The sequence below is a fragment of the Anas acuta genome, chromosome 2, assembly GCF_963932015.1.
Source record: "Anas acuta chromosome 2, bAnaAcu1.1, whole genome shotgun sequence".
Classification (NCBI taxonomy): Eukaryota; Metazoa; Chordata; class Aves; order Anseriformes; family Anatidae; genus Anas; species Anas acuta.
This window is the reverse complement of record NC_088980.1, coordinates 69119161-69405060: the sequence shown is the minus strand read 5'-3', so window position 1 is coordinate 69405060 and position 285900 is coordinate 69119161. Positions and strand designations below refer to the sequence as shown.

At 45.1% G+C, this 285900-nt stretch overlaps 3 protein-coding genes and 3 long non-coding RNA genes across 14 annotated transcripts; 3 read left to right on the top strand and 3 right to left on the bottom strand.

Annotated features, from left to right (window-relative positions):
* Positions 1-2392: 2392 nt before the first annotated feature.
* Positions 2393-54349, bottom strand: LOC137850580 (uncharacterized). Its single transcript, XR_011092645.1, has 11 exons — positions 53844-54349; positions 53030-53117; positions 51871-52165; positions 50698-51635; positions 35266-35366; positions 35028-35158; positions 32605-32695; positions 13220-14353; positions 9025-12882; positions 7729-7872; positions 2393-4337 (listed from the first exon to the last, which is right to left on the bottom strand). It is a non-coding gene; the product is annotated as an uncharacterized lncRNA (long non-coding RNA).
* A 1192-nt stretch (positions 54350-55541) lies between these two features.
* Positions 55542-56833, bottom strand: LOC137850581 (uncharacterized). Its single transcript, XR_011092646.1, has 2 exons — positions 56486-56833; positions 55542-56370 (listed from the first exon to the last, which is right to left on the bottom strand). It is a non-coding gene; the product is annotated as an uncharacterized lncRNA (long non-coding RNA).
* A 28197-nt stretch (positions 56834-85030) lies between these two features.
* On the top strand, positions 85031-208684 carry RREB1 (ras responsive element binding protein 1). Of its 6 annotated transcripts, none has more exons than XM_068670788.1 (12): positions 85031-85352; positions 136437-136562; positions 141105-141224; positions 142473-142675; positions 147367-147456; positions 148855-149018; positions 166880-167024; positions 168186-168322; positions 181646-181835; positions 183800-186539; positions 200915-201661; positions 204886-208684. In XM_068670788.1, exons 4-12 carry the CDS (start codon positions 142562-142564, stop codon positions 205404-205406), a joined length of 4848 nt encoding a protein of 1615 aa, XP_068526889.1. In that variant the 5' UTR covers positions 85031-85352; positions 136437-136562; positions 141105-141224; positions 142473-142561; the 3' UTR covers positions 205407-208684. The 6 variants fall into 6 exon arrangements, with proteins under 6 accessions (XP_068526889.1, XP_068526886.1, XP_068526888.1 ...); XM_068670787.1 differs by lacking the exon at positions 85031-85352 and adding an exon at positions 85751-86135; XM_068670785.1 differs by lacking the exon at positions 136437-136562.
* On the bottom strand, positions 208563-228993 carry SSR1 (signal sequence receptor subunit 1). 4 transcript variants are annotated; one of them, XR_011092644.1, is made up of 9 exons: positions 228706-228993; positions 227203-227321; positions 225855-225942; positions 225413-225675; positions 224553-224629; positions 222828-222906; positions 221885-221993; positions 219363-219426; positions 208563-209380 (listed from the first exon to the last, which is right to left on the bottom strand). XR_011092644.1 is itself a non-coding variant. In XM_068670792.1 (9 exons), the coding sequence occupies exons 1-9, from the start codon at positions 228965-228967 to the stop codon at positions 209356-209358; spliced, it is 1071 nt and encodes a 356-aa protein (XP_068526893.1). In that variant the 5' UTR covers positions 228968-228993; the 3' UTR covers positions 208563-209355. The 4 variants fall into 4 exon arrangements, 3 of the variants coding, with proteins under 3 accessions (XP_068526893.1, XP_068526895.1, XP_068526894.1); XM_068670792.1 differs by having other exon boundaries at positions 221900-221993; XM_068670794.1 differs by lacking the exon at positions 208563-209380 and having other exon boundaries at positions 218651-219426.
* Positions 228994-241307: 12314 nt separating this feature from the next.
* Positions 241308-256522, top strand: RIOK1 (RIO kinase 1). Its single transcript, XM_068670784.1, has 17 exons — positions 241308-241467; positions 241581-241791; positions 243490-243580; positions 244687-244756; positions 245193-245235; positions 245909-246001; positions 246978-247090; positions 247216-247296; positions 247829-247915; positions 248445-248582; positions 249099-249202; positions 250870-250976; positions 252248-252313; positions 254086-254205; positions 254466-254519; positions 255154-255294; positions 256319-256522. The coding sequence occupies exons 1-17, from the start codon at positions 241394-241396 to the stop codon at positions 256427-256429; spliced, it is 1704 nt and encodes a 567-aa protein (XP_068526885.1). The 5' UTR covers positions 241308-241393; the 3' UTR covers positions 256430-256522.
* Positions 256523-258753: 2231 nt separating this feature from the next.
* On the top strand, positions 258754-285269 carry LOC137850576 (uncharacterized). The gene is made up of 3 exons (XR_011092643.1): positions 258754-259615; positions 280349-280633; positions 281936-285269. It is a non-coding gene; the product is annotated as an uncharacterized lncRNA (long non-coding RNA).
* The last annotated feature ends 631 nt before the right edge of the window (positions 285270-285900 follow it).

Here is a 285900-nt window from a genome sequence, read left to right as displayed (position 1 = left end):
TTGTCTGCAGGCTCTCACCATGTCCCTCGTGGCTGGGAGAAATAACAGGCGCCATTCCTTCTGGTGTGGAGGTAAAAGAGCAGATGTGCAGGGACGTGGGTTTTTTTTTGAACTTACTATCCTGAGGCTTACTCTGCATCTGTGCTGCCAGTGGTACTCTGACCAAATCTGAGAGAAATGACAGCTGTGTCTAGGGAAACACCCTCTTCCCAAACATTGGCATCTTCCCCAGACGTCTCCGCTTGATCTCCATGGCTCCTTGTTTTGTTGCATCTTGCTACAGAAGGCACCGAGATGGCAGCCCAAGAGCTGAAAGAGTTTGTCAGCTGTTGCTGTAGCAGCGAGCTAGTGTTGGAGTGCTGTCACCCTAGGGAATTGTGTTTTCTCAGGGAAAGAAGCAATAAACATAGCATCTCCACAGCCATGAGGGAAAACAGACCGTGTCCTGAAGTCATTCTCTCCCCAGCAGTTCCCATCACTGGGTCTGAAGCAGCAGAAGAGAGAGGGCTCATCTGGGCACTGAGGGACAAGAGATGCTTTAAAAGTAGGTCCATCCCCAGCCAAACCACCCCAATGGCCACAGACCGGGAAAAGAGGCACAAAACATGCCAAGCTCCCCAGCTGAGCTCACCACTGGACATCACAGACCTGGGTGTGTGAGTGGTACCTCACACACACCTGTGCTGTGCTGGCAGAGCGTAGGGCAAATAGTGTGGGGTGAGAAAGCGCCAAAGGACCAAGCTCAGCAAAGAGGCAGCAAGGCATTGCCCCAAGGAAGAAGGAGGGATAAGGAGGGGTGCGGGGAGGAAAAAAAGCAGAAAGATACAGCAAAGCAGCATCACGGAGAAGCACCAAGTCCAAGGAGGAAAGAGGGAACAGTGACACCACGAGGCATGGTGCAGGAGAAAGGAGAACCACATGGATGGGAAGGAGTGAGCCATAGCTGAGGCTTCCAGAAAACAAAGTGAGAAAAAGAGAGAAAGGATGATGAAAATGAGTGTGGGTGCAGCATTGGGGCCAGCAGTTAAGTCTGTGGAGATGAGGAAGGTCACTTTGTGGGGTGAAAGAATTCACCTGGCCATATGAAGATGTCAGATCCACTCAAGAAACTGAAGTACTGAAGGTGCAGTTCATCTCATCCCAAAGCAGATGTCAGCTACTTCACGCATCTGCTTTTCTCTGAGAAGAGGCTCTACAGTAACGATGCCATAAAAACCAACTGCACTGCAGAGATCAAATTCCAGGGGATGAATCCTTCTGTCTAACAACTCCCTGCTCTTGGGTGGCAAGCAGAAGGGCAGAGCTTTGGGATGAGGGTTGCATGTGCATGTTTGAGGGTGATCTCCTGGGAAATTTTCCCCAGGCCTGGGTGTTGCCCAAGGAAACATGAGTAGGTTTCTGTGCTGCTTCACTCCCAAACTCGTCAGTGGGGAGGGCTCTCCCAAGAAAACTCCACAGGTGGGTTTCACTTTTGCTGGCAGCATCGATCTTGCACGTGTACCTCCACAGGCAGTGGGTGCATGTGGCGTCAGTGATGTCCAGGAGGACAAACCATGAGGGCCAGCAGTACATCACCCAGCCCACGGCTGCAGCACAGCAGTGATGCCCACAGGAGTGGGATTAGCCCTCTGTGTGCCCGTGAGAAGTGGGCTCGGGCACCTCTCAAACAGGGTGCCATCTAGGCCCTGGCTTGGGAAGCCTGCTGAGATAACTGCTGCCATCATCCTCTCCTCCCTCCTCTGCGTGCGGGTGAGTCAGGGCAGCATGGGCAGCAGCCGCTGTCCTCGGGGCCACCTGAGTCCCACACAGCCTGCTGCAGGCCCTGCTCACAGGACAGTCCATCCTGATCTTATGGTGATTAACCACAGCCCTTCACATGCCTTGAGGTCACAGGGAGCCTTTCCCCAGGCTCGGCTCCAGCCCTAGGGCAGCAAGATGTGCTTCCCACTCTTTTTCCCACGTTGGTGAAAGAGGAGATTCACCCCTCTGCCCTGGGCTCGGTCCCACAGCTCCCCCAGCTCCCCACGCCGTACAGCCCCCACACAGCACAAAGGGGTGCTGCAATATCAGCCGAACCAGGACACCTAACAGGGAAAAAAAGGAGGACACCCAGGTGACTGAGACAGCAGCAATGCACACGGCGGCAGCTTGAAACCTCGGCATGGCTCTTTGGAAAGATTACAAGGGGGTGGGAGGTGGAGGAAGTGTTTTCAACATTCCTTTATTAATAATATATGAAGAAAAATACCCTGAAATAATATGGTTGAGATCGGCAGCAGTTCTGGGGAGCTTGCCAGCTCCTCCTCCTGATCCTTCTGACCGATAGCAGCTGGAGGCAATGGGGACAACATCTCAGCCATGGTGACTTCTGAGTTATGCTTGGTGCTGTCAGGAGAGAGAGCGCAGGAGAGGACTTAGATTTCAAGGCACGTAGCAAGTTCGGTTTAAGATGGGCTTAAATCTTGGCAAGGCTGGGATCTTTCAGTCCAGATCCTGGATGTATGCAGAGGCCTCTGTGAAGCCCCAACTAAGGTAGAGATTTAATCCAGCTCCCAAGATGTTGCATAAAGGTACAAAAATGTGAGCTTTGGTACTGGCTCACCATCTGCCTCTAGGTACATGTAACAACACAGTAAATACCACTTGCATGTATTTGCAGATTTATTGGTCAGATAAGTGGTAAGAATGGTATGAAAAAGGTCTGCTTAGGAACAAGCAATGTTAAATACAGGCATCTCCATCTTTGCTACTACCACTACTTTGTAAGGGAAATAATGCTTCCATTGTTTAGGCCGTAAGTGGTCACCACAGAGGGTAAAAATAATTAGGGAGGACTTAATAGGAGGAATCTTATTTATCTTTATAATGTTTCTACAGTCTCGCCTGTGCTCAGGTGTTGCCACTACACCCGCCTCAGAGGATGTTAGCTACAAGAGAAAGAAGAGATTACAAAGAGAGATGACAAAAATGGTGTGGAAAGAGTTGGAAAGGACTTACGGGATTTTGCACCATAGGTCATCTCCCATGGCTTGCTGCAGAAGACTTAACACACTCAAGACTAGAGGAGGTGAAAACACACAGCTCTACAGAAAAGGCTAGTAAAATATTTCTCTTTGTCAATTTCTTATGGCCCAGAGACAACTTCACCAGCCTTAACTGTTTTTCTTAGATTGCACGGACAACCTGCCCCAAGATACACCTCATGCCACAGGCTTAGGACCCAGCATGGGGCATCACGTGCAGATGGACCGTCGTATCTTTGCCAGTTAGACATGAGCCCTCAGGTTTCATAATATGGCACCAGACACTGCACAGTGGTTAGGAAGAAGGTCCCCCTCCAGGCAACCAAACCCTTAAGTGTCTGATATGAAGCTTTTTGTCTTGGCCTGAAAGCCCTGGGGTGCTCAGCACTGCCCAAAACAGGCTGCTTGCTGCTGCCTTAATCCAGCACAGCACTTCTGCTCTTCCACAGGCATCACACAGGAACAAAACAGACTGTTCACTTTGCCCACGTTGGTATGTCTCTTTACCTTCAGCCAGGGCTTTTACTTCTGTTTTCTGAGAGATGCAGTTTTCTGAGAAGTGCAAGCCAATTTTCCACTACCATCTCAGCATTTGCAGTCTGAGACAGCTTTCAAAAAGGTGGTCAGGCACTGGCAAAGCACCTGAAGGAGTACAGGCTGAAGAGCTGGCTATGAGTACCACAGTAGGATCTGGCAGAGGGCGAATTCCTTTAGAAGTGCAGCAGCATCAGCCTGCTCAGAATAAAAGGCAGAGCCTCAAAATGAGTCATGTTTGAGACACTGGATGGGAGACGAGGAGAATTATGTTTCAATGTCTTTGATGTGGGAATGTGGACAACACTTCCCTGTGATGGCAAGGGCAGTTTTCCTGACTTCTGCTTAAAAAAAGAGACATGGAGTCAAGGACCATGACTGAGACTTATCTGTATTGCAGTAACACCTGGGCTATTAACCGCAATAATTACTGCTCGTTTTTCTAGAAAAAATTCTCTGCATACAGAAAGGTTTTCTTATGTGGCAGCATAGGATAGATCATACACTCTCAAGATGTGCTTCTCCTCTAGATGTAGCCAAATCCTCAGGGAGAGTTTTGTTCATCCTTTGTATTGCTGCGGGGGCTGTCACTGGTGCCTGGTTCTTCCTGCCCCTAGAATCGATCACTTCTTTTTGCAGCTTGCTTGTGACTGCTTCCTTTTACTCCTGGCTTAGCCCAGCTCACAAATACAGGGGACCATTTCCCTTTCTGCTGGGGGACAGTTCCACTTTCTCACTCTCATGTGCTGGCAGACTCTGGTTGCATCTAGGTTCCCAGTCCTGCACAGGGACAAGGTTTTCAGATTATAAAATGTCCCCATGGAAGCTTCACCACGTTCAAGAGGGCGTTAGTATTCATACAAGTCAGGGAAGCCCTTACTGGGAAAGAAAAAACAACCACACTTTTGTTCCTACTTCTTGACAGTGTCCCTTTAACAGCACTCAACAGCTGTTAAATGGGATAATCGCCTGTTATCCTCATGTCACTAATTCAAATGCTAATGGCTCTCAGTGCATAAGAGGTTATTCAGCCATCCGGCACCCCAGGTACACCGTGCATGAGGAGGATGCTGAAGTGATTAAGCTTCCTTCTGGGACTCTAGGCACATTTAAAAGAAATGCTTCCAGATGAACTTGGAGAAGAGATAATGGCCAAGACGGAAAGGAAAACTGGGCCATGAGGATGCTGGCAGGAAGGATTTGCACATTTTGATGCCTCCAGGGTGCTCCATTCGTCCCCATGGAGAGAGACCCCGCGCCTGCTCCAGCCTGAGTGCACCCCCCTCTGCCAGCAGATTTAACCAAGGCTGAATTTGATTTCCAAATGCATAACCACTACTCATGCAGTGGTAGAGCTCAGAAAAAGGTCATCATTTCCCCATCCTGGATAAACCGCTGTCCCAGCAGCATAACACTTGCTATCAATCTGGAAAGAGAGATGTCTCTTTCCAATGGCTGGCTCACTATTAGCAGGTGACAACAGGCTCAGCGTACCTCCAGCCACCCAACGCAGAGTGACACGTCGCAGGGCAAACAGCCTGCTGCTGCTTACCTCTGTAGCAGGAAAGAGGCAGCAGCAAATCCTTAAAATCAACACTGATGTTATGGAGCAGAGGTTGGAACTGGATCTGCACGTGTGTATACCAAATGCAGTTCGGTGCATGCATTGATATGTCAAGTCTACAATCTCCCAGGGAGTGAGAGAAGAAGCTACAAAGATATATAGCATCTTCAACACAGTAATAACCACATATTATGTAGACACACTGTTAAACAGGTCACACTAGTACCTGTCAGGGGCCTACTCAGCACAAGAGTAGAGACAGAGTTAAGCCTGAAACTCTCCTGTGGTGAAGCTGCCGATAATACAGGACCCGCGAGGCAGTAGGCCACTGGTGTCTGCTATTGCCTTTAATGTAGACTGTTACCTGTGATGCGGAAGGAAAGAAACAGCAGTGAATTTGCTTTCTGCCACAGGGGCTGTCAACGTGCCTCACCAGAACCTCTTGATTTCCAAGGAGGGTGCCCAGATCCTAGAAATTGCTGTAATTTATCTAGAAAGTGGCATGGAGGAGGAGAAAAGGGGAATTAACAGATGAATGTCATACCCTGGACAAGGAGATATGGAAGGTGAGGAGGGTAAATGGCTGGAAAAGAGGACAGTTTTTCCACTGCTCAGCCAGCCTCGCCTGAAAGACGTGTGACCACATTCTCCACATGTTTCAATAATCAATGAGCACTCCAGCCTATTTTTCTTTTGAAAAATCTACTTTGGTATCAAAACAGTGGCACACTTCTAATCATGGTCTTAAACCCATGAAGACCACTATTTTTAAAGGAAATTCAGTGGTCAAAGCACCTTCCGTTCTCTGCTTTAACTTAGAAGGGGTCCTGCATTTAGGCCTGTAGGCCTGAGCTGGCCTTGTATCGCCAACCCCTCAGTGCTTTGTTCCTGGCTGTTCTGACTCCACATCTTCTCTGACAAGTTACTTATGGCCAGGAAAAGTTGTTCTCCTTGCACTTTCAAATATATATATATATATATATATGTATATGGATATATAAATATATCTGTTGCCATGGCAGTGGTGCGGGTTACAACCAACAATTTTGGGCACACAAAGTTGCAAATGGTGACCAAGTTACAACTTGGTTAACCCCTTGGCTAACAACTCCTTTGTTTCCTCCCAGGACAAAAGGAAGGAATGTGGCTGGCTAGCTGGTGAGCACTGGAAGGCCTCTGCTCCGTGGGCTCGGGGGTGACGACCATGCCACCGCGGCACGTCCCCTCCGAGCGGCTGCAGGCCTGACCCAGTTTCTCCTCGGAGCTGTCATGGCAACCTGCACGGTCGCGCTCACACGGTGAAACTTGGATTGCTCACAGCATGGAAGCGGGACCCCAAAAAGTGTGTGGGGATGAGCGGGAGGGGTCTCAGCTTTTTGTTCTGCTTCTTGCATAGCAACTTCTCCTCGGCAGTCAGCAAAGCCTGGCTTGATACCGTAGCAAAGAGGTTGGATGAAGGAGAAGATGCAGGAGAAAGAGAGAGCTGCCACTTATCATGCTGCTGTTTTTCCCCCAGGAGGAAGCATGGTTAGCCTGGATTTATACAGAAATGAGGCATATTCAGCTGCTTCGTATAGCTTGAGGTGGAGGCTGCCTCTCCTTCCCTTCCATCCCCATGAACGCAAGGCCATTGCCCACCCAGACCAAACGCAGCAGCCTCACAGCCATGAAACCTATCAGAAAAAGGTCAAGCAGGACTTTACCACAAAAACCTCATCAACCTGAGAGGGAGGGAAAAATGCTCTGCACCATGGGCCAGATGTCCCCCAAAAAATCTCTCCGTTGTCACGGGGATTAGGCAAAAAAAAAAAAAAAAACTGGCTGAGAGGTTTGATTTATAAAGGGAAATGAGCTGTAAGATAGCGTGCCCAGCCTGGCTAAGCAACGGCGAGTGCAAGAAAAGCGAGCAGCAGCCAGCAAGCACCGGAAGGGCCCCGGCAGCAGGGAGAAAGGCACCAGTGTGCTCAGAGGCAGCGAGAAACGCAGAAAGCGCACGCAAAGCAGGAGTGCTGGGATGACATTTGAAAAGGGGAAAAATTCGGCGGAGCAGCAGGAAAAGCTTCCTGACAGCGAGATGTATGTGCTGGAGCCGTCCCTCAGGAGCAGCCCTGGAAGCCTCATCACTTGGCATCCGACAAGCGAGCCGGAGGAAAGCTGCAAGTCCTGGAAAGGCCTCATCCGAAGCTCGCTGAACTCAACAGCCAGGCTTGCATTAACTACAGGAGGTTTGGCTCAGAGACCAGCTCTACTGCTAGGGACAAGCCTGCAGGGAAGAGAGGAGCTTAGGGAGGTGACCGGGTGGCCCTGGGTCCAGGACAAGTGGTCTCCTCCCAGCGGGAGCCAAGAAGCAAACAGGGTTGGGGAAAGAAAGCATCCCTTCTCCTTTAAGGCAGCGTATCTGCCAGCGAGGAGCTGCTCCGCTCTGGCCACAGTGCAGAGTCAGGGCTCAGGCTTCTGTTAGCCTGGGCCCCTGGGAAGGCCTGCTGCCAAAAAAAAAGAAAAAAAAAGGGCAATTTTGCTTTAGTCAGGGGGTAGAGCATGGGTGGATGGGATGGAAAAGTGAGGGATAGAGGGGGTGAAAACACACAAGAGAGAAAACATATGCACCGTGTCTCTGGATGCTGCGCAGCAAGAAGCCAGGCAGGAAGGAGCTCAGGTCTGGGGGAGGAGGCAATGGATGCAGGCAGGAGCCACATCCAGAGCAGCTCCAGGGAAAATGCTGCTTCCCTCCAAGCAAGGAAGAGCCTTCCCCTGAAAAAAAAAAAAATGTCAAAGATATCCCCAGAGCTTGCTAAGTCACCAGCCCTTCCCACCACAACATGTTTCTCTGATGGGAAAAATCCGTGCTCAGATTGCCCTTACTCAGGACTGGCATCCCAGCATCTCCTCCACAGCCTGACACCAAACTCCAGTTTCTCATCCTGTCCCCAAACAAAAGCACCTGTGCATGAAGGGCAGCCATGCATTGATGTAGTGAATGGCCAGGTGTGAACGATTAAAGAAGTAACTGAGCTGTACACACAGCAGCCCTGAAACTGCTCGGTGGTGTTTCTACCCATCACTGCTTTTATTGCTGTATCCCTTTATTCTGATACACTGTCCTGTCCATCCAAACTGCAGACTCCACAGAGCAGGAAATGACAGCCTGTGCTATGACCAAGCCAACAGAAATAAATGGATTTAAAGTGGAAAGCCTAATTTAAGAGGAACGAACATCATAGAGAGGTTGCACATATTTCCAGATGAGGCATCACAAACCCAGGGAAATCAGAGTTGAAGTTATGCCTAAAGTAAATTCAAACTTGTTGAAGTGTGGCAACGTGCAACTGAGGCATACAAGCAGCCTGAATTCTGCCCTGCAGTGACACATAGCCATATGATTGTGATTAAAATGTTTTAGTACTTGTCCTCCCAGACTAGATTACCCTGATAAATGCAACATTTTTTCATATTCCCTTCTCTTGCCCCTCCTCCAGCAAGCCTGTGCCCCAGGTAGTGACACCAGCACCAATTTCATTGCCTACCAGGAAAAATGATACATGTCACGGGCCTGTTACATCTGTGATGGGAGCCCCAGGCTAAGCCTTGTCTCAGAAATCGTGTCCCTGCTGCCACCAGGCCCCCAGGCACTGGGAGAGGAGCTGCACCCTGCATCAGGGCAGCGCTCACTGCTGCTGAGGAGAAGGGAAGGCTTTCCCTCACGCCTTGTATACCGCTGTAATCGACACCCACGTATTTATTTTACGAGCTCATTAAAACCTAGGTTTTAAAGTGCCGAGAAAATAAAAGGGAGACAAAGAAAAATCATCTGGATAAACAATTACGGCTTTTTGTCAAGGACTCAGGAGCTAATCGAGTCCAGATCTGTTCCACACTCACATTTACATGCAAAATTGTACTTACTGAGCTAGAAAAAAAAGTCCAGTTAGCATCAGGAGCCAGCTCTGCCCACAGCTAGCTGCACAAAAGTCCTGAGGAGCAAGCAGGGGCTCCCTGGGCTAGCAGAAGGCAATGCCTGGCCCCCCGTGCCTGCACCAGCCACGTAAGGGCCAGTTTTGCCCTGACTTCCCCCAGGTCCGGTCTGAAATGACTCTGCAGAAGTCATATTTACATAGGAGTGTGGGTGGCCTGAATTGTCCCTGTGTGTTTAAATATTGGGCACTAAGTCACAGCAGTCCCCTTGTTTGCACTTTGGCTGCTGGACAGCAGGAACACCCCAGCATTAGTCAGAAGCAGATGCATTAATGAGCGAGCAGATATTTCATAGTTTACAGCTTATCATTATTTTGTTCACATAAATACACACACTCACACCCTGTCTCTGCTTCTTCCCCCCTGTTGACTTCCTACAGGTTATTTTATTTGGCCTTTGTCGATGGCCTTGCAAAGTTTTCTGCTGTGTGGATGTGCACCTTGCCACCAGCAGGCTTTCTGTACGTTGCGCTGAATCCCAAGGAGACTGATCCGGCCCTGGAGCAGCTGCTCTGCCCAAGCCAACAGCCTTTCTCTGCATGTGATGATCCCAAGTAAATGTGCAACCAACAACAGCTGCCAGCAGAGACCTCTGCAGCAGGAAAATATGTACAAATCGCATCAGATGGAGGAAAGCACCGTCACCTTTGCTGTGTGGAAAGGCATGATGCCGAAGCCTGTGATCAGCAAGGTAATCTGTGACACAAAAGGAACAACTCCTTTTCTCTGGGTTAAGGCTCCCACTTCTCTTTCATCCCACTTCTCCACTGCCAGCAACACTTACAGATCACAGTTCATGATTTAATGACTCACAGACGGACCGTGTCCAGTACAGGAGAACCTCCCTTGTGGTACCAGCTCTTTGTGACCTGTATGCCTAATGGATGCTAATTGTGAATCGTGAATATTTTTTATTAAACAAAACTCTAGGGCTTTTAGGAGTATAATGCTCTACAGTGGACTCAATGGGAGCCAGTTTGGATGTCATTTTTGTGTGCAAATAAAATGGTTTTTCATTTAAAAAAAAAAAAAAAAAAAAAAAAAAAAAAAAAAAAAAGCTTATTTGCTGACACTGAAGTTTCTTGTGGGAATACATCACTTTTTTAATTAAATTTTCATCTGGAAGATTTTTCGGGTCAAAAATGGAATTTCTGGTCAAAACCATAGCGGGGAAGAACACACAGGAAGCCAGGCTGTGAGGCGAGCCGAGCAGAGGCTCGCGTCCCAGCGGCTGGCTGCACCGTGGAGCTAGCGGCAGCTCTGCTGCACGGCCACCCCTCGCCCGGCAACACTCAGGGCACTGGGAGCATCCCCAAGCAGGAGACACAGCGAGGAGCCACCAGGGCAGGGTCTGGCAGGAAGCAGACACTCTCACCCGGCAATGGGATCCGGGGGAAGATGCCTGCTCCTTATCTGCCTTGCCCTCCATATCAGCAGGAAGCACCTTCAGCAGGAGCATCAGTGCATGCCCTGGGTGGCCGCAGGGCTTTATCAGCTCCCGTGCCCCACCATGAGCTCCTCTGCACGGCACGGCTCAGCCGGGATGCTGCAGCAGAGGTGGGGATGTGGTGGCGACCACAGACAGCCTGCTCCTCAGCTCACCTCAGAGAGGGTAGGTCACAAGCGTTGCAGCTCCATCACTGCAGCTGAAGGAGTATGAGACGTTGTCAGAAGGGATCAAAATCAGGCCTGGCACATGTGTGTGTGTGTGTGTGTGGTTTCACAACACCTCCCTCTCCGCCCCACCAGCCACACCAGTTTTCCTCAAAGAAAAGCAGAACAGTGGAACACAGACCCAAAGCTACGCGGCCGATGTATTAAAGCCTTGTTTTTCCCACTGCTTGAAGGACTGACCCAGCCCCCTCAAATGTTCCCAGCATATTTGAATTGTGAGTCAGAGACCACAATGGAGATACTTGCCTGGCTTGACAAAGTTTAAGCATCTCCTGCCAAATAGTAATCGCTGATTTTGCTCCGTCACTCGTGAGCCCTGTTTCTGCCGCCCTAGCCATGCAGAACACGCTGCCTCACTGAGAAGGCCAGCATTACTCCTCGGATGCTTACCTGCAGCTTCTCCAGCTCCTCGTGGCCCGCTTTGTGCAGAGCACTGCTCACACACAGGATGGGAACATGCAGGTACTGACAGCCCCTGCACCTCTACCCATGGTCAAGGCAACGAAGAGAGAAGATAGAAAATAAGAACAGCAGCAATACTGAAAACTGAGGCCAGAAAAGGCTTCATCTTTGCGGGCAGGGTCTAACACTCAAAATAAAAAAGTCAAGACAGAGATATTCATGGACTGGACCAGCAGCCCACTTGGTGAAACATCCTAAGGCCTTAGAGTTAATCTATGAGGGACCAACACACCCTCTGCTTGCCCACCACTACCAGCTCTGCAGTAACCTCTGGCTAAAGGGAGCAGCCAGGAGCAGGAAGCATTAACTGTGTCATTCGCCACAGCTAAAGCCACCTGCTGCCATGAGTTAGCATCCAAAGTAGCAAAATTTTCGTTGCTCTTTGCCCTGCAGATGCAGCAGGGCTGCAGCTGTGAGTAAGCCTCCCCTCCCAGCCGCAATGGGCTGGGCGCTGCTGGTCATCACGCAGGCATGCCAGGTCGCTCTGCCTTCCAACACCTTAACCTGGCAGTACCCAAAAGCCTCATCTGCCCCTGCTTTGTTTTTTTTTCTTTTTTTTTTTTTTTTTTTCCCTGAGCAATTTTCCCTTGCTGCACCAGTAGAAATGCTGCCATCCAGGGGCAGAGCTGAGAGCAAACACAGGCCAAGGCAGCTTGGCCTCCCCTGGCCTGGGCAGCGGGGAGCTGAAGCGCGTGCCCTGTGCAGCCTCGAGTGCCAAAGGGCAACTCGAAGGCCACTGCTGCCGCTTCAGCTGCTGCACCATCAGGCTGCTCCCGAGCAGTTTAACCAATGCACCAGTTCACATTCCTCAAGACTGCTAGCGTCAAGCAAGGTTTTAAAGAGATCCAAAAGCATTTGCTGTTTAACTTTCAAGTTGAAGACCAGGATGGTATCTGCAACACACTTTCAGTTATTATTTGGCTACAGGTCACACGCATTTCCCATTTTAAATCTCTCTGTACACTTATGAGTGCTTGAGTCTCTCTCTCTCTCTCTTTTTTTTTTAAATTTTTAATTATTTTTTTCTCTTTTCCTTACATCGAAAGCCAAGATTCCCAGGTGATCTCAGCACTCTGGCAGGGAGACACAAGGGCTTCAAGGAAATCCCCACCTATCGCCCTGCAAGGCTCGAGCTGGCAGCGCCACGTTGCTCCTCAGCACCCCAGCAGTGGAGCCGTGTCGGGAGGACTGAATGTTGAGAAAAAACTCAGACACAACCAAACCCTCCAGCACTGCACGAGTCTGAGTCTTGCGTGTCTGTGTGTGTGCTCGCTTCCTTGCTTGATATTCCTCTTCTTTCACAGCTAGAGTTAATATTTCTTCAGTGGATTCATGCTCCTACTTGCACCTAGAGATCCTCCCCACTATCTCCCCCATCGCCCCGGCTGCAGCGCAACGAGCAGCCGGCTGCTATCCACCCCTGCTGCCTGTGGTTTCAGACAGCTGGGCTGCAAGCCGGGCGAGATGTGGGAGTTTCCGGGTTCTGGGTTGCACGCGGAGGAAAGAGGTGACTTTGGGTGCTTCTCGTCTTGCTCCGCAGGGGCGCTGACTTTCGCCTCTGCAACACCTGCCGTGGGGAGCCTGGGGGTGGGACACGGAGGCAGCAAGAAGAAAAACTTCGAGCACGATTTGCTCACTTCCTTATTAGTTACCCTTGAAAAAAAAAAAAAAAGAAAAAAAATGTTATGAGAAGGCAGGAGGTTGAACAGGTCTGAGTGGACTTCGTGTAATAAATGCAAACACTGCACTTTGACATCTCTCTGCTTTTAGGAAGGGGAGTGTTTGACTGGAGGCACTGCTAAAGCCCTAGACAGAGACCCAGGAGCTCTGCAATTTCCTTCCCAGCTCCGCCTCAGGCTTTAAGTTTCAGGACTGTGGTGTCTTGCTGACAAATCTGAGCCGTGCTAAAATGAAGATAAAATATTAATGATCCCTCCAAACTTCCCACCCCCCGAGCACGCGCTGCCCTGAGCCGTGCACATGCACTCGCCTCCCCCCTCGCAGTGCTGGCAACGTGGCAATGCCCAGACCTGCACCCTCCAAATGCTGCTCCTTAGCACGGGGGCAGATCCTGAAGGTGTGTAAGAAAAAACGAGCAAGAAAAATCAGCTGAACTCTGCAATGTGCGAGAACACCAGGCTGGATCCCAAGCCCATTCAAATTGATGAGAGGGTTTCCAAAGCACAGTCTGAAAACAGTAAAAGCAGTGTTAAGCGTTGTGGCAGCGGGAACAGATTTTTCAGTCCTGGCTGATGGGTCAAAGCTGGACAGAGCACTGAAATAACCCACAGAGGGGATTGCTCTGTGGCAGCCACGCTGGGAAAGCCATGGGGGAGCTTGTTTAGCCACTGCCTAGATTACTTCATATGTCCATATCCATCAGTCTGGCATCATCCATGAGCAATAAAATGTGCCCATGAAAAGCTACCTACACCACCTAGAGCTATTGATCAGAGACAGAGCAAAACGGGAGGCAAGCAGGGGTACTGTAAGATTGGAGCAAGGGGTCTCAAAGCTCCTTGCCTCACATGGTTCAGATGAGGCCAAGCCAAACAAGCCTGGAAGGAGAACTGCCCTTGCGAAGGGGTCTTCTGCAGCCATCTGCATGAGACCACCGCCATCTGAGCTGAGAGGAAAGCCTCGTCGTACAGACACGGTGAAAGGCTGGGCCAGCTACGGCAGGGGGGCTGCAGTGTGTTTTCAGAGCATGCTATTCTGGGCAACAAGATTTGGAAAGTGTGTCTGGAGGCTGAGCCAGCCGCACGGTGCTGGCCCTGAAAACGTGCCTTTCTTGAAAAAAGTCATTTTGAAGAAATTTGGAATGCAGTCCGAATGTAAGCAGCTTTCTGCTCTCCATCCTGCCTCAGAGGCAATGCAGGAACAAGAAATCCAAGGGGCATACGCTGGCTCTGAAAGAGCCTCAGCCCAAGGCTCGGGCTTCCTCCTTAAGCCAGAGAGAAAGCAGGCAGCAGCAAAACCACTGCATATTCACACGGAGATCTTCTGGTGCTGTTTGCAGGAGCAGTGGCTGCAAAGTCCCCTCACGGATGACGCGCCTCCACTGTGCTGGGCGGTGAGGTGGTCAGCTGTGCCTTGGCTGTCCAGACGACTCCTATTACAAAATCTGGAAGGGAGAGGGAAGCTGAAACCAGAGAAGCTGCAAACAAGGCCTAGCAGCCTCCCACAGCAGAGCAGGAAAGGCTGCCCACAGAGAGAAACTCTGGCACTTGGGAGAGGACAGTGTTTTAGTGGTAGGCACCCAGGAAACATGGGTGAGCACGCAGTGTGCAACGAGCCTCCAGCCCCTCGTGTCTGGCGCTCAGAAATGAGGATGGTAGGGGCCTGAAGCAAAAGAAGCACCACTCTCCTGCCCTGCGAACCCACAGCAGTTACAACAGCAATTGTTCCCCTCCGAAGCACTGCTGTCACATCCGTCCCCCAGCTATCTGCAACAGCGCTACGCCCTCATGGACGGGTTTGGTGCAGCAGCCTCCCCAGCCAAAGTTTTGTATCAGGGGCTAAAGATCAAACCCTATCTCTCCGAACACACCTTTGTTAGTTTTGGCTGCACCCTTTCAGGTATCACCTGCCTCCCCAGGCAAACACGTTCCTGTTCTGATCTCCACCGGCCTCGTGCACTCCTCTGAGGGCTGATTTTGCCCGGCAGGTACCTTACCTCTGCACACACCGCATCCGCAGCAAGCAGCCGGGGAGGGAGAGCCCTCAGACCACAGCGGCTGCAGTGAGCATGGTGCAGGAGGAGAGGGAAGGAGCTGGAAGCAGCTTCACCATCAGGCTGAGGCTGGGCTTTGCTGGAAACGGGATGGAAAACTGGCAGCGACGTCTTGCCGCTCCAACAAACAATGCATTCATATGCAGAGCTACAGAGCAAACGATACGCCGGTTGTTCATCTGGAGAACAGGTTTCGCCAGCCTGGATTAAATGATTACATTGCCACAGCATGTGCTGCTTGCTGCTTTGGGAGATAAAGGAAGTACAGCGAGAGAGAGGCCTGACCCCAAAACCCAGCTCCAAACTCCTCTACGCTCGCAGAAAGCGTGGGCCCACAGTGGGCACGGAGCGGGTGGTGTTTAAAAGGAAGCATTTCAGTGCTGATGCACTAATTGCTAATGCAGGGGAAAAAAAGAAAAAAAAAAAAGTTTGAATTACAGGAGGCATATACTTTGACTCAAGTTACTGCCTCCAGATGTGCAGCAGGCTGAGCCTGTTCCCGAGCCTTCTGCTCCCCGTTCCCACAAGCACACACAAAGCTGAAGGCTGGGTAAGTGCACTTGGAGGTCCAAAAGCACATGTGCAGCAGTGACAGACTCCACCAAACTCTGCGTCCCGCATGCACAAAGCCCCCGTTGAGCAACTCCCCGAGGATGTAATTGCAGTCGGCTTCATTCCAGGCTGTGAGCACAAGTCTGGCCGTGGACGTTACTGCTAGCGCACAAGGAGGAAAGGAAACGTACAGGAGAAAGTGCAAAACAACACTCTGGCAATCCACACACACTTAGGTTAAAGGTTTTTTCCTCTATAGCAGAAGTTTACTTGGCTACCTTTGGCAGTCCTGTCAGCTTCCCCACATTAGTCTTTTGCGAGGCAGAAAGGCTCAGGCCTGCGTAAGCCTCCAACCCACTGCACTGCACCAAACCCACAGCCCCTGGCAGCACCCACGGAGCCCTCCAGGGCCCTCGTGGGCAAAAAGAGGGTGCCCAAGGAGCCGACCCAGCAGCTTTGGGTCTCCCAGGCCTCAGCCAAGCTGAACCCTGGTGCCAGGAGCCCACAGCATCCTTCCTGCCCCACGCTCACCAACCTCGCAGCCTGCCCCATCCCTCAGGGGAGGATGCAGCTGCTATGGGGGAGGCAAACTGTGCAGGGGCATGGCCAGAGCTACCGCCCTCTCCCCCACCGCATGTCGCAATGCGAGCGGCAGCGACACTATCGCTTTCACATTTGCCTTTTTGGTTGTTCAGGATGGGCAAAGCCACGTGTCGGTCCATAGCTCATGCATGGGAGTGACGCAGAACACATCTTTGGGGGAAGGTCTCCGTAAACAGCCTGAGGCAAGCAGGCATCACAGCAAGCTTTCAGCCCGAGCAGTTGCACTCCATCAGATTTCTTAGCCATCAAAAGCCAGGTCATATCAATGGGATATGGGAAGTGTCAGGCAGGCTTAAGCAACACCGAGCTGCCATCCCCACACACAGTAGCCATGAGCACACACACGACGTGTCCGGTTGGGCTGGCTCCCACTCGGGCATTTACACTTGCGACTCATGGGTGACTCTTTACAAATATATCCACCAGATACACGCCAAGGTACACTTCCATCCACAAGCACATGACCGAAGAGGTGGGTTCGAGCTAAAGTGACTCAGCCTCCCAGTTACAGGAACAAAATTAGCAACCACTCGTAGACGTCTTAAGTCTGAGATGGGGCTAGATGGCACTGTAAGTTAGTGAATGCACAATCCCTTCTCGTCAGGAGATTTCACTTCGGCATTATTATCAGTGGAAAGCCAGGAAAGCCGGTGCTCCCTGAGGTATATTTTCTAGAACTGGGCTAGTAATGCACGCGAACATACTGATCCAGCACATTTCCTTGGTACCTAGTTAGGAGCTGATCCAATAATTTAGTCATTCTCTGGAATTTACTTATTTTTTTTCAGCAAATAATTCTTGGCTCGCAAGCATTTAAACATGTAATGTTTATTATAAAACATATGTTTTTCCCCAATACAGTTTTTTTGCCTACAGTTTCCCTGTTTTAATTTATCCCATTTCTCCTGATTAACCCCTGCCCCCCACCCCCGTTGTTCCCATGCTGGATGCCTCTACCTCTCCCAGGAGAACAATGATGAAATGACATTCGCCTCACAGGCCTCCTGGCACATCACCCCAAATCACCAGGATCAGCTCTGCAAGGCAGAGAGCCCTCTGGCCCCGAGCCCCTGAATCACTTAAAGAAGCACGGCTGAAACAGAGCAAGACGTGGCCATGGAGGCGACGGCTGCAGCTGTGCTCAGCTCGGGGCATTCAGGTCCCTGCAGCCTCCAGCCTCCCCGTGAGCTGATTACGAGAGGAACAAGCAAGGACCTGCCGTAATCTCAAGGCCAGACCTTCAACGACTGCCCCTGTGCTTCCTTCTGAAGCGAGCATGCCTGCCACGTGCACGGGGTGGGAGCGGGGATGTACCGTCTTGCCGCAGCCTCCCGGGCTGGGAGGAGGATGGCCGCCTCTCTAATGCAGGCCACATCGGCAGCATCTCGTCCTCCGATGAGTATCTCTCTCCCGTCATTTAACAAGGGGACCAGCCCTCTGAAAAAACTTTTCCCAGCAGTGAATCCCATCGGCTTCCTGACAGGCTGGGTCATTCCAGCCTGTGAAAACGCCTTCCCCGTTCCTCAAGTAACAGATTAGTCACGTACATTTGCAATGGCAGCGAATCTGCCAAGAAGCTGGGGAGCAGGGCAGGAGGAGGAGAGCAGCAGCGTGACAAGCACAGGCAGAGGAGTAGAGAGGAGAAACTAAACTTTTCTTCCTCTTCTCCCATGCTCTTCAGTTTTGAACAGCACTTGCAAGCTCAAGCTGCAAAACAGCTGCATCACATGCGGGAGGTGAAATCCAGGCATTACCAGGGAGCCCTGGGCATCCCTGCCTCTCCTCTGCTGCCTGATGGAGAACCCTGCAGCAAGAACCGACAGCTTTTCTGAGGCTAGGACCAGAAGCCTCCCTAAATACGGATGGCATTTGGCAACAGGGAAAAGCTCCCACTTAAGCTTCCATCTTCCAAGTGACTGACAAATGCCAGACCTCAGCAGGGCTGACAAAGGCTCAGAGCCTCAAAGCATCCTGGTTAGAGGCGAGCAGCTCCGAGAGGAACACAAGCATTCAAAAGGCCCCAGAAATCCAGCTCCTGCTTAATACGTGGCTTACTGGAAGCTGCTACTTCCTTCTTCCAGTATTGTGCATGAAAAATCAATGTCGTCATTAGAGCAGTGGTGCATGGAGCCTGCAAGCAGGTCAGCCTGCACCTCGGTGCTGAGTGCTGCACACGTGGATGTCAAGCTGCCCCGGGGCCACACTGCCAGCTAAAAACACCCCAGAAGTAAGAAAGGGAGAGTCAAAGCGGGAGTACCTGAGAGATCTAGCAACAGGAGGAAAAAAAAAAAAAAGCTGTTTCAGGTCATGTGAGGTGTGCACACATTCCCAGACGTTCAGTCTGTCCCCTGTAGCTCGGGGAAATGCTTAATGGACAGCATGGCCTGGAGAAATCATGTAGGGGGCAGAGCAGGCGAGTGCCTGGGGGGAGGCAGATGGGCAGGTTTTCAAGACAAGTGCTGCTACTGCAGAAACTGATAGGGAAATGTGTAGGCGGTCCTTGTCCTGGTAATGAGTAACAGCTACAAAACTCTTAGTATCACTGAAATACACATTGGTTCTGCCAGTACGGTCACCACAAAACTACCTGTCGCGTGTTAGCGCGGTGGTATTCATTTCAGATGTTCTGGAGAGAGACAGAAAACGTTGCAGGCCAGTCCCTTAGGGGGCAGCGCTGAAAAAGGAGCATAAAGCACGAGCACCGCTACTGAGACAGAAACCTCCCCATCAGGAGAAATACCAGAGGAAGCCTCAGAAACGTCCAAGGTTTCCTTCCGGGGAACAAGTGGGCATGTGGCTATGCACAAGCACAGAGGCTACTGCACCCACCCAGTGTAAAACACGAGCCCGGCCCTGTTCAGGATGGGACACGTCCTGATGCAAATTGCAGGCTTCACCCCCCCCCCCCCCCCTCCCCCCCCCGATCCTCTCACCGTCCCATGTCTCCAAGGGGCTTTGCTTCACAGCTGGCCTCATATTGGAGGGAGATGTGCTGCCTGTGTTGCACCAGGAGAGTGACTAGGCTGGTGGATCACCTTAACTGCTATCTCACAGTAATAATCTATTTATGATATTTGTGCTGAAGCGCTTGAGGCACTAAAGTCTGGTTTTAATGCTAACTGGGATGGTCCTGACCCAAACAACCACCCTCTGTAGTGGAGCTGTGTATTTTGGGAGGATTTTTTTTTGGTTGGCTGTTTCCAGAACTGTACTAGAATACTGTTTAGCTTAGGTTTTTACTTCAACATATATTTTTTGTCTGTTTACTTTGCAATCTCAGAGAAAAAATGCAGAGCAGTAAGCAGTGCTGCACATACTTGCCATGCAACACGTGTTTATCCTTCCAGTTCACCCATGTCTTATTCCTGTTCTGGGTATTTATTTTTGTCCTCCTGCGAGGGCTTGGACATTCAGGAAAGATGCCATTTTTAGAATTACTGGACCTCAGGCACTGGAGGTACATAAACAAGCAGTGTGCTGAGGCACGAGGGTGCTGACAGCTTTCCTAGGTGGTTGGCTATCTCACATAGCCAGGAGATGGGGATAAGATGGCTTCAGGAGCAAGCAGCCCAAGCACATCTCTGAGGGAGTTTTGTGCTCTGTAGTGGTGCTTTTCATACACGAGACGGGACACTGGAGAGAATTTCTTTCCCCCCATTTGCACTGTTAATGTCTCCCGTATTGTATGGAGGTGTTGGGTGTACACAAGCTCTTCTCTGCCACGTACTGAACAAAGCCACGGGAAAAAAAAAAAAAAAAAAAAAAAAAGATGCAGCCACTGCTCTGGCCATGTCAACTTGAGCAATAAAAACAGCACTGAAAAATAAACCACACTGCTTCAAAAAGCCCTCAGGAGGCTATCTTCAATGGTATCATTTTTTCTGTTTCTTTCTGATCCTTTTTTTTACTGTTGAAGTTGACATCTTTTCCTCTTGCTGAACCAGCATTTCCTGACAGCAAACCATTGTCAGAAATTTTCCATCCAGCTCTCGAGTGGATTTCAACACTCGATCTCCACATACATACAAGAAGAGGTTAATGTCAATCTCAGAAAATTATCTACAGGATGTACTCAAGGGTACCACCAGTAAGGAGCAGCACGTTCGTTTGGAGAAGTTCAGAAACTGGCCGCTTTCTTTGCCTCAGAGCTGGGGTCAGCTTTTCTCTGCTCAATTACAGCTATAATGGTGATCCTCTCTCAGCTGTTTACTGCCTAACTGACCTGTCATTTGGAAAAAATCTTTCCATGGGGAACACTGCCTTTCGTGACACAGTAAAGCCCCTTTCAAAAGCCCTGGGACATTCTGATGGTTTTGAAACAAAACATCTTGGAGAAGAGCACTGCTCTCCCAGTAAACAGCAGCATAGGCTGGCCTCAGAAGCTAAACAAGCAAGGCAGGAGTTTGTGGGGGGAGCTGGTAACAAATGCAGCAGTGAGCTTCTTAATCACCAAATGTGATCACTGCCTGTGGGGCATGAGGACAATTACCTTGTCACAGCTGCCCTCTGAATAGTGGTGACAAGACATGTCTCCACATTTGGAGAACTTTAACCAGCAAAATCTCACCAAAGATAACAATGCACTGGAAGTGTAAGCATGCTCAAACAACATTTTAAAGAATTTAAAAAGGAAAAATCCCCTGCATTATCACAGAGCTGTCAGGCACGATGCAGCCCAGGAATGGCAGCCTCTGTCTATAGTGGTTACACTTCAGGGGTAGGGGCAGAAACCCCTGTTCCTCGGGCTTTTGTGGGACCGGCCTGACCCAATTCAGATTTTTGCCTGAAGGGCACTCCAGCCAAAGGTGCCTTAATATGCACACTCTTGGGGAGGAGTACTGAGCATCCCAGCAGCACATCCAGGAGACGTCACCTTTTCTAAAGGACATGGCTGATTCATCACCCTGCTTAAGTATGGAGAGAGTCCCAGCTGCGGAGGCCAGACCTGTTTGGCAGCAGCCAGCCAGCATCAGCTGCCTCCTGGAAAAGGAAAGAAAAAAAAAAAAAAAAAAAGCTTTGAAATGAGAGAGTGAGCAGAGGAATGGAGGGGAAAAATGGGTGGAGGAATGGAGGAGGTGGACTTGCGGTCTCTGGTTGGGTAACAAGCTAATTCCCCCCTGCTCCCTGCCTGCGACTCCATCTAATTACCCTGTTTCCTCTGAGCTGATTGGAAAGCAGCCTTGTGTCTGGAAAAGGCCATAAGCATCTTATGTGCATCTGTTCCCCCTAATCCCCAACAACCAGTGCCTGTGTGCTGGGAGAGGCAGCAGGGGAGCCACACACAGCGGCTGCCACTGTGCCCCATCACCGTGCCCCGTTCCTACGCTCATGCCCCATCACTCTTGCTGGGGTTGGGGGCTTTCAGGGAACTGCGATTGTTCCTCTTCTGCCCATTTCACAACCCAGAGGCCCTCTTTCCTCCTTCCCCTTGCAAGAAAAAAAAAAAAAAAAAAAAAAAAAGTCTGCAAGGGGAGGGGAGAAGGACCCGTTTTGCTGAGCCCTGCTGCAGTTTGGAGCTGTTTAAGCCACTCATTTTCCCCTTGCCCTAATCCTGCATTATCCTTCAGGAATGACATTCAATTCCTGAAGGGGGAGGTGGGAGGGGGTGGGGGGTCAAAAAAGTGCTCTCCAGGGCCCTGCATGGTTTGCCCAGGAATTTGGATTGCACTTCTCATGTGTGGCTCCGGGAAGGGGCAGAGGCACAATTAGGCAGCCATTTGGTAGCACGCAGGCACATTTTCAGCAGGCTCTTAATAGTGGGAGCTAATTCAACGCGAGGAGAGCACGGGGATAAACAGCTCCCTTTGCCAGCAGCAGGATTGTCACATCTGGAGTTTACACAAGTTACGAGGAGCCAGGAGCCACTATTTTGTTTCACCCGCACTGCATCATAAAACATGTTAGCACGTTTAAAGCGCCGCAGCACCGACGCACACAGGGTTGCATGCATGTGAGGGGACATCTCTGCCTCACAGCCCCACCGTGTCCTCACCCCACCACCTTCACAAGCCATACATCTGCTGGGCTAGGCCCTGTGTCTTGCTTAATGCCCTCAACTTTGCTCCAGGCCCTGGGATGGGAGGGTTTTGGCCTCCAGCAGGGCCTGGTGCTGGCCCCGTGTTGTTCCTCCACACTGACTGCCTGGTGTGGGACGCCAGCAGGCCCCTGCAGCCCGATGGCCGCCCCCCGGCCTAACCCAGGTGGAGGCCAATTGTTTTAAATGGATTTTGGAAAGGTTGTCTGTGCCTCTGTGGGGCATTTATTTCCAAGCGCCTCCTGTGTTTACCCAGCCGGCTTCCTGCTGTTTTGCTTTGGGATTTCTGCAGCTGCAATGCTGGGGACTCCTCCAGTGAGAGCCTCCTTTCTTGTCCCTCAGCACACCAGCAGAGGTGGTAACGAGCCCTGTGGACTTGGCCACATCTGGTCTCCATAGGAAGCCCTTGTCCTCAGCCCAACCAAAATGCTGGGCACCACTCGCACTCAAGTGGTGAGATACGGTCGGCCACAGCCCGGGCCCATCCTGGAGCTCCTCCCGGCCCCAACCCTCCTTACTGACTAAACGCTGACTGTAGTCAGTTCTGGGCTTCTTGGCCAAATTCTGCTCCTGGGAAAGTGACCAAGTTTCCAGTGTGAAAAAAGCTGAAGTCAATGGCTTTAGCTAAATTTTACATCTTTGGAGCTTCACACCTGCACATAATGTAAGGATGAAGAAGGCAAAACCCACCTTCCCCAATTCATTTTTTTTTCCCCATTTTGTGTCAGCAAGCACAAACTATCCAAGAAATCTACTGCCTCCTGACAGCAGATCTGACATGTCCTCCCATGATTTGGGGTCAGATCCAGGCACAATACAACCTGCACTGCCCTTCCCCACCAGCAGCTCTGGTCAGGGCTCTTGAGATGAGACCCATGGGGTGGGAAGTGGGGAAACCTCCACTTTCACACAGATGTGGATGTCCACTAACCCCATGTTGGGGTCAGAGTCATGAACTGTATTCACAGCAGAGATATACGTTGCAGATGGTTTGGAGCAATGGACTTTGGTGAAGGATCTGGCTGGCCTGAGTGGGTAAGCAAGCAGGAACACAAAAGCTACCTCTCCGCCCACTGCAGGGGTTGCAAAACCTTGCACAGAGGTAAAGACCTGGAGGTTACTGTGTGGGAAGCGGGCTGTGAGTTATTTCTTCACCTCATCCTCCCACCAAGGGACAAAGGGCTGCCTCTGGGAGACACACCTCACGCTGCAGAGGACCGCGATGCCTCTTGGTCCACCTCGCCCACCAAGCAGCGGTCTTGCTGCCCCAAGTCCCACCGGCACTCCTGCTGCCCGTGGAGGACGATGTGAAGTGGGGAGAGTTGGCTGCCCTCTGCTCCAGCGCTCGTGACTGGCTCGAAAAGTGAAGTGAAAGACAGCTATGGGAAGCTGCAAGGTTGCACTTCGCCTTTAATGCTGTCCTCCCAGTTCACAGACTTTATTTATGTGTTACATTTTTTTTTTTTCCTCATAAATGTTATCTTTATGAGAAAGATGCACTGGTTTAACTTCAGCTTTGCTAGTGTGATGCAAACACTCACATCACTTAAACTAAAATGTGAAGTCCCTCAATGTAAATTAATGCAAATATCCCCATGAGATTAGCAGCTAGGAAAAAAAAAAAAAAAAAAAAGTGTCTCTAAAACCTTCATCTTTAGGTACCCAATAAGTGGCATAAACTTTGAAAGTACCCAGACTGGCCAGAAGTTTTCGGTTAATTCAGCCTGCAGTGCTGTGAAACAGGAGGTGCATCTGGTCGTATTCCTGTGGAGCTGCAAAGACAATTTTGCTCAATGCTTTGGAAAGCCAGACCATGTAACCAGAGCCTCAAGAAGTCACTGCAGAGTCTGGTTTGATCCTTTATTTTCCCCTGTTCTTAAAAGAAATAAAACAAAGCCTGAATCTTCAGCCCTGATGTTACAGAGGCATGCTTGAAACTGATGGTGCTTGAGGATGGGAAAACAGAAAGAAACAGAGAAAAGATGTGTATTCCTTCTCCAACTTCCCAAAACCACACCTCTCTGTTGCGCACATCCTCCTGCAAACCCTCTCGTTCACAGAGCTTTTCATTCACATTTAGGGCCAGAGGTTGTGCTTACAATTGCAATGGCAGTCTCACACCTTCCTCTTCATTACCCAGGTAGGATGTGACCAGCCGTGCCACTAGCCAGAAGGTCTCCAGCATCCCCTTCCACAGCTGGGCAAACTCCCACTTATCCCCCTCAGGTAAAAAAAAAAAAAAAAAAAAAAAAAAAAAGCTAACCAAGCTGTTTCTCAGAAGCCCCACTGACATGAACTCTGCCCCCAATTACATCTCTGAATGAGCAGAGCTATAGAGGTGAGTGAAAAGAAAGTTTGGCTTTAACAGATTTTCTCTGTTAAGGAATCAGCACAGCCAGTCATTTATTTGCACCAGGACTCCTATTACCTGGTATTTTCCATGTTGCAACTCAGTGGTGCAAAAGATGGGTCAAGTCTGCAGTCAAGGGCTTGCTGTATTTCAGGCTCAGAGCAATACGGGATCTCAAAACACTCTAAATCAGCTTTCTGCAGCAAACCTCAACCCGTCTGAGCGCAGGAGATGGGACAAGCTGAAAAGATAGTGTGGGCCTGGCTGGCCACAGGTCCTCTGGCTGCTCTCAGCACCTCTGATGTTTTGTCTCTAGTGGAGAGCTGTGATAACTGAGCCAGCTTTTCATGAACTATCTCAGATGGAAGAGCAGTCTAGCTACAGCAACACAAACCTGAGTGTGCGCTCTTTTCCAATGAAGGCAAGACAAGTAAAATCCACTGCTTCGTAATGCTGCAGCAAAGAGGTTTTGAGGAACTCATGCCTGCTAATCTGACTAGTCTAAATGACTAGCTCAGGAATCACTGCTTTGCTGCAGTCACAGCACTCAGAGCTTTTAGAATCAGGTCCTATGACCACATCCCCCAAGCTATATAAGTCAGTGGATGGGGGGAAAAAAAAAAAAAAAAAAAAAAAAAAGCACACCACACAAACTATGTATCCAGATACTTTTGAAGATCCAGGTCTGCAGAGCTGATAAAAAATCACACAGCAATTATTGCAGAGTTAGGAAGAGACCATTCAGGTACTATGATCTATGCTTCCCACAGTAAGTGTCTATAGCAAGAATAAGTGACCACAACACAGGAGTCATGGCTGCCGGTCCTGTGCTCTATGCGGAGATCTGCAGTTAGTCCCTCAATGTCTTTCATTCTTTGAGACTCCTTTCAAATCTCTTATAAGGGTATTTCAAAGAAAACAGAAGTCTTCGCATGACAAATTCCACACACTGTGTGTACACAGGCATGTGATGGTTTTAAAAACTGCTAAAGGAATAAATTCACTGTATCCCAATTCATTCTCTGCATATGGCCCAAGGATCCCAGCCTAGATGTGTGGAAAAACAAACAAACAAACAATAGCTATATTGTATGATAGAGCTAAGCATAAAGAGGCCCTCTATTTTCTACTCCGCTGTCACTGAGGTCCTGTCTTTCCAGGACAAAACCTCTGTGAATATTCAAGTTTTGGATACTGAACAGATTTATTTTGACGCCCTTTTCTGGGGAAAGTATGCAGCTTCCAAAAAGCAGGCAGTGAGAGCAGTGTCAAGACAGCCGTGGCCCAGTGAAGGGCAGTCATCATCCTTTCCCACTGTGCTGACTGATCCTCAAAAGCAATGGCATATTTTAATTGTCTGCAATTTGTTAAGGCAAGACCAAATCCCCCAACTGCATTGGAAAACATTCCCTCTAACTCTTGGAGCTGTTTTTTCAGCTTTTATTTATTGGTCTTTTGGTACTCATTGCACCAAGTCAGATACTGCAGACCATATGTTGGGAAAACCTGTATCTGTAGGTGCTTTTCTTGACTAGGGGAAGACCTGATCTAATGGAAGATGGCCTTACTTTGAAGTTGTCCTTCCAGTAGTCCTTTCCAATCTGTCTCTCTGAGACTTATTATACAAATTGACAAGGGAGAAGCAAAGCCAAAGTTGTATGAAGACAGCCTGACCCAGATTTTGGCTGGGGCACCAGGCACCCCGTGAGCCTAGAGATGGGTTACTTGGGGGCACACTGAGCGGTTGGAAATCCGCTGTCTCTTTGGGGCAGTCGATAGTCAGCAAGGTGACCACTCTTGAAGATTTTAGCTGAAAGAATTCACCCAAGGCTACACAGAAGCACAAAGTGAGCTTCCATCTTCCCAGTTCCCTGGTCACTCCTTTAGCCACAGGCTCTGTGGTAAAAACTTAACTGCTACAACTTTATATAATTGTGTCACCACTGCATTTCAGAAAGCACCTGCAAAAACCAATAAACTTACCAAAAAAAAAAAAAAAAGCAATTGAAAAGATAAGGCAATGGCATTATATTGTCAAGTGTACAGCCTTTACAGTTTATATTTTAATGTAAACCGCTGGTTAAGCTATTAACTGAACTATAATGCAAATCCTTGAGAACTTTACCTAATATTCTACAATGCAAAATGTAAATGAGAAATTTCTAAAGCAGATAACAAACTGCTTTTGCAAGTGATGGAAGATTTTTAGCTCACACCACAAACATTATAGACTGCCCAACTGAGGTACTGAGTAGACACAAACCCTACACGTTTCCATTTCCGTATGAGCTGGTGTAAATGAAGAATAATTTAATTGATCATTAGCGCAACAGAGGTCTGGGTTTTCACTCTGGCTGTAGCTTATTCAACTATGACTTTATATTTAAATGTTTTTACAGTATCCTTCACACTGGGGCTTGGGGGCTCCCAGGCAGTAAGCGATACATTGAGATAAAAGGGCAATTTAAGGGCTATTTGAGTTTTCATCCTTACTTCTTCCTGCCTTGCTTTTGTGGGTTTAAAACATAATCTTTTTACTAATTAAATACATATGAATATTCTGTTGCCCGCACAGTGAATATATAATTAGACTCAGGAGAAAGATTATGTGCTCTCAAGCTGATACTAACACTTCAGCATAAAGGTACCCAAGACACCAGTAAAAGTAACCTATGAGCTTCTGCTAATAACATGCTGCCTCAGATCTCTGGAGGATTATTTTACTCTGGAGCTCTTATAGGAGTAGTATATTGAAAGGGGCCTGAAACAGATACCCTATAATTTATGTCCCTGCTTAGAGCCTTGGTGAGAAAAAAGTGGCCTTTGCACTAAATTGTGATGGTTTCTTTCCTTCTCTTTTTTTTGGGCTGAAGTTAGCACACATGATTTTTGGAGAGCAGGAAGCTGCAAGGAACCTTTGGGTAGCTTCAAAGAAAAAAACAAAACATATTCTGCTGTCCAAGTTCCATCCTTTTTCCCTGTCCAGAACCACTTTTCCCCCTTAAAAATGCAGGGAAACTTCTTAAGTAAACCATATTAGGCAGGATCCTTTCTCTAGCTCCAAAACTGAGGAAGTGTGTCTGCTGCTTTACGCTCATGAAGCACATACTGTGCTACCTCCCAGTGCTATTATTTGCTATACCTCATAAGTATCACAGTCCTTTTCCTTTCCTCTCCTTGGCAGTCTTCCCATTGTTTTCAGGTGGCTGGTTTTGTTTTTGTTGTTGTTTTTTAACAGAGGTTACCCTCCCAGCCCTCACATGATAATGCTTTTTTTTTTTTTTTTTTTTTTTTTTCTCCTGTGGTTTAACCAGCTCAGGCAACTAGATAAATACTGTGGGGAGCTGGCCCTTAAATATCAGGTTTGGCCTGTACTTTTCACGGAGGTCCTTATTTCTTTAAATCGTAGGTGGTCTCCTTAAGACAGCATGGAGACAAGGCTGTTGTAGCAAAAGGGGAAAAAAGAAAAAAAGAAAAAAAAGAAAAATCCCCTCAGGATATTTCTTGTGGTAAAATGGGCTAAGGAATATTTCAGGGCAGTTCCAGACAAATGCAAAACCAAATCTCTGTGAGGTTCAGTGAACTCTGCAAATTGTGTGTTTCCTCCAAAACCCCAAACCAGGCAACTTGAACTTAATTCTGGAATGAGTAGTGGGGATGCTGGCATTTCTGTGCCCTTTGGCAGTTGTGAAGAGCGTTTTTTCTTTTTTTTGTTTTGTTTTGTTTTGTTTTGTTTTGTTTTTTTTAAGATGTGTATTTTCAGAGCAAAGTTTGCTTAAAGAAAGCAGTGGGTTAGCTGCTGAAAATCAGCCTATATCAGCTAGCATCAACCAAAAATTTAGACCAGGGAAAGGAAGTTCATGTACTAGAAGTAACATCTCGGTGCAAGCAACCCTCAAATTTCCTCTCCTCTTAAAAAGAAAATGATACCTGGACACCTTAGAGAAAGGCCAAGAAATAACAAGAGAGATGCAGTCTCAATGTCAGCAGTACCGGTGATATTACTAGCATTATCTTCAAGTTAGTACAATGTAATCTTGATGTAAGGAAGTAGTTTCCAACACAGCACAGCTCCACCATGAAAAACAAACTTCCAGTCCATTTGGAATTGCAGTTTGCAAAACCATATCCCTGCAAACTCAAAAATGCAGCCATTTTACTCTTTTATAGGGGAACAGGCCTCTGTTCACCACCTTCATGCATGTAAAATTATTGGCTGGTCAAGCCCAGGAAATCTCAGGGTAACACACAGTGTTTGGATGTTTTTCCATAGGGTCTAACTCCTTAAATAAGTTCCTTCTGCAGGAGACTGGCTGACTTTTTAATGTTTCCATTGTCAATAAAACATGTCCTCTGGTGCCATAGCTTGAGATGAGCTTAGGTATGGATATGAAACTCTGAAGTTGAGTAAGGGGTCAAGAATGAGGCATGGTTCTCCTTCACAGCCCCAAACCAGGCAGCTTGGTAAGTGTTGAGATGAAACAGGTACTGCCTGGCTAGCGAGCTCTGTGTGCTGGCCCTATCTTATGTCAACTAACACAAAGAAAAGCCCCTAGCCCTGGCGGAGCCACTCCATGCCCCACGATGCTTACAAGGATTTGATGATTGCAGGTACTGGCTTGTGTCCGCCTATGCATCCGGGACCATTCATTCACTTTTCCTGAAACTCTTTCCTTTTGGGGAGGAAAACCCAAAGTGTCTGCCTGCCCACATGGAAACATACTGCATATTTCAGTCAGAGCTGTTGAGACAGATTGCTAAATTTAATTACCAGTTCCAAGGGCTGAGGCTGTGAATGACAGGTCAATTCATGCAGTGAGTTAGCAAAGATTGCTGATAAATGCTTTCTAATTGAAAGGATGATAAAACACCTATTACTCACTGAGGATCTTGAAGGATGAGTTAGTCCTGGGGATTTCTTACACCATGAAGATCAAGAAGTGCTAATCTCATCAGCACTCTGCCATCATTTCCTACCCGCCTCGTCACTCACAAGACTCAGGAAGGATTTTGCAGGGGGCTGCCCTGTCGCTGCTCCCTCACTCCTATTAAGGAGATGAATAGAAACAGGCAGGAGCGGCATGGCTGAGGTCTATTGTACTCTGGAGAATATCTGACATTTTTGTGAGCTAGGAAAACAACAAAGAACAAAAATAACCTCTCACAGCTCCCTTGGAAAACTGACTGCATTAACAACGTCGTATCCTTCGCACAGCATCTTTTAGCCCGAAGCGGTCTGCGCAGGCTAGTGGGCATTACCTACAGCTACTCAGAGACCTGTTGAGCACAAGCAGTTTGGACCTGGAAAGCGGGACTTTGCCCTAGAAAGACCACTATGCAGGCACATGTGCCTTTTTTCACTGACCAGGGCATTAGGACAGTAACTCTGGCAGTAGGGTGTAGCAGTCATACAGGAAGAGAAATGCCCTTACATTGTGACAGTCACAGCAGGAAAAGTCCTGCACATAGATCTTACCCAAAAGTTAGCTTCTGCAGCACTGAGTGACATAGCACTTGCTGCTGGGAAGGCACGAAAACAGCCACCACCCAGGAGTAGAAGCCTCTGTTGCCTTGCTTCCATGCTGCGTGACCCTGGATGTATTTTCTCATTTCTCCCTCTCTTTCTCTTTCCCTTTTCCTTCCTGCTCTTTTTGCTGGACTTATTAGAGCATAAGATCTTCAGAGTTAGGTATGTATTTGCACGGTGCCTAACACAATGGGGTACAGTCCTAGCTTAATCTTCTGGATTCTGCTGTCATATAAATAATAACTCATGCAGGATAACTGACATACAGCCACACTAGAGCTAAGGCTGGGACAGGGCCAAGTGACACAAGCCCCAGAGCACATATAAAGTGCAGTTTTGTCACGGACGGAAAGTCAAGCCAATTTCAAGTCCTTGAGCAGCAGACATTGACTTACCTGTTAGGATGCGTTACTTTTCCCTTTCTCCCCCACTAACATATACACATAGGTTTTGCTACACATTATTTAACATTTACATCCTGAAGCCCAAGGTTTTCCGGGAGGTTGCAGCACTCTTGAAATTGTGCTTTACACGTTTAACTGGTGACAGATTTACTGTCTCTACATCTACAAAAATACTTTACACAAAGAAGAGCATTTCCCATGGAAATGAGTGCTCTAGGCTGGAAGTCTGACCAGACATTGGCATGAGGAGAGAAAGAAAATAGTTTAATTAATGTAAGAAAGTGGTCCAGTGACAGCATGATTCATGGTGCTTGTAATTACAGAATCAAATAGTGTACAAGCTTGTAAAACTGTTAGACCCTTTTCTTTTAACTTCAGACTGCTCGGACTCTTCAAAGTCTAGATTGGTCTTGGTCAGCTTACTCCTGTACTCAGTATGATTTCCCCCAAGCCAAAAGCCTCAGGCTGTGGGCAGACACCCTTTATGATGGTCAGATGTACAAGTAGATTTGTGACTGAAATGCATGAGGTAGATCAGATAATCATCTCCATCAGTAAATCTTAGAGAAGTAACTTGCAGAAAAAGGACAGTGATAAGCAACCGTGGGCAAAAACTTCTTCCAGCAGCTGGATCCGGGTGACATTGTAGCGCCTACAACATTGCACTGATGCTTAAAACAGTTTCATTTAGTGCCCTACCATGGACAAAGGTCATCTCATGCCACTTGCTTTAGGCACACATCTTGACCCTGCTCTCCACACACTCTTCATATGTTATAATTATGTACCAAATATAGGTGGATACTACTATACATACATTTTTAATTGATGTGGGCTCTAAGAGTACTGTCCCTGCTATGCAGGTACCTATGCTGGTATAAAACTGCCTTTCACTGATGAAGTAACTTTCTAACTTGGGAATAAGCCCTTCCTCTTTACATGCATATAAAGTGCCATGCTCACATTCTCACTGAAGGTTTTTATTTGGGAAAGTACCCCTGCTGAAGCAGGCCAGTCCATAGTTGTGGTGAAACACAACTTCAGTAAAGGCGTCCCCAGCCATTTTCACGCATACTCTGGCATAAATGACATGTATCTCTGTGAAACAGAAACTCTTCTCCTTCCCTCCATGTTCTTATCATCAGTGAGCATCCTTCCGAGCAAAGACTGTTGTTGGATCTCAAGAAAAGGCTAAAAGTTACTCTTACAGCTTCCTGTTCTCTCCCCTTTCCTACGTTGCAGTGCGCTGCTTAGGCATTTGATCCTACAACTATTCATGGGGCTGCACTGTAAATCAAATCAGGCAACCGATCCTTTTCTATTTTTCTTTCTTTTTTTTTTTTTTTTTTTAATAAAAATATCTTTCATTCTTCAGGGTGTTTTTGTTTTTTTCTTAAAACACTTTCTCAATCCAGCTGCAGCTGCAGCCTCCATCTCGTCAAACCACAGCCTGAATTAGCATCCATTCAAACGAATAGGACAGATATCCCAAGTTTTATATTTCATGCTTACTGCAAAGCTGAGCAGATGTGAAGCATGTTTACAAATGCAGAGACATTTTGGGAGTTGCCCTGTTTGATGTCTGGACTTGTTTTGTACACACTCCTTATACTTCTGCAAGTACTTGGAGGAGGATCCTTCCATGGTGACTTTACTAAATGAAATAAAATGAAGCCTCCTTCTGTTTGAGCCAAAGGGAACTTGGCTTAAAGCTTTTTTTTTTTTTTTTTCAGTTGCAAGATAGCTCTTCAGCTTATATCTTACTGTGTCATCAGTAATTAGGCATGTACAGGAAATCAATCTCAACAGGGATGTAAGATTCAAAACCTGCCAGTAAGCGTTAGATAACAATTCTTTTTAAATACAAGCTCTTTAAATGAATGCTTATTAGTGAAATACAGTGCCTGAGTCAAACTCCTAGATAACCTGACGATAATTAATTTTGTTCAAAGAATATGCCTGAGCTGTTTTGGTGACCATAGAGATAGAGACCACTAAGATAAAACCTCTCCATGGCTCCTATAGGCTGGGAAGTATGAACAGGCAGTGTAACAATTGCTAGGAGGGATGCCAATGTAAAAACAAACTCTTAACTGAAATTTAGACCTGGAAAATGAATGTCAGCCCGTAAAGAACTGTTCCTGTTAGCCTGGAGATTCAGGATGTACTTACCCGGTAGAAACCACAAGGGCATTTGTTTCCTCTGATGATTATTTGCGTCAAAAAGCTTTCTTGGATAGTTATTGTAGCTAAGATTTCCCACCTAGGTACACAGGAAAAGACAGTAAAGCATAGATATTTTCTGCTCATAGATGTACTTCCATATCTCTATACTCACACTATGAACACACACAAGTAAGCAGAAGGTCAAAGGTACTGAGCTGCAAGGAGGCAGTGTCACTCCAGTAATTACATGTCTACACACGTAACACCAGGTTCAAACACTGAGAAGATGTAAACTGAAGATGCTGTGTGTAAGTCAGCAGCATTAGGCCACTTGATGCTGATCCAAAATACCTGTTTTAAGTATACAGGTAGGACATGCCCTCTTAAATCCAAGCAGATCCACTGAGTCAGAGACAGTTTACAGAGAGCCAGATCTTTCCTTTTTTTTCTTCCAATTGCAGCCTATTAATCCATGAAAGTTGCAAAATAATGAAGACCCATTCAAGTTTATAATTATATCTAAAAACTCCTGCAGACCATTGGATTACTTGCAGGAGTTATGCTAGTGAGGTTGCTCTAGCAACACAGTTCTTGAGATGCAGTCAGCAAACCAGGACTGAAAAAACAAAGAACCCACAAATCAAGCCCAAAAGGACACACAGCTTGTTTCATTGCCTCTGACAGCAAGGTAGTTTAAGCAACGCTTTCCTTTAGGTATGTGTCCCTAGTGATTTTGTAACTGGGAAGGACCTATTAGTTATGTTGAATTGGGGTACTGCCAGTAGCTATTGCTTTCAAGACCTTTACGCACTGAGATGGGAAGAATGTGTCCATGAAATAGATACTAGACCATGTGTGTTTGTGCATGTGTGTGTCAGCCTCAGAACCAGAAAGGCCTGAATGAGTTAGATCTGTAAACTTAGCTCCCTCTGGGAAAACTCCTCCTTCAGAAACCTTCTACTTTTTCAGAAAATACACATTCTTGTTATTCCAGCTCTCCCCATCTTACATACTATGTAATTCCAACATGCAGTGAGATCAATGTTTACACTGGCATAAAGGATTCCTGCAGTTATGGCATGAATGAGGAATATAACAGCAAGACCATCCTACAGATACACAAACTGATCTATAGGAATCCGTTTGATCTATAGGCTTAACATTCATGAGTAGCAGTGCACAGGTACCTGAATGCATCTTCACCCTTGCTCGTAAGAGTTCTCCCTTAATGACTCCATTTAGTCGAAACTCTTCCATAACCCAGATAGAGGCACTGGAAGACACTTCGAAGTTGAACAGACAATGATGTGCCTCTCTGTTTCCATCTTGCATCCATATCCTGTGGTTTTACTCCCACCTCAAAGCTGGAAAGAGACAGGACTCAAGGGGAAAATAAACCAGCAGTTCCTCTGCACAGTCACTGTTTTGGGGAGAGAAAGATGTGGGTGGGATGGAGAGCAGTCCAGAAGATGCATAGCTGACCACTGGGGTCCCTCTGCACTGCCCACTGCACCCCTCAACTCTGTGCCACTTCCAAACTTTAGGGGCTCTTTCATCAGACTTGACTTCCAGTGACAGTCTGTCTTTATGATTTTAGAGCTACCTGCTAGCTCCACAGCTAAGTGGCTGGAGCAATAGGCCAGTCCTTTCCCCCCACCCACCTGCAAATCTCTCTGGACTAGAGTACGAGAAGGGAAGAGCTCCTACCCCATGTCCAGCCATGGCAGCTGAGATTAGCTGGGAGGCGCCTGCAGCCAGCGCTGAGGTTCGACCCCTCCATGTCCAGCAGTGGGGATTTCTCAGATGAGTGCTCCTGCGCTGGAGCTCGCTCCCCTTGGCAGCCGCTCAGACCTTGAGTCTAATGACCTTCGGGGCACCGTGCAAGCCTCATTCGTTTTGTTTAACATTCGATTAACTGTTTCTGGGTTTCTCCTGTAACTTAATGCAAGATTGAGGCCTCCACGGCAAAGAGGAATGAGAAAAAATGTTACTTCTTAAATTTTTCTACAAAACACTGCATGACAGCAGAATAAATACAATTTACTCAGTGCAATCTAAAACAAAAATAAAAATAAAAAATGCATACAACAAAACAACCCTAAAATTGACAAACCTAAACACACTGGCAGAGGTCTGCAAAAAGTTGGCTGGCTCTACTCTTCTCCTGGCAGAGGAAACAGTTCAGACAAAGAGCAGAGATGCAGCAAAAGGCCAAATGAAAATGCACAATTAGTCTTTTTTGTAGAAACACCTGCTATACTAAGGATGCATGAAACGTTTTTCTATTTCATTTCTCTCTGAGCAATTGCTAGAGCTGCTATGGAGCTATTTTGCAATTGCAAGTACAAAAGGAGGTGGTTTATCTGGCAGTCAAGATGTGGTTCTCATGATGAAAGAGTCTGAGGACTCTTGTGTTGGCATGCACATACCAGCTACTCCTTCATGAGATCCTCAGAGCTGCAGCTCACCAATACTCCATTTTTCTTCCAGGTCAAGACTTCGTCCTAAAGTTTCCGAACTCCTTGCCCAGGGCTTCAGATCTTCTCCAACCACAAACAGACTGTATCAAGGAATGACAGGTTAGCCACAGGCTCATGTCCTAGTTCCTAATAACAAAGATGGGAAAGCAGGGAGAGGAGAAGAGATTTAAGGGATTTTAAGTGTTACCTATAATTTGACAGTTATTAATCATGTTCCAGCTCTCTAAGTGCCTGCAGCTCCTTCATAATTCAGTGTGTACCTGCAGAACCACAAGGGTTTCCATGGAGCTGCATAAGGTGAAAAGAAAAAGAAAAAAAAAAAAAGTACTTCCCAACATACTCCAAAATTCATTGGGTAGATTATGCTGTTGAGGTTGGTTGAGCTTTTCCAATAGTCCTTACAATTCACATACACCAAAACAGGGCAGGGCTGGCTTTCAGAGTCAGCAGGGTTGGAGCACATTGCATTTCCTCCAAGATAAGAAAGTGGATCATTTCACGCTTTGCCTGGATTTGCAGTAACAGAAGTTTTCTCTTCCTGGGCAGACAGCAAAACACAGATCAAAGGTACTCATTCTCCAGGGGTTGGACCTGGTGAGACCCAGAAAAAGGAAGACACAAGTACTATACTGTATGTGCCTCAGCCATACAAAAGGACAATCCATTGCATTGCTAGGTCCTGTTAACCCCACAGTTAATGCTGTGTGCATTGGGCTTTCAGCTGTGAAGATTTTCAGTTTGATTCCTGTTATGGCAAGATTCAGCACACATAATATCCCATTGTTTTGGGGACCCCATGCAAAACGCTGCACCTTTGAAATCTACCTCTGCATCCATATTTTGTAGCTGTTGCCCAGACATGCTTTTCGATAATATTTTTGGAAAATACAAGAAGTGCAAATCAAAAGCTTCCTATTCTGCATGATGAATGTCTGATGAAACTAGGGTACTCAGCTACCCTACTGTTCCTCAAAACAAGTTGCTAGGCATAAAAATTTCACCCAGCTGAAAGCAAATATATACCCCTACTCTAAGGCAGCAGTTCCAGACAGACATCAGATGAAGAACAGAACTTAAATGAAGAACAGAAGCAAATGATGAACTTGAGCATGAGTAGGCAAACTGTTAAGGAGAAGAAGGGAGAGGAGAAACCATTTTGCAAGACCATGTGGAGGGAATTTGAGTGACTCACAGGAGTAGCAGCTTTCACTCGTTCCAACCATTGCAATACACCCTTGGTCCCCACACCCCAGTGTCTCCATGCTTACAGTAGATATCTTGATGCTCAAGTGGCAGGCCCGTGGGACTTCTCTCTGTCCTTTCAATTCACTGGCACAGCAGCAAGAACCACAGGATTCTGGGGGGGCTTGTGCTGATGAGAGGGGCTGCCTGCATCCCCCCTGCTTTGGGACTGGGTTGTGTGGGGTGGCTCAGGGGCGTGCTCCCTTAGGGTACAGTGGCCATGGCATCAGGTCCTCTGTGTTGCTGTAAAAACAACTTTGATCTTCTTTTGTCTTCTGGCAGAAGCACGGCAGTGGGAAGGACAAAGAGGGAAGAGGAGATCACAGAGTATGCAAGCACCCACCACCTGGGAATCCCCCAAATGTGGGAGAGGGCTTCCTTTGCCAGAAAACTCAGCCAGCTGTTTTCCCAAAGGGCTCTTAGGGGCTACAGATATCTATGCATAACAAGGAGCATCTTTTAGCTTGCTCTGCTTTTTATTAAAAAATCAATAAGCACTCTCTTAATTCACTTAATGACATCTTTCATTCACTTCCCACACCCAGTCATGCACTGAAATCAGACTGATCTTAGTAAACCTGTATCACTCTTTTCCTGGAAAAGCTTGGCATTATTTCCTAGTAATAACTGCAGAAACCTTATGGAAGAATCCAATTAAGCAATAAAGTACAATAAAGTACAAACTATTATGCTAACATAACAATTCACACCTACGGTATTGCTACTAGATTCACACCTGCAGTGTTACGTAAAACCAAAAGCCAGGAACTATTAAAACAAGCTAGCCAATTTAATATTACAATATAATTTGTGCCTGGGGATACACTGCAGAAATTATAAAATATTGATATGTATTTTTATTTGAGTGTGAACAAATATCTGAATTTTAATAGGGAAGTGGTTTAAGAGGTAAATCAGATGTAGCCTGACCCACTTAAAACTATACAAGGCAAAATGCTGAAAAGCAGCCTGTGGGCTGGGAGCCTGCAGGAGGAGTGGAAAGGTGTGGATGAGGTGACACCACAGTGTCTCACATCTGCCCTGTGGCCCACTCTGACAGGGCAGGTACTCGACTGACCTTAGATGGAGTATCTAATTGAAGCCAACAGAGCTATTATTTATATACGTAGGGCTAGCTGCTGGGGTGGAAGCACTTGGACAGAAAAAAATTCAGTGCTTAGTCACAGTATCTAGCATGCATTCTCTTTGAAACATCCCCCGGTGATAGTTATCATAATTATACTTCCTTACTCAGATTAGTTACAAAGCAATTAGACTCTGTCGTCTGTTCTTGCTCTGTGAATAGTTTCTGCTGGGTTGAAGGCACGGGACATGGCACTACACAGCTGTGTCAGCAGCTGGCTACCCCATCCGAAAGCACTTCCAAACAAGGAAGAACTAAAATCAACAAATCCAGAGTCCGCCAGAACTCCCTTCCTTATCCCCAAATTCTTCAGAAAACAAGAAAATGACACTGTCTTATACTTTACTTATGAACGGGGCTGGACTTTCACATTTCCTTTGATGTTGACCCTAACTGAACCAGTTGCAGAATACTAACGAGGCAGTTGAGTGATAATATTCAACTTGGGTACCTGGGACTTACCTTTCCCATCTAAAATGGTGGCAAGCCAGAGAGCAGAAGCAGCCTCCTAGTGCTCTAATGCCTCTTAGGTACAGGGGGCATGGGGGAGCTGCATGCTGCCATGCAGGAGTTCGCTGGTAGTGCACCTGTAACTCAGAGCCTGAAGGCAAACGTGGCCTTGCAGGCAAACTGAGGTGCCCATGCTCATGCAGCATCTAAGTAAACACAAGTATTAGTGATGGCTCCTTTGACAGTCTGAGCCCTTAACTAACGAGCCCCATAGCTTCTGTGTCTCCTCATGGACCTGCCTGCCTGAGGCGGGTTGCCTCCACTTGGCTACTGCATCCTTCTCTTGCCTGACCCCCTCTGTGTCCTCTTCCCCATCTGCCTAACAAGCTGCCATGAAAATAATCTTCCCCTCCTGCTGCTCCGACCTTGTCCCCGGCTGCCCTTGGAGGCGAGGCATGTGCCAGAGGCCGCGGCTACCTTGGCTGGTGACACTTTAACCGCAAGCAGCCAGGCGGGCAGGCCAGAGGTCAGGGTGGTCCCTGGGCATCGCCTCTGCTCCCCGAGTCCAATTCTCCAGCGTGTCCCTGTTCCTGCAGCCGGCCTCCTCGCACTGTTGTAAAACGCCATGACTCCCTCCCCGTTAATCCTGCCCTGGCCCTAGCCAGCCCGGGCAGGGGGCTTCAGTGGTGCTTTTGGCCTCAGGTGGGCCCCTCGGAGATCTCCAGACCTTGCCAGGTGCCTCCAGGGGTCCACGCGCTAAAAGGTCCAGGCCTCCAGGCCCACCCTCTCCACAGGGGGCTGAGCACAAACAGATGAAGAACCTGGTGGGAACCCCACAAATTAACGCCCACAGAGTTGCTCAGGACTACACTAATTAGTTCAATAAAATCTTACCGGCTGGGATTTCTATGGAAACCCAGCAGTCCCTGCCCCCACCAGGGGTGACACCATCCAACTGCTTCAGCAAAGGTGCTGGGAAGTTATCAGGGACGCTTGGCTCAAAACTGAGCTGTCTTGCAACATTTTTCTGAAGTGCTGTTTGCTTTGGCCTGTGGATTCTATGAGGAAAACAAACAACAACAACCAAAACACAGCAAACACCACAAACAAGTAGATAATTTCTAGGAACAAACTAATGGCTTTAGGGATAAAGCCTGTGAAGAGGAAAAAAATAAAAAGAAAAAAAAAGGCAAATGCAGTGGAAGCTGCTAAACTTCAGAAGTGTCTGGAGCATGCCCAAGGCTTGTATTAAAATTAAAGGGGATGAAAATGGGTCGGATCTTTTCATTTTACATTTGTATTCTACCTGTTCAAGGGGCTCCTTGAAACCTTGTAATGACTGAAAGTGTATTTCATAACTCTGAAAACAGAAGAGAAGTAAAAGCAATCACTTCTTTCTCTGCCTTTTCTGTGAAACAACATCCCTTTAGAAACACACAGCGCTCTATTCAGTACCCAAACTGTGTTATTAAACTACCAGACATACACACAACTCTAAAACCTAGAAATACAGAGCGGGGGGACACTATTTTTTTTAAAGAAGCCATTCCTAACGATGTGGCAAGGAAAAAAAAAAAAAAAAAAGGCGGAAAGACACATTTTATATTAGGACCAGATGTGGAAAGGGGGAAAAAAATTAAGTTTGTGCCAGCCAGCATCGAGGAGGATTTTTATGCTTCAGCTTCGGAGCTGAGCCTGCAGCACGCCGTACCACATGCTGGTATCAGTCAGTCTAAGGGCTACAGCATATTAGCAGCGTAACGCTCTTGCCAGCAGAGAGCAGGGAGCTGGTAAACTAACAGCAACCTCTTCTCCCTGTCTAGTACTTGCAGCCTTTCGGAAAGTTAGTGAAAGCCTGTTCAAACTCCGCTGCAGTCCAAACTTCAAGCCCATTGAAAAGCTTGCTCTGGCCCCAGTCCAAAGTCCAGTGTTTTATTACCAGTCTCATGTCTTTCTGTCCTTGGTCTTCTATTATCCACTTATTTTCTTAGCTTTTTAGAGAAAAATAATAATAAAGCATCCTTATAGTACAACAACTATCTTAACAAATTCTGGTACATGCCGTGGACCTCGTTAATTGATTCCACATCCAAAGCACAAGACTTTGGGCTATTTTTGTTGTTCAGAGCTGTACATTGGCCAACATCCTCTGCATATAATTAACCCCCTATTTCCATGGAATCTCTGCATTAACTTATTACAGGCTCAGCTGGTAATGAACTCCCAAGAGAAGTCCGCATACAAACACTGGCCATTGGCTTTGCTGCCCACGTGGATTAAACAAAAATTAATCTCATCTATTTGGTTATTCATTTGGTGTCTTTAAATTGGAGGCGTTTTTCTGCTTCGTTTGATGCACACAAAGAAAGAGGGATCTGGCTACTGAACTTTATCCAGAAACATCCATGTGTGGAGCAGATTAATGGGAACTTTTCATACCCATAATAGCTTTACAGCAGCAAAGTAGAACACGCAGTTCTCCCCGGGTGACTATAGTGCTCTGGGAGACAGGGAAAACAAATGTGGCTAGAAGATAGTAATGTTTTGCTCATCAAGCACTGCGTAGTTTAGACATCATTAAAGTGACATGTTTAGAACCAAGCCTGGGAGGAAACTCAGCTACTACGGTGTATGTGTTTCTTTTAATGCTTTTTTTTTTTTTTTTTTTTTTTTTAAGACACTCTGAAGCTTTTGGACACTGCAATAAAAAGAAGGATGTGACAGACAGAGATGTCCCAAAGCAGCTGCTGGTATCAAGTGACCATATGTAAAATGGTAAAAGGGAACTGACAGGAGGACTAGCAAGGAAAAGCAGCAGCAGCAGAGCTTACCAATTTTCCCCCTCTACCTGCCTCCCTTCGCAAATTAGTCTTCATAAATTAAGATATCAGATCAGCTATTTTTATACCACTTATAACTTAACATGTAGCAAGCACCTGGCTGGGACCCAAAAGATGAAGATCCTTCTCCAGGCTTTGCACTGACCACAGATAAGTCACTGTACTGTTCCGTGCCTCAGTTTCCCCATTGGTAAAGCTGGAGTAACAATAACTGCATCCCTTGGAAAATGCTCTGAGAAGTACCAGGGAAAAGACTGTAGGAGAGTAACTCTAAGTGAACTCATTTCTCCCCTGCTTCCTTAGCATCTCATCAAACCTCTCCTCAAAAAAGGGGTGGCTCTTGGGCTTTCAGGTTGAATATACCATAAGTGGTGACTGGGTGGGTGGCACTTCATCCACCAGCTTGCATGTCATTGTCTGTGCTGTTCTTACACCTCCAGAGGACACAGCACAGAGATCCTCCTGCAGTTTTTGACAGTACATTTCCTTATATTGTATGGACATCTCTCTGGTCCATCAGACTTGCATTGAGGTTTCCTGAACAGATGTCATGGGGCCTCCTGGTCTTCTCTCTGCCACAGCCACAGAAGCTGCTTCTTGGCATAATTTACTTCCACACATTAAAACATGAAGTAAATCCAGCTATCCTGAAGAGCTTCCTCAACTTGAGCCTTCCAAATACTTGGTCTACCTTTAGTGGACGGTATTAGGCACATTTCTCACTGGAAGTCCTGGCATAGCAGACCTGCCATTCCTCTAAACATCCCCTCTCTTTTTTGTGGGGAAAAACTCATTACTTCAAAAGGTATTTACACAAACTTTCAGTTGTCAGAGGGGGTCCACGTGCTGTTAAATCCCACACAGTTTAAGTCCTCTCCTTGTATGACAGTCCTGTTGTTGTGCGGCTTTCTGGAAGGGGAGCAGAACTGGAAATACGCTTTGGGGATTCTCCTGGTACAGACGAGCGCTGCTATTCTTGCAAGTCAAGGATGTAACCCATCAGAGACCAGGACCTTGAGCTGGCCTCGGAGGTGGCCTGAGCAACCTGAAGGACCATAAGCAGAGTGGAGTGAAGGGGGCTGTGCATACACCTGCTGCCCTACAAGCTGGCTAAGACAGGACACCCAGTCCCAACCCCACTGCCTTTACACTTGCAAACAGGGGTAACAAGGACAAAAAGGCTGCAGCTCTGCCTTTTTCAGGGTGAGCTTTCCAGACTCACGTGGCAGCACGGGGACTCGCTCAGGTGGTTAAAGGCTGGGGCAGCGATTCCCAGCTGGTCGGCACCCGAGCCAGCTGGATTACAGCCTACGTGCCTCAAAGCCTCCCACCGCCGTGCAGACGTCGCCCTTGACAAGCAGGGGCAGATGGGTTTGGGGAACAGCGAGTGCAGTGGCCCAGCTCACTCTCTGAGGCATCCCTCCCTGCCTGCCCCCCACCTTCCTCAACAGCATCTCCTGTGTGTAGTGGGGCCGGGAGAACAGCTGGCTGCTCCACAGCAGCTGCTCCTCCTGGCCACCTCCATGCCCCACTGGTGCTGCTGGTTACATAGGAGAACAAGCAGCCGGGGTTTTGCTGGGGTATGTCGAGAAGCAAGAACAGCCGTCATGCCACCTCTGTGGTTGCGAGAAGCCGCAGCAGGTCTCTGCAGGCCTGCATGGGTGAAGGCCCTCATGGAAGAGTGACAGGAGCCTTGTAGCCCTGTGCTACCTATTCCAAACTCTGAACTGAAAACATTAAAAACTGCTGAAGGACTTAGGAAGAACAGCTTCCGAGAGAGGGCTCAGATCTGTTGCCTTAAGCATCCTACATCTGAAAACCACCAACCTGCCCCCAGGCCACACCACCACAGGTCTAACTGCAGAGCATCCAGTGTGCTGTGCCCTGGGGTGCCACCATCACTCGTCTCCTCGTGGTTTTCCCTCAGACTGACAGACTAGTGACAGGATCGTGACTGGATGTCTCGTGCCTTCTGCAAGGTTTTAGGTCTGGGCAGAAAACTGCAGGCTTTGTTTGTCTGACAGAGGTCTCTATTCACTTGCGAATGCCTACCACAACCAGCTGGCTGGCATCTGCCAAACAAGCAGAAGAGCAGGAAGCAAAGCGCGTCCACAAGACGGAAACCAGGCTTGAGAGCACGACACAAAAGCAAGCGGGGAGGTGTCTGGGACCCACCCACTTCTTCAGAGCAGCTTTTCAAGCTGCTGCACCACTAGTATTTAGCCGGTCAACCAGTTCATCTAGTCAGCAGCATCAGCAAACAGCTCCACTTAAACTGTGCTGCTGGTACACTCTGGTCCCCCATGCAGCTGCTGCCAGGACATCAGCGCTGCTCGGACACAGCTGGAAACTCACCCACCAGCTCAGGGACTGAGGCCATGCAAACGTGCAGTGAGGCACATGGATGAACCAGCCACTGGAGGGCTGACTCAGTTTCTCCAACAGAGCCTCCCCACTTGCCTTTTTCCAGATCCAAAGCGTCTCTGCCTGGTAACAGCAAGAGGAGTACAGCTACGAACAGCCTAGGGCAGAGCAAGAAGACAAAGCAAAGCAGAACTGGCACTTCTGTTTACTTCATCAAAGTCAACACTGGAAGGACATTGCTATAGTTGACTGTAAACAGTACAAGATGGTTTCTGCAGGCAAACAAATTGGTTGAACGTGTCCAGACCCGTGTTCATTACTAGTGTGGAGATGAAGCTGGTGGGATTCTTGTGGTGCTGAATTATTTGGCTTGGTACAAGTACACATTCTCACATATGAGTTTTGCACCAAAGTACAAAAAACGGTGTATGAGAATTGGTACTCTAAGAGCAGGATTGTGTCTAATCTAGCAGTCTTAGTTTCTGTTAAAATTCCCATGAGAACAACAGTGCGAGTGCCCTTTCTTCAATATTTGCTAATGCTTCCAAAATACTGGGAAGAATTTTGCTAATCATCCATTTCCTTACACTTTGCAAAGCAGCTAAAATAAAACCCTAAAAACTACAAGACATGCAACAACTAGTGGCGGTTTGTAAGCAGCACCAGTTAAAAAACCAGCCAGAAGATTACAGCACAAAACATTTTTCAAAGGAAACTCAATAGCAGAGCATTGTCGAGGATGTGATGAATGAAGATTGCTGAGTTGTCTTTGAGGATGGATTTCGCTTCCACTGAAGTCAATTAGACCCTAGGGGAGAGATTTAAGGAATTCATTTCTCATTCAACCTGAAGCCTTCTCAAAGGAACTTGCATATCCACGCTGATATCCAAAACCTCCAGCTCAAGCACCCAAAACTCAGACCACCCACAGCTGTCGTGCATGTTCAGGTCTCCCCAGCAGAGTGAAGGGGAGCCTAGCAGATCACCAGCTGCCCCGTTCCCTACTTCTCATACTCCCTGACCATGGAAACCACCTTCAGAAATGGAGGGTGGTGACCATCACACACCTCCAAATCAGGTATCCCATGATCTTCATCCCTTTTTAGCTTATTCTCCTCATGGTGCATGGGGTGAAACATATCAATCCATCTGTAATTGCACAAAAAGTGCTATAGAAGAGTCCTGATAAGCTGCTAAGACACAGTTATTGTTATAAATAACATTTGCTGTTTAAATTCAGGGAATAAAGAAAGAAAATCCATCTATGGTAAAAGCAGATGATGCTATCTCTTGAAAGGCTAGAACTTCCTGATCCTTAAAACATTTATCAGAAGAGTGTCAGCTAGGTTTTTAAAACACAATCTCTCTGTGTCAAAAATGTAAATTTACAACAGACGCAGGTACTTTTCCAAAGTTTTACCCACACATTTGCAAGGCCTCATGCTGACACAGTAAGGAAGTTCTACCAGCTCAACAAATAGCAGGATTTTTGAGGTGAGTTATTCAGGCCAACTCAGGCTCTGTGACCATTTACTTAGCTTTTGGTTTATTTTGGTCTAGCCTAAAATTGACTTCAAGATCAATTATTCTGGTTTAAAACAAAGTTGTCCACGCATGGCTTTGTAACAATTTTAAACTTTGCTTTCAGTCATGGGAAGCAACTTTCCCACATAGCAGAGGACAGGACAAGTTTTAATTCACACCCTTATTTATTTTAGAATTCCTGTGTGGAGCTATTCTTATTTTGGAATAAAAGCACTCATGCACAGACTCAAGTAACTAGGGAGTCAGAACCCATGTAATTATTTCTGAACATTTTGTGTGTACACCAGCATTGTATCAAAATGCCTGTTCTGTATGCCAATTCTGATGTAATGACATCACTCGCTGTAATAGATTATTTGGGAATTAAAACCAAAATAAACAGGTATTATAAGGAAAAAATATTGCCACATGAGGGCATGCTTCATCTCTTTCAAAAGCCTGCCTTTTAGTCTTGGATATTTAAGGCAAGCTACATTTCAAGACCTAGTTTTAAGAAAAAGAAAACTCAGTTTTTAAATATGATTTGCTAGGTTTCTAAGGTATGAATTAATTGCAAATTTATTACAAACTTTAAGAAATATTCATTGCTCCCATCCATGAATATACTACTTTTCTAGGCTGATAGCAGCACATGCTTTGGTCTTAGGGCAGGGGATGAGCTACCTGGATGCATAATACTCAAGTTTTGTACAGTTTGGTTCCTTGCAGTAACCATAGCAAACTAAAACACAGAGCTACGGGGGATATAAATTTCACCTTTTGCCCAATGGGAACGGTTTCCTGGTTGATCAGACACACCATGGGGAATAAGGGCAAAGGTTGCCATCTCGTACAGTCTGCTTGCAAAAAAGGGCAGGGTTGAGGGGTTCCCCAGCTTTAAATCTATCTGAATCTGTCTCTTCCTGGACATGACCACACAAGATTCAGTGCACCCACAGGGTCCTCAAATCACAAGATCAGTACCAAACTGGCACATCACCTTTAAAGAGTCTTGTAGAGACGTGCAGTAATCCCAGCAAAGCCCAAGTGACCTGTGCTGCCACCGTTTAGGCAAAACTTTCCACCCTTTAGGCAAAAAAAGTCCACCTTTTAGGTAAAACTGCCACCAATAGGCTTCTGGAGCCTTGGGCTACTGACACATTTATTGTAAGAGCCCCAAAATGAATTAGACTGTCCTGATGAGAGGTTAATCTCTCCATCCAGAGAGCTGCACCAGAGCTGGGAGGATCCTTGAGACTGCCAACTTTCTCCAGTCTCGGAAGCAGGATTTTGGACCCATGGTAGAGTACAGAGATAAACTAAGAAATAACAGCATCCAAGCCTTTGAGTCACTAGAAGTAATTTTTCACTGGTGAGTCACAGTATCTGCACATCCTCGCTTCCTGGAAACTTAGGGTACTTAAATACGCAATATCTCACGAGTATCATGGCTGTATCATGGAGACACTTCTCCAAAGTGTGAGGTTTCTCCTGCTACCTTTCAGCTCTAGCCAGTGTCCATGGATGCTAAACATGCTACAGGACCCGGCCTCAGGATTACTTGCTAAAATCAAATGGGAGGGGTTTTAGTAACTTCCAGAGGAACAAGGACATGCATTCAGTTTCAGACACTTGACACTCATCTGACCTGTGCTCAGCCATCTCTGCCAGAGAACAGCAGCTCCTGGAGGATTCATCCTCAGCTTAATCCAGAGAACCAGGAAGCTGCAGAAGCTGTGGCTGTGACAGCACACAACTTCGCAATTTTGGCAGTCTGGGCTTGTGCTGACTAAGGTGCTAACACTGACAATAAGAGACAGCTTATTGGGGAATCTTTCTTCAGCTTCTTCTTCTATCCCAGAGATGTAAATCCACCACACTTGTCTTTCACCACCGCACCCATGCTCCAAGATGATTTCATCTGGCCACAGAAAAGACAGATGAAACACGAATGCTCCAGCACTTGTGGAAACAGGTGCAAGAAAAGACATAGGTGGAGGGATAAACAAATTGATAGATGTTTTTTAATCCTTTGACCTCAACAGTATTAAATTCCCTGAAATTTTTGTTGTTGTGAATGTGTTTCCATCATAAAATTAAAAAGTGACAGGCTTTATGGTTTCATCTTAAAATATCAAGGGAAAAGGCACTGTAATGTTGGATGAGAGCATCAGTCTGCCTCCTGGGTTAACAATGACTAAAATTTTGCTCTTCCTTCTGAGATTTTACCAAGAGTAGTTTTGAGTTGCTTCATCAATACCAAAGTAACTGGATATTTATAGCATCCATGGGGCTGGACACATCACTCCCTTGGACGAGCAGAGCCAAAGGAACAAGAACCCTGGTGGCGCAGAGAGGCCACCCTGATGGATGCCGGGTGCTGGCCATGGAGGCCGCAAAGGGCTCTCCCCTCCCTGCGCCAGGCCCGCACGGGCAGCAGGGCAGGTGCCACACCACCGCCATTTTGTAGGCAGCCTTGTTTGGGTGTCAGCAGGAGCCCTGCACTGCCCCAGGCAGAGCAGGGAGATGAAGGAGCAGGGCAGATTTGGAGGGGGGAAGCCCTTCCTTGTCCTGGTTAATCAGGATGGGGACACCTGATGTCACGGCCTATCAAGGTGCTTGTCACCCAGCACAAAACCTCTAGGGAAGGCAGCAGGGCACAGAAGATGTCTGCCTTCCCAGGCTGGTGAGAGCTGAGGCATCAGCTGGCTTACCAGCTTCCCCCCGGGGCAGCAGCAGGGCTGCCGAGAGGAGCCTCTGAAGTGGCTCACGCTGCACCTCCAGGCAGAGCGCCTTGTCGCTGTGCTGATACGCTCCAAAATCCCTGAGCTGCTGATGGCAGCTGGGCTAGGGCAGCTTCTTAACTGGCCCTCGCTTCAGCAGGTAACAATCCGCCTTGTAGGCCACTGCCTGCCTGTGGAAATCTCTCTCACTTTTATTTAATCTTGGGAGACTCCCTAGTGACTGGAGAGGAAGGGAAATTACAACGTCCCAAAGGCCTGAAAGGCAAAACTTCAGCAGGAGCTGGATACTGAAGTTCCTTATGCACGGCTGCAAACCCCAGCCAAAGCCCTCAGGCACAGTGCAGGTAGGTTAAACCAGATCACTAGATGAGTATGCCCTTACGCAGGCACCGTCGTCAATAGGATTTCTGCCCCACTCACAACAATGAGCCCTTTTATAAAGCCCCAGCTTCCTGATCCACCTTCACTGCCAGTGCTGGAAACGCTGACAAGCAAGCTCCAGCTCATCGAAGTGCTGTGGCCACGGCGAAGCCACCCCCTTCCTCCTTGCCTCCCCAGCCACAGGAGAGCCGGCCACAACCCTGGCTGTGTCACGAGCTCTCAAGAAATTGGCAAGCTTGGCCTTGCCGCTGCTGAGGTGTGAGCATGTGTTTCGTTTGCCTGGTAAGCCGTGGTAGAGCGGTGGTGAACATCTGGGTTGAGAAAGCCGCCGCTGCCACTTGCCAAGCATAGGTGAGTCAAAGCCCTGACAATGGGGATGTAAATGCAATGCACTTACAGACAGAACAGGAATAAAAACCTCACGCTGTACTGAGAAGCACAAGGCAAAAATCACTGGTCACTGTAAAAAAATAAATAAAAAAGCTAGGCTTTCAGTGGGGTCAGAGCTAAGCATGAGCTCTTTCTTCAGCCCAGGGACAACTGTGTGCAGCCTCTGTGGAGGAGAATCCCTCTTTGACTGGGGAAGAACACAGGCAGCAGGCACAAGAGAGCAGCACATGGCAGCAATCATGAGAGAGTGGCAAACAGCCATCCTGACTGGTGGTCACAAAGCTGTCCAGCAGCTGCACAGGGGGAAAATAATAAATAAATAAATAAACAGCAAGAGAGAGAGGGAGTGAAGGAGGAGGGGAGGAAGTTTTAAAGACAAACAGATTGAGAGCAGCCTCTCAGACAAGTCAAAACTCACGGAGACAAGCACGTTTCTCCTCTGAGAAAAGTACCAATAAAGCAGGAGGCATCTGTGAATGGATAAAAAAAAAAAAAAAAAAAAGGAATAAAACCTGGACAAGTAGGAAGCTGCAGTCAATCAGCTTCATACATATTTAACAGGGATGTTCATCCGAATAGAGGCCTGCCTGTAGTGCACTAGAAATGAGTCTGCTGCCCAGAAGGAACACACAGAAAGCCTCACTCACAGCCAGCATGGGACGGAAAGGCAGAGGATGGCTCAGTATTGTTGGGGAAGACAGGAAAAAAGCAGCCCTGGTGGAAATGGAAGAGATGATCGGAGGGATCGGGCAGCCCCTGCTGTTGTGCTGATAAGATATCCAGGGAAGGACATTCTCTCCAGTCCCTGACCCAGGGAAGACAGGAGAGACCATGCTCTGCTTTGCAATGGAAATCTCACTCCTGGCAGTGGCTGCAGGGGACAAGCAGTGCTGCTGTCTGTGAAGCCGGAGAGGTTGAACCGTGGCCCAAGAAACAGCACAGTTGTCCAGGCTGCGATAGCCCCAGAAAAAAAAAAAAAAGCTTTAGCTCTTGTTTTCTGGTTCAAAGTTCCTGCTCTCAGTGCAGCAGAATCGCTTTGACAAGCCAGAGAAATCCAGAGGAACATGTGCCAGGATCATGACTGATCTCAGGAGGATGTGGGGTAGAGGGATCGCATCTACATTAGTCTCTCTAGCAATGGCTTGGGTCCAGGCATAAACTTGGGTTATAAACCTCTTGACACACACCTCAGTGGGCTCTTTCAGGCCCACATTAGCAAGGATTCAAGCCTGACAGAAACATGCTGCACCGAACCACCTTGCTTGTGCTCCACCTCCACCTTGGCTGAACCGACACCTCTGCAAAGACAACGTGTCCTGTACCAGAGATAATCTACAGGCAGTCTTCTGCAACCCCTTGACACAGGACATCACTCAACAGATGTATTAATATACACTGGGCTTGCCCCTAATGGTACAAAAATAGAAAACCCACCTTAGTCTACTAGCTTGGGAAATGTCATTGCAGGATTCCCCCTGATTATTGTCCTCCAGCGGCATCCCTATGAAACACAAAGACAATTCCTACCAAGACCTATTTCCTCTCTACCCAGCACAGCCTGTAATAGGAGTTCTGCAACCCCAGCTATGTCCTCGCTGACACCTGCTCAGCCTCAGAGCCCTCCAGGGGTTTGCACAAACACGACTGGCTGAACTTTACGGCAAGGCACGGGAAAACAGACAGTCTCATCCCATGGGATGCTATGACCCTGTTGACACGGCTCACAGTGGCTGCTAAATGGTGTTTCCAGAGCAGGCTTCCCTCTCTTCAAGATGCAGAGGCTTTCTCTGAGGCAGAAACAAAGGCTCCAGCCTGCCCTGTTACCTGTGGCAAACGAGCATCAGCTAGCCAAGGAGAGGCTCTCACCTGGCAGATGGGAAGCAGAATGTAGCTGAAGAAAAAGAGGAGCACACCTACAGCACATGGCAGTAGTACGTGATATGTTCCAGAGATACGTGAAAATGACGGTTATGAAAGAGACGGGAGGGGAAAAAAAAAAAAAAAAAGAAAAAAAAAAAGTTTCTTGGCTCATGTCCAGGGGGAAAGGTTCATTTCTGTCATCAGACTTAATGGTTGAGCCTAGGGAGAAATGCAAATGCTATCAGGTCCTCCCTTCCCAGGGAGAGAGCAGGGTCAAAGGCAGCCCCACCTCTCCTCCCCGCATGCATGCCATCTGCCTCCGCCTGACCCGAGGCTGGCGGTTGTCCTGAACTGCCATTGTAGCCGGGTTTAAGGGGAGCAGCAGCAGCCTGGTGATTACTGCATCATGCAGGGAATCAGAAGTACTTTTGCCTCAGGCACCACGGTAAGCTCAACGGGAACCCGTTTTCATGCGTCAGATGTATTACATGGATGCCACACATCCCATTTGGCAACTCCCTCAAGTATTGCAAGCTTCTGGACAAAGGGACTCCCAAACTCCCTGGATCTGGCACAGCACTCACCGACTTGAATTTAGACTCGCATTCTTGGCCAGAAGCCCTGAGCGAGTGCTGTGAAGGAAGCGCCCTCGTCCCCCCTCTCCCTCCTTCCCCTCCTACCCCCGGACGGAAGGCATGTTGAATCGCTCCTCTTCACGGGCCAGGGAGTGCTCTTCTTCTGGAACAAAACCCTCCGCACGAGGAGCTCTGCTGCTCCTGCTCTTCTCAGTCCATCAGAAGAAATGCTGCTGGGATCCTGCTCTGCTGCAGCCAAAACACATCGCAAAATCCAGCTAGTTTCGCCAGGATTTTGTTTAGGAAGAAAACCAGGAAAACAAAGCGTTCCAGCAGTGTTGAAACATTTATTTTCAGCATGTTTGCAGAGCAACATAGCTTTTTTTTTTTTTTAATAATAATAAATAATTTAAAAAAACTTAAACACCACTGTCATTTTGATTTTCTGTTTGTATTGCATCAGATAAGCTGCAAAACTCAAAACCAAAACTTTCAATTGACCCAAAGCAAATAAAGGAGTTGGGTGTAAAAAAGAAAATAAAAAAAAATCTGAAAGCCATCCTCTATAAAACGGAACTGAAAACTGAATGTTCAGCCTCTGTACAAATGTCAAAAATTATTTTAATTCATTTCTCAATCTACGAAAATCTCCTGGTGGATATAAGCTTTTACCACTAGGTAGGATGGGACAAGTGCTGTGTTTTGTAAAATGCTGTTATAAAAGTGTTTTAACTCCAGTAAGGTGATCTAGTAGTACAGCCTCTAAAATTTGAAATTAAAGAAAGTGAAATTCCCTTCACCTATAAAAGCATAGCACCAGGAAATAAGCTGTCTGCACATTAGGATTTTACAGATTCAGGAATTATATGACCTTAAGTGACATTTCCCAGCATCAGTCCTTAATGTGACTTTTCAAATTGGTGAGATGACTTCAGCATCCTATTAGTTGTGTTCTCGTGTGCATGTATGCACCTCCAGTGGTCTTACAGTTATAAGTTAGGACAGGATTTGGGTCATGATATCCATAGGGCAAATGGCAAATCCTTAGAGGAGAGGGAAAAAAGAGACAGTAACCCTAGAACAATTAGTGAAGTTAAAGACAAGAAAATCTAATAATGTCAATAGAAGCAACGCCATGAGTTAAGTCTAAGTAAAGTATTTGGACTTTAGATACCATCTAGGTTAAGGACTCTGTAGGAATCACTGAACTGAGCACTAAAATAAAGCCCCTGTGGAGGAGGCAGCAGCTTTAAATCTGCAGAAAGCAGCTTTACCTACCGACTGCAGGCAGAGAGCACAGAACACTACGCTTAAGCAGCAACTGCAGGAAGCACGTGGGTGGCAGCAGCCATCCTCCACACCAGCATTGGGTGGAGGACACTGCGACCATTCCTCTGGCTGGTTCCTCTGGGAAAGCTCTGCTCCGCAGCAGCATCCACTGCCAAGGTACACCCCACTTTCCAGGGGCCCGCAGCTGGTTTCAGGATGAGCCTCCTGGAATTGCCAGGGATGGACGCAGAACAGCCAGAAATAAAACTTGAGATCTTGGACCTAATACAATAGGTCTTGGAGGCTGCACAAGAGTCACAGAGATCAGATGTCACCCAGTGATTAGGAGAGGGAGGGATAATATCAAAGAGAAGGCAGGCCAGCTACGTTAAGAGGAAGAAAACTCCTTCGATTCAAGCCAAGACCTATGAGTCAGAAGCTCTAGTTTATACCTTTGGCAGAGCCGAAAACTTCCTGTGACATCTTCAGCAAATCCACTGTGCTCCTCAATACAACAGTACAATAATTCAGAAGGATCAGAGCTTTAAATTAACTGAAGTTTACAGCCTGCTTGGAGCTCCCAAGGTGAAAAGCGCTCTTACCTTACAACCCAGCAGCAAAGCCCTCCTGCCACCCATCTGCTGCGCACAGCACAAGCACTCCCAGTAGGATACCATCCACAGCAATACTCACGCTGATGTAAAATATGCTTTAGCACTTGCTGCTTACTGTACTACCATTAACAATAATGGCCCAGCATACTGCTTCCTCCTGTGCTTCCTGCACCTTAAAGCCAGCTATATCCCACTGCATTCTTCATGAAGCAAAACTACTCCTATCATTATACCAGGTATATCCAAGTAAACAGGAAAAGACAGAAGATTTGTTATCAGGTGCCATGGGAAGGGAGGAGGATTGCGATTGGCAGTTTTGGCAGCTACGTAAATGGTGCCAGGTATGGCTATTTTGTTAACCACCTCCCTGTCAAGAAAGCCAGATCCATGGGGATTCATATTTGGAGAAGTCTTTCCAACACACAGTTAGCTCTTATCTTGAACTGACATTACATGCTGTTCACCACAGGCCATGACAGAAGTTTTAGCAGCAGCCACCAGAGTAGCAGAATATTCTCTGGGAGAAAATAATAATAATATTAAAAAAAAAATACCTTGAATAATATCAGTTGTTCTACAGCTTCTACCTTCCAGTTGGGGATATTTGGCTCTGAGCTGATGAAAGCACTTTCAGAGTATCAGCTGGAAGGAGTAAGGCATCCAGATGTATTTAACAGAAGTAAAAACCTATGTATGCCCTACGTTTCTTGTCTGAAAGTCACCACCCAAAAATAGCTTGTGATCAAGTTATTTTTATTTAGAGAAGAGCCTGTGCCTTGAGTTTGGATCCGAGTCCAAATTCCACTACAGTTTTGGACTGTTGTTAAGGTAGGATGCTCCATTCTGGCCCAGTTCAGAAACGGGGTGACCAGTAAGGGTGACCAGTATTCTTGCTTGCTCTGTTTTGTCTGTGTACATGTCAAGGGTCCTTTGACGGTTCTGTATTTTTGGATCTGGAAATCCTGAAGGATCCTTAAAAAACACGTGCACATTTTCTTCCTGCTTTCTCAAATTTCTGAACGAACCCTTGAGCACAGGAGCTTTCTTGTTTGCCCCAACTGGATATTCTTAAACATTTTATTACAACTTTCTGGTTCAGCTTTAACCACAGTGGTATTAACATAATAATTAACATAAATGTCTTGTAAAATCACTGTTAGTAAATTTGGATAATAACAAACTCTTAGGTATCTGGGGTTTTGCTGCACTGGGTACCCATTCTAGAGCTCTTGTTTATGCAGGAGGGTGACACAGCTCCACACACACCGTTCCAGTTGCTCATGTAAGAAGTGAGCATTTTACACGTATTTTACACACATGCTTTGTACAAAATATCCAAGTATGTATTCACCCCCCAAAAAAACAAACCTGAAACAGCGGCAACGTTATCTGTCCCAGTAGATGTATCCAGACCCACACGCGTGCATTGCCTATCTTCAGACCTGTAGGAGGCAATGCAGGAGCTGCCTGAGGCTGCAGACATGTTCTGTGGGAAAGGCTGAAGCCTTCTTTTCTCCCTCTCCCTCCTTACTAAAGCCCATGGTAATTCAAATGCTCCCTCTTAAAGGTAAAGCAATGTCAGCTGGGTCAACTAACACCATCTTTGTCAGCACTGAAAGCTATCTGACAGACTTCACCTGACAGATTAGGAAGACCTTGGACCACCTTTTCTAACAGCAGAGCAACGGGTACAGGAGCCATCAGCAGAGGGTTGGTAGCAAGCATCTGGAATGGCTGTAAGACCTCCAACCAGCTCAGCTGTTTGAAAATTAATGTCTGTCCGCAGTCCTGTGGCACTGAGCTGGTACATCTTCAGACATCCTTACATAAATCTCCAGTGCACTCAAGAGATTTATGATAAACACTTGCTCTTTCCTTAACCTCCAGAACCTTTTCCACCTGCTGAATAACGTAAGATTCTTTCCCCTCAGCCAGCCTGTTCAATATCTATATAAAGCCTGTAGAGAAGATTCGGTGGCACCATGGACTGACTTGTCAGCAGTACACATATGACACCCATCTCTACATCATCTTCACCTCCCATGCAAATAACACCATTACCCAGCTCTTCAAGGGCTTGGCTGAGATCAGCAAATGAATGAAGAGATGTTGGCAGAAGCTGAATTGTCACAAGAGCCTGGGCTGAGGATGGTAGAGGAAAGTATTTCACATTTCCATAATATCATTCATTCTCCATCACTGGCATTAAGACTAACTGGAGATTTAATGTTCATCTGAACTCATTCCTCCTGGAAACTCCGATAGCTGCTGCTGCAAAATCCTCTGTCCTTCACTACTATTTCTGATCAGATGACTTGTTAGTTTGAATTTGGCCTTTATGCTTGATTTCTAAAAACATTTAGAAAAGATACCCTGTGCAAAAATGTGTCGGTCTATTTATTCAGCAACACAAGACCACCAAGCAAGCTTGAGCTGAGCTCTCTGCTCTGCTCGCCACTCAGTCCCAGTTTAAATCAAAGGTCTTATTTTCAAAGCCTTCATCACCTTAGCAAAAAAAAAAAATGGTGTAAGGACAGCCACAGTTATGTTGGAATCTGACAGTTACATTGCTCTGTAACAAAATAAATACTCAGTTTGAAGGATATGCGCACCAGGGACAGAGGTTCCTTGGTGCCTAGGACACAACTACAGAGTCCTGACCAAATGCAGGAGAAATCCATAAATCTCAGAAGTCCAGAACAAAAAGGAAACTCCAGTGTTTCAGCCCAGCCTTCCCTTCTCTATTCTAATTGTACCAAAACCACCAGTACAAAACTACCAGTAATCCATGACTGGCAGGCATGATGAAGTCTGATTTCCAAGGGCACACTCCAGTGCGGGTTCTTCGGTGCCTGACAAAAGGTGACCTGAGCTGACAGCATCGTGATGTTTCTAGCACAAACAAGCTCTCTCTTGTGCCTCTTTTTAAAATGTTATAGGAACTTCAGTTTGAAATCTCTGTTCTTTTGCCAAATTCAGCTGAAACTGACCAGCAGGCCCACACTTTTGGGGATGGGGGGAGTTAGGGCACAATGGATTCACATGCACAGACACACTCACAGCATGAATTAGAGAGATTGTTTTATTAGGAACCAAAGCTAGCACACCTAAAAAGTGCCCTATGTAAGATGTAGGAGAGAAAAAGAGAAACAAATATTGATGGTGCTTTGTGTTTGTTTTCAAGAGCTTGTAAAGTAATTAGAGGCAGATACATAAAGTCATACATAAGCCTTTCAATAGAACAGCAACAGTTAGGCAATGAAAACCTAGAGAAAATCACAAATAAATAAATAATTAAATTAAATAAATCCACACCACAGTGCCCTAGGTAATCAGGTCTGAAACAACAACAACAACAAACTAAAATAAACACAAAAGCAGCTTTTCAATTGTATGAAATGCAAGATAAGTCAACAAGTCTAGAAAATACCACTGAAATGCACCTGAATCTGTGTTTAATTCAGCACAAAAATTAGCTCTGCAGAATACGTCAGATATTTATTTCTGACAACAACTGGCAATACTTGTGTGTGTTTCAAATGCAAGTCTGAGAACCTTTTGAATTGTTAAAAGGTGTGTGAAGGTTGTAAAGCTCAGAAGTCTTGCCAAGGATGATACAACTTTGCTGAATTTGTTAGCCTTACATTCCCATGAATTTTTCACAGTAACCATTCAACGTGACATCTGCCTAAGTCTGTCCAAACCTTTGGGTTCATGTGACAGGGAAGAAGTGACTGGGCAAAACAGCAGAAGAAACGTGGAATCACCAAAGAGGCCCAGTCAAAACCTGTGCCACTGTGGGGTTATATCTCGTCAGGCTCTCCCGGTGATTGATTCCAGCAGCAACATTTGGGTTGGCACACAGTACCAGTGAGTCAGCATTTTTAAGTTACAACTGAGAAAACAAGAAAAAAAAAATAGTTTCGTTATTTGGTAAGGCAAGGAGCATCATAATGTGCCCAAGCTCTAGTGCAAAGCAACCTCCTCCCCGTTCCCTCCCCAAAGCCTGCCTTATTTTCCTAAACTGTCGATTCATAAACCAGGAAGGGTGCTGCTTCTTTCTGCTTCGTATCCTCCGTCCTGCTTGCACATGTGCTCAGCCAGTAACAGGCACCCAGAGCGAAACAGGATTACGTTCCTCTGGTTTGGAGCGTGAGCACAGCCCTGGGTGGGGCTGCCGGAGGATCAGCTCTTAATAAGGTGTCCAATTTATAATCTAGCAGGGTGAGGAGCAACTGGCTCTCACAATGAATAGCTCTTCTGTCTTACCATCTCCTGAGGCTGGCTGCCTGGCCAGCCTGCCTCATCCCTTTCTTTCTCTCTCTCTCTCTCTCTCTCTCTCCCACAGATGTTGCTCTTTTACTAACTTTTTGCTGTTTCCCAGGCTGGAAATATAAAGAGGAAGGAAAACAAGCAGCATCCACCCGCATCTCGTTGGAGACTGCAAACCGCGGCAGAACGAGCATACTATCTGCTAGCTAGCTGAATAGGAAATACCCCCCTGCTAGTCACTTATTCCAAGGAGGCTGAATTTCATCTTATAGTCCTGCTCCCGGGGTGCCCAGCGATGCCTGCACCAGGCAGGCTCTGCGGCCCCGACCTCGTTCCCCTCACAGCTCAACATGGCCACAAGCCTTCCCCTCGGGGGGAGCCGGGGCTGGCCAGGCAGCGGTAGCTCTCCCGCAGGACCAGCAAACCGAGCAGCCCCTGCAGCCACAGCCGGCTGCTTTCTGCTGCCAGGAGGGCTGGGAGCCGGGGCTGGCTCCCGAGGGGGACCGGGGAGCCTCTCGCTCCCCTGGGCCCCCGCCGCCCCCCGGCCGGGCCCGGCCCGGCGCAGCACCCTCTGGCGGCACCCGGCGGCCGGGCTCGGGAGCTGGGCCCCGGCCTCCCCTTCCTCCGTGGCGACACCTGCTACACACAGCGCCTGGGCAGGGAAAAGGCACAAATCCACCACGGCCTGCCTTCAGGAACTACACCTCTGCCTCCAGGCACCCATAGGCCCCCTTTCCGTGTGCAGTGACTCGTTTCCCTCCACAGCGCTGAAACAAAAATTAACTACATCGCCACCTGGAAAGCCACCATCGCCCTGTGCTGCCCCCCTTGCCAAAGAGCACTGAAAGGTGATACCGGCAGCCACCTGATCAGTCCTTGTCAGGGTAGGGGGCATCTGGCTCCCGCAGGATTTTTTATACAAGCAGTCTGTTTCCAGGACCGCCGCTGCTTCTGTAGCAGGATGCTGTTTTCAGGATGTGATTTAAGCTGAACTAACGACCACAGAAAAAGAAGAAGCAGGGAGCGTGCACTCGGCTTCCTGGAAAAGACACCCGAGCCGATCCGATGGCCTCCTGCAACCACAGCCCGTCCTCTGCAGCTCATCCCAGCCAGCACTGTGGGCTCAGGGGTCGTGGCGAGCCGTCCGCAGCTGGCCAGGGAGCCTGCCAGTTTGAGCAGTGAAATGCACAGTGTTTTCAATTAACAGCCTGCTCGACAGCCACGTCACGGGCTGTGAGAAATGCTAAGTGTCTGAGGCAGCTTCTTGGTCCAGGCTGTTTAGGGGGGCCGCCGTTCTGCCCCCATCCTCATGGGCTGCATCTGGGAGCGGTGAAGGAGATGGAGAGCACAAAGGGACAAGCTTAGCTGGAGTACCCGTTATGACATTGAAAGAAAAAAAAAATAAAAAATAAGATGTCAACAACTTCTACGGGCCTAATTGTTTCTTCTTAAACAGATTGTTAGCTTATGTGAATCAGGGTAGCTCTGCTGAGTAAACCAAAGAATGGAAAGGGGGAGGGGGATAGCCTTGGGTTCAGAAAGACACAATATGGGTCTTTATCCACAGCAAGCCCCTTGCTGCTGGGTCCTGAGTAACATTAACTTACTGCCACCACCCCCACCACCAAGAGATAGCAGCAGTAAGGCAAAGAGATACAGGGTGGCAAAAGGTAAGACCACATTTCTGCAACCACCTCCATGCGAGGCCACCTGAAGAATCGGGCCTTGGCTCCCTGCAGCTTCTGTTCTTGCCCTGCTGCTAAGCCCTGTCACGAAACTGAACCACATAAAACAAGGCTGATGAAAACCCAGAAACTGTTACTTTCTGAGCCAGATTCATTCCTTGCTCTGGTCCACCCTACAGCCACGTGCACCCTGGACTAGATAAAAGGGAACAGGTATAAAGAAAACATGACTGCTTCTTTCAGCATCAGTGCCAGCTTGGAGTGTTCATCCAACGGCAGCCTTGTGAAATTCTGGGAAATCCCACTGCGAGCAAAGGAGAAAAGGCTGTGCTTTAATTTCAGCAAAACACTGCATACAGACAAAGAACAGGCAGTGAGTGAGTGATGCAAACGCACCTAGCCAGATCTCTCCACTGGACCTTCAAGAGAAAAAGAGGTAAAACATCAAGCACAAAGGGCAGCCTGAGTTCTCCAAACACAAAATCAGGACAAGCCAAATCCTGTCCAATTGCACAACATTAAAGAGTGATTCTGTGCTCTCTTACCTTGTGTTAAGGCAATAGCAATGTTCTGACCTGCAATGATTTATGTGTAGTAAATTCATGCTCATAAACAAGCGAGAGGAACCAAAATCTCATGCCCTAATCCTTCGAAGCAAAACCAACCTCTTTATGGGCATGTAACATTTAGCTGAGCTTGCTGCGAAGGAGGTAATGTTTATCCTTATTTGAATCCAATAAAAGACCAAAACAGGAGCAACAATGCTCAAAGAGCTCTTCTCCTTTACATGTGCAAGTAATGCTTAAAAAAAAAAAAAAAAAAAAAAAAGAATAATAGATTTACATCCTTTACTAAAGTTAATTAATTTAGCCTTATGTCTCCCCAGCTGGACAGGTGTTATCCCCACTAAACATATGAGCAAGCTGAGTAAGACAAACCTGGCCCTGTTTTTCTAAGTAGCATCTAATTTTCAGTGCACTTCTTTGTACAGGCAGCTTCTGTTAATTCTGGCTGGAGCTGTAAGTGATTAATACATGTGCAAGACAGATTCTGGGTATCTTGAGCTACAGGGCTAAAATTAAAGCCCAAGCCTGAATATGTGAACCTAAAGGACTTACCCATGGCCGGGCAAGACAGGAAATCTGTTGCAGGATCAGGAAAATAAGCCAAGTCTTCAGATTCCTTGGGGCTTGTCTCCACAAGAAACATAGGGCAGAAATGTAAAATTACAGCACGCCAACAACTGACTCCCCAGGTGGACCCTTCAGTGCTCACTGCTTTTAAAGAGCAAATTTTAACCCCTCTGTAAATTCATCCCTACACACACACACACAGGCTGAGTTCTCGCTTACTGCTGAATGCTGTGGCTCATTGCCACTTTCTAAACTGAAAGGTGGTGGTGACAAGAGAAGGATGTGGTGACTCAGGAGGTAGCAATAAGAAAGCCAAGGGTAAAGTTTCACTTTGATTTCAGCAGCAAAGCTCCCTGTGAAGATGCTCTTGGTTTGCAATCAGCCAAGCAGCAGCTCACCTGAGTTTCACAGAGGGGTAAGCCACCTCATGCTTGGCATACACAAAGATTACGTCTCACCTAGTTTTAAGGCAGATGTGGACAAACCAAGTTGCTGTCCCCATTAGCAGGAGCACAATGGCAGCCCAAAGGAGGAGCTGCATGGTTTTGTGCTAGAAATAAGCAGCAGGGCTCTTTGCAATCATCTCCCTAGAGATAATCTAACAAAGTCCACACAGGGGGCTGGGCTACAGATGCATGTCCTCCCAAGCTAATGTGCTGGTAGAAAAGGTTATCCTCCCAGCCTGTGGTTACAATCCCTTCAGATCTGCTTTGTTGAACTGTACTTGAATGCTTCACACATTTTTTTTTCAGCCTGAACGGGGGCAGGTTAGCAGCAACGTAGTATTTTCATTTTACAAGCTACCCCCTCCGTGCATGAGGGGAAGCTCTCAGCCCACAGCCTGCACCCTGGACCTGAAAGCAGCAGAAACCCCCAGCACTAGGGAAGAGCCAGTGATGGTAACTTCTGCCACAGCCTGCATGCATAACTGCTGCCTACGTGCAGGGTGATAGTGTCCAAGGCGTTCATACTCAGGCTTGTCACACGCTGGCTTTCACGTGGAGATAAGCCTGCTGCTAACACATCCAGCTTGGCTAACATTTTATGTATTGCAGGCATAGCTTTGCCATTTTTTAAATTCTCAAATCGGTGTGATGTAGATTCACTGGCAAAAATCAGTGTAGAGGTGACCTGCCAAAACTGGTGGGTCCAAAGGAAGATATTCAACACATCCCAAGCTGAGCTAAGCATACACAGGCCAGGATTTCTGGGTGCCAGCCCATCTGTACAGAGGAACAATTGCAGTTGCTGTTGCAAGCAGCAGCATGCAGTGAGGGTGCCAGCCGACCACAAAGTGACCACCCAGGAGATGCATACAGTACACAGGCAGGCGTAAGGTCGCTTTATTGTCTGCTGACTTCAGAGGAGTAGGAAGACCAGAACAGACGTAACACAAAAACACATTTTTGCCATTTCAAGTTGCAGACATCCATCTGTTCAAGCTGAAGTGGAGCCCCACAGTATCACTGCCCTTCATCCCTCCCACACCCCCAGAGACTTATACCCGCAGTCCCATGATGCTGAATCAAGTGTTGGTGTAGCTCCACTCTAAAGATTTTTTTAAGGACTTTTGGGTTAAGAAAAAAAAAAAAAAACTCCATACATCCTCCTCAAAAATCACTTATTTTCTTTTGAGTGGATCATTTCACAGACCCGGCTTAAAGGGCAGCTAGACAGACAGCTGAATCAGCACAGCTGATGAAGCAGTAACCTGGGGCCACCGAAAAGAAACCAACCAGCACTGCTGCCTCACTAAGCTGCAAGCTACAGCAGGACACCTGACTGTGGCCCAGCTCCTCCACTACTTTCCAAAGCATGTGTTTTTGTTTTGTTTTTGTTTTGTTTTGTTTTCTTTATGTTTCCTAAGGAAAAAAGGTTTATGCAATTGCTCTGTCTGTCAGCCTTCCTGCAATCCCTTCCAAATCTTCTGCCCAATCTCAGGCAAATCTGAAAGTGTCTTGAACATGCAATGTCTCTTTAAACCACCAGTGTCTGTGTAGAAGCCCAAGCTGGTGTCTCTCTGCAGGGAGAAATGCAAGAAAAACTCAGCTGCCAGCCAGTGCTCCTGATGAGCCAACACAAGAGTCTGGCCTACAAATTTCAGAGGGACACAGAGGGTGCCGAGTTGGTGAACTGCGCACTCACCCTAGGAAGGATGGCTTTATCATTTTGATTGCTCATGCACAGCCCGTTTTAATCCTGAGCTGGAAACTTTGAGCATGGAGAATTTAGCGTGTGCTGAGGTTTTAAAATGCAGCATCCTCTCCGAAGTTCCTTCTGGAAACTGTTGAGATGTGGTTAGTGCTTTTAGCTCTGTTCAGTTATTTCTGTATCAGACTATCATAAGATTAATTGTCTGAACAACACCAGTATTACAGCCGTCTTTAGCACGCGCACACACACACACACACACACACACACACAAGTGATATTTTCTTCAATGCAAGGACTCAGATGTACCATTTGCAAAATATGATGCCTGATGCTGTATTTATATTGCTTAAATGTGTTTTCTGAGGGGAGCTCAAGACAAAGATGAATTCCATCTAACATGAGAGGAAAGAAATAACTTGCTATCCAGATAGGTTGTTCACTGAACCATAAATCACAGAGAATAACCATGCATACTGTATTCCTGCCTATTCCCACAGCCTCCCTCTTGTCATCACAGAGGTCTTTAGTATCCTGAAATACAGCTTGACAATAAAAATTAATTGAAAGTGTGCTAGAATCATTGACTTTTGGAGTTTCACAGTTTGCCCATCCTTAAATAACTCTGGTTATAAAATCCTGTTTGTGCTACAATTCCTTGGCTCTCTGCCACGTAGCATGTACAGAAATCAGCAGTGTGTGCAGCAGGGACTTAGCCGGCTATATGAGTGCACATAATGGACTTTCTTCTTTAGCTCAGCAGCAAAATACTGAGTCAGATCTAGAGACCGGTTATAGTCCCAGTGGTGTTTACTCCATGTAATTAGCAGTATCAAGTGTGTTGTCTTTTGGGTAGTCTGATTGTTTCCATATGCACAAGTACCTTCGGTGAATGCACACAGGGCAAAAGACAGACAACGCTCAAAGCACACACAGTGCTACGGGAAGCACATATGTTTTAAATATATTATCTCTGCAATTAAAAGGAGATTATAAATCGGTCATATAAATCTTCAAGAACAGGGTCAGCGGAGAAAGGAAAAGATCTCCTTTCTAAGCATGCACTACGCCTAGGTAAGAGCTCACACTGCGGGTCCTGTGATGGGCCAGACATTTCCTCGCTTGCCTGCTGGCAAGTGGCATGGATCAGCAGCTCAGGCCAAGCTGGAAACCTTGCTCCCGAGCTGGGGTGCGTTGCTGCGGGCAGAAGGCTGCTGGTGCTGCGCTGGGGCCCGGAGGAAGATCATCCGTGTTTGTGGTGGGGCGTGCCTGGGAATGCTGCGCAACATTAATCTTAGGGGCAGGTACTTGTTGAAATTCCAGTTCGGAGGGAGATGTCTGAGGCAGAGCTGGGCCTTGCCTTCACAGCTGAAAGAGGTGTGCTTTTTAACCTCAGGGTAATGTTTCTGACCTATCCCGAGGTAAAAGCGGTGAAGCCAAGGAGCTTCAGCTCTCCTGCGAGGCAAACAAGGCAAGGTCAGCACCCCAAATGGGGGTATGCTGCTGGCCTGCTTCACCACAGCAGCAGCAGTTACAGCAAGGTTAATAAATAAATAAATAAATAAATAAATAAAATCCTTGAGAGCAGGAAAGACAGGCCCTAACATCTGTTTCGAAATTAAGGGCATAAAAGGTGTTTTGTCTGTTTTCTTTTTTTTTTTTTTTTTTTCCCCTCTTGTTCTCCCTCTCCCTTCTCACGCTCCCCCACATTGCTCCATCCTCCCCAGCCATTCTCCCTTGCCCTGGCTCCCAGCCCTGCGCCCCGCAGCCGGCTGTGCTGCTGGGGGACATGGGGAAGGAGGAGAGGCAGGCAGAGCGATTCCTGCTGTGGCCTGGCTGCTCTGGCACTGTGCCGCCCTTCGTGGCTCTCCTCAGGGTCCTCCCAGTGCCGCTCACCGGGGCAGGGCTGCTCCAGGCCTCACCCATAATGGCAGCACACCTCGCGCTTTGGGGAACACTGTTCTAGGCTGCTCCTTCATGTGCCTGCTTTTAGGGCCGTGGGGGGGGGAGTCTGAAGAAAGGTGATCTTAGGTAACAGCCTCAGGATGCTCCCCAGTTCCTGCCCTTAGTGCACCCCAGGCTGTGTGCTGTCCCTCGTGCCACCTTGCCAGCCTGGGGCTGCCTGCTGGCTGCTTTCCTCCAATCCTCCCAAAACCTGCTCAATATGTGCCCATTCTGCAAATGGTATTTCAGTACTGTCCCATAGCGAACCACTGTTTATAAAAAGGACTCGTCAACGAAGTGTTCTTGGCCAGGATATTATAACTTGAGACTTCATTGCAGCAGATACGGTAAAGATCTCACCTTAAAATTTGCTTTACAATACAGAAAGTACACCTTCAAACTTGAGCAATCGTAGCTACATTTACTGTCTGTACCAACCTGCATCATACAATTTCACTCTTCAAGCTCTAGGAACTAGCACAAAAAGCTCTCAAAACAAGCTCTTTAGTTAATAAATCCTCATGATAAATTACTACAAAGCAGTATTTTATATATTTTATATATTAGTTATTATATTAATATATACCTAGATATGTTAGCTATTGTAGCTGATATATAGCTATTTTCTATAGTTCTTCTTGGAAATATCATGCAGTTGCCGATTTGGACAGGATTTTTGTAAATTTAGTCAGAAGCAGAGATTCTTTATAGGAAAGGGTTTACACTGATCATTGAATACATTTCATTAAACAGCCTAGCAATTTGTTTTGGTCATGTCTTCTGACATTAGGGATGGGGATGTTAGTATTTCAATAATAAACTATCAAACCATATTGCAAATGGTCACTGTTCAGTAATTTCTTGAGAAGTTTGACTAGATGAAAAAAGGTATTTGTAGCACTGCTGCTACTGCCTAATCGGAAGCATATTTGATCTCAAACACGAGATTTGGTTATCTCAGTGAAAAGTACAGCATCCCAAATTAAAGTTTAGTAGTTTTTACACCTATCACTATTGTCTCTATGTTTCATATTTTCTTGTTTTTCTCCCATCCTTTTCTAATTACTCTTTGCCCATTGCCACTTCAGTGTTTTTCAGTGACAACTGAATGTCATGTCATGCAGTGCTGTCATGGTCACAGCAGATGAAGGGAAGCCCACTGTATTCACTCGACCTGAAAAAAACATCACTGGGGAGCACAAGAGCATTGGTACAGTCTTTTATCATTGTTAACACCCCGGCAGGTGGGGAACTTTTCCCTAGCACACAGTGAGCTTTGAGAGTGAACTTGCCCTAACGCAGAAATACCTGAGGAAGGTTTGAATATGATGCTTCAGGTACTACTGCCAGTTTAGTATTGGCCGTACACAGCACAGCACAGGCTAATTTAAAGCTTAGGTAAACAATAGTTAGATGTGTTTTAGGGCCCTTTTATGTGTGAAACATTAGGTTAATGAGAAGTATGAACATTTAGTTCAAATTTAATAAGTCAAAAGACAAATGTACTACATGTTCAGTATCTCAAACTCTGTTATATTCGCATTTATAGAGAGAATCTGGAAAACCACCTTTTTCATGGTGCTGGAAATAATATACTGCTTGTGTGTCATGTTATTTTGAGTCATTATTAATCTATTACTCAACTATTTTTGTTAATTTGGTCCAGCTCTGAAGATTTAGGGTGATGTTGAAGATTAAGGCCCCCAAGTCCACGGAGGCAAGCATGTGTGTACCATGTGCTCAAGCACTTACAGGAGTGGAGCAGAAGTATGTATCAAGTCCAAACTTGAAAACAGGTGGTTTTAAGTTATACAAGCACAAAGAGCAGCGAACTTTTTTTTTTTTTTTTGAGCAGCAGCTTTTATTTTTTTGCGTTCAGAAATTGAACAGCTATTTTTATTTGTTTCAAAAAAAAAAAAAAAAAAAGATGATGAAGAAGAAGAAATAAACAAATAACAACAACAAGATAGCAGGCTGAGAAAGAATCTCGTGAAGTCTAGAGGCAGCTGGACAACCGAGGCTGTCCCCACCACACGCAAGCAGCGGATCAAGGCCTGTGGCCCTGGCCAGGCCGTGCTGTGGCTCCCGGGGAGAGCTCTGCATCCCACTGGCATTGGCAGCAGGTATTTTGAAGTAACGGAACAACAACAACAAAGGCATTCATTAGCATCTCTCGTGGAAGAAAATCCTCTTTAAAAATAAATAAATAAATAAAAGGGCCATCCCACCGCTAAGCAGCGCTTCTTAACAACGCCACGCTCTGAGGGGAGCAAAGCTTCCCAGTTCTGCAGGGGGGGACAGGAGGAGACAAGATGGGGCCAGGCAGCACCCTGCCCTCCCCTGCTGCCAGCCTCCCTGGCAGGGCATCCCACAGCGTGGTGTGTCCTGGTGGTGGGGCTGAAGACAGGCCCTCACCAGCTCCTGCTGAGACCCAACACCCCTGGGGGGGTTGCAGGCTGCCTTTGTCACCCCTATACACACGTTTAGCCACCCCCAGGCCTCACAAGGCTTCTGCACCTCCAGCCTGGGTGCAGTCACCAATCCTCACCCGCACGCCCCCATCCTGAGCTTGTCTGCACACCCCGCAAGCATATGGGGCTCTACATGGCCTCACAAGGCACAGGGCAGGCTGTGGAACAAGGCCGGGGATGTGTGGGGTGCCCTGATGGTGGGGCAAGGGGAGGTGGGGTTTGGGGGTTCACATCTGCCCCAAGATGGGGTGAAATCCCTCGTGACTGTGGGGAAAGAGAGTGTCGCCCGCAGGGTAACAAATGGGTGCCGCGAGCAGCCGTCAGGATGCAGAACCAGCCCTCCTCTTACTCACCTACCTGCCTGCCACGGGTGGGGGGAGGTTTTGCAATATCTGGGGAAAGGGACGAGCCCCGGGAGGATAAGAGTGGGAGAGGAATGGCGAGGTTACATAAAGGAGGTGGGTGAGAGCAGGGCAGTCAGACATGCACACTGAGGCTAATCCAGAGATGAGGGGATGGCAGAATAGGTACTGGGAGAGGAAATGAAACACACTCCTAGCCTTTCACGTCCCCACCAGGGAGAGGAGGGAGGGGGGACAGCCTTGCGCTGTATTTGGTGAGGGTGCATGAAAGGCCTGGACAAAAGAAAGAAGCACCATCACCGCACGTACAGGGCAGGGAGAGGGAAGTTGTCCCCTCCAGGCCTCACTTGCAGCGGAGGTTTGCTGTTCCCTCCCCGCGCGCTGCTGGGGAAACCTGCGCTTCTGCTGCTTGCTAGGAGACAGCACACAGCTCAGTGGCTACGGGTGTTACGAGGCTTGCTAAATGGAGACTCCTGCTGCCCTGCTGGTTGCTGCTGTGCTCTCCGAGGGAGGAGGAGATGGAGGAGGGAGGGATGTGAAAGTGGGTCAGGAATGTAACTAGACTCTGCCCCCCTTGTTGCAGGCACAGGCGGCGCTGCCTTAGCGATGGAAAGCAGGCATTTCACTGTTGATGTTCCCCAGTCATACGGCTGACGGTTACTAGGGGATCCTGAAGGATGTGTTTCCCTGTGACCCTTTGAGAAGAAAAACTTAGTTGCCGCAGTAACCAAGTTTGGCTTGGATGCAATGATGCAGTAAATATCATAGGTGAGCCTTGCTAATGGAGGAGGAGGAAGCTGGAGCTGCACAGGCTGGATAACTCTCGCAGGCAGCTCAGAAAACATTTTAAAAATGTCCCAACAAACTGTATTACTTAAGTACATGGCTTGCATTTCCTGCTGCAGTAGAATGTTCAGATCGTATCCCCTCTGTATTGTAGACTACTAAGAAAACAGAGAGAGAAATAAACTGCCTTACTGATGTAGCAGGAGGTGCAGAGCTCACTCACAGCTCTGTAGTAGCACAGCCCTTTTGCAGAATTGGGATGCAAGTAATTTTTGTTTGATGGCCTTAATTTTTTGAAAGTAAAGGGGTGTGAAGGAAGATGAACGCTGACTGAAAAAGATTTGCATTCTGATTCTTTCAGCATCACTATTTTAGATTAAGGATTTTCAGTATTGTTACTTAGATTAACAGAGAGAATTCTTCAACCCTGCTCCTAAAGGAAATCTTCAAACTAAGTACTTTCAAAGTGGAAAACAAACTGAAAGAACAAGCGAAAAATAATTCAGCTTGAGGCCCAGTCACACAGCATTCGTCTCTATTCCCTCCCAACTTTTGTTGCCTGATTTCCATCTTCCTTTTACAGAGAAACAGGCATTTATTCACAGGGGTGAGGAATTGCTTTTCAGAGTGAGAAATAAGAACTGAAAAGAAACACAGAAGGCAGATACTGTGATATATCATTTTCTTCTTTAACTGTTTTCCGGAGTTGTGCTTTTTTCTGAAGCACTGGTCTTGCTGTACGATGGGGCCAGTCCTGCTGGCAGCCCAAGCATCAACAGGGGAGAACAGAGCTGGCAGACCCGCAGATGCATCAAGAGCTAGAGACACACCAAATATGTCATTGTAGGCCATGCAGCACATAGGTATGCACCCTGCCGATGGATGAGGGTATGCGTGTACATTTCTATGGGAACAAAGTCACCGGAGTAAACTGCGCTGCTATTCTTTTGTTACCTCTTTGAATTATTTGTCGAGGAGGTATTGCTATAAATAAAACAAACACCCCTTTAGCTTCATTAATCTCTGAAAGCTGTTCAGTTTTTAAAAGCATCTATACCCACTAATTTGTGGACATTCAAGGATGCACAGTGAATCTTACTGTTTCACTTTTTATGTGGGATAACTTGTGAAGTTGATTTCCCAAATAGATTGCTACTGGAAGCTACATTTAATAATGAAAGTTATATAGAAGTAAGCAAAATGTGGTGAGATATGACTACTTTAATGTAACATTACTCCTGCTTTAAGAAAACAGTAGGAACCGATAATGATTGAAGCGCTGTGGGGCACAAAGCTCTTAAAAAAACTCAGTGGTCAGCCTGGGTGATACATCATAGATGAATGTAGCCTATTGCCTCCAGTCATGGAAAATATTTAGGCAGTCTTTATCCAGTTTTACGATCAATAGTTGCTTTGGTATTTTATGCTTTTTTTTCTTTTTTCTTTTTTTTTTTTTTTTTTTGGACAAACATTATCTGTTTTTGTCAACTCCCCTGGCAATGTAGAAGAGTCAGTGGAGTCAGTGGACACAGTCTTTCATGCCATCTGTCTGCACAGGCCCCTGCTTCTGTGCAGCCTTGCAGATACAGGCAGGGGAATCCCACAAGGATCCCTCATTACTGGAGAAAAACGCAAGGTTAGAAAGTTTAATCTTTTGGGACTGCAAGACAACATCTTGATGGTCCTACCTATTACCAGCACATTTCCACGTGTTGAGGCAACCTAGCGAGCTGGGAAAACTAAACATGATGGGGAAGAAGTGCTTGTCTTAGCAAGCATTCCTTCACTTACTGGTAGGGAGGGCCTGATTTCATTGTTTTGCTGGGCCTTTTTTATGCCCCTCTAGACAAGCAAAAGGCATGTTAAGCCTTATGGAAACAGTCACGAGAAAATCCTCCTGTGCTCAGTCTGGGAGCATGGTCCTTCCTATCTTTTTCCCTGCACCCCTTTCTGTAGGGATGCATGGTGCGATGTGAGGAGGGAGGTGTGGCCAGCAACTTGGTGATTTCTAGTTATTCTTGGCTCTGGTAAAGGACTTTCAATTCAAGGGTAAATAGCAGGGACCTTGACGCTGCTCTAAATCTGCATTGCTCTCTTAGTGATCCCCAGAAGGACTGGATAAAATTGCAGGGCTTGACACACAGTTTAGGTATAACAGAGAATTAGGCCTTTGAACAGGAGTTGATTGTGGCATCTAAGAGTAGTTCTTCACTGGTAAACTTTGTGCAAGGGCCTAGTCTGCCATGAGAGGCTTGTTAATGCAAAAGGATGGAAAAGGAAATATGGAGAAGTTTTGGGTCTGCTGCCTGAGTTCATCTGCAGAAGTATTTTTGCTTTGCTTTTGCTTTAACTTTAATACTGAAAATTTAGGAGGAAAAGAATCCTGTTTAAATAGGCTTTTTTCTAGCTGTGTTCAATCAAGTCTCCTGGTTATTACAGGGAAAAGAGACGTATGAAGTTTTACCAAATCATGTTAACAGGCTAGTGTGCATAGTTATACTTCTTTTCTCAGTAATTTTAGCACGTTTGGGCTTCTAAAACCATCATTTCCAACACAAATGATAATAATAATGAAAGTTGTTAGCTTGTCTTGTTTCCACCTTGCAGGGGAACTATTTTGCATCCTACTAAAGTGTCTGACTGGTTTCAGGGAGAGAATAGATTGGGCCCTACTAAAATAGATTTAAAGATTTGGCCATGTGCTATTTTTGGAGCTTTATTTCCTTGGTTAATATCTTGTTCTTACCAGACTGGATTGCAGAAACTTCTTTGTAAGTGGGATGAAACAGTAACAGCAAAGGTACAATCCCACACCATGCTGAATAGGGACCTCAGAGCCTATTACCATTTTAATGATGGCATTGTTAAGCAAAGTAGTCTCAAGATGAAACCATTTACTTCATTAAGAAAAACGTGCTATTTGTTGAGTGCTTTACCTTTAGCTACCAAAATACAGCAGTGTCTATCTTTCTTTTGAAACTCACTCATGCTGTTTCAAAGCTTTTTGCAGCTGAAGATTGTCAGCCGCTCACTGTACTTACAAAACAGGTTTAAAAGCAGACACGGTTAACAGGATGTGACATAGACTCTCTTCAGAGCACTATGTGACACATCCCTGTACTCTTCTAATACCTTTGAAAGAGTCTGTTTAAGCCTGTAATGCAACAACTCTCCTTAAAGTTTGGGTTCAGCAAGAAAGTCTTAATGAAGGTATATTCCATATGTATCTTATTCGGAATTATTTCGGCGAACTTCTGCTTATCAGTACTGAAAAGATGTGTTAAAACCAGTCCGACAACTTTTTTTTCTTTTTTTTTTTTTCGTAACGCCATGTGCTGGAGGGCCTTGAGAAAACAGTTTTGAAACAATATCAGAGCTGAACTAGTGAAATGCTTTGAACAAGAAGAATGTTCATTAAACACATTTCCCTGATTTTTGTAGTGTCCCAAACAACAAAAGTCAGGTATTGAATGATTTATAGCCCCTTTTCCAGTCAGATGCTTCAGAAGGAGCTCAGAAGATTTGCATCTTGCAAGTAAGAACATGGTGGACTTAAAATGTTTAACCTACCCAATTTTTTCAAAACTTTAGCCATGAATTTACTGGATCCTGTTTCAAAACATGCATATAAAAGTCTTAATTACCCACCCAGCTCCCCTTATCTTAATTCACTGTAATTCAGCCAACACCCACGGGAGAGGCTATGTAGTGACTGGACCACGGGAAACGTAGGTTTTCGTACTTCATCAGAAACCGTCAATCCTCCTTTCCCTGAGTTCTCATTAACTAGAACTCCTTGAAGTGAAAATAGGTTTCATTGCCCAAGGTTGTACTCTTTGCTCTCCCGCAAAAGGGCTGTACTTCAGGTCACAGGGCTGTGCATAGGTCCTCCCACACCAGCCCCGAGCAAATGAGTGCCTGGCAGATCAGCTCCTCTGCAGCCACCTGGCAGTGCTCGCTCTGCTCTGTAGGGTTGAGGAGGAAGGACACGGGTGGATAAGGCCTTTGCAAAGTGTGCTAGCTTCCTATTTGCTTCCCCTTTTCCAAATGCAAAGTTCTCAGTACTTCTCATCACCCCTTTATTGATGTGTAGCAAAGCATTTCAGGTCAGAATGAGTTACTCAGCACCTCTGAAAGACATACTCACACTGTACATGGCTTGCTCTGAAAAATAAGAGCTGAGTGGCATAGAAAAGTAAAACAGGATTTAAAAGAAGTTGCATACGTCAGTTTTCAGGATAGGTACATGAAAAATGATGCAAACAAGCAGTAGCATCATGTCAGAGCATGGGAAGCTGGGTTTAATTTAGTCTGAAGCATACCAGCTCAGACTAAAAAAAAAAGTTTCCCTAAAGATGGAAGGCCTTCCAGTGCGATCAGTCAGTAGTATAAAAATAAAATAATGTAAAAAGTAAAAAAATCAAGGCATTGAGAGAAACGTACACCTTGTGTTATTATAAAAATATAGGGCCCAACTCTGGAAATGTACATCTTGTGTTATTATATAGGGCCCAACTCTGGAAACACACATGAGTCACTGGAGATGCTTCCTGAAGTAGCTAGCCGGCAGGGAACAGTAAAGGAAGAATCTTCTTTACATCCAGGGCGGTGTTTTGAAGAGCTGCAGTTGATGGTGCTTCCTCCTAAGCATTCCCAGGAGCTGCGTCTGTGTCTGCTTTGGTAAGTAGAGAATAGATGGTGGATCCTGGTATTGATACGATCATTTGCACATGCATCTTGGTATTTTCTTTGAAGTCTTAGGTAATAGCAAACACGAGTCTCTGTAGAGATGACTTTTGCAACACAGGAAACACCTGTACACCCTCTTCAAATTATTTCTCTGTGTAACAAACGCACACCAGAGCTGCTGTGTCACAGGGCCTTCTCACCCTAAAAGCTGGGGTCAGGAGCTACCTCAAGGAAAAACATCGGATGAGGCAAAATCTTTTCCCTAAGCCTTCCCTCCTCTCATCTTCCACTTTGTTTTAAGTTCTGACTCTCTGCTTTTTTCTTCTGTATTCCTCAACCCCCAGCTTGCTTTCATAAAAGCACCAATCCATCACTCTCTGTATTTATTTCTGTATGTATTCCTGAGTGGCCAGGGAACAGAAGATTCTTCTTTATTACCAGTGTGCGCAGACTCCAGCTACAGTCTGGTTTGCATTCAAAAGCTGTAAAAGTAGAACTGCATCAGTCAGTGATGTGACTTCTGTAATTTCTAAGGTCTTTTTTTTTTTTTCTTTTTTTTTTCTTTTTCTTTTTTTTTATTTTAACATGGCTATATGGCTGACAGCTCTCTTCCTCATTTAATGACAGCCAGTTCTATTTCCTGTGCTAAAATGAGCGCTATTGATATAAGCAGGCCGGGAGCTGGGAGAGGTGGCTCTTACTCCTGGCCTTTCTACATCTTGTTGATTAGTTCCCCTCTCATTGCTTCAGTTCCTTCAGCTGCAGAATGAGGCTCACAAAACTGTCCTTTTTATTGTAATGTACTTTAAGATTCATCACCAAGAACATGACATGAAATTAGGCAGCAATAGCGGCTGCAAAAGTATTAACACACCATTGTCACTGCATGAGGGAGTTCTGGCACATTGTATTAGTGTACATGAAGCAGCAAAACTTTTTTCACAGTTAGCATCTTCTACTCTTCAACCTGGCAAGGGTACAATAGCATCTTAGATAAGAAAATGTTTGTGCAGTGTGATATCATTACTGTGGTCTTCTTAAGATCTTGTCAGGATCCTGGCAGAAGTGAGCATCAGGTATTTGCAATAAGGCCAAAAAAAAAAAAAAAAGCAATTTCTCTTTTAACCAGTTATTAACCTTGAGACAGTCTATATTTACAGGGAGGTAGTTTAGTGTCTTAAGCATAGTATCTCTTCCTTTGATCTGAGAAATCAGTGTGGTTTCTAATCATTTCAGTGCTGTTATTTTGTTATTTTATTACGAAGTGCTACTGTATTTCTTTCAGTGTTTTACAAAAAACTGATATTAAGTGAACTATACAGTTCTGGAATTCCTTACGGTTGGGAATGTCAGCATTTCTACAACTTCATGTGCTGCAGAGCAGGACTAAGAAACTGCTCTTGGAGGATGTAGCTATCGTTAGGTGATTCAGTAATGGTTTGATAAGCATTTAGACCTCTCAGCCACACAGCCTGATTTTCTCTCTGAAGAAGCTAAATGCCCAGCTTGACATTGAGTTTGTTTTATGATAAACTCAAAGTAACTTGGAGTGAGAATCATCCAACTAAAAATAAATTAATAAATTTGTTGCACTGAATTGTGGGCCAGTACAAAACTTTGATACCAAAGGCTCTGCTCCTTAATCTGATGAAATCTTAATGAAAAATCTGTAATTTTGTTTTCAAAGTAACTAAAATGCATGTGCGTGTTTAGGGTTGGTATTTTTCTGGAAGGAAAGTAATTGCGTTGCACCTTCATCCTCCCCCAACCCATCCCTTAAAAAAAAATAAAAAAATCCACTGAAGCAGCAGGCTGTACAAGCTGTGCAATGATTGTATATGTTGTATGTTTATTAATCTGACAGTGAGCCTCTTCATCCTTAGAGCATTTTGTCCCCAGGTCCTGTAACAGCCTCGCACTGGGTCAGACACCCGTTTTGTAAAGAATGCCCCAGAAAGCACTGTGTGGGTGATGCTATAATGCTGCATATTCCTACAATGGAGCAGTGTGTCTGTGTAATGGTATCAGGAATTTTGCTTTGGAGAGTTAATGTGAATGCCAAATGATAAATAAAATGCTGAAATGAAAAATAGGCCCTAAAGAATGGAAAGCATTGTAATAAGACAACATTTATCTTTCTAACCGTGGGCCCTCTGAAGTCTGCAGAAAGGGTTTATGGATGAGACATGACCAGCAGAGAGCACGCGGGATCGTTGTTAAGAGCAGATCACCGGAGTTCTGTAGAGACCCTGTCACAAAACACAAGGCTATTTAATGTTCAAGTTAATAATTCATAAAGCATGGATTGTGATATTCAGAAGCATTTGGCAAACATCTTCTAATATTACTGGATTGTTTAAAGATGTTTGCAGGTCACGTTCTTAAGTAGATGTCTTATCTGGTATGTTTTATACGCAGTATTTTTAACAACTCTTTTGGCTGTTACCTGTGCACTACCTCCTTCTCTTCATAGATAGCTAACTCCATCCTCTCATTTTTCTTGCATAATGGCTATCGCGAACAGCCTTTTGGGGAGGTCATTTTGTTATCCTGTTTGCAAATCCTTATCATAGGTGCCTGATAATCAAAGTAAAAACTTACTAACCATATGTGTTTTGAAATTATCTAAATAAATACCTCTTACCTCGTGCCACTCTTCTTTAAAGTTGAACCCATTTCTTCATTATATTATTTGCATTCCTGAAAGCCTTTTCTTTTGTGTTCATGGTAACCTTCCTATCTCCCATTAATTGCAGTGGCCTCCATCACTTTTCCCAAATGTTTAGAATTTGTCGGGAAGAATTCATCTTGTTTTCTTATTGTAATAGTTTTTCAAGTGTTTCAACGTGCTGCAGCACATTGGACGAATTGTAGAGGATTCTCAATGAACACTTCTTCCCAAGCTTAATTTTTAAATTAACCTCCAGATATTATTATGATAAGTAGATTTGCTTTGGATTTTTTCTGCAAACTTTTGAGATACAATTCTTTCACATCCCAAATTTTTCACTTATATGTCTGAGAGCTGATCAAGCCCTTCTTGCAAGGGTTTCTTTGAGTCAAAGGTGGCTCATTCAATATCCCAGGAGTTTGGGCAGTTACCTGAGATGCAGAAGAGTGTTTCCATTCATTTTCCATTCCATTTTCCATTCCAATGTTCATCAGATATCACACAACTAGTTATATGTGTTATGCCATTAAACTTTTAAATGGAATGACCATAGTTCGGCATCTAACTCATACTCATGTGCTTAAGTTTAAGGGTTGTTCAGAAGCCATTTAAGTAATGAATGCGCTCAGTATCTCTGAAAATCAGGCTATGTAGGCACCTAGAAAACATAGAATCAAATATCTAACTGCAGGCATCCTACCTGGAAAAAAAAAAAAAAGCTTGCCTTTTATTTTCTAATTAATTGAATATGGCTGAAGTATTGGTTCCCAGCAGAAGCACAGCACATGACTTAATGGATCTCTTGCTCATTCAGATATGGTAAATCTGATACATAGGTCTATGTTGTCCGGCAAATTTTGCGTCTTTTCTATTCCAAAGCTAAAAAGTGGTTACTGAATTCTGTAGTCTGATTTTCAACATATTTGTTTCATTTTCTACATTATAAAAAAATCTGTTATATTTTGTAGAATTTGGGGAGAGATGGCAGTGTGTGTTGTGCCATGATGTATTTTACTGATCCTGAAAGCTTAGTGTAGGCCCTCCTAATTACATGAAGTTCCCTCTTCTCACGTAGCCCTGGGATAATTGGGTGGTATGGCAGCCTAAAGCCTTTGGGATGCTAAAATAATCATGCATTAACCCTATAAACATGCTCTTGCTTTGATGTTATCACCACTAGCTGCTAGCTGAATAATTACAGTTCCCTTGTGATCAACTTTCATATGATAAGCGTGATAGCAATGGTAAAAAAAAAAAAAAAAAAGGTGAAAAAAATGCAAGACACTCAACATGTTTTAAGTTTATATGATGAAAGTGTATCAATTTATAGAAACTGATGTGGAGGGTGCCATGTAATTAAAGCTTTTGGTCCCCATTTCGTTACTGCAGGCAAACAGGGCTTGCACTCCATAGTGGGGAGCAGCCACGGGAACTGGTTGTGGCTCTCTGGCTGAGATAAGTTTATGCCGTTCCCTTTGGCAAATCATTGTCTTTTAAATTCCTCAACGCTTTGTTCAAAGTACAGCTGTGTTTCAATAATAACTTATTTCTGTATAATTCCAATTCGGTGGTTTTTATTACATATGCTGCTAACATTTTCACACGAGTACTCCAGCTGTATACCAGTTCTCTGCAGTCTGCACTAACCCAAAATCATGCCAGGAACTGTCTCTATTAGTTTCCGTGTTACTTTTGTATGCTGAAACTTTTGTATGTTGAACTGTACACTGCTCTCATTTCATTTTCCCTTCATTCCACTGTTGTCCTGGCCCTCCAAACCTCTTTTTTTTTTCATGTTTAGGCTGTTTGCTGCCACAAGCTTTTGCTGCAGTTCCTATTTACACACAGCATTATCCAGGTAACAAGCTTTAAAAGAACTGTCCGTTTTCAGATATGAAATCTGAGCCCGCTCTTTTCTTTCCCAGCGTGGTCGGGTAATGTGGTGTTCGTAATAGGACAGGACTAATGATACCAGCTCTACTTAATCACCGCATGCAAGTAAGCACAGTGTGTATTTCCTCTGCTTTGCTGTGTCAGTAACCAGGAGTCTAGACCAGAAACATCATCTGCAGATCTGTCTTCAAGATTAAGCCAAGAAAAGTGCGCAGACTGTGGTGAATCGTGCCCGTTGGCTGGTGGGTTGAGGGTTTAACAACTAACACAAAAACAAGTATTTATATTGATTAAGTCTGTGCCCAGAGAACGATGGAGAAGATCTTCTGAGGTGAATCATCGCCACTTATAGCAGAAACCACAGTTCAGAATTTCATGTCTTTATCTGTTCTTTATTACATGTAACTATAACCATAGCAAAGCCCCAATAAATACCAAGGAAAAATGAGCAGGAAACGAAAAGAAGGGTTACTTTTCAGTTTGAGAGACCTTAAATGCAACTTTCTAGCTGTGTGTGTGCATGTATAGGATAAGCAGTGGTGGAGGACATCGGTGTCCTTCAACAGATGGTATTTTTACATGTAGACATGTAGACACGTGGACTGCTCAGAAGACAGTAGGGAGAGTTCACCACATTCATTTCTATGCGTACTTTAAGTCATCCATGTCTATAGAGGTAGAAAGCCAGTGCTCCCATCCATTGTGCTACTGGGTGCCTTACTAGTGTTCTCAGTCCTTCCCTTGGGTTGTCTTCTATACGACGCTTCTTTTAGTGGTTAGGTTCCACCCTCAGGCCTTTTCTTGTTTCTTTCTTTGCATTTTACCATTTTTTTCAATAATTTTGCTGAACTATTCAGACTATTCATTTGCACTCTATATTTTCAGTTACTTCTGAGGGCAGGATGGTATTAAGTAAAAGAGACAGCTTAATCAAACAAATTTGGAAGGTCACTGTGAACTGAGTACATAAGACTGTTCATAAAATTATTAAAGAAAGACTTTTTGCAGTTGCCATCTAATCAAAAGTAATATCTGTGAAGACTATTTCACCAGTGAAATTAGGGAGCCACAGCAGTGTATTATCGGTTCACAACAGGTTGCAGGAAAAAATTTGTATGACTATTAGGACTTCAGGATGTTCATGTAGGTATTAACCACAATTCACTCCTTTGCTGTAGGCACGTGGGCCGCTGGCTGCAAGCTGAAAATGTGGACTTCAAATGTATTCTGCCCTTCGTAGTTACTTGGAGTTCTGTAGAAGAAGGCACAGATGTCTGTACACTGTGCTTAGAAAACATTTCTTTCAAGAGTCGAGATTTCCATACAGTGAATCATTTCAGGTAGCAGCTTTCTTACGCTCATTTTAATAATAGTGGTTTGGTTTTTTTTTCAAGTTTCAGTTTAGATAGAGCACAGTCCCATCTGACCACCAATGTAATTGTAATGGGGAAAAAAAAAAAAAACGTTTAGTAGCATATCTACCAAATCTAGCTTCTACCAAATCTTTGCTCTCTAGATGCTCATTAAGAGAGTTTTCACCGCTGTAGCTCACAGAAGGAAAATAAGATTATGAACATTATCTATCATACAGGCTGAAGACAGGAACACACAAAAAAAAAAATGTATTGAGAAAGGTTTCTTCTCAAGAATCCTTTGTCTAAAAATCAGGATAATTTAATGACAGGTGAATGTAAAAGTGTCAGTATTGGGACTCAAATCCTCTTAGCCACGTTTTCTTAATATTCAGACACTTTGCAAGCATTGAGTCTTCTTTTTGTGGAAGCAAGTATTTTCCTATATGAAAGCTCCAGCAATGATCTAAAACACTTCGTATCTGATGGCCCTGTGGTCTACAAGCCTGAATTGTTCTACCAGGAGAAACCTTCTGCTGACAGTTTTTGCTATAGCCGTGGAAGCAATTTTATTATATCAGTAGAAGTCCTTTTACCTGTGTTAATCATGTCTCTGTTACGAACAGTCTGCTAATTGTGTGAGTGTGACTGTTTTGACAAGCAAAGAGCTCTTCCAGCGTAGTTACACCTCGGTATGCTGTAGCAGAGGTATATCTACCATAGATACAACTTGCATCAGCAAAACTGTGCTTTTGCCAGTGTGGCTTATCTTATCGTTGTCCGAATGACACAAGATGTGCTGGTGAAAGTATAGTTCTGCCTGCATAACTGTGAACATTAGCTGCTTTGGGGAGTGTGGCTCCGTTTTAACCTCAGTTGCAAATCATACCCCTTTGTATATCTGACTAGCATAAGTAGGCCTGCACAACTTTACAGCAAAGACCTGGCCCGAGGCAATTTTGCCTCTGGTTTAAGGAGGCACACAAATGTAAGTAAGTACAAAGCTCAGGGGGCAATTTTCATGCTCATTTACCTGATGTTTTTTCTGCTCCCCATTGCTTCTTTGTTTATCACATCCTCCGGCCATTTCTTCCCTGATAGTTCTGTTCCTCTGTTCTTTTCCCCAAATCCTGTCACTGCATCCTCCCCTGAGTTACATTAATCTCTGCCCTTGAAAGTCGTCCTGCTTTTTCCTTCCCTGCAGGGTTGCTGCTCCCTTGCATACTTTCTTCATGACTGCTGCTTCACTTCCTATTTCTTCACTTCTCTGCTGTTTCCTGGCCCTCTCTGCCTGGTTTCTCCTGCTTTGTGGGTGCATCTCGAAGCGCTGTCTACCATGTTTCCCTGAGCTGGCTGGGCTTTCCTTCTTCCCCACCCAGTTTTCTACTTGCAGTCTGTCAGCTATAATTAGCTATGACATGAAGTTAGGAAAATACAAATGTAGGCTGGAAAAATCAAGGAAAACATCCCAACAGTGAAGTCTGAAAGACTATGGAGCAAGATCCCAAGGGAAGCTGTTGAACAATCCATAATTGAGGATGTTTAAAACTAAACTAAGATAGTTCTGAAAAAAATATATTGTGTAGAGCTATACTGTGGCAGCCTCAGATGATGAACAGCAGGTATTTTTCATCTGTCTGTGACACCAACGGATAGTAAATACTGCTTTAGGTGGATATCGTTGCCTTCCTTCAGCTCCTGATGTCTCTGTTGGTGCTTCTGAACAACTAAACATGAAAAAGTTGCTGTTAAAAAAAAAAAAAAAAAAAAGTTGTGGGGATTTATTTTGTTTGTCAGAGGTTTCAGAATCAGCTCTCCATAGCAAATTGGACATGGGGAAACATGCAGCTGGCTTACTGCTTGCCTTCACTGGGGAAAATAATCACATTTAAACTAACGACCAATTAGGTGTGAGAGGCTGGGTGGTCAATAAGATTGAAACGTGTCGTATGCAGTACCAAAGCACAAACTGGGCATTAAACACTAACTTTTTTTTCACGCATGTGTTTTTTGCATTACCTGGCAACAAAAGCTTCTCAGCAAAAATGCAGTTTTAAAAGAAGCAAAAATATTGCAGTGGGTGGTTTTGCTTACCGCTGTTCTTTTTCCTGCTCTGTCTCTACACACAGCACATGGGCTATACAACCTGTTTCTGAAACTGTACATTAGTGATCAGAGAACTGTTTGAGAACGTAAATGTCAAACATCTGCTTGCTAGGTTTTCACGCTATGTTTTTTGAACAGTTCGGGCAATAAGTAGGCTGTGCTGTTCCAAAATTTGCTAAGTAATTAAGTATGCGTGAGTAGGTCTTACTTGGTTGTATCCAGTTGAAACATACTGTTTTTTTAAACCCTCCTCTTTCAAGAATTTCAGTTATTAGAATTGTAATAGCCCTCTTTTGTGCGCCTGCTCTTTGCTTCACTTATGAGGCTCGAGGACAGGCTAGTTGCTTGCACATCACTGCAGCCATTCTCTGCAGTTACCACTGTATATAGGATATAAACCTCCGAGTCTCCTCAAAGAATAGGTTTTGGTTGTTATCTTTCCCAGAAGTGATTTAGAAACATTGGCCACTGCTAAGGTAGTTCTGTGGGAGAGTTTATGCTACCTTTTATACCCTGAAAATCAGGGCTGGGGAGGGGACTTGTTCATCAAGCTGGTCCAGTCCCTGGGCTGCTCTGCATTGCATCTGCTGGAGACTCCCACAGTGAAAGGAGAGGAGATGGGGGCAGCAGCTGTGGCAGACAGAGGCTTCAACCAGTCCTGCAGTATGCCCTACACTCAGTGACCTATGGGGAAAAAAGTGATGTGGGTTTCGCACTGTTTTCGTGTTGCCAGATGAGTCCTGAGACAGGAGGTACTCTTAGTGGGCCAGGTGAGCCAGCAGCAGGTCTCCTTTGCACGGCTGGAATGGCTTGAAGCAAGCAGGGAGTAAAACTTAAACATTCAATCTCTAATTTTTGCTGTGTGTACTCAGTAAAATGTTGTATGCTGAGGATAGGACATAAACCAGTGGGGATGGCTTAGTACCTGAAGAACCACTCCAGGATTTCGAGGGAAAGCTGGGTTTTATTTCCTGTTCTACAGCTGCTCTCCCGTTGAGATGTCAGGCAAATTGCTGAAGTTCTCTGTGCTACCTCTGGTTTTCTTTCACTCACTAAAGGCTAATGTGAAGATAAATTTGGACTGAAATGTAGGTCTTGGCTTTCTGATCATCCAAAGCTGCCCTTGGAGATTAATGGGTGGGGTGGCTGCAGGAGCAAGTTCCACCCCTGTGCACCCTAGCTGCAGGATTTCCAGAGGCCAGGAGAGAAGGGCATGGCAGTGCATCACATTAACCCAGGTACCGAAAATGGGAACGTTGTATGGTACTGTGTTATCTGACAAATGCTGGGAGACTCTGCTCCTGCTATTACACCAAGTGCCCTTCTGTGTTGTTTTCCTCTGCTGGAATTCATTAAGTTTAGCTTTCCCAACATTTTGTTGGAAATATATTTAATTGACCATGTCACCTTTTATTCTGTATAATTACCCTGCCTGTATAGCGGCCACTGTTGACAGTTCTGGTTCTCGAATGGAGTTTTTGATCCAAGAATTGTTGGAGAAGAAACCCCTCACAAACAAATCAAAACAAAACCCCAGCCCAGCCCCAGAGGAGACCCAGCAGTGGCATGTTCATTCATTTAAAGAAATGCTTGGTTGATATGTAAAGGAAATTCTAGAATTTCTTTTGGTCTTAGGTATTACAAAGACTTATTTCTCAAAGCCCTCAGGGCAGTGTTCTCCGATCCTTCGAGTACGCTTTTCCCTGTGTTAGTATGTCAGCTGGATTTTGCCTCTCGGCATGAGCGAGGACATCAGAAGTAGGATGGAGGCTGAGGGGACAAGGGGATGCCAGTTTTGTTGCACCAGATGCTGTACAGGCGTAAGCTCAAGCGGCACACAGGGCCTCTGATACTCGTAATCTCCTCTGCAGCTGGGCAGGGTGAGGGAGCTGGCCTCGCCCAGCCTTCATCACAGCCTAGAAAGTCAGGGCTAGAAAGTCAGGGGCCACTGCTGGCTCCCCAGTGTGTAAAACACTCCTGGCTAGTAGAACTGACTTACCAAAACTGCTTTGGTGGAAACGGAAGTGTAAGCATTGGAAGAAATTGAAATTACTTCTAAATGCTATACTCTGAAGCAGAGAATACTGGTGATGTCTAATAAGAGAAGGAAAAAAAATATTTTCTAGCTAATCTTTACCTCTTCTTTTAATGCCAATGTTTGCTCTGGTCTCTTCGCTTTAAGACATCATTGTATCCTCAAGCTGTGGCCTTTATATAAGCTACATATCCTGTTTTTCTTCTCCCCTTGAATACCTTTAATCAGCATCTCTGATATTTGAATTGTGGGTGGGGGCAGAGTTGTCCTTTCCTTGGGACCGCAGCAGGTGATGTTTATGTCACCAATACAGCTACATCGCCCACTGTTTTTAATGAAATTAAGACCACACAAAATATCATCTCAGAACAATTTATTGTGTCTGTAGTACTGTTAAATGTATTTAACAACACTGTGTACGAACAGAGAGGTGTGTGAGGGTTATATAGGAGACGGAGGAAGTCTTTGTGCTCCTTAGCATGCTTACCGTGATGGTGATGCCACAATTCCAAAAAGCATACAAGCCGCATGCACTCTTAGGCAAACAGTGATGTGACGCTTCAGTTGTCACACACACAGTGATCATAGGAGATGGGACGAAGCACAGGAATGCAAATGGAAGAAAACTGAGAAAGAAAAGGAGATCTGTATCATTTAAGCAATGTAGCAACATTTTGGGGGAGTCATTTTATTCATAGTAGTGGTTTCTATCAGGCGAAATTATATCTACTTTCCCTTTCACTGAAATACAAAAAAAATGAAACCATTTGCTTGAGATTTCACATTCAGCCTGAGACCACAGTGGGTTTTGACCTCTGCAACAGATAATAAAATTTCAAGTGAGGGGGAGTTTGAAAACTGAGTTATTTGAATTTCTCTTGCCCTGCGATAGCCCAGAGTTAAATCCTAAACTGTTAAAGACATATCAATCTTTTGACACTTTCATAAACCTTGGTAGTTAATTTTTTTTAGTTATTATATGGCATTTTTACTTTTTTATTATTATTATTTACAGTATTAACATAACATAATATATACTGATTTACCCTTCATTATTACATCTGTCTGTAAGAGTAGGGATGCTTAAACCATAAAAATATAAATGCGATTAAAAAAATGATCTATTTTCCCCAAACAATAAAATCCTCTGATTTTTTTCCAGCGAGAGGTTTACAGTACCTACATTACTTGCATTTCCTTGTTTCCAGAGTAGGTTTCAAATGCTGAATTGACCAGAGCTGGTTTCCTACACTATCGATGCCCTGGCTAAATTTCCTGTTCCAGGCTGCTGAAGGACCTCTGAAGCTGGAAAGTCTGGGGAGGGTGGATCAGAAACTTCACCAAGAGGTGGTCCAAAAATCCCCGAGGAGTATTTGACAGAGATAGCAGCAGATGAATTACACACGAGTTTAAATGAGAGCAGTTTATGTAAATGTCTGTGCAAACGAGGCCTTAGGTTGTAAACTCTCAGGCCTAATCTACAGCCAGCTTGTACGGATGTGCCATGCAGGCTGAAATCATCGCAGTCTGCTCATGCGAATAAAAACATGTCGAAGGCTGAGCCTGAAGTGGACAACTGTTCCGTTCCTGGTTTGAGGGGATGCCTGTCAGCAAGAGATACTCAAGTAAAGAGGTAAGGTGGCTACACTGCTATTCGATTTACCAACAGCCTTATCACTGTGGGTTGGCAGTCAGAACAGCGGCAGAGATAGTTAAAGGCACCTTACAATTACTTTATTTGCAGTGACTTCCCTCAATTATTTTTTTGTTTGCTTGCTTTTTGCAAAACGAGAACCTTGTAGCAGAACAGCTGGAATGCACTTTCTAACGTTGGCTGTCTTGTGGGGACAGCTTTCTAGAGCTGTTCTGTCAGTCAGCATCCCAGCTTTAACAGACCTTGTTGGCACTGAAATTTATACACAAAACTCACATGTAGTACCGCACAAAGCTCAGCTGACAAAAACTCAGCTTGCAGAAACCACTGCGGCAAACACGTGTAAGTTAAAGCTGATGTTTTGTGTTGTGGATACACGTGTGAGCCTTTCAGCCTTGTGGTTGTGGCCTTCCCAGGTCCCCGATCACCAGAACTGCAGATGTTTTACTTGGAGTCTGGAAGGGAAGATGGTTATTCCTGGCCCAAGACACAGCTGATGGCCTTGGGATGGGTTCTGTCTATTCCCAACGTGTACGCCTTCATCCAGCGTGTGCAAAGAGTGGTGCTTAGACGAACTTAATGAGGGCACCTTGCAGGCAAAAGGCTCGCTGTCACCTGCCTGGAATGCAGCCCTCCTTTCCATCTGATGAATCCCTTCTCAGGACAGAGCTGGGACACCACACCGTGTGGGCTGGTGCAAGCCGGCTGCCTCCAGGCCAGACCTCGATTTCTTCACACACCAGCCTGCGACTTCATGCTCCATCTCGCAAGGCACCGCTGCGAAAGGCCTGCCTGTATGAGCTCAGGGACAGTGCAAATACCCATTTCCTTGAAGACTAAGCCAGTTCCTCCTAGAGCCACGACCGCACTCCTCCCATCCAGTTTTACCCTTCTCCTCCGTCCAGCTCCTGGTGCTTGGCTTCCACGCGCCTGGGAAGTCTCCACAGGGCGAGTGTGAATCCCTGCTGCCAAGTGGCATCCCTGCGCCTCCCCCCAGCTCCCTGCGCCCCGTGAGGAGCCCTCCCCAGCCCCAGGGCACCGGGAGGGTGCCCTCCCCGCAGCCCTGCTCCCAGCCGCTGCCGGCGCCGCTCCGACCCCGCAGGTAGCGGCAGCCCGCGGGGGGCGGCGCGGGCTGCAGCCCCGGCACCTGGCGGCCCCCCGGCGAGATGGGATGGGAAGGGATGGGACGGGGTCGGCTCGGGTGGGACGTGACGGGACGGGACGGGATCCCAGCCCCGCCGCGGATGCTGCCGTGCGGCAGCGGCGCGCCCCCGGCCGGAGGCGGCCTCCCCGTGAGGCGGCGCCTGGCCGGGCCGCGGGGCTGCGCGGGGGCGGGCCGGGGGCGGGCGGGCCGCGGAGCGCGCCGGGGTCCCGCCGAGCGCCCATCGCTCCCCTGCGGGGCGGCGCGGGCGGACGGCGACTTTAGCGCCGACTTGATGAACTTTGCACAGCCACACAAACGCCATTTTGAGCGCTTTTCTTTCTTTTTTTTTTTTTTTTCTTCTTCTTCTTCTGCTCCTCTCCGGGAGCGAGGCCGCGCAGCCTCCTCCCCTCCCCTCCGTGCCCCCTCCCTCCCTCCCGTTCCCCAAGTGGTGCCCCCCCCTCCCACCCCCCCGCCCCGGCTCCTCCCGGCATGTCGCGCCGCAAGCAGCCCAGCCCCAGCAAAGTCCGGCGTAAGTACCGCGCACAAAGGGCAGCCCCGGGACCCCCCCGGAGGGAGGAGGGCTCTTTCCGGACCCGGGGGGGGTGGTGGTGGAAAGAAAATTAAAAAAAAAAAAAAAAAGGAAAAAGTTGCTTGGTTGGGGGGGGGGGGGGGGGGGGTGAGGAGGTCGCGGCGTGCTGTCGGCCGGCCGGGAGAGCGGCGAAAAAAGCGAAACGCTCGTCCGGGGGGAAGGAAGGAAAAAGTTTCCTTGCGAAAAAAAAAAAAAAAAAAAAAAAGGGGGAGGAAAAAAGTTTGGCTGGCAGCGGTGGAGATGATGATGAGTTCGTGCAGCCTCCCTCTTCCCTTCCCCCGCTCCTCCCTCTCCTCTCCTCCCTCCGCGGCTCCTGTTTTTTTTTTTTTTTTCTCTTTCTTTTTTTTTTTTTTCCTCTCCCCCTTCCCTGTTGCAGACTTTCTACCAACCAGCGGCACCAGCCGCGGCGTTTTGCCTCCAGGACCTGATGCTCATCCATATTAAACCGTCTGAGCTCAGGAATCCGGCCAGCTCATCCCCCCCCTCCCGCTGCAAAGTTTATTTTTAACCAGCCACAATTTGGATGGGGCTGCGAGGAAGCCACATCTTCTAGCCCAGCTCCGGCAGCCCCCCCCGGCCCGGAGCCTTTTCCCTTTTCCCTTGTTTTTTTGCCCCGGGGCTCGGTGCCCCCCCCATCGCTCGGGGGGGCCGGCGGTGGGAGCGGGGCCCGGCCGGGAGGCCCCCGCCGAGCGACGGAGCCGGGATGAAGGCGCCCCTCCGCAGGTAGACCGGGCATCCCCCCGACACACCGCCGCCCCCCTTCTCTCCTGCCTTCCCTCCGCTGCCCCGTCCCTCTTTTCTCCTGCTTTTTCAAGGCTTTTTCTCTTTTTTTCCCCCCTCTCTTTTCCTCCCCCCCCCCCCCCCTCTCCCGGGACGTGCGTGTCCTTTCCCCTCCCGGCCTGCGCGGCGGGGCGGGGAGGTTTGGGATGGGGGGGGGGTTATGGGGGTAAGGGGGGCAGGGGGACGTGGCCCCGACACTGGGGGTGTCCCCCGGCCCTGGGGGTGTCCCCTGCCCCCGGGGTGTCCCCCAGCCCCGCCGCCTTTGTGCGCCGCTACAGGAAGGAGCCGGGCAGCATCCGAGGAGGGGGGGGGGGTCCCTGTTTCTTCTCCCCCATCCCCGTGTCCCCATCCCGTCCCCTTCTCGGAGAGCCCCCAAATCCGGCTGCCCCGGGGCTGGAAACCAACTTTTGCCCCCCCCCCCCCCCTCAACTTTCTCCTCCGCGGCCAGGCTGGGGGGGATGCGGCGTGCGGAGCTGGAGCGGGGGGGGCCGGGTTTGGGGTCCCGGGGGGCTCCTGTGCCGTGCCCCCCGCCCCAGCACGCTGCTGGGGGGCAGCGCAGGGCCGCGGGGAGCGCCGAGATGCTGCTGCAGCCCCACGGGCTGCTTTTCTCTGCCGAGAGCAGAGGAGGCAGGGCGGTGGATTGAACTTTGTCATGTCGCAGATAAGTTTCCTCTGGCTTCTTCTCCCTGCGCTTCTCCCCCCCGCCTCCCCTCCGCACGCACGCGGGGTTGGTCGTGTTGTGTGTGTGTGTGTTTTTTTTTTCGTATTTTTTTCTGCATTTTTTTATTGTTTAGTCTTTTTTTTTTTCACCCTAAAACGAGCCAACTTTCCCTCGTTTCACCTCTCGGCTGCGATATCCTTGTCTGCTCGGCATCCTCGCCCGGGAGGAGCGAGCAGGGCGCTTCCCCTGGCTCAGCACATTTCCCTTCCCGGCCCACCGAGCCCCCCCCCAGCTCCTCCAGCCCAGGCTTGGGGCTGATGCTGCCTTGGTGCTGGCCGCCCAGCAGCCAGCATCCTGCCGGGGAGCCGCCGAGCTGCTCCCCGGAGGGAAGCAAACCAGAAGAGCTTGAACCCCTTGCAGGCAGCCGGGCGCTGCACAGGGCAGGCTGCAGGTTTCGCACGGGCACCGAGGGCTGCTAGCGCAGTTCCTGTTTTCCACAGGGTCAGCCTGCCCGAAAGGGATGCAGGGGCTCGGGGTCAGGCCAGCCATATTTGTTTGAGGTTTCCCTTTGAAGGCTGGAGGGTGTGCAGCCTCTCCTGGGCGCCCTGCATAATGCCCAGCAGCCCTAACGGGGTTAGGTGCGTCCAGGGAAGAATGGGGCCTTGTGTGTGTTAGAAACCCAGAACCAGCGTGAGCCCAGCATCCAGGCAGCCCCAGGACCGGGGCTCTCCCTCACCTGCCTGCCTTCTGGCTGCGGGGCAGCTTTGCTCAGCCTGCTGTGGCCTCTTTCGCTGCCTCACCTTCCTCCTCCCAGCATCCGTCTCCGGAGCGGAATTTGCATCGTGCAGTTGGAAAAACACCGTCCCGTAGGTGCAGTTGAGTAAACTTTTCTGTTGCTCCTACTTCGCAGGAAGCTTCTAATTGTCAGGCTGCCATTTGTCCGTCAGGAGTGGCTATTTTTGTAGCCACTATTTCACATTTCCTTTAATAACTGACGACCCTACAAAATACATATGTGTATATATGTATCATTTATTCACTATATACATATAGATATCACGCATATATGTATACATGTGCATATATACCTCTTTTTTTAGACAGTATTAATTACTAAGACAATACAACAGGGTGTTTGCTGACTGTTTTGTTTTGTTTTTGTTTTTTTTTTTCCTCCTCACCCAAACCTGGGCTTTGGAGCTTTGTTTGCTTACAGATTTCGGTGTAGTGGAGCATCTTACTGCACCTCTGCTTACTCAGGTCGTGCACCCCTTAACTCCTTGCTGTGTTTGCTGGCCCTCTGACCAAATGGCTTTTGGCTGTGCTTTTGAGGGTTCAGGAGATGCTTGAAGTTTCAAAACTGGGAAAGCTGAATGTCTTAATTATCTGTGAGTAATATCTGCAATCGCCATCGGTACCAAAGGCAAGTGTAGTGTTTCCCAAGGCATACAGACAGTGACTTCTGTAGTGCTTTTCTCAGTCCTTAAGGATGTTATCGCTTTGTCTACGTTGAAGTCACAGTGCAATCGTAACAAAAGCTTGACTTTAGCCAATGCAAGTTTCTTCTTAAGCAGAAATGCAGTTTGGATTGCCCTCGGTTGGATTTCTTATTTAAATAAAAACTGTTCATGTACTTACATTGTGTAGATTAAAAACATATAGATAAATCCCTTTGGTTATATTCATTATCCCTTGTAAAAGTAGGTGGTGCTTAGAAGGTCATAGGATAAGTGTTGCTAAGCAGCTAAACAGAAGGATGCTAAAATTAACCTGAGTGTTTTTGTAAGGGATTCACTTTTTAAGTTGCAGTGGTCTTTTAATTGACGTAAAATGCAAGTTTCCGATAGTAAGACATCTGAAAAAAAAATGCTTACATGTGTGAATAAAGCTTTCCAGAGGACTGTGCTGAGCAGTCCAGTTGTCTAAGTAGAGAAGTAATTCCAGCCTCCCCCAGTATGCCTAAATGTTACCAGGATCGGGCCCTCCATTTGTGCCCTTTGCAAATGTCCTTCCAGAGTTATCTGTTGCTCACTTCTCCGAGAGCATCTGATGTGTATTGGATAGCAGCCTGTAGGGACGGTCTTGGAAAAAAAAAGAAACTGCAAAGGCTCCCCAGGAGCAAGCAGAAAACAAGTAAATCCTGTTAGTCTCAAATCTATGCAAGTGCAGAAAAAAAGCCCCTTTTAACTTTTTGATGGATGATGCCTGAGCTTGGAAATCTGTGTTTTAGGTGTACGCTCCTGCAACGTGTGAAGTCATGTCTGCTGCTTTCCGTGCAGCAGAGGCTGCTGCGAAGGGAGCGCGCTGTCGGAGCGTGCTGGTAGCAGTTCGAGACGGCTGCCTTGATGATGTGGTAGTTTCTTTCCTGGGAGGTAATCGTCTTCAGAGAAGGACGGCAGCGCTGCTTGCAGCTCTCGGGAGGCAGGGAGAATGCCTGTTGCTCCGTGTCCTTTTCTTTTACCTCTTTTGTGAGTTCAAGCAGAACGGCCGGTCGTGGGATTACAGCTTTAAAATATGCTTTTTCAGGAGTATTCTGCGCGTTGGAAAGGGGCCAGGAACTGCTTTGCTTCATCGTGGATGTAGTGCTCAGGTACCCGGCAACTTTTTTGAGAAGTGTCTGGAGGAGCAAACGTAAAGTTGTGGGGGTGAGAAGGAATTGCCTCCTGAGACTGTGCGATGATTTAAACAGCCTTGTTTCTGGCTTTGAGGTGGGAGGTTTGACTTGCCGTGTTGTTGTCCAGAAGTTAAAGCAGATTTTCTTTGGGGAGGCGCAAGATGAGCCCTTCCTGTGTGTGGTGGTTTGTAATATCCTACGTGAAACGGCAGCTGTGGGAGCTGCCCCCTGCCTTCCATTTCGAGGTACCTTTATAGGCAGCTGGTCCTCTGCAGCCGGGGAGGGCTCAAAAGTTGCCGAGCTTTGCCGGGTCCGGTTTGGTTATCAGCCTGTGGTTACAAATGAAAGGAGGTGAGCTCGGCTGAGCTGCAAAGTGCTGGCTCTGCTCTGGAGTACTTCTGGAGAGGAATTGTCCTGAAATTGTCCTCTTGTTTTGAGGGCCAGCGGCTCGGAAATGAGAGCGGGGCAGCAGTACCAGAGCATCTCAGTCACCTTCCTTCGCGTGTTGCTCAGAGCAGGGTGTGACAAAACTTACCTAGAGCTCACGCTAACGTTTTATGGGGAAAGGTGAAAAGTGCAGGTAATTGCCAGCTGGGCCATATGCTGTGGACTCCTGTTGGGTGGCTCGTTTGGCTTGTGCTGCGCTACCCCAGTGGTGGAAAAGGGTCGGAACAAGAAAAAGGGCCTGGACAAAAGGGAGAAGAGTCAGTGGGATACTTGGCTCGCAGCTGTGCCAGCAGTAAAGCTGTTACAGATGCCTCCTGCTGCAGTCAGAAGTGAATTGCTTGATGTAACCGAACAGCACCTGGACCCGTGTTTCCTTCAGAAATGACACAGGCACTTCTGGTGTATCCTACTTTTTTTTTTTTTTTTTTTAGTAGTATTTCAGCCTTCAGGTTGGCCAGCCTAGGAATCAGTAAAGGTGCTTGCCTTTGAATAGGTGCTTTACACAAAAGAAGTAGTTGATGGGTGGAGACTGTTTATTCAGAGTGATTCAACTAAGTAATGCTAAGAGAATCTGAATACCTCTTTAGAGATGTAGAGAAAGGCAGCTGTTTTAACAACAGGATTCACCTGCAGAGTCCACAGAGATGCTAGAGCAAGGGAAAAGAAAAGCTGTCAATATCCCCCAGGGGCGTTGTTAGGCTCCTGGCCTGAAATAGGTATTCAGGGACCATTAGAGAGAGGCCTTTAACGCCTTGATTGCCTCCCCCATCTCCTTTGCTGGTGTCCCTGCAGGAGCACCTGGAATGCAACTTTCACATTCCGCTGCCTTCCTGCATCTAACCTTACTCACCAAAACCACCTCGTGCTTAATCTTATTTGCTTAGCAACTTGAAAGATTTTTTTCCTTGTGAAGAAGACATTGCCTGCCTTGGCCTGGTGTCTGATGTTGCTTTGAAGATGGGTTTGCACGAGGGATGTTACTTTGTGCAGAACGCGCAACAAGTATTAGGAGAGCTGATCACACACTGACTTACCAGCACAATCACTGGCAGCTTCAAAAAATTAAATTTTGGCTTTTCAGTGGCTTTGAGTAAAAACTACATTAAGCATCCTAGAAGTTTTCTATGCTGGTATGCCTGGGTGACTTGCTAATTTGCCACTGAAAATAAATGTATTTTGTGGTTAATGATGGAAGTGTCAGCCCCTGATACATGTAAGATTTCTCCGGTTGGCATCTCCTGGTGGAGATTTTAAAGCATGCTTTCTTGATACAGCACAAACTGACTTGTAGGTGTTGTAGGAATGGGTGGCCTGCATCACCCCTCCTTTGAAAACTGAGGATGATCAACTGCTGACAAACTTTTTTTTAGTTAATTTAGGTATGTATCTCCTCTGTAAAGGTGAGAGGAATGAAATGTTCACGTTGAAGTGTAGCTGGCCTTTGCTTTTACCGTGTGTGATGAGCTGGCGTTAGCAGGAGCCCTTGTTAGTCCCGCTCCTTACGGCAGGTGATGTCAGTGCTCAGATGTATCAGTGCCTGGGAGTGTTTTGCTTGCAGTACTTGCATCACAGCAATAAATCCATTCCTGTGTTGAGGCCATGCTCCTTCACACTGCTGGTGCTGCAGCTCAGGCAAGGGAGAACTGCTTTGGATTTTGCAGTAATCATCAGCAGTACTTCCTTTTGTTTCCTTTGGGGAGCAACATCACTGTTAATTTGGACCACTCGCAGCTTTGGGTAGGGAAAAGAGCCTAGTTTAAGTTTCTCTCCTTGTTCTATTACACAAAATGCATTTTCCTCCTCAAATTAAGTTTATTGTGACTCGTTGCTCTTAGGGTTTTGAGCGCATGAGAAGCGGCCAGGACATGAATACCCGTGTACTGTTCTTCATCCAAGTGCATGTGTTTTTCTGCTGCTCATGCAGTTGCCTGTGTATTGAGGACAACAGGTGGCTGTGGCGTCTTGGGCATGTGCTTGCTGGCTTTGTCCTCTTCTTCTCCCCAAAAGCCTTAAGGGATCCTGAACTGGTGTGCACTTGGATAACTTGTGGCACCACTCAGATGTTCTGCGTCCTGATCTTTTTGGATAGAAGGAAGGAAAGCTGCAGCAGGAGGCTCACTTTTTAGGTGAGACTCTGAAGGTTCAGGAGGTGGATCTGCATGCTGCAGAAGACAGTTGTGGACGAGATGGAGCTGGGTTACTGGGGGCTTCCGTTTATGAGCTTTGACTCTACTTTCCAGGCAAGGAAGTGTAAGTGCAATTACGAGTGCTTCTCAACGGAGATGTAACTTATGCCTTGCGTTTAGTTGATTTGGAGGACACATTTCTTTTGTTCTCTTTTTCTAGCAGCTGCAGGTATCAGTGGTTCTTCTTCCTTATCAGACGGCCCAGCCAGGTGCCAGCTAGTACCTCTTACCACGTTTCCAAGTAAGGTTCAAAGCTCTGGTCCTTGGCAGCTTCTGGAACAAATCTTGGATCAGCTTCCAGCTTTCACAGCAGATAGGTGGCTTTTCTGCTTGGGAAGATCTCTTAGCAGTGTTTGAACTGGCAGGAGCCTGACTGTCGTGTTGTGAAATGGTAGAGAGAGCTGTATCACCGTGCCCCTAATTCCCTGATGTAAACTTACTTTATTGTTGGAAACCGTGCTTCTCTTTAAACTGCGAGGAATTTCTCATTTTCATATCAGTGTCACCTACATTTTGAAGTAGAAACCTTCTCCGTCCTCTGTCTCCATTCCTCCTTTTTGGGAAGCATCAGTGTTGTTTTGCTGCGTGTGAAGTGACTGGGAGTGGCTGCTGCATTCTGCCTACCCAGAGGGTGAATTCCTAGGGGTGGGCGAAGTGATCGATACCTCAGAGTGGATGCCAGTTACCCCAGAAGGAAGCCATGCAGATTATAAACTCTGCAGGAAGGAACTGGTGGATTCTGTACGCTTGGTAGCCCCGTTAACTGCACCTCAAGCCGTTCCCAGTCTGTACTTTCAAAGCTCTTGGAACTTTTAAGCTCTTTAAATCTAGTGACTCAGGATTTTCCATGGCTCCCTTTTCCCTTGAGAAAGAAAAAAAAAAAAAAGATTGGAATAAGTGGTAAGGTTTCTCATCTTAAGTGCTCCACAGTCAGCAAATGCGTTCACGGAGCTGCTAAGTGGGCCAAGCTGAACACAGATTGTGTCTCATTACGGTTGCTTTTACGTGTTTAATAAATCAATAGATGTGTAAATAGTATGTAGAAGTGGAAAACATGGCTTCACTCGAATCAACAGCAAAATTCTTTCAGACTTCACTGGACTGAGGTTTTATGTGGGGTATGTACAGCTGAAAGCTCTTGAGCATTCATAGCATGAAAGACGCCAGGAAACTTTAAAAAACTGAAACACTAATGGTGCCTTTGTATTTTTCTGCTGCTTGAAATTCCTACAGGTGTAGTTACAAATTCAGTGTATCTATTTTAGGAGCTTGTTCGATAAACAACAAACTGAATTTGAGCTATAATAGCTTATTTGACTAAATTCTCTTCCATCCTGGGTTTGGACAATGCTGAAACAGCGTGGGCATCCCTTTTCTAAATCGTAGAGGCTATGCTCTAGCTTTCGTGAGTATATTCCCTCTGCTGAGTGGGAGGAGGACTCGTCCTTCCCAAGCCTGTTGTTCCCTGCAGGAAAAGGAGAATGCAGAGAATTCTCCCCAAGGATGGATCTGGGGCAGAGATGGCCCCTGCGTCTTTGGGGATGGAGTTTTTATTTACACCCTTGCGTAACCCTTAATCTCCATAGGAAAAGATGTGGGCTAGTAGATTTGGAACGCCGCAGGCTTGCATGTGGCTGTGGTCTGCCCGACAGCTGACGTGTGCTGGTGTGGCATAGCGAAATGTCCTGCTGCCTGCCTGGGGTCGTCCAGCAAGCCACCCCCTGCAGAAGGATCTGCTGGTGCCTGACTTTTGGCCTGGTGCGTTGGCAGCCGCTGTCTTGCCTGCGCTTGACTTGCAGTAAATGCTTCCGTCTGTGTGCTCACTGTCTTTCTTTTCCAAATGATCACTAAAAAGTGTGTGGGCCAAAAATAATTTACGTTGGACAAGAGGATGCCAGCAGCACGTACAAACGGCGTGCTGTATTTGCTGTCCCGGCGGGTGATTCGAACAGGGCTGCGCAACTCGGTAGCACAGATGTGGATTAAGAAAGTCCAGATTGCTGATGTAAAAATTCCCCCTCTTTCTGGTAATGGATGTTTATACGAGCTGCCTAGTCCACAGACCCGAGAAAAGAGCTGGTGGTGGTCTTTGTTTAATTCCCACTATACAGATGCCAAGTGTTAGGCTTTGATTTCCTACACTGTAAACTCTTCGGGGCAGGGATCAGCATTCAATTACTGAGTTTTGAAAAGCCACCTAACACACTGTGGAACTGACCTGCTCGGCACTACCTCAGTATAAATGTTTAATTATAACTATCTCCTTACCCCGTGGTGGAGTCTTTCCAGATATCAAGGTTGAGGCATGCTGGGAACCTGCGCTGCTGCTGCGGAGGTGTCCGTGTATAAACAGAGAGCTTTGGTTGCAAGGCACAATTTGGGTAGCTCTCCTCAATGCCTAGGTTGCACACGAGGGACAAGGATTCGGGTGTTTTTTTTCTAGGTAATAGTGCAAGAATATGCACATGTTCGGGGGCCTGCGTGGTGCTTGGTTTAGAAGGAGATACGCTCCTCAGTTTAATACTAGTTTGAAAACATCAGTCAGAATGCATCCTCTCTCGCTTTTGCTTTAGGTCTGACTGTAAAAATGACAAATATTGAAGTTAATAAAAAATAGATATTAAAAAAATGTTAAAGTTAATAAAATAATTAATAAAAAAACCCAAAAATTTAACAAAAATTAAAAATTAGAAGAAACTGGGATTAGAAAGGTATCACCCCTCGACACGTCCTGTTCACCAGGACTGAAACGAAGTGCAGTTGCTGGCTCGTGCCATTCAGAGAGTAATCTAATTCTCTTGCCTTGAGTGACTTGCATTGTAGCTTTAAAATGAGTTCTTAAATCACCCCAACAGTGATGTATGTATCATTCGTTATGTTTATACAACATGAAAGCATATGGAGTAATGGAAACATCTAGAAATTAGACCTCCAGAGAAGACTCCCATTTTAATCAGGTTACTTACTTGGATTAAACCAAACCAAATTTAAAACATGTGGGCTCGTGTACTAACCTAGTTGTGTTTTCAGCACTCCGGGGGTCCGTCTGGGAGTTTATCGGTGCGCTGTCGTAGGCTGTTGCAGCCGCCTTTATAGGAGCAGTTTGGTGTTACTAAGGTTGGAATAAGCTGATGTCAGATTTTTGTCCACAGTGCATAGCAAGTAGAGGTCAAACACTTGCACAGCCGGTGATACTATGACTTGTTAAGAATGTACGCAGCAGGTCGCTTTTCAAAACATCTTTTGAAAAGCAGCCTGTGAGAGCGGTGCCACGTATAAGAGACATGCATCTTCCTCTGGCATCAGCAAATGGATGCATCCTATCAAATTGGACTGCTGAGCGTGTTTAGTCATGTTACTGTAATAAGCTCTGGGAACAGGAATGGGTTTTACCCTACTGCACTTCGTGAAGATTTGAATGAATTTGACTGGTTTGTTCCAGAGAAACTTGTGTTTGTTATCTGCCACTTCTGTGCTGGGTGTACAGAAGGAAGGAGTCGGTTTTGTTTCTTGGCTGAAGGGGGTTTCTTTGCAGTGGAGGATTGCTAAGATTACTGCACTCAGTTGGACCTCTTCTAAGGAATAGTAACTTTTAACAAAATGCCAAGCGATTCCTGGAAGGGTCAGTGTTTCTGGAGCTGGTGGTGTATGTGGCTACTCGATCTTGAGACTCACCTTTGCCCTGATAAACCAAGTGGTGGGGACCCTCCTCTTGCTTCCAGCTGTAGCTTTCAGGCACCTCTACTTCTCCTGTCCCGATGTCTTGTCCTACAACACGCACAGATGTAAAATTTGCTGTGCTGGGTGTTACCATCTTTACCTTTTTCTTCTTGTCTTATCGCAGCTTGGCCTGATGGCTCTCACGGTATTTTTAAAATTTGCCTCTGTGTGTATGTCGGAGGCAAGCCTAGATCATGCCAAGCACTGATCCTGCAGACACTTCAAACATAGATATAATTCTGTTTCAGGAGGCTGTTCCATTTAAGTTAAAATGCTGGCATGGGTGAAGGTAAGGGAAGTGTTTCAGGATTGGGGCCTGTGTTTAACTTGCAGAAAAAGTATTCGTGACACAAGCCAGAATCTTTAACCCATTTGAGCTGTGTCTCTGAATGCATCTTGCTGCCTTCCCTTTCTGACCTACTTGAGGAAGCAGTGCTGAGCTCACGGAGGTGCAGCTGGGCTCGTGGCCTGAGAAGAGCCAGCCTTGAGGAGACGCAGCGCTAGACGTGGCTGCAAACCCAAACTCCTGCGGCGCACGGTGGCTGCAAGAGTTAAAGCAAAGCGCTCCAGCAGCTCATGTGTTCTCTGTGTGTGCATACTTTCCTAATCTTGACATGGGGTCTGAGCTGCAGGCTCCGAGGCTGTACGTGAAGTTGGCTTGGCTGCCACCTTTTCGCTCCCCGAGTCTGGCTGCGGCTCAGCGGAGGGATGCTCTCTGCCGCTGGGATTACTGCAGGCAGCCAGCTGCCGAAAACTTGCGCCCGTGGGGCCGGCCGGACCAAAAGGTGTCCTGGCACAGCTCACACGTCCTTGCGCTGCCTGGTGCCTTTGCAGGGAGCAGCAGAGGGAAGGAAAAGTCCCGCAGTGGCCCCTTCGCTGCTTCTGGAAGACATCTCGCACCCGCCTTGCGCTCTCGGGTTGGTCTGGGCGAGCTTTCTGCTGCTCTGCTATCATCATTTGGCTGGAGAACAGCTGCCTCCGAGGATGGGGGTCTGCTTTAAAACAGGGGAACAGCTGTACAGAGCGGGGCCTGCGGGCTGGCAGGCAGTCCCCGCGTCTGGGCAGGGGGAGGACAGGGCACGTGTCCTTCTCCTCTAGGTGACAAAGTCCTCAGGGCAACGTGGGCCCTGCCTGTCCAGGAAGAAGAACTGCAGTTCCTTCACCCCACAGCCCGGCTGTCAAAAGTTACTGAATGCTTCTGACCAGAGGCTGGAAATGAAAACAGCCTTTTTTTTTTTTTTCTTTTCTTTCTTTTTTTTTTTGCTAAGGTTCCCTTGGAAAGGCTGCCAGTGGCCACCTCGCCCCACCCTGCAGACGTGTGGGCGGGAGTGGGGGTAGCCGGCAGGAGGGAACATCACCAAAAAGGCAGAGCGACTTGGCTCCCGGCCATGAACAGGAGCAGGAACAGCTGCCTGGATGGCCCCCGGAGCCTCACTGATGTCAGCACAGCCAGCGCTCCTTAAAACCCCGCACCGTGTGTGGGGGGCGCAGGGGGGCACGGCTGGGAGCAGGTTCGAGGGGGGAAAGCAGTGCATAAAAAAAATGCTTTTTTTTTTTTTTCTTTCCCCCCTGTGTTTGCTCTACGAAGCAGACCTCTGTTTTCTGTAGCAATGGGAAGGTTTTGGATGAGTGAGTGAGTTACAAGAAATTCGTAAAAGTCGAACGAGTTTCCAAAAGCAAGGAGCAGAAAGAATAAGTGTTGTAAAGTTTGTGTGTGTCTGCGGTGTGTCTGTTTGCTTGCCTTTTTCCTCTTAAGAGAAGCGTGGCTAAGAGCAGTTGGGTGCTGCTGGAGAAATCTGTCAGTGCCATTCCCTTCTCTCTCTCCTGTGTTGTCTCTGAGAACTTGTCATACTGTGACAGATCATACTGTCAAACATCATACTGTGTTTGAAAAGTATCTGGCTTGCCTTGGGGAGCCGCGTGAAGTACGGCAGGATGTGGCATCCTGCAGTCAGCGTGTAGTGTAGGCTCACTTTGCCTCCTGCGCTGGCTTGAGCAGGGGCAGGGAGCGCACATAAGAGCAGCGTTGTCTGTGCTCCCTTCTGCTGATCCAGAGAGACGGCACCCGCCTCACCCTGTGGTTTACTGAAGCTGTGTTGCCCCATACGTGGATAGCCGGAGTCCCTCTGTGAATAAGGGCTGTGGGGCTGTCTGTCTGGCTGCCCTGATGTGGGGTTCACAGTGCAGAATTACCCCCGACTGATACTGAACCAAATGAATGCGAGTTCCTCTCAGGCCTGAGACGACTTCTTCCTATTAAACACGAGTGCAGTAGTTTCCAAAAGTCACAGGAGAATCTGACGTGTGGCTTGCAATGCTGAGGGAAGAGGATACCAGCTTTTCCAGAACTGTACAGCTTGATCGCAGAACGAGGTTGGACTGGACATGAAACTGGATTCCAGGGTGACGTGGTGATTGCAGTCTCCGCCGGCTCTGCTTCTTCCCACAGCTGGGGAGTTGATTTTCCCAGTAGGCCTGTGCCAGCATGGTCCTGCTGCTAGTCTTGTGGTGTTTCCCCAACACAGAAGTCGTGCTTGAATTGCTTGCAAGTGGTATGCAGCGCACAAATCTAGGCGACAGGGGTAAGCCAACCTATCCAGGCTTGTTGCAAAGCTGAATTTGCAAAATGCTGTCTCCATCAAGGCCAGTGTAATAATAAGTTGCAGAGAGTCTGTCTTGAAAAACAAACAGCGTGACACAGGCGTTCAGGGAGGAGGTCGTTGTGCTCTTGTGTAAGGCTGATGCTTTTTGTTAACTTTACAAGTCGGGTTAACGTCTCCTGTATCGTTCCAGAATTCTTGTAGCAATTAGCAGAAACGACACAGGGTCACAGAAGTTGTACAGGCCAGGATAAGCATCTGTTCGTGTGCTTTTCGATCCAGAGAGTGGCATGAAAAATATGTTTGCTAAAGGTGACAGAGAGACAGGAACAGAGTCAGGGAAAGAACCCACACACTCTAAATCCTGCCCCGTGTCTTCACCATTAGATCCTGCTTCCTGTCTAGGCAGATGAACCCACATAAAACCCCTGGTTCACAAACAGATGACTTTCAAGTACTACCAACATTGTAAAATACAGCTAGGGCTAATATATTTGTCCTGACTTTCATCTTGAGTGCCTGGTGGAACACCTGTAAGTATTTACATTTTAACACGAGCTTTTGTGCTTGTGAAAGCAGACAGTTTGACAGCAATGACCTCTCGCACAAAAGCCTGAATAAGTGATGAACTTCCAACAAATCCATGACCTGAACCCTGCTGGATGCATATTGAAGGCGACAAGTTAATATGGCCCGTGGCAGTACCAACAGGAGGCCTGGCTCTGTGCTGGGCTCTTCTGCTGGAGGTGGCCTGCCTCTCGCCACCCTCCATGCCTGCCCAAAGGCCTTCATGTAAGTCCTGGGAAATACGGGTGCCTGTGCTCACTGCCTAGGTGAGGGCCTCAAGCACATGTTTGCTGCAGAGCTGACTTCAGTGTTCCTGGAGGTTTCTCATCCTGATGCTCTGCTCAGACGCTGGGTGAAGGGCTTGGTTTGAGGAGCTGAGAAGGCAGGAGGGTGGATGCGTCTGGGGCCTCCTAAGTGCTGCACTTCAGAGTTTGCTGTGCTTAAATTGAATTGAGAGATAGTTAAGACTTCAATTATGGGCAGCCCTGGTGTTGGACACGTCTCTGCTGCAAGCGTGGTAACCTCTGGCTGTCAGACAGGGAAGACAGCTGTGGTATGGTAACCTCTGAATTCACTCTGACCTGAATCACGCTGAAGCTGTGGTTCCAGGGATGTTTCCCAGTTCTGCCCTGCCCTGGAATAAGCAGTTCCTGGTACCTGCTCCTCCACTGAAACTTCGGGTCACAGCAGGGAATGCCTCTTCGAGCTGGCACTGCTGCTGTATGAAATGCCTCTGGATCTCTGGCTGGAGGTTTTTCAGACCCATAGAGTACGTCATGCTGCATTTTTCAACTGCAAAAATGAATCCTATTTGTGTCTAATAGCAAGTCAGACCTAAAGCCCATCTAGCCCAGGTTGCCAGTTGATGTGAGTTTATCAAGACAGAGTATAGCAAAAGGGCATCTGCTGCTGATGCTTTTCCTAGTGAAGTCTTCCAGGATTTTGTAGCCTCTGGAATCTCTTCAGCCAAAGGGTTCAGTATTTAGGTTCAGGAATCTTGTTTCCTGAGCTTGCCCAGTGGCTCTTTGAACCTGTACAGGCACTTGGCATGTGTCTCACAGTTTCACTACATGCTTTGTTTGGAGGGAAGGTGAAAAAAACAACTTTGTAGACCTGCCATTTGCTGCTTCCACTTGGTACGATATAGGACGTGGACTATGGGAAGTAATGCATGATTGACCACTACTGACCGTCCTCATGCCTTTCGGGGTTGTGTGGACCTCTGTCGTATCCCGTCTGTGGCCTTCCTCCCAGGCTGGAGCCCCGGTCTGAGTATCAGTGGTTATGCAGAAGCTGTTCCATGCTCTTGATTACATTGTTCACTGAACACTTGTTAAAGCCATGGTTTGCCTTGTTAACATCTATCACAGACACATGCCAAAAGTACTTTATTTGCCTACATATTTATTGCTGTAAGACATATACTTGGAGAGGCTTAAAGATTTCCAGGTGCTGCCAGGATTCTCCTCTTCAGCAGCTTTTTTAGTGGAACTTTCTCTGTATTGGCAGGTTACAGGCAGGAGATGCTGACTGGTGAGGGTGTTTGCAGATCTGGCTCAGCTGCTGAGCTCCTGATTACTTGAGAACTGCTTGTTTAGGTGGTGCTTAGCTCTCTGCCTTCCCCCCTTCTGGTATACTACCGGTTTCTAAGAGCAGTGTCCGTGTATCCCTCCACTTAATATCTTTTTTCCCCCTACAGATGGCAGCCTGAAGCACGCCCTGCACATCTGAAACCTTAGTGAGTGGAATTTAGTCAGAGACAATGGGCATCTGTCCTTGCCAGCTGTGGGGGTATTTCTTTGAGCTCCGCCCGAGCCAAGTGATACTGCCCACAAAAAAGTTAGCCTCCTTTCTTCATCTGCACTGCTCACATGGGATGGTAACTGGGATTTGCCCATCTGTACGGTCTCAGCAGCTGTCAGAGGAATTGTTTTGAGCTCCTTGAAGTGAAATGCTTATTGATGTAACTCTCTTCTGTTTGTATCCCCTTCTCACGGTAATCTGCCGACCCGCTTGTCCACTTGTAGGACTGCTGCATGTTGCTGAACTTGGTGATTTTAGCTTCTCGCAACCAAGGGAATGTTGCCTCAGCACTACCATACTGCTGGTATTTAATTACGTTAGATCACTCCCAGGCCGCTTCACAAATCAATGCCTACAATACTTACTGAAACGCAGATACTTGTGAAGTGCAGAGTGGGAACGGGGAGCTGTAGATCAGGTCATGCTAACCCCTTTCTCTGTGTAAAGTGCTGCACATTCTTCAGTACTGACATAGCCTAAAAAGGAACCGTGGCTTTTAAAGCTCTACCTTACTTAACCTGTGTACCAAATGATGTGTGCTACTTGATTCGCCTTTAGTTGGTGTAAAACTTTATTCTGACTTGCCAGAACAGGGAACTTGGTTCCAAGTAATACGAGTGGTGACAATAGTGATTTCAAACCTTTTGGTAAGACAGCATTTCACAAACAGAACTCAAATTTATCTAGGTTACTTATTTCCTTTATTAAGCATGTGAAGATTTATGAAATATAGCGGTCTTATGAGAAACAAACCCTGCTCGTCGTGTAGTACTGGTTTATAATGATAATCTTTCAATGTAGCTGTGTATAAAACCATTCTAATAAGCCGTTGAGCACTTAGTCCTGTACTCTGTGGGCCCTGTGATTTATGTAGTGTTTGGAAGTAGCTAGCATATCTGTTCGGAGAAGGGAGGCTGGGGCTGTCCTTTGAAACTATCAAGCTGTGTCTGTAGTTCTTATAGTTGAATTCGGAGCTCGTCTTGCAGCACGCTGCTGCTGCCCTGTGCATTTAGTATCCTACATTTAAATTTAGTATCTTAAGGGTCGCACGAGGACCAAGGAATGTAGCTCTAGCATGGCATACGCTTTGCAACTCTCTCTCTGCTGTTGGGAGTCAGACCATGAAAAACTAAAAGCTAACATGGAGTCACTGTGTATGTCCAAACAGTAGGGCACATCTTTGTTGCTTTAATTAGAAGTATTTTCATTACTGCCTTTTTTCTTAGGGTACATATCTGAAATATTAAAGGTCTTAAATTTCTTAAAGGTACATCTTACAGTGCTAGACCAAGAGGATGATAAGGATGTTTTTTACTTGTTCCTCTGCCTTCCAAAAGAAGTTTAAACTTGGCTGGATCAGTTCTCTAATCTGACTTGCTATGCAGCTGATGTAGCTGTGCTGGCACAAGGAGGCCGTGGAGAAGACATGGCAGAAGAGGACAGGACTTCTGATTGCGACACAGACAGGAGAGATATAAAATGACCATGCAACCAGCATTAAAAAGACCAGTGCTCAAGCCATCAAAACCACCACATCCTTGTAGCAAAGCAAGGGCCAGGAGGAAAAGTGGAGGAACTGCATGGAATGCCTTTTTGCCAGTTCATCTTTGCTGGGGCCTCAAATCAACCTTAGATGAACCAGAAGGCATTGTTTGCTAGGATGGATCCTAGACTCCATGCAGCTATGCTGCTGGGTTGATTAATTCCTGCTCACAGAGCCTAATCCAAGCTCTGCTCCATGGGTGGGGGGTCATTAGCAATGTCTGTTGTATCTGTCCTGGTGTATAGGAACTGCATCTGCTCTGTTCCTGTTGTTGGGCTTAGGATATTTGCCGGCTTGGAGTTGCAATGTTGAAAAAAAAGCACGGCCTTTTTTTTTTTTTTTGGGTGCTTTATTTTTAATTTTAGTATCTTCCTATCTGCATTCTGGCTTCCAGAGTCACTGAGGGTAAGTGTGAGCATCCAGTCCATGGTTGCTTTTAGTTCAGAGGCATCTTTGTACCATGATGAGAGCAAAGTACTGAAAGAGTGGCATGCTTATGTTAATAGAGTCACTTTCCTCCTTCTTCCCCCTTTTCCTTTTCCCACTTGTCCCTGTCTTTCAGGTACAGTTGTGGTATTTGCCTTCAAAGGTTGTGTTTAACACCACTTGTGTTTAATGCTTTTTCCTCCCACCACTTCAAGGCAAGTATTCTTCCAGGTATGTGACTACAAACAATGCAAAGGGAAAATCTCAATGGAGATCTGTGCGTGATGTTTGTTATCTCTTTGAAGCTGCCTTTTTCTTAAGAGTCTTTTGATATTTAGGTATTTCCTTCCATCTTTCCCTTCTGGTGTGTTTTACCTGGATAATTAAAAAAATTCGTAGTGATGTCAAATTACTGACCTCGGAATGGTTTTGTTGGCAACCTAAATGTGTGTTTGGCATCAGAGCATGAAGAAGCAGTTTACAATCTACAACAAAAACAGCTTTGGAGGGTTTTTTGTTATTGTTTTCCATAATTTGTTTACCCCCTCTCCTCTAGCCATTCACTCCTGCCTCCTTTCCAGAGGTGCTGATACAAGTGTTTGTGGGGTTTCCCTCTACGCCTAATCACTAAAGTGATCCAGGTCGCCAGTCCTCCTCCATTTTTTTCTTTCTTTAAACAGTCACACCCTGCAAAGTTCTCTTTTGTTCACTGAAAGGGAAGCAAACTGTAGGCTTTCTCTGACAGGGGAATGAGCATCTGGAGGAAGGGGAAGAGCTTCTGGAGAGGTGTTGACCCTAAGTGCAGGCATCACAAAACTACATGCTGTTTGTGTAAATAGGTTTTAGAGTTTCATCTGTGAAGATAGACTCGTCTTCCCACCTTACCACACATTTGCTGGCTGCTCTCTTGATGCAAATAACTTCATTGTATTAGCTGTGCAAAAAATCTGTTGCTTCTGTAAAATGTGTTGTCTTCAGCTGTTCTTTCTGCTCCCAAAGTAATTTCCATCTTATGAGAGTATCTTTCTTAATTACGCTTGATATTGTGTAAGGAGGTCATGTTTCATCATGTCAGACTGTGGTCCAGGTTTTGTTCTGGCTGAACTGGTACAAATCGGGTGCACCTTTGCCAACGCTGGTGCAGTGTCTCCTGTGGGAGAAGTTGGTTTGTGTAGCCAGGAGCAGAGTATCAATCACTGCATGGAGATACCGGGTTAACTGAAATAATAGTGAGAACTGATGGAGATTTTATTTGAATGGCAAGGTTTCTGCTATAAGATAAATAATTAAATATATGGTAAAGGCCAAGTAAGAACTGCAACAGCACATTTCTGCGAAAACTGTCCTGTTAAAAATGAACATGGATTGTGAAGGGGCTTTGTGGCATATGCAGGCTTGATGCAGGCTCTATCAGCAGCTATCATCACTTACAATAGTCCATTTGTTTTTAGGTTTCTGAAGTTACTTCTTACTGTTTCGGGGAGTAGCATGTAAAACAGGCCGGCCTGTAGAAATCTAAAACGCCAGCCAAAAGACACCTCCTTTTTGTGTCTACGTGTTGCAGCTGTCTATCTCTTGGCAGCAGGCAGCGTGGTGTAGAATGTGAGGTTTCAGTGCTGAAGCATGAAAGAGTGAAATAAGGCAGTGCAGGACTTAAAATGCTTTTCTTTTCTAGGGAATTTCAGTCTTCACCGTTGCTTAGTTATTTGGGAACTATTTGTAGAGGGTTTTTTTTTTGTTTTTTTTTTTTCTGACGGTAACTCCTTGCATTCACAAGATGAGAAACTGAGACAGGTCGCTCTTTAATTTTCTCAGTTATTCTGCAGTTTAGTAATCAGATGAATTGTAGTCAGTTGCATTGATACCAAGCTGGGAGGAAATGGAGCACGTGTGTATTTCTTACAGGGAGGAGGGGAGGAAAGGGGAGACTGAACTTTTTTTTCCATTAAATAGACTCTTGTATACGCCAAATGACATTTTCATTTAGGAACATCAGCACTGGTAATATCATTTTGGTTTGGATCACGTTGTTTCTGGATAAACTCTGGGCGGCATTGTAGCACCTTTCAGTCTCCCCTAGTTACACCTGGCAAAGCAGGGGATTTTGCAAAATGAGCCACCATAGATTCCCTCAGCTTGCCAACGTGACATTGTGAGCCTTTGTGTATGTAGGTGCACAGTTTCATACTGTGCATGTACAGGAGATGTGGGATGATAGGCTGTGAGGTTTCCTGGTGAAAGCTGTTTTTGCAAGCGCGCCGTGCGTTCGGTTAGGCGGGTGTTCTCGGAACGTCGCATGGACACAGTGTTGGGGGCTCGGATCCCGACGCTCCTGCACACGGGGTGTGGGGGATGACCCCAGTCCCTGGTAGCATTTAGTATTGGACCTTGCCTTTTGCAGAGGCTTTTCGTTATTCCAGCCTCGCCTGGGACAGAGTTTCCCTTTCGGCTGATGGGTTTGTAGTAGTGCAGTTACTGTGCCTGCACCGGGTGGGCTGAGAAGGCAGTCGGGGGCTGCTTGGTGTGCCTGTCATGCTGTCCCCGTGCTAGCCAGGGTTGTGCAACGCTGCCTTGAAGAGGTACGGTTATGATCGCTCAGTCTCTGTGTGTGTGGATAAAGCCTGACTTTTCTCTCCCTGAAACACAAGTTAAAGGCTGTGTGGTGTTTTGGAAGTCTTGGGCGTTCTTTCACCTTTTTTTTTCCCCTCTTTGCTTCTAACTTCCGCACTGTTTTTAAGCCTCTTCGAGAGGCTGGCATTCGGGGGACTGGAAGTCATCTCAGGGAGAGGAAAAGGACGAGCTAACCTTGGCACCTGGGGCCTGGCTATTACGTTGCACTTCCCTCGCGCGGCGCGCGGGGCCAGCCCCGGTGATGTTCTCGCAGCAAATGGAGGAAGTGGCGCTGGCGGCGGCCTCCTCGCGCCAGGGGGATGGGGCTGGTGGGCTGGATGCGGGCCGCACACAGCACCGAGGGGGGGGAGAGGCAGGAAAAACCCAAACCACTTGGCTGCGGGCGAAGCGAGGCCAACTTTTTCAGAACTCCTCATCCCTGGGGGCAGAGATTGTTTCCCCGGGCGGGAGGGCGGTGGGGAAGGTACCACGGGAAGGAGCCGGGGAAGGATGGAGGGGGGGCGGCCGCTCCTCTGCCTGCTTGCTGACTAAACAGTTATGTCAGCTGGCAGCCGGCGCAGCCTGGGGATTTGCGATAGCTCCTGCAGGGTGGGGGCGGCTGCGCGGGGGGAAGGGAGGGGAAGGGAAGGGCCGGCCATGCTGCAGCGCCAACTGCTGCTCCGGCCTCCCCTGGCGCAGGGGGCAGAGGCCAGGCCCGCAGCTGCACGCTCCTGTCCGGCACTGGGAAGCTTTCGTGGCGATGTCCCAGCTCAGGGGACGAGCCATCCTTGCTGGCTAAGATGCCACACAGCAGCCCGCTGGAAAGCCGTCCGATGGGGGAAGGCCTCCCAGCCTCTCCTGCGGTGCTGGAGCCCACACACCAGGGTGTGAGGAGCAAGCACTGGGTGCTGCTGCCAGCTGCTCGGGGTCAGAGCTGCCCCTTGGTCCCCCAGCGGCCCCAAGCCCTGTTAGCGAGGCTTTGTCACTGCTACCTGCTGGCCTGCCACGGGGAGGGCCCTCCCCGTGCAAGCACAGCCCGAAAGGAAAGTGGATGGCGAATCCTGGCTACTGTTCAAGTTTAATGTTTCCTCCTTGGCCTTGAAGGCAGATGGAGCCCGAGGTAGCCTTTAGACAGAGCAGGAGCAGTTTGTAATGATTCCTGCAAGTCGAAAGTGTTCAAATCCCATTTTTTTCTGTGCTTCTCGTTTTATTTTCCATAAATCGGGTGCTGTAAAGCTGGAACAGCCTTGGAGCAGCTGTGGCTTTTCGCCCATGTGCTTCCCTCCCCTCCACCCCCCATTAGGAGTATGCGAAGGATGCGTTGCTTGTGAATCACCTCCGTACCTACCTAACTTCTCCTGTCCCAGCAGCAAGACAGAGAAGGACCCTGTCCTGACAGGCAAAAAGGGTGTGTGTCTCAATTGTTTGAGGTCAACTGAGTTAGCTGAACACAATAATAAAAAAAAAAAAAGCCCTCTTGATGCTCCTTAAGGTACAGCCTGCCATGTCCGAAGCCATGTTTGTGGCTGCGTGAGACCAGTTAATGTGTTAACCTGCATCTTAATGAACATTCAGACGGATTTTTAGTAATGTTAGTCTGACTCAGCTGAGCTGACACGACTGCAGTCGTGAGTGAACCTGTCTATCCTACTTGGACAAGCTTGCTTAAGTTAGCAATACAGCACCAGTGGTTCTAATGGCCTAGTTAAGATGATTTGCTTTTTTTTTTTTTTTTTTTTTTTTGACAAACACGGAGCAAGGTGAGCAAAGGCCATAGAAAAATGTTTATATTTGCGATGTGGAAATCTACAGATCTCAACCAGGAGTTGCTTTGTTTTACCTTTGTGCAGCTCTCATCACCTCAGCGCAGTTCTCAAATGGGTGTGTTGTGCCTGGCACTCCTTCACAGCACACCTGAATGCTATTTTATGCACGAGTCAAATGGTAGCATGATTTCATAGGGCCTTGCAATCCTTTGCTGAGTGGCCTTACAGATGAGCTGGGCAGTTGGGCTTCTGGCAGTTTGTTCAAAACCATCTAGGAGTTTTTTAGTTGCTGTGGGAAGGTTAAAAAGCACTGAAATACCTACGTGACACCTCAGTCTCCCTTTTGTTTTAAATGTTCCACTTAGGACAATCCAGGAGAACAAGCACTTTGTGAGAGGGTGTTAAAGCTGATAAAATTTGAATCCCTAAATCATCCCTAAATCCATCTAGTTCTTTTTTTCCTGCTGGATGTAGGTAAAAAGGCTTGGTTTTGGTTTGGTTTGGTTTTTAAGCAGGGGGAAAAGTCTCCTGGAGATAGGAAACCACTCAGAAGTTACTGTTGAGGCAGCTGTATATTATCTGTGTTTTAAAGCAGTCAGATGGTCTGTGGCTGTATGAAAATGGGATTGTTTTGAAACAAGAAGGGTATATAACTGCTTGAGTACTTAGATGTAGGGTCTGAAATGCTGAATAACTGCAATCGCAGCTAACTTCTCAAGGAACGCTTCTGGAAACTGCTCTTGATGCACTGGGTACAAAGCACTACAAGTGCGGGTAAATAGTTCTCTAAAATATTTTGGCACACTGAGAAAACTTCAGTGAGTGCTACTTGGAAGCCGAGCACTTGACTTTTTGTGGCTAAGATCAGTTTAAATAGGTGGGTTTTTCTTCCTTCTGTGTGTAGGAGAGAGGGGAACAGAAGGGCAAGTAAAAAAATCAGAGGAAAGACCTCACTGCTGACTTGGGAGACGTGTTTGACCTTCTTAGCCTTATGCGCTTGTCTGTGGTTTCCAGCCAAAGGCTCTCACTTTGAGAGAGCCTTGCTTCTCGTGCTGAACTATTTTTTGACGCAGTGAATGAATGCAATATGTTAACACTCCTGTAAGTCCCAGAATTGCTTGGCTGCCCCTTGCCCTGCCTGCCTCGTACTGGCTGAAAAGGTACCATTGTTTGTTCTGCAAACAGTGGGTGATGTTTGTTTCCAAGGTGACTGTGGCTCTGTTGCTGCCCTCTAGTACAAAAAAAAAAAAAAAAAATTAAAAAATTGGTTTTAAACACCTGAGAGCATCCCACTGTCACCAGAGATGGTGGGAGGGAGGAAGGATCTTTTTGGTATAGCTCTCTGGGCTGTTGATAGAACAAAGACAAAGAAAATGACAGTAATCTAAGAAGTGGTGATGCATATGTTTGCTTTATGCTATGAAACATTATTCCTAAATAGTACACAGGTATCACTGTTGAGACACTTGATTATTTCTAAGGACATATAAAATTTCTATTTCTGTGTATGTCTTCAAGGAGAAGAAATTAATATGAATTTAAGGTCTCTCAAACGTCTTGGTCAAATGTTAGTTGTAGGTTCAGTTTACAGCAGTAATGCTACGCTTTTTCAGTTATTTAAATGAGAAGATATTTTGAAGACTTTGCTCGAACAAGGATGTATGAACTTCCTAATAGGAAAGCTGGAAGGGAAAAATCAGTAGTTCTGCTAAACTTGTAGGTTTTCAGATTGTTTTGGAAAACTATTATTGGGCAATAAAATATGCATCCCTGAGGAAGAAAACGCCAGTAATCGGTTCTCTCATTCCTTTTGTGTATTCTTGGATTCCATGGTTCTATGTATATGATACTCAGCGTAGTGCTTTATTTTTAAGTGTTTAGGTAGATGGATTGGAAGCATTTTGAAGTGCTTCCCCTGTGCTGCTTACCCATGTACTGATGTCTGCTTACAATGGGGAGAATGAGTTGGAGAAAAACAAGACAAAACTTTTTTAAACTGGTCATGGATGCTGCTAGCAGAACTTTGCCTTCCTCCCCATCAGGTTTAGTACAGTTCATACGCAGGTTTCAGTAAACATTAACTACTTTTATCAGGGCTCACAGCATGTTGAATGGTTAGCAAAGAGCATGTACCGAGAGAGACAGAGAAAATGAACAAGTCCAAGGTCAAAAGGATGGTAGATTTCCTTTACTAAAATACGGGGTGAAGAAGGTTGACACCACTTTGTGGAAAATGGTCTGTGAAAAATCCAGTTCTTGTCCTTCAGCTTTCATCAGGGTGAAAGCACTTGGGGCCACTGCCAGGAGGATGTGCATTTTAGTGTTTTTCTGCTGTAGCGAGATGATCAGAAGACATCAGCTCTTTCACACTCGCACCGGCTGGCAACGTGAACTCCTCCTGACTTGGATCAAGTCAGAGCAGGGTATGATCTTTGTTATCACTGTCACATCTTTATGTGGCCTGCTCCTGCCCAGCATCACCAGAACTCCCGTTGACTTCAGCAGTGCACAGCCAAGCACGGGCAGCAAGAGATTGTAATTTCCTCCCTGCCGTGCCTGCATGAAGTGATGATACAAAGCCATCCTGATTAAGAAGAGTTGGTTAAGAAACTGTATGGTTTAGCAACTTGCCTCACCTTTCTTTCTTCTGGGTGGCATGGATGTTTCTTTATTACTTTTGAGGGGTGCAGTGCTACTAATTTTGATGCAAAGTGATATGCTGTAGCGATTAAAAAAGAGTTGATCAGCTTGTGAATGAAAAGGGGGGAAAATGCAGTTAATTAATTTTAAGTTGAGGTGTGAAAAGGAGCATTTTGAAAAGAGTGTGCGACCTGCCTTAATGAACTCTGTTGAAACATCCGATGCTACAGTTCAAATTCTAAGTTATTTTTAATTGTGCAAATCAACATATCCTGTCCCTCCTAATTCCAGTCAAATAACGTTTTGCAAAAGAAGGAAGCAGCAGTGTTCACCTGTGTGTTTCCTAGAAGCTAGAATTATTGAAAGGTTGTACCTCACTGGAAAAACACAGATTTACTTAAATGACACATCAAACACACAAGAAATCCAAACAGTCTGTGGATGATCTGACAGTAGTTTGAGAAACACCCTCTGCTGCATGCCCCTCAAATAAGAAACGTGTGCGCACAGTTAAAAATCTCATCTTTGTGGTGACACAGATGATTCAGTGCAGGAAACGAGAGGAATCTCATTCAGCAGCTAAGCATTTGTGGGGCGGGGGTGTGAGGAGGTCATGGTGTTCAGCACCCGGCTAGAAAGCTTTGGGCTCCTTTCTCTCTTGAATTTTCTGCTGATTTGAATCAGCATCGGCGCGAGATGCAAATCCCTTCCTGTTCATTCTACCTGGAGCAGCTGAGAGATCAAAGAAAGACAAGACGGGAATCTCCTGCTGGTGCTTTTTTTAACTTTAACTACAGATATTAGCCATCCTGCTCGAAGCTGTGCCCTGCAACAGGAGGTGCAGGGGCACAAGTGCCTGCACCCTTGCCACAGCCGAGCTGCGGGGTGGCCAGCCCGGCAAATGGAGGAGGCCAGCGCTGCAGCCCTGCTGGTGGCCTGAGCCCTTCCTCCTGCGGTGGCTGCACATCCTGCTGGGGGTGGCAGCGGGAGAGGAGCTTGAGGTGCAGGCTAGCAGTTGTTGCAGCCTCTTGGAAGATGCCACCATTTGTCTAAATATAAAATACGGACTGTGGTTTTGGTCTTAAATATTTGTGGGATTTTAGCAAACCACTACAAACAAACAAACAGCAGCAAAAAGTGACACGTTTGAGGCAGGATTTATTTTTTATTTTTCTTTTGCAAGGTAATATGGAGGCTTGTATTCTGTGACTCAGTGTTCAAAGGGAAGACATTTCTCAATTTGAGAACTTCTTCGTTCATCTCTTATTCACAGACTTCCCTTAAAGAGCTTTATTTTACTTTTTTTTTTTTTTTTAGGAGGCTAGGATGTAATTTTCTTTTTAACTCTGATGATGTTCTTCCACAGCTTCCCAGGTGTTTTCACCTCCCTCTGAAGCTTAGGAAAAAAAAAAAACAAAACACTCCCTTCCTTTCCTAATAAGTAGATCATGTGTGGTATTAGCAGCCTTTATAAAGCCTGCAGAGGGAAAAAATCATGTGTGCAACTTGAACTCCAAAATATATTCATTTGGTACTAGGGCAAGTTTAACTGGAATGTGGACAAAACATTACATGTGTGTTAACTTCTGTCTTGCCTGGAAACTGACCAAGGAATAAAGTAAAAAAAAGATTTTTAGATTTTTTTATGTCTCCGCAAAGGCATTTGCAGTTATGTGGTTGCTGTAGGTCCTCCACTGATAAGCAGCATTAATGAAGTGGCTTTTCATGCAGTTTTATTGAAATTATGTATGCAAATACAGTGCAAACTTTATTGCAAGCACAGTTATTTACAATGCACAGTTGGTAAACAAAAGCATTGCCATTCATTCTCCAGGGCCTTGATAGCTTGTAGAAAGCCGGCTCACTTCTCTCCACTTTAGCTGGCCATGTGTGCTCCCAGCTTTTATTCCTTGTCTCCAGCAGACCCACAGGTTTTGTTAGCTCGTAGCACTGAGGTGCAGGAAGGGCTCACTCTTGAAGAACCGCTCATCCTGTTTTGCCTTTTTTTTTTTTTTTTTTAAAAGCGCTGTGGAAAAATGTGTGTGCTGTCAGTCTGTGAGACCACAGTCCTGTTCCCCTCTGAAATTGTTTCATGAGAGGTTCTCAAAGAAGAGCTAGGTACGCTGTGGGCAGGAAGAATTACATCTGTGTCCCCTTTTAGATACCCTTGCAGAGGCTTCAGTGCGCAAGCACTCTCTGAAATCTCTGATGTACCAAGTCTTTTGATAATATCATGTAGAGACTCGCTCTGTCAACCATTACCAAAAATGTGTCCTCTCTCCTTCAGCTGGGCCTCCCCTGGCTGGGGAAGACATCTCTTTACCACATAACTACTGTGTTCAGGCTCGACTTGTTGCAAAATCTTTGGTCTGATGGTGAGATGTGAGAGGCCTCCGTGCCGTGCAGGCACTCACAGAAGACACGGTGGATGCCCCACCACAGCCTTGGGGCAGCCAAGAGGGGTTGGTGAGACTTTTTTCATTTCCTATCGATGTGTAGGCAGGCCTCAGTGCATTTCTCCTCTTAGAGAAACTCTTGCTGGCTTTCCTGTTGAACTTTAGGTACAGTCTGTGACTTGGGGCTGGTTTTTAATGGCCAACCTTAGTAGAACAGAGGAGGTCATAAGTATTTATTAATACGTTGTACTTCTTCGCTGCCGTTTAGGAACCCTTCTCTGTTGACTTGCGTGGGCTCCTCACGTGTCTGAGGTTCGGGCAGGATTCCACCTCAGCGCTGCAGAGGGAGGCGATGGTGCCTGCTTCCTGGGCCGAGGGCTGACTGTAGGGCATGGCCCCATCCTGCAGCAGGACCTGGCCATCCACAGGCCCTGTCTGCACACAGGGATGTCCTGGGATTTCAGGCACTTGCTGGTTTCACCCACAGCTGGCGTCTGGCAGCCTTCTGTCCAGGAGCACCTCGGAGCGGGAAGTGGTAGAGCCCAAGATGAAGGCTGCCACTCCGACTGGGTTTCTGCATCCTGTGGCTTGTAAATGGGCACCCAGGCGTGTGGTGTTGGCCTGGTGAATCCCCCATACGGGTACACAGGGCACTGAGCATCCCCATCGCGAGGTGGTGGGCAGCCCGGGAGGTTCCCTGTGCACGCTGAAGCCCCTGGTCTGCCCAGCTGAAAAGCCTGGATTGTTTCAGTCCTGCAGCTCTGGTGCAGGGTCCTACATTCAAAGCACTAATGACTTCCTCGTTAGGACCCAGACTCTTTAAATTTTTATTAAAGGGATTGTCTGTGCTGACATTTAGCTATTACCAGATGTTGGCTTTTAGTTACCAGTGTGGAGGTGGCATAGCTAATAAAGGCAAGGGTGAGAAACTTGTGTGAAGCTGACTGTCAGATGCGGCTTTGTGTACTGCAGCCTGCGTGATGTCTGTCGCGTCTTCATGGGCCAGTGTTCTAGAAGAAAGCCATTTTTTTTTCTTCTTCCTTTTCTTCTATACTCTTGACTGGCCAAGTGTTTTCCAAGTGCTTGTCTTTTTCAGGTGGCGTTGCTCTTTTGTTAGAGTCTAGCTAATGCAGGAAGAGTGCAAAGGTAGCTCAATGGCAGCTTGTGTTTTTTTTTTCCTTATTTTTCGGTACATAACTTTACTGTAGATTATACTTCTCCCCCTCAACCTCTTTTCGCCATACCCTCCCTCAGAAAATGTCAGCAACCGATTGTTTCCTTTGCAGAGCGTAGAGCCCCTAGACAGAGGCTTTTCCAGTTTTATGAATGCACCATTTGTTGCTGAGGGCACAACTGTTCGATATAACTGGCTGCATCCCACTCTGCTTGGGACCAGCATGCACTACAGCCAGTCTGTGCATAAACCAGATTTTTGTATTAAATGGCACCATTTTGTCCACAGCAGCAGTCTGTCTGTCTTTTGTGTGTGCGCGTGTGAGACTTGCAGCTTTCAGATGCAAAATATATAAAGAGCAGCAGTTTTGCAGAAGTATGTGTTTCTCAGTGAGCATACATTTCCATTTTAAGGTTTATTTTCCTAGGGAGTTCCTGATGAGTGATATTTCTTCATTATTTTGTGTAGGCGGACCGAGGCAAAAACAAGTTTTTAAATATTTTATAAAATGGATGCAGGGTGTAACATTACCAATGTAGTAGTGTTATTGGGGGCACGCTCAACTATAACTTCAGTGAAAATGCATTTAGCATGTTGAAAGCGTATGTGCTCATTTATGTTTTATTCTCTGTCATCAACCCGCAGTATTCCCCCTCCTCTTATTTTGTTGAGTGCTGTAGGGTCGGTGACTGTATAGATGTACCAAATTAAAGATGCTCTGTGCTTCGCATGTTCCAGCAATATCTAAGAAGTGGCATGTGATGTGAAACCCGGTGCTTTTCCTCACTGCCTCCACCAGTTACCCCCTTTCCAAGGTCAGCACAAGTCATCGGTTTCGGACAACAACATGTGCGGGGCAGCTGGAGGGGCTGCATGGGCACCACTCCACACCGGCTGCATGTCTGCAGCCAACATTTCGTGTGTATAACGTGGCATCCACAGCCTCCTGGCAGAAGGGAAGGTACCACGATGGGGGCAGAGTTGGCCGTGGGTGAGTGGGTACCGTGCTGTTTGTTTGCCTTCTCACCACCCTTCCCCTTCTCCCCTTAAACGCAGTTTCTGGAAAGCGCAGCCCCCATGTGCAGTGCTGCGAGTGCAGGCTGCAAAGCAGGGAGGCTGCGTGGGGCTCTGGCCCCAGCGGCTAAGTCACGACTTAGTCCACGCTGCCTGCCTCGTTTGTCTCAGTGCCAGGAGTTTCTCCTCGGAAGCACAAGGCATTGCTTCCCCCGTCTCTCCACTTACGTACCTGCTGAGTGTCCCCAGCACATAAAAACACCTCCAAAGCAACCCTGCTGCCTCAAAGATCGCCCACTTTTACATCGGTAAAAATGCTTTCCCTGCGCCACCTTCATGGTGTTTAAGAAATGGGGAAAGCTAGAAGCACCCCTAATATTCCTGCTTGTAAGAAGGCAGTGGTACAGAAGATGGGGATTCCCCACCTCACCCTCCTTTGGGTACCCAAACGACTGAGCATTGGGCAGGCTCGTCTGAAATGTAATAATCCCTCAGCTAAAGAGAAATAATAAAAAGTACAGCTTTGCAGCCTTTCTGTGGAGGTTTCCATTGCCCCCCTCTAACCACGTTCCTCTGTATATTCACTGCCCACATAATGTTGCCCACGGGATGAGGGCGGGAGGGGGAAGCTTGTTCTCTTTCATGTGACTGCAGCACAGTTAATAGTTGTAGCAGACTTCAAGCGCTCGTGTGACCAAAGGGATCGATCAGATTCGTTTCTAGTAACTGGAGGGAAAATTTTCAGGCACATCTTCGTGTCTCGGCTTCCTAGCAGGTCCAGGGAAGGAGCCAGATCTGCCTTCTCTGTGATTGCTCATTTGTTAGGAGCTGGCTAGCGTATAGTGCGCAGAGACAAAGGCAGCCCTGGCCTGAAAAGCCCCCACAGACAAGTAGTATCGTAAATACATCTGTAAAACTCTTCAACTTACAGGCTGCATGCGTCTTGCACTCGTGCTCCATTTCTCCCCCCACTGTCTTAAAAAAGGGATGGCAAAATAGTTTGATAAAACGCATCAAGTACTAAACTGTTGATACAATTTAAAAAAAAAAAAAAAAAGAGTCTCAGCTCAAGCATATGTCTCCAGCACTTTAATCTTTTATGGGTTGCATACTTGCTGTGGGAGTGGAAGGGGATGTTGCAGGCTTTACTTTCAGTGTACTTAGAAACCTTTCCCACAGCAAGAAAACTCCCCGGAAAACATGTGAAACAACTGACTGGAAACCAGGACATTTCTTATGCCCAGCACTCATTGCTCTGAGGGATTTGCTGTGCTCTGAAGGTCATTTAATAATCTTTCTTCTTTGTTGGTTTCTTTCAGCGTAGTTCACGCATGGTGCTGCTGCGATCGAGTTGTTCATGTGTTGCGGAGCTTTTAGGGGCCCTTGTTTCTCTACCATGTTTTTGCCCCTGGTTCTTTTGTTACGGTGCTCCCATGATTACTACAACTGTTGCTTAAAATGGCTACCGAGCAAAAACACGTTCTTGCCATCAGTAAGAAACTGCTTAGCCCGTGTCAAAACCACCCCGCACAGCTTTGAGTTGATGCCTGCATTGCTTAGCTGGTATATTTCTGGTCTTCAGGCTATCCATTAACCCTGTGTGTACTGTTCACAAGGAAGAAATAAATCTGCTGCAGTGATGGAAGTGGGTACTGATGCTGCGATCACTGCTGCTGCCCCTCACCGCACTCTGGTTAGATTTTTGTGGCATGCAGTCCTTTGGGTGTGTGGTTTGGGGTTGTTTTTTTTGTTTGTTTCCCCACCCCTTACTGCTTTGCATAGTTTTTATTTTTGAGGTGCTGCAGAAGTTGCTAACGTAGAAAAGCAGTGACGAAGGCGGGAAGTCTGGCGCTGGAGGGCTGGCGGTCCTGACGAGTTGATAAGGAAGATCCAGTTCCCTATCATAAAGAGACTGTGTGTCCAGTTTCAGCCTGCGACGGACTGGGCATTTTGCTTTCTGGCGTCTCCTGTCCGTGGGCCGATGTTTGTGCTGGAGTGCGATGGAGTGTGAAAGGTGTCAGAGGAGAGAAGGGGCTGCAACCCAGCTCTGGCTGCCAAAAAGAAAAAACACAACCCAGACCAACAAAACGAGAGTTAAACGAAACATACCACAGAACAGGTTAGGCAGGACTCTGAAGCCAGATACGAACCTTCTCCTGCACTTTAAGGCATCTTTAGTACACCCTCCTCCCTCTACCCTTTCAGGATTTCCCCCCCCCCCCGTTATGAAATAGTCCTGCGCGGACTCGTGGCTCGCATGCGGGGCAGGCGGGGAGTTGCAGTGCTTGCTCGCCTGCTGCCAGCTGTTTCTTAAGAAAGAGAGGGTGCACTTGTCTGTGCCCGTCATCCCGCGGCAGAGGCAGCGCTCCGCGCGGCATGCGCCCCTGTGTGCCTTTGTGCCCGCCGCCTGGCTGCCTTGCGGACGGCCCGAGCCGAAAAGTAGCGGGGGAGGAAGAGAAGCAAGGAGATGGGGAATGCTGGCGGGTGGAGCTTGCCGGGCTGATACTCCCCGTAGTTAATCATTACTTGCAGCATAACCTGTTCCTGTTTTCTAGAGGTTTCACTGGCACCCGCAGCCAGGAGCGTATGAGGAATATGTGACAAACTGCTCTCCGAGTGAGACAGCTCGCCTTGCAGCAGCAAGCCCGGCGTCTCATACGAGACATCCTTTCTCCTGTAACATGTTTATGCCTAATCGTTCAGTAAACATACCATATATAGTCTGGTTCGTGCTCGCTATAACACCCTGCCGCAAGGCGACTTCACCAGTACCGCGCGGATTCCTCAGCTCCTGGTAACCGGCTGACAAATAGGATGGTGCCATATGTAACATAAATATTCCCCACAACTGTTTTTTTTTATAGTCCTGCCCATAGAGCATAAAGCCTGTGGTGCTGACCATGACAGTCTTAAGTCTGGCGCTTTGAACAACGAAGAAGATTGCACAGAACAAGTTGCCTGTAGAAGGATGGGCTGGGTCCCATGCATGCACGGTTGTTGCAGAGCAAAGATGCTGCTCTTGCCATACATGTCAGACAAAGCTCATATTTATGAATCAGTGGTTCATCGACTCCTTTTTTTTTTTTTTTTCTTTTTTCTCCTCTCTCCACTTCAAGTATCTGTTGCCTCCTATGGGTTGGGTCCCAAGCTCGAGCTGTGATTCATTGAGAACTTTCTCTTTTCATTCTAGCATCTTTCGTAGAATTTCTGCCCTTCCTCTTTCTCTGTGCCCTCCTTTTGTTTACCCAGCACTAGCAGTGTACTCAGCGCAGCAGAGGACGTGAAAATCAGCACTGAGGTGGATTCACAGCTTTCTTAATCAGCTGTTATGTATGAATAGCCTACAGCTTTTTTCTTTTTATTTTTTTTTAATGTTGTGAAATGACTTTCAGTAACGTTCTGACTCTTTTTGTGCTAGCAGAAGTGGTTTGGGAAAAGGAGATGAAGCCTGTCTACCTAGACTGGGGTAGGTTTTGTTTGCCTTTTGCTCCCTTCCCTGGTCTATGCGAAGATAGCACAGTGGTGCGGACCCAAGATAGCCTTGCACAAAGCTTTTTGTCTGTCTGCTTGGTAATGGCTGCTAGCACCTGGTTCCAGCAGTTTAGTGAGTGGCGGTGCCTCCTACAGCACTGAGATGATTCCTAAATCAGAGAGGGTGCCCATTAGGTGCAGATGGATACAAGTGGATTTTCCTCCCGTGGCCTGCTCCTCATTTAGGCAGAGCTCCCGGAAGGAGAGAGCTTGCAGCAGGGGAATGTTTAGGTGTTACATAAATGGACAGGACATGCATTTCTCTGACTTGTCTCTCATTGGCCTCGTCAGAGTGAATTATGTCTGACTGCTTGGCAGTTAATTGGACCATCCTTCCCATTTCCTAAGCTGATAAGCCCCTCACTGTCTGCCTCAATCAGGCTTCTTTGTTTGAGAAGTTACTAATGCTCCAGAAGAAGAGAATAACTACTTTCCTATGTACTGTAACCGAGTGAGGTGCTCTGATCATTTAACTGCTGTGATAAGTCTGTGAAGATTCACCATCTCTCTTCAGCAAAATCCTTTCATGAGAATTATTTGTACCGTAACACCGGTAGGAGTTGGCAGGCAGTGAAAGTAGGTACAGCTGGTGTATTTACTACATACCTTGTCACTTTTTGAAAGAATTGCATGTGTGCTTAAGGTATCCTGTGAGCAGCTTTATTCTGGCAGATCCTGGTAGCCGTGCGGTGTACTGCTGGTGTCTGTAGTGCTCTGCCCATCGGGATCGGGTCTCGTTTTTATGGCTCCCTTTTAGCGCAGAGCCGTCAGACTGGGGCCGTCTTCCTGATGAGTCTGGATGGTGCCTAGCTTAAAGTGGGTGTTGCCAGAAGGTGAGTAATAAATGATGATTAATCGTCTCTGCTCTATGGATGAGTTGGTATGAAAAAGCACTTGGCTAAAGGCTTCAACAAGCTCATCAAAATTAGCCATGCAGGAGACAGTAGCGCACCATCCTGAAGGCCTGATTCTTGCATCTCTGACTGGTTTTGTGTTGACTTCCGTGCACTTGCTGCTTCTGGTTGAGGGAGAAATGTGGCTCCTCTCGTCTCCTATGTAAAATGGTATCAGTACTACAGGTTGAGTGATACTGAATTGTATGTATTAAAAGAAAACAACCTTCAGTTAGATTGGTCAGTAACCTTTTTGATGCAGAGGTATGGTTATGAACCCTGCAGATATTCATCCTCGTGTTTGTACCATTGAGTCTGTGCTATGAATGCAAAGATCCTGTATGATATTGTGTCTTGAAGTTGAAAACTCATTTTATTCCATGGGAAATGATTCATCTTCTCCTGTCAAAACTGTAAATAAGTAGAAGGAGAAAACCTAAAGCCATACCAAGTTTTGAAAGAGTTTACATTTTGAGTTTTCATCTTGATTTGAGCAATGCATTACATCTATTTGATTATACAATTAATTCTAAAACCTTTTGAAAAGGAGGATTCATCACAGAAATCTTTCTTCTCCCCCCATCCTTCAACTATTTCTGGCGGCTTACAGGGCCATAAGCACACAAAGGGAGTATTGGAGGACTTGCTCCTTGCACAGAAATTGGAAGGACTGGGCTTTTTTTGTTCTTCCTTTTCTTCTTTTTCTTAAAAAAAGCTTTCCAAGGATGTTTAAGTATGCAGAGAAAATAAATGTTTGCGCATTGCACTGTGTGCCTGCATCTGTAGGTACACTCTGACCTCGGGAAGTGACCACCGGTTTATTTCTTGCTGTAACTCTGAGTTTGTACTGTTGAGCCCCAGAATGTCTGTGGCATAGCCGGAGGAAGAGGAGAGGGCACACACACTGTCCATGCGAATTCAAGCCACCGTTAGTGGTGCTCAGTGGTAATTCATGCATTAGGTCAAAGAGAGGTAAGGCCTGTGGTGAGCTGGATGTGGGGCTCAGCCAGCAGGACAAGGTCTTGAGCCCCCAGACAGCTAGCTGAGGACTTCTCTTACTGGGACATCCTTTACTAGCATTAATGTTGCCTGGCCTTCAGGAGGATGGGCAGAGAATTTGCCTTTGGGCTTCAAAGTTTTTGGAGGAGTGTGTGTGCTTTGTGTGTTGTCCAGACCTCAGTGAGGCTGGTAGCTAACAGCCACTGAGTGGCACTCTGAAGGCCTTGCCATCTCCTGAGGGGGCCGCGAGCTGTGGTCGTGCTGAATGGAGGTGTTGAGGAGAGAGGGGGAAGAAGTGTCCATGTCCTGCAGGAGATGAAAAGGGAAAACTGGAAAATGAGCGACTTCTCACTCAAAAGTTCTTGGAAAGAAAAGTGCTGCATATGTAGTACTTAATGCAAATGGCACTCTGCGTGCATGGAAATGCAGGCTGGCTCTGGTTTTTCAGAGGGCAAGTCGGGATGCTGTAGTGGCATCATTGCAACAGTGAACTGAGAGAATTTGGGAGGCAGTCTGACTTCCCTGAAAGAGTTAAGGGAACATCAGGGATGGAGAAGTTTAAAAAGTGTTTAACCTCAAAATTAAGGCAACTTGAAAACAAATTAACTGCTGGGCCTGGAGTGATCTATGAATGTATAGGACGTTAAGCATGGAAGTATTGGGGTGAATCTGGAAAGGGTCCATGTGTAAGGAATGTAGTTCTTCTGGCTTCCGAGATAGCTTTTTGTGTAGACAGCATCGAAAACGATTACAAAAACAAGTATTGCAAGACACTTAGTGAGATGGCAAACTGGCAGTGCTAAAGCCTATGGCTCTTGGAATCGAGTGATTGTGGGAGAAGTGCAGCTTTGCTCTGCTTTGTTTTTCCAAGCAAACATTTTCTGACTCGTGAACGACCATGAGTGGAGTTTACCCGATGGGCTTAAAGTCAGCAAGCACCAAAAATGCATTGAAAATCTCTCTTGGGCTGAGGGGCTATGACAGCGACTAGACTTGGGGAAAAAAGATATTTTTGATGTTTGATGGCAATTCCACCAGTGGAGTCCAAGACTTCACTTCATCTTTTGAGAAGATGTTAAACTTGTCCACTTGTGCTGGTTAGGAATGGGGTTGACTGGGACTGACCTAACCAGTTTTTAGGGAGCTTAGTTAGCTTCCTAATTTCCAGGTATACTGGGAGAGCCATGAGGAACACGAGTGGAGAATGGTGGTAAATTCCTCTGCATGAAAGAAGCTGGGCTGCCGGGAGTATTTTCAATTGGAGATCACCAGGCAGCTTTATTATGAGCCCTGTTTTCACTTGCATACAGTTCTACCAAGCTTTAACCATTTGCACTGAAACACCACATTTCAGGTGTTTAGCTTCAGGCCACATTTGTTTTGTTTGAAAGAAAAACAAGTAATAATAATAAAAAAAATCCTTCAGTCATTTCTAAGAATGCAACTAAGGGAAAAATAACTTCAGCTTTTGAATTCTCTTTTGTGACCTCTCTTTTCTTATTAGAAAGAAGACAAAACAAACCAAGAATAGCTAAAAAGGGGGAGAAAGCCTGACCTTTTTTCTAGTCCTTAAAGCACTACTGCGGGAGCACTGCGATTTGGGAAGGGGGTGGGAGGTTGCAGTTACAGCTAATGGTTGAATAAGCTAGCAGAGGTGTCAGCGTTGACGCTTAGTCTGGTGTGTTCTGTGCCTAACATCTGTCGTAATATGTGTGGGGAAAAAGGGCTGATGAAAGCCAAGCATCCTCTAGTCCCTCTGACCTCAGACTGGATTAAGTTGGTTCAGCTCTGTGAATACTCACGTTGGCAACCTAGCCCCTTATCAAGTTAGCAGCCTTGTGTACCTGTATATTTGTGTGCTCTTCCACTAGCGAAAAGTGTGGTGAATGCCCAAATATTTCTCTTGCACTGTGACATAGGGGTAGAGACCTTCTGTTTGAGGGGTTTGCTGGCGAAAGTTGGAAATGTGCTTCTCGTGGATGTGTTGAGCTTTATAGGCACTTCTGTGCCATATGGAGTAAGGGTAGCTTGAAAGTTGTCTGGCGAGCTTTGCACACCTTGCCAAACACAGCTGGTCTCTTAAATTAAAACAGAGGCCCAGGAGTTCATAAATACCTGGGCACGTGACATAAATAAGCCTGATGATGCACAGGCCCTGTACCCTTGCAGACCATAGCTTGCCCAGGGACCTCTCAGCCATGCCGATTAGAAGCTTCTGTTGACGTTGATGGGTCTCTCCCGTAGAAGGAGCCTGTTGGTATGAATTCATTTGCAAGGCCGAGGCCTTGATTTGTGGTGAGCCCTGCAGTGTGGTTTGCAGTGGCCTGCCTGCATCTTCCCGAGCTGCTGTGGGTGTGAGAGGGAAACAGAGGAAGGCTGCAGAAGCCTTCACCACCTTCACTTCCAGCCAGGAGCACGAAGGAGCTGCGAGCGCAGAGGATGCGATTCCACCGGTGCTGCACGCACAGGGCATAGGCGGCTGCTGTCTGTAAAAATATGCATATGAAAACGGAACTGGAAGTGACTGCAAAGCTGCATTTGCAGGTATCGTAGTTTTTAGAAACTAGGTCCGAGGGGTTTAGCAGCAAAGAGTATTGCAGGACACTCCCTGATCTGTTTCATTTGTTTTGCTGAAGCGTTAAAAGGACCCCTGGTTTCCATTGCTAAGGCTAGCAATTAATAAATCAGTTCAGGATTTTTACTTTATGTTTTTGTTTTGATTATATATGGTATATGTGTATAGTGTGTGTTTTAATATATACCTTAAAAATAACTCCTTTATTGCTTGATTATGGAAGCAGACACAACGGAAAGAGTATTTTGTACATTCTTTGACAAAACACTTGATTGAAGACATTTATTCTCGTTAACCACCCAGGAGCAGAATTGATTAGCTCTGTCCATCTCTGTTTTGAGAAACTCATCAAAACGAAAGAAAAATCACTTTTTTGTTTGCTTTCCAAGGGAGAAAAAAAAAAAAAAAAGAGTTTGAAGAGGGGTTAAATAGCGCTTTGTATTCCTTTTCTTGGAACCTCCTCCCTCCCCCCAAAAACCCTAACCACTCTTCCCCTCCGCCGTTGCCCACAGAATTACCATGCATCTAATTTTAGAGGTGGGTTTACGTGTTTGTTCTAAAAAACGCCGTCGTCTCCCTCTCTGGTAATCCACCAGGTGGAAGCAAATGTGTAGAGTATTTGTATACGTATTTGTAAATCTGAGTTTGGGCAGGGCGGACTTCTGAGAGAGCAGCGTCCGTGGAAGGGCGAGGGAAGCCTCCCTCCTCGGTGCAATACCCTCGGTAAAGCAAAAACGTGCAGTTAACCACCGGCTCGGATCGTTGGTGGTTTTTGTTCATGTGGTAGGCCGGGTGACATTGTATTAGCCAATTCTTCTGATGGATGGTTAGAGATCAGTTGCCTGGTTGTTCTGAATTGCAGGAGGGAGCAGGCTGCCTGGGAGGGGATGGGGAGGATCGGATAGGAAGTGGTTTCTTAGAGATGGGTGCTTTTCTGGGGCTAACAGAAGTTCTGGTCTATTAGCCACGAGTGTGCTTTTCTGACCTGCAAGGGTATGTTCGTAGCTTGCTGCTGTGCTGTCTTCCTGATAGCCACCTTGCATCTGGGTACGTCTTTGCCCTTGCAAAAAATGGCAGCTTTGAAGTTTGGGGAGTATCCCTTTGCATTCAGCCCTCGAAAGCATTTTGCTTTGGAGACACCTTTATCTAGAAGTGCTAACGGGCTTGTTCAGTTGTTTTGGTGAAAGGGTGAGCAGGGGGACTCCACGCTCAAATGGGGAGCTTTAAGTAGCTGTGAATATCTTGAAAGCATCCCTCTGGCCTGCAATTGTTTGGAAAGGGACCGTGCTATCGAGGTTGCCTGTAACATTTCGTTTAACATAGACCCTTTGTCCGCATACTGCTACAGGTTCTTGGTCTGCTTTAATACAATTTTTGTTGTTTCTCTGCTGACTTGTCGTACTATAATTAATGTCAAAGGGTGACAAATTGTGTTCTTAGTAACTGAAGCTTCACTCGTAGGGCAAAGCCTGAACCGTAAGTCATGTTGAATAGGTATTGGTTTAAATCACTTGTACAGTTTGGGCTTTGCTTTCCTCTGAACATGTTAGAGTAACAATCCAATTGCTTAAAATCTAAGTGCTCCTTTCCAGCTGCACCAGTGAAGATATTTGCATTTTCAGTCCAGGGTTGCAAAACCTAGCCCTGTGCTTGTAGTTAGTGCATGTTAGGACAAAAATAAAATGGAGGAAGAGCTGAAAGAAACCGTTTGCATCACTTGAGGCCCATGGGAGCTGAGGGTCAGGATCACTCTGAAAATTAATCAGTTCACTAGGGAATATGATAATTCAAGGAAATGATGGTATTGCAATAAGGTTTTATTTTTTTATATATATTTTTTTATTACTATCAGAAACTTTAAAAATAAGATGAGAGTGAGAGAAAGCACAGGAGCAGAAGTGGCTTGAAGGGGAAATGACCAAGTCCCCTTTAGAAATGCAGAGTGTGATGGTTCAGGGGTACTGCTTTCTTCCTTAGAAACTCCTTTCTGTCTTGGGGAGGAGAGATCACAGCCCTGTGAAATCTGATTTCTTAATACTGTTTTGATTAAAGCAAAATAATTCTGGTCCCTCCACTTGTCTGGAGGATTGAGGACTTAAACAGGGTGTGCTGGGCCTGCAGAAAAGCGAGTGTAATCTCAAATCTGTGAGCGGTATGCAGCCTCTATTGTTATTTTTAACAAATTAAAACATCACAGAAATCTGCGCAGGCAAACTTTTGGTCCTGCTGTACCCCAGTGCAATAATTATAATGCAGAAACAGCTGATGGGTCACGTCTCCAGCCCTGCACAGCGTTATGACTTGCTACCTACATTCCATGTTTAGCTTTGAGCGATCAGATGGTGCAAGCAATGTGAGCTAGCAGCGCCTGAGGACATGCAGCCAGGCAACACGTCCTTTCTCCGTGCAGCTTTGGTTTCTTTTCTCCGCTTCTGTCCCACCCCATCCCCTTGAGGTGATGCACCGTACAATAAATGCCACTCTCTGGAGGTGGTCAGCTGCTGGCGTGGGAGCATGTGTGCCATTCCCACCGCGCTGCATGTTAAGTCCAAGGGTCCAAGGTTTGTAAATATTGTTTCTAAAGTACCTGAGAACTCCAGGTGAGCCGTTTGCCCTACTTACCAGGTACTCTGTAGCTCTGGTTGAGACATGTGGTGGCACGTGGTGGCAGACTGTTTCAGCTTTGTTACTGATGTGGCTTAACAAAGCAAGAGTTGTACTTTTTTTGGAAGGGGATAACTTCATCTTTGTGCATGGGGAAGGGGTCATTTACAGAGGTTTACAAGCAAAAAAAAGGTTGAAAACACAGTTTTATTCAGCCCTGAAAAATTTGAGGGAGGCCAGAGGGAGATATTGTAGACTTCTGTTTGTTTTGTGCTTAGCACTGCACAAAAGGTACACCCAGTCCTTGATCTGGGAGAGATTGGACAGGCAAGTAGAAAATGGCTAACTGACTGCCTGGGACTGCTCCTGTTCTCTTGCTGCCCTCTTCCAGGGATGCCTTGGAGAGATGCAGTGCAGACATTTTAATTGTTGTAGCTCATTTTATTGTGAGAGTCTTTTCACTGTGTTTAATTGGAGAGCTGAACTTCAGGTAGACTTTTAAGTGGAAGGAGTTTTCTTCAGTGGCAGAAGGACTGCAAACGAACTCCGAGCTGGAGCAAAGGGAGAGAGGAGGAGCAGGAGGAGGGACTGCAGATGGAGCTGGCAGTGAGTTCGTTCCCCGACATCTTTTCATCTTTCCCTGGTACTGCTGCACCACAGGAATAGAGTTACAGACAACATTCTTGCTCAGGTCTCTCATCCCGCACTCAAATAGAGGGTGTAATTTGACGATGCTTCAGCTACCCTGTTTGAAGGCTGTTGATGAAACTGTATGTCTGTGCATATATAAAGAAAAACAACCCCCAAAAAACCACACATCCCAAAACAGTGTGACCAATTCCATGATCCCAGATCACTGTGCGGCTGTTCAAATGCCAGGACTGGCACAATGCTGGAGGGGGAAGGTGTAGCTGGAGCTGAGGGGTGAAGTGAGGACTGGCTTGTCTCTCCTTCTGAATGACAGCCGTGGCTTACATCAGGTTAAATCAGCCTGCACTCTGCAGGCTGAGGCAAAGCAGAATGGATTAAAAACGGTTTTCCACTTCTAACCTTGAGTTTCCTTGCAGCTGTAGCTCTAAATCAGCTTGTGTGGGGGACATGTATTCCTGCATCTCAGCAGAGAGACGTCTTCTTACAGGTCAGTTCTTGCAGTCGGTATTGGCTAGTTTTTTTCTTATTGGCACGTCTGTGTTCATGACTTCCACAAATAGATTTTGAACTGGATTTGCATCTCCTCCTCCATCCGTATCGGCGGGTTAGCAGTGAGGCCTGCAGGGTGGCTGCATGGGTGGCCGCCTCGCGCCCTGCTTGGGCTGATGCAGATCTTCTCAGTTGGCCAAGGTTATCTTGCTGCTGACCTTGTAGCCAGAACTCAGGCTCTCAGAGGCACAGTAATTGTGAAAATGAGGGGTTTTGAAAGAATCTGCAAAGGCTGATTGTCCTTACTTGCTTTTGTAAAAGCCACGGTTTATTTTCAGCACCACGCTGAACTAGGAAAGAAAGTGACTTTGTGTTAAATCCACAAATTCTGAGAAGGTCCCGTTTGAAGATTCTTACTTCTGAAATCCACTGTGGAGACTTCTTAAATTTAGCATGACAAGAGGCTGCTTTACCACAGCTCAGCCTAAAAGCCTGCTCCTGGTGTTGTACTTTCTCGGTTGTTGGCTGACGGGGCATTGATAGCTTGCTGTACGTGATACATGGCATCTGATTTCTTCCTAGCTGTGGCCGTTCGTACCAGAATGTCTTTGCCTTGGTTGTAATTGGTTCAGTGTACCGAACTAAATATGTTTGCATGCTTTTGGGATGAAGAGGGACTTCTGCTAGCTGTGTGACAGAATGAGGCATGGGGATTAATGGGGGGAACGGCGAGAGAGGGAGGAGTTGTATGGGTTTTCTTTTTTTCTCGAGGCATCAGGCTCCTCCTGTAGCGAGGGAGAGCATAGTACATCGAACCTAAAGACCTTTAAAGTACATGCTGAAATGGATGCTGGGAAGATACAGTACAGTGCTTGGGCACAACTCCAAGGCTCCCAAGGCAAGTAATATTTAAACAAGCTGAACAGCCCCTTTAGGCAAGCAGCAGGAAATCCAGCACTGAGCTTTGTGTTGTTGCATGGTCAGCAGAAGATAAAAGCTCAGGCTATGCAGCTGGGGTTCCCTCCTATCACTGGATGGCAAACTGTTAAGAAAAGATAAAAGGACAGAAAAGAACAGGGGGTCGTCTTACTGAAAAGCATTCCTTCATATTGTAAGCTGTCGCAGTACTTTGAAATATACCGGGCCTGGTGTAAGTCAGAAGCATCGTCATTCTGGTGCTTGTTGGAGCTTTCACATCAGTTGGCAGGTGAAAGGCGACTTCGGCCCTCGGCTTCACCGGAGATCAATGTTTAACATGGGCAGGATCATGACACACATAGGTGCCTCGCAGCAAGCAGGAGCCTCCCACGTACGGCCTTTCCAGGTTCCGCTTTCTGCAGCTTATCCTTGATTGGGCACTATTTTAACAATGAGGAAAACAAATTTAACTGAATGAGATTACTATTTCAAGTCTTCTAATCACTATTTACTGTGTTCCTCCCCTCCATCCCTCCCCCTTTTTTCCTGCATCACAGCACTGGTGTCTTGGGAAAGAAAATGCTTCAGAGCATTTGTTACCAATTTAGCAGCAAGTACGTGCTCAAATTTGGGATTTCTAAGATCTGTGTGTGCCATATGTAGGCAAAATGTAATCTTTGCTAGTTCCAGTAGAAGGGAACAAACACAAATTTGCTGTTCTTCAGATACAGATTCTTTAATCTAGTGAGACTTACATTTGTGCAGCCTTTTTGTTTTGGTAAGACAGTTAACTGCCCTCCCTGGGGTGCCTAATTGCTTATCATGAACTAATCAGTCCCCAGGGTATATGAAGGAATGAAATGCTGCCAAGATAGAGCCTCTGACTTCCCCCAGAGGTGTGATAACCCTCCCAACTACCCCACCCTTTCAGGAGCTTGCTTATTTTAAAGAGCTTGCTATTTCAGAAATTATCCATGCTTTCGTGTTTTCAGGGAGTTTTAAAGGGCTATATGTGCTGAGGAACTTTTGAAGTTGCCAGCTTTCTTTCTTTTTTTTTTTTTCTTTTTCTTTTTTTTTTTTTTTTCCTGTCAGATGTGTATTGAATAACATTTCAAGTTCGGTGTGAAATATGCTGAACATGTTGCTGCTGCTGCTTCTGTTTATGGAAGTGTCTACCTCCGTAGTCTCCATGTCATGCAAGACCCTAACAAATGAGGAAAGGCCTCCTTTCTGTCTTCAGCTGTCAGTAAGCTGGGCTGGTAAAATCTTCTAGCTTCAGAAACCCTGTTTGAAGTTCAGATGAACGAACAAGGGAAACAAATCTGGTGACTGTCTTCTAATTTTTGGTAGAATGGTACTTCCACATTACCATGTGTGAAATGAGTGGGTAGGCTGAGAAAAGTTTTTCACCTTACCGTGAAAAATTATTTATTTGGCTGGTGGTTTTTTTGCTTTCTCCTTTTAGTTTCTTGTTTTAACTCATTCAGATATGCACTTCTCAGCTCAACAGGTGAGACTGCTGCTAATTTCTTGATTTCTTCCCACGTACCTCTTTATACTGAACAGTTGAGCTTCAGAAGGCTTATAAAGCAATACAGAGCAATAATGTCTGAACTGGAAGTGGAAAATAGCTCCTGCTATTTAGTATCTGACTGAAAGTGTGAATTCTGGCATTGAGGTTTTCTTCATCCTTTACTTTTGCTTGGACTTAACATCCATTTTCTGTGAAATTTGGAGGATGAGATCTGTCAGTTAGGTAGCAATACCGTTTGTACCTTTAAAGAGTTGCACCCCATTCAAAGAACCACCTCCAATGATTATCGTTTCTTCTTTTGGCTCTCTTAAAACACTTTTGTTCTTGTTTACCTCTTGTCATGGAATAGATCCTAAATGACCTCAGCAAGATTAGTGTAAACATGTATATATTGCCATAATATGGACTGGCTTAAAACTGTAAAGCAAGGTGATTTCGTTTTTAGAATTAAAGGAAAATGGCTGTGTGGGTGTGTATGTATATGAACAAGAAAATGTTCATGTGAGAACATCACTCATGAAAATAAGTATGAATTTCAGTATCACAAGTTTGATTCTAACACTTTAGTGTTGCTTTGCTATGTGTGCACATGTGAAAGCAATTGGTCAGGGCTCCACTTAGCGAACTGTTGCTCTTCTGCTGTAGAACTGGGGTGGCTATGAGTGGATGCACAGGTCACTTGGTTGATATTTTTGTTTGCACGTGTTGTTGGTCATTTTTTTTCTATGGTTAACATCTGCAACTACTAGAGAATCGGGTTGAACCTTTGCATAATTCATGCTACTTTGTTCCAGATTAATGTTTTGGTGTGCAATCTTACATGTCAATGGGAGTGAGCAGAAGGAAATAAGCTGCCCTTTTCATACATAAATTGTGGGAAGAATTGTCTGTGTCATCTGTTTGATGGTAATGTGTGAAGCACTAGCAGTGAAATTGTTTTTTTGGAAGAGAAGAATGATTTTGGACCAGCAGCAGACGTTTTTGGCTGGAGGAATAGCAACTTGAAACTTCACTTGGTGAAGAAACCTGTTCACAATTTTGTCTGTTTTCCTTTTTTTTTTTTTTTTTTTTTTTCCCCAGCTTTCCTGAAATAAACTTCCTACAATTCTTTGCAGTGTGCAGGTGTCCAGACTCCCCATTACTCATACTCACTTGTGCAGCCCGTCAGCCAGCTGAGGGCTGTGCCTAAAATTCTGCCTACGGGTCTACACTGCAGTGGTCTTGGCGGAGTTACAGTGGGTACCTTGTGCACCTACAGGCTGCAGCATCCCTCTTAAGCTGAACAACTGAGTATTGCATTCCAGAAGTCCACACATGGGGAGCACTGCCCGTAATAGACAAAAGAAAGCTGCAGAGATTGTAAACTGCTACTTAATCCCTGTGGCTGTGGTGCCGAGGAGCATCAAAACTTTGCTGGGTGGATCTGACAGCTTATTGTGGAATAGAGGGTCAGTCTTGCTGGTATTTGCAGTTATTAACCTTAGCGGATTTTTTTTGTTTGTTTACTTTGATTTTTTGTTTTTCTCTGTGTGCGTACGAGGCTTGTGGCCTTGCCACCGGAATGCTTGTGTTCAGAAAACTTAAGACTGTTCCCACTGAAGAGCTTTGAAGATCAGCAGGCGTTTCCTCCAGGGGCTACAGCATTGTTGGAGGAGCCAGTTGCTGCAGAAGTCTTCAGGCCTATCCGCCCGACTTTGGTCATTCCTTACCTCACCACCTCACGTGGATTATGCTGTTTGCAGACTGTCTAAGCTCCATGATGACCTCCATGGATTCCTCATGAGCTTTTACAAGGCCGGGCCTGTGTACTTTGTAAAATCCTTTTGAAATGCCTGCTAGGCTTTTAAAGTCCCAGAGCAAAAGCTATATTACAAGGAACGTAGAAGGTCAGCAGCTGGATGTGGTTGTGGATGAAGGGGGATTTATGTTTGTGAGTGTGTAGGCAATTCTTGGTTTTAGTATGCATCTTTTTCAGATTAGATAGAGAGATGTCTTTTCAGAGGAGGCTTCTTGTACTCATCTGATAAAGCTGAGGGACTTCTGAATTCCATAAAAAATTGTAGATCTGGATTTCTGTGCTCTTGTTTGGCATGTGTGCTGCACTCTATGAAAATTGACAGATGCTGTTTCATTTTGTCAGTGTGCAGGAAGCACCTCCCACAGGTTAGTTTCACTGTGTTTACTTCAAAATAGAATGAAAACTCGTACTGAAGAATACCACTGACAAGTAGTTCTGCTGTTTAAAATTTCCCTGCTGGCTCTCCTGTGAGGATCTCAGCTTTGCCTGCTTGCCAGCACCGTCTACTGCTGTAACTAATTTACCTAACTAAAACAATAAGCAAACACTGTATTTCAGAATTTAGAGCTCCACAAACAACCCTGGAGGCTACCTGCCCAGCTGGTATAAGCCGGTGGGTGTGCGCACAGGGCTGCAGCAACTTGTTCATCAGCGATGGAGAGAGGTATTTTTCTTAAGGCTGGGTTCTTCCTTCACCTTCAGGAGGCAATAAGCCTCAGTTTGAGTGATTTCTGGTACTCCGGCATCTACAGCAAACATTGAATTAGAACACCCCAGGTAAAATTGAACACCTAGCTTGTATCTCTTGTCTCTGCTTGAAAATAGTGGGAGAACAGTATCCAATGGTCATCTAAACTTAGCATCACCTGGAGATGTAGATGGCATATATGTGTTTCTGGTCTTTAGCAGGTTGTAGGAGGTGGTTGACTTAAAACCTGTTGTGTCTCGTGCAGTGCAGTGCATGAGGGCGGCTTTGGCTTGTGGGTCCGTGCAGGGTCTGCCTGATGTGGGGATACGAGGAGCGCTACAGGTTGTCTTGCTCATGAAAAAGCTGCGTAGTTGTGTTGGATATTGCACTGGAGGCTGACATTAAAAAGAATGAGGGTTGTGCAAAACACTTCTGACTCCCTTTGCTCCAGCACATCTCTCTTTCCTCCTTGTGACATGTGGTTTTCCCTCCTAAAATGTCAAACTAAAACCTTCTAATTAAAAATCTCTTGCAGTGTGTGTGTGTGTTTGAACATTTTAAATTGTCTTGGTTATAGATTTTTTTGTTTGTTTGTTTGGAAAGTGTGATAGAGGGAATAGTTCCTGTGCTGACCAGATACAGAAGACAGGAAGATAATGATGTTAACAAGGTGAGGGAGAAAAGGAGGTGTTTGTTTAGAAAAAGCCTAGTCACTAAAGCCTGTGGAGCAGAGAAACCCTGCTGATAACACAGATGAAATTGTCTGCCTTGCCTAACTTTAGAGGAGTGGAGCTTTGTAATAAATGGCTGCCATGTGGCAGCTGTCTCCCAGCTTCGTGAGCCTGGCAGTAGTTAATCCTGTCAGCAAGTCATGCTCCCTGGAAAAGAGCAGCAAGAAGAGCTGCAAACTCTTGAATCATTCTCTGTGCAAAACATTTGCATGTTGAATCCCTTTCTGCTTAAAACGAGTTTGGTAATTTGGTGGAGGCTCTCATCTTTAAGTAGCATTAGAGTGCAGCTGTGTTGGCTTTTAAATAAAAAGTTAGAAACGTGCCGAGATGTAGAGATTCTGTTCCCTCTTAAATAAAAAAAAAAAAAAAAGAAAGAAAAAAAAGCCATTTTAGTTTTGGAGGGTGTATGTTACAGGGTACAAACCACACTGTACAAAGAAAAGACTCCATGTTGGTATCTGTGTGTTAATTCAGGTTTAACATCTGAGGTCATGATTATCCTTAAAAACTTGAGCCTTTAAGATACAAAACCATTCACCTTGGTTTGTTTTTTATATTTTGTCGAGCATCTAATGTTTCGGACCTTTCTCCACAACCCGGAAAACTAGAACTTTTGCTTAAAAAAAAAAAAGTTTGAGATTCTTGTGCAGTAATGTAATACCATCAGATTTTTACAGGGCTCGTGATAAAATCGTGATGGTTGACAACACCACCACCAGGAAATGAGTTTTAATCCCTGTAATTTCCGTCTTTCTTTTCACGTCGCGCATCATTTTACTGTGTTACCCTGTGAGGTGTAGAGTGCTTTGGCATGCTACCTGGTAAGGTGCTGCATGTGGAGTGTGCTGGCATCTCCCTCGCAACCAGCCCAGTCGGGCTGCAAAGGATGCAGTAAGTGAGCTGATGCTGTCCCCTCTGGGCTTGCCTACACAAGGGACGTTGCTGCGTGTGGATGCACTTACAGTGGCAAAACTCCATGCAGGACTTAGTGCAAAAGGAAAATGTCTTTTCCTGGTTTAGCATGCCCTGTTTTCAGAACGCTTTTTTTAAACTCGCCTCAGTGAAGCCTTCTTTAAATCCGTTCCTGGAGGAAGAGGATCGTAACCAGGGTGCTGTGCAAGAAACAGGGCACTGGCACAGGAGATTTTCTGTGCCTTCCTCTGCGTGATTCATCCTGCCTCTCTAATCCTTTCCAAACCTGTCCTGCTGCACACGCACGGCTCCAGCTACGTGCAAAGAACAGGCATGAAGGAGCGAAACATTTGCTCGTTTCTCCTACCACTTTCCTCCAGAGCTTTGCCTGGGACCTTCGCCCAGAGCCGTGGGTCCGAGGCTGCCCTTGGCCAAGCTGTTGGCCATCAGGGCCGCAGGGGCGAGGGCTGGGGCCGGGCCCCCCCTCCTGCCCCAACAGCTGCAGGCACCGATTGCCAGAGAGCGGCACAGCGGCGGCGTTTTGTGGCTTTTCTTCCTCTCACTGTTACTGTTCCTTCTTCTTTCTGTGATGCTGCGAGGAGGAACAACCAGACTGCTTGTCTCCCTGCCGGGTGTGTGCCTGGGCATCTGCACAGCCAGTTGGTAAGGCACAGAAGCCCCTGGTTTTTTAAGCGACACCAGGGGCTATTGATTGCAGGCTCGGGCTGTGCTGCTGCTGCACAGATGCTTGCTTTTGGCCCACCTTAAAAGGACAAGACATCCCGCGGTTTAGACTGGCCATATATTGTCGGGGATGCCAGCATCTCCGTCACAGCTACCCGGCAGAGTTGAGCGTCCCGTTTTGCCTGCACCCCGTCCTTGCATCCTTTTCTTCATCGGAGTCGAGGGGTGCTGCAGTTTGCCTTGGCTGGAGGGGAGGTGGCTTTTCTTTCGTACTCTGAAATGTTTTCCATCTGGCTTTCCCAAGTGCAGTCCATCTAGCTCACCCCTCAGACTCTCGGGCAAGCATCCCGTTCTCTCAGCACAGTGCTTGCTTAGCTGTCTAGGTTATGGCACATCAATGTGTAGCTTTTTTTGTTTGTTTGTTTCTTTCCCCGAGGGTTTTAAGTTTACTGGGTTTGGCTGTGTTGAGATTCTTCCTCTCAGCGCAAGGCAAAAATGTAAAAAGAAAAAGAAAAACCCACAGGGCTTTCTACTTGCTACGCTTCAGATTGTTTCCTCATTTTACATCCCTTGCCCCTCTCTCAGGCAGCAGCAGCAGCAAGTGAGGTTTTGCTTCCCCAAGGGCTGCTGGAGGGGCTCAGCTCCCATCTCAGCAGGGGGACATGCAAGGCCGAGGGGTGCCTGCTGGTCACCATTTCAGGCTCCTGCACCGCAAAATTTCTCTGAGTTTTCCTCAGCTCCTTTTGGGTAGCGTCTGTTGCAGCGGACGGTGCGGCACTGCGTGCCCGGCCTGCTCTCTCCTTCACGCCAGCCCGGCATCGCTCATGCCTTCGGGTCTGGGTCCTCCAGGCCCTGGCTCTGCCAGGGGATCGCGGTCCCGGGCTCCCACGCTCTCCTGCACCACGTCCCACGGTGTCTCCTCGCCCAGCGGGACGTGAGCCAGTCCCGGCCCAAGGGAGGGCTGTGGCAGCCGGGCTGGGGAAGGCCCATCGGTCCGGGGAGAGACCCTGCGCCGTGTCTCAAGGCACGCCGCCGTCTTGCGGCTTGCCCGCCCGGGGGGATGCGAAGGGACTTTCTTGGGTCGCCACTTCATCTAAGGCAAATAAACTGGAGTCGAAGCCAAGAAACACATCAACTTCCTGGAACTCTGCGAGCCGTCCACACAGCTGTCCTAGCTTGCCGAACACATGCAAAGCAGAGCTTATAAGGACAGACAGTATTGCTTTTGTGTCCCTCCTCGGCACGCGGGGAGGGAGCAGGGGAGGGGACGCTCTGGGTACTGCCGAAGGCCCGCCTTGCCCGGCGTGCTCCCTTGGCCGCATTTCGGGGAGCTGAATCCCTCCCCAGAGGCCTCTTTGCACCCTGATGGTGCACAGGGAGCCAGCAAGGATGAGGATGGAGGGGTGTTTGTACACGGGAAGGAGTGGAGGGACGTCTGTTTACAGCTGCTTGCATTACTTCGCTGTTTTCCCGACATCATTTTTTTGCATGTGTCTGAAACCGGCTCTCGTGGCCCCAAGTTTGTTAAGCTGTCTTCAAATCTCAGTGTCCTTTTTGCCTGAACAAGTTCTCAAAGCTGACTGCAGTTTGGTGACAAAGGCTTCCTGGAGGGCCAGGTGCTAACCCGCAAGCTGATACAAACGGTGAGGATGAGGAACAGCTTTTAGACACGTCTTTGATATGGGGGAGGAGGGATAAGGCATTAGGCAATCTCAAAATTTTTCAGCAGCTGGTCAGACAAAATAAGGGGGGGTTGCAGCTCCTGCAGGGCTGTGCGTGTTGTGTGGCGTGGCCACCCTGGGCATGGTGATGCTGGAGGGGTGCTCGTGCAGGCTCAGACCGAACCCCTGGAGTTGCAGAGCATGCTGGCAGAGGACTAGGCTTTCCCATCAGGGGCCTGGGGGCCGTCAGATTTTGCTTTCACTCTCGAGCAGCATGTGCCTCGCTTCTCTTTTCTGGCCTAGCAAGACCACAGGCTGTTGTGTGAGCTGCGATTCCCACAGCACACAGCCATTGTGAAAGAAACAAATGGGGGGATGCTGTGTAAGTTAGAAAGCTGAGTGCAGGGCCAAGGAGGCAGGTATGAATGCATCTTATATTAATGCTGTCTAGTGTCTCCTTGTATTGCTGTAAACCAGTTGGAAAATACAGAAGCATTTCATCCAGGAAGCCTCTCCTTGCCAGTACAGCATCTGCCTGTTAGATTAGTGTAGCTTCCTTGTTTTCAGTGTGACTTTATCAGCACGGTACCAGGGTATCATGATGATTCAGAGCTGCAGTTCACTTAAGGCAGTAACAGAGTTCAAATTCCAGTGTGTTTTATGAGAGATGCTTTTGGTCAGCCAAGTCAAAGTCCTGAGGACCACTAACGTTCAGTAAGTCATCCAGACATGGATTTCAAAACCTGCATATAAACTAAATGTGCTTGCATATCTCATCATGCTTGCGAAGGAATAAAACCAGAGGATTAAACATACTTGAATATTCAAAATTTAGGCTGGCAGTTAGGTGTTGTAACAACAGCGTGCAAAGTGATCTGTATACACAGGGGTCGTCTTGCTCCTTTGGTGCTTCCTCCCCTGCCCTGCCCTGCAAACAGGTGGTGCTCCCCAGCTCTGCTTTAAAGCATGGCCGTGAGCATGTGCTTCACTTGTTTATTCAGTGTCTGTGCGTATCTGTCTGTGTCTGTGTTAAATAAGAAGAGGCATATGGCCATGGTGGGTCGTAGGGTTATTTTTCAGGGCAAGGTATGCTAACACAGGTAAAACAACTGTATCAGTAGCTCCAAGAGGTTAAATAGGAAGATGAGCAATCTGTATTTTAGTATTCAGAGTGCCTTTCCAGAGATATAGCTCTCTTTGGTTGGTGTTTTTGAAGGTTTGTGGTGTTGACTTCCCCTTGGTCCCCCCCATGGTCCCCAGAAGAAGATTGTAGTTAGAGGTACAAGTTCAAAAACATGGGGGTAATATTCTTAGTGTCTGTTTTTTTCCAAATACTAAGCGAACAAACGACCACCAAATATTCCCGTGCCACTGTCTTTTTTTTTATGCTTGTCTTCCTTTCCCCGTAGGCTGCTCTGTACTGGTGCTCCAGCAGTGGTGACAGTGAGGTGACGCTGCCAGTATAATTCTCTACCGCTGGGGTGCCGAGTCAGCACCAACACTTCAGTAGCAAGGGCAGAGTTGGTATTAAAAAGGTCAGTTGGGAAAACTTTCTTCTTTTGGTTTTCCTTTGCCTTGAGGCAGTGGCTTTGAATACCATTAACCCTTTTTTCTTCCCACACAACGCATTTTCACCCTCTTTCCTTCCTGCCATCTTTGAAGCAAAATCACATTCAAAAAGTAGTTGGAGCGATGTGCACATCTCTGGGGGTGGGAGTAGCTGTTTGTGCTTGGGAGTGTCACCTCGTGCCCTGGGAAGAAAATCTGCTCCTCCGGGTAGAAACTTGGTGCGAGACCAGTGCATCAGAAACATTTTTGAAAGTGGTGTAGCAGTTCTCAGGTATTATAATCTCAAGGGTAAACCATAAACTTTTGTTTATTCAAATGTGATATCCCTCTTTGAAGTTCTGTTCTTGTCTAAATTTGTATACTAGAAGGTCTGGCCTTCATTTAAATGATCCTTGTGTTTTTTTTCTACCACTAAGGGAAAAAAAAAAAGAAAAAAAAAAAACAACAGCGGGAAAGCCTTGAATAAGCTAATAGCATTGCTAAGATGGAAATGATGAGGAAGGCTCAGGATTCCTGTTTGGGCCTCATGGGAGAACGTGGTTTGAAATGCATGTGTGTGGGGGGGTGCATTCCTCAAACTGTCATTTGTTTCCCCCGTTTCTCCTCCTCCCACCGTGTTCTGTACTACGTACTGCGGCATGTTTAATGAAACCAATAAAAGTATTTGGCGGAGAGTGTTAATCTTTCCCTGGCCCAATTAGTGCATGGCTTCTACTTTAACATTGATGTGGACTTTTTTTTTTAGGGCAGAACAATGAGCAGCTTTGTGCTACACGCGAGGTTTTCCCCCTCCTTGCCTGTATTGTGTATTTCTTCCTATCTATTCCGAAGGGAGAGCTCATGTGCAGGGACAGTGGAGCAAACTGGAGCAGAGACTTTTACCAGCTCCACGCTTGTGTAGCCACCTCTGGCTGGCAAGTCAAGTGACTGTGACTCTGAAGACTCATCATCTCTTCTCCTTTCTTCTTCCTTCCCTTGTGGCCTGTGTTCTCCTTTTTGCTTCGTCTGTGATGCTCTTCACCAGAAGGAGAAGCAGATATAGCTGTTGAGAGTGGTCTTCAAGCAAAAAAATTGAATATAAATAACTGCTGATGGGCTTAGTACAGTGGAGTCACACTTTATCCCAGAGGAGGAAATAGGTCTAGCAAGTGTCTTCCTGTACAGACTGAATGGGAAGCAACAAGGCTTTTTTTTTTTTTTTTTTTGGTGAGCCCTCTGCTTTCTCGATGACTCTCCCATTAGCTGGTTATGTGCAGCATCAGGGGTGGGCCTCTGGCAGGAGGAGGAGCTGAAGGCCCTTCAGGTTTCTCAGTGGGATTGCAGTTGCCCCAGTTACATGGTTTTAGAAACAGCATCACGTGGAGGGAGCCAGGACTCTTGATATGGCAGGCAAAGCGGGCTGTGGGGATTTTGTATTGTGTTTTTGTTGTTGTTGTTGTTTGTTTTGTTTTTTCTCCTCACATGTCTTAGCACTCTCTGCTTTCATAAGAGAGGATGACTTGGGGGGGGGGGGGGTCATAAAAGTAGAAGATGACTTGAATGCTCGTGACCACTTCCCTGTTTCCTAGAGGCTCTGGTCAGATGTTGAATGCAACCTGAGGCCGTACTGTTTGCCAGCCTGTTTCCTGTTTGTCCCTCTTTCCTGGAGGTCTTTGTTCTCTTATGGGGAAAGGGAGGAAGGAGGCTCCATCAGCACGGCCTCTGCGCTGAGGCCTCCACTGTGAGCCGAGAAGGCTTGCAGTCCTGCAGGCAGCCTGGCGCAGGGCATCCATGCTGGTCGCTGCCTCACAGATTCCCTGGGTTTCTTAGGTCTGTGGAAAAAAAACATTTCCCCATCCTCAGTGATGCATTTATTTAAAAAAAAAAAAAATCTGCAAGAGAAACCTCTCAGTATGTTCCTGCCTGAAGGCTTTCTGCCATGGGTTTTCCCACAGGAAGGAGTGATTTGGCCCAGTATCCTTATTGTTCCTATATCCTATTGCAAATAGAAAGTTAGGCTTCTGAAATTGGTGCGTGCTGCTCATGCAGTTGTCTTTGTTTCAGAGGCACATTTTTATTTTGTGCAAGAAAATGGAAAATACATATGTAAATAAAAACATGCATAAGTCTATTTTTTTTGATAATTTAAGTTTTTTTTCCAACTGCTTATAAATTAGGAAAATTTTAATGTATTGAAAACAATTTTAAAAGCAAGGTCTGTTGTTTGCATTAGCAGTAAGATGTTTTAGATTCAGAAATAAAACAGCTGTTGATTCATAGAAATTGTGAAAGGCTGTAATAGCATAAATACATAATTTTCCTCCTGAAAGAAGAACAGAAAGCAGGCTGGCAGGTGTTTCAAAATCAGGAGGTAGGTTTCTTAATGTGTGCCTGTATGCCTGCCTCTTCTCTTTTTGATGAAAAAGTCATGTTTTCACTCTTGCTAAAACCAGCACTAGGGATTCTGACTCCAGTACTCTGGGAAGATCCTCAGCAATTTTAAAGTTACCTTCACTGACACAGCAGTCTTCACACTTACACGACAGATTAACTTTTTCCAGGATGTAACAGTGGTAATATTAATGTTATTGGTATTGACTGAAAGAGAAATTAAATAGGTCTACTTTGGAAGGAAGAGTGTTTTTTTTTTGTTTTGGTTTTGTTTTTTTTGGTTGGTTTGCTTGTTTGTTTTTAAGTGCTGAAACGCTTATTTGCATTAATTTTGACAGCAATCCCTCCAAATAATTTAAAATGGTGGTACTAAGCAGATATAGCAGCAACTTAGAATATTTATACCAGTCTTGAAAATAACTATAGTATTTGTTCTATTCAGGATTAAGCCAGCTACCACATAAGCGGTTAAAAAGAACAAAAAAATAAATGACTGTGTTGCTCTGGAATGAGATGGACCTTTTTTAAAGACCCTAACAAATCAATAGCTCTTGTGCTTGCTGGAGAAAATACAGAAGGATGGATGCTTGGCTTCTCTTTGGATCAAGCAGTCCCTGCCATCATAGGGAACACTAGTGTTTTGCTTAGAAGAAAAATACAAAAATGACCAGGGAAGAACTAACTTAAATTGTTCAGGATAGCATCAAAATGGTCTTTTTGTCAGTTTTTGGAGACTTAAACCAAAAATGCTGTTTTAAGAAGTTAATGTTATCTAGAGCCTTGGTCTGGCCTTAGTCAGGTCCTGCATTTTGGCTCTATGCTGTGCTGGTTCACTGTGTCAAACCGTTCACCCGTGTGCAGCTCCCAAGAAGGTAGGCAGTTAACCATAGGGAGCTTGAGCCTATTGCTTTTTCTTGTGTTGGGTGAAATAAGGATCTGCTTGACACAAGTCAAGAGAGCAGAAGCTGGGCCTTTTCTCTTTGTCTGCCTTTTGGTGTGTGCTGTAAAGTGTTAACAGTTAGGATGCTGTGATTTCTCGTTTGCAAATGCTGTTCAGAAAGCATTTGGAAGTGTTATGTGAGTGACCGATTTGCATGTCACCCTAGAGAGCATGTTTTTTAAAAGGAAGAAACCCCGTCAACCACAGTTTGAGGCTGAAGGCCTGTGCTTTCTGAAAAAAAGGAAAATCTGTATTAAGTCTGCTGGATGCAATCTGGAAATCTGAGATGATGCAATGTCCACAGTGTGTTAGTTTACGCAATGAACCATTTTGCTTGTGAAGTTATAAAGGTGTATTTCTCCATTAAAAATGTATTAGTATCTTTCAGTATTACAAATAACCTTTTTCAGAGGCTATCAACATGGGTGCCACAAGGCGAGAACTCCTCTCTTTCTCCTGTGCCGATCGTTCACCATCACCTCTCAAAATGGTGTTCAACTTGCCCTATCATTCTCCAGCCAGAACAGGCATCCTTCCTGAAACCCCAACGATAGCATGATAAGGCTGTGGTTTCAGAAAGGGGCGTGGAGAAGTTCTGTCAGCAAATATGGTGGTTGCTTATGTCTTCAGCTCACCTAAAGCCCTTGGGCAGTGGGTGTGAGGAATGTGCCAAATGGGCCCAGAAACCTCAGTAGTCATTTCACCGCTGCTGGAAGGAATAAGGTCACCATGAAGTCTTCTACTGGAGTAAATCTCAATCCTCCAAGAACAGAAATAGGAGGGTGGGATATTCATGAATGAAAACAAATTACTTATTGTATCTTTAGCTGCAGAATGTTCTTCCAGCCTCCTAACCAGATATCACAACTGTCAGTGATGTGCTGGCTTGTTCTCTCCTTTGTTTCCTCCTCCTTTTTTTTCTGGATGAATACTGGGGACCATGTTGGGAGGGTTTCCTCACTTTGTTTGCCTGGTTTCCAGCAGAGGCAGATCTATCTCGTGCAGCTGTATCTCGTGCCAGGCCACTCCTGGGGGCAGGCGCTTGGCTGCGCTGTGCTGGCTGTTTACGTGTTTCCGTCATCAAACCTACGTACCCATTGGGAGAGCTCTCAAACTAAGGGATTGTAATCTTACTTTGCTAAAACGTCTTCCAGCGAAACTTAATCCCTTTCTCTCTCTCTCCATCTCCATCACCTAGTGCTAGAGGGTGCTGCTGAAGAAGAGGCTGAAGAGCCTGACGCTACTAAACCTACTACACTAACTGAGGAGACCAGCAATCAAGAAGAGAGCCTCAGTCAATCAGGGGATAAAAATGAAGGTAACTGGTTTGACTAGCTCTGAGTAACTCTCTAATTTAGGACATTGATTAAAGCTTGTAGAAATATTTCTTACCCAATCCATAACCCTTATCTGTGTGAAGGGTGTAATACGCATTGAGCAGAGGCACTGGTGCATACATTTCTCTCCCCATCCCTAACCTTTATCTGTGTGAAGAGTATATGCTGAGCAGAAGCATGGGCACATAAATTCTCAACTACCACTGCAGGCTTCCAAACTAAAATTTTCTTGGCTCCAAGTAACTTGGCACCACATTACTTAGCCTCAAAAAACACCTGTTTATAATGCTCAAGCTTATCTTTCAAAGACAGTATTATGCAGAGATCAAATGTTCACAAACATTTTCCTCCTTGTTCACCCTCACATCCTCTTGTGTGAATTAAGATCCTGTGCTGTCCACCTGAGATGACAGAACAGTAGACTCACAGGGTGTTTCTGTTCAGCTGGGAGACTCCTTTTCAGGGAAAGGAGCATTTAGTTTGAAAACATTCTCCTTTTCAAACTCCGAAAGAGGAAAGTGGAGGGCCTTACCTATATGTTTGATGCACTAAATAGAAAACATGATGGAGAAGTCTGAATCTGAACAGCTTTGCCTGCAAGGCAACATTAGTCGTGGATGTAATACATACTCCATGGACTGATAGGAGTTGGTAGACCAAAAAGAAAACAACTCTACATTGATGACAGCTGTGGCAGTAAAGAGGCATTTTAGGGGATTTGGGGTTGGATTTTTGCTAATTTAGTTTACTCATATGCAGAGCTGGCTTAAGCTATGCTAGGCTGAGAACCCAGTATCCTATGCTGTGTTACTAATGCCTTAATTGTGCAGTTCTGCTCAAAACACATGCTTGTTTGGATGACTGTGTTTGCCGGAGTGTGCATTCATCAGTACTGCTCTAATAGTTCATTGTGATCACTAGGTACCACAAATAATACCATTTTATAGCAAGAGAATTTAAGGTAAATCACTCCATATGTGCCATACTCAATTAAGGCTGAAAATCAAGATAACATGGATGTTCTATGAGAAGAAATGCACACCTTAACCTACACATTCCAGTATAAGAAACTTTTACAAGAAAACCTCCAATTTTTATGGGCCATCGTATATGGTCCATGAAGATCAAACAGCGTGGTGCAAGGTACAGGCAGCTGAAAATACTGTGAGGATTTGTTTTCTTTCAGATGACCTAGCAACTCCTGTGTGTGTTTTTGTTTTTAATTCCAGAGAAGCAGCTGGAAACCTTAAACAGTTACAAGGTATCACCAAGTTCACCAAACAGTTTGGACGGAGCGGACTTGTCCTCCATTGACGCCATGATGTCAGCAGTAATGAATGTGGGGAAGATAGCTGAAAATGGCGGGAACTCTCAAAATGTTAAATCCCCCTCCAAGTCTCCTGCACCAAATCGGATTGGCAGGAGGAATCAGGTATGTAAGCCCAAGTGTAGTGGACAAAGGGAATTCAGGCAGCTGCATGGGAAGTGATAAAATGTAATTATGTTTTGCTGATGGTTTTGTCTGTTTTTCTTTCAGTGAGTATGCTTTGCCTCTGCCATTGCTTCTATATGGATGTTTTCTTGTGTCCCTCCATAACTTAACTTTAGAAAACGGGGGGTGGAAGGGGTCCACTTGCTTGGATTCACATGTAAAACATTGGAGCACACGCTCCCATATCATGCAATGGGCAAGCTGATCTGCCAGATGACAACAGCAGAGGCAAAGCCAAAATTGCCACATTTTCCCTGCCACATCTGTTATCCAGGCTCTTGCATTTGTGTGATTTGTTGGGAGACCAGTTTGTTCCATTAACCTAGGAGAAAAGAAGTAGCAGGAACTGAACTTGCTCACAGAAGGAGCAGGGTGGTCTGGCAGGGGACTGTGGGGCTTGGCTCAGCTGTTGTGGGGGTGGCTTCATGAGGTGTGTGATTGCTCCGGGGAAGACCCAAGTGACTGAAGGTTAAAGGTGGTGCTGGAATGAAAGGTCCATCGGGGTGCTCAGTTCACACAATTGTACTGTAAGGAGCCCTTACTTCATTGTTAATGAAAGTATGAAGAGCTATTGCAGAATGCTTTGTATAAATCTTAGGGAGCAAATATATGTAGTTTTTATCATTTTTTTTCAATTTACCAGTTGATGACATCAGTTGATTGCAATAGTGGTCTAGAGAAGTGAAGGGAGACCGTTAAAGCTGTGATTATTGATACCCATGTTTCTGTCCTGCTTTGTCAAGCCCTGCCCATGTAGGTGCTACAGAACAGCAAGAAATACCCCAAATCCCTTTGCCCATTTGACTTCAAAGCTTATGGCAAAGCACAGAGAATTTGTAAATAAATCAAGATGTAACAGGGACCAGAAAGGTTGAGAAGCATGACTCATGTGATGTTCCTATAGTAGTTTATTAATAGCTTGCAGAGTAGCTGCCCAGTTGACAGACTTATGACTTGTCTTGAATTTTTTTGCTTAAAAGGAGTTAAAAGCTGTTAACAGTAAATGAACGTGGGAATTCTTAAATAAAGAGCCTGGGCAGTGTACTGGCAACTGTATTTGTGGGGTCGTACTGTCTAGCACCTGGCTTTGAGGTTTATTTGCAGTGTTCCCAGTTAAGGGCTGCCATGGTTCCTTGATTTCATCATGTGAAGTAAGGCACTGGAGTTCAGACGAGTCTCAGTGGCGGTGCTATTACACAGCTGTCTGCTGGTACACCATGTGGTTTGGCTTCAGGGAAGTTTATTAGCGTTGGTGACCTTTATTCCACCTGATATTTCGATGGGCATCGAATCAAAGGAAGCTCGAGAGTAAATGTGACAGGATTAAGAGGGATTCTTACAGTGTAAAAATAAATAAATACATTGAAAACATAGTAAATAGCCTATTTGTTTTTAGGCTGAAAGATTGTTACTGCCAGAGGGGCAAATGGCTACATTACTGAGAAAATAAAAGTGTGATGTGAAATATTAAGTGGGTATCAATCTGGTTAGCAACATCTAATACAGTGAATTTCCATTTTCAGAGTAGCAGAATGAAAGCACTGAATTGTTTCAGTGTGTAACAGCACACAGATCTCCGATTCTGATCAGAATGTGCCCCTTAGTACAATTGCAAGGATAATAACAGTCAGCTAGTTTTCTGGGTCTGACTGCTGTTTCCCATGAGTTGGCAGTGAAACATTTTGCCCTGAACCTTTGTCCCAAGTCTATGGTTCTCTTTATAATGCTGACTTTATCTTGGCTCTAGGCTACCCATAGTCTAATAAACGTGTTCTCACATCAACCTGCATCCATCTGAGCTTCTCATTTGCTTTGCTCTTGAAGAAAAGACAAGATGTGACAAAGGTCTTTCTTGAGCTGGAGAAAACCCTAATGCACAAATCTCGAAGCATTTGCCATCAGCTGAATGCAGAGCAGTCCTGCCAGGTTGACTAACTTGAGAGTAGCTAACAAATTAGCTGCTAATTTAATCTTTTAGTTCAGGAAGTGTGTTTTCACCAGCCTGGCTCCAGTGAAGTAGGCAAGTGCCATGTTTTACACTTGTGAGCCGGGGGGTGGGGGATGCTTTTACAGTAGGGATGCTAATGTTTTTTGGTCTGGATTGAGTCAGTCAACAGCAGTCCAGTTGTAGCTACCCTTGATTTGCTTGAGCTGTGTTACGGTATGCAGCATGTACCCTGTGTGACCACTGGAGAAAGTTTGGGTTTTAGTTAATAATAAACCCCAGATTCAATAGTAATCAGCTCTGGCAGAGCTATAGTGTGTTTCTGATCTTTGCTTCAAGGTGAACCATTAATTACTCTATCTTCTGTTAATTTGCTGATGCAAAGAGCAGGCAGTCTAGAAAGCAGCCTCTGAAACAATTAATTGCATCATGTAGAACTGTATCACACATTTAGAAGGGGGGCAAAATAAAGTAGTAGGTTGATAATTTCACAGAAATACCCTGGGGATTAAACACCATCTAAACTGTCAGCACAGCTGCAGGGATTTTCCTCGCAGCACAGTGTGTTTGTTCTCTGTCCTGAGCCAACTTTAACAGGGTAGCAGTATAATAGGAGCCGAACATTACTCCACAGACTGGTTGCATATAGTGAAATTAAAGTTGTATAAGTAGGATGGAATGCATGTGTGTGAATTATATGTTTGTATATAAAAATGTGTGTGTGGGCCACTGGGATAATGCGTTTTAATTTTCTTGGTGTGTTCAGACTTCATAATGGCAGCCTTTCTTGCTTGCTTTCTAATGTTTTTTGAGTAACAGTGCAGTAGGCTTTGGCCCGTGTGCATGGCCTACAGTGATTAACTTCAGGATGGAGAGCCCTGAAAAACATTTGGAAAAATATCTGCGAGAGAAACAATACGGGGGAATGGGAGAGCCTAACTGATGTGATCCTGATACTTCTAGAAGTGAGGTCTGAAGTTTTGTTTACTTGAGGCAAAATGAGAAAGTAGCTCTTCATTCATCACTGAAGTTAGCAGAAAAGTATCATGGAGCCTACGTTTGAAAAGATGTTAGATTTTAGCAGATTCTGTAGATTTTAGTTAGATTTCTCTATAGATTTTTTTTCCCAAAACGATGTGGAAAGCAACATTGCTTTATTAAGTCAAGACTTAAAAAAAAACCTTTATCATTGTGTCAGCATCTTTCCTCACCAAATGCCCGAGGATTTGTCAGAGGGGCTTGAGTCAGTCATTCTCAGTGTTCCCCACAAATGCCCATGTCTGACAATCCAGAAACAGTCCTTTCTCAGCTGGTGACTTTCGGGACAGCGATAGGGAATAAGAGTTGTTCGGAGGGAGAGGAAATGGATAGACAGTCACTTCATCCCCCTCTCATTTCTGACTGAAAAGCTGCTTATGTTTGGTGTTTTGTTTGTTTGTTTGTTTGTTTGTTTGTTTTTGTTTTGTTTTGTTTTGTTTTGTTTTATTGATACCTACAGTGGCCAGCAAAGATATTCAGTAGAATGCTTCCCTTTAGCATAAATATTGTCGTTTCCCGTCGGTCACACAGAGATGATTTTTGGTACTCTCATCACCAGAAGCTGAGGTAACAGGCGGTGGATCTCTCTAGCTGGTAAAGATGTGCATTATTCTACAGAAAACAAAGATTTAACTCAGTGCCAGACCTTCTTGCTTTGAGTCATACAGGCTTGAGTGCAGAAGCCTCATCTGGGCTTGTTAGCGAGATGGTGAAAATGCCCATATGTTACTCAGTAGTCATCCTTGCGGACAATTCAGGCAAATGCCTTTGGTTCCTGTGAGAGTGCCATTTCATCCTTGGCTGAAAGAGTGGCGGTTTTGCTCAGTGTCTCAAGGGCATACTTAAATCAGGCTGAGCTCTCCGGGTCGGCTGCACTGTTTGTACTCGTGGTTTGACCATGGTTACTCCTGATTCTCACCTGGGTGGAGAACAGCCGGGTTCATAATGTGTTCTTTTTGAGTCACGTACACTCCTGCGTTGTCACCTCTTTCTTGCTATGATCTCATCAGATCTTGCAAGCTTAAGAAGGGTTGGGCCTGGCCGGTGTTGCCTGGATGGGATGCTTCCAGGAGAAACACAGGATGCTCAGGGAAATGGTGCTGGTGATTCAGTAAATGCCGCTCTTCCTTCTGAGTCAGACGAGGAGCAGAACACACAGCTCTGAGAAAAGGGCACGGGGCTAGCGCCCTGCCACCGAGATGGGGTGGAAAACCCAAAATCCTGAAGACGTGTGCTTATTAAAGATCTTTTTGTAAGATTAGTGGTGTTTGCCCGCATAATCTGGCGGGTTTCCAGGCCGGGTAATTACTTTCTGCTCACCTAAATTCCTCCTGGCAGTTTGAGCTGGTCGCAATAATTGCCTTCACTTCCTGTCCTAAACTGCTACTGCTGAGTATCAGTGTGCTGTTAAAACAGCTGCTGTACTTCTGTGGTAGCTGAAATGGCCCCTATTTATAAATTCAGAAGTTTCTGAAACTTCCCTGAGGGATCTATCAGGATGATAAATGCACACAGACAAGTTGTTCTGTTAGCAGTAGCCTTTTGTACTTAGGATGGCTTCTATTTTTCCATCCCCAGCAGTAACAGCTTTCCAATTCTTTTATATTGATACTCCTTCTGATTTTTTTTTGTTTTGTTTTGTTCACAGGAAACAAAAGAAGAGAAGTCTTCCTATACCTGTCCTCTGTGTGAAAAGATTTGCACTACACAGCACCAGCTAACTATGCACATTCGTCAGGTACACAAAGTACAAGCTTGATTCTTTATTAATTGTGTCTGGTTTGTCAGTATGCATTTGCAATGGTGAAAAACAATTCCGTGTACAAATCAGAAATGCTTCATTATAACTTTTTTTTTGCAATCGATTTGCTTTTATTTAAGCCCTCCCCTGCTATTTCTTTAAAACAACAACAACAACAACAACGGGGTAATTCTCCTCCCTTCCTCCCCTTCCTCTCCCCACCCCCCCGAGTGGCTCAAACAAGGATGTGTGTCCTGTTCTGCATAGCTTAAGGTATCCTAAGGATCCGGAAAACCACTTCCATCATGAAGCATAAGTCCTGTTTTGTTATCCTGTTTGAATACAGTTCCCTTTACTGTTCATGCAAATTAAGAAGCAGGAAGACACAATTTTAAAATCATCTCAGCATTGAAGAGCCTCTCTGTCCTTTACAGAGTACAGCAATTTTGGGAGGCAGAATTAAAAATACACTTTACAAATATATGGTACTTTTTTTTTTTTTTTTTCTGTCAGCTACAGGCTGCCTCCTGCTCCTCTTGAAAAATATATGTATTTTATGAGGAGCTTTGGCCTTTTCTGTCAGAAAGTTCTACTTTAGTTGTTAGGTTGTGATTCACCATTATGACTCCACTAGATACTACTTCAGTTTTCCCTTCTGTACTGTAGCTGTTATTTATTTTTTTTCTTAATTAAGCTGTAGCTGCTACTTATTTTTTTTCCAACAACACCTGCTTTGGTGTTGTTGTTTTCTCTTTTTTTTTTTTTTTTTTTGCTATATGAAGAAAAAATCAGTTATCTGAATGCAAGTAACAGAGAGTGGTACATATATCACAGGTAGCTAATAGCCATGTTTTGCCCTGTAATGCATTCTTATGGCCATAGGAGCCTGCATGTGAATTCAGAAGCAGCTTGCTTCTGTTTTCTTACTACTCAGTTACTTCAAAATCAATATCCTTAAAGAGCATTTATTGTTAAGTGTCTTCTGCCATAAAGTTCATAATTACATCCTCTTTCTGTTTTTCCCCTTACCACTCACCCAACCCCAAACCACTGCATAACTTAAGGTATCCCAAGGTACCATTTGTCTGATGGGTTGTTGCTGGATCCCTTTCTGTACCCCTCTGTTGCACACCCAGGGGAAATGTGGTGGGCACTTCAGGCTGCACAAAGCAACTGCCTGTGCTGGTGCATGAAGGAGTTAAAGTGAAGGGTGAGGGTGGAGTTGAGGGGGGAGTGCTCAGGAAAAGAGAAGTTTATATGGGGCACACCTTGATATAAGGCATTGTGTTAAGTGGCTCTTCAAAGCTGCTTTTAAGATGTTTGTAAATGTCTCTGATACTTTACTGGCACTTTAGAAGGGGCATTCAATGAAAAAAAAATCATTGCTTTCTCTAGCATAACACTGACACTGGAGGAACAGACCATTCCTGCAGCATCTGTGGAAAGTCTCTGAGCTCAGCGAGCTCCCTTGATCGCCACATGCTGGTGCACTCAGGTGAAAGGCCTTATAAATGTTCAGTATGTGGACAGTCCTTCACCACCAATGGAAACATGCACAGGTGAGTGCTGATTGTGACCCAGGAGTTTGGAAAGCATTACAAGATAGGGGGCTGGTTTTGTTTCTGTGGAAGGACTTTGAAGCAGATTAAAGATCCTTACTTGGGCAGAAAGTACAGACTCTGGTATCAAATGTGGAGTGACACACATGCACACTCTACAGCTACAAGGATGCTTATGTTGTGGGAGGGCAGCAGAATTGAGACAGGTCTCCTGGCTCTCTTCACATAGTACTGAGTTGTTGTGGATATCCAGAAGTATTGTGTTGTTTTTTTTGTTTGTTTTATTATTATTATTTTGACAAATGGGATGGATTTTTCTTGAAGGATAAAAATATATCGCTAAGCTGTAGAGGAGCTTCTGATTTCATAGCTTCAGTGTAACAGATGCAAATGGTTGTACTGGGGCATCTTTGGTGTTGGAGGATGGTAGGAAGTGAGGTATCCAAGTGCCATCATGAAGATGTCTCTTTAGTATAATTGCTCTTGGTTTTAGCTACATGCATCAGTACTTACTTGCACTGTAGACAACTTACTGCACTGTAGATCTGGAAAATTCTCTGTAACCGGAGTTGCCAAACATATTTCATGTAGTTTCTTTAGTAAGAATAAAGCAATATGTACAGTTGTGAAGTGGGGAAACTGAATGTTAAACCACATGTATGTTCCTTCCCCCTCTCTCATCCCCCAATTCAGTATTCATTTATTTGCATGGGTGGAGCACCTCAGAGCTGATTAACAGTTTGTGAATTCCCACATAGCTTTAGTCCCCATATCAAAGAGTTTACAACCTACAAAGAAACTGTAAAACAGGTGGGGGAAAGGAACATAGCTTATAAGCAAAATGACAAGAGCAATGGTTACGGACTGGTTTTGTGTGGGAGGGAAGATACCTTGTTTCCTTGATTATTACCAATCGTTTTCCAAGGAATATGCTTGGAAAGGGTGGAATGAAAGGCGTGATTTCAGTGACAATGGAAGAGATAACATACTCCTGCACAAAGAAAGCAGTACCTGCTTGCAGCTCTACCTTCTCTGTATCTTATTGAACAGTTCAAACAGTCACTTATAAATTGAGGAGGAATGAGAGTGTGTGTGGTTTTGTAACTCTATTTGTTTAACCTGTACTTGATCAGAATTGGAGAGAGAAGCGTAAAATGGGAAGGGGAGGACATAAAGATGCTTGGAGGAGATAGTGGCCTTGGGCATTGAATAAATCACGTCTGACTCATCTGACCAGGAGGCAGAGATGTTGCGAGCCACATGTTCCCCAGGCTGGGTCATTGCTCCATGTGCCATGAGGAAGGCAGGGCTGTTTCTGAGTTGCAGCTGATGCCACTGTTGGCATCAAGAGGGTGAAATCCAGCACCAGGAACCTTTTGTTGGACACCTTTGTGTCCCGTTCCTCAGCCCAGGCTGCTTGCTGAAGGATTGCATGTTCTGTTTAGTTTTTTGCTCTCTAGGCATCTCCTCATCGTCTCCCAGAAACTGGAAAGGGAGGCTTCCTGTGGCACTTTACTCCAGGCCTATCAGATGTTGACGTAATATCCTTTGCTTAGTGGAGTTTCCCTGTATAACAACCCTTATCATGCTTTAAGCAGTTCATCAGAGTTGCCAGGCTGACTGACTTGCCCAAAAGAAGTAACCATAGATTAGGACCTTCTAATGAGAAGATTGTTCATTTAAAATTTTTCCTCTTAATGAGACGCTACATGAAGTTTCCAGGATGGAGCACTGTGTTTACTGCCCACACTAAGAAGGACCTGAGTTCATGCAAGGAAAAGATTCCTGTTAAAAGTTCTTTCACAGCTGTCAGTTCCTGTCTGCTTTATAAAATTCCTTCTTGTGTAGGCCGACACTGCAGCAGTGTGGTGAGATATTGCAGAAAGCTCATTGACACTGCAGCAAGTGGCCCCAGACCTGGGACAGGCAAGATCCTGAGCCTACCTACAGAGGGTAGTTTTGCAAAAGGAGGGTAATGGTTGGCAGGACAGCACCAAAATAATTTTTTTTTTCAGCAAGTTAACCATTTCTTGATGCCGTAACAGACTATAAAAGGTGAATCCTGATGCCGAGGTGGAAAATATGAATGTGCAAGTAGGCAGTAGAATAAATACAAAGTGAAATTTTATTTGTTATCTGGTACTATGACACACTCACAAGGAAGATGCTCATTTTGCCCACCAGGTACTTCCTTCAGAAACAGGTATTTCTAGTCTAAGATGGTCTGAAAGAAATTCTTCTGTAGGCACCGCAGACCTAGCTAGCATCAGGTCCCATGGCCTGCCAGTGCTGTGGATGAACGCCTTTCGCATGCCATTCAAAACTGCTTCTGCCTCAGGATCCGGGGACAAGGACCTGCTTGCCAGGTCCTGCCTTGTGTGCAATACCTGCAGGTCTTGCTTGTGGTGGTACCACGTCTGCTCTCCTGCGCCAGTTGGGTGATAACACCAGTGCATCTTTCTCTGCTCCTGCACGCAGTTCCTTGATTGTTTTCTGGTTTTGTGCTCGGGTGTCTAAGTAGTGACAGATAGGTGCCCAAACCAGCAAAGAACAGGGTTCCTAATGTGCCTCTGGTATCCAGGGTTGCAGTCCCTGTGGAGCATCACACAAAATGTGGGGTCAGAGAGAGAAGCCGTGGGTTTAGCAGAAAGTTATGGATGTTCTGCTAAAGGATCAGCATAGCTCGTGGAGGTCCTGAAGGAGTCTTCCCATGTATTGCGGTATTTACACCAAATATGCTCAGTGCACAGGGCAGGACCAAGGGAGAATTTAGTCTGCTGGGATCTGAACGGGGGGGAGAAGGTGTATGCACATACTGCATACGTTCTTCTCTTCTCTTTCTCCATCTGTGCCTTGTTCTGGCTCTTACTTAACTGCCTATGCTATTTTTTGAATCAAGACTTTTTTTTTAAAGACCTTTTAGGGTTAAAAGCCCAATGAAATAGTTTTGTCAAGGGCAATGCTGTACTGTAGGAGTGTTTATTACTGTTCCGATAGAGGATGAAATTTGTGATCCATTTTTTTTTACCTCCTAGCAGCCAGGTCATTAGACATTTGGTAGAGAAGAGGAGGGAGGGAGACAAGTTCCAGTTGGTTTTCAGGGTTAGAAAATGTGTTCTTACACTCTGAGGTGCCTGTCATCTCCGTGGAAAGTAATTTTTCTCCTCCCTCTCTTTATTAACAGAGAAAAAACAAAAACAAAAAAACTCCAGAGCTCTAATTTGGTGGGTTTTTTTGCACGACGGCAAAACTTGGTGGCAGTACCCAAGCTTTTTGGCAAGTGGGAGCACAATTTTCTGCCTGGCTCTCCTCCGGGTTAGTCTAGCTGTGCTGGGGTGTTGCTTGTACTCTTTACCTGTTAAATTGATGCTGCCCTTCCTGACTCCCACAATACAAGCAAACACTTCATTTGTAAATGAGTCAGAGCCTCTCACATAAGGTCCAGTTTCTTTTTGTTGTGCTCCTTGGCTCCTTGTCAACATGTCAAGTTGAATGGGCACAGCAAACGGAGGGGTGGAGAAGGAAGGCTCACTTGTGCAGCACCATTCAGAAAACGAGGTTAAAACCTGCTTCCTTTTCTGACCAGGGTGACTCTTGGCCAGGATTTTCAACAAAGAACTGTGAGCCCAGGGCATCCCCGAAAACTCTCCTGAAGCTGCCAGATTGCTCAGGAGTGGCCCCAGCCTCCTGTGGGGACAGTCACAGTTGGAGAGAGCAGAGGTCTCTGGAGAGTGCTCAATGTCTAGAGTGAAGAGCTAATTTTCTCATTCTTCTGAACGTGCTGTCAACCTAATTGCCTCCATATCAGTGCCCAGGCTCCTGTTAGAGGGGGGTTGTTGCAGTCTGGTGTGATAACTGGGAAACCCGTCCGTGCCTGGGATCCCTATCAGGAACATGGATTGCTCAGGAGGAGGAGAGCTGGAGAGAGTGCTGCCTTTTTCTTTTCGAGCAGTTCCAGAAGGAGCAAGCCTTGTAGTATAAGGGACCGGGACTGATGTGGGGTTTGAGGAGCTTGTATTGTTGCGGTTTGTAGGAATTCAGAGGAAGGGGTTAGATCATTGTAGTTTTGAGTTCAAAATTCCTGCAACTGGAATGGAACTGTGATGATCAGTATGTAAGAAAAATGTACGTAACTCAGTACGTAAGAAATACAGCTCATGGTAATCCTTCAACTTCCGTGCTAGAGACACAGGCACTAGGGCTTTATCTCAGTTGCAGTAACTTGAATACTCTCAGATCTCCAGCAGAAGTGTAAACTTTATGGAAAGAAGGTGTGTGCATATAAGAGTTTTCTGTGGCTCTGAAACGGCTGAGCATTTCCGAAGAAGCATCTAAAATCAATAGATTGCAACTACTAAAGGCTTTCCATCTGTAGCTCTCTCGGGAGTTTATCTATGAATAGTGAGGAGCCCTTCTGGGTCTAGACTCTGCCACCAAAGTTGCAAGCCTCTTCTTCCATCTCCCCCACTACATCTCCCCGAAATGTAGACAGAGGAGTTAGCCTGCTGCTGTGGGTTTTGATGGTGGTGTTGATTTGTGAGCTTTAGCAAGGGACCTTAAGGTAGAGAAAAGAGTTTGCTTGACTTACTGTGCTGCATTCCAGTAGAACATGCATCAGGCTTCAGTGGGAAGAGTGATGCCTCCACTTGCTCCAGAAGGGTTTCCTCCGGGGTAGGAGAGTTTGCCAACAGCTCCTTTTCCATTTCTGTAGCTAAGGATGGTCTGTACCTATCACTTTAAAATCACATTTTCCTCCCTGCCAAAGACATGTTCTGCATGCAACTTGGAAATGTTAATAGAATATAAATGCCAGACAGGAGGCGAGAAATGACCTTCCTGCCAGTTTCCAGTGGGTAGCTATTAAAGGCTCTGTGGCAAGTCTGAAAAGAGTTAAGGGATAATATATGTATTTCAACCACAACTTCCCCAGTTTGGTAAACTAAGCTGCAGTGTCTACGGCTGGTGGTCGCCGTACTGTCTGTGAGTGTGACAGTGCAAACTAACTGAAGCATTGTGAACCAGAATGTCACAGGTATTGACCTTCTCTCCCCTTCCACTCCTTGCCCTCTGCCTGGCAAAATTCTTCATAAAGGCTTTTTAGTTGCATCCTGCTCAAGTACTCATAGGCTGTTTATGTACTATCTCAGGAACAGGTCTCAAAGTTTGGGGATTTTTTTTTTTTGGCACATGCAAAACACCACATGCAACAACCACATGCAGAAGTCTTTGAAACTCAAATTGGAAGATCTGGATTGCAGAAGCTATGCTTTGAAGCATGCTTACAAAGGGTCCTATCAAAGAAGGTATTTCTTCTTTTAATTAAGAAGGCACTTTCATTCTCAATCCTATTCTCAGTGTTAGATAATTTTCCCAAACTTCTTTTTTTAACGTGCTTAGAGAGACAAACAGCTGTTTTTGTTATCAGTGCATGGTCCTGTTCTGCTATTCAGATTTTTTAAGCGATGCTTCGTGTGTATGTATATGTTGCCGAGTGCAGGTTTTTTGAGAAAGATGGAAAATGCATGTGCTGGAGGGGAACCTGTGAATTTTGTTGTTTCAGCCAGCCACCTTCACTGGCAAATGAAGAGCATACACTTAGTGAAGGCTGTAACTTACTGTTTGGATGGTGCCTGTTGGATCCCCATAACGGCACAGGGATTGAGATGCATATGCTTCAGCGATTTCCCAGCTCTCTTTAACATGGGTCTGTGTTTTATGGGCAGGCACGCATACAGGCTGCCTGTGACTTCTCAAACATCCAATACGCAGAGTGTCTTCGAGATCTGGCTAAATCCATCCTCTCCCTGCGTTCCACCTGTGAATTTCTCCTATGTTATTTATGGCACTGGCCCGCTTCCAGTAAGTTGTGTGTGCTTTGTAGGGTGCAGTGCAGTAACAATGCCCAGCCTCGAAGTACAAATAGGATCTCTGCAGTCTAGCACATGCATTCAGTCTAGCATTTGCTTAAGATGGGAATTTCTGGAGGCAGATCGTAGCTAAAAAGGCATGATGAGCTGTTGTTTCTTTTTTTTTTGGGGGGGGGGAGGGATGGGAAGGTAACAGGAGGGGAGTTGCAGAAGGGAAGAGGAACTGTCTTGTTACAATATTGTTTGGTTTATGGTGGTTTGCAAAGATGGCCAAGTGGAAATTTGTTATCAACTTTTGGGTAGCTTTGGAAGATTGAACACGTAAAACTTGAAACAAAAACAAGTACCCAAAGAACTTGCCACACTGAAAATGACTGACACTTCGTGTGCGTGAAAAGGCCATCGATTGTTGTCTTGCACAACAGGAATGTCTCTTTGGTCTTCTCCTGAGGAGCTTTTATTTCAGTGCTCTTAAATATGAAGAAGCAGGATGCATGCAGGCTTTCAGATGCTTTCCTTATATGTGGGGAATGATTTAACCACTGTCACCGTGCTAGTAAAATATAAGCTTCAGCAAATACAAGTGCCCTAATTCTTGAGCGGGGATGACTAACACAAAGGACTAATTTCTGCTTCTAGTAATTGATAACTGTAGCTGTAGGAGACAAGTGAGATGTGATACCTGTTCTGGTTTTCTTTGCGGTTAAAAAATGTTCCTTATGTTTTCACTAATACATTTTGTAAATAAAGGTGGGGAAACGGATGGAGAGAAATGTTTTTGGTCTCTCCTGTCAGCAGATATGTTCAGAGTAAACGTTTGGTACCCTGCTGGGACCTCCGTGTTAAAAAAAGAAAGAAAGAAAAGGTCAGGAGTTTTCAACAGCAGTGTATAGCAGAAGGAGTCTGTTTCTCCGTGTCTTTGATAAAAATTGGAGGAACAAAGTATTTTTAATAGTACCAGGCAGAAACTTTTGTCTGTCTCACTGTTGCTGAGTAGATTGGTCATCTTTGTAAAGATTTTACATAAACCATTATTTAATTCACATGATACATAAATAGGATGCTCAAAAAGAAACCCACCATGGATATGTATCTTCAGCTGTAAGTGGCCCTAAAGGAGCTCTTGTGTCACAGTACCACTGTGAGCCCTTGGAGCTGTAAGGAGATGCCATGATTTCAGATGTGTTGAGCACTGCTTGCAGCCTTGGACAGTATCCCCCTTCAGTTATCATTAAAGAACAGCAAAGGAAGTTAACACAAAAACACTAATGCTGAGATCTGATTAGAATCAAGCAAAGCAAGGAAGTGCAGAGTTAAGATTTATATGCTGACCTTAATTAGCTCCATTGTTCTTGAGAACCAAAGCGTACACAATGAGGAACATTATACTTGCATCTCCACAGCTCTTCGGTACCTAAACATAAGAACCACTTCCGTGAGCTTTTCAGCCCCAGATTTTATGTGTGTGCGTGTCCTTTAATTAATACCTAAATCTGAGCTTGCACCTTGTAAGGTTGTGGGTTTTTACGGTTTGGTTTTCTGCAGGCAAAGTGGGGACACTCTGCCCTCAGTGGTCACTTCAGGTTTTGGGTGTGAATCGTGCCGAGGGGAAGGTGGTCCGACATTGCTGGGTACTAACACCCTCCTCACAGGCAGTAACATAAATCTCCGTGTAACAGAGTGTATTCAGCATAGCTTAGTGCTGCTTTGTTACCCGTGTCACAGCTCAAATGAGCACAAGCCACTTGACAGATTAGACGCTAGTCGCAGAGCACATGGCTGCGGTGACCTTGATCTTTCAGCGTATGTACCCTTTCAGGAACATCACCTCCTCTAAAGGTTTAGTATTCCTGGGGATGTTACTTCCCCTTCTCACCTTGGAAGAGCCACTAAATAAATGCAAGCTTTAACTTCGCAAGCACTAGAAAATCCAGGTGATCTTTGCAGCCAGTTGAGGGGCTGTTAGTCCTTTGCCATGAGCCTGACATTGTAGCGTGTCTTGTGGGTATGTTGGCTCTCAAGGTTAACAAGCAGCATGTCCGGATGGCATTCTGGTTTGTCTTCTAGGTCTATGCTTCAGTGTGGGCAATTCTGTGTAGAAAACGCTGGTTGCTGAGAAAGTTTGCTGGGAAAGTTTGTCTGTCAGGGAAATCTTTGCTTAGCCTGTTGTGCATGCATGTCAGAAATGCTTGCCTTGCTGCCCTAATCAGCGCGTGTTGAATGTTGTCTGAAGAGACTCCTGGGCCACGTACCAAAGAGAAGGAGGAAAAAGTCTATCTCAAACTGCATTTGTGGTTGCTGTCGTTCCACCTTTAATGTGTCTTCCAGCTTTACCTTTTCTCCCCCCAGTATCTAACCTGCTCGACCTGTTCTAGTTCAGCATGCTGCAACCAGCACACTGCAGTATGTGCCCCCTCTCGGGGTCAGCGGGTTTATTTTGCCTTTCTCTTTTCTCCCCTTTTAAAAATAAGCTCTTCATTCACTGGGGCTTTTCACTCATGTTTTTGAGCTGTGATGTTCACCTGCACGATGCACAGCTTCAGAAAAAAAAAAAAGAAAAAGAAAAAAAAAAAAGGTCTACAAAGCAGTAGCACCGTGGTGCAGCTGGTGAATACCACCCAGAGTACAAGCTCTGCTTTCTCTTTCTTGAGGGCATCAATAGGTGTGCTGACTTTGTCAGGCTGCTCCCTTAGCTGAAGTTTTCTGAACAGTCTCGGTGATTTTTAGTAATTCCTCAGCGCCAGCGCTCCAGTGCTTTGTGTGGAAAGACGTCGTCAAGCAGAGGAGGTGTGCAGCTTCTGTGTGGGCCCAGCATCCTGAACTCCCCATGTCCTGCTGCAGTTTCTGCTGCCTCCTGTAAAGTAGCAGAAGTCGTGCAGGGACTGCAGTTTCCAGCGACTCTGCTGGACTAAAGCAGAGCCGTGGAACGAGACGAGAAACCTTTTCCTGGTGCTGCGTGTGAGATCACCGCTGGTGAGGAAGGAGGACCACATGTTCAGGAACAGGAGAGGAAATGGCCTGAACACGTGAAGCCGGGCCTGCTAGGATGCCGTCTGCAGCGCTGGCAGGAGTTTGCACAACTTGTGTGTGCAGCGATAACCCTTACTTCCTTGCCCCTCGAGTCACTTGGTGACTGCAGATATCAGGGTTATGTGGAGACCCTGCTTTAACGAAGATGTGCTTGTTATCTGGCACAGCTTCCTTGTTTGCAGGCCTGCGTGTGGGGGGGAGGTACTGGGCTCCATCTGCGCAGCATCCCCAGCATGGCTGTGGCCCTGTGGCCGTCTATTTTTTCCTCCTTGAGCTGTGTGACGCAGCAAGTTGTTCTCTGCTCTGTGCCATCGGGATTGCTCAACAGTGGAGTGTGACAGGGCAGCAACTGCACGAGGGCTCTGCCTGGTTCTGGGAAGTAGCTGAGGCTAATGTTTGCTTGGTTGTTAAAAGGGTGTGGTGTCGGGGGAGGCAGGACGTACCTGGGACTTCTTCAGCCTTGCTTGCTGTTACGGATAAGACCTTCTGACATCCCTTCTCTGTTTTTATTTTTTTCTCTCTGATTTTTTTCCCTGATGCTAAAATTTAAAACAGCTTCAGTTGTCTGTACCATCTAGTCACACTTGTTTTACTGAGAACTTTAAAATCAATTCTGAATTTATCGATAAGCCTTTTATACCATGATAACTAAAGGAAGTGCCTGAAAACCACAAATTTCCAAAAAGATGAAAGAAAACAGCAGTTCAGAATGTCCCAGGCCAGGTTTTTCGTACACTTTGAAAGCCTTTTTCCTGCTTAGTTTTACTGTTGTTAATAAACTTTCGTCTCCAAGCTTAAAGAAGCATGGGGGCCGCAGAGGGATCTTGTTTAATACTTATTAAAGAGTTTCTTACGGCTTAGAAGTCTCCATGCAGTATTTGGCAATGTTAATTTAGGTCTGCTCTGAATTTAATGCAGACTGCAGGCAGGCAGTTTGGTGAGGTGATACTGGGAAGCTCAGACTGTATTTCTCGCCTCTTTTGCCCTCCCTTCTGCAAGGTTTGATGCAGACGGCAAATGAATACTTTCTTTTGCTGTCCTTTGGTAAGCTTTGCTTTGGAGGCATGTTTTGAATCACTTCCCTGTCACAGCATCATCAGGCAAATATTTGTCTCCCTTTTTTTCCTTTGAGGTGTTCTGACAACACTTCTGGTAGAGAGAACAGGAGTGACTTTGAGCCAAGTTGGGAATGCAGTTGTATCAATCCCAGCCTGTTACAACTTGCTGATTCTGCGTCGCAAGTAGTTGCTTAAATATCTGTGAATACAGCATAATTATTCAGAAATGGTACCTCCCCCCCACTTTTTGGATTTGTAGATCAGTATCTTTCCTCTCAGTCACGCTTGCAGCTTGCCTTTATTCGCAGCAAAGGAAAAAATTTATTCCAGGATAAAAATACAAAATACTTTGTGTGCATGTGCGTGTATCATATGTCTTTAGGTGTCACGTCCTGGCAGTTGCATGGCACTGGTTAACTTTGCAGGCCAGCCTGGTAGTGCTGGAAGAGGTTTCTAGTCTGTTGTTTGAACCCAGTCACAGGTGGCTTTTGCCACCCTGGTGCTCCCAGGTAGTCTGGGCGGATCTAAATAATTACGCTCGTGTCACCCAAATGATGCTGCCTGCCACCCCGCTGAAAGGCTGGTTTTGCTGTGCCTCATGTCGCAGGGAGATGGACAGGCCCAGCAGCCTGCACTGGGCTCGGAGGGACACTGGGGGCACGTCTGCATGGCAGCACGTGGCTGCAGACACATGGCCAAAGTGAGTCAGTGCTTCCCCACCTGGTCCTCCCAGGACCTGTCTGCCCTGCCCGGGCTTTTCAGTGGAATCGCCTGCATTGCCATGGCTCTCAGCAGCTGAGCCCTGGGGATTGCGGGCTGTTTGTTCCCTTCGCCACAGGTTAGCGTCTGTCACTGGCTAAGACTAGGCTGTTTGGTGGGGCTTGAAATCTGTTTTGAGATTGGTGTAAGAAAGCATTTCCCAAGTAGTTGAGTTTTTCGTGTTGTCACGCCTCTCAATTTGCTGTGAAGTGTGCTTGTGTGGCTTAGGGCTTTTGGGATCATTTTTGTAATTTTGAGGATAAAAGTAGCAAAGGAGCCAAGGAGAAGAAAAACAGAAACTTATCCAAGTGCAGATCAGGTCTGATTTGCAAAATTACCTGCATCTTTCTGGTTCCTGTGATTACAACTGGCAAGGGCTGAGTGAATTGCTCTCTTAAGTGGCTGCTGTTTGTAATTAGCACTGGAAATACATTGTCGATACAGATTCTGTACATGTTTTAACGAACAAACAACTGACTAAACTCTTTAACCCAAGGGTATAATGTTACTGTACTTTTGACTTAAGTTCCAGTCATATTCACGAGACACTAAGGAGAGGGTTAGCAGAAGTGTATTAAGTGATTGCTCCAAAAAATGCTGCTGCTTCACTTTCTGTTTGTTTAAGATTCATTTCCCATGCATGTCAAATAGCAGAAGCTTTGAAGCATAGTCCCCTGTGTTTTGCTACATTTCTGGACCATTTGGGCTGAAGTAAGATTTGTTAAGCAGAACAAAGCAACAGTGACAAAGCTGAGATGACACAGAAATTTCTCAGAGGAGACATTAGCAGTGTAATTTTGAAGGCTGCCTTCTCTCGCTCTCGGAGACTTTTTTCATTTTGTGGGGTCCAAATAACATCATGGTCCAATTTGCATCCTGTGTGCACACATCCTGCGCTCTTGTTGGTCCTGATATGGTGACACAAAGTTGAAACTTAGATAAAGCAAATGTTTGTTTGTTTTTTTGTTTTTAAACATAAATAGTTGCTTACATATTTAATGTTAGGTATGTTCTTTACTGCAGATTACTGAAAATATATATTTTTGATGCTTTAGAAATTTTACTGTTATTTGAAAGTAGTAATGTAAGTGAAAAATCTCAGGGTAGAAAACAGTGGAAGAAATAAAGCAATTGTATCAACCAAATCATGCGTAGGGAATCTGACCAGTTCAGTCCTTCCCAGACTGGCTTGGTGAACTTGAGGAACTCTACTTTGGAAAAAAAAAAATACAGTAGTATATTTTCAATAAGGTAAAACCTAAAAAGCATTATTTTTTATTTTCATTCTGTGAGTGTCTTCAGATAAGTATCAGATGTGTGAGAATCATCGCCTAGATTTTGATACCAGACTGCTCAGAAATCACAAGGGAGGTGAGGAACAGCAGTATGCAATTCAGTAGAGTATAGGGTACATCTAGTGGTAAAGTGGAGAAACTTAGAATAATATGTGGGATATGAAGCCAGAACCTGAACTTGATACTGTCAGATGATCTCTCTGGACTGATAATGCCCAGATTCATTGGCCTCCCCACTGTGTTTTCACAGAAGTGGAGATGTGAGGGAGGAGGAGGGTGTTTATACATGCACTGGATCCTGTGCTCAAGAATTAATCTTGATTTAGATGCTGGGACTTTCCCAACCGGGCCCCAGTGAAATTGCTTGCTGCTCCCCCTCTGGACATGCTGCTCCTTCTAATCAGACCTACCTGGCATAAACCTCTTGACTGAAAGCCAGCAGTGCTTGTGCTGCCATGGTTATAAGGGAGAGGCTTTAACCCTGGACCCTGCTCAGAGGCTGTAGACCCACCCTTTTGTTCCACACCTTCCTTTTGCCTGGGCCTCTGGGGCAGGCATGCCCTTTTTCAAGGATGTGGAGCACATCGGCAGCCACGGAAACCTGGGGCGCACGGATGGTGCGGTTTTGCTCCCCAGAGACAGGGGTGAGGGATTCCCACACAAGCTGAGGCAGAGGGATGCTTCCTCCCCATGAGCCAAAGTGGTGCTGCTCGGGTTATCTGCATGCAAAGCAGGAGCTCCTGGTTTTGTTCATAATTCAGCGGGACCCGGAGCTGGGAGCAGCTGTGTTGTGCAGTTGCCTCTTTCAGGATGCTTTGACTCCTGGTTCTAGCCTTGAGCCAGCCAGTCAAAACCTTCCCACGTTCTGGTTTTGGCACTGGAGATGTGGGCTGCCCTGTTTCGAGACCTCCAGAAAGCTTATATGATCAACATGCAAATCCCCTCTGCATTAAGAACATGCAGCAACCCTTTTTGGAGACGCAGTAAAGATGGGGATGTGACCAATAGAAACTGCGTATCAGTTCAGTAGGGCACATGCTTCCCCCCCCTCCCCGTGAGTCACCTCCCTTAGGCACTGATCCAACACCATCCAAGGAGAGAAAAAGGAGTAGGGCACTTGAGTTCTGCATTTGTTTGTTTTCACAAAAGTCTCTTCTTCAGTGAAAAGCGGTGAAGTATTCGCTTGCCACTGTTCTGGTCCAGTCTTCACCCTTCTGAAATCACGCTCTGCACTGCGCTGTTGGGACAAAGACTTACTGCCCATTTGTTCTTGGTTTTGTTTGTTTTGCTTTTTTTTTTTTATTAAAAAAAAAAAGAGCAGAAGTGAGGGGAATTCTTGTGCACTATCATCTTGGTCATTCTGTTCACGTGATGCTTGAGGGAAGAGGAAAGCTGTGGCACAAGAGGGGAAGCGGAAGGTGATTCTCCCAGGGAGGATGGAATTTTTCAGCTGCAGTGAAGCAGTTGAAAAATGTGGTTTTGTTGTGAGGGCCGACTGGCACACAGTCATAGCTCAGTTGGATCCTCTTGGCTCACCTGTGAAATTCTTTTTGTGAGGGGGAGGAAAGAGATTATGAGGAGAGCATTTTCACGTACAGCTGTGCTGTGAAAAGCAGAGTGTGCAGTAAGTTATCTGCATTTTTTGCATAGCAATTCTTAAACGTTAAGAGTTCAGATCAGAGGTGGATCAGACCTTGTTTGGAAAATACTTAATTTCCTCTTGCCATTTCAGGGTTATTCTTTGCAAATTCTTCTGGCTCTGTGTCTGGACTCATTCTAAATAGAGATCTACCACTTGCTCGGAGAGTTTAATCAAAGCCAACTAGCACATAGTGCTCAGAGTCCTCGCTGGTATTAAGCACAGATTTTTGTCTCCTTCATTTCATCTTGTGAAAATCATGGTTGCATTTTAGTGTTGCACGCCTCAGAACTTGTCCAAGTGTGTGTGACCTACCTGCGTGCTGGGGGGACTGATAACCACTGCATGCAGTGCTGTTTTCAGGACTCTGCGCCATCCTGAGCTTGTCTGCTGCTCATGGGCTGCCCTGTAGGATGGCTCACAGCTACATTTCATTGATTTAAATTAGAAAAAAAGCAAAGTTCCCTCAGCTCTCCTGAGCCGAGGTAGTGGTCACTTCAGAGATGATGGCAAGTGTTATTGTAAGCTGGTTCTGTGGCTGAACATGAGCATTTCCATGCATGTCCTTATTTTGCCCTTCTTTTTTTTTTCCTCACTTAAAGTGTTGAGTGTTTATCTTTATTTTTTAGAATTTATGAATGTCATATCATTTTCCTTTGTCACTGTAGATTCTGAAAGCCAGGCTGACTTATGAGCCGGACTTTCGCATTCAAAGTATGCCAGTGTTGTCAGGCCAAAATATGTTGTTATAGTCACAATGGGAAAATAACTTCTAAGCACAGCTTTGTTCCTGTTCTCCTGGTGTCTTGGCAGGCTAAACAGTGAGGTCGAGCATTTTCAGTGTTACATGTAAGATCTAATCAAGGCAAACTCCTCTAAAGGAGAATAAGGCAACACTTCCCCCTCTCCCCCCCTCCCCCCCCCCCCTTAGTTAGGAAACTTTTAAAGTAAAAGGAGCCTTGGTGAAGGGAACATTTAACTTTAAAAGAAAGTCTGTGGATGTGACTTGGCATCTTCTGCAGTTCAACCTAAGTTGGGTGATAAATGTTTTCTTGAGGCAGAATGACATCCATGTTGCAAGGTAAAAGAGAGAGATGAAGATTGTGTCTATCCTTTGTACTGCTCAGCTTTATCTTCACGCTTATCTTGGGTTGTAGCTCTAGTAATCTTTTTCCTCTCCACCCTTGACTCGATGTAGTGAAACTTGCTTAACCTGTCAAAGGAATAAACCTGCTTGCTGTAATGAAGAGGACAGGTTGCAACTCTCCTTGAGAACTCTGGAACCTGCTGCTTTGGTTTCAGATTTTTCTTTTTCCTTAATGATTGGATGCAGGGAGCTATCACAGTGTCTGTGATATTTGACCTACACAGTAAAAGTCAAAGGTGCAGTCAGGGTGTCTTCCTGTTTATAGCTCAATAGCTCAGGCTGCTTCCTTTCAAATATGCAAAGCTGAAACATGAAGGGATTACCATATTCCCTGCTGGGGGTATGGATTCTGCTCATGCTTTTCGGGCATGGCAAAAGCGTGCATGGGAATGCAGGCAGGAGAACTGCAGGCTGGGGACAGCTGATGACTTCAGCGCCAGGTGTAGTAGCAAAGCCCTGTCACTGCGGTGCTGCACCCACATTAACAAGCCCTGCCTTATTAGCATGCATTATATTGCAAACACAGGTGGACTGCTTTGGGGACTTGCAGGAGCCGGTGTATTAGCATGGGTTGTGTCAAGCCAGCCGGAGGTGCCAGGCTGGACTGGCACTCACCTGGAGGTCTCCACAGTTTCTCCTGTTGGTACACCCTGGATGTGCCATTGCACCCCTCTCACGTAGGAGCAGCTCTGTTGAAACAGGCAGAGTTAAGCAGATGGATGAACAGCAGGGAAAATAGCTCAGCCCTGAGGAAGCTGTTTTGCATGGGTAGCTACTAAACAGAAGTTCTGTATACTTGATACCAACAGAAAGAGACTTGGAAAGAAAATAGAAACAAAAAGTCCCACGCTTTAGGTATAGCAGTTTGTTGTTGTTGTTTGTTTTCTAAGTGAATGTGATTTAGCTCGACTGCTTTCACTCTCTACCTCTCTGAAAAGTTACTGGCCAAGTAATACTAGCTAGGTGTCAGCCAGGCTGCCAGAAGGGTGAGCGTGCAGGCTGTGTGTCTGTTTGGCTGGCTGGCTCTGTCCGGGGGGACAGGCACATGCAAAAGGGAGATCTCATCAAAACTAGAAAGCACTCTTTACCAAAAAAAAATAAAAAAAAAAAAAAAAGGGCCAACAGACCACCTTCTGCATTTTGCTGTGCCTCTGGAATTGGATCCTTTGTTTTTGGCTGGTCGTTCCCAGTTTCTTTCCAGGTTTATCTGTAACCACCCTGGGCAGCTCTTGCTACCCAGCCGGCTAGACACACCTGCACACAGATGCTCTCTTCTTCTGGAGCCTCCCACAGTGTGACCAACACATGTCACCAGCATCCATCCCCTGGTTATGTGACTGGTGAGGGTTACCAGGGGGCTCAGTCTGGTCCACCAAAAGGCTGGGAGCGGAAAGCTGGCAGCATCTGACCAGCCATGTTAATCTTGCAGTGGTTCTGATACATCCGGGGCTTTTGAATGCCGGCTGTTCCTACATAACACCCTCAGAAGCCCGGGTGGAGTTTGAGACAGTAATTTAGTTGGCTTTATCTAAACGTTCACAGATTGTGAAAGGAAACAAATAAAAAGCATTGTGCTGGGAGACAGTCATCCCAGCAGCTTCTGCCCGTGGGTCAGTTTGGTCCAGTGTGTTATCTTGCAGCATCATGCCCTTGGCATTCAAAACTAAAATTGATTTTATGTCATAACACCCAAGCAGTTATGAGGACATATGAGACTCGTTTAGATTACAACATTCTCTCATGTTTGAACATGATAGCGTGCAGTCAAGTGAAATGGCACCATCCTGAGCTGAGTTGGTGGTGTGACTTCTGAAGGAGCGTGCCCAAATGCCATTAACATTGTCTCCCTTGTGCTGCTTTGAAGTCAGTCACACAGACAAAGGACACCTCTCTCCTACACTCCTATTTCTAACTATTAGAAGTGAGAATTTCCATTGCATATAGGAAGGTAGGAGCCTCAGTTAGATTATTTTTGAAAGCACTTGAGTACAGAAAATTTAAGGTTCAAGGCCCTACATCTGTTTTTTAAAAAAGCACTAGTTAAGCTTTGAGTACTCCGAAGAAGAAATGCAGGAGTAATACCTGTCATCTAACCGGGCGAGAGTACCTTCCTTGGGCCGCAAACACAGCAGACTGTGGGGCAGGTGGGGCAGGTGTGCAGATATTCGTGAGATTCCTTCCTGAGCCACTTCCTCCCTCGGGTTTATACACAGCATCAGAGAACCAAAGAGATGCACTAGATGTCTCTCGGTCAGTCTGCTGGGGTTTAGAGACCCATCCTGCAATGACGGTACTTGTAACCTGGGGGAAGGATGGGTGGGCTCTGTGGAATCTTTTTTCCCTTTTTCAGTGCCTCTGTGACAAGAAATAGGCATGGTCCTGGGGACAGGGGCTTGTGAACACGTTTTGGCAATATTGAATTTCTCAAGCCATACCTGCTGTGGCTAAACAGTGTTAGCAGATACATCCTGACTTCACATTTGCAGCTGAAATCTGATTTTGGGGTGCGCCAGTACTCTGTGTTAAGGCTGAGAAGGAAATAGGAGTGCATTTAAGTGTCGTTCTGACACTGAGGCATACCGATGCAGTTTGGGGTATGGTCTGAAGCAGCAAAAAGGAGAGCCAGCTGAAGACAGGGCATTTCTTTTGCGTTGGGAAAAGTGGGTGCTGATCTGCAGGCTTTTACTTGCTTGACCACCACCAGACTGCGGCCAGGTGTGTGGATCACCGCGTGGCTTTTGGCAGATGCAGGGCCTCACTGGTGATGGGGGATAGATGCGGTGCTCCTGGGGCCGGGCAGTATTGGGGTGAGAGCCGTCCTGTGGGCTGGGGCACGGGGACAGATGCTGGGCTCTATGCCCACCACCCTGCACGCTCAGGGGCACAGTAAAGAGCCCATGCTGGATCGTGCCCCAGCTGCCTTTCAGAAGCACGATGCAGTTTGTGGGATCTCTGCTGCGATCCTTTAAAGGCAAACCTTGGAGGAGTGTTGGCACTAAAATTTACGCGGACTTCCCGTCCCAATTATTTGCCCGCTGACGGTGTCGTCTTCCCCCTCCTGCTCAGGCACATGAAGATTCATGAGAAGGATCCAAACAGCACAGCGAGCACAACTCCCCCGTCTCCGCTGAAGCGCAGGCGATTGTCTTCGAAACGGAAACTTAGTCAAGATGCTGAGATGGACAGAGAGGAGAGGACGCCTGCAAAAAAGGTTCTTTACCAGGCATGCAGCGAAAGGCTTTCCTGGCTGCCTCCTAAACTTCCAGCTGCTGTGTTCATGCAGTCGGCATGGGAATAGTTAAATTTGGTCTTTGTTACAGCCCTGTACATTTTAAGATACCATGTTTTTCCTTTGTCGTCAGCACTGTTGTCTGAAATCAACAATGAATTTCTAATTTCAGAGACTGAAATAATTCCTTTTTTTTTTTTTCTATGATGTTTATAAATTTCTGGTTTGCTTATGATTTGTATTAGCTGAGAAGAGGATGAGAAGAGGATGAACTATTCTTCTGCTACCATAGATTTTTCCCTATTTTTTCCCTTGTTTAATTATTAGTATTCTTGCAGGATAGTGATTGGAACTTTAAAAAAGAAACAATGTTTACTTCAAAAGCTGAAAAAACTTAAGTGCATTTGTGTTTTGGTCTGGAGAAAAAAAATGTATAGCATGTTTCCCTTTTGCAGTAGCATAATCCTGCATTATTTGAGCTGCAAGAGCAACCAGAAAATATTTATTTGAAGGCTAGACATTTCCATTAGAGTTTTGTTTATGAAATATTTTATTGCATTTCAGTCATTTATACAAAATGTATGGTGACTGCCAAACTTAACTCAACCCTTTCCACTTACAATCTCTAAATGGCGAACTAGTAGCAGCTCCATTTAGCTCAGTATCCCCTTGTTCCTGTGCAAGCTTTCTCCCTGTAATCAGAAGAGGGCTATAGAAAACATGCAGAAGTTCATTGCTTTTCCATGGACCACTTGAGTTAGCAGTTGGCAGTATTTCAGTGGCATAAATAATTTAGTCTGACAGCTCGCCTGGCTTTCTGAAGGGGGAGGAATGCTAGTTCAGTGGTATATAAACATAGGGGTTTATAAGTTGTTCCCATCACAGTTTCTCATTAGAACTGATATATCCGTGACTTAGCTGCACGCTTCATCTCTTGCTGAGCCTCCTTTTCTGTTGCGCGTATTCTCACATGTGCCTCTCACCCTCTTGCTGCTCCTGAAATGAGCCATTTCTGGTCACCTGCAGCAGAGTTGCAGGTGAAGCCCACTGCATGTTTTTGAGAGGAGGACTTTGAATTGACTGCATATTGGGTTTGTTGCTTAAAATTCAGTCTAGTGAGTTTTTTTTTTCCTGTCTCTGAAGGTCGTCGAGGATGGTCAGTCGGGTGAAGGGGATAAGAAGGAGGACGACGTTTATCACTGTCCAGTGTGTTTCAAAGATTTTTTTTGCAAGTATGCGCTAGAGTCCCACATGGAGACACATCCAGATAACTCGCTGAGGTAAGAAATGGGCCTGAGAGCATTTCTGGTCACCAGATGGTCTGAGAGAGCTTGCTGGGAGGGGGAGAGACCCAGACGTCATTCAGACCTCTGCACTGTTAACTGTCCCCTGTTGTGATTTTGAACTGTTTTTTAAACCGTTCTGCCTCATCTTATGTCACAAGGGTGATGGAAGGCTTAATTTTTTGGGGGTAAGTTTTTTTTTTTTAAATACAGAAAATCTGCCAGTTAATAGCTGGGAATGTTTTTAGAGGAAATTAAAGCACCCTTCCTCCCCTCCAAACTCATCACAGTTGTTATGTGAAACTGTAAAATGCCAACATCGCAAAATTTTAACAAGTTAAACTAAAAATGCTTAAAATAAAAGTGTTCAGGTAACAAACCTATGACATTTTTCTTCTTGAGGAAAAGAAGAAGACTGGATATAAAAGTTTTGTTGTTTGTCATGGGAGTGAGTGAAGATAGCTGAGTTTCTGGTTCCAAACTTTTTGTAAAATGTATCATGCTTTTCTGCCTGTTGAGGTTAGGGAATGTTTTGGATTTTGGCTTAAATCAGCATCTCTTAACAAGGAAAAATTAGTTATTAATTGTGTTTCAGTTTAGTGTTTTCGTTCAAGTAATTGCTCCTGGGACTTCTGATACTTTTTTATTTCCTGTTTTTTACCATAGAAAAAAAGTAGAGCCAGATACATGAAGATATAAAAGAGGTATTCCAAATCTAGTTTAAACACGTAGAAAAGCTGCTATTTTATGAAACCAGATTATCCATTTGCAGAAGCTTATCAGTGTTTTGGGCGTATTTTAGGACACTGGACTCTCCAGTGATCTTCCCAGAAGGTTGTAGAATTCAACATCTTGAAGTGTCAACATTCTTTCCTGAACACTTTGCCTTAGTACAACGGGATGGAGCAGACTTGAGGTTAACTTTTTTTTTTTTTTTTTAAATCAGAAAGCCTTGGTAAATAAGTGCAAACCCAGTTTTTAAACAGGCATTGTAGGTATTGTAATTAACAGGGAAGGGATTTTAAAAGCTGTTTCTTAAACTTAGTCCAGCAAATAGTAGATATTTAAATGAAGTTCACTGTTTCTGAAGTAGATCAAGTAAATTTTCATTGCAGGGCAAAACTAAAACAGTTGTTATTTAACCCCCACTGAAGAGTCAAGTGTATGGCAAAATTATCTCAGAGACATTTTAGAGAAAATGGCTGTATTATTAGGCTTAACGTGATGTTAGCCTCACTTTAAAGCTTCCATGAAGATACAACCTCGTTGCTAGGCCATATGCCATGAAGCTGAGTGGAGAGGTGGGTTCTGGCTTTGGGTGTTGGATGAAAGATAACAGAAGAGATGCCCTTCTAGCCTGGCAGCTTTACGGTCTGCTGCTGCAAGGCAGAAAGACACCAGCTGTGCAAACATGCTGTTCGTCTTCATGCAACTCTTCTGCAGGGACTGGGAGACTTGCTTTTGGGGAACTTTCTCCTGACACGGATTTTGTTACCCCTAGCTGTGTTGAGCAACAAAGGCTAGAATGTGTCCCTAAATCAAAGCCACGACTGTTGGTATTGATTGTTGGGCTCTGTGGTCATGAGTTAAGGGTGGTGCTGGGATGCTGATATTTATGGGCTTGTCTAGATGCTGGTAATGTTTTTTTTGTCAAATGTTTGGTTTATCAATTTAAGACATTTCAGTGGAGATAGGACAAGACAAGGAAGCCAGGATTTCCCCTGATCAGCTAACGTACTCAGATGCAGCTTGCCCTGTCTATCTGGCTTAAAACACACCTTTTGTCCTAGTCTAGACAAGTCAAATGACACTGTCTGCTTGGCCCAACCTAGCAGAAAATCCTCTGGTAAGCAGTCAGGGCTGCTGTTAAGGTGACTCTTTCATCCCACAGAAGATGGGTTAAATCCTAGGCAGGCATGGGCTGCAATTCCCTGGTTCTGAGCTCTGCAAGACTGTAGGATTCAACAAAATATGCCAAATGTGGTGTGCCATTCTCAGCCCTGAGTTAGTGTGACTGAAGTGATTCCTCTTGTGAGGCTTAGGGTTGTTTTCTTGAGTGAAAGAGATGAAGAAAACAAAAAACATGTTGCTAGAATAACAGAGCAGGAGGCATGTGTGTATGGGTGTGTTTGTGGCAGGGGAGCAAACTGCAAAGTGTTAGAAGGCATCAAATCCTGGTGCTTCCTTATTGTAGAAGACAAGGAGGAAGAACTCTGCTTAAACAAAGTTCAAACAAACAAAAAAGCATACCGCCTGTGTTATGAGCAAAGGGCAGAGAGCAGAACATGCCCCGGTCTCCTTTTATTGCCAGTATTGTAAAATTAGAGTCACTTGATCAGGACTTGTGCGAGGCGGGTATCAGATGTGCATCCCAGAGCCAGATGCTCTGGGTCTGGCAGCTGGTTTGCGGCTACGGCCGTAGGTAGCCCAGCACAAACTGTTGTGTCACGGCCAAAAAATAAGCCGTGCTCTGTCAGCCTAGCCGTGCCTTTCCTGCTTGGACCACAGGGCAAACATCCTCTCTCCCGGAGCGGGGCATCCGTCTGTCCCTGTGGAGAAGCAGGAAAGGTGAGGCTGTCTGGCAGCCCCTGGGTGGGTGTGTGAGCAGCTAATTCACGGGGTGGGCCCGTACCCTTCCAGAGACCGTCAAATGAACAACTGGGAATCGCAGGGTTAGCTGTTCAAAGGCGGATGAAAAGACATCCCGCATTGTCCTCCCGAGGAGGGCTTTTTCATGTAAAGCCCCGAGCTGGGAGCACCTCATTGTTTACTCGCAGCAGAATAAACAATGCTTAATCCATCGATTGTGTGAGAGAGGCTCCCGCTTGGGAGAGTCTCTCTCGATTATGTAAAATCCCAAATCGGGCATCTTTGTCTCCTAATTACGGTAAGAAGTGCCCTGCTCCAGGGAGCGAGAATAGGGCCCTTTGTCCCACAGACAGCGGGCTGCGGCACTGCATATCCTGCGCGCATTACCCCCCGGCCTGCCTCTGTCCCTTTGAAGCCCTGGGACCCGCACCCCAATTAGTGACACCAACTGGTCCCAGCGAGGCTGCCTGCATCCCTGTTAGCCAGGGGGAGCCGCACAGCGGTGCTTTCTGAGCCTCCCTACCTGGATTATGTAAAGCCGACAGCCATTTCCCTGCAGCCGGGGCCTCAGGACACCGTCTATTTTGGTGAGTTTGTATCTGAGCGTCGATATAATTAGCAGGGCGCTGAAACGCCGGGCAGCCAGTAGGGAAAATGAGAAACCTTGCGGAGCGGGGTAACTTCTCTGGAAACTTTTGTGGCTGAGGGTTGCTGTCAAACATGGTAATGTGCTTGTAAAGGTCGCCTGACAGGCAGCGCTGAGCACCATCAGCAGCCCGAGCGAAGGAGACGTGAGGATTTCCTGGGGAGAAGCCTCTCGAGGCGCTATGTGAGGTTTCTCTTCTTTCCCTTGGCAAGTACAATGGAACAGGCTTAAAGTAAAACGTGTGGCTTTTAAAAAAGTACATACACTGTAAAATTCCTCCGTTGGGTTTCTCTGTAACCAGAGCATACCCTTTTCATTTCCTCTCTCTCTCCTCCAGGAGGCTTCTTACAGTACTCTCTGTACCAGCAGCTGAGGTTTTTTTAATTTTCCTTCCTCAGCAGCAAGGAGGCATTTACGCAGCTCCTTGTGGCCGTACATCTTTCCGCGGAGAGGAGGAGGGAGGTGGTGATAACATGGCAGTTCCCACCTTTCACAGAGGCATGTTTCAACATTAGCTCTCAGCAAGGACAGATTGTACAGTTTGAAATGTGGTAAAAGCCTGTGTCTTAATGAGCGCTAGGTGGACTTTTTGATCACACTCCGTTAAGTGTGGTGTTGCTTACAATAACAGGATTTGTTTCTGCTGACTTTTTTTATAGGAACCAAGCAGACAGGAAAAGAAAAAAAAAGACATTGCAGGGTGTGAAAGACACTGCCTGCCTCAGTCACTGAGCTGACCTAGAGACCAGTACCAGTAGATGCCTGTTGCCATGAATGGATTCAGGGTAGATGAAGCTTTCTGACCTTTTACAGAGCATGTCCAAACAGTGATATGATCTATTAAGCTCTGTAACTTGCCAAATCCCAGGCATATTTTCACAAGAACAGCAAAAGCAGTTCTCTTGCTCCAGGGTAATGTACTTCTGTAAAACTTCCAAAGAACCAACAGCCATTCACGGTCTACCTTGTTCTTCAAACTAGCCTACCCAAGTTTTGCTGAAACTTGTAAAGTCAGATTGGCTGGAGGTGAACACCCCCATAGAAAGCTGTTGTTTTGAACAGTTAGATCAGTAAAAGATACAGCAACAGAGCAGCTCAGGACCTGGAATGAAAAGTGTCAGGACACCCTGACCATTGGAGTTTGTTGTCATCTGCCTGCAGTTTTGCCAGGGTAACCGCTGTGAGCTCAAGTTTCTGAAAACACTCCCAGGTAGGAAGTACTGCTGTGGTGGCCTGGTGTAACATGGCTTCGCTCAGAAGGAAGGTGTATAACTTCAGTGCTCTGAGAATGGTCTCCTTGACTCTGTGGGTAAATTGTTTCATGAGATGTTGCATGGAGCTTGTGATTCAGTCAGTCTTGTCACCAGGCTCCCCGCTTTGCCAGCACACCGCTGTTCTTCAGTGCATTATGTCAGGTGGTCGGATGGTACTTGGACCTAGACCCCAATACTAGCCATTTTAGCTAATGCATGTGAGCAGCCTATTTTAAGTAAAGTCAAAACCAAGTGGATTTTGCGTCAAAATTATTCCAGATACTTAGAATGTTGCATGTTCATTGCCCAGTTACCATTATTCACAGTGGTTCTCTACTTTGGTTTTGGGGAGATAAAATACCCAGGAAAATAAAATACTTATTTTAAAGTGTACTGAAATTATTATTTCATTCTTTGCCAGCAGTAGAAAAGACTACTACAAGACTGAGTTGTGTACAGAGCAGCAATGTGACTGAGTAAAAGTACATTGTACAGGATGTAAAAACAAACAAACAAAAAAACACCCCCCCAAAAAACACCAGAAAAAGCCCCTTAAGTTTCATTCCTGTTTTTGCCAATGCCTACTTAAGCAACTTTAGGAATTCACTTTCTCTCCTTATGTAGTACAGAATAATCCTGCTGACTTCAATTTTGTGAAACACATTGCTTTCTACACACAGTCATCATTTTGTAGGAAGAGGGTGTTAGTGACACTGAAAAATTAAGAGCGAATGTGTTTGAAAACCAAATGTTGTATGCAATTTTTATTATTTGTGAGCCAAAACTACAGGTTTGTGGTGAGAAGAGAATTTTCTTCCTAGTAGTTGACATCACTGTTACTGGAAGCAACTTTGAGCATGAATGACAAGTAGTCTTCATGTGGCATTGTAAAATACCATACTTCTCCATCTTGATCACAAGCATTGGTGTGTGCATAGATAAGTCTCATTTGTTGTTTGCACTTCAAAATATGAAACTTGAGCTCTTACTATGCAGCTGGATAATTCTGAGGTTGTTGTAACCTGCACAGCTGTTGAATACAGAGAAAGAGAGAGAGAGGGGATGCTCTAGCACAGACGTGTCATGGAGTCCTTGACCTTTGGTTTTGGCACTCTGTAGCCCTGATGCTTCCCTTCTTAGTCATTGCTTTAGGTTCTACCAGCAAGGATAATTTATGTAGGAACGTTTGCTAGAGTTACCAAGTGCTAACTGCTCCAAGACTTCTTATAACCAAGGACGGAGACACAAGGGTCAGTTGTGTGGCATTGCCAGCTGGGCCAACTCTCCTGTTCTGCTGTGCTCAGAAAGCTGCTTGCTTGCTTGGTACCTGGCCGAGAAAAACTAGGAACTGAATCCTGATCTCTGTTCGAAGCATATTCAGTGCAGGAGCAACTCCATGAGCCAGCTGTTGGCAATAAAATCCAGCTCTGGTAAATAGTGGGATCAAAATTATGGCATGGTACAATGCAACTCTTAATGCCCATTAGGCAAAGGAGGGGGTGTGCAGGAAAGCTGGTGAGTGCATCCTTTTACTGAGCAAATAAAAAGGGGAAGTAAAATCTGTGGGTTGAGCATCTGTCTGTATGCTGTCTTGCAAAAGCAGACCAGAATTGCATTTTAAGTACTTTCTGAAGTTTCTGCTCAGAAAAGAGAGATGGGAACCATCTGAAGAGCTGCGCAAGTCCGGCTCCATCCCAGCAGTGGTCAGCTCACACCAGGGAGCTCATTGTGCCACAGGACTGGGAGTCCAGAGCAGCCGGGTAAAAATACCAGATAGTGAATGGACACAGGGAGTGACGCTCTCATGTGAAGCTGTGTGGTGTGTCACATGGTGGTGAATATCTTAGCTCGGTTACCAGAATAGAAAGTGGGTAAAATGCAAAGCTGACTGCAGAGGAAAGCTTCTCGTAAAAGGGAATACAGGAGGGAAAGAGGGCTGAGCCAAAGTGGGTTATTAGCATGCCTGTCTGGTCCCGATGAGCAGGGTTTGTTTATACGCACACTCTCTCCAAGTACTGGCTGCTGCTTATTGTGTTAGCAGTCACGTCTGCGTGCTGAGCATAGCTTACCTGTGAACGTAGATAAGGGCAAATGTGTGCAGTCCAGATTCGGCTGCACCCATCTGTGAGCCCTGTTGTCACCAGTCGATGGTTGTAGGATAGCCAAGTGCCTGTAGATGTGTTTCTTCTTAAGTGACTTGGTGAGAAGCGTTATATTTTTTTAAAAGCCTGTTGGACATACACAGACAGTTCATTACAGCGTTAGGGAAAAGTGAGATCTTTTTTTCTGATTCGTCTTTGCTCACACACAAAGGAAGTCGAAAGATGTCGCAGATGGATGTTTGTGCCAAAAAAGCCTTCTTTCTAAACCATCTGGTGGCCGACCCCACTTGAGGTGCTCTGGCAGTGGGAGTCACACCACCCCAGGACTGGTGCTGGGACTGGTGCTGACTGGTGCTGCGGCATGCTGACAGGTCTCTGAAGCACGGCAGCACCCCGCTTCATACCGCACCCACATCAGCTCCTGTGCGATACTTTTCTCGCCTGGACCAAAGCGCGGCTGCAGGAATGCGCACAGCGTTGGGCATCCCCCTATAAATAGAAGGCCTGACAGGGTGGTTTCAGCTTTTGCTACAGCCAGGCATGGCTTCTCTGGGGGAGAGGATGAAAGGGAGATACGGGATATGCTGGGAGCAAAGTCAGGCGCCCAGTGGGGAGGCAGGAGATAGGACAAGTTAAAATAAGTCCCTCCTTCGTGGGAGGCAGCAAGCCTCAGTTGTGGTCCCCTGTGCACCTCTCGGGAGCTGGCTCCCTGTGCTGTTGTGCAAACCCCATAGCACAGACCTGCAGCAGGGTTCCAGCGGGGTTTGACCCTGTTCTGTGCTGGCGGGAGGGGGGAAGAGTTGTGGGGTGAGGAGGAGGCGGGAGAGCAGCAAATCCCTCGGGGCTCGACACGCTGTGATGCTGGGGGGGACCTGCAGGGATCCCTGGGAGGGAGGCAGGAGCAGCGTTCACAGCGCTGCTGCTTTTCCATCACTCATCTGCAGCAAGTGGGGGAGATTAGTGCAGCTGCTGGATGTTGTTTCCCAGGGCCCTGGGTGTGGAGGCCAGGAAGGGTTTTTCATCCAAAAAGAGATGAGTATCTGGACCTGGGTGGGGTTGCACAGGAGCAGAAACCAATTTGCTCTCTCTCATCTCCCTCCCCTTGCCTTGCCCCAAAAGAAGTGAGAGAGAAGTAAAGAAACCTTTCTCCTGAAGGGGAATACATCTGTAACCTGACATTTGAAAGCCCTTATGTGTTTAAAACCATCCCTTCTCCACCCCCCTGCTCCTCATCAGTCTCCTCTGCAGCGCTTGGCTGGTGGTGGCGAGGCTGGGAGGCTGCTCCCATCCGTGGGGCAGGCAGCAGGCAGCTGGAGGCAGTTGCCTATCCTTCTCTCATGCCTACTTGTAGGCACATCCCTCCATGGATGGGAGCCTAGCTGTGTTCATTTTCGGTCAGGGTAGAGTTTCCTTTGCTCATAAGGAGAGCTGTGCTAATGTGAGGCAGAAAGGAGAATAATATACAACGAGGGTGGAAATTGATTTAAGGTGCCTATTAGAGATTTAAGAGGGAGGAGTTAGGTGATTTAATAACCTAACTGTGTATTAATGACTTCTGTCTCAGGATATGTTTCATCCTTGCTTTGTTTTCCTTGCTTCTGTTTGTGGCAGTTGCTAAAGAGCAGAGTCAGGAAAGGAAAAAGAGGTAACAAGCTTTTTATTTTAGATAAGGCCTAGAAGTTTATTTGGTTTTACTTGTTAATGCCCACAAAGTGTGCAACACAGTGTTCGTGAGCTATATGGGTGAAGACTACAGGTTCTGGTCTACTCGTGAATGTTTTCAGATACCTAAGTACAAGAACACTACAGAGCACTTTTCCCACAAGTCTCAGATGAAGCTGAGTGTGCTACGTGTTTAATACCTTGGTGAGAATGATGGACATAACTATTTGGCATTTGAATCTTGACTACTGAAATGCAAAATCTGTAAGGATCAAATTAAAAGCCTTTGCTATTTGACTGCATCACCCGTGATAAAAACCAGGGCTGATGAATTTTGCTTAAAATTTGTCTCTGCATTTCCTTTCTAAAATGTCTAAATGTCTTTCCTTTCCCCCCCCCCCCCAAAAAAAAAAAAAAAAAAAAAGCTACTATTTTCATTGCTGGCAAATTGGAATTGGCCGAGAGGGGAGTGTAATGCAAGGCAACAGGCATTACTTATGTAAACTTTTCTTGCATAGGTGCCGCTTGTCCTAAGTGTAGCAAATCCTGGCTTGCCTCTTGAACAAGCTGCACAAAGGATTGACTATTTCTTAAAGCATGTTAAAATGCTTTTATATCCTAATTAGCATTACAGATTTCAAGAATATTAATTTATTTTAATGGAAGGCTTTTTAATGGTGTGTTTTTACATAGAAGCTTTGTCTGCATTTTCAAAAAAAAAAAAAAAGTGCAACAGTGTAGTAATAATTAAACAGACTCGCCTGGTGTGATACGTGGACTGAGCACCAAGGTCAGTCTGGTCATTGCACTGTCATTGCAGTTGCCTTAGGCTTCTGCTTTTGTGTTTCAGCAGTTCTCTTTTTCTCAGCCACTTGGTTTGTGCACCTCTGTCAGCAAGCCGGAGTCCTAGCGTTGCACTCGCTTCATACAGGTATGAATGACTGTAACGTAAAGGCTACTGAGAGTGGAGCTCACTGTAAAGCAGTCTGAGCTGCTAACAGCAGGTTTTGCTTATAATTGAATCTCTGTTTGGAACCGAACGGCTTTCCTCTCTGTTCTGTAATCATATTTATAGAAGAATGGAAAATGGTGGCCAATGCCAGCAATCACATGATAACACGACAGCTCTTACTTGGTACATCTGGAAACTTACCTTGCAAGTACGGTGCTTTTATCTCCACTCAGGTGTTGAGCCATTGCTCTGCCTGTTCTGCTAACACCCTCAGAACCTGTTCCCATCTCTGTTCTTTGCAGTCATACCATCCCTGTTTGACTTGGCACTACACGTGGGCAGACTTGTGAAACTGTAAGGAGAGGGGTTTTGTTTTGTTTAAGTTCATCATGAGCAAAGTATTACCATATGTTTCAGATGCTTTATTTGATATGCTGGACTTTTCAGACTTTCCACATTAATTCTACATTTTTTAAAAAGCAGTTTAAGCAAGATGAAGAAAAATGTCCGTATCACCTAGGATTCCTTTCTCCTTTGCTTCTTAAACTGTGTGTCTGGATTTAAAAATATTGTAGGTATTGATATTACTTAAAGAAGGAAAATAGTACTGATGTCAAAACAGGCAAATTAATGGCTAGGCTTCCTTAAAAAAAAATGAAAGCTGCCAGTCAATGCATTGTTAGGCATGGCAGCCTTCTCCAATTTAAATTAACACATGAGTTAGTCAATACAGCACAATGCTTGCCTTAACTAGTTCAGTTTTGAAGCTCCATACCTGTAAGTTTTCCTTGGAGGTGGTACACGTCCTTATCTACATCTGCAGTGCTAATTGTATTCAAAGCTTATTTAATGTCACTGGGCAGAAACTCAGATTCCCGTAGTCCCTGAGGTGCGGCAGGGGGAACTCAACAAAAAGGCACGAGAAAAGAAAGTTAGTGCATGCGGCTGGGCGACTGGGCGCTGCGTCGGAATTAGCCAGCACCCATACTGGAATGACGAGCCCAAGTGAGGTCTGCAGGGCCTGAGGGACCTCCTGGGGCCAGCAGCTTGGTGGCACCCCATAGCATCAGGGGCAGCTTCTCAGTGATGTCCTTTGTCCTCGGTGGGTGGCTGGGGCGCAAGGTGCCAGCCAGGGCACTGGAGCTCACCTGCGGTGCCTGTCCCAGAGGAGCTGCCCCAAATGTTCCCCCGAGGGCTTTCTCAGGCAGATTTTACTCCCATCTCTCTGAACTCCTCACCAACAGGTGTTACTGGGGTTGGTGCTGGCATCTGGGAGGTGTTAGTGCCAGGACCATGGAGGAAGGGGCACGCTTTCCCCCTGGGGTACGAGGATAGCAGGGGGTGTCCATGGCTCCAGTGTGGTTCCCTAAGCTGCAGCACCAGCCGAGCTGAGATGGGCAGCACTGATGCTCCCTGCAGTGCCTGCATCTTGAGATGACAGGCATGATTTATCTGCTTGTTTCTTTATTTTTTAGCCAGGATCTTGGTTTTGGCCAAATGGAAAAAAAAAAAGAAAAAAAAAGAGTTCAATCTTTTTTCCTGACTTTTTGCTTGATCCCAACAAGAAAGAAAAAAAAGAAGACTAAGGAGGAAAGAGAAAAACCCAGAGGAGTATTTAATTGTATGCTTTATGAAAGAGAGAAAAGCACATATGCCTTTTTCAGAAATAAGGATTTTGTTTGGGGGAGGGAGGGAGGTTCTTTTTGCATGAAAACACCATTTTTAAATTGCAGATTTTTACTCTCCTGAGGCGTAATAGTTGATACAGGTGTACTGCGAAGGCCTTTCACACGCTCTGAAAAGATCTGGTCTTGGGTGCAGCTTTTGATGGGAGCCCTAGGTAAAGCAATGCTGATAATCAGCCTGCCACGGCCAGTGCAGGGAGCGCGGTATGGACGAGGTGCCTGGGGGGGCTGGCAGCTCGCCCAGGAGCTTTGGCTTCTGCTCAACCCAGCCCTTGGGGGCACTGCGGTGGGTGCTGGCTCTCCAGGAAGGGAGCTCTGCAGTCCCCTCCGCTGTAGCTGTGCCTGCCCCGTCACACGCAAGGGGACATGGCCAGCACAACGGGTCACCGGCCCAGGGGAGGCCGGGCACATCAGGGACCCCTGGAGCTGCCTCGAGGCTCCCAAGGAGAGGGCGAGGGTCTGTGTCCCTCCGTGGAGCAGCTGGGCTTGCTCATGGTCCACGTGCTGAGGTACCAGGAGGAGCGTGCCAGAAGCGCTGCTTGCTTTCGCAGCGGGCTTTTTCGCCACCTCTAAAACAGGGTTTGTTCCGGCAGCATGCGAGTTCTTGAGGTGGCTGCCCTAACCCTGTGGTGCCCTCCTTCCCCCAGTGGTTTTGGTGGTTGTGTGTTATTGTTTTCCCCGAAGATGAAAGCTTTGCATCACGGAATAGGTACTGCCTGTTCGTGGTACTGCCAGGCGAGCTGTCCCGGTGCTCGAGCAGCGCTGCACATCGGCATTGCCCCCACACCACCAGAGACAGCTGTCACATTTAGCAGGTCTCTTTAAGGGAACACTTGCCTTGTAAACAGCAGTGGCTCTGTATTTAAAGGAATGCCAGCACTATGCTGGCAATGATTATAAAAAGGTAGGATGCGAGTGAATTGACAGGGGAGATAAAACAGATTAAACCTGCAGTGCATAATATTTATGTCCCAGCCTTCTGGGTACCGTGATAACAAAAGCAGTGGTACATATACTTCACACTTGCCTCTTTCACCACTCAGAGACAGAGTCCAATTGCTTTGTGAGTGACTCGGTTATCTCTTCATTTTCAGGGAATAAAAGAGGTCTGTGGAAGTTTATGTAGTGATAAAAAGAACAACAATGGGAGTTTGTTAGGGACAGGACAGGGAGGGGGTTGTTTCAGGATTTTGTCAGAACTCATTTCTAATTGCAGGATGTTTTCTTAATGAGTAGGCACATGTCCTTTTCCTTGATGTGGAAGGCAAAGACGGTATGGGGAGAACTAAAGAGGGGAGAGACGTGAAAGACTCCTAGTGCAAATAATATTCTCAGCGACAAAATCTGTCTGCTTCACATTCACTGGTACTCTCTTCTGTGAAACTCAAGCGTTGGTCGCAAGCTGGAGGTGTAACCACGAGGAGCCGTGTTGAGTGAAGCTGTGTGTCACTTGTTGGGTTCAGAGTGGACGTGCTCTGTCGTGCTGCAGGGCTCAAGCACCCGGTGTTTAAAAGTGCTTGTTTGCTGGCACGTTGGCCAAATGTCGCTGCGTAGTCCTTGCTGCCTCGAGCATAGCTGCGTTTCCAGTACCTTTTATTGTTTCATGCAAGTCTACTGTGTGCAGGAAACTTTTGTTTGGATGAATGTGTGAAGAGAATTGAAGAAAAATCCTGTGTGGACAGGAGAAGATGTTTGTTCTGCATTTTGGGGGGCTCACACTGTCTGCGATGGACATAGATGAGTGTCAGAAGTCTTGAACGTGTTTCAGGTCTTCCTCCTGGCCCTCCTCCCCTTCAAGAAGCATGCATTTTTCTTTTATAGAAAGTATATTTCTCGTAAAAGCTTTGAGAAGAATCAGTGGAAGTTTATGGAAAGGCAGTGCATTCGGGGAAAATTCACATGCAGGAATTTGAGTGGTATGCAGTAGCATGTTTTAAGTAGTAGTTAAAAAGGTGCTACCTAGAAGTTTGCAGCTGTGTGCTGTCTAGGTCTGTTATAGCCTTTCCTTGTCACTAATGTTCTTTGTTGTTATTGTTTTTTATCTTAACAATACTTTTAAGTAAAAACTTGGGGAAATGAAATGTATAAAGCCATTGAAATATTTTATGTTGGATAATGAGGAAAGTTGTCAGAAGGTTGTAATCTTAGCTGCCACTTCACTGTCTGCCCACGTGTGATGTTCAGTTCTCATTTGCTCTATTCTTTGAACTTCCAGTGAACTTAATAGCCAGAAGCTGGTAGAAAGTGACTGTGATTGAAATGGTCTTTCTGTGGCAATAGTTTTCTGACGTGCTGTGGCCTTGTTCTCCATTCAGCAGGTTCTTAGTATCATGGGGAAAGCGGAAGGAGGCCAGCCTAATGTGAGACGAATGTTAGTCCTTATGCTTGCAGCATTCCCTAAGTCATTTTTATTTATTCCTTTCCTTTCCAGGTGTGACATCTGTTGCATTACCTTTCGTACTCATCGGGGCTTGCTGCGCCATAATGCAGTTATCCACAAGCAGCTTCCCAGAGATCCCACCGGAAAGCCTTTTATTCAGAACAACCCTTCAATTCCAGCAGGCTTCCATGACTTGGGATTCACGGACTTCTCCTGTAGGAAGTTCCCCCGCATTTCTCAGGTACACTCTGTTCTTAGTAGCTTAAGGTACCAGCTGATACTGTGCCTGTTTTCTGAATTCATTGAAAGACTTGACCTTGATCAACCAGAGGCTGGATATACCATACTCTGTGGAACCCACATTACTGCTGTCTGCCTAGGCTTCAGACACTTCCTTTCCTTTTTCATCTAAAGAATATTTACCCTTTCCTTCCTTCCTTCCTTCCTTCCTTCCTTCCTTCCTTCCTTCCTTCCTTCCTTCCTTCCTTCCTTCCTTCCTTCCTTCCTTCCTTCCTTCCTTCCTTCCTTCCTTCCTTCCTTCCTTCCTTCCTTCCTTCCTTCCTTCCTTCCTTCCTTCCTTTTCTTCCTTTTCTTCCTTTCTTTCAGTATTCCAGTGGGTAACTATTGGTATGAAGATCTATACATGTATTTTAAAGGAAAATGGTGGTGGTGGTAGATCCTTGCCCTTCCCATCCTGCCTATTAGTTCTCTCCTTCCTCAAACCATTCCACGTCTAAAATCAATAGGGAGGAGACATGGAAGGGAAGGCATTATTTATTTTAATTTAAAGTAGCAAGGATGTAGTTGTGGTGTGAAATATTTTTATCATGAAAAACTTTGGGAAATCATCTTACTTACAAAAGGGTGACCTCTTCAGTGACTTCTTCATGAAACATCCCCAAAGACATTGCTACACATTTGTGCTACATTCCTTATATGAGGTTTGAACGTTTTGCAACTTTGAGGGGAAGAGACTAGGAAAAGGCATGGGGTAGCCTGTAAACATTTTTTCTGAGATCTTTAAAGCTTTCTATTAGATTATATTATTCCTCCTTCTTTCAAACCTTGCCTGTCTTAGTTATTGTGGGTCTAGATAAAGTTGCTTAACTACTTAAAAAAAACAAAAATAGAAATCAACAGCACAATCCAGCAGGATCGTGCTTATTCACAATCTGTACTTTTCTTACTCTCCTTGGATTAAAACATTGATTTCCAGCTCTCCTGGCTGCAAGGTGCTAGACCTGAAATTTGTCACCAGTCCAGGAGAACATGTACGTCATTCTGTAACTCTAGTAGAATTTTGATGTAAAAGTTACATATTGAGGAGGAGAGAGGACTTTGTAAGCAAATTGGTTTTATTTTATTTGTGGCAGTCATTTGAAGTTACTAATGGATTTGAATGTTGGGACTGCCGTTTTGTAATAATTCTGCTTGCGCTGACAGGCATGACCTACAAGTTACCAGAACAAAGCATGTACAGTGTATACAAAGATCCTACCAGCCCTATACTTAAATTATCACTTGTGCTCTCCTTTGGCGTGGAGAGCCATCATATTTGCCACATATGAGCCATCTGGGTAGCATTCAAATATAACATTTACATTTATGATCATTTTCAAGGACAGGCATAAAAGCTATTTGTGAGTTTAGTATTTTTCGTGGGAGAATTAATGTAATCAGACTTGACTAACCAAAAGCCTGTTTGTTTTGGTTTTGTGTTTCATTGATGGGCTTTGAGGGATGTTATTTTATTTTTATATTTTTTCTGTTTTCCCTTCTTGGATGCTTTTTTTTTTTCCCTTCCAGTGTCTTTGTAGTAACAAAGCTAATGGAGGTGATTTTACTTCTCAACTTAGAGATGTTAACTGGATAGTCCCCTGAAGCTACCGTCCTGTCAATGAAGAGAGGAGATTTCTAGAAGGGCAGTTCAGGGTAGAAAGGTATTTGAGAGCCTCAGTAGCTCTCTGAAGGAGTTTGCCTCTATAGAAGGGAAATTTTGGAGAATCAGCCCTTAATGTAGATACATCACTTAGGTGTCTGAAGGCCGTGGAGTAGTAATGTTTCCATGCTAGCGAGGTGGTGGCTGCTCTAAACTCCTTAACTTGGACACTAGAAGAGAGTGTGAGCTGGTGTAGTTTTGCAGTAGCTTGTGGTGCCTTTGCCAGATGGAGGTGTCTACTCTAAATATTTCTGCGTGTCTTGCAGGTGTGGTGTGAAACGAATTTGCGAAGGTGCATCAGCGAATTCCATCGGTTTATTTGTGAGACGTGTAACAAGGCATTCCCCATGCTTTCGGCACTCAAACTGCACACAGAAACTCACGTGATGGATCAGGGAAGAGACAAGCACAAGCCACAGTCCGCGACCCCACCTGGCGAGAACCCAGACCAGAAAGCCTTCATGGCATCCTTGGGCCTACAGTACACCAAAGACATCAAGCCTGTCAAGCAGGAGGACGATACACAAGACGAGGTCCAAGAAATGCGGCTCAGAGCACTGAAGAGTAACCTACCTCAGGAACCCGGCAGCACCAGCCTGCTCAGCCTCTCTCCCCTGGAAGCTGCCTCTATGGGAGGGTCATTTTCAGTCCTCCCCCCTACAAAAGAGAACATAAAGCTTCTCTCACTGCAGCCTTTCCAGAAGGGTTTTATCATCCAGCCTGACAGCAGTATTGTGGTAAAACCCATCTCCAACGAGTCTGCCATTGAACTGGCAGACATTCAGCAGATCTTGAAGATGGCTTCTTCCGCTCCTCCTCAGATCAGTCTTCCTCCACTTTCTAAGGCACCTTCTGTCCCCGTGCAGTCCATTTTCAAGCATATGCCGCCACTGAAGCCAAAGCCTTTGGTAACGCCCCGAACAGTTGTCGCAACTTCTACACCTCCTCCTCTCATCAGTGCCCAGCAAGCCTCCCCTGGCTGCATCAGCCCAAGCCTCCCACCGCCTCCTCTGAGGCTGATCAAGAACTCGGTGGAGTCCTCCTCCAACTCTCACCTCCCCCAGCCAGGAGCCAAATCAAGTCCTTCCTCGCAGTTGCTCCTCCAACCCAAAGTAGAGCCTTTAACTCAGCATGAGATGAAGACACAGCTGGAGCAGGACAGCATCATTGAAGCTCTCCTGCCCCTGAGCATGGAAGCCAAGATCAAGCAAGAGGTGACGGAAGGGGACCTCAAAGCCATCATCGCAGGGGCAGCAAACAAGAAAGCCCCAACGATGAGGAAAGTCTTGTACCCGTGCCGTTTCTGTGACCAGGTGTTTGCCTTCTCTGGTGTCCTGAGAGCTCATATCCGTTCTCACCTGGGTATTTCCCCATACCAGTGCAACATCTGTGACTACATTGCAGCTGACAAGGCAGCGCTGATCCGGCACCTGCGGACACACAGTGGGGAGAGGCCTTACATTTGCAAAATCTGCCACTACCCATTCACAGTTAAAGCCAATTGTGAGAGACACCTGCGAAAGAAGCACCTCAAAGTGACCAGGAAGGATATAGAGAAGAACATTGAGTATGTCACCAGCAACGCCGCAGAGATGGTGGATGCCTTCTGCTCCCCGGACACGGTGTGCAAGCTGTGTGGCGAGGACCTGAAGCATTACCGGGCCCTCCGCATCCACATGAGGACGCACAGCGGCTGCCAGAAGAAGAAGCCGTTTGAGTGCAAGGAGTGTGGCACAGCCTTTTCAGCCAAGAGGAACTGCATTCACCATATCCTCAAGCAGCACTTGCACGTGCAGGAAAGGGAGATTGAGAATTACATCCTGGCGGTGGACTGCAGTGCCCAGGAGGGCCACGCAGATGCTCCTTTATTGGAGGACAGCACTTACATGGACCGCAAGCCCATCACGCCTTTCCTGGAGCCACAGAACGGCTTCTTGCTTGGGACATCATCTCACGTTCCCATCAAACTTGAACCTGCGGGCAACTTCCCGATGGATTTTGATGAGCCGCTGGATTTCTCTCAGAAGAACAAAAGCCTGAGTGCTGTGCAAGTGAAACAGGAGAACCTCTTTGGCTCTTCTCCCCTGTCCCTCTATGATTGTTCCATGGAGCCCATTGACCTGTCCATCCCCAAAGCCCTGAAGAAGGATAGCGATGTCCCAGGTGAAGCCAGGAATCAAGAGCTGTCTTCTTCTGGGAACAGTGACGCAGCCTATAACTGTCAGCAGTGTCCTCTGGCCTTCGGCACCAATGGGAACTCAGAGAAAAACAGGGCTGCCAGACATCCCCAGCCACTGAAAGGTTCATTGCATTTGACTGTCCCGATCATTTCCCCAGCTCTCCTTGGCGGTTCTGCCGTGCTGAGACCCTTGAGGCCTAAACCACCACCACAACCTCTCTTGCCAAAGCCTCCAGTAACTAAAGAGCTGCCACCGCTGGCTTCCATCGCACAGATCATTTCGTCTGTGTCTTCTGCTCCTGCTCTGCTGAAAACCGAGGCTGCGGATGCCAGTCCCAAGGCAGTGAGCAGCTCCACTGGGTGTGACAAATCAGGGAACGCCAAAGCAAAAGTGACAATCGTGACCGCCGTTCAGAGAGACTCCAGCCTTCCCAGTGACCTGACTCAGGTGTGTGACTCAGAGCAGTCTCCCATCGCCGACACTGGGCTGGCTAAGAAAAGAGGTAGAAAGAAAGGAACGAAAAATAAGCCTAAATTGGGCAGTGGTGTGGATCTGGAGTCAAGTGGGGAGTTTGCCAGCATAGAGAAGATGCTGGCTACCACAGACACTAATAAATTTAGCCCATTTCTGCAGTCCACTGACAATTTCAAGGAAGAAAGCGGCAGAAATGGAACAAGTGAGGATGAAAAGGAAACTGCCGAAGATAAGCTGCTGAGAGGGAAGAGGAACGCTTACTCAGACTGCCTTCAAAAAATCCCCTGTCCTTCCTGTCCTCGAGTCTTTTCATGGCCAAGTTCCCTGCAGCGGCACATGCTCACTCATACAGGTAAGAGTGCCTTATCCTGGAGGGGGCCTGTAGCCTGAGAATTTTCCTCATTAAAGGGTCTCCCCATGGAGGAATCCTCCTTTCTTGTCCTCTCTCTGATGTCTGAATCATGTTCTTCGTTATTCTGCAAAGCCTCAGCTGTTGCAGTTGCATTGTGGTGGTGTTAAATTTTTTAGTAATGGAATAATCTCTGTGGCTTTGAGTATCAAGGGGGCAAATTAAACTGCTAAACCCAGTTGACTTCAGCAGCGTAACTTAGCGTACATGGAAGAAGAATTTGGTTTCAGGTTTTCTATTATTACTGTCTCATCTTGACCGTGAACATGTGTGCTGAATATTTTATTGTGCCTTGCGTGGTTTGTTTGGCCGCATCCAGTGGCTGTTTGTCTACTTCAGTAACGATAAAAACATCCCATCAAAACGAGAGCAAATAAATGCAGAATTGTGGCAGGAAAGGAAAATAACTTAGCGTTTAGCTTTTTTTTTTCTTGCGGTGGCTTTTATTTGACAGATCAAAGGAAGTGAATGCAAGAAATATCATCCCAAACATTATGCAGCAGCTTGCCTCTAGGAGATGTTTCTTCTTAGTGTTGATACAAGTAAAAGTGGGCTTACGCCCTGGGGCATGGAGGTGTGTGTGGAATCCGTAGTATTGTGCTGGTGAGTAAGTAACCTCAAACCGAGGGGTAAACAAAAGGAGGACCTGGGGAGGAAGATTTGCTCTAGGTTTGGGGTTCTTCTTCATTCTTCATTGTAATGGAAGTAGTGTGTTGAATGCTGTGTCAGTTTGAAGTCCACTCCTTTTTCCACGACATTGTAATAATTAGATAACCCAACAGTAGATTCTCGTCCTGCTTGGAGAAGAAGAGGACGAAGCTCTGCTTGCTGTTGCTCGCTTTGAAGTCAGTCACAGTTTTTGGTACTGTTCTCTTCATTATGCAATCTCAACTCATGTTGTAAAGAGTAAAAGTTAGGAATATTTGTAAGAAGCTTCTGGGAATTGAGTACAGACTTTTTTTTCTTTTTTTTTTTTTTTTCCCTGAAGTAGTTGAGTTTTCATGAAGCAACAGATTCATGTTGGTCCTAAATGGGAACCCTGGAGAGGTAAAGAGGTTAGCTAAGAGGTTTAAAGGCAATCTGAGCTGTGGAGCAGCCCCTGTTACCGTTTGCTTTGAGTGACACAAGGACGTAACTTGCAAGGTATCTGCAACAGTGAGGCTATTGTTTTCTGGCCTGCACAGACCAAATTCTGTCATCTTACTACGTATATATACGGTTTGCTTTCAGTGGTGAGGGAGAACTCTTTACTCGTATCAATTGTTTTCTAACACCCTGCCCTCCAAAAATAATACATCGTTACTGAAGAACTGTTCATGAGACAGAAAACAATGAAGGGAGGTTTTGCCCAGACTAAGGGGGCTGACCTGCTTATTGATGGCAGCCTTCCAAGGTAGCAGCACTGCTGTAAACCCTTAATGAAGGCAGGAAAAATGCACTTGGCCGTGAGCTATACTGGTAAAACCTGCCTCCCCTACCATAACTGGGCCTGGAAGGAGACACCATCCTTTCAGAAAGCCTGTGCTGCAATCCCCACAGGCAGGACACACAACTGCAGCAGTAGCAGGGTTGGGTCCTCAGTGCAGGTAGAAGATTTTGGTGATGGCACAGCAGTGGCACTAATCAGATTCAAGCTGGTATGCGCTGGCACTGCTAATAGCAAGCTCTTTCTAAGCATTGTCAGAGCAGTGCTGAGGGAGATTTGGTGCTGGAGAACCACTCTGCAGCTAGCTGTGGTGCTGGGGCATCTCCTTTCAGGTGACTCTAGCACTTTGTCTCTAAACTGGGAGTCCACAGCAGCTCCCCTGTGGCAGCAACATAGATGAGACTGACAGGAGGGAAAGGGGAAAGGTAAGATAGGAAAGCAGAGGAGGTTTAGGCCTGGAAGGATGCATTTCTTCTGTCCCCACCTGTTGCACAAGCAGTGACTTGTTAGATAGCTCTGTTATTTAAAGGGAGCTGAGGAAAGATTTTGATCACTGATCTTACTGCAAAGAGAAGAAGCGAACTTTGTTGTTTGAACTGCTGCTCCCTAACCTGGGGAGGGAAGAGGCCAAGATAAACTGATGTGAGTGTGCTAAGTGGGAGTCCTGGTGATCTGCTCCCAAAGCACGTGCGCTGGGTACCTGGTCTGTAGCGAAGCACTGGAGGCAGGCTGGTCTGTGCCCCAAGATTCCTGTGGTACGCTGCTGTGAGAAGGACAGCGCAGTCGTATGAGCTCAGAAGTGGCAACCAGCTCTATCCATTTGTAGGGAAGGTGCTCTCAGGATAATTTGTGCCAGGGGCCTGAGCTAATGAGTGAGTGTGGCTGAGGAAGAGGTACATCATTTTGAGCATTTAAGCAGTATAGATATTACCAGTTCTACAATACTGTCTTTATAGTAAGACATGAAAAGATTTTTACAAGCATGACTTCCACGTTCAGTAAAATTTCAGCATGGAGGACTCCTTCCATGTGGTGTCAAGGTTACATTTACCTTTTGTGAAAGGGCACAAACGCACATTGCTACCAGTAACCCGTATCCTCCACGCAGCCAAAAGTCTCTGATAAAAGCCTTCACACTGCTCAGTCTTGCCTCAACACCGCTATATGTTTTTTACTTCAAAAGCATTTCCCTGGGAAGCACACACCTTCTTTGTTGTTTTTTATTTTAATGCAAAGCTCACCAAGTGGGGCACTGGGAATTTGGCACAGCTTGTTTTTATACAGTGTTTAACATGGTACCTGTGTTTTGTTTGAACATGCTTGAATGCTTGCTTTTAATGCTTTCTTTCTCTTGATGTCGCCTTATTTAATTTTCTCTTCTATGTTCAACTCAGTTTGCCTTTCTGTCTTGCTTTTCTCTCCTGCTCTTGACTTTTTTCATTTTCAGAGCAGCAAATACGGTGTGCCCTGCAGATGATGCAGTTAATTTTGCTGCCTTTATGGTACGTGAATCAGACTAGGTTCAATACAAAATGAAAGTAATGGTCCTTTTTGTCCATTAATTAGTTACAGATAACTTAGATCTATTTGCAGAGAATCACTTGAGGGTGCATTCAGAGCAATTGTGCCAGGCCATATTTGGCCCAGCATTATTGTTTGTAGTAGGTAAGATGTAATGGCAGAGGTGGTTCTTTTTTTTTTTAAAACAAAACAAAACAAAAACAACAGATAGCTATTGGCTTGCCAAACATGCAAAATAAATACTTATCATAGAAATTAAATGGACAGAAAAATATATATAAACAAAATAAATAAATAAATAAGTAAATAGAATACAGTTATGCCTAACCTGTGAGCCTGAATATTTCCTGTTGATGGGCAGATGCAAGTTGTAAAATAGGATCAGAGGGGATTTTATTCCTTGCTTTTACAACTTAAGTCAAAATAAAATTGTAGACATCTTTTGTTTTTTTTAATCCAACTCATGACCATTCTTACGTAAAAAGATAATAATAAGAAAAGCAAATCACATTGCATTTTAACCATAACTGCTTCGATTACCCTCCAGTAAGTTTATATATTTTATCAGAAGAGCAGGTACCATTAAGGGACAATATGGGAAGCAAGGAATACTGCTTTTTTGATTTTTTTGTGTTCCTTTAAAGGTGACATATTTGTAAAGCAGTGTAGTTTCCGTTTGGGAATAGGAATGTATTCTTGGGGGAGGGGAGGGGTGTTTGCACAGTAAGCAGGGTAATTGTTTGGGTTTAGAGACCTCCATTTGGGATGTTTGTGTGGAAAGAAGACTACCTTATCTGTTGTAGTTAGTGGTCCATATGACAAATACTTGGTAGATACAAAAGTTTTCAAGTCTGAAAATATGAGAAAATTGTGACCTGAGATGCAGGTTGAGTTTCAAGCAATTAATCCCCAGCTAATCCTGTCATTGCATGCTTGAAAAAATATGTGGAAAGGAATTGGGCTATCATGAAGGAGAAGGATTTCTGCTGAACTTTGAAGTTCTGTTCTGTATTTGCATTGTGAATAACGCCAAATAAAAAGTGCAGAAAGTGGTGGTATTCGTAGCCATACATTTATGGTTGATTTAGCAGGCATATAAAAAGAAAGAGTGAGTGACTTGAAAGCCTACAAAAAGCAGTGCCTTGAAACTTCTAAAAAGTTGTGTTAACACTGGAAGAAAATGAAGAGAAAGAAACAACCTACATGAGTTGTCCGCAAGATACAGGGAATCCCTCGTTCAGGTTGAGATGTTAATTAGGACAGATCAAACTCGTGGAAGATTAAAGTGAGAAAAGTACCCACAAAGTCATATCAAAGAGGCTGCTGGTTGTGTGTTTGCATGTGTGTGTGTGCACGTGCATGTCTGTGTTCAGGGGTTTGGTGTGAGAGGGGAAAGGTTTGACAGGAGCAGATCTTTTACTTTTAACCATCCTCATAACCTCTTTCTTCATCACAGAGACGTCTTGAAGGGCAACTTCCCTCATTCCACTGTGTGATCCTGGCTTTTCTTCCAGACGGTCCTGTACTCAGTCCCTTCCCTTGTTTTAGTCATTTAAATGAATTGCAGACATGAAAAACTTTCTCCTGTAGGGAAGTAATTGATAGTTTATTCAATATATGGGGCTTGATTCCAGTGAAGCCTGTGGGACGATGCCCAGTGGCTTTGATGGAAGTTGTGTAAAATTCAAACATGTGATAAACATCTCGGGAGATGACCTGTTATTGAAAAGCTTGCAATGAGCTTGTTGTAGCAGGTCAACTTTGACTAGGGAATTTTTTTTCCCCCCCACAAGAGCAGAAGAGGATAAAATTTAGTTGCGAAAGGCTGGTCTCAGAGATTACTGACCAGGTGACTCAAGAAAGAAAGGGAGGGAGAAAGCAGTAAAGGGGAAAAATGAGAGAAAAAAAATAAAACAGAAACGAAAACACAAGGAGATTTCTTACTACACGTTACAAGCACAGATAAGCACACTGTTTTGTTGTGTCAGGTCATGAGCCTCCATCCCATGTCAAAAATACGTTATCTTTTCTACCAAATCTAACAGAAGTTGCACAAACCTGGAGTTGCCATCTGCTCCCTGGGGAGAAATGGGCTTATTCCCCAGTCTGAGGAATGCTGGATCTCCCCCTAGAGCAGGCAGCTCGCCCAGGTTGTTCAGAGTGGCAAGACCGAGTTGTGTGAGTTGTACTGAGCGCTGTAGAAGAGCAAAGCGTAAAGATGGAAGAAACGTCCTGCTGCATTAGAGCAGTGGTCCATGCAGCCGTGTACTCTCTCTGATGGTATCAGTAGGATGTGCTATTTAGGGTGAGCTTGTGGGCCTGGCCACTTCCTGCAGTCTGTGCCTCTTGTGCTCTGCCAGCATCCGCAACCACTGCATTGGGGTTGCATCTGGGAGGGCACATCCCTGCCCACTCCTTTCAGTACCTGTTTATGGTCCGGCTTTCTGTCGTTCTCTCCGATTGCTTTCTGAACCTGCTGATGCTGTCTGCCTCTGACCTCACATACGTGGTGTCAAGCTCCAGAAGTTCAGTACCTGCTGTGTAAAGAAATATTTTTTAAGCTGATCCCCTGCAAGCTTCAGAGAGCCTCCCTTTGTTCCAGCACTGCAGGATTCAAAGCTCTGTTGGTTGCTCTCTTTGCTGCCTTTGTGATTTGCAGACCTCAATCTTATCAGCCCCTTCTCTCTGCCAAAATTAGGATCTTGAGCCTTTCTGGTGTCTCCTCACAGGGCAGCTGCCCCATCGCTTCGATAAGGTTTGCTCTGTGCCTTTTGCAGCCCAGCTATGTCCTTCTTGTGGCGCTGAGACCAGAACTACATGCACAACCTGAAATGAGGGCACACCAGGCCTTTACACCTCAGCAAAGGGACACCCTTTGTCTTGCTTTCAATACCCTTGCTTGTGATACCCAGTGTTTTTTGGCTTTATTTTGGCTGCTGATGCAGGCCAAGGCAATGATCTTGGGGAACTCTGAGAGATGGCTCTGAGACCTCCTGCCTAAACATACTGCCTGTACCACCTTCAGCATCATGTAGGCGTGGTTCAGATTACTTTTTTTAGATATTTTTTACTTCAAATTTGTCTGCACCAAAACTCACTTGTCATCTTTTGAGAGCTTTGCAATAAAGGAGACCACCAGTCAGATCACACAAGGCTTTTTGTTGTGGGCAGGTGAGTGGCGTTTAGAAGAAGGGGTGAGCAGACACGAAGCCACGTTGGGTGCAGCAATTCAGTGTTTTTCTGTGCTGGCCAAATGGAATCGATGTACGGAGGAAGCTTGGCAGAAGGTGGTGTACGTCCCCTCCCTGGAAAGGGCCTGCACAAAGCAGCCACCTCCAAGAGAGGCAGGGCAGCGGTGTGTCACTCTGAGTATGTTTCATGGAAGATTTGTTGAAGTAACAAATCTAAAAGCAGCAGGAAGTTTGTTCAGAAGAGCGTGCCGTCCTCACAGCCCCTCTCATCCTTTCTCTTCCTTTTGTTACGGCAGGTTGCATTGCAGTGATTCAGACGCAGTCTTTCAGGTCTCGGTGCTAGTCTGGCAGTAAAATCCGCCGTGCTGGAGGCATGTTGCGACGTGAATTGCTCCTGCCTAGCGCGAAGGACGAGGCTGTCTGGTTACCATGCTAACGGCCCGGCGCAGTTAGGGGCTGCTGGTGCAGCTCGGTATCCGGCTGTCACGTGGGCTGATCCTGCCCATGCAGACAACAGATGGTTGCAGCCTGGGAGAGGAAGACTCATGTTATAACACGATCCCCTCGTGGAACAAAAGCCTGCAGGAAGCGCTCTGTGACAATCTTAGCGGTGGGATGAAGCCGCAGCGCCCTAACGGGGTCTGGTGGGAGCTTCCCTTGTAGCCAGAGGGATGCTGACGGCAAGGAAAGCCTTCCTAAAGCTGCTCCAGTGAGCGCTGGGGTGACACGTAGGATGTGCAGGACGTTGGTGGAAGGTAAATGTTGTTCTTAGTGCTTGTGCAGGCGGCACTGGGCTGGTCAGAGTGGTTCGACCTGCCCCCAGCAGACAGAGCCTTGGGCCACGGTTGGATAACACAAAGCACTTCTCGTAGGTACTGGCTCGACCTGTTCCCAACTGTTCATCCCCACAGCTGTAACTGACCCAGCTGCCCAAAAAAATGAAAAGGGCAAGGGGACAGACCGGCAGTCGTGAGATCAGTTCCCGGATCCGGCTCGCGGTGCAGCCCTAAAAAGAGCACATTGATGCAGCCGAGGCGTGGAGCTGGCAGCATCTCCTGGGAGGTGCTAGGGATGGATGCTGTTGAAATTGGCTTTGCCATCGAACGCTTTGTGTCTTCAAATAGCAGCTTCAGAAAGCAAGGAAGGAGCCCAGCTCACATGCTGGTAGCGTTACCACGTGCACTTTGTAGCATGGCTGAATATTTCTAGCAGGCTTCACCAGCTGGTGTTTAATCATGGGCCAGAATCATTCAGCAGCTTTGGATCTGTGGTCTCCCTCCACTGTCCAAGCAAAATGGATTTCAGAGTCAGTGGAAGCAAATTACAATTTGATGCTGTGGCTCAGTTTAAAAGGGGCCATTTCTCTTTTTGTTCTGGGTGAGCAGTGTGGTTGGGAATCACAGGAGAAGCCCTGCGAAGGCTAGACCTGCATGTGAATCATAGTCCAGATTGCACTGTGTGCTGAAAGGAAAGGGATTGAAGGGAGATGCATTTGGTCTGCCCTAAAGGAAGCGGAGAGGCAAGCTTTAAGATGAGGTGTAAGACAGGAAGTGCAATTCAATAGAGTGTCATTGGGAACAAGTTTATAGAGGGCTTCTTTTGGTCTTGCTTTAAACTGAAAGGAAAAACAGGATGGTGGCTGTGAATAGGAGTCAGGCAATGTGTGTAAGCGATGGGGCTCATGCGTGTCCTTGCTTGGTGGAGCAGAAGGAGCAGCCTGACGACAGCTCCTGACACAGGAGAACATCTAATCCAGGAGGGGCGGCTCGCAGCGCTCGGGCCAGGGCAGACTGCTACGGCTGTGGTGGAGCAATTCAGTGAATCGCCCACTTTCATCACGTTAAAGCAAGCCTGCCCTCGCCTCCTTAGGGCTTTCTGAATGCTCCTTTCTTGCGACAAAATGTAGTCGATGGAGGCGAGATGTGGGATGGGAATGGGGTAAGGGATTATCCGTTAGGTAATTCAGAAAGACACTTTCCTAAGGAAGGATCAATTTCTTTAAAGAGCTTGCTTCTGATGTGAGACGGTCAAAAACAACTGCTCTGTGCTAACTAGGCAAATATTTACGAAGTAAGTATGCTCAACAGTGAATTTTCCGATTAGCGTTTAGCAGAATTCATCTTTGCTCTAGAAATCTGCCACTCTGTGATCCCCACAGAAATCATGTGAGCCCTGGTTATAGTGGAGGACTTTTTGTTTTTCCAAACTGTTGTAGCTGTCTGTACCTCTGAACTACATTTGTGGTTATTTCCTAGAGGACAAAGGGCTTGAAACTGCATTTTCTGTCAGGCAAAGTTTAACAGCCACTCCTGAGCTGTGGCTCATGGCAAAGCAAGAGTTGCTTAGTGCAGGAGTGAGTGGCAAACAGAAGAGCCATGAAGTTGGACTGAATGCGAGAGCTGTTGTGTAGAAGATACTGAGGAGATGATATATAACTTCCTGAGTGTATCGCCAGCTCTGCATAAAACTGCCTTTCTGATAAACAGGAGAATTCAGCATGAACTGAAGGTCTCTGGCCTTTTTCCCCCCAGTTCAGTGCAGATTTCCACTTGCTAGGTGCAGTCAGATCTGGTCCTGAATGCCTTTGTTTGTGTTGGTGACTTGAACTGCTCACTTGAAGGTAATGGGGGATCCCAGCTTGTGTGAAAGGCAAACAGCATCGTGCTCTTTATCTGTTCTCCAGAGTTTTAGTTTCAACCAGCTGTTTCATTTAATAACCCATTTCTTTTCCAGATTTGGTTCTTGCCTTTTTCCCCAGATATGTTCAGTTCCCTTTACTTTAAAAAGTCCTTTTCTATCTTTAATGTTTTCATTTCCAAGAGGCATGCAGATACGACCGAAGATCCCTCAACCATGGACAAATTAAATATTTAACTTTGGGTATGATTTAAAGTGATGTAATGAAGGTGGCTAAATGTTAGAGTGTTTACAATAAAAATGGACAAAGATAGCCCCCATGTTTTTGCAAGTTGACTGCAGGTTGGAAAGATGTTCTCCGAACTGCGAGTAGAAAGAAGTAAGAGCAACACGGTGCAAGTTCATAAAAAGTACCAAATTTACTAATCTGCTACCACCTAGTGGTGGCTGAGGCTATCGTAAAAAAAAAAAAAAAAAAACACAAAAAAAAAAAACTGGGGTTATTTCAGTTAACATAGGGAAAATAGTAAGTCATTGGCTCATCTGACTGGTAATGCCAGCTGCTTGTCCAACATTCATTTCCAGTGCTCTGTCTGCTCCAGTTTTGAGCATTATTTATGTGATGGGTTTGCTGACATTTCTCTTGGGATGTCAGGAGTGTTTGGCAATAAACACTTGCTTTAAAGTCCCCAAATCGTTTCCACTACAACACCCTGTTTTATCTAATAGCTCCTCAGCATCTCAAGCTTTACTCTCCATTCCACCTTAGTTCCAAGGAAAAAAAGCACAGGAAAACAGAACCAAACCAGCAGCCTCCCCGCCTTGATCTCTATCTGCTCTTTTATCTGAAACTTTCCATGTTCAGTGTCTCTCCTGATAATTTTGTTTGTGTATGCAGGAAAGCAGTTTACTCCTCGTTTTGTTTCTGCTTGCCATCTCTAAAAGATGAAGTGGACTGTTCTGACTAGGCCAACTTAAAATTGCAGCTTGAATTGTAAATAGACTTCAGCAAAACAGTCTTTTCTTGCCACAGTTTGAAGGAAAAAGTGATTTTGGCTACAACTATATAGTGGTTTCTTTCATGCAGTAGGAAAAGTTTTTGCATTCTCAGATGGAGTCCTTGAGGTTTTGCTTATGAATATATCTCCTGAGAAGTTTGTTTTTTCCCAGAAGCTGAAGAGGCAGCAACCGAGCTGCAGCTTCACATGGCCGCCTCCTTACGGCCTCACCTCCCCGCCTGTCCCCTCCCTCTCCTATCTTCTTTGTCTCCAATCTTCTTTGGCTCCTGTGTCACGACTGACTCGGTGAAACTGTGCCGCCTTCATTGCCTCACCTCAGAGAAGCAACACAAACGTGGTCAGCCGGGACAAGGTTGTGTGCTCTGTAGGGGCTTTTGCAAGGGCAGCTCTCTGCTCTTGTCCTCGCCAGCTGTGAGTATCTGCAGGATAAAAAGTAGACTGGAAAGCATTTTACAGCCTTAGTGAATGGTGAATAGGAAAGGATGAAAGAAATAGCAGGCCTTTCCCATGCAACCTGCCTTCCTCTCTGCCTACATGTGGCTGCTCGGCACTGTAAATCAGCAAAATCCTGGAGCCACTGGTTCTGGAAATAGGAATGACCCGTCTGAGAGGAGCGTGGGCTTTTCGCAGGTGTGTTTGCCCAGATCTGAAGGCTCGGTCAAAATCCTTCCTTCTGTGTAAGATAGCCTAGCCTTCTGTGTGGCCAGCAAGGTTTTCTGTCACTAGCAGTATGCGTGTAAAGGGGGAAGGGCCATCAGCGTGGGCCAGGCCTCAGCTCTGCAGGAGCAGAGAGAGCAGTGTCTCCTGCACTGCCAGGAATCCCAGCCCAGGCGCCCAGCGAGGCTGTCCTCACGACAGTCGTCTCTCCCACACACCTGCCCGGCTCCTGTGCTGCTCTTCCAGTTTGTCTGCAGCAGAGCAGGGCTGATTTCTCACCCAGCCCCAAAGAGCCGGGTTTTGTGCAAAGCAGGTCACTTTTTCACCAGCTGCGAAACCAACCGCGCAGGTTGGGGGTAACCACAGAGCAGCTCGACTAGTCGGGAGCTGCCATTTTACGATATGCATGCAGTTTCGTAAGGGGCCTGTGAAACTCTCCCTGACACGGAAAACAGCAGGTCCAGTTGGTGCAGGTGGGAAGGAAGAGCGCTCACCCAAACACGTACGCATGTTAACGTGATCCCGGCTCGGCCTGTACCTGAATTTTGAATGTGTTCGTTCAGTGGTGGTGAGCCAGTTTTGGAAGAGCGAGCACGTGTGTGTCTGTGCTGCCAGTGTCTCAAGTCTTTGCCCTTCCTGAATGTGTGGTGTTGAAACTTCACGTTCCTTTTCTCGGTGTCAGCCTCATCTGTCTGCCTGTGCTGGTAAGGCAGCGTGGCTTACCTGTGGCCTGCCTGTCCCTCAGAGCCTCTCTCTCCCACATGAAAATGTAACCGTGGGTCAGCCACACAAGAAGAGAATAACAGCTGAGAAGGGTACAGGGGCTAGAAAAAAGGAGATGGAGTAAGCAGGACAAGGAAAAGTTAGGGAAAATAAGGGGAAAAGTGGAAAATCATGCCTGATAAGCAAAATGCTGAACTTAAAAGTTGGTAAGGTTTCTGCATTTGAGGGATTTAAAGGAAAGCCTTCCAGTCTGAGCTTGCTCTTGCTTGAATGCTACTGATGCATATTCCCCTCCTTAACATTGCTCCCAATATTTCCTGTCTGAAAAGTCAACTTACTCTGCACCCACTGTCTTGTGTTTGGTCAGCAAAGAGTTGCAAAGCATGGCTCCTGCCATGACAGAAGAGGAACTCCGTCTATCTTGGTCTCCTCACGCTCTTTACCCATCTCCATCCTAACAGCCTTTCCTGCCCTGCTCCCCAGTAAAACCCTCCTCCTTGCTTTGCTTGCAGTTTTAATTCAGCCTAGTGCACATACCCTCAGGGGAGCGTCTCCTGACCTCGACCCGTGGACCTCACCTTGCCGAGGCCTGGAGCTGAGGCACCAGCATTGGGTGTGCAGCAGTCATTTGGGTGCTTTCCATTGGTGTTGCTTCAGGATCTCCATGCCGCTGCCCACTTTGCCACACCAGTTTGTTGTTTTTTTGTCCATCATTCATCGATATGTCTTGGTGGCAGTAGCAACCAAAGGCTGCTGGCAAGGAAGCTCCTTTCCCCTTTGTTTCCCTTCTCTCTTGGAGCAGTGGTTCTGGGGGTCACCTCAGTCCAACCTAAATCCATGTCGGTGTGGAAAAGACCCTGCTGACTGTGCGGTTCTGTGAGTGTTAGGATCACGTAAGGGTTGGGGCAGGAGTCGGTGGTCAGGGACAAGGACAAGGACCTTTTCAGCAGCATCACAGAGTTGCATTGCTCATCATTAATCCTTCCTTTCATCCAAACTCTTGCGCCAAGATGAGGGGTTCACAGGGAGACACAGATGTCCTGTTCCTGCCCCCAAAATGCTGCGTGTGTAAGAAGGCAGCAGGCCAGGAACCCACAGGAGTGCTTCTTCCTCTGTTTTTTTGTTTTTTTTTTTTTTTAAATCATTTTCCCTGTATGGACGTGGCCTGAGTTTGGGTTCTGTTTTTGCTCCCTTGCCTGCAGCATCAGCCACAAGATCCTGCTGCCTGCATGGAACCAAGAATGCTTTGTGTGCCCCCTGCTTCTCATACGTGCCAGTCTCACATTTGTCTGCTTGTAAAGCAGTGCTGCCCCTTAATTATTATGCTCTGGGATTTCATCTGGATTTTTAGAAATTGCCTCTTGCAGTTTATAATAACTTTAATTTTTTGTCTTAATTTATCCAAACAAGAAGCAACGAGTCAAAACAGAATTCAAATGCAGGTTTGTAAGGCACTTGTAGGTGACCTTTGTTTTCAGGTGCGCACATCCTCAAACTCTCCAGCATTATACACAGATTAGGGCTTAGTTGCAAGTTTTAATGGGTAGATAATTAGATGAGGAATGAATTTTGTCAAATGCTTTTGTGTAATCCACTGTCTATGTAAACTGATCTGTTTTGATTAAAAGGTAAGATTATTTTTTTGACAGATGACTTCTCCCCTTCAAACCCCCAAGAGAAAGAGTATCATGGATTATGCTGTATTAAGTGATAGTTCACATTCTGGAAATGTTGCTTAGCTTTGGCATTTGTTTAATAGCCATTGATTATCACTTTTGCAAGGAGATGGGGTCAATGCAAGTTACCCTGCAAGACTACATTTGGACTACTTAGTGGCTGAGAACTACCTTCATACCTTCTGCAATTACTCCTTGCTTATGAAAAAAGCCCGTAATAGGCAATCCATGCCATTTAGAGACAAGCACACATGGTGCTGTGTCAAATACAGGATTTAAGTCCACCTTGTAGATACTAAGTGGTTATTGGACTTGCAGATAAATGCTGAAATGACTGTTAAGTTGTGTGGTGCCTTGGCTGCATGCTGTCGACAAGAAGGAGGTGGGGGAATGACTTAAAACAAGGGAAGTTTCAACTTCCAGAAAGCATGACTTGCTAAGCTCATGTTCTGGAACAGCTGCTGGAAAGTGGCACAGGAGATGCAGTTACATGCCGTGCATCACTCAGCTTTAGCATCCAGATCCAGTCCAACTTATTTCCTATTTACACGTACACTATTTGTATAGAGCTTGGGAGAGGTGCAGCTCTGCCCCTTTGTTCACCTTACCTGTGTTATATTTTTTGAACATGTTATGTCCTCAGCAATGGTAATGCTGCTGCAAACTGATAGGGTCATGGAGGATGTCATTAAGGTGGACATTTTAGGTGTTTTTTGGTTTTTAGTTCGGGGAATGAATGGTGAAACAGCAAAGGATGTCACCTATTAAGCTGTCTTGGCTTAATATTTCGATTCCAGGTGGTATCTATGTAACAACAATCATGCATCAAATACCTACATGGAGACAAACTTCTGCAGCTTTTGCTTACATGATGTATACCCAATTTTTTAACTGTCCTCTGTGTTAATGCATGTGATAATCTTTAACATTTAATTGTACAGATTGGTTGCATGAGGCCTTTACATTCCCTTGGAAAAACATTTCTCACTACTTACAGTTTATCAGTTAGACTAATACGTGTGTTACTTGTGTTACATGTGCTACATATGTGGTGTTACTTCAGCCTATATCCATATTTCATACATGAGTTTATAAATACTACCTCCGTGTGTCTCTGATACAGCGTATTTCTAATAGCAGTGACCTAAACTCATCATCGGTGTCTCAGCGTTTTGTGTTCTCTTGTAACAGCGATTACATCCCACTTCAAGAAACTGCCACGAAGGCGTGTGTATTTTGGAAAAGAAAGCATCTTGTTACAGATTTTTAATCATCTTGTTAACTGGGTTCTGTGGTGTTTTGATCTCTTTTCAGCTGTAAGTTACTGGCCTGGGTCACAGATAAGAAAAGCAGATGTTGGGACACTTGATCAGCAGCGCTGCTCGTGGGTCCGTGTGAAGCCTTACCGCTGATAGCTGTGAGTCAGCGGAGGGCGTCCCACTGAAAGCTTCTCTCTGTTTGCTTGCAGACAACCAGTCCGATGCGGAGACACCCACCACAGGAAACGAAGTCTTGGACCTGACCTCCTGCGAGAAGGAACAGCCAGAGGAAGTAACAGAGCTACCAGGGAGTGAGTGCAGCCCCAAGGAGGAGCAAAAGGCTGACTCCCCTCCGGCAGAAGAGGACGCTGAAGAAAAAGCAGATGAATATGAAGAGGGCCCTGAAGAAGATTCTGTAAGTAACAAAAGTCTTGACCTCAATTTTGCCAGCAAATTAATGGACTTCAAGCTGGCAGAGAGTGACCAGAGCACAGGCAGCAGTTCTCAGACTGAAAAGAAACATGCCTGTGATGTTTGTGGCAAAACCTTCAAGTTTGCTGGCACTCTTAGCCGTCACAAAAAGGCCCACATTCGTGAGGACAGAAAAGATGAAAGGAGCAGTGAGGATGAAAGCAAAAGCATCCAGGATGATGCAGGTGCTCCCTTGATGCAGGACTCTGGTCTTGAGCAGGAAGAGTCTCCGATGGACTTGAAGGTAGTGGAGTCTCCTGTGGACTGTGAGGCAACAGGAAAGGAGAATGAAGAGAGCGAAAGCATCTCTGAGGGGGAAGGCACAGAGAGAAAGTCCACTGAGAAGAGCAGTGATGACAAAAAACCAAAGACTGATGGGGCTAAGAGTACTGCAAAAGCAGACAAAAGAAAGAAAGTCTGTACTGTGTGCAACAAGCGTTTCTGGTCCCTGCAAGATTTGACGCGACATATGCGGTCTCATACAGGTAAGAGGAGATTTCAAGGCAGAGCAGATTGCAAGCCAGTCTGCCACCAGACTGGTGCATCTGCTCTAGAGGTGCACAATTACTGCTAGCACTCGAGGTTGGAGACACTGCTTTTAGTCCTGCAGGTAGCTGCAAGGTATCTTCTCTGCCCCAATCTCCATGCTGCATACAAAGCCTATTAAGGGAGCAGGAATAGTCACAACACTGCCTTATCTTCAGTTCCCAAACAGTTTTCCCCTATGCTTACTTAGAGTGTTCAGAGGTGAAGGCAGAAATGGAGAGCTCCACACCATTGTTCTTGTCCAGTTTCTCACTCCCTTCTCACGGTGTGTGCATGGCTCTACCTCTTCCCAGTATTACTCCTCCCAGTATTTTGATGAGCAGTGAAGAAACGTGGCAGTACATGATAAGACTTCTCTGAGCAGAAGTTGAAAGAAAGAGGGTTTTTGTCTGATTGTCAGACATGCTACTGTGCTGATGATGTGCATGACCTGCTGCCTGAGTGAAAGGCACAGCTACAATTGGCACTCTGCTTTTCCTTCAAACTTGGGCAGAGAAAGTGGAATACAGGTAGTAAAGTCTTTGTCTCACAACTTGACTCAGCAGTTAAAATACTTGAGATTGCTTTATGGGATAAATTTCAGTAGTGCATTGTGAAGGAGATGAAGTCATGAGCCAGCTCAAGGGTGAATTAATCACTCATCCTTATTAATTCATCCTTATTAATGAAGTATTTTTACCTGTCAGTGAGCTGTTCCGATGTGGGAAAGAAAGCTGGTGCAGTTTGAAGTTTTGTGTCTTTTGAAGGCGCTTTCTGCTGAAGACAGTATCTTTGAGATTAACTTTGAGTACAAAATATTTGTGCTATACTTGAAGGTAAAGGTTCAATAACCTAAGCCAAACACCAGTGCCTTAACCAAACGTTTTACCTTCTGAACTGTAAATATTGACCTCTGAAGTGCAGAGATGACTTGTTTTTTTTCTGGCATCGAAGACTCAAATCTTGAGTGAAACAAGGGGTGGGCCCCACTCTCGTGCCTATTTTTATACTAATACAGAAGCTTTGGGAAGATTCTAGTATCTCAAACTCCAAGCTTTATACCCAAATGAGTGTAACACTGGTGTGTGTCTGTAGAGATCCCATAGTGTGTGTTTTAAATGTTTTCATTGCACGCTGAGATAGGCAGACCTTGTCGACATGCCAATTTCTTTGCTGTTCATTTATCTGTCTTATTTGACACTGAAGGATATTTCAACATAGAACAGCTGTTGAATAGAAACATGGGTCAGTGCTTTCTTCAAATAAATTTAAATACCCACTGTTCAGATCAGTGCATTTTCAAGTGAGGATCTTGCCTCCGTACTGCCAGTTGGCTCTCCTCTTTCCTCTCTCCATCCCACTCGCTCAGACATATTGGCAGAATGCTGTCTTTATGTAATATTGCCTACACTTTGGTTATAACTTTTTTTTTAAGATAAGTGTGGGAAGTTTTTGTAATTCTTTTACTAAAAGAATTTAAAGAGGAGCACGGGGGCACACATAAGCGTGTAAGGGATCCCTGTTGCAGTGCCTACCTATGGATGGAAATCAGGCTGAAAACAATTTCCCTCAGTGCAGGCTGCCCCCTGGCACGTAGTTGTGTGGGGCTCTGGGGCACCCTTCCCAAGCGCAGGGTGAGCCATGGCACTGCAGTGTTTGCATCCAGGTGGTGGATGGGCAAAGGCTGCCAGCTGAAAAAGCTCCTGGCACGGGGCTGGAGCTCTGTCCCCTGACCTCAGTCAATAGCAGGTGCTTGAGCAGGGCACCAGGGAGAAACATTGCTCAGAAGTGTCACACCTCTCGGGGACAGCAGGAGCAGCTTGTACACAGCAGCCAGTCGCCTCCACTTTGTAATTTATTTACATTTTAATGATCCCAAGCGTTATAACAGAGAAATTAGCCTCAAAAGTGTTGTTCTGTGTGCTTGTTCGCACAAGTTGGTGTCTTGGTGGAATTGCACCGCTGAGAAGTCTTTAATAGCTACAATCAAGCTGAATCCATCAGGGTGGGACCTTTGGTTCTTCAGGGTTGGTAGGGCAGCAGTGGCAGGTAGCACCTTGGGGCGCTTTGCTTCGTCAGGAGTTGGGGGGAATTTTATCAGTGGGGCTGTGGTTGCATTGTTTTTCCATGAACTCAGGAAACTCTTGAAGCATTTCAGGTGCAAAAAGCGGTTCTGGAAGCAGAGCAAACTGCCTGTCGATTACAGCACAGGAGCAGCTTTGCAGCTGCTCTGAGGCTTAAGGTTGCAAAGAAAGTGGAAGGATTTTGCCTGGAGAGTAACATTTCTTGCACAGGTGTAAAGAGGTTTTTTAGGGGCTTTCATTCGTTGCTCCTATCAGAGATAAGAGTAGAGCAGCAGCAGGTTGAGGAATATCAACAGCGTTGTAAACAACATCCCAAGGCAGATGTTGTCCACTCAGTCAGTAAATGTAGATCACCTCTAACAGACACCTCTGGTGTCCTGTAAATGCCTGACAAATCTAGGCCCTGTAGCGGCTTATTCTTTCTTGAAACACAGCGATGCCATCAGCCTGCTTCACAAAAAGAGTAGGGGTTGTTGTGTTGAGTAATTCACGACAGCTTCTCTTTGACTTAGCTAAGTAACTCGGGTATTACTCGCCTGCCAGCATCTAAGAGAGGGAGATGTTTTTTCATTTTTAAGTCCTGTTGACCGCAGGTGCCTGGGCAGTATCCCTACCCTTCCATCTCAAATCCCTTCTCTCTGCATATACCAGGGCCTGACCAGTAACATGGAGCACCCACGGAAGGGGAGCTGCTGTAGCAGTGCAGGCGGCTGCTTTCACAAATGCACTTAAGCTCCATAGGGTGACTACAGAGTTCTTCCAGAAAAGTTGCTGGCTAACCTAGATGGGATGCTCACAGGCACCTGAGGCATATGGTCTTCTTCCCTGCTTAGAGCGGGGCCATACCAAGTTTGTAGAAACCTCCAGACACCTAGGTTTTGGTTTTTCATTTGTGCCCCATGGCATTCTTCTGTATACTTGCTTGCATACCATGAGCTGGTTTGATGGTACGGAGGCAAAAAAAAAACCTGCATAAATGCGGCACCCAAGTTCAGTGAAGGTACTGAACCTGCAGGTGTGGAGCATCTCATGCTGCTTGAAACAGGAGGGCGGTGCGTTTGTGACCTTACGGCTGACTTTGCACTTCCATTCTCTTGTAGGCGAGAGACCGTACAAGTGTCAAACCTGTGAGCGGACCTTCACTCTGAAACACAGCCTGGTTCGTCACCAGCGCATACACCAGAAAATCAAAAATACTCGAAACCACGGGAAGGAGAGCGACAAGGAGGAGACCCAGTCGAGGTGCGGAGAAGACAGTGAGAACGAGTCGAGCCACAGCGGCACCAACCCCATCTCAGAAAACGAGTGTGACTCCGCGGGGGGCGTTGGCAGCCACCCATCCACCTCGAGAAGCCGAAAAGAGTCCGTGGCTGGCACGGCCAAGGACTCCCCCGGCAGAGAGGAGAGGCCAAGCGGGCGAGGGGCTGGCACCTGCCTCCCAGAGCCCACCAAGAGCGCACAGAAACAGACCGCAAAAGACCAGGAACCTCGGGGTAGCTCCGAGCTCGAGAGACCGCCGGGTTTCATTCAAGACTTGCTGGAGATGCACAACAAGAAGTCTCCCATGAATCACATTCTTGCCTCTGCAGACAGTGCGCCTCAGCTCTTGGGGGTGGAATGAATTGCTAGGAGGTCAGACCCGTCCCAGCACACAAACTAAAGCCAGCAGAGCAAGGTTTCCAGGGTCTCGTTTTGGAAGAGCGACCTACAGCTGTGGGGAGAGTATGGCAGACTGGATGCAGTGCCATATGCCTTTCAGTATAATAATGCAAGAGACTACAGTATATACTGATTTGAGTGCCTTACTACTTTATTAGATCTTTTGGTATCATAGATTTTTTTTTTTCAAAAATGATTTTTTTTAATATTTTAATGAATTATTTGGAGAGGACCTTTTTCATTTAAGCATTAATGTTACCTTTTGTATTGGTGTGTGTGAGCTTGGTCTTGTATATCTGTGATAGTCGCTGTGTTTGTTCTCTGAGCTGGAAATGGGGCAGTGGGGTGGGAGGCCCTTGGATACCACAGCCAATAACTGGAAGAAAATTATGTGAATTTCATACAAAATAGTCAGAGGAAATGCAGATGAGATGTTGATTTTTTTTTTTTTCTCAGTAGATGTTCTTGCATTTGCCACAGGGTGGAGCATTAAGCCTGTTCAAGGCATTAACAACGTGGCAGTTGAAGGTGTTCAAAGTGGTTCGAGCCAAAAGCAGGAAACACAAAGAATTTCAACCTCATACTTGTTTCCACTTTTCAGCATTAGAAATGGTGTTGTAGTTACTAGGGTTTTTTTCTGGCCGTCGTGGACTGAGTGTGTATACAGAGAAGAGTTACATAGCAACGTAACCTATGGAAATTATGCACCCGCTGTTATATATGTTTGATTTGCTTCAATATATTATTATTATTATTTTATTATTATTTTATAAATTCATCAGTTCGCTTGTCTCTGCAGTCAGCAGAAACCAATGGGCAATATTTGCCCACGCAGATGTATAATGCAGCTTGGATCCCCTCTCTAAATGTTTTTGACTTCAAGCTTTCACCAACTCCTCTTCTTATGTTGCAGCTCTTCTACTGTACTTTAAATGAAACCCTTCCTCTGACCGGAGAGTCAAATGGAGGCCAGCAAATTACCATCACACCCGTACAGGGGAACATCTCACTCGTGGTGGGGTGTGCGTGAGCGTGTGTCGTGCGTGTGCGAGCGTGTGTGCGTGTGTGTGCTGGGGGGGCACCTGGGAGAAGACGCCTGCGAGAAGGGGGTGGCCGAAGGACCCTCCGCGTGCGTGAGAAAGGCACTGCGAGCACGATGTGGGTCTCGTTGCAGTCACGTCGGTGACAGCGAGTGTTACTTAACGAGCAAAGTTTTTCAGTCTTCCAGTTGAAAGCAAGCAGGAGAGAAATGCGAGCCTTACCGTGATCTTGCTACTGTCATGTTCTAGAGCAAGAGAATACTACTGGTAATAAAACTACAGATATAAGACATGTTAAAAATAAATAAAGTAAATTAAAAAAAAAAAATCTTCCTGAGATTTTGGGGTTGATGCTTGAAGACTTGAGGTGTGTGTCTAAATTTCATATCGATAATTTAACCCCTTTAATGCTGGGAGCTGGGATTTCTCCGAATGGCTCCTGTTGCCGGCAACAGGTGACACTCCAGCCACCAGGATTGAAGGGGTTAGGCAAAATGTCTCCTACTGTAGCTGTGCGCTTTTAGGAGTGCACAGTGTTTTTGTTGTTGTTGTTGTTCTTGTTGTTCTTGTCGTTGTTTGTTAATCGTCCTTCAGTCATGACCTCTGGGACAGACAGAGCCATAATAGCATTGCCGGAGCCTCACTGTGCTATTCCACCACTGCAGCCCCCCCAGCCCGCACTGTGATCCTCCCCACCCCTGCAGAATCGCTTTTCCTGCTTTCATCAGACATGGAGGAAGTGGGCCTCAGACCCGTTCTATATTATATAATATATATCTATATATATCTATATCTATATTAAAATTCTCCGAAAATTTCTGGAGACTGAAATCTAACTGTCCAGAATTCAAAGGAAGAGAAACCTTCTTGAGTAATATTCTTGCAAATAGAATAAGAAAAAATGGTTGAGGTATATGTGATTTCTATTTTGTTTTTGTTTTGTTTTGTTTTTAAATAGGGATGTATGAACCAGTTCAGAAACAAAGCTAATGCCAGATAGATAAATCAATCAGAACCAATGATTCATTTAAAACTCTACCCAGGTGCATTCTACTTAATTAAAACCAGTTCACACATCCCTGAAATTGTTATTACTATTATAATTATAATAATAATTATTATTATTATTTTGGGTATTTTTTGGTTTTTATTGTTTGTTTTTTTTTGTTGTTCTTTTTTGTTGTTTTGTTTAGATTTTTGTTTTTTGTTTTTTGTTTTTTTTTTTGCAACTCTCCACACTAAACTGCGCAATACTGTGGGGGAGAAGCCATTACTAAACTATATGCTGCAGAACAATGTAGCAAGTAATTAATTCCCAGCAGCCTGCCGGGACATCTGCTAGCAATAATCACTATTGATTTAAAGCTTTATTTAGCCTTTATCTATATCCTAGTAGAGTATAAGGTCTTGCCACATTTTATTGACATTTTTATTAGCTGAGTTTGACTGAGAACTGTTGCTGTTGTTGGGTTTTTTTGTTTCCCCCCCTCCCCCAATATTAAACTGTGAAATTTATAATGTGTTTAAACTATGGGTGAATCTTAGGCTTTAGTTTGCATGTTCAGCTAATTTGTCTCTATACGATTTTTGTTTGAATCTTTTTATTTTTTCTTCTCTCAGGGCTTTTACAAAAAACAAAAAACAAACAAAAAAAGGATCTTCTGAAATTCTTTTGCCTGAGTTGCAATGGACTTAACTTGGAGATAATTCAATCACTACATTAAGCACTTGACTGTGAAAGCGCAAAAAAAAAAAAAAAAAGGAAAAAAAAAAGGAAAAAAAGATTTTTATTTGTTTTTTAATGAGAGAACCTTGTTTGAGGCTATTCTGAAATAACTTTTCGGGGCTATGTGACAGTCTGATTCCATTTTCAGAATGATTCATAATTTTCTCTCTTCTCTGTGTGTCTCCTTTCTTTCCTCTCTCTATCCACGAAGGAAGTTTAATCCTAGTGATTTCATCCCATGCAGGAAACAGTAATAAATGTGTAGAATTCATATTTTTCTAAAGGGAACTTAAACTGCTGCTACGAATTGTGTACAAGACTGGTTTATGCCACATGAACAGAGAATCACACATTTGTTTTGGTACTTTTATTCCTCTTTTTATTCAGTTGTACAGTACTTCCAAATTCAAAATAAAAGTAAAAGTTGTTCTGTATCAAACCATCTAAGCAATAAAATGTTATATTTAAAAATTATAGGTTACAAAATGGACGTGGCTCTTCTTGTGGGTTTGTTGTAACTTGCTTTCAAGCTTTTCTGTTAGAGGACAGCATGCAAACCAGAGCTGTCCTGCATAACTAGTAGTACTGTTTCTCTTCCTTCATTTGGACAGAGTTTGAACCAGCGACAGCTGTAACACTTTGAACATCCGTGTGCGTTTGTTCTCTGGTAGTTGAAACCCTTTGAAATGGTGCTCCTCTTTGGTGGCAGTTTCTTAAAATAGCAGCTGAAAGCAGAAGAAAATGACATTGGTGCTGATTTTCCTGTACAGGTGTTAACTCAGAGCTGCATGTCCTTTTGTTGTTAACCATAACCCCATGGTGACAAGGGAGTGTCCTTTCGGCGCAGTGTGGTGATGGAGAGCGTATTGATTGTTTTCTGTGTAAAAGGAGCTTTCTGCCATCCTTGTTTTATTTTTGCGTAAATGCATATGGCTGTGAAATCTTCGGGATGTATTGGAAAGCCACAAGCATGTGTCAAAAGAGAAAAATCCTTTGTTTTATCTTGTTGGAGCCGCCTTAGTTGCATTTTATATGCTTTCTTACAAATAAAATGCATTTCACAGGATGGTGAGCCGAAGAATCATCTGAGTTGCGTATCCAGTTCTGGAGGCCAGGGAACCATAGAGTATTGGAGCGTCTGCATCCTAAGTCTTGGTGGGATGAGTCTTTCTGGTAGAGAAGTGAAACAAATTCAGCATCAGAGAGCCATACCCATGGACTACTGCATGTCCTGCTTCTGCTTTCCTTCTTCTAGCCTCTGGTGCCATCATGGCAGCTGTTAAGGCTCCCCACAGGGCTTTTTTTTGGTGAGGATCCAATTCCTCACTGCTGAACAGGGAGAGGTTACAGTAAAATCAGTCAGCATTGCCTAAAACCAAGGAAATCTGATGAGGCAGGACTCTCTGAATTACCTCAAAGGGGGTGGCTGAAGGGATTGAAACGATTTCTGAGGGAGAACTACAGAAAATCTCATTTTCCCTCTGACACCTATTGGCATGAGACATCTCCCTTCCTCTTGCAAGCCTGTGAGGCTGATGGGAAACTCATGTACAAGCAGTGTCAGAAGGTGTAAAAAAAACAAAACAATGGTGGGATGAGCTTACATGGCTGGGAAGAGATTGTGAGCAATGATTTACGAAGTAGATGGCTTGGAAGCACTTGATGTTGGCCACGGAAGGGCGCTAGCTGTCTGCCCAGCCCCTTGCTGTCTTCTAACTAACTTTGTACCTGGCCTATCTGACTGTGGCCATCCCTGGGTGGGGAACTTCCCTGTTCAGCGTGTTCAGCAGGGTAACACTGGGCTGGCCAGCTGAACCTTGCTCCTTGTTGGCGTTTTCCTCTCCTCCCTGTACCAGCTCCTGTGGTAGCAATACCCAGCTCTGGCCTGAAGCATGGAGTTAACAGGGATGAGGTGAGGGGGGCTCCACAGCTCTCATCGAACTTGGTCCTTCCCCGCTTTGTTCCCCAAAACTTTTTTTCTCAGCTTTTTTAAAGGTGAAGCCGCAAGCTCGCACTCCTGACGTGGATGGAGAGCGTGGCCCAGCCGTGCGGCCTGTGTTGTGGGCCCGCCTCACCACGGTGCTGTGGGTGCGGAGTCCCTGTGCTGGTCCCAGGGCGCTAAGGTTTGCTTAGGGTAGAGCTGAGGCCTCTGCCACCGCTGGGCCGCCTTGGTGGTGAGGCGCCGGGAGCTGCTGTGGCTTTCTCGTGGTGTGCAGCGTGGATCTGTGGGCATCTGGTCGGTGATTCTGGGCACTTCAGCTCTCCTTCCTAGGAGCTGCATGAGGTGCTTTCCCTTTCTAGTCCCTGTGCTGTGCCTGGCCTGGGGAGATGATCGGTTGGCTGCAGTGTGTGTACTGAAATTTGTTAGCATGCCTGTCACCTCTGGACTTTGGGCCCCGGGAGTGCTCTGGAGTTCCTGGCCTCCAGCCTCGCCCACAGAGGGAGTGGGTGTGCAGCAGCCCTCTTCTGGCTCCATCTCCTCATGTGCTCACACAGGAGAGACGGGAAACAAATGTCCAGGAGCAAAATGTTGTCGCTGTCCCAAAACTGGTGACAACAGGTATCTGAGAATTTGTTGGCAGACAACGGTATTTCCCTAGTCTCAGGCAATTAGTGCCATGTTGGCTCACAGGACTACAGAAAGTGGCAACGTCCCTAAAATAACAGGAGGTTGAGCACAGCTGGGATTCCTGAGCTAATGGTGTGTACGGTCACAGCCTGGTCCTCTGGCTTTGAAGTAAAGACATTTAGCAGGACAAGGAACTTTTTTTTTTTTTTTAAATGCAGCCTCCTCCAGAGCCTAAAGCATGTCCTGCAGATGTCCCAGCTTGTGCTCAGCAGCTCTGAGCCTTTCTCAGCAAGGCCAAGCTGCTATCTCACTAATCACCTCAGCTGAAGGTTGTGTTATTAGGAGTGTGATTCTAGATGACTGAAACCCCTCTCACCAGTCCTGAAAGGATGGATTCATACCACGCAAGCATGAGGCGTTTCTTCTACCTGTTGAGTAGGTAGCAGACACTGGTGGGACATGCCTTTGTTTCTATGAAGCTAAGAGATTCATTTGTCCTAACGTGCACAAGTTCAGTTGGGACTTACTAGGGGACTGAGGGGGAGCATGGCAGAAAAAAGGCCTCTGGAGAATTATTCCATGTTTTAAGGATCTCTCACCAAATGCAACTCTTCCAGGTGCAAGGGCTGCAAGGGCATCCCCAGGTGCTGCCAGGGCTCATCAGTGGATCACTACTTAAAGGAGGGGGTTGGTTGTGTGTGGGTGTAGTGCTTGCTGTTGAAGCACTGGCAGGCGTTCTGTATTATAACAAGAACTTTATGAAACATTTTGTCCAGTAAGATTTTTTTCTTTTTCCTCAAAGAAACTAACTGGATTCTTCTTGTAATAGCACAGAGAATACTCTGTGCTGTGTTCCCATCTCATGCTCTTATTAGTTTATTTTCACAAAGAAATTCTACAGCTTCTGAAGCCCAGGACACTGAAACCCTATGAAGACAACCCTTCCCTGAACTTGCTCTACACCTGTAATTGAGGAATTGAGGGGCTTCCTGCTGCTTACAGAACAAGGCCTTATGCTCACCCAGTGCTCCTCCATCTTCTCTTTGCTGCTGTTTAGCATCTGTAATCCCAATGCTCAGCAGAAGTTTCTCCGAGGAACCCAGCTCACAGTTTTTGCCTGCTTCAGCGGAAGGTGCTCCAGGAGCTTGGTATCAGCCAGGAGCCGAGTGGCTTGCCTTTGGCAGTGCTCTTTGGAGCAAGGCCTCCTGCTGCTGGGGGAACTGCAGGCGGCCCAAGGAGAAGGGCAGTGGAGAAGTCGGCCTGCTCAAGGACAATTGTGAAAACCACGGGTTGATGGCAGGAGGCTGCACAGCCTGTGTGCTACGGGGCTGTCTGTCTACCTTGCTGTCGTGGGCTGCCTGCCACCTCATGTAAGTGGCACAATCTGTGTACAGACGATAGTGTTGATGGGGTGGCTAACAGAGGAGAAAGTTGGTTTTAATTTTCTAGGGAAATGCAAACATTTGGATATGCCTAGGAAGGGGGGCAAGATGCCTTCATTTCAGCATGCACCTGAAATCATCCCATGGCGCTGACACTGAGTACAGATGGAGCTGAGAAGTACTGTTGAAGCTTTTCAACAATTCCAGTATTGCCTCCTATTTTCAGTCCTTTTTCAAGTCCCCTCTCTGCCTAAAAAAAAAATACATTGAAGGGCATTTCCTACTTTAAATAATAGTAAGTTGGAAGACTTGGCTCACAGAGCCTGACCCTGAGTGTAACACTTCTCACGTTAGTGGAAAGGAAAATATCAGTAATTGCCCCTCAGAGTGGTGTAGTAACAATAGCACAGCATCCAGGAGAGGCCAGGCCACTGTGTAATGTGGTAGGAAGCCTTGTAACAGTCTTAGTAGGAACTGAAAACAGCTTCCTCCTTTGTTGTGTTCATTTATTTCTCCCCTGCCAGATTTGTTTCTTGGTCTTGCAGGGAAAACTGCCAGTAATGTATGAGGAAACCCTGTACAATGGGCATCTGCAATACACTTTTGTGAAATCATTTGAACTTCTCCAGGGCCTTTCAACAAAGGGTTGTAAAGTAGTTTACAAACATCAGTTAGTATTGCACTGTAAATAAGAAGCTTTCTGGAGAAAAGGCATCTTATCAGGGAAGACCCAATCAATTTTCACCATCTTAGAGCCAGAGGTTAACGTGGTAAAGGCCAGCTTTGCTGCAGGCTGACTCTCAGTGGGTAATTCTTAGTCTGTAACAGCATTGGACTGCAGCCATGCTAGTAGTAAAAAGGTGGAAAGGTTAGGACAAAATGTCAGCCAAATGCTTGGCAGCTCTGTCGCAATGCATGATTAGGAACAGCAAAATGTGTGTGCTTGTGGTGGGTACTAAAAAAAATGGTCCCGTGCAAGCATGTGCATGCATACACAAGGCCTAGCAGCTCCTCCCCTAACCCCAGGAACGAGCACAGGAGCAAGCTCGGTTACTTTTGGGTAAAAGCAACCCATGTGCTGGCTGGTGCAGAAGAGAGTGCTCATGGAGAAGCTGAGCACTCATGTCCCACCAATATCAAGGACCTTACACCTGATAAGGTCCAGGTACCCTGAAGAAGGAGCTTTTGGTGAGCTAACCCTTTTAATCTTTCTGCAATTCTTAATGGGAAAAGTACTAAAAGTAGCTTTGATTCCAGCCTGTGCATACAATGGCACACCTTTAAGTAAAATACTGCTAGCTACAGTATTAATTCTAGCTTCTGCTATGCTCAAGGGAAAATACTGCAGGAACACAGTAGCTTACAGCTCTGCAATGCCTAGTGCCTAAATGAGGAGATTGTACTGGCATGGTGTGTGTTAACCTTTCCTTCCAGCTCCTCTTACCTGATGGTACAGAGAAGGATGACTGCTTACATTTGCACTGAAATCGAGCTGTTGTTTTAAATAAGTAACATCTGACTTTTAGTAAATCTGCACTTAAGATACTTGTGCTTTATTTTAGGGTGAGGGCAGTGCTAGTTGTGAGTTTTTGTGACACAGATTTGCTTTAACCCATAAACACTTCTTCCCCAGTGTTTCCAAGTCAAGCTTTGCCACCTGTGACCTGTGCTTTGAAATAGAAAAGTGTTTACCTGGCTGTGAACAAAAAACAATGTAATACTTTTCTCTCTCTCTCTGTCAAAGTGTGGTTCTACTTGCACAGAGCTCCCAGGCAGCAACAAGGGGAGGAGGCAGAACATAGGGGGGCACATGTGTTAACTCACACACTGCTGAGTGGGACGCAGGGCTCACATCTTTGCTCGCTTTGCCAGTTAATCCATTTTTGCTGGCAGGATATTTAACACCATTTCATCTGTTGCCTTCAAGACACTTGTGACTGACACCTTACTATATGCCTACAGGCTTCAAGGTTGCATCTGCTAGGTCAGTTATATTCCACAGATGAAGAAAATCACAGTATTGAGCTCTCTGGGTAGACATCACAATCCCTCAGAAGTCTGTACCACAACACAGCTGCTCTGATTTTTGATCTCCAGCCTAGATTGTTATCTGTCTATCTTGAGGAGCTGAAACCACAGCAGCCTTTTTGCATAGCTACCTGCAACCCAGCTCTGCACCACACCAGTCAGAAGGGCTTGCCAGGGCTGTAAATAAGAGAAAGGAAGGGATCTGGAGAAGTGAGCAACTTTTGCACCTAATGAGTAACAGATTTTGGCACAGGATGCAAAGCCATGTGCTGTGTTTATTGCATGCATTTGGTGAATATACCTCTTTTGTTTTTGTGATCTAAAACAGTCTCTTTAGCAGCTGTAAGACACCTGCTTAAAAATGAAGGCACTTAATTTGAACAACAATTAAGTGATAGCAGCTCCTCCCAGGGTTCCTTGTAGTGTTCTACTGAAGGAGTGCAGATGGAGGCTCTTTGCAGTTTGTCAACAGATCTTGCTCTCAGCCTGTATGTATTACTGCTGCAGTCAAGCAGGGGCAGCTGCTGTAATCCCAGAAACACAGCACAATAGCAATATTATTTAAATTCTAGCTTTTTTTCTAGTGGAAGGCTGCACTAGGTTGTTTTGAGACTTTCCTCCTTTCTGTATGGACTCGTGCTAAATAAGCCATCAAAGCAGTTTATTCTTTCTCTTGGAAACTTGCTGGTTAAGGTTTGGATCTAGCACACATGATCCAAACTCAGTCCTGTGCATTACTTATTTCTGTAGTGCTGCAGAACCAGGGCTGTGCCAGAAAAGATGCTTCAGAGTTTTGGATAAATAGGATTACACCCTCACTTACCATTAGTGGAAAAACACTTTGAAAATAAGTTTTGAACCTATTTGTCTATGAACAGTCAAGCTCACATGGAGTTGAAAGGCCCCATTTACCCAGTTTCTCAGTAACAGGGAAACTGAGGCAATTTATAGCCAGGAATCTCTAATTATACCTTAAGCACAAAAGAACAGAGCAGCAAATACACACTAGAAGTGATTGAACCAGTGAGATTACAGCTAAGAGAACACTGAAAGTGCAATTTTAACGCAAAAGCAAACTATGAGCTTATATCTACCTGCTCTGTAAGAAGCCAGTGCTTTCCAGCATCTTACTCCATAGGGGCTAGGGAGAAACTCAGCTACACAGTAAGCCACAGCAGAGAACAGCTTGTTATGATATGAGATTGCTTGGTCATCTTGCTGCTTTTCTTAGTCTTCACTGACAAAAGCAGAAGAGGGCCTGGCACTAAATCAGTCAACTACAGGGTTAAATACAAGTATCTTATCAACTCAACTCACTATATGGATCATCCCCAAGTATTATTGATATGCTGCTGTTCTCCTCTAGTTCCAGAATTTTTATATTACTTGTAAATGAATGACACTGCCTTCTGCTAGTGACCTGCATTAGTATCTACCACTTCATAATCACTTAGTTAGGATACTTCAGAGATGAACTGAAGCAGAGTGAAAGATTATCGTAAGGTATTATCACATCAATTATTTCCAACTAGCACTAAATGCTAAGAGACAGAACAAAACCAGGTTTTAATAATGAATTCTTTCCCACAACCTTAGTGAGACTCTACATCCACACAGATGTAATGCAGTATCACATTGATTAAACTTACCTTGCTTTATGAGTTAATCCCCCCAGAAGTTTTACCCTGTCTTCTGTTTAGATGTAGTACATGCACCTGAACTTTCAGCGATACTTTCAGGCATCACTGCCTGGAGTAGTGTTCTCTCAGTCAGACAACAGCACACACCTTAAAGCTGCAGGGATTTAGCCTTGTTACCACCTTGTGTTTCAGCAGCCTTTAGGCACCTTAACAGATCCTTTTCACACTGCCTACAGGTTAGTCCATCTGGAAATGCAGAACTATGGCTTGGTTTTTAACAAATCAGGATTCAAAAATTATTTTCCGAGTGCCCTCCCTTATCCTTCTAAGGATTTTTGATTTTTAATCCAAGTGTTTAACCATTGTCCAGGATATCACAGAATACTTCCTCACAGAATAATTCCTAGCTATTATTTCCACTACAAATACATTTGCAAAATAGCAGCTTTTGAAGTACAGCGTATTTTCATTCTTTTTACGTATCTGCTACTACAGGTTACTTACCAAGGAAAAGAGCACCCGAGTACCACTCAGGCTTTTTAATGCCATACTCATGCTTTATTTAAAAAAAAAAAAAGCAGCTACATGATGCTAAGAAAACTTCAAGTTTACTTTACAAAAAAAAAAAACCTGCAGCCATTTTCCAAGAGATCTGATCTCACTTATAAATGAAAAACCAGCAGGTAAATTATTAAATTAACATTTCACTTGCAGTACATCTGAACTTAATCATTCAAAACAACCAGTCATTCTTAAATTCTGACTGTCCATTGTATGTATAAGAACAATCTATATAATTTCTTTGATTAAAAAATCCCTGGGAATATTTAAAGTTAGATGGAGAAGTGTGAGGAGAACTTATTTATCCCACCTTTAAGCTTTCACAGAAGGTGATTGCTCATTCTAGCTTTACTCTCCCCCATCAGTTAACTGCAATTCCTCTGCATATTTAAGAAAAGTCTTAATATAAAGCTGCTAAACTCTTCAGTGAAGGGATTAAACTGACATAACATGAATCTATGCAGTTACCGCCACACTACAGCAGTGTGATACCTTACTATCTTCATGGAAGTGTATTGTGCAAGTCTCAAGTAGCTTCAAAACACTCCTGAAACAGCCCTTGTGTCACTCCTATGAGGTAGGTACTATCTTTCCTTCGGAGAAGAAAAAGGAAATTTAACTGCTGCTTAGCACATCAGGCACACTGAAGAACAGGACAACCAACCTACATTATTATTTGACTTTCCCACTACTTCCTGAATTTAGAGCTTTGAGCTGCAACTTTTTAGTGCCATGCATACCAGGAGTAAGAACAAGGAGCGATGCCTAACTTCATCCATTCCAGCATAAGAGAAACATTCAGCATAACTGTTTTGAAATGAGCAGAAGTACAGCCCTTGCTGAGTGCTCCATTCAGCTTTATGGCTTGCATTTAACTACTTGTATGTGAGTAATCAAGATGAGGCTTGTCCTTCTGACAGCTGCCAGGACTAATCTGCTGTATGAGTAAGGGACAAAATGACACTTAATATCCTAGTGCTAGTTCTTCAAAAGTTAATGTTCCCGTGTTCTAGTGCTTTGCTCTTCTAGAGCACCACTGTATCTAGAGCAGCTCTCATTATCTCCTAAAATGGGCTGCTTCCCATCTTAGAAGGTGGGGAAAATACCACCTTGATTTCAGTTGAAATGCTGAATCCAATAGCAGCTATAGGGCTTTACCATACAAAGCATTTAATACATGAAAGTTTTGCTGAATGTAGATCCATAAACCTACCACAGAGCCATCATTAGAGGCAAAGTTTTTGTACACAGTAGATTTAACAGCAGTCACCTGTTTTGAAGTTGTTCAATGATTTGTTAAGTGATCTAATCATCATTCAGCAATCTTCCCTGTCAGAAATATTCTGCCTGGACTAGCATATTACCCAGAAGTTGAACAAAGCATCACTGAGGAGTTGTTCTTACCATTCTATTTTCCACACCAAGATGAGTCAAGAACATTCTTACAGCTAATTCTGGCAGTGTGTAGTAAGATACTGCCAATAGTTTCAGATGAGACCTAAGCATTGCTCAACTAATCGGCTCAGAAGTTCAGTCCCTGCAGAACAAGTACAGATCAAAAGAGAGCTCTTTCACATATGGGAATCAGGAAGAGGGGGAGAAAAAAAAACAAAAAAACCCACAGGTTTCACGTCAATGCCTTTTCCTGAACTGAAGAAGCTCCCAGAGATAACCCTCAGACAGAAAGAAACAGTTCAAGCCTTCTCAAGTGCCTGAGTGGCAGCAAACTGATGCTGATTTATCAGTTCCACCCCCCAGCAGTGAATTCCTAAAAGCAGTGTATGCAGATCAACATCTGCTCCTAGTAATTCTGCAAACTGGAGCTGGCATAAGAATTATTTGATTACATACAGCTTCTCTGTTGTAGTACTGAGGTAACATGTAGTTAATGGAAATGCATGTGTTATAGTGGGAAAGCCAGGGTGATGAACTTTACTCAGACCAAGCCACTGACAGCTGGAAAGAAGTTTGTGATTTAAGACCTGTGAAGAGTAAATTAAATAGTATGCCATTTAAAAAGATTACTTGAAGCCAACAGCTTTTCAAAGTCAGTTCCCTGTGCATGGAATGAAGTTGAAATCCTTGGTACAGCTTGAAGAGAAATCCATGTGTTTTGATACATACAACAACCTAGTCTTGAGAGAACCGAGAACTTCATTGTTCTGGCTTACTCAATTTCTTGAGTAAACACTGCAGAGCGACCACTATAGTCAGAATAATTAAGCTGCTGGTACAACTCAATAACTAACCATTTAACAAGTCAGGTATAAAAAAATTTATGTAATAATACCAATTCAGCACACAAATTCCATGCTTCACAAGTTCTGCTGCTGTGTAAGAGTCCTCTTAACATTTATGCAGATAAGTTTAGGTTTTTAGGTCACTGCATGCCCAGATCAAAACAGCAGCAAGAGATCTACCACTACAAGCAGCTATACCCAATTGTGCCTTTAGAATGCTAAACAAATGCAGAAATCCAGATGAGTGCCTCACTGCTGACACAGGACTGTGCACACAAATTTCAATGTATGTGTGCTGCGGAGAATAAAGTTACCTACTGAGAAGAAAAATGCATACAGATTCTGATACAGACAGGATACAATCAAGACAAATTAAGTCACTAGACATTCAGATTAAGGGGAGGGGAAAAACCCTTTGAAGTATACAGATGACAAACCAGCATTAAGAAGGATTCTAAAGGCACATTTCAGGTAACATGATTCTGTTAAGACCAACTGCTTACACACGCAGGCACAAGTCTTAATGGCTTCCCCCACCCACCCCAACAATTATTTAACAAAAAAGAGAAGTGCATTTTCAGTAATATTAACACCATTCAGTTAATCTGTTCAGTCCAAATGTTTAGCAGTATTTTCCTTATGGTGATATGGATTCTTTGCACTACTCCAATCCAAAAATCCCAAACAGGCAGGATTAGTAAACGTTCAACTGTTGTACTAGTTAACATTTACTCATCAGAGCCCACTGATCTCTTCTGTGCCCTCTTGCGGGGCAACCTCCTTGGTGAAGCTTTATCTAGAAGAAAAAAGGTAACTGTGTTAATTGCTACAGCTACTTCGTGTTAGTTCTTATATATCAATGCATTGTCCTCCCTTCCAAACAAAGCCACACTGCCCTTCTAATGCAATGCATCACTAGAGAAGCTACTTGAAACATCTCATTAATGGTTTCTTGTTTTAAACCATTAGCATTCTGAACAGACTAAAAGAAATAACATTCCTATTCTGTAACATGCAATTCTAAGGTAAGGGCCATTCAATTTGCTGGTTACTAAAATGGACAACAAAAACCTACAGCATCTCCTGATGAACCCACATGCTTTGTGGTTTAGAAAACTTCCATGCACAACATATATACTTTCAGAGAGTTAATGAATGATTTATCATTACTGGTTTTAGTTTACCTGCCTGAAGAATGATTAACCCTCTTTTAGACAGCTTTGTCTTACATGAAATATTTCCAAGTTCATACAGCTTAACAGCAAACTGTTCCAGTCCCAAAGAGAACACCCTTACCCAGGAATCTACACTTGATTATGAAGTTATCACTTTGTGATCAGATAACCCCAAATGGGGAAGCCATCCAGCTTTAGCTGTATGATCACTGGATGCCAGAAGCTTGTTCTTACATTTTAATCTATGACAGGTCTATAATTGTCCTTTCACAGTGATAGTTCTTACATAGACAGCATCTTTAATCATTATAGTGTTATAGAGGAGCTACAATACTTTATATGAAGAAAAAAAGCAGTGAGGTGATTGCTAGGTGTCTGCTTACAAATGCAAGTTCATAAACTGATCAGCTTCCAGTCCCACTGGCAAGCAATGCTCTTAATGGCACGATGGCTGTTCAGTTAGTACACTTTGAAGTATCATCAAAAGAACAGGAAAGAATCTGAGGATCTTGAAGGCCAGATATCTCAAAGGATTCTAGTGTAGAGTTCTAATGAAACAGCCAAGAATTAAAGAATACCACAATTAAGAAAAACTTAATACCTGAAGGCTAGAAAAAAATAATGCTTAAGAGATGAACACCTCATGTACCTTAAAGAGCAGGGGGGCAAGGACAGAACAACACTGGCTGGATTTGAAACCTTTGGAAGACAGCTTGCTCTTCAAAGCAGTTTATCATTCACTGCTTCAGTCTCACTTACTAGACTGAGGCTTTCAAACTTTTTCTGTGTTTTCATACTACCATTCCACTGTATATTCCAAGAATACAGTGGAAGAAAGCTGACATTTTCAGATGTGAAACAAGCCCTCACATCTTTCTAGTAACTTTTGATTCCTTTCCCCTTTAGCTGTACTGAAGTCATCAACTTCTGGCACAACTTTGTGTCAGATCTAGAGCCTCCAGGTCTTCTAGGCTGCATACAGCTGTCAGACTAAGATTACTCATTTCATCAAAATGAGTCTTTCAAGTAAAGTAAGTTCTAGTATGCACTTTGTTTCAAGTGAGGATAAATCACCTCAGACAGACAACGCTATTGGTGGTAAGAGTTCATCTGGGATAAGGAAGATAGCTCCATTTAACTATTATACCCCAAGATGAGGTTTGTTTCTCACTGAGAATGAGATGCACTCAACCATGAGTTGTGACCAGTCAGTCTTCCACCACTTCAACAGTAGCTTGACACTATACTAGTGTGGTACACAGTACTTTAGATAAAGGGTTCTGGGAACTGGTAGAGACCACAATACAGCAATATTTTCATCAATAAACTAGATAAAAGTTTGTGGTATTTTGCTTAAAATATTTTATATACACATATACATTTTTTCCTGTTTGGATGGTTATATGCGTCTGCTCTGTAATCTTTTACTACTCATGCTCTATCACCAATCACTGCATGCAGGAAGACACTGTTATCCATGCCCCCTTATCACATGGATAGTACATTAAGAACTTCCACTCTTTAAATCACCAGAGTTTGCCTCACCTCTTCTACTTTGCACTGAAGTCACAGGAAAGCAAGAACAGAAGAAACAGCGAGAGAAGTTAGAAATATCCAAACATATGTTCTAAAGAAACCAGATTAGTTTCACTGTTGGCATTTCACACCAAGAATTTAGTCATTTTGTACTTGTAAAGAACATTAATTTCAGGTTTTAATGCGTCTTTGGTTAAAACACAATCCTAATGCTTAATGTCTGTAGGTAGCCTTCCAACCAACTTGCAGAAACTTTCAGATAACACCTTTAAGCCTCCTTTGTGAGGCAGGTTTTGGGTAGAGATTTTATACTGTTAAAGTCTACAGAACAAAGCATGAAAGTCATTGATAGCCTTCACCATATCAACCAGTCGAGTTTGTTCTACATAGGAACAGGTTGATAACGTAATCTAATCATTAAGGCCAGTGCTTTAGACAGGTTTTTTTATTCCCTAGAACAGATGTTCTGGGAAATCGGTATTAGCTACTTGTTTAGTTACAACTATTTGATTAACTAAGTGTAGTTCTACTTCAGTTTGTGACACACAGACTACTTACTTATTTGATTTAAAGTTTCTTGGGGAATCCAGCTCATATCAACATCATTCTGATTTGATGTTCCCATCTCTACTTTCTGTACTGGTCTTTTCCTCTGAAAATGCAAGAAAACAGATTTTTGTCTTCCACATGAAGTTCTGATAGCACAAATATTAGAAATAACCAATAGTACTTTAATAAACTGTAATTATTTCACTAGGAGACAAACCTAATATATGAAGGGACAAAACCAATATATGAAGCTGTCTTTGTAACCTAGCTTTAGCCATCTTTAATCATTAGCAGTTTATTCACCTAGGCTTAGCATTAATACTTGTAAGGCCTTGCAATACTTATTTCACATAGATACCAAGACTTCATGAACACCTTTGCAAGTTGACTACACCTGCTACAAAAAAAATGGCTGATGATAACCCGAACTAGGTAACTGGTTTCATTACACTTCCCCAGATTAGCACAATACTCTTATGCAACCTTGCAAAGATAGAATTTGAAAAAAACAGTAATTCCATCCTTTTGCCCACAGGAAACTATTTATAACTAAAATAATGGCTGGACAGCTGTTTGCAAAGTTACACCTAAACTAACACAATAGATACAGACAACATGGGGAAGTTTGTCCAGCAAGTATGCAGCTACTGATTCAAAACATGTAGAGATTGGAGCACATCAAGGCTTCCAATTCAACCATTCCAGTGTTGTGGTAAAGAACAGACCCAGAGAACATTAGACAACCAACCCAAGTGTCTCCAATTTTGATTTTCTGAAATTTCTAGTTTTGCACAGTAACCTTCACAGTCAGTTCTGAAAGTATATCTTCTGAAGCTCTACTGGTACCATTGTACACTGCAAGTGATTACTGAATCGCTCCCCCCCCAAACCACTAAGGGGTTTATTACCAGCTACACAAACCAAATACACTACTCACCTTCCTAGATTCTAGTAACTGATGTAGACCAACAATAACAAGTAGACCAAGACCAGCAAGGAACATGTACATGAAGATCCTTTAAAAAAATAAGAAACCATTAACTAAAGTCTTTAAGCAGCATAGAAATTAAAACCTTACTTTGGCCACACACCAGCTTGATCTTTTCCAAGCCCTTTTGTATGGGGGGGAAAAAACAAATCTGAAATTTAATTGCTAACAAGTTTTAAGTAATTATTCTGACTGACTTCAGACACTAACCCTGAGTTTAATATTCTATTGTTCACAATCCCATACAGGTTGGGAAATTAAGTAATTACTGAAACCTATTACCTGCAAGAATCCTTTTGAAACACAATGTTTCAGGATGTTGGGCCACAGAATTTGTTTTTAATTGCTTTAACCACTTACAAATGCCTTAAAAGTATCTTATGCACTTTTAATTATATTACTGCAAGTACCACTAGGATACTCATTTACTTATGGAGCTTTGAGATGCCTTCCTTAGACTATCTTACTTTGTGTTCCACTGTTAAATTCCACCAACAGTGCAGATCACTTTTAAATGGGTTTTTCAATCTATACATTTTGTTTTTAACAATTTCACCTAAAATTCCTGTTGGTATCTTAGCAGGAGGTAAGCAACCTGAAGTTATTTTAGGGAGCAGGCAGGACTTTAGAGATACAGAGTTTAACTTGGAATAGACCATCTAACTCTGATTTATAACAGAAGAGTCAAGAGTTCTGCAGGGGAGACTTAACTGAACATCCCTGTTTTATAGTAATTACCCATTCACAGGTCACCAACTCAAACTGGTTCCGACTAATGATTTGAATTCTTCAGGTGCTCTTTTATCCAAGTACTATACTTTCACATTACCAATTATTTGGTATTTGTTTGCTGATGCTGTTCTCTTTGGCAAATGTAAATTCCTACAGTACCTATTTCTTCAGATTGAATTTTTTTTTTTTTTAAGAAAAGGAAGCTTACTTAGGGAGCTTGCTTAGCAGGCAGTTTCTAGCTGTGGTAGGAATATCCAAGTATTCAGTACTGCCTTCAATACTGACTGATGCCTGATTTCTGAAGACTTCTTTAAAACTCACAGGTTCTTTTGAAGTTCCACTTCTTTTAGGATATTCTAAGAGCATATTGGCACACCATACATTTGCAACATATAAGGTGTCCTTAAAGCACTCCTGAAAGAAGTCTCCTACCAACAGGGGAAGTGCAACAACAGATGAGCATAAGTTCCTTTATCTCATACTCCAGGCATCTTTCACTTTACATTATCTTAGATTATACTGAATGCTCCAAAAGGTCTACACGGTAAGACCAACAGCCCAGTACTACGGTACTGCTGCATCTTTAACTTGGAGGAAAAAGGCACAGTAGTATAGAAAAAGCTTAACAGCTTTGAACTGCTATGTGGCTATATGACACCGGGTCCTATTCCAGGCTAAGTCATCTGAGCAAAACAGTTGCATAAGCCGTTCACTGACACAGTACCAACCCTGAAGATCCTTAGTGTTAATGAAATCTTCGTTTGGGAGAAAGCTCACATTTTCAATCTATCAATGCTGCACAAGTTAAAGCCTTCGACACCATCAGCAAAATACAAGACCAAACTCAATAAAAACAAAGGTACAAGAACTATTCTCATCAGCCCCCATCAATAACCCATTCTACCAGTGCACCAACTAAACAGGCATCTCCAGCTTCCTTACGTTTCTCCATCCAGTCCATCTTCTTTTTCAATAATTGTAACCGTCTGATTGAAGACGGCATCTTGAAACACATTGCCCTGTAACAAAGTTCCCACAAAATATTTTAAACAGTTAGTTACTTCCTTGAAAATATACATAACTTCCTACGTTTTCAAAAAAACTCTAGAAAGGAATAAATTCTGCATAGATAAGGCTTCATTACATTTATAAATAATGCAAGTTTAACTCCTCACATAAAACTGCAAGTTTTCTGGTGTAAGTACCAATGAAAGATTAGATATTAACAGGAAAGTCTTATCTAGCCTTGAAGATGTTTCCTGTAACATGAGATACTACATATGAAGGGATCTTATTAGTACCATTAAAACACTGAAGGTACAGAAGCCTTCAACCTGCACTAAAAAGAAAGAATCCCCTACTTTAGTACTTCACATTTGTTTTACATCCCATACTTTACATTTAAGGTTTTGGGGAAAGCCCTCTCCCAGGCTGAAAACATTTCATTTATTTCCTCACAATATCAAGTCTACAGATGGGGTTCAGGCTGTTAAGTTTGTTAAAGCCTAAAATGAATACAGTGAAATTAAAGATTTCTGGAAGGTTTTTTAAAGTTAGTATATGCTACTACTACTCAATTCAATGACATTCTGGATTCCATTGCTAATATAAATCTCAAGTGTAATGTACACAAGGGACAACTGTGAAACATGCAGGCAATCTCTTACTATGCTTATGCATGTAGTGATTTGCTTAAAGATCTGAGGCAAGGTCTGAAGAAATAGTAACTTGACTAAGCAGTTCCTTCCTGACATTTCCACATCAATGGAAGAGATTGAAATGAATTACAACATCAGGCTTACATTTACATCTCTGTAGTTGAGATTGATAACTAGTCCAAAAGGACGACCACCCATAGGCTCAGCAGGGATGAAAGAGTACTCAAACGTGGCTTGTCTCTGTGGTGGAACTACTGTATTCAGAGGGAGAGCTGTGAAGTTCTGGATATAAAACTGGTAGTCTTGAGGGTACCGGAAAGAAGCATCAAGAGACTCGACAATGAAGTCTTCTGTACCCTTATTGGTGAAGCCTACCAGGAATTTTACAATGTTGTTTGCTGGAAAATCTAAAACACAAAAGTAGTTAACTGTTAGAAACTTGGTACAGCACACCTAGCCCATTTCTAAACAGGTCTCTAGAACAGACCCAATTTTTTTTTTTTAAAGCCTCGCTGTTTTAACACACACACATTGATATACTCTGAGCAACTGTACAAAAGATGGTAGATCAGCACAGGACTCTTACCTTCACCCTTCACAAATAGTATGGTTGTATCAGCACTAGGTGAGGCTTTAGGTTCTCCCGACAAGTCCTCTTCCTCTTTTTCTTCTGTCTAAGACAAGAGACTTTTTTTAAAAATCCCATAATTAACAGTGAAGCAAAGACCATGCTTATTTTATGAGAATCCTATGCAACAGTTATAAGTATGTCGACATATACGACAACCATTAGTACCAATTCCTGCCATTGCAGAGGTAGCACAGTGTTCTACCTCTAAATTAGCATCATTTTCAGTATTTATCCTTCTCATTATATCTGACATAGTGACTAAACTCAGCTCCATTTAGCTGTATGGAAAGGCTTCTGTGTAGGGTTAGATAGAAAAGAATAGTATCTAAGTGTTAAATAATCACATCTAAGCTACTTCTACTCAGAAGACAAACACTACCAAAATTACGGACAACCACAAAGCAAGTGAGAGTTGTTTCAATACAGAGTGCTTATAGAAGCTTTTACTCAGTTTTAAGAAGCATTATGCTTGCATGGAAACAGTTACACTTTAGGAACAAAGCAGTTACACAAATTCACTTGTTCAAGATCACCTTTTGTGATTACTCACTTTTTAGTTTAGCAATTACAATCTTTAATGGTTTATTTTCAAAAATAATCAAGGTAGCAATCAAGGGATCACTACTGCCTCCACCAAATGAGAGCAAGGCTGTCCCCAGCTTGCACTGTCTGCTGAACAAACTGGTTTAAAGTTAGTTCTTTCATTTGATTTTGCTACTCAAACAACTCTGAAGCAGCGCACAGCCTACTGAATCAGTTGTTCACATGCCATTTGGTACGGAAGCCATGAACCAGAACTGGGCTTAGCATCCTGAAGTCAACTCCACACGTAAAACTGTTTCAGTGACATATAAAACATATTGCCTAAGAAGTATGCTGTTTTGTAACCTTGCTTAGTCATACACTACCTATTAAAGTTACATTTGGAAGGTTAAATACACTATCAGTACTGAATACCTAGCACATCAACCATTTAGCAAACTTGGACAACCATAAGCTCACCAACATCAACTAAAGACTAACAGAATCACAGAACAGTGTACCAGGTCTCATACTACACAAGCCTTCTCATCCTAATGCAGTTCTGGCAGTTTCTAGAAACCTAGCAGTCCCCATGTGCATTCTTGGGCTGGTAATTCATGAAAAGACAAATCCTTCTGAAACTTCAAGCAGGTCAAATTTAAATTGAGACTTCAGAATAACTACTTGGAAATACCAATACTAACAAACCCATTCAAATATAACAACTTAGCTGCAAGCACTTCTGTTTCGATTCCTATTTATAACACTCATGTACAGTTACCAAGTCCGTAGGCTCATCTTCTTCAACCTCTGCTTCATCATCTTCATCTTCAACTACAGTATCTTCCACAGCTTCCTCATCTTCCGTAGCATCTTGAGCTGCAACTAATAAACCTGAACCTACAGAAACAAGATGCAAAGGCTTTTCAATACCTCATTAACCAACAGAAAACTGACACTGCAGTATGATTTTTAAACTAAAATATTGACAGACTGTTTCGAAGCTTCCACTGCAAATATGTGGGAACAGCGTTAAGCTGAGGCAGGGAAAGTTTAGGCTGGACATCAGGAAGAGGTTCTTCACCGAGAGGGTGGCTGCACAATGGAACAGGTCCCCCAGGGACACAGTCACTGCACCTAGCCTGTCTGAATTTAAAAAGCGATTAGACTGTGCACTTTGTCATATGGTCTAAACTTTTGGGCAGACCTGTGCAGGGCCAGGAGTTGGACTTGATGATCCTTATGGGTCCCTTCTAATTTTGGATATTTTATGTTCTATGAAATAAACTCACATTCAAGTGATTGCCTATGTTGACGATTCAGCCATTCATTCTCTAATTACTTTGAGCTGCCCATTTATGTATCAGAAAGTTCAAAACACTTTACAGCTGGATAAATTTCAGCACTTGCACAGCAGAGAGCAACCAGCTTACCTTACGTTATAAAGGTAATTTCTGTTATTATGAACGTTAAAGTTAGAGTTTCTATTATGAGCAAACTAATTCGAGGAGTTTTTCTCCCCTTCTAAAACCAGCAAGCTTCGGAGCAGTGCTCCAAGATGCGAGTAGTCAGAGAGTTCACTCCTTCTCTACTTTTATGGCACTGAGTCTCATACATTCAAACACCAGGCATAGAGGATTAATGAAAGAGTGGCCACAGGACAGAGTTCACGCTGTTTCTATTTAGAGCACATGCAGGCTAGGCCGAGAGCTTCTCACAAATACACACATGACTTAGAGGTTCTGTTTGATGAAGCTGGCATTTCCCAAAAAACAAGAAGAACAGAAATGAATGGCTGACTGACTTGCACAAGCCTAGAAGAGCCAGGTGGGTACACAAGCCAAGCAAATATTCAGAAGCTTTCACGTGGCACAGAAACCCTTGAACAGCACGAGTGCTCCGAGGGCTGCCGCTCTGGGCTGGGAAGCGCAGCCAGGAGCCCTGGCGTCAGTGCCCCCATGAGGCACAACGGGGGGCTCCCGCTCTGCCGCACGCAGCGTGTAGGCGCAGGGATTTCGCATGATGAAGCTTCAGGGAGCACAAATCCGCCAAGAACAGATTTTTAATTGAAACCCTCGCAGCCGACCAAGCTACCGTCGAGTTACGGCTACCTTCCCAACCCCTCATTTGGGGTTTTCCTCCGGGCTGACGAGAAGCCGAGCCGATGATGTGGCAGGAGCAGGACAGCTCCCCACAGAGCCCGGCGAGCCGCTGCCCCCCTCCCTCTCCCCCAGCCCCCAGCCAGCCCCCGCACCCACATCGCGACCCACCCGAGCCCCCCTACCTGCACGGCCGGCGGCAGGCGGCACTGCGGCGGGCAGGACGAGGAGGAGCAGCAGCAGGAGGAGCCGCCTGGCGCTGCCCATGGCCGCGGCGCAGCGCAGCCCCCACACCCTGCCGCCCGCCCGCCTCCCCTCTAAATGGCGGCCGCCGCCGCCGCCATCCGGCCCCGCCCCGCCGCGCGCCGCAGCGGACGTGGCGCTGCCGGGGAGGAGCGGGGAGGTCACGCGGGCTGCGCACACGTCGCCCCGCCGCCCCCCGCGCATGCGCGGCACCGCCCCGCCCGCCCGCCCGCCAGGTTTTCTCGCTCCCGCAGGGGAAGGGGCGGGCGCTGCTGTGGGGGCGGTGGGGCTCGGCGCGCATGCGCGGTGCTCAGCGCGCGTGGCCCGTGTGTGGCAAGGCGCGGGGGAGGGGAAATGGCGGCCGTGCTGCGCCCCGTCAGCGCCCCGCGGGGAGAGCCGGCGGACGCGGTTTCTTCTTGTAGCGCAGCTTAACGCGCCCTGCGGAGGAGCAAGGATAAAGCCTGCTGTGCTGAAACGTTAAGAAAATGCCTTGTGTCGAAATTCTGGCGTTACCAAAATCTCACGTGGTCACGGTCTCGCATACTGAAATCTCACATACCCATCCTTCCTTCAGATCAAGCCGGTTTTCAGGCATAAAGTCTCACGTACGAAAATCACATCACCAAAGTCTCGCACACAAAAATGTCACGCACTAAAATCTTAACAAAGTCTCACATACCGAGCGTCTCACAGAAGCCCTCTTCCTTTACACCAAGCCGGTTTTCAGTCATACTTTTGACAGTTTAACTGAAAAGGTGTCTCAAAGGGTGATAAGCAATGTCCTTGAAAGTGCCCCGCTATTCCAATTTAATTTGTTATGCTGAAATGTAAAGTGTACTAAGATGGAAAAGCCTTCTCAGATCCCACAAGCAGAACATTCAGTGAAAATACTGAGGGCCAAAACTGCCTTCCAGCTGTCTCTTCTCCCACAGTTAATAACAGTGGCTCGCCTAGAGAGTATAATGAAACACAGGCAGCGTTTAGATGTACTCTGTATTTTGCAGGAACTTTGATTTGTCCAGTGTAAATACAACTTTCTGTGATGGCAGTGGTGGTAAATGGCATCTTTCTTCAGTATTTTGTTTTCCATATTTTCATTGATTTGATTTTGAATCTGCAAATTTAAAAAAAAAAAAAAAAAAGCCTTCTCTGTAAGTTTTATTTGTCTTATTTTTAACAAGCTGAAAATATTCCTGAAATTCTGCTCAGTATTGGCAGAAGGTGAAGCATCATTATGAAAACCAGAGAACATCCATTGCTACTGATAAAAGTGTTTCTAGTCAGATAATATCCACCCAATGGCATAACATTACCTTTTCTGCAAGGGGCTGTAGGTTGGTTAACATAATCTTTGGCCAAACATGTCCGACAACATCTTCATCTGAGTTAAGTGATCCTTATGTTACTAATTAACCTGTGTGGAGTTTACATGTGGTGGGAGCAGAGGAGAGTTAATTACAAGTGTGCGTTGAAAATAAGTGAGATACATTGACCACCTTTAGTGGTCAACACTGTCTCATACTAACTGCAATATCACAGCTGTGCCTAAAAGATTATTAGGCCACAGTTCTTTTGTGCTACGTATCCTATCCAGAATGAACAATTTATAATCTGAAAAGAAAGACTAAATGAGTAACTGGAGCAAGCTGTGGAGAGATGTTTTCTGTTTTTTTTTTTTTTTTTTTTTTTACACCGGGTGTATATTCAAAGACATAAGAAATTAAGTGTTGAAAATAATTACCATTATTGCAGCTTTTCTATTTGACATCTCAAATGTTGGATGATAACCCTGAGAAGCCTGGAAAGAATGGTAGGAGTTCCTCTTGCCTGTGGGAATTCTGCATGTGGCCATAGTTGTGTACAAGCACTGTATCCTTGCATTAAAAAAAAAAAAAAAAAAAACTTTCTACACTTTGTAGTTAGAATTTTGACTTGAATTGTTCTGAGGAAAAGCACCTTCCGTTTCATAACATGTATCACAAAAAAAGTGAGCATTCTGAATGCCTATGGATGAGAAATAAAGTTTACCTCAGGTTTCTGGTTTTCATTTTGAACTTAAACAATTCCCCAAGATGTGTGTTTCTTTTTCTAAACTATCAGCAAAACACAAATAGCTGTTTATGTACATATAAGTAAAGTATTATTTCTTCGTTGATACTTGCATGGCAAAGAGTCAGTATCCTTGCATCTGGAAGCTTTGGGGAGTGACAGTACAGAGGCAACTGAACTGTCCCATGTTATCATAGAACAGTTCATCTGCTCATCTCTCTCAGATCATGTTAGCTTCATTGCAGTGCCCCATGAATGCTCCAGTGCTGCTTCAAGATGCAAGCAAACATGGCAGCACTGGACTCGTAGCTCAGGGCAAGGCTAGACAGGGATCGTTGTGCGATTTGGGCTGGCAGGGAAGAAGACCAGTGTGGCTGAACAGGGAATTTGTGCTAAATGCCTGGGAGAAAAAGAGAGTTTATGTCTGGTGGAAGAAGGGGCAGGCAACTCAGGGAGAGTACAAGGAAGTGGCCAGCATATGCAGAGAAAAAAATCAGGAAGGTCAAAGCCAAGTACGAGCTCAACCTTGCCACTGTGGTTAAGGATGACAAAAAATACTTTTATAAATATATTGACAGCAAAAGGAGGGCCAAAGAGAATCTCCATTCTCTTGAACAACACATCACCTACACCATCAGATTCATTTCCGTTCCTGAGCTCTGCCATGGTGTAAGTCCAACTTATGCAAAAGGGAATGCTGGTACCTTAAGCCACTATGCTACCTGGGTTCTAAAACAAGTGAGCTCTCACACCTACCAATTTGTTTGCTTTGCATTCAGAAATATTAATTTAATTTTAATTGTGATGTTTATTTTTATTTTATTTTTTTTTCCAGCTTGGTTTTGACCAATATACAAGGAACAGTAGATAAACATAATAAATGGACATGATGAGTCCTTAGTCTGGTACCACCAGAAATACAAAACCACTCTGTCTGTCAAGCCAAATTTTCTTCAAAATGTTGTACATACATGTAATTTTACTATTTAAGAAAAGATGCAATCTTTACTTAAACATAAGTTAATTAGGATAGTTTATCAGGTTGTCTTTACTAATTTTCCCCAGCTAAAACAAATACTTAGATCCATCTGGGGGAACTCTTCAGAAGTCAGGACTCCCCAGCTTTGTGCTTTCCTGGTCTCACATGGCCCTTCTCTTTGGTGAGAAAGACTAGGTATTTCTCTCCTCAATGTTCATGAAGGCTGCCTCTAGCCAGTGAGGGGCGGGCAAATCAGTAGGGTGCAATGTGAAATACTCCTTTACACAAAGGAAGAGAAGATCGCTTTTTAACATCGCTGGTTCCGATGCTAGCGCAGAGACCAAGAAGCCAAGCTATGTCGCAGTTCCCATGTCACTTCCGTGGAGCCAGGCTTTACGGCTAAGCCCTATCAAGGTTTGGCCCACAGAAAGAGAGAATTCATCCTGCAAACAAGTGGAAGTCCTTGATCCTCATCCTAGTCGCTGCCTCACCTGTGTGAGTTACGGTTATATAACCTACAGGACAATCCAAAACTGGCAGAATTCCCAAAGCGAGATTTGTGATGACTGCAGGGAGCCAAGAGTTGGACTCAATGATTCTTGTGGGTCCCTTCCAACGCAGGATATTCTATGCATCTATGATTCTATATTGTGCAAGCATCACAAAGAAAGGGGAATGGATGCCATCCAGAGGGATCTGGGCAGGCTTTAGAGGTGGGACTGTGTGAACCTCTTGAGGTTCAACAACGCCTAGTGCAAGGTCCTGTACTTGGTTCATGGCAATCCCAAGCACAAATACAGGCTGGGTGGAGAATGAATTGAGAGCAGCCCTGAGAAGGACGTGGGAATGTTGGTATATGAGAGGTTCAACATGAGCTGGCAATGTGCCTTTGCAGCCCAGAAAGCCAGCCAGGGCTGCATCAAAAGCAGCGTGACCAGCAGGGCAAGGCAGGGGATTCTCCCCCTCTGCTCTGCTCTCATGTGACCCCATCTGGAGCCCTGTGTTCAGCTCTGGGGTGACACAGATACGCTGGAGTGGCCAGAGGACGGCCACGAGGATGATCAAGGGGCTGGAGCACGTCTCCTATGAAGACAGACTGAGGGAGTTGGGGTTGTTCAGCCTGGAGAAGAGAAGGCTCTGGGGAGACCTTATATTGGCCTTCCTGCACCTAACTGAGGCCTACATGAGGGCTGGAGAGGAGAGGCTCTGTTAGGGATTGTAGTGAGAGGAATGGCTTTAAACTAGAAGAGAGTACATTTAGATTAGATAGAAGGAAGAAATTCTTTACTCAGAGGGTGGTGAGGCACCAGAACAGGTTGCCCAGAGAAGCTGTCCCTGGAATTGTTTAAGGACAGGTTGGATGAGGCTTTGGGCAACCTGGTCTAGTGGGTGGCATCTCTGCCCATGTTGGGGGGGGGGGTGGAAAATGGTCTTTGAGGTCCCTTCCAACCCAAACTATTCTGTGATTGTGACTCTATAATTAAACTAGAAGTAGATGAAAATCACAAGGAAAAAATAAATAAATAAATAACAAGCAAACAAAACAAAACAAAAAAGACCCACAGAAATACTTGTGATGTGTGACACACAACTTCTCTCACAAAGGCTCAATTCCTTTCGGTGTTTGATTCATAATATACTCTTTGGATGTACATAAACACATATAAAATCACATAAAACTTCTGGAGGTATGAATGATAATTCTTACACTATGCTGAGGTTTCTCAGTAATTGGTGTTGTACAAGCAACTTCATATCCTGAGGAGGTATTAAAGGCATTTTTCTCACATGACACTTGTGAATTGCTATAAGGGATTAATAAAGTGCTGCAGAAACTATTAGCACTTCAGAAACTGTCTCCTGCCTTCTATGCCTTCCTCCTCTCCATTGTTGACAAGGTTTGTCCACAAAAATCATTATACTATTATTTTAATTTATTATTTTTCAAGATTAAAAAAAAAAACTAAAAAATCACCTGGAGTTGAAGGATGGATTTATTTCTCCATTAAACATATATAACGTTATTTCAATTTAATATTTTTAAAGAATAAAAAAAAAGCTAAAAAAAAAAAAAAAGTCACCTGGAGCTGAAGGAAGAAGAATGCAAGAGACTTATGGAAGAAAATGATAAACTTCATGAAGAACTGAGAAGCCTGGCACTGAAGGAACAGAAGCTTTAAATAGCCTGGTTGGGTGGTATTTCACTGACGTATCTCTTGAAAACAAACTGGCAATTCAGTTGTGCATATACATAGAGCAGCGTATTGTATCTTTTAGAGTCAATACACAGGTTGTTTGAGCTTTTTCTCTGATTTCCCAAATGAAAAATCTGAGATAAATACAATGCCAGACTAAGAATCTCCTTTGTATTTCCACCTACACTTAGTATATTCTTTTCTAGTAGAAGATGAGGCTATAGCAGAGCTGTTGTGATTTAATGTACAAGGAACTTAATCTAAGAACTAAATCCTGTTAAGTATCTTTCTATGTCATTCCTATGAAATTGCCTAAGGCAAGTAGGGTGCAGGCAGTGAAGTTGATTGGTGTGATCCTTTCCCAATGCAGCAGATATATATTATTTATGTATGTGTGTATGTACATATCTCAATTGTATTGTATCAATTAAATTTTTAAACCTAGTACCATATGAGAAAATGATTCAATACCCTGACAAAAGGCTTGAGAGTTCCCAGGCTCTAGGGAGCCCTTACGGAAGGCCGTTGCCTTGCAGTACGTAAAGGGGGCCTACAGGAAAGCTGGGGGGGGGTCTCTGTATCAGGGAGTGTAGGGACGGGACAAGGGGAATGGCTTGAAACTGAAAGTGGGTAGATTTAGTTTAGATATAAGGAATAAATTCTTCACTCAGAGGGCAGTGAGGCACTGGAACAGGTTGCCCAGAGAAGTGGTGGATGCCCCATCCCTGGAAGGGATCTTTCAAGGCCAGGTTGGACAGGGCTTTGGGCAACCTGGTCAGGTGGGAGGTAGAATCATAGAATCATTAAGGTTGGAAGATACCTCCAAGATCATCACCCTACTACCATTATCACCCAACTAACCCATGTCCCTGAGCACCAAGTCCCACCTTTCCTTCAACACCCCCAAGGACAGTGACCCCACCACCTTCCTGAGCAACCCATCCCAATGCCTGACTGCTCTTCCTGAGAAGAAATGTCTCCTCCTTTCCAATCTAAACCTCCTCTGGTGCAACTTGAGGCCATTCCCTCTATATGTATGACCAGTGAGAAGAGGCCAACCCTCACCTCCCCACAGCTTCCTTTCAGGTAGCTGTAGAGAGCAATAAGTGAGAGGTCCTCCTCTTCTCCAGACTAAACAACCCCAGTTCCCTCAGCCACTCCTCACAGGACTTGTGCTCCAGGCCCTTCATCAGCTTCGTCGCCCTTCTCTGGACATGCTCCAGGGCCTCAATGTCCTTCTTGTAGTGAGGGTCCCAAAGCTGAACACAGCAGTCGAGGTGCGGCCTCACCAGAGCAGAGTACAGGGGGACGATCACCTCCCTGGTCCTGCTGGCTACACTATTCCTGACACAAGCCAGGATGCTGTCGGCCTTCTTGCCACCTGGGCACATGGCTGGGTCATGTTCAGGTGAGTGTCAGCCAACACCCCCAACTTGTCTTCTAGCAGGTACCATGCTGGGTACCACTAGAACCATGAATAGGTGTGGGGTTGGTGAGGCATAAGCCTTTGAAGTTGTTGAGAAAAAAAAAAAGAAAGAATTAGGATATTTGCATACTAGAAAAGTTACTAAGCCAATGAGATCCTAAGTACTACCAGCAGTGTTCAGCAACCCCACAGCACTTCAGTGCAACCATATCATCCTGATGTGTTTATATAGCAAGATTCAGTGCAACACATGTATGATTTTTTTTGCATTCACACATCCTTCTCAAAGGCACTCAAATAGCTGTCTAGCCAGGAGCTAGCAGCAAGCACTCAACTAGCAAGCTGAGGAGGCCTACACTTCTTGAGTAACATATTACTAATAAATTAATGCCCTCATCAGCTTCCAGACTCCACTGTATAGGCTCTATATGAACACAAGAGGGAAAGAGGCACAGTTCTCAGTAACATTTCTATTAGGAGTTCTCAGTACATCTGAACAACCCCCAACCTCTAATTTTTATGATTGTGAATAATGAGGAACTCACTTCAGTACCTTGGTCTTAGAAAGACTTCATTTCATTGATTAACAGTGATTGCTGTGTTTTTCATGTACTTCTGTAACTAAACACTCATGGTAACAGAATTTATGAGACTCAGCTGTAATCTATTGTGACTGTCTTATAAAAACTATCAATTGAAGTAGCAGTGGTTAAGAACAGTCTGTCAGTACAAAGCCTGAACTGGAAATAATGCTTTATACTTCCTGTGTGGAGCCTCTTTCTCATACACATCTTATAACGTTCTTCTAGATAGGGAATCACTGCTATGAAATGTAACCAGCTGTTCAGATCTTTGTATCATGCCCTTCAGTCTGTACACTCAGTTATCTTCAGGTAGCCTGGGCTTTTCTCCATTAAATTTTATCTAGCTGGCCTGAAAGATAAGCCTATAGAGTAAGTTGCAAAGTAATTAAACCTTTTTATTAGATACTCTCTCCCTTTATGGGAGATAAGAACTGCAAGTCCTGGGCACGCTTGGAGAAGGTTAAGCCTGTCGAGTAAAGGAGCTGTAGGTTCAGTTCATGTAATTGCTTTCTGTTCCCTCCTCCGGTGGAAGTTAGTGACCCTTTTGGATACTAGCAGAGAAGAATCTTTCAGGGAAGCTCTAGGATTATAATTTTATTCCACCTCAATACCAGAGCAGTTGCATCCTTTCTTTTGTTAAGGCTGGCTACAAATACATTCCCTTTTTGTTTGTTTTGCTTTGCTTCTAATCTGTTTCACACTCTCTCCTTTTTTCCCAACAAAACACAAAGTCCTTCTGGAGGACCTTTTATTACAGCACTGGATAATGGCAGGTAAATTCTCTTTGAAGATAATGAACAGTTTCAGTTGTTACCAATCTTCTTAACAACATGGTTATATCAGCAGGTGCCTAACTTGACACTCCAAAAGAGAAAGTTACAGAAGTCTGTTAGGCAGTGTCTGGTGTGCTCTGTAATGACATTAAGCTGGCTCCTGAGGTCAGTCAGTGGGTCAGGCTGCACAAGAGCAATATGGAAAGCAACATGACCATAGTTAGAATCTTACAAGAATGGAATATCTGCAGATGCAGTCATTATCCTGTCAGTCCTGTATCCAGCCATGGAGGTGAAACTCCCTATCACAATATTCCTGCCAAGAAAATACCTGATGGTGTCGCCAAAGGACTGGTATACACTCTGTGCCACTGCACATACAGTACTGGACTCATCCATGTGATTCTCATTCACTGGAATCACTGCAAGCATTTCCTCATCAGTTCTTGATGATCTTCCCAATTAAATGTATATTATAATAAAAGCAAATAATGTCATTGGTTTTGGCTTACACTATAATTGAAACTTTCTATAAATGACTAATTTAATAGATGTGTCATAGATGAAGAATGGTTTTTCTGAGTCATTTTCAAAATGACTTAGAAGTCTGGTAATTAAATCTCAACAGGCATCATCAAGATAGAAAACTTTATGGTATTATGCATAATACTGGGCATAACTGTGTGTTGACTGGACAAATTCAAATTCAAATCAGCAATAATTTGAGGAGTAAAAATTCCTTTACTGGGAGACATGCGGAAAGTGTGATGGAAAATTAAATAAATAGCTTTCATTATCAGTTCAGTAAAAAGACTTACTAAGATTGCTGTGTACATGTACTTGGTCTACAGAGCCTTTCTTTATCAGCTGGACAGGCCCATTTCTAATTCCCCAAGCATTCGGGAAGATTTACTTTTTTCTCCAGGTCTTTATATTCATGGGTATGGTTATTCACTTTTTCTTGCAGTTCAATAATTGTTTAATTCTTTTTGTTATGTTCAATGGTAGAAAGGTGATCTCTGTTCTAGGGAATGTAACAATGGAGAAAAAATTGACAATGTTTGAACATCCAGAGAACCAAAATTTAGCAAAGGGTTCATCACTACCTTTCCTTCAAGTTAACTTGAGGATAACTGTAGTGTCTTGACTGAGACCAGCTATGACAAAAGGAAAAGAGAATTATTAGGAGAAACTGGAACACTCCAGCTGTCGTAAGATCATGAGTGTGTAAGCTACTGATACATTTCATATGTAATTAAGATTATGTTTATTTCACAGTTTTGCTTTTTGAGTATTGAAATGCAGAATATATTATGAAACCCAACATGTACGTGTTTGAATGAAACCCCCTGAGACTCTTCTGGTGGTTTTACTCAGGCAGGCAGCCTCCACCACAACTGCTCTCACACTCCCGCTCCCCAAAGGGAAAGGGGAAGGAAGTATGATGGAAAGGGCTCAGGGTTTGAGATGAGGATGGGGAGATCACTCAACAATTATCGTGACGGGTAAAACAGACTCAGAGTAGGGAGACAGTAAAATTTATTGGCTATTACTAACAAGCTAGAGAAGTGAGAAAGAAAGGAAAGAAACCAAAACCACCACCCCTCCACCCCCCATCAACCCTCTTCCACCTCATCCCCCAGAGCCGTGCAGGGGATCGAGGAATGGGGGCTGCGGTCAGTCCCTAACATTTTGTCTCCGCCATTCCTTCACGGTCCCTCCCTGCCCCTGCTCCCCGTGGGGTCCCTCCCATGGATGCCGTCCTTCCCAAACCGAGCCTATGGGGGCTGCCCACAGGCAGCAGCTCTCCAAGAAGTGCTCCCACACGGCTCCGTCCCACGGGGTCCATCCCCCAGGAGCAAACTGCTCCAGCACGGGTCAGCATGGGTGGTGACAGCTCCCCCCAGACCCCCTGCTCCTGCGGGGGCTCCTCTCCACGGGCTGCAGCGTGGCGATCTGCTCCATGGGGGGCCCATGGGCTGCAGGCGGACAGCCTGCTCCACCGGGGGCCTCTCCCTGCACAGCCCGCAGGGGAACTGCTGCTGCCTGCCTGCAGCACCTCCTGCCCTCCTGCTGAACTCACCTGGGGGCTGCAGGGCTGGTGCTCACTCTCCTCTCTCCCAGCTCTTCTACAGAAGTTTCTCTCTCTCTCTCTCTCTCTCTCTCTCTCTCTCTCTCTCTCTCTCTCTTTCTTTCTTTCTTTCTTTCTTTCTTTCTTTCTTTTTCTTTCTTTCTTTTCTTTCTTTCTTTTTCCTTCCTTCCTTCCTTCCTTCCTTCCTTCCTTCCTTCCTTCCTTCCTTCCTTCCTTCCTTCCTTCCTTCCTTCCTTCCTTCCTTCCTTCCTTCCTTCCTTCCTTCCTTCCTTCCTTCCTTCCTCTATCTCTCTTTCTCTCTCTCTTTCTTCATTCCTTTCTCCTTCTTCTTCCCTTCCCTTCCCTTCCCTTCCCTTCCCTTCCCTTCCCTTCCCTTCCCTTCCCTTCCCTTCCCTTCCCTTCCCTTCCCTTCCCTTCCCTTCCCTTCCCTTCCCTTCCCTTCCCTTCCCTTCCCTTCCCTTCCCTTCCCTTCCCTTCCCTTCCCTTCCCTTCCCTTCCCTTCCCTTCCCTTCCTTTTCTCTTTTTCTTTCTTACATATGCTCTCACAGAAGCACAAACAACATCACTTATTGGCTCAGCTCTGGCTGGTGGCGGAGCCCTTATCTAGCTTCTTATGAAGTTTGCAGATGACACCAAATCAGAGGTGGTGGTGGTGATGGTGACCTACCTGATTTGGACAAGCGCAGGGGTGCCACCCAGAGGGACCCAGGCAAGGTGCAGAAATGAGTCACCAGGAACCTCATGAATTTCAACAGACAAATACAGAGTCCTGCACCAGGAAAGGAAAAGCCTCAACAGAACAGGATGGGGACTGACTGGCCAGGGAAAAGCTGCTGATGAGAAGCGCCTGGGATGTCATTGTAGACAATAAGATGCCATAAGCCAGCAGTGTATCCTGGCAGCAAGGAAGGTCAGTAGCATCCTGCACTGTATCAAGAGCAGCGCAGCCAGCAGGCTGAAGTGCGTGACTTTCACCTGCCTTCCAGGGAGTGCTAGACAGCATCTAGAAAACTGCACCCAGTCTTGGATCTTCCCAACCCAGGGAAGATACCAACAAAGCTGGAGTAAATTCATCAGGGGGTCAGCAAGATAGGTAGGGATCTGGAGCACTTGTCTTGCTCAGAGAAGCTGAGGGAACTGGGCATACTCAGCTTCAGGGGGACCTGGTAGCTGCCTGCCAGTGCCTATAACAAGCTGACACAGAGGAGGCAGCTAGGCTGTTCAGTGTTACATGGTAAGAGGACGAGGACCAAACAACTGAAGCAAGAAAGGCTCAGACTGGTTAAAAAGAAAATGATATCCCTGTGACGGCAGTCAAGCAGTGGAGCAGGTTGCTTGCGAGGGGCTGTTGCAGTCTCCAACCTTGTTGTTGTTGTTTCTTTTTTTTTTTTTTTTTTTTTTTGTTTTGTTTTTTAAACCTAAAGAATTAAAGCCCTGAGTGGGCTGCACTGACTCACAGCTTACCCTGTTTGAGCTGGAGGGGACCTTCTGAGGTTCCTTCCACCCTGTGTTGCCCTGTGATCCTGTGCTTGCAGTGAATGTGAAGGGCATGCTTTTGGCTCACTGTCAGCCAGTCCGCAGAGCTGGGCCTTGTGGTGACCTCACATGCTTCTAGAGAGGGTTGAGCACTTGGAGTTCGTTTGGAGTCCAGATGCGGCTTTATTGTATTAAAGACTTGAGTTTAGTATTTTAGAGTATATTAAACCCCTTTTCAATCAATTTATTTTGCAGACAACACAGACCATAACTAGTGTTTCAGCAACCACGAATCGATGGCCTTAGCAGAAATAAGCTGCCACTTCCCAAAGCCAAGAGGGCTCGAAGACACAAGATGGTGAAGGGCCTGGGACACAAGTCCTGTGAAGAGCGGCTGAGGGCACTGGGGTTGTTCAGTCTGGAGGAGGCTCAGGGGAGACCTTATTGCTCTCTACAGCTACCTGAAAGGAAGTTGTGGGGAGCTGGGGTTCGTCTCTTCTCACAGGTAACTAGTGACAGGACTAGAGGGAATGGCCTCAAGTTGCACCAGAGGAGGTTTAGGTTGGGAATGAGGAGACATTTCTGCTCAGAAAGAGCAGTCAGGCACTGGGACGGGTTGCTCAGGAGGTGAAGGCGTCACCGTCCCTGGGGGTGTTGAAGGAGAGGTTGGACGTGGTGCTTAAGGACATGGTGCAGTGGGTGGCATTGGTGGTGGCGTGATGGCTGGACCAGGTGATCGTGGAGGGCTTATCCAACCTTAATTATTCCTACATGTTTATGGCTACATCATATGGTACTATACAGACACCACAGCCGTTTACTCCCTGTAAACTCCACCACAGAAGACCCGTGGCTATAGCCCTATTCGGGCACACAGCCCCACTGCTCCCTGAGGGAGCGTACCAACGCCCCACCCCCCTCGCCCTCACGCGCTGCCTCGCGCCGCCATTTTGCCGCGAGGAGCCCGCCCCCCCTTTCCCCCCGCCCCGCGCTCGCTCTCGGCCGTTTCTGTCCCTCCGCCGCCGCCGTAGCGGGCGGGCGGGCGCGGGGCGCAAGATGGCGGGGCCACACGCAGCCGGCCGCTGCCCGCCCGTGCCGGGGCAGTTTGACGACGCCGACGGCTCCGACGGGTACGGGGGGGGGGGGGGGGCTGGTAACCTCGCAAAATTTATAATTTATTCTTGGGATAAACATACTGATTTTTTTATTTTTATGACTTATCCGAGCGCGTATGTGTTTGAAGGGAGCTTGCGCAGGACGCAGAGGCAGCCGCGGAGGGTGGGGGCGCTGAGGATCTCCGGTCACGTCTGCGCGAAGGAGGCGATAACGGCGATAACGGTGATAACGGTGACGATGATGATGATGATGGAGAAGAGGAGGGCGATGATGACTGGGACTGGGATGACGAGATGGGAAGGCTCACGAAGTGCCACGCTGCTGGGTGCAGCCCGCAGGTACGGTGAAGGCTTTTCGGGAAGCACCAAAGGTACCAAAAGGAGATGGGGCTAATTTGGAGGCGTTGTTGTATGTTAACGTTATGGGGAGCATAAATCCAAATGGAAAACTTACCTTGAGAGGATCACCTTTCCTTGCGTCTATTCCTGTGTATAGCCAGGCCTCTGCTTGACCTCCTTATCCCAAACCCTGCTGCTGGATGCTTCTTGGCTCTGCAGTTTTCCTCCTGTTCCTTAGCTTCCTCAGCCTTCTCTTTGTCTGTCCCAGTCTTTAGCGATGTTGCTTTTTGTTTGTTTGTTTTTGGAATTTGTCTTTTGTGATTTTGAGCATCTTCCCCGTTCTTTCCATTGAATTTTAAGACAGCACCTGCTCAACATGCCCAGGATGAAATTTTTGTTTGTTTGTTTGTTTTGGACCATGTTTTGGTTCAACACCTAGGGGCAGCTAGGTACCATGCAGCCATTCTCTCACTCCCTGTCAGCAGGACAGACTTTGGGGGGAGGACAACAACCCTGAGGGTTTGAGACGAGAGCATTTAGACAAAAGGAAAAGGCAAATGTCCTTTGGAAGGAAAATGAGAAAAAAAGAATCTTTACTTCCCATCAGGAAGTAATGTTCAGACGCTTCTTGAAAAGCAGGGCCTCGCTAAGCATGGTGGTTGCTTGGGAAGACAAACAGTTTTGTAACAGGAGTCCCTCTTCTTTCCCCCCAGCTTTTTCTGAGGATGAGGTCTTACAGTATGGGATATCCCTTTGATTGGTTTAGGTCACTGTCCTGGCAGTGCCCCCTCCCTGCTTCTTGATTACCCCAGCAAGCTGGTATTTTGGGGGGAGTTGGAGAGGCAGCCTTGATGCTGTGCCTGTGCTGCTCAGCAATAGCCAAAACACTGATGTGGTATCGATATGTTTCTAGCTACAAGTGCAAAGCACAGTGCTGGATGGGCTGTTGTGGTGAAAGTTTAACTCCATCCCAGACAGACCCAGTACTGACTAATGGCACAGGACGTGAGGGGAAGTGCTGGAAGTGGATGGATTTAGAGTGTGTGCTGTTGGTTTAGAAACTTGTGTTGTGCAGAATGAAAAGTGCACAATGTGAGAACCAGCTTCTTTGTCCTCAGCTTGGACAGCAGAGGTTTAAAATCTTTTTTTTTTTTTTTTTATACATTGGTACCAGCAGAACAGAATAGTTGAGAGGAGGGTGGTACTGATCATGGTGTATCATGTCTGACTTGGCACTTCTGAGATTTATTCTCACCTTTTGTTAGCACTTTGTGCTGTCTAGTGTTGGTGGAACAGTGTTCAGGTATTAATTATCTTCAGAGAAGGGTACCTGTAAGAAAAAATACCATCTTTGAAAGTTTTCTGTTTGCTACATTCTCATTTTTGTCCTTGTTTCTGTCTGTTACTCCCTTTTCTTTTAAAGATGAAAAAGTGTTAATACGAGAGACTTGCAGCTCAGTTTTCTGACCAAATATAACCTTGAAATTGGGCACTTCTTGGAATATAGCTGGTGTGTCACTTTTACTCTCATGTCTTGAGTTAAAGAAAATCTCATGTTAATCCATTTCTTTGCTCTTTCTGTTTTTCTGTTTATAGCTATAGACACAGGCATCTGAGCTGACTTTCCCTAAGATACAGTGTGTATTTCAAAGGGCTGTTAAGAGAAGGCAACTTACATTAACAAATCATTTGTTTCAGGCAAATAGGCAGAACCCTAGTTACTCTTCAGCAAAAATGTCAACCCCTACAGACAAGGCCTTGAGGAAATTTGAACATAAAATTAATTTGGGTGAGTATATTTGTCTTGTTTATAGAAAAAAAAATATTTTTTGAAAAAGCGGATGCAGTGCACTCTGTGGTGTTCTCAGACTGGTTCTGCTTGCTTTAAGCCAGAACTTACTGGAATGGCAGTTAACCATTTCCAGACAGATTAAAAAGGACTTGCCTTTAGTCTTCGTTAACTGGCTGTCACAATGTTGTCTGTGCCCTTTGAGAGCCAGAGGATTCTTTTTCCTTTTACTGCTCCAAGTCAGATAAAGTGTTTTTTCCACAGCTCATCTGTAGGAGTGAACTGTTTGGATTGTGGGAGAATATCAGCTCTGTTACAATGCCAGTGTTTGTTCTCAAAGCTGCTACCACAGCTAAATGTTTTTAGATGATTGCTGTTCCCTGTAGTATTAGTGTGGTACTTTGTGTAGCAGTTATCTCATAGGGGTAGAGTTTGTGTGACAAGTAAAGAGGCTGCTGTCCTAGCCTGTGTAGCTTCTTGTTTGCCATGTGATGGAAATGGCTGCTCTGCTTAGCCTGCTAGGGTGAGTTGTAGTTGTGACTTTTTTTTTTCTGATGGGACAGTAAGCAGTTGCATTTTGCTTCATAGCAAGGTGGTTCTAAAATGTAGGCTGAAAAGAGTAAAGAGTGGTCTTGGTATGTGTCCAGACAAAGTACCTCTTAAATATTTAACAATTAATCAAGCACCACTTTGAATACACTGGGGGGGGGGAGACACAGAAACCTGGAGGTTATTGCTTGCTCTATTTAGAAAAATGGTATTAGATTGTGGTAAGAAAAGGGCAGATGAGTTTAATATAAGATATTATTGAAGAGACATTAATTCAGGTTGGCATTGCATCTCAAAGTTTGTGGGACTGTCTTAGTTGTTGTTATTTTATAATCCTACTTTGAAATGTAGACAGAATGGAGAGCTAGGTTAACTGTGATGTGCAACTAAACTCTTAGGTAAGCTTCTATGCTTTATGTATCCAATCAGAGATCCATTGGTGTTTGAACGTTGTGTTGTAGCATATTTGCTGGCAAGCACAATTGCAGAGATGGTACTGAACATAGGACATGATTTTTTTTTTTTCCTGTCTCGATGTTGTCGTACATGTTTTTCAGATAAGCTGAATTTTGATGACTCCGTTATAAACAGAGTCACAGAGAAGTCTAGACAGAAGGAAGCAGATATGTGAGTATCATGCCTGGCTCTGTTTTCATTGACATGAGAACTCTTCTGAGTTCAAATTATTATTCTTAGTTTGATCCTGAACTTCTAATAAATTTATTAAAGGAAAAAAAAATCTGTAAATAGATAGCATGCAGTTTGCATTTTGGCCTTAAACCTTTTGATTTCTTGATCAGTTTCCTAAGTAATTCCAATGTTTTGATGCTTCTGTCTCTGCAGTGGAGGCAAGAAGATAACCATAATAGTGAAGGGCACTGATGCTTGTGGGCTTGGTTTTGTTTTGTTTTTCCTGCCTGCAGGAGAAGCCTTCTGCCTTTGTATGTATAAACTTATGTTTTGAGGCTGTCATCTTCTCTTTGAAACAGAACAGCATGTTTTACTCTGTCAAAGTATTGAGTCCATGTGTGTGATTGTATCGCTTTATTTTCACTTTTGCTAGGTACCGAGTCAAAGATAAGTCAGACAGAGCAACAGTAGAACAAGTAAGTACTTAAATACATCAAATTTCTCTTTTGACCAAAATAAATGATCTGGAATCTTGAAATCAGTGATAAAGCAGTTACTATAACAACAAGAGTTTTGCCTTGGAATTCTGTTTGTCTTGTTATTCTAAAGAAAACTTTCACTTCTTTTTTGAAGTTTGTGCTTATAAACGTTTTGGAGCTCAATTTTGTGCATAGTGTTGTAATTTGATGGTATATACAATACAGAATTTCATTTTAAGCTTTTATTAAATTTCAAGAAACAAACAAAAAAGCTTTGCTTTTATTTTTTTCTTAAGCAAGGCTGAAATATTATTGGCCCTTGGCCACGTAGCTGCTCTGTTTCACTTATGAAAGCTATAAATTAAGAGAAACCGTATTTTAACGTCTAATGCAACTCTGGATAGGAAATAATTCTCTTATGTCTGTTTTAGATCCATCTCAACGATGTATACTTGTTTGTGTTTTTTTTTAATTATTTTTTAAAGGATGTGAAGCATCATTCTAGAATTATGGCAAATTCTGTGCAGCTGTTGTTTGAATTATTGTTTGATCCTCAAGAATAATCTGATGCTGTTAGTCCTGTCATATAGTACTAAGAACAGACTGTAGTAGTAAGTTTTATTCTCTTTATAGAGAGCAATTGTGCTGACTGTTCTGTATTGAACTTGAGGTGTTGGATCCAAGGACTCGAATGATTCTGTTCAAGATGCTAACAAGAGGTGTCATATCAGAAATCAATGGCTGCATCAGCACAGGGAAAGAAGTAAGTTCTGTTACAAACAGCAACATGACAGTCTTATTCTCAGCAAGCTAGGTGGAAGCTTATGGTACTCAAGATATATTGAAGAAACGTTTGGATTTAGTACTAGTCTTGGTATGTGTTACTTGATTAGTAGGAAGTTATTTTAAGATAAAATACTGTGAAGGAGATCAGTTTCCCCAAGTACGAAGGATTTCTCAGAGTACTTAATTTTAAATTTGTCATTAATTTAATTAATTCGATTCTTAATATTTCTATGTGAAACTTCTGCAGAGCGTATATGTATATACAGTATAAAACAGTGCCTGAAAAACATGCAAATCCAGGTAATTCTTTCTTCACACAAGGCTATTGCATGTGGATCAGATCAGTTCAGCATCTCTCCAGGGATGTGAATATTTAATGGCATAACAAAATTCTGTTTAAGATATTACTGAGCTTTGATTGCTTTTGCAAAACTAGCATGTTTGTGCACTGCTATTATCAAGTTATATTGCAGATAATTAAAACCAGACTACAGTTTTCCCAGTAAATTAATAAATCATTTTTAGAATGCCTTGTCCCTAGGCTGATCTGGTTTTCTTCCAGGTCCTTGGATTCTGATTAAAGTCATGCTTCTGCCTGGTGTAGTGGTGCCAGCATTACATATTTAGGCCATGCTTTAGGGCCTAAATAATTCAGAGGCTCAAGTTAAGCCTTCACACAAGGGCTTGTTTCAGTGTCAAAATATGAATGGTGTGGAATTCTGTGTTGTTAGTTCTGTCTTGTGTTCGTCTTCACGCACTTACTCAGTCTTACATACTTACTGCAAGCTGTCTCTGGTAGAAAAAGAGATGGCCATTATGTGCAATTTCACTAATTCGTCTGAGTGCCACAAAGGGGCTGAGGTGGGGATGTTTTCCAGGCTGTCAGAAAGAGGAAAGAAGGTTGGGTCAATTCAGAGTTCTTTTTCTTCTTCCCCCCCTTATTAATCCAATAGGCCAACGTATATCATGCCAGTACTTCGAATGGAGAGAATAGAGCAATAAAGATTTACAAAACATCTATTCTGATGTTCAAGGATCGGGATAAGTATGTGAGTGGGGAATTCAGGTGAGTTGGAGTTCTGCTTGGTTTTACTGGAGAAGAGGGGTTGTTTGAAAGGTGGTGAAATGACCAATGTTGATATGATATTGATTGGCTGAAGAATTCCCCTTGTATATGTATTTTTTTTTAAGATTTCGTCATGGATATTGCAAAGGCAACCCAAGAAAAATGGTGAAGACATGGGCTGAAAAAGAAATGAGGAATTTAATAAGGTGATTCTTCCAGTTTTTATTTCAGCATGCAAAGGTAACTGAAAAGTTACAGGATATACTCTTCTACTGCTAGACTGTGGCTGTTACTGCCCTTTATGATCTCTGGAATATTCAGAAGTGTCTTAATGATTCCATGTCAGAGGGAAGAGGGAGAAAAGCAGTCAAGATACTACTTTGGCTGTTCATACTCCAAGCTCTTCAGAGTCTGATTTGATTGAAAAGTGAGGAAAGGCTAGAAAATAGCTGCTGCTGAGTACACTGTGCTATATAAATTAATCTAGCGTTAACCTCAAATTATGTAAAGATTCTTTGTCTGATACAGGAACATTTTGAGAAGGGTCAGAGCAGAATGGCTGTTTTTTTTTTTGCATTTGTTTCATAGTTGTTCTTCACAAGCATGAGTTGCCCGAGTGGAGGAGCTCTTACTGTGTGTGATGCTTAAAGCAACGGAGCTCCTGTAGGCACTCTTGCAATGCAGACAGGAGAGTTATTCTGTATTTATTTTTTTCGTGGTTCTCTTCCCATGTTACAGGTTGAATACAGCCCGGATACCTTGCCCAGAGCCAATTATGCTAAGAAGTCATGTGCTTGTCATGGGCTTTATTGGTAAAGGTGATAGGTATGTATCCACAGAAAATCAAAATAATTCTCTTTATTAGTAGCTTTCCACAAAGGTTTATTAAAAACAAACAAACCCTCTGTATTTACCTACTATTTACCTATTAATTTAGGCCTCTGAAATTAACTTGTTATTCCTACCTGGGTATGTGACCCGTAGAATACCCAGATATTTGCCAGCTACTGCTGCAGACAGTCTGCATGATTCTGAAACATCAGCTGTGTGCAAAATGAATCCAGAAAATGACTTAACGAGAGAGTATGGCTAGAAAGGCTTCCTAATAGTATTTGTAGTTCAATATTTTGTAGTACAAATGTTAATGTAACCTGTCTCAGCTTCTTAGCTCATTTTGGAAACAGCTCCAGTAACTTCGGCAATATAATACAAGCTTTCCTGCCTTACGTGCTGGCTCCATGCACTTAGCTGCTCATGCTGTCTTTCTAGATGCACTGAGCTGAAGGATTGGGTATAGCAGTTATGAACAAGGAAAAAAGTACTCACTTTCTGTTACTTGTGTTGTAACTTTAAGGCCTGCTCCTCTGCTGAAGAATGCTCAATTATCTGACTCGAAAGTCCGGGAGCTGTACCTGCAAATCATCCAGTACATGAGAAGAATGTACCAAGATGCCAGGCTTGTTCATGCAGATCTCAGTGAATTTAATATGCTGTATGTTTTTAAACTTTGTTCTGGATTGTGACATTTGAAATGTATGTGCTGGCAACTGCTGTGTATCAGTTTGAGTGTACTAATCTACCTTTAAGGGTGGGTGGGTCCTTTTTGTGACTGTTTCTCAATTTATCTAATTAATTATGTAGCTTTTAACCTAGATCTGAGATCTATGTTTAAAAAAAAAAAATACCAGAACAACAAATTATCAACTAGTGGAAGCATTAGTGAGGGACATACAGATACGTACTTTTTTTTTTTCCTCTCCTCACCCATAAGATTGTTTTGTGTGTTCTTGAGGAGACTATTCCTTTAGGGTTTAATAGTACAGGTTGGATAAAGGAGGGAAAAAATTTACCAAAAAACAAAAAACCTCTGGCTTTAATATGTGAGATGTATTCTAGAGAAATTCATTAAGTTTGTTTGTGGGTTCTTAAGTTTGAAGCATGCTTTGTCCCCTGCCCCTCTCCTGCGTAACATTGGTAGACTCGTGCAGCCTGGTGTGTTTGTCCCCAGGTACCACAGCGGGGACGTGCACATCATTGACGTGTCTCAGGCAGTGGAGCATGACCATCCACATGCACTGGAGTTTCTGCGAAAGGACTGTGCCAATGTTAATGGTGAGTGGGCTGCACTCTTGTTCGTAGGTCTTGTAGGGGTCTTGTTCGTCTTTTGCAGGAAGGTGAATTGTCTTTGAGTTATAACTCTGGTTATAGAGGCTGTCAAACCAGTTAAATGCTCCCTTTCCTAGGTTCTCCAAAGTTCCTTGGGGAACTGAGTTCTGTGCTCAGTTCAGAAGACAGTGTAGCCTATTTTGCTAGAAATTGTCTGGATGAAATGAGTCACCTGGCTGAATCTCAGATTTACAATAGAAGGTAGAGGTCAGAGTCCCAGTTTGCAGCAGCACCTCCCCCAGCCTTAGCTTTCCTTACTTGAAGGACTGTGCAGACAGACCAATCTGTCCTTCTGTGAGTGTAATCCACATCTGGAATTCTTCAATTTGAAAGAAGTTACTGTGTGTCACAGAGTTCCTTGTATTTATTTATCTAGGTCCACTTAGAAGATCAAGGCATAGAGTAATTTATTAGAGATTGTAGACTTGTCATCGTATTTTGGTAAAACAGCATACCTTTATGGTATTTTTCTCTTAAAAATTTGGTCGTTATGAGTGAGCGCGTATGTTATGTAACAGACAAATGTTTTCTGGTAGGCTGCGTTTCTCCCTGAGAACAAAAAATGTCTTGGTGCAGGCTGCTTTCCAACCCCTCCTTTTTCTTTTCCAAATGATTTTTCAGATTTTACAGAGACTTCTGAAAGTTTGTGAAAAAGAATATATACATTTTGACGCTGTGTTTGATACCCAGTATGTTTGTTATTCCTTATTTCTTTTCTGTTCATGGATTTCTGATTGATCCCTTCTGGCTCAGATATTTGCAACCTTGGTTTTTTTTGTTGTTTTTTTGCATGTGTTATGGCTTGCCCTATCTAAATACCAGTGCCTTGGTGACTTGCAGTGTTTTCTGATTTTTTTTTCTGCTTTGTTTTCTGCTACTGCTGTGTAGTCCTCCTACAATGACTAAGAAATGCCTTACTTTATGCTCTGCCTTAGCTGTGAGCATTACAAAGATTTGTGGCTCCATGGGCACAGAGTGCTGCTACCAAACTATTTTTTTTGTTCTTTCTATGACTGATTTCTCATGGGTGAGATATCTTATGAGAACATTAGCAGGGAAACACTAAGCAGTCCTTTGTGTGTTTCACTGCTGTTTTCCAATACAGAAGCGCAACCTCCAAAATTAGTTATACTTGACTCAAGAAACCAATTCTGAATATAGTAAGTGAGGAAAATAATGATATGTTAGTGTGTCCCATGTTTCTTTCCATTTCAGTGGATCGTAACTAGGCTGCACTGTTTCAGTAGATACTTCAGTTTGACAAAAGTTTGAGATCTGCACTCCTTATTTTTTGAAAAGATTTTTCATCTCAACCATTGCAAATATTACACCTGTCTTAAATTGTTTACTTCATCCTTCTTAGCCCCTTCTCCATTCAGTATGGCTCCTGCTGAAGGTGATTTGACTTATATTTATTCAGTTCTATTCTTTTTTCAGTATTTGTTGCACGGGGAAGGTGAACAATTTTATTTCAGGTCGCCAAAGGTCATCTGATATCTAAAGCCAGAACAACATATGCTGCTATGTTGCTGCAATTGTCACTTAACATCACAGCTGCATATGTTACACATCATTATTTAAAGTCTCTTGTCTCTGCCCTTGATTTCTGATAGGCTTTTTCCAGAAGCACAATGTTGCAGTGATGACTGTGAGGGAGCTGTTTGAGTTTATTACCGATCCTTCTATCACAAGTGAGAATCTTGATGACTATCTGGCAAAGGTAAGATCGCATGGCCTTGGTGCTTATGTAGGTAGATTTGAACAATAAACTCAGATCTAGTTCAAACTCCGTCTTGTTTGCTCTACATACTACTGTTGAAGTGGACTGGTACGTTACATTGCATTATGCCAGTGCTTCAAAAATGCATAGGGGTCTTTTTCATTTATACTGTTACAGGATGAACACATCTTTATTTTATGTTTTCTGAAAAAGACTAAGCATGAAAACTCAAACATCTGTCTGAGGTGCTATTTGCATTAAAATCTGTGTGCTTTAAAGCTTTTGTTTCCTTTATTAAAAGGAAAGAAAAGGTTACTTAGTTCTGCAGAAATATACCCATGCTGATACTGAGAATGGAGTTGGGAGTTAACTTAAGACTTAACCCTGCAGACTTCAATTAGGGTGGGCTGAGGGAGGAAGGGAGTGACTCAGAGCAATATTACTCCAAAGTATGCAGTCTCACTATCCGAATATTATGGCTGGTAGGACATCCTTATTCTAGGAGGAGGTAAAATGCTTGGTGTCGCTGGCAGCACCCATGCATTTTGTCTGTAGCTGTCAGTCCTCTGCTCCCAGTCAAATCCTTATTGAAAGAGAAGGAGGGAAATTAAAAAAAAAAAAAAAAAAAAAAAAAAAAAAAAAAAAAAAAAAAAAAAAAAACAACAAGAAAAAGAGGGGCTGGTAAATGGGGAAGGACCACATGTGTCATGATCAGAGTGGATATGAGGTATTGTTCCTGGCCATGTTCCTAGTCAAGACCATGAGGCTGAGTGTTGTCCAGATAGCGCTATGGCATGAGGATTTCCAGATGCTGTGTACTTTCAGTCATACTGGAAGTTGAGAGAAGTAGAGCTGTGCTTTATGGCTTTCACTTCTTTTACTTCTTTCACTTTGTGCTCCTCTGGCTTACTCTGTGTGTGACAGTGAAAACAGCCGATTCCAAGACTGGGTTTTGCTCACTGTATTGCCCTGTTATGTATTACAGTAAATGTATCAGTTATGTATTACAGTAAAGCTAGACCTGTTATAATTTGGTCTAGAAGTAACAGTGAGTGTGACTTCCTCCTGTTCTCAAAGCAGATCTGTGCTTGTGCTTTGCGGAAACGCTGGTTACCGTTAGGGGTCGCTCAAGGCATTGCCATAAGGAGGGCTGGAGCGTTTTGTGAGTGAGAGTGGGGAGTACAGGGAGAAATACAGATGGGAATGGTTAGTTGGATTAAATGATGCGATTCTAAAGAGTGATAACTTTGTATTGTTTTATATTTCTTCAGGCAATGGAAATAGCATCAAAAAGAACAGAGGAGGAAAGATCCAGTCAAGATAAAGTGGATGAGGAAGTAAGTGAGGATTTTTGTTCCTGCTATGAAATTAAAATTAACCTTTCCTCTTCTGAACAATGAAAACTGTTCTGTTTGGCAAAATGCACAGTTGATAAATAAAACATAGTGATATTGCTATGTCCTGCACTAGCAGTAAGTGAAGTATTGAAGGATGCCGTGGGTAAAAGCAAGTGACATTGACCAGGTGTTAAACAGCTAATACTCAATTACCTAAACCAGTATGTTTGCTTGCAGCTAGGTCCCTTGATGTATCTTCAGTTCAACTTCAGTTAACAACAACAACAACGATAAGAGTGGAGTTCTAATTGTCACAGTGATTTTTTTCAAGTGGTGATCTAGAAACAGGAGGATACACATGATATTCAGATGGATGCATTCGTGAAATTGCCCACGTGCCTTTGTTCCCAGTCTCATTCATTCAATCTTCCAAATAACTGTTTCTCTCCCTTGCTTTTACATGTAAGAAGAACCACCTCAAGTCTGTTCTGTTGCATAATGAAAATGGCTAATGATCTGGGAAGGCTTGATGCAAAGATAAAACAGTCTTTATTTGATTTTTCAACCTTATCTCTCTGTTACAGAAGAGTTAAATTAATAATAATAATAAAAAAAACATGAACAGCAACAAAAAACTGGTGCAGAATTTGTATCAATGAGAACCTATTTGTACTAGTTCACCCAGTGTTTATCCTTGGAAGAAATTTTATTTGGATAAAAATAAATTCATCAAAGACTTTTCTTTTTCTCTTGGAGCTGTAGGTTTTAGTGATTGCTGCTGGCTCAATATTGACCAATGAAAGATTTTTGTTTCCAAAGATATCTTGAGCATACAAATCCTTTTGAACTGTAGAGTCAAATGCTGTTTTTCTTGTTGCAAGTCAATCTTTTGCAAGGAATAATTTGTTTGCAAAGGAATAATCCTTTGCAAACAAATTAGTCCTTTCATCAAGGTACTGTCCAGTTAGAGAATGTGAAGTGGTTAAGTAGCATCAAAGTTATGTTTACCTCTCTCACTTCTCACATTACCTCAGGCTAGTTTCTGTAACTTCCCTTGTGAAAAAATACAGCTGATTAAGAGCAAGTTCTGTGGAGACAGTCTCTGCTGTCCATGCAGCACTTCGTCTAGTACTTAAGATCATAAAGGGTACTGAATTTGTTTCTGGGATTGAGCTGATACTGTGGAAAAGAGAAGTAAAACACTTGTGTCTGATCTGGTAGAGACTTAATCTTGCTGGAGGACTGTTTCAAAAGTTTCAAAAAGATTGCCTGATAAATTTTAAGTATGTTGTTGATACTGCAGTTAGGTTCCTGCACCAGTACAGTACTGTGAAACCCTTTTTGAGTTGGAGTGTAGGTTGAAGAGGAATTTTTATATAAAGAGATTAAGTTGTAACAGCTTGTTTTAATGGAGCTGTCCCCTGAAGCATTGTAAACATAACAATGAAAACTTCAGAATAAAAAATTCAAATCAGTAAAGAGGAAGTTGGAGAGACTGGTGAAGTCCCTAAATTGGCTGCTAGCAGTGATACTAATGTAGGAGCCTTATTAGTGATGAGCTATCAACAACCTGTGGGTTGTGTATTTAGAGCCTGCTCCAGGAAAAAAAAGATACTCTGCAGTACAAATGGTAGTGTGAATGCTATGTTCGTTTTTAGTTTCTCTGAGCCATGAAATCCCTCATGGTCGTTCTCTTAAGGATGTGTAATTAGGATGGAAGAATATCATGAAATTATATGCAAATGAGTATGTGTTTCCTTTCTCTTTGGTAGGTGTTTAAGAAGGCTTACATACCTCGCACATTGACTGATGTTAAAAACTATGAGAGAGATGTGGATATAATGATGAAACTGAAAGAAGAGGATATGGCATTGAGTGTTCAGCAAGATAATGTGAGTAGATAATCCAGAGGTGCTACAGGGAAAAAAAGGGAGGAAATAGGAATTTTTCTTAATAAAAACTGGTAGCAACAAAGAAAAATGGAAGCTTTGGTATCAAGGCATGGAATGCTGAATCTAGTGTTGTATTTAAAATTCTTTGGTTAGTACTAATGCTAAAATTACTGTCTTTTATGAGGTACTCGTCTTTTCCATGTGCAAAGATTTAAGATTTGCAGTTTGATAACATTTTCTTTCTGTGTCTCTGGGTGTAGATTCTCTACCAGACGGTGACAGGGCTGAAGAAGGATTTGTCTGGTGTTCAGAAGGTGAGGTGGCCTTTTTTGGAATCCTTCATTTTATCCGTTTTCATAAATGTGCACATAGGGAGTACATAGAACACCTCGTCTTGAAGTTTGTGACAATGGAAGAAGCTTCTTGTCTGCAGAGTGTTTGTTTCTGCCTATTACTTGGCAGTGGTGTAGACTTGAAAAAATGGAATTGCAAATATGGGAAGGGATCAGGCTGTGGCACAGTCTCCAGTGTTGTTTAAGAATAAGCATGTTTTGCAGCGTAGATGCTTGTGTTTGCTCTAAAGCCTACATACAGTGCCCCTAAGGTAGATTTTGGTATGATCCAAGTATAATTAAAAATTGGCTTTCATCTATGTTAGGAAATTGCTGTTTAACTTAGGGAAATCAGTTTGGGAGTGCCAATGCATCTGTGCTGTGAGCCCTAACCTAAAAGATCCTATGCTGTATACTAGATTTCCTGTTCTTAGTTTAGATCAACCTCTTTTTCGCTCTTCTTGTTTAGACTCAATGGTGGCTGTAGTAGAGGAGATGACACAAGCTTGCCTGAGGGTTTCTTTGTAGGAGATTTTTTTTTTTAAATCTGTCTATTTTGTTGCTAGGCTACTGAGTTTGGGTTTGCGATGAATTCCCTCTTCATTTTATCTTACAGATTCCTGCACTTCTTGAGAAGGCAGATGAGTCAGAAACAGGCTCTGATTATGAAGACAGCAGTTCAGAGGACTCTGATTCAGGTTGTAAAGAATCTCGGCATCCCAAAGATCTTCCTGCTGAAGTTACCATGGATAAAAAGGTCAGCTGGCCAGGAGCTGTGCATTTTCTTACATCTGTCCACATGACAGGAAAAAAATCCAAACGTAGTTCTGAGTGGTTCTTCCTACTTGTCTGAAACAAGCTGTTTTGGAAAGAGAATGAGAGCGTAGAAAGTGAATTTCATTATAAATGTTCTATTAATGGTGTTTTTGTGTAGAGGAACTTCATAACGTACTGCTCTCTAGCCTAGACAAAGATAGAAGAGTAATCTCTGCAGGGAGCTCTAAGGCCATGCAAAGCACTCATTTTTTCCCTCTTAGAAAAGATAATGTAGTAGGTTCCAAGTCCATCGAATGAAACTGCGTTGTTCTACTACAAGCTTTTTGTACCTATCTGGAAATGTAGAGCCTTTCAGATATGAAACAGGGATGTCTTGGTCACTTCTCATCCTTACAGACAGGTTTTCATTTGGACTTATTATTGTGTGAGTAAGGTGAACTTTTTGGTATCCCACAAGTGTATTGGTAGATTGGATGACTGATCAGTGGTGATTGCTTTCCTTCTCCCTGCCTTCTGTTATGCTGATTTTTTTTGTTTTTTTTTTATTCCAGTTGAGCATAGTCTCTGCACTGTCTGGCAGAAATTATAATGTGTTGCAGTGGCCTAGCCCCCGTTACCAACAGTTACTGGATCAGTATTTTTGTGTGGTGTTTAAAAACATACTACAGTAGCCCTGTGGGTAACAGAAAATTTAGATCAGACATATTATTGTATAATATTTGCTATAAATAGCATGAGTTGCATACTTCTCGTTGTCTTTCTCCAAAGCTTGCATGAAACTCAGGTTTTAACTAGTTTGAATTTTGTATTGTCATGAGCCTGGGGGTGGAGCTGCAGACTGATACACTTTCTTTTTCCTTTCTTCTCCTCACTCCCACAGATTATTTTCTTCTTGATAACAGTGCATTTGATGTGATGTATTAATTAATTTAAAGATTGACAGGCCTGCTCAAAATCTGTCATTCCTGCTGGCTTTAAATGAATGGTGTTTTGATTCTTTGTAGGAAAGGAAAAAGATGGTAAAAGAAGCCCAAAGAGAGAAGAGAAAAAACAAAATTCCAAAGCATGTGAAGAAGCGGAAAGAAAAGACTGCAAAAATGAAGAAAGGCAAATAAAATCAGCTTTGGCTCGAGGAATGGGCTGGCTTGTTGTTGGTTAATTAGTCACCATCTTTTATAATTAAATCTTTTATTTATATACATACAGTATTAACTGTGAGGGTGGTTTCATTAACAAGGTGGTGTAATTATTTGAACAGAATATATGCCATGTTTTCTTAACAGGAAAGAATGAGTTTAACATACTTGTGCTTGTTAAAATCCTTCACATGTGGAGATTCAGCCTGATGTTAGACTCGCATGGATTTGTCGCTGGGGTCTTATTTCTGCCCTACACTATGGGAGATGTACAACTTAAGTGGTCCTCTGCAGGCTGTCACCTCACCTGCAGGTAACCCTGCAGACATTGTGACCTTGCTGCCTCCCTGCGCTTGCGTCGCCTTTGATATTATCTTACTGAAAACGCAGTTTCGTGACTGGGAAGGCAGCTGTCCTCACTGCCCAGTGCCCTGGTGAAGCAATCAGGCAGGCATACCTAAGCAGACCAAAGCCATGATTTTTTGCTGGAGTTCCTTTTGCAACATGGGGCTCTGTTGTTCTTAAGGGTAGTGTGAGACAGCGTTTTGTAAGCTGATCAAAAGAGTATTTGCAAGATTAATTGTGTGTGTTCAAACCCAAACCTCTCTGTGCGGAAGGCTGTGCTAGGAGCTGTTTGTGGTGTGGCTCAGCATTAGTGGTCCTTGCGCTAAGGTGCCCCAGCTCCTCAGGGAGGAGTTGGCAGAGCTCTGCTCATAACTGACCCACTTGTGTTGGAGCAGAGGTGCCATACAGAGACAGCCCACCTCTTGGCAGCTGCTTAGGCCTCTGAGGTTGACAGATGTTTGAGAGAGGTATCATCCTCATGCATCAACCATCTTTTCCTGCTGCCTATAGTTTCAGAACTCCCTGTACCAGAACAGAGAAGGGTTCTGATTTCAGTAAATGTCTTGATTTTTTTTTTTTTGTTTTTTCAGTGTTGGGGTGGAGTTGATGCCCTGGGGATTACACTTCTGGGACACACATTGTCTGATGACAGAGGAAAGCCTTTATCCATCAGTGCATATCCAACAATAATGGGTTGGCCAGGGGCAGGGTGAAGCTTCCTTCTTTCTACTTCTCACCTTCCGCACCCAAAAGAGATTGCAAGATGGTCATAGGCAGCCACAGATGTTGTCCAATTGCACATGTGGTTGCTCCACTCAAGAATATATTCCTCAAGGAAATATGGTCTGCTTGCACTCCCCAGTTTGACCTCTACAGCCCTGTTGGTGCCTGTGGCTAGAAATATGGTAGGGCAGGAACTGGTCAGTGCTTCCAGACACCTCCCTCCCTTTATCCCAATCCCTACAGGAACTGACAGACTCTGTGGTGTACAGTGTGCATGTAAATGTAGTCCGTGTTGCAGGAGCATGTTGGGTGGCAAGATCAGTATTGCCTCAGCAAATGGGGATGTCAGTTAGGAGACTAAGAAGAAATGCATATGTTTTGGAAAATAGCATTACATGAGGAGAGAACCTGTACCTCCCTTTCCCTTCACTACCAAGGTGTAAGACCTACATGCTGAGGTGAGTGGGTACTGCCAATAGTGTTTTGCCTTATGTCTATGTAGCTAGCATCACCTCAGCCCTGGCATATTTCCTGCTTTTGCTTGCCATCACAGGAGCTTGTGCAGTAATATAATCTGGCAAAGGTGGCCTTGGCTGCCATAGCTGTGGTTGGTGGTGTTTCTAGGTGTCATGCTGGAGGTGATCGAGCAAATAAAGGCTTTGTGCCCTTTGCCATTGACTTGTATTATATCAGTGATTCTTCCCTACTGAGTGACAACACTGTGGTGCATGCATCCATGCCAACATTTGTGTATCTTGACATGAACGTATGCGCACCAGGAAGCGGGGGAGTAGGGGCTAGCAGTGGTGGTAGGGGATTATGTCCCCTCTGTTGCCTTCTCCATCAGGAGATGTGTGCCAGGCAAACCTCGGCGTGTTTTGTGAAATGGGCCAAGCATAAGCGAGTCTCCAACAAGCAGTGTGTGCTCCACCAGTGGACTCCTGTAGCAGAAAACTGGTTTGTGGCTGATCATTGTGAGCCTGGGGCTGCCAGCCATAAGAGGCAGCCCTCTTTTCATTGGGGCTGAGCGCTGTGAGGCTAAGGGTAGGTACGCATTTTTGGCATTGGGCCTGGGAGCCACTGACCCAGCGCATGTGTCCCACAGGGGCCTTTGCCTCCTGTACCTGAGGAGGTGCTTCAGAAAAAGGAGGCTGCTGTGATCTATGCCTGAGGGAAGAGGAAACACAGCTCATACAGCCTTGTCTTCCCTCTGGGCTGTGCGGCACAGCCTGATCGGGTTTGCCCAGCTCCAGCCGTCCTGTGGCACGGAGGTGGGCCTGAATCAGCCATTTAGGAGCCTTGCTCGCAGGGATGTGCGGCAGGACTGTCTGTGCAGGCTATGCAAAGCTGGCTGTCTGCCTCAGGTGTTTTTCTCTAGGGCACCCTTATGCAGTCAAGCTGTTCACAAAGCACCTGTGGTGGAACATGCCAGAAAAGCCCATGTTTTGCAAGTGCAGGTGGCTTGAAGATAGCTGTTACAGCTGGGTACGCACTTAGTGGGGCAGGCTGTGAGCTCAGGTGCCGTGTCCTGGCTATTGCAGGCTTGAGACATGAAGAAGTGAGGCAGGAAACAGGTGAGCCAGGAGCACTTCGGGCCATGACCATGAGATGAGACATCTTTCTGGTGAACCCTGAAGTGGGAGAATGGTCATTAACAAACACATTAGGGTCAGAACTACTGAAGGGCATCTGTCTGGTAGCAGGTGGGGGAACATGACTTTGGGTCCTGTGCTAAAGAAAAAGCCTTGAGGTTCAAAGTAGCATAGGATATTCAGCTATCCTCTGTAGACATCAATATTTGATAGTTCTTTGTTTTACTAAATACTAGGATCTGAAAAGGCCTGCTCATCTTGCATTTGCCATAGTAACATGTTTATGGATGGCATGTGTGCAGGTGGAGCATTGCTAGGGCAGGAATGCCCATACCTCTTATAAGAAGAACTGAGACGCAAGCAACTCAAGCTAGTGCTGCATCTTTATCCTTACACACACATGCACCATTGATATTGGACTTACTGATGGTTTCTGGGATCTCTTGTTTGTTATTTCAAGTGTCACACCGCAGTGGAGCAGCACAAATGGACGGACCCTGGAGAGGTTGGTCATGGGATAGCTGTTGGGCTGTGGCTCCTGCAGATGACTGAGATGGGTTACAGCAGTGGTGAGGATGTGATAACTATTCCTGAGACAGTGAGAATTCCTTTCTGTTGACTGCAAACCTGTTCCTCCTCCGCTCCATTGCTCACTGGGTTTTGAAGTGTCAAAATGTAGCATACAGATGAGTTTTTTTTCTCCCCTTTTGAACAAGAACATCTGTATTTCGGTCATGACATAAACTCAGCTACTTTGTCACCATGGCTTTGGGAACACTTCTGCAAACAAGATTATATATTGTCTGACATATTTTTCAAAGTATGAATGTTCTGTTATCTGTGCTCTCTGAAAATGGAGGGGAGTCCAATTCTGTCAGACAATCAGTATGAATTTTTACAGCTGCAAAAGAGCATAGTTAACTGTAAACTGCTTTAATATTCCTTTCTGGCTAAAATATGAACACTAAACTTCTAAAGTACCAGTTATGAAAACAAAGCCACAAGTAAAAAAAAAAAAAAATAATAATAATAATTTGAAAACAATATTGTATTTTAAATTAAGGAAGTATTATTAGGGGGAAGAATAGTAAATAAGATTCTAACCAGCAAAAAGCATTGTCTGACCAAATTTTAAAGCTGGTATTTAGTTCTGGTCAGAACATGGACACACAAAGCACGCTTTTCTCCCTTAGCATAGCACTGTGCATGGGATGGGACAGCCACTGCATGGGGAGTGTGTGGTGGCATCACCTTTGGCAGTCCTGAGATCAGAGGATCAACCTTCTGGTGTCATCAGGAAGAATGGGGAATGGGACGGAGAGCACCATTCTGCTGCTTCGCCAAGCCTCCATGCACCTTCGTGTTGGGTGCTGTGTGTGGCTCTGGTTTCTGCATCGTGGTGGTGGTACAGGGAAGAGTGTGGTCAAGGTGATGGAGCAGCTGCCTCATGAGGAGAGACAGTTCATCAGTTTGGAGAGGAGAAAACAAAGCAAGAGGTTAAAAAAAAAAAAAAAAAAAAAAGAAAACTGTAGAGAAAGTGGACATGGAGATATTATTCACCAAACTCTGCAAATAGTAGTTAAGGGGAAGTAACTTAAACGAATGAAGGGCTGGTTTAAAACAGGTAAGAGAAGGTGCTTTACCTGGGGGCAGGCTGCACCAGTGCAGGTAAGCAAAGGTTGACAATTAGCCCTCTAATTTGAGGTGCCTTTAGCTTTTAAACTTTATTTTTAAACAGACTGAACATGTGAAAGACATCAGATTCTCAGACACAGGTCAGATACTTGGAAAGATGCATTTCTGGGAATTTGTGGCCAAAAGATTTAGTGATATTTGAAAGCTTAACTATGCACAGTGGGAATATTTACAACTGAGCTATCAAAGATAAGCGTGTAAAAAAGCAATTAGTCCTATCTTAGGACATTCCAAAGTAGTCCTATCTACCAGTCAGTTACTGGGACGCAGTGGGAGAAGTATGGGAGGGGAGGACAAGGAGGGAAATGCTCTCAGCAGGTGTCTTATGTTCTGTAAAAGTTCATCTCTGAGGTATTGGAGTTTTCCTCTCCCCCTCCTCTTGCATCTTTCTGAAATGCTGTATGGCCAATTTGCACTCTGAGCTGTTATTGTCAGACTTCATTGCAGTTCTGAGGACTGCACCAGGCTGGTCTCAACTTACTCTGGTATTAATATGTTGCTTCTCCCACACTGTAGAGCTTATAATATGTAGCAACAGAAGGATTGGAAGGTGGAAGTTTCTGGATTTCGTTTCCCCACAATGAAGCCAGTAAAACCAGCTTTACATGTAAGGATATGTCTGCTTAGAGGGTTTTCATTTCTGTGCTGAAATATTTTGATTAAACAATGCCAAACTAGCTGTGGCAGGCCTCTGGAGCTGAGATGCATGCTTGCTTTTGGCATGTGTGCTCAGACGGGAGTCACACCTACAGTCTCTCAAGATATAAAAGAAGCGAGGCCACTGTTTTGAGGTCTGATGTGCCCTGCAGTTTTTGTTCAGAGCTAGTTGAGATGTTTCTGACAGTAAGGCTGCAGGAAATAGATTCCACAAATATTTGACCAATTTTTTTTTTTTAACAAAGACATATACCTGGTTCTGTAGCTCAATTTTTTACCTGCCATTTTCTCCTGTAGAATTGTGCAGGCAATTTGGATGGGATACTGTAAATATGAGGCACTGATGCAGAATGTGGCAGGTGCTTTGTCTCTGCATTTCCTTTACCTGTAGGACTCTTTCCTGGGACTGCTTGCAGATGAAGAAGGACCACGAGGGCCAGGAAGGGTATAGGGGTCTCATGTCTGATTATGTGGACCTGCCTGTCTCCATCTCCCTACATTACAAAAGGGGAAGGATTTGGATGCTCAGTGAGTGAATGGGGCACTTACAGAAATATTTCTGTTACTCTGAATGAGCTTTAAAACATTGCTTGGTAAAGAGCTTCACAGATAAATTCTCATTTAGCTTATTGTATTTAAACTATTTCTAACTTTCTAGGGCATAGCTGTAAAAAAAAAAAAACAAAAAACAACAACCGTAAGTCTTTAACTTACTATTTTTATAGTTGTAATGTTGGTCCTTGTAAAACACTACTAGACTTTGAAAGCAAAAGCACTGACCTCTGCCTTAGTGTCTCATTACTTTCCTGGTCTTGACATAATTGTATTTTCCTTGTGTTCATTTTCATATCCTCTAGAGGGAGAAGTAAGTTGCTCAGACGATGTTAGAAACTCTGCTAAGGCTCCATGAAGAATGCTAATGACATTTCTACAAACGTTAGTGGATCTGTACATGGCACCTAGATTTTTATTCTCCTGGATTTGCAGTTCCTGAGTAAAGTTTTATGCTTACAAAGGTGATAGGGACGTAATTTGTCCTGGGCCAGGCATGGCTACAGCTATGGTATTAATGATGGCTTTGGGATGGGATTTTAGACAGTACACAACAAAAATGCAGCAGACTTTTTTTCTTCTTGTATGTATGAAAACTCATGGTAAAAATCTAAAAAATTGTGCAGATGCCACTCTGCAGCTGTCCAAATTCATGGGCATAATCTACATTCTTTTGTGTAATGCAACAGATAGCAACTGCTTTGCCATAAGCACTAGCTCTAAATGCAGTTTAAGTTGCTCTTTTTTCTCTGCCTATGGGTTGTTTATTTTCAAAGAAATGAAAGAAAAAAAAGTTTGGCCCTTCTTCCTGACGTGCAACAACCTGCTTCTGATCTCTGCAGCCTGTGTGGACCTGTAAGCTCTCCTAAGCAAGAATGTTGACCTAGCCTACAGCATTGGATTTAAGACACTCTCTCTCTAATCTAGCCCAGAGATCCATGTCTGCTTTGCAGGTTGCAGAGGCCATGAGGCTGAGATTGTTGAGCAGCAAAGACAGTAGGCAGTGTGGCTTGGTGTTTGGTTTTGGTTGTGTTTTTGTGTGTTTGTTTTGGCTTTTTTTTTTTTTTTTTTTTTTTAAGATGTGTTTATATGGGGTTGTTACACAGCAAGATGACAGATGGACTCTGACCCTTCTGTCGCCATTAGTGCTGGGCTAAGGTGGAAATATGAAGACAGAAAGCTTGGTTCATGGCTAGCTTCTAGAAGGTCTGCGGGATGCCTGGAGACAGAAGGTTTACTTAGCATTCCATTTCTTCAGCCTTGCTTTTCACACCATTACCTAATCTGAACCCTGGCCCTGGAAGTTTGATGTGTACCCCATGTTCCAGGCAGGGAGATGCTTCAGATCTGTTACCAGCATTTTGGCTAGGAATCTTGACATCCAAGTCTGAAAATTAATTTCTTCATGGATTCTTCAACATGCAGGTTGGTGTTTGTAGGATACATGAGTTAAACTCATCATATTAGTAATGTTGCTTTTAGCCTATAAATAGTCAAAGTAGGAGAGGGTGGGCTGGGTAAACAGGCTTCTCACTAGATCTGGTAAGGACTGAGTGTTGAGGTGAGGTCAGATGTGTTGAGACTTTTGGGGTAAGGTTTGCTCTGAGGTGGTAAGCATACCAGTTGTGGTCTGCGTGGCACCAATGATGGGTGGAATACTCAGATCTTCGAGAGCTGTGAGTTGGCAGGAATAGGTGAAGCCTGATGCTGACTAGAAATGCAGAGGGTTTGCTGACTGTTGCTGTTGAAAAGACAAATTTGGCCTAATTTGTGTGTTTAGAATAAGATGTTGCTCTTGATGCTCTTATACTTCTGGTTAGAATAGAAATTTGAGGAGTTGTTTGTCCTTCGTCCTCATCAGACTTCTCATTCTGCAGTCCCCTGATGCGTGTGAGCTTGCTGAGTACAAGTTTGCACATGTTGTGGAGCGTTGTGTCTCTTTGGGCTACAAATTAGCCTTTGTGTGAGACTTGAGAGCTACTACTATGGATGGTAGACCTCAGGTTTGTCAAAAATTTGGGCCCTCAAGGAAATGTAAGGAGGCAATATCATATTGCACGAAACACACTTTATATAACTTGTTTTGTTGTAATAGTGGTGAATATGAGAAACAGTTCTTCCTTGGAGATTTGGTGATAGCTTGAGTGATGGAGCAACAGTCTGGATGGGAAAAGCTAGAGGGGAAAGAACAGTTGAAGTAGGGGCTGCCATTTTGTGTTCCTCCAGCATCTTCTGCACCATCACTTGTTTTGCACGTTGTCACTGGTCTATCTGCAATGCTTGGAGTGCTTTCTAGTTACCCTTTGTTGGTCCAACCTGACCTCAGCTCCTCGCCATCACCATAGACTAAACACCGGCTACTTGAGAGGCAAACCACAGAAACAGCAGGGAGAGCTGGAGACACTTTTCAGGGCCGTTTTGACTTGTTTGAAAAGCCACTCCCCGTGAGGGTATGTGGCTGAGGTGGCAGATTTGCAGTGACTTGCCTCCATGACATCAGGAGCATCAGTGCAGCACAGGGTGCAATTCATTGTTGGGGATGGGTAGGGACCAGACCAAGGGCTTAATCCTGCTAAAAGCTTGACTCCTGGTGCAACTAATGGGAGTTGAGAGCCATGCTGGATTAAAATAGGCCTGACTAGTTCATATCTGAGTAGGGGTGACAGGGACATAGTTTTCTGAATATGTCACATTTCTGCTATTCTGACATGTTAGTATTGGAACAGCAGGAGAAAATAAGTAGTTCCTTCAAAGTTGTTATTAAAGCACTCAAAAGAGGAACAGTTCTGAAGAGTCAGTTATGCAGTTTTATTTTTTCAGTGATTAGTACTGCCTGTAAGACTAAGAAAGACTGAAAAGGAAGAAAATACCCTGTTTTTAATGACCTCCTTAAATCACCCAAAGTATGTGCATTAACATCTGTCATGTGCATAATGCTGAACTATGAGTGAAAAACCCTGTTTTTTTCCTCAAAGTACATCAAACTCCACCCTGCAATGGAGTTACTTATATTTATTTTGAAAAAAAAAAAAAAAATGAATTTTGTTATTTTAGAGAGTCAAAACCAATTTGAATCTGACTTCAGTCCAAGCCTTCCCAGGTACTTAGACAAATTTAAAACTTTCCTAAGATATTAGCAAGTCCTTGTCAAACATGTTTTATGGGCTATTTCCCCTCCCACAGGTGAGCCAGGAACTCCTTCTCTTCTTTTTCATTTGGGGAAACCAGTTGCAATGCCCATAGACGCTACTGCAAAGTGATTTCCACTTAAATAGAAATGAGAAGTCAGCTTTCTGTGACCAACCAGCGTAATTGGTGGACTCCCTGTTAAAAGAGCCTACGTACCCTGTGGCTGCCTATGGATTGCACTGTGCAGAATTAAAGGATTACAGTTTGTATTGGATTAACAATATCTGTGTTTACTTTGCTCTGTATATGGCTTTGAAACATGTTTAATGAGTACATTTTATTGACAGTTGGTGAGCCTGGGTGGTGTGCTGTTCTCTTGCTTTGAGATGCCAGAGGAGTTAGAAATGGGAGCTGAGAGTAACGAAATGAGTTTGGTGACGAGGTTTAAGTGAAAAGAAAGCATGTTTTCATTGAGGCCTGAAAGTACCTGTTATTGGCACTGACTTTTATGCAGCCAGGAGAAATTATTCTATGGTTTGCACAGAAAGAAAAGGGGGCAAGTGAGGGAGAAAATTATATAGATTGCACAGAGCTGTCAGCATGCACTGCGCTATCAGCACGCATGCCTTCAGGCTGTTAAGTAGAAATGCATGATAAGAGCACCTTCAGACTTGAGCCAGCTCCTCACTGCTGCTCTTTGCTATCTCTAGTTGTGTCGGTCAGGACAGTGAAGTGATATAAGGTCTCTGACCAACACGGCAGCTCTTGCAAAAGCCTCAAGAGAGTGCTGTCTTCTGACAGCTTGCTTTGTACGTAAGGGATGGCACGGACAAAAGATGAAAAGGCTTCTGTGGGAAGGAAGCTAATGGCAAGCACATCAAAACTGTAGCTCGTTAGGAGTGGCTTTACCATCCCAGCACTGAGAGTGATTGTTTGCTGATGTAACGGAGTCCACCCTAGGTGTGCTTGGGCAGCATGATACGCTGCTGATTTATGCCGTGAAGCACTCCCAGGGGAGCTGTAGCCTTGCATCACTGAGCGACTCCCAGGCTGCTGGATCTGGCAGCGTCCATCAGGCTTCACAAGGCATGGTGACTGAGCTACTTGAGCTTTGGATGAGTCTGTGATGCCCAAACATCTGCATTCATGCAATTGTGGCCAATGGGTCAGGGATCACAATGCTGTATTGACATGTTTGAAAGAAAAAGCTGCAGAGCTCTTCCAGCCTTTGCCAGTGGCAGGACCCAAAAGCTGAATGAAGCACATGGCTAGATGGGCATGGCTGGGAGCAGCAGTGTGGTTTGGGGCCACAAGTGACCTCTGGTACAAAATACTTAGAGCTCCAGTTTGGTAGCTGTCATTTGTGAGAGAAGTGACTGTAAAAAAGAGGTTTAGAGGAGGACAGATGTATTGATTGACATCTGGGATCTCTTTCATGAGAGGAGGAACTGTGGGCAGGAGATGGGCAGCTGTGGAGGTAGTGCTTCCTCTGCTGTTTCAAAATGGGGATTCTTCTGCGTCCCTCTTGCAAGTCACAGTGAAACCCATACAAATGCTACTGGCCAAATTCTGTTCTCAGTTACACCCATGCAGCCTTCCTGAAGTCAGCAATTGTCTGTTTTGCAACCATCGCCTGATGCAATAACTCGAGGGCTGTGCATCCTAAAGGTTTAAGCCGTACTGGCATTCCCAGCTCTGTGACAGTGAGCAGTGCTTGATGTTAAATTGTTGCTGCCTGAGTAATTGGTGAAGAATAACTGAGGTCAGTGGTGTTGCATGGCTGTAGCTAACTGCGCTGGGCCAGGAGTGCTCCTCCTCCGGTATCTGTGAGTGCACTGGGACCCAGAACAGGCCGGCCCTGGCTCTCCCTCACGCCGGAATGCCATTTTCCCACATCAGACACTCCCTGCACTAATTACACCCTTTTTAGACTCGCCCTTCAGCAATTACTTGTCTAAGCCCTGCCTCAAACTGACATCACTGGAAAGTCCAATAAAAATACAGCAAGCTTTCAAACCATCCCAGGAAAGCAGAATACTGTATTATTAGTAGTAGTATTTCAATGCAGCTGTTTATTGCTGATTTTCTTAACCTTATCTCGTAATAGGAAGAGTTTGAGTTCCCTCCCAGCAAATGGCCTCCAGGGTCAGCAAAGTCCTTGTCTATTCTTCAGTGACGTGCTCAAAGCCCAAAGGACTTTGTGGTGGCTCCTTTCTTTTTCTTCTTTCTAACTCTTCTTTGCAGTGCCAAGCACTTCCTTCTGGAAGGCCCAATCCTAAGCTTCTCAAACCTCAAAATATCAGCCATCCCTATAAGACAATTGTTGTTGTCTTTTTTTTTTTTTTTTTTTTTTGGTGGGGTGGGGGGTAGGGGAGAAGGGAATAAAGCTGAAACATTTAACCTGAATTAGAGCAAACATGTTTTTTTTTTCCCATTATGATCCTGTCTGAACTGGCATCCAGTTCACTTGGTTAGCATGGAAGCAGTAGTGTAGAAAAGAACATTCCAACCGAATAATAAGAAAGGAAACTACTTGGAAAAAAAAGCCAAGGAAGGTAATTGGAAATTTTTGCAGGGAAAAATTCCTGTTCTGTAACACCTGATGATGGAAGCATGAGGCTTTGCAATTGTAAACATAATTTCTTTCCACCCTGGTTGGCAATCGTATTCATTTTTTGGGTGTAACCCTTTCATGTACACAGCTGCGCGCCTCATTCCCACAGCAAGGCACGCCGGGTAAACCTTTTGATCTCACATTCTAGCCTTCGCTTACTTGCACTGTGTTTATTACAACTTTTTAAAACTCCTCCAGACCAGGGTGTGATGGATGATCCTCAAGGAACTGCCCTCCAGATCTCTGTGATTATACAGAGCTGATGGTTTCTCCCTGACAGGTGCAGGCAAGCTGATGTAAAAACCCAAACAAATTGTTTTAGTAAAGCCCAGCTTACTTGGTGTTGCCTCTTTCCTCTGCTGTTGCTCTCAGTTCAGGAGAGCAGAGGCTTTGCCGTTTCTAAAGCAATGACTTCCACTTTGCCTCTGGCACAATAACCTCTTTGAATCCCAAATTGCCTTGTACTTGCTGTTGCCATTTGGTACTGGTGGTGGCTGCTCCTCTGGAAACCCTGAGCACAAACCATGGGAGAGACCTTTGGGTCTGCAGAACCTCTTTTTACTTTTTAATTTCTTCCTGGTTTTGTTGCATTTTGTTTTTTCCTATGGTGCTGATGCTCAGTGTGCAGCAGGCTCTGCGGGAAGTGTTAGAGTCCTAAATTCTATGCATGCTGAAAGCTCTGGTTGGCGTCCGTCCCCAGGCCGTGCCCTGGTATGTGGCGCAGAGTGTGCAGGAGGTACTGCCAGGCTGTCCCGCAGCTCCCTTGCCCCTCAGCTGGTGGGCAATTTGCAAGCGTTCTGCTTGTTTGTAAAACACCATAAGTAAAAACAACTGTCTGCATTTTGCTCTGATTTAAGTAGTGTGAAAACTAGTTACAGAACTCAGGCTCCTTGCAAAGCATGGCTGTGTTGCCTTGCTGCTCTGGAAGTTGCAGAATGGCTGTGATCAGGCAGAGCGGACTCTGGAAAGACATTAAGTGCCCTTCTCCATTCCCTGCAGCTTGAGAAACCTTTTAATTTTTGAGATGCTGCACATGTGCTCGTATCAGTTTCAGGGAAGTGAAAGAGTGATGGTGCACAGGGTGCTGAACTCTCCAATATCAGGGATGGCCAAGTATCTTACCCATTTGCTTCTGTGCATTCTATTGGCAAACGTTGGTCATCTGTGGTAAAATGACACAAAGCTATCATCTATGTATGTGATTTGTGAGCAATACAAAAAAGCACATCTCTTAAAAAAAAATAAAAAAAGAAGTCTCGAATCTTTATGCAACTTGGAGCATGGCGCTTTCTCTGTTTTTGGGTGTGCACACATCACTTTAAGCTGCACCTTTCAGAAAATACATTGAGGATTTTTTTTTTTTTTCTTTTTAATGGAGGAAAAAACAAATCACGTCCCTAATCCATCATTTGAAGCCTGAGGAGTTTGGATCGAATCTTACTTGAAAGGAGATGATATACAAAGCACATGCGTCAGCTCAGCTACTTTTTAATCTCTGTTTCGTGATTTGTCTGTGCTCAGCAGCTTTTTTTTTTTTTTGGCTGCAACAGAAGCCAGCACAGCGCCTGAAGCACAGGCGTCACCCAAGCTACCTCAGCTGATGAAATTGAAGTCGCTTCCTGAGTGTTACTGTCCTGTGTGCTGCTGGGTGAGCCGGCTGTGCATCTGTGGCCAATTTGGGTCTGGGAGTGATTTACTGAGCTCTGAGCTGCGGCTGCTTCGTGTACAGCATCGGCTCTGGGACCACCACAGTGAGCCATCGCCACTGAGAGGCAGAGATTAAAGCCAGTTGAGGGGGGGGAAAAAAAAAAAAAAGGGATTGTTTGTCTTATGGTACTTCTTGGTAGGCTTTTTTTTTTTTTTTTCTTCCATTTATTCTTTTATTAAAAGATAGAAGGCTCTAACTCCCCAAAATGTCTGAGCTCCAGTCTTCCCTGGTGGTTTCCTTTTCGTAGTGAGTTACTGGGAGATGACAGGAAGATTCACAGAGGGCTGCTGTTCCAAAGCCCATGTGAGGAATTCCAAAATACAAATACAAAAAGCTATTCTTGGGAGAGCTCAGGGCTGGATTAACAGGGCATATTCATTAGCATCCATTTGATCTCGATGATTTGAAGGCAGCAGTCCTTCAAAGCCCTGGGTAGGGGTGAAACCCTGCAGAAACAATGATTTTAGAGTAGGAATCCTGTCTACTATCCACTGCTCTCTCTTAGCTATCTGGAACGTCCCAACTGTGTATCAGGAAAGTTTAAGCCACTGTAATAGTTGTTGGCGATGGAGTGTGTCTGTGTAAATATACATCAAACCAACATTTAGTATCAATATTACCAAGGTTCCCCAAAGTTCTACTTAACTATTAGTTGAATAGTAATAGTTACTTGATATAGTAATATTGAGTATGACTAGTGTCACAGAAAGACATGGGCAGTCATGCATTAATGTGGGGATATTAAAGGAGGGCTTAATACCATATTTCTTAATTTTAACGAAAACAGATGGTATTTTTCCAACTTTTGAATAACTGTAAGAAGAAAACTTCTCTTAGTGAAAATGATTCTGTGTAAAAATGTGCCATAAATGTCCTCCTTACAACCACAGCTTATTAATGCAGACCTCCTAAGTCTAGTATGTGGAGTGTATCTAGCTATGAGTATCTAGACAATTAAAATCTCTTTTGATATTTTCTCTATCTGAAAATTGAAGATAATATAAGTAATATTAACACATTTACAAAATTCAACAGTCTTGGCACAAATATGGAAGTATTCAAGAAGAAAAATGCCTGCAAATGCATTTAGTGTGAGAGTTCGCATTTTTGAGAGGAAGCAGTATATAGTACTCTAACAAATTTAAATTTATTAATGAAGATCTGTCCCACAGTAACATTCGCGACCTGATAATAAGTGTGTAGGGGTATGTACTTAACACAAAGATGTATATTTGCAAACTCTTGAGTAGTGGGGAGGAGGGTGTGTGGAATCTGCATGTCTCTCGTGTATTTCTTGGGCATTAATGTTCCTCTGACCTTTCCTAAACCTGATAACCTTTCCATGGCTGGAGAGCCTGTCGTTTCCATGTGGACTCTGTGCAGGCACTGAGTGCCCTAATCCTTGCAGAAGATGAGCATTTCTCACCAGATCATAGAAACATTTCTTCTGTGGTTCTGCCTGGTATCCCCTTGCAGCTGGTGTTGGGGGTTGAGCAGTAATCGGTCCTGAAATTTTAATGCCTTCAGGATGGTGAAGGCCAGGCCCCCCCTGGGAGAGGGCCATGCCACAGCATGTCAGCCACCACTGCTCTGCTCATTGGTTGCTCTGGGGAAGAGATGAGGTCTGGTGCTATAATTACAGAAATCACTTAATAGTGACAATGAATGAGCGGAGCAGACTTTGTTTCAGTCACACAGGAGCAGCACTCATCACTGGCATATTCAACACCAGCAGAATTGTCAGAACGAGTCCTCCAGGAGCAGCGTGTGGGCTTCTGTGAAGAGCCTCGTTGAACTTGGAAGTGATGTGCATGTGTGGATGTAGGTTTGCTTTCTAACACAAGTTAGCGGTTGGGTGAAGTGTAGATCATAAGGTTTATAGCCACTATGGTGAATCCGTTGTCCCTTATGTCCTTTACAGCCATAAATACCCGCACAGTGTAATTATGAAGAGAATGAAGCCAGTTAAAGGGAAGATTAGTGCAATGGTAATTAAAGAATTAGTGGAATTCAAGAAGCCTTCACCAAGTGCTATAAGAGATGTCAGCCTTTGGGGAAGGAAAAGCGGATGGAGAAGCATGGCCATGGAGGGAAGTTCATCAGTGGAGTCTCCTGTGAGTCTGTGCTGTTCAACATAAATGGTCTGGGAGAGGGTGAGAAAGATCTGCAGGGGATGCTTAAGTATGAGGATGAGAAGGTTGAGGGTTGATTGTAGAGAGCTGCAGAACAACTTTGTGATGCTGACTAGCTGTGGAAATGTCAAGTTAAAATACAGTACAGATAAGTGCAAGGTGAGGCACCTGATGAGGAAGGGGGAAATAATCCCCATGCTAGGTACAGTAATGGAGACCAAGTTGGTGGTTGCCACTCAGGAAGGAGTTCTAAGTTTGTAACTGAGATGTGAAATATGCTCAATCCTCATTTTAAAAGAAAAAAAAAAAAGCCTTATGAAAGATGAGAACAGAAAGGATGGTGTCAATATGTCACAGTGTATGTCCATGGGTCTGGGCTCTCTATATCAAAAACAAACTGGAGAAAGTAGATTGAAATGCATTTGGTGCGATGAGGAGTACAGAATAGCCACTCTGAGAATTTCTTTGATGGCCTAGGATGCATCAGCATGGAAAAGAGGTGTAAGATGGCAGTCTACACCTCGAAAAAAGGAGAAAGTGGATGAGGAATGAAGGTTTACTGTGTCATTTAATGCAAGGTCTAGCAAAAGGCAAAGTTTAAAAGAAATGAATGTTGATACTTATTCACAGTATGTCTAAAGTTTTACACAGAAAAGGAGTGAATAAATTTATGAAAGGAAATCCATTACATCCAAGTCAAATCAGTCATTCTAGTATGTGCCTTAAAGTTCAGTGGATGCTGAAGAAAGATCTGGGGAGGTGTTGCTCTCTGCTTGCCTTGCACCTAAGTGACTCTCTAGGTATGTGCCCTTGAATACCCAGTGGAGTCTGGATGCTGAGGTGGTTGGGCCAGCCTTACATTTCTCATTAGATAAGCTTGTTCCTGTCTGAGCTACTGCAACTCCGCTTCTCAGTCCATAATACTACACCTGCCATGGATGTAGAGACAGGAATCAGCCTGAGAACTGGATTAAGTTCCAGCCATTGCCTGCAGTGATACTCCTTGGTCTTTGAAAAGAAGAACTGTCTTTTAAAAAAAGAAAAAAACATCTGTGGCTTCTCACCTCTTACCATGCTTCTCCTCTGAAGACTGGTGGGGAGGAAGCAACTGGAGGGGTTCCCATGCCTCTTGCAGGCAGCAGATAGATCCCTGCTGGAGCTGGCTGCTGGCGCCGTTGGCTTCACCAAATCCCACCACCAAGGGAGAAGAGCATGTCCCTGTAGCTCCATTTCAGTGATAAGAACACAGGTGACTGGAAGATGCAGCAGGGCTTGCTCCTTCATTCGTACATTTTTGAATATGTAGTTTTGCACTGTAGCAAAGTCTAATGTCTTTGAACAAGTTTGGGGTCCCTTTCAGCTGCAGAGCAGCTTACTGGGAGGCAACCTGCTCCCCAAAGGGTGTATGAGCTTGGTAGCTGTGATAAGCACCATGTGGGGGAAAGGAAGACATATTGGTGCTCCCACGCACTGCTATTCAGGATGCTGTTCATCTGGGACCTGGCGGGAGCTGGGCCACAAAAAGCCTCAAGAGAGAATGGCTCAGCACCTTCCCTGACCATGCTTTCAGGTACAAAAATGTAGGAGATAATTCAGGAAATCCAGCAGGGAGCTGCTGCTTGCCATTTTGCACCAGCGGGGAAAAGGAGTCAAAAGGAGAGGGCAGGGCTGGGCTTGTCAAAGCAGTGTCCTGAGCACACTTGAGGGTAGTGGTTCAGGGTCTTGGGTCTTGCAGCAGAAAGGGCTGGACCCTCCTGAAGCTGGCCAGAGATGCAGTCCTTACCCAGGTGGAAGATAGCACTGCTTTATTGGCAACCTGACCTAGCAGGTCAGGATGAGTTTTAGAAGCATATATTTGTCCACACAAAAATGTAATATGTTAGTGGGAAAAAAAAAAAAAGCAAAAAACAAACAAAAAAACCCACAAACAAACATTTAAGAGAAATAAAGCTAGGCAGCTTTATTTGCAAAATCTGGGCATTACAGTGACCATGTGGGTTTTTCCTCCTTCCCTGTTCACTGTCTGCTTCTCTCATAATCTCAACAGGCAAGGGACAATGTCTACCTTTTATCTTTTCATGATACAAAGCATTATTCTTTGATCACTATCAGTATTGTTTGCCTGGATAATATTGTCTTTTCAGGGAAAACACACAATACATGGAAAAACACACAGTAATAAAGAAAAGTAGTGGAACTATAAATGTAGTTTGGCCTGCTCCTCAGCTGCCATAAATTGCATGTGCATTGCAACTGCCTGATAAAGTACTGCCTTATTACATGGCAGAGTAAGAGAGATGTATGAGCAGGTTTCTGGCAAGGCATTAATAAGTTAAAACCAAGTGATAGGCTATCACAAAGTTGTTGGAAATGACAAGCTTTTGGTAGAGGTGTTAAGTGATATGGCCTGATGGGTGGTAAAACCCAGCAAGGGCACAATGCCTGTGAGGCAGTGCCGGGGTGGCTGCAGCCACCCTGCATACACAGCTGGTCTCCAAACATCCCTTCAGCCCGTTTGCAGCTGAACCATTGACAAAGCTGTGCTTTGAGAGGAAGGAAAAGGTGGGTTTGGTTTTTAAAGGCCTTGCTTGCACTAGGCAGCAGGGAGCTTTGTGTGCTCCCTGCACTGATTGTGTGCCATGTGATGGGAAGGGCATGGTCAGGAGAAACACAGGACTGAAACCTGGGCACGTCTGAGAACAGCGCTCAGGGATGACGCTTGTTGGCAGGAGGCATCAACAGATAGCAGCTTGTCACACCATCAAAGGCCATGCACCGTGTTGTTTCATACTATGTTCCCTGGCATCAGGTAGGGCATACGGGTTGGTCAGTGAGCCCATCCCTGAGCTCCCTGCCCTTTCCCTGCCATGGTATGCTAATAAAAACCCTGGCCTGAATCTTTCATCTTGTCCCATGCGTTCCTTTGCTGATGTGGAGCTAGGAGCAAGGGCTGGAGAATGAGAGATAAAGCAGGTTTGTTTATGGCTGAGTCAGAGGACAGTCAGATGGAGCGTTTTCCTTGTAACCCAGCAGCTGCATTAATCACTGGGGCTGCAGCTACTCCCAGTGATGGCCAGAAAAGGGGCTGAGTTTCACACTCTTTTGCTGATACCAAAGGATTTCTCTGCAAAGGCTCTCTCCCCAGCAGGTACAATTAGAGTGTTTTAATAGGTACGCAGGATGTGGAAAGTTTTTTAATTATTGTGTTTTAAACACAGCCTAACCTCAGCAGGAACAATTGTTCTGTGTAATTTCATGTTAAATGAAACAATTTTGTACTAGCAGTGAGGTAATCAGAGCATCACTGGGCAGCTGGCTAAGAGTGGCTGCTTCTGCAAAGGAGTTATGATCTGCTACTGCTGATGCCTTATCACATTGCATACACTAATGTGGGGCTTGCTGGGGAGTTCATAGCAGTTCAGTATGGCCTGGGTATGATCACAGGTCCAATTTGCAGAAGCCTTTGTATATGCTCAAACATGCTGGGGTCATGTAAATAAGGTGTTTGTGCTTACTTAGAGAAGGAACAAATAAATCCCATGATTGAAGCCTGATGCTCTGATTTCAGCAGAATGGCTTCGGCTCCTTGCTCTGCCACAGACTTGAGGGCACGGAGCAGTTGCTGGCTGCCCCTCTCCTTTTATAGAAAGTGGGAAACAATGTCTCATGAATAGAAGGGTTCCCCTTTTATTCCCTAATGTCCTTTGACAGGTAGGATTTTCTTGTTGAACTATATATCTCAGCAGAATGAAGTTAAGCGCTTTGCCCTTTGGACTTCAGGAGGTTCCTTCTGCTGGAGCTCTCTGAGCTCTCAGCTTTACTATGAACCCGTATCCCTTGTTGCTAGGTGGAGGCTTTCTAAGTGTCTGTCTGAGTTACTGTAAATTGCATGAAAAAAAAAAAAGGTTTATGATCCTACACCACTATGTCATCTTTCAAAAGCCTCCTCTAAATCAATAACAAGGTGGATGGATAATAGTCACAGATTATTCTCGTACAATTCTTACTCTGATAAATGAATAGGGGAAAGTGGGGTAAAAGATCATAAAACCCCAAATTCTTTACTTCTATCCCTCGGCAAAGATACCACTCCTGCTAGACCTATGGTATCTGAACTCTCTTCAGAGGACAGAATTACAGAATGGTTTGGGTTGGAAGGCACCTTAAAGACCACCTAGTTCCAACTCTCCTGCCATGGGCAAGGACACTTCACTTCCCACCAGACCAGGCTGCCCAAAGCCCCATCCGGCCTGGCGTTGAACACTTCCAGGGATGGGGCATTCACAGCTTCTCTTGGCAACCTGTGCCAGTGCCTCACCACCCTCTGAGTATAGAATTTCTTCCTTATATCTAATCTAAATGTACCCTCTTTAAGTTTAAAGCCATTCTCCTTTGTCCTATCACTGCACTCCCTGACACAGAGTCCCTCCCCAGCTTTCCTGCAGGCCACATGTAGGTATGTGAAGGCTTCTGTAAGGTCTCCCTGGAGCCTTATCTTCTTCAGGCTGAACAACTCCAATTTCCTCAGCCTGTCTTCACAGCCTGTCTTCTTCTGGACTCACTCAATCTAATAGGTTCATGTCCTTCTTGTGCTGGGGGCCCCAGGGCTGAATGCAGGGCTCCAGGTGGGGTCTCACGAGAGCAGAGCAGAGGGGGAGAATCACCTCCCTCACCCTGCTGGCCACAATCCTCTTGGTGCAGCCCAGGACACGGCTGGCTTTCTGAGCTGCAAGTGCAGATTGCTGACTAATGTTGAGCTTCTCATCCACCAGCACTCCTGGGTCCTTCTTATCAGGGCTGCTCTCAGTCCATTCTCCATCCAGCCTGTATTTGTGCTTGGGATTGCCGCAGCCTGGGATGCACAGCGTCTGCTGGGCTGGTGCGGGACTGTAAGCGCTTGCTGCCCTTTTGCCAGGGCATGCCCTCAGTGACGTGTCACAGCTTCTGACCCTTTGGCTGTGCTCAGACTCTGCTGTGAGCGGTGGCATGTTCAGTGGCCTCTAACATCAGAGCCAGCTTACCGTGCTTGCTGTGGAGCCTCTTGCCAGTACCTGCATGCTCAGCAGGTCACAGCGGTTCCCCCATCCCCTCTTCTTGGGCCTCACCTTACCCTTACAATTTCTGTTCATCCGATTGCCTCATGCACATACTTTTCTTTTCCTTCTTTCTTTTTTTTTTTTTTTTTTTAAAAAACCTGCCCTCAAAAGGTTATGTTCCCATAATATTCACAAGTCCCATGTGTGACTGCACCCTCTGCTCTTACCCAGCCTCATTGCTGCAGAGGTCATTGTTGTTTTATTTTTATTTTTCATTGTCAACATGATTGCCAAGTTGGGGAGTCATTTTCAGTCTTAAAGACAATGGTGGGGAGGAGCTCAAAGGTGTGAAAATAGGAAAAGGTAAGTGTTTTTGGCACTCTGGTCCAATGCCACAGTGGGATGGACCCACTGCTGATGAGGAAAGAGGGCATTTCCTTGCGTTCAGAGGGTGGAAAGTACTCCACTTACACACGTGGTTGGCTGTGTGGGTTATTTTCAGACTTTATTGTGGTCTGCAGCTTGCTAGACCCATAAAAACAGTACCTCGTGTTTTCTGTACAGCTAACTGCTAATTACCAGCAACCATCACTTACAGAACAAAACCAGGCAGCCGTCCAGACTACATGTTGCTACCTGTGACAGCAAGCAAATCATTTAAAATTCATTGATAGCAAGGGGATGGGAGGGTGGAAGCCACCTGCCTTTCCACACCCATCGCTAAGTACTAGGACAGTCTTGTGGGAGCTGGAAGCTGCATCAAGAATACTAGAGGTAAACTCCTCTCCTACTCCGGAAAAAGGGTGTGCCCTTTGTAAAGCTCAGATCCAGTGCAGCTTTGAAAAGAGTAAATGGGAAATAGCTTGTCCTAGGGGTGCCTGACTCGCACATTGATGTGGCTTCTTGCAAAAGTGAAGATTAAAACTGCTGACTGGTCTGCTTGAAAATCCTTTGCACTTAAGTGTGCAAAGAAAAGAGCTTTGGACAGTTTCTGCTTTGAGATAAAATTTTGGAATATGTGGAGACTAATAGGTGCCACCTACTTTTCATGCCTTCTTTGCAAGATTATTCTCTGTCTCATCAAACATCACCTACCAGAGGTTCTGGAAGATTCCTACCAAAAGATGGATGTCCAGGCAATTATTATTTTTTCCAGATCACTTCTTGTTAGTATAGAAGAGAAAAGGAAAACTATTCCACACCAACCAATTCTTAGTTCTTTCATGCACTGTTACAATCATATTCGGCAGGATTTTTTCTGAAATTCTTTATTGTATTGTATTATATATATTTTTTTTTTTGTCTGAGCTACATTTGTTTCTGAAGACCACTGTTGGATGGAGAGTGTTGAGGCTAGATGACAGGACATCTGGACCCTCTGTGTTACTTTTATGTATTGTTTTATGTATTGATGTTAAATAGTGTTGCTCCAGAATTTGGATAAATAAGAGAGGTGGGCTGAGGCCCGCATAGCCAGGGCATAAAAAATCGCACAACACTGGCAGACAGCAGTCTCTGCTATACAGTGAGTAGCTGCAGTGCAGCAAATGCATCCCTTGTGCACAGCCACTGATATCAATGGATTTAAATAAAAGAGGTATTTGGTTTGGCAGGTGGAGTTGAACCCTTACTGATGTGCTCTGTGATCCAGGATCACAGGCTGCAGACAGACACCATCATCTGTGCACGTCCCAGGCAGGCTGCAGGACCCCGGGGAGTGGTACAAGGCCCTCAGCTATCCCAGATGATGCAGGAGCAGGCAGAGGGACAGATTCTTACCTCCCATCTTATCCCTTTTAATTAGTGAGAACTCCAATCAGCTTATTAAGGACTGAGGGATTTCTATTTCAAGTACTGGGGGTGGGGGTCTGCCTGTAGTTTGCAGTTCTCCAAGATGTGTTAAGATGGCAGACACAACCCAGGGCCCCACAAATGCTTCATTCTGTCAGAAGAAGGTAAGTTGTCTTGAGCAGGCTGCAGCACAGAAATGTAGTTACCTTATGATCCCAAAATGGATTTCTGTGACAAATTCTATTTTGCAATCAATGAACCTATTTCACCATGAATTGTTTCTCCAGACTCCATGTTTGTACAAACTGAGGTTGTGTGTCAGTCGCTGAAATTAGTCACCAGGTCTTTTGCATCTCAGGAGCTCTTGGTGCAGCTGTGCAGAAATGGAAGCACTGAAAATTAGGCCTGCAATGTGGAAATGCATTTAAGTTGAGCTTTAAATATAGGAATACATGGCTGATGCCAGACAGTACCTCATCTTGTGGCAAGTCTTCCCAGGTGCTGTAGGTGTGGAGTACTTCTTCACAGGCTGTGAAAGATGGAATTAATTTCCTTTCCTCATATTAATCAGAGGAGACCAGGTCAAACCATTTTCTCCACGTCACCCTTGACCAAGAGGAGACTGGCTGTGCACCAGCAATGAGCTATTTCCAGCTCATGTAGGAGTTCAGAAGAGGTAGGATTTTACTTTCCACTGAAGGGATGATGAACACAATGGAAAATCCTGCTGCGTTAGGTCAGAGCTATTTTATTGCAGAGGCAGATGGACTGTATTGCTGGAGGAACACTGTGAGGATTTCTGGCTCATGGCCGTGCCTCGTCTTACCCCTCCTCTTCTCTAAAGGTGAGCTTGGCAAGAGCTGGCTTTCTGATGTGCCAGGACTCCCTCAGGATGTGATGGTTAACCATGGCTGTGAGGGGAGGGGAAAGGCACGGTCATCCTCAGTTGAGGCAGCTTTGCTGGGATGGAGGATGCCTGGAAAATTTGTAACTGTGGATCTGTTTTTAGCTGCAGCAAGATGAAAGGCATATTTTATGAAAGTAATACATTGCAGTGTTACACGTGCAAGTCAGGAGAGAGACAGCATGCATATGAGAGCAATGCTTGCTTGTTTGTATGAATTATTTTATGTGTATAGGATCAAATGTTTGTTACTTACGCAAAGCTTAATAACAGGTCTCGAGACCATGCTATCTGGCTGTGAGCCAAACAGTGGAGGTGTAATATACTTTGGTATTTTGCTGTGGTTTTCTCTTTTGTTGACATTTTTTTAATGTACACCCTTCTCCAAGGTGAGATGCAGGATGCAGAGGTAGAGCTGTGGTAGTTGAGATGATTTAAGGGTAGCAGGGAACCAAGATTTAATAGACTAAAAATACTCTGTCAGATCAAGTGTCATAGCTGGAAAGTTACCGAGTTTTCCAACTCTGTAACCCTCTGTCTTGTCTTTTTCCCAACTGAGCCTTCCCAGATGGTCCAATACAGGACACCACTTCTCCCAGCAAGTCTTCTGCTCTGCCCACAGCTGGACAGGACCGAGGTATTTCTGCACTGCTTACGAATGTGGTGACAGAGTGAAGTTAAGATACCAATTTCTTGGATCTGTAATCCAGATTGAGCCTTTAAAAATGATTTTTCCTCTTGAAGCTCATAACCATCCTTGCCACACTATCATCTGAAGTGGAATTGTGACTGCCCATCTTTCTAAAAGCTACTTTCTAACTCAGCCACAAAACACAGGTTTGATTGCAGATTAGATGCACAAAGTGAGATTATGCAGTCTACCTTGTGCCAGGGACCAATTATATTATCAAAGCAGTTCCTTGTGACTTTTAAAAGTTTGTGGAAAATGGCCAGCTGTTTTTCAATTATGCAGGAAGGAATGTGACTTAGAGTATTATTTCTCTATTACATCTCTTGCAGACACATTACGCTGGCATATCCAACTTGATTGTGCTCACAGTTTTCCTGAGAGGCAGTGGCTTGCTGACTTGGACTCTTACAGATGAGAAGAAGTGGAGAGCAGCTCCTTGCGTGGTACAGACTACAGACGAGGACGGCTGCAGCTGCAGTGCTGGCAGTTCCCATCTGGATGAACAGTCTGCTCCCTTGTGCTGGGGGCACAAACTGCATGTTTGCAGGGTTCAAGGAGCTCACATGGGCATCTGAGCCAGAGCCTCAGCTGGGAAAATTGCTCTTTCAGGTAAAGTGTAAAGTCTGCTTTTAGCCATGTGTCTATCCACATCTTCATTGTCCCTGAAATTTTGACTTGCACTGGGTTTTGACTGCTAAGTATTACACTGTAGCACAGCTTCACTGAAGTTTAAGTCCTTAGTTTGGGGTCAAATTGCCCTCTGCTAAATTAACATTACATTCATAGCGAAGCATGAGCATTGCATGCATAGATACACTGTTCTACTCCTTCTGGGAGCAGTTATTGTCCTCTTCCCGCAGGTATTATAAAGAGAGATTATTCATTAGGTCAGGGGAGGGCAGTTCTGTATTCCATGCACTTTTCTCAAATCTTTGAAAGAAGAATTAAACATATTCCTTTAACAGAATTCAGCTAAAACTTGTAGGAGAAATTAGACAGTTCTTTTCTGTTATCCTCATAAGTCCTTGCCTCCCATCATGGCTCATCCAAAATGCATCTCTGTTCAGTTCAGGCTCCCTTCCTCCCACTGACTCCGTTACACTCCTTCTCCAGATTTTCCTCGCTCTCCGTGCAGTTTGGAGTCTGCTGCCATCACAGGCAATGCCCTGTGTGACCCCCTCTCCCCACACCTCTTCACACATTCCTTTCTTATCTGGCTTTTGCCCTGCTCCAGATTCCCTCCCGACCATAGGCCATGCGTGTTTACAGATCCCAACTTTATGCCTTCTAACAAAACTGGCATTCATCCTGACACCGAGTCATATGACCTTCATCTTTTTTTTTTTCCCAAAACCCTCTGTATATGCATGAAGCCTTTAAACAGTGGCATCTGAAATGTTTCTCCATCTTCTCCATGTTTGTCTGCTTATATGATCAATGTTTATGTTATGTAGTTATTATGCTCTTCTGAATCTGTTCTAGCTGTATTTTGACTAGACTGCGGTGACCTTCAGGCAAAGACTCTGCTCTGCATGTTTATACATCACTAAATACTCTGTTGATGCTCAATAAATAAGAAAATTACACATCTTTGAAATTACTTTTATGTGAGGAAGCAGCTTAATAAAAATTTGCAGAGTGAGAAATTGTCCCCCACCCCTGCCCACCTTTGGAGGGGGGTCAATGGGAACTCAGCCACAGGACATTTAGGGCACAATTTTGCAATTATTGTTGCCCCATTGTAGGTTTAGATTATTAGTTCACTTTGTCCTTTTTATATGTATCATGTATTGTCTTTGTAAAGTTCCCTTGCTTTCTTAAGCATTGCAGATCTGAATGACTTTTGGGTTTGTAAATCTGTAAATATCAGTACATTTTTGCCTGTTAAAATGATCTGACCTCAGTTTCCAAAATAGGTCACGTGGGGCAACACCACCCCCTTTTAGGGGCGATACTCAGCTTCTGGGAAAGCAGTTGCTGAAGTACACTGAATGCGTGCTGCCATAGTGCTCATGTTTAATGCCTTGTGCTGTTGCAAACTTCAGGCCTGCAGAAACCCCATTGTTTATTGATGGGAGAGGCCCCACCCCAGCTGTAATTAAAGCCAAACTCATGTCATAAATTTGCTGGCATCCCAAGTGAAGCTGGTGTTCCCTGAGAATGAAGGTTATCTCTTTCTTTTGCTGCTGTTCCTTTGAACTTCCTGTGGTCAGGGAATCCTAGTGTTTTAAACTAGAAAAACAATTATGAAACCATCCCTGCTCATCTGGCCAGAGTTCATGTCTAATTAAATTTAACAGGAGTCATAATTTTAAGAGTGATTTCTCAAAAGCTTTATAACTAAAGACAATTAAGGCTTGAGAGAGAGAGCGCGAGACAGGGAGGGGAGAAAAACAGAGGCACTCCTTGGGGCAGGGCACTCCATGAGTATTAAACAGCCGTGACTCATTCCTGCCTCTAGTCCCAGCAGAAGAAATACCTTTTGAATAGGTTCTGCCTGCTAGATAAAAACTTGTTTGCTGGTGCAAAAATCATACAGTGCATGTTAGAACAAGAACCTTGATGGGCTATTCCCATTAAAATTATTACACAGAAATGGACTTTTTTTTTCCCAATCTGTTAGTATAAATTGGGTGCTTTTTTTTTAATTATTATTTTTTAGCTGTGTCAAGGTCTGTAAAAAGAGGGGAGAAAGGGGAAGGAAACGCAGACCAAAGAATGAATGAATTAACTCAGTTGTCCTTGTGGAGCAGGATGTTTTTATTTTTATTATGTATGAAATGTATAGTAGTATGTATGGAACAAATCCATCAGCCCATTTGACAGGCAAAACCTGAACTTTTTGAGGACATGTGAAGCTAGAAAGGAGACTGCAGCAATGTAGAACACCACCACGGGGGGACCTCTAGCTCTTACTTGTGTATTTATTCTAAAGCAGCTCTGCATGCAGTACTGAAGCCTGACAGACATCCTCTGAATCCAGGAAATCCCACAGGTTTCTCAGAAGTGATGAAACAGAGGACAGTGTCTCTACATGTGAAGGACCCAGCCTCCCATGAACATTCAGAAAATCAGGTTTTATGACAGAGGATTGTAGGGAAACCTCCTGCTGGTACTATGGGGTGACGTGAGGATTGTAGAGGAAACAGTATTTTCACCACAAAATTGGCTCAGAGCAAGGTAGGTTGGAGCAGTGGTTAAAACGGAGCCAGCCAGCCGACACAGGTGTACCGTCATTACGGCGTTGGTGGAGACGGGCTGATGCTACAGCAGCATTGGAATGCTTCGATGGGAGGCCTCAAGGCCTGCTCTGCACCTACGCAGGGTGCTGCAGGCCTGTCGTGCTCCTCGTAAACTCACTCCGGCAGCTGTGTCCACACTGGGGACACGAGATCCTTACAGAGGGTGGGGAGGCGGCGGCAGGACGGATTGCTGACATCATGCGTCCCTTCCGTGATTATCATCTGCCAGGCGGAGCGTGCCCACACTGCAGCTGAGGTGCACCTGCAACAGGGGTGGACTCGGCTGGGCTGCTTTCAACGGAGCCAGCTTGGGTGGTAATGACAGCGTGACGACAGCAGCGCAACATCAGCACGGAGCTGCCCCAGCCTGCTCGGGACCTTGGAAGCATATTTTGGTCACCGACCACGCTAACTCCTTGCTGCTGGAGTTTTGCTGCTCCTGGTATCTGTTCGGAGCTAACGCACAGCTCCTGAATGAACCCACAGCAGGGCAGTCAACCCCAGACAGAGAGTCTAGTAATGGTCCAGTGCAACCACGTGTGGGCCCTGCCTCTTTCTGGTAGTCATCTAGCCAGAAAAGAAACACATGTTCTCCCTTTAAAATAGGACCAGTTGTGGTATATCTGCAGGTTTCTTTGATCACCTCCTTGCAGTACTGTGTTTTCCCTTCCTGAAAAATCAAAGGTTTCAGCCATTCAGTGCTGTAGGTCCTCTGCCTGCTCAGCAGCTTCCCCTGGAGCAGCTTTCCAGCTGCCCTGTAAAAAAAAAAAAAAAGCTTCATCTATTCTAGATGAAGCAACACAGCAAAACGTGTATCTTTGTACGACAAGGCTAAAAGCATACCTACGTAATCAGTGGGCTGCTGAGGAAGTAAACCCTGATCACCTAGAGAAGAAAAATCTGAGTTACCATCTGGTAGAGCATCTTGTGTCCTTGCAGCAAGGACTTGGGAATTTTGTGCCCTCTGGGAGGGTGCTCATTGACTTTCTCTGTGCAGGAGCCTGGGGGAAAACCAGTATGTATATGGTATGGACAATGGAGCCCAGGAGTGAAACAGGGAGTGAACCACAATGATATTCTGCATGTATCCTAAGGATGATGCTTGGTAGTTTTACAATGTATATGGTTGTGAATGATGGGATGATGAACATGAATCATAAATTGTGAATCAATTTACTTTTCATTTATTCCTAAGAACTTAGCTTTTTTTTTTTTTCCCCCCCTCTCCTTGCTAATGTTAGTTTAGCTATTAGGTTGTCTCATATGATTCCATATGATTCCTTGGAAATTCTAAAATACAGGGTAGATTTTGGGAAGGTATTTCATCAGTATTCTTTCTGGGAGATTTATGGTGAACTCTAATGTTTTAATGTGCTTGAATGTGGAAATAACTAACACGCACACCTATATCCCTTATTCTTCTATTACTGAAACAGTGCTTAACAATGCTGACACCTCCACCTTCTCCTAAAAGCAATCCAGTGAGAATTACCTTTTAAAAAAAAAAAAATCCTAGGGAAAGTATTGCCTTCAGGCATCCAAAAAGCAAAAGTATCGGGATTTCCACTGAGCCAGCTAGAATTGTGTGTGTGCTGCTGAATAATGAAGAAGGCGGTTTTATGCCCTTTGGAATAAGTAATATTCCAGGGCATGTATGGTGTTCATGCTTCTATCAAACCTCCATGAAGGACAGTGGTGAATGCTTTGTTACATGAACAAGAAGAGGGTGCTTGGGAATGGCCAACGTGGATCTACCAAGATTAAATCATGAACCACAGGTCATGTAGGCTTTGTGAGACCTCTAGAGGTATCTTGTCCCACCCATGTCCAAGGTAGAAGAGGCTGCCCAGGGCTTTGTCCAGCTGGGAGTTGGGTTTTGAGTATCTCTGAGGTGGAAATTCCACAGTCTCTCTGGGCACCTGCTCCAGTGTTTACTCTTACGGCAGATTTATTTTCTCTAGTATTGAGTGGGAACTCCCCCTGCTTGACCAACCTGTTTTTTTTTTTTGTTGTTGTTTTGTTTTGTTTTTTTTGATAAGGAAGAACAGTGGTTGTTATCTGCCTTGGCTTTAACTTAGCTTTAGACATGATCTCCCACAGCATCTTTGTATCCTAGCTGAAACATTCTGGCCTGGACAGATGGATTAATAGATGGGTAAAAAACTGAAAAAACTCTCTTGTTTGCTGAGCTTAAAGGGTTTATGTTGTATTTGGAGGCCTTTACATGCCAGAATAGATACCAGAGAACTCTGCTTGTATCTGATTTATTATCTTTGTTAGTGATGTGTAGGTTGAACAACAACTTGCACTCAGCAAGTCTGCAGCTGACACCAAACTGGGGAGAGCAGTCATCATGCTTCAGGGCAGGGCTGTCACTCAGAGGGACCTGGACAGCTGGGGGAATGGGCCACCAGGAACCTTATGAAGTTCTCCAACTGGGATGGGATAGCTCCTTGCAACAGCTCTGCAGAAAAGGTCTTAAGGATGCTGATGAGCAATAAGCTACACATGAGCCAGCAGTGTGCTTTGGCAGCAAGGAAAATCAAGAGCCTGAAGCAGACTGGGCTGTATCAGCAGAGCACAGCCCCTGTACCGAGAGGAGTGGTTATTGTGATTACCCCCCTCTGTGCAGTATTCAA

Bases quoted from the DNA above. Each gene is read 5' to 3' on its own strand.
- RREB1 (XM_068670785.1), top strand. From the start codon at position 85,313: ATGTCGCGCCGCAAGCAGCCCAGCCCCAGCAAAGTCCGGC. The intron at 85,353-141,104 runs GTAAGTACCGCG...TCCATCACCTAG, and splicing joins CAGCCCCAGCAAAGTCCGGC to TGCTAGAGGGTGCTGCTGAA. The intron at 168,323-181,645 runs GTAAGAAATGGG...TTTCCTTTCCAG, and splicing joins CATCCAGATAACTCGCTGAG to GTGTGACATCTGTTGCATTA.
- SSR1 (XM_068670792.1), bottom strand. From the start codon at position 228,967: ATGCGCGGGGGGCGGCGGGGCGACGTGTGCGCAGCCCGCGTGACCTCC. The intron at 227,322-228,705 runs GTAGGGGGGCTC...TTGTTTCTGTAG, and splicing joins GCCTGCCGCCGGCCGTGCAG to GTTCAGGTTTATTAGTTGCA. The intron at 222,907-224,552 runs GTAAGGAAGCTG...ATTTTTTTAAAG, and splicing joins GATGGACTGGATGGAGAAAC to GATCTTCATGTACATGTTCC.
- RIOK1 (XM_068670784.1), top strand. From the start codon at position 241,394: ATGGCGGGGCCACACGCAGCCGGCCGCTGCCCGCCCGTGCCGGGGCAG. The intron at 249,203-250,869 runs GTGAGTGGGCTG...GATTTCTGATAG, and splicing joins GGACTGTGCCAATGTTAATG to GCTTTTTCCAGAAGCACAAT. The intron at 254,206-254,465 runs GTGAGTAGATAA...CTCTGGGTGTAG, and splicing joins TGAGTGTTCAGCAAGATAAT to ATTCTCTACCAGACGGTGAC.